Below are 268540 nucleotides of genomic sequence, written 5' to 3'. Positions count from 1 at the left end.
TTGCTGCAGCTTGGGGCCAGGGCTGGAGGGTGGTCCCAGGGGCTGCAGCTGCAGGGTTGTGTGGGGGGGGTTATGGCTCACCCATAGCTGCCCCCCCCCCCTCCTTCCCCAGGCTCTTTTGGTCTGGCACAGATTTAAAATCAACAGATACAGTTTATTTATGTAAAAAAAAAAAAAACAAAAAAGAAAAGAAAATGACACAGTTTCAGCCAGTTCCTTATAAAACACGGTCCCTGCCCAAAGGGCAGCCCCAGGCACTTGGGTGGGGGGTGGGCAAGGTCAGGGGTGGGGGGCACAGGGCTCTCTCTGCCACCCCCCCCCCACTGCCCCACATGCCCAGCTGAGGGATGCTCTGCCCTGGGCAGCACATCCCTCCCAGCACTGCTTTGGTACCCTGGGACCAGCGGTGGAGGGGTGGGGGGTCTACAGCCCCCCCCCCCCACCTCTCTCCCCATGCCCTTGGCACTGAGATCACAGGGTGGTTTGGAGTCTGGGGGTTGGGGGGGGTGGAGGGTTTAATACAAAATGCAGCAAAGTCTTTGGGGCTGGGGGGGGAAAGAAGCCCCTTATGCCCATCCTGCAGTGGCTGGGGGGGTGGGGAGCACAGGCTACCCCCGCACCTTGTCGTAGTCGCTCACCATCCTTTTGATGTGGAAGAGTTTGTTGCGGAGGGTTTTGGTTTCCAGCTTCTTCGTCTGGTAGTCGGGGCTCTGAAAGGCAGTTTGGGACCCACCTCAGCTGTGAGGGGCTGCAGCCAGGGGTGGGGGGGGCAAAGGGGGGGGAAGGCACCATTCCCACCTCCCCCAGCTCTCCATAGCACCAGCCCAGCCGTGCTCCACACACACACTCACCCGTTTTAGGTCCTTGAGCCTGTTGTATTCCTCTGCGACATCCTGAAAGGGGATGGGGGGGGTTGGGGAGTTGAGGGGGGGTTGGGGGGGGTGAAGGTGTCACAACCAATGGGCATTGCAGCCAGGGGACACCAGGGTGGGGGGCCCATGGAGACGAGCAGTGACCTGCAGCCTGCAGCATCCCCAATGCCCTGAAGTGTCCCTGATACCCTGCAGCATCCCCAGACCCCACAGCACCCCAGATGCCCCCACAGCACCTACCCCAATGCCCCACAACACCCCAATGCCCCACAGCACCCCGCATGCCCCACAGCACCCACCCCAATGCCCCACAACACCCCAGATGCCCCACAGAACCTACCCCAATGCCCCACAGCACCCCAGATGCCCCACAGCACCCACCCCAATGCCCCACAGCACCTACCCAATGCCCCACAACACCCCAGATGCCCCACAGCACCCACCCCAATGCCCCACAGCACCTACCCCAATGCCCCACAACACCCCAATGCCCCACAGCACCCCAGATGCCCGGCCACGTCCCAGTGGCCCCACAGCACCCATCCACAATGCCTCCTGTGTCCCTGATATCCTGCAGCATCCCCAGGCCCCACAGCACCCTAGATGCCCCACAACACCCCAGATGCCCCACAGCACCCACCCCAATGCCCCACAGCACCTACTCCAATGCCCCACAACACCCCAGATGCCCCACAGCACCCACCCCAATACCCCACAGCACCCCAGATGCCCCACAACACCGGGCATGTCCCAGTGGCCCCACAGCCCCCATCCCCGCTGCCTCCTGCATCCCAGTGACCCTGCAGCATCCCTGTGGATCCCAGAAAGCCCTGACCTGGTACTGGGGACTGTCCTCAGAGATGCTGTCGAGCTGTTTATTGAGCTGGTTGAGGCGGTCGTTGATGCCATCCATCTCAGCACAGAGCTGCTTGTAACGCTTCAGGTCGCTGTCGAACTCCTGCTTGTACTTCTGGCGGGTGCTGTCGGAGGTGATGGGGGGGTACAGGCTGCAGGAGAGGGGCAGGGTCAGGCCCCGGAGGGCTGGCTCATGGTGCATGGGTCAGGGATGCTCTTGGGATTCCCTCCCATCACCTGGCCCACTGGTCCTGGTCCCGATCATCACCGGACTCCACGGCTGTGGTGTAGTCGGTCTCATACTGCGACTCATCCAGCTCCGGGTTGCGCCGGCGCCGGCGCCCGCGGCGGGCAGGGGGCTTGGTGGGCTGTTCCCGCACCTTCTCCTCTGCTGGGCTGGGGCTGACTGCCTGGTCCAGCTGGTCACTGGGAGGGACACGGGGACGTCAGCCAGCTCAGCACAGCGGAGATGGGTACCCCAGAAACACCCCCAAGCAACTCACCCCTGGCTGCTGTAGGTCCCAGAGGGGTAGTACCCGTTCTGGGGGTGGTAGCTGTAGGAGGGTGGGCTGTAGGGTGGCGCGGTGATGGGGCTCGTTGGCTTCTCTGAGTAGGCGATTGTGGCCGTCTCGTCCTGCACACTGGTCCCACCTGCCACGTTCTTCACCTGGACCAGGGACAGGCTCTCAGCCACGTGCCGTGGGATGGTGGGGACACTCACCTGCCCGTGAGCAGCTCATGGCCTGTGGCCACAGGCACACAGGGACACTGGTCTCTATCCCATGGTGGAGAAACCCTGGAGAAGCCACAGGAATCCTGCCCCAGGTGCTGTGGGGCAGCCCCCATGGCTATGGAGAGTGAGGGATGGGACCGTGTCTCCCTCCCCAACAGAGTGTTTGGGGCAAGGGGAGGCTGCAGGACGTGCCCAGTGCCACGGCAGGTGATGCTACCCTGCACTGAGGTGGTGGGGGGTCCCATCAGGAGACCACTACAGAGGGACATAGAGCTCAGGAGGTGGGGGGGAGCGTGTGTCACTGCTCCCCACTCTGCACCCCCAGGGTCATATGTCCAGGCTTTGCAGAGGCTGTAGGCTCACCCCATCCAGCATCCCCACCCCTGCCAGCAGACCCCCCACGGCTGCCCCAGCACAGCCAGGGCTCCTCAAGGAGGACATGGGGCATCCGTCTGTCCCTCCCTCCCCCTTCCTTCCTGGCCTTTGTGTGTTGTTTATGCCGGAAGCTGGTCCCTGCCCGGGATGGCGACTCTGGGGACGTCAGCTGCGATTCTGGCCGGTAAAACCACTTCCTCTGGTGCTTCCCCCCCCTCCCCACCCTGGCTAATGAAGATGCCTTTAACTGGGGGCTCTGCCAGACCAAGGCCACCAGGTGTAAGAGTCACCAGCGTGGGGACAGCCACGTCCCTGTGCCACGCCAGGACGGAGGCAGCAGCACCTGCCGGCTCACACCCGCTCGAAGGTCACCCATTTATCTCAATCCTCCCCATAAACAGAATGAGATGGCCCAGAAGGTTTTCACACCCCAGAACCTCCCCACAAGGGCACCGGGGTGGGGGGGGTCTGTGGCACCTGTCTGAGTGGGACCCCCCACCCCCTTCCCTCAAAGGACACGTTGGGGTGCGTGGGGTTCTGCCCCTTGCTCAGCCCAGCTCCACCACCACCCCCCCCAGGCCAGGAAATGCTTTGCAAGGGAGGGACTTTGAACAAAAAATAAATAAACCAGAACAAAGGTGTTTCTGCAAAATGAAAAATAAATATTAGGGCTACACAGAACACAAGGGATGGGGACGCTGGCGGGGAGCGGCTCTGGGGCTTGGGAACAACTGGTGTGCTCAGACTCAGTTCAAGAGCAATGTGATAAATGTCCCCACTCCAGGTGCTGCAGGGGAGGACCCCAGTGCCTGAGACCCCCCCCACTGGACTGCCCTGGTCTCACAGGGAAGGGGATAAGGACTGGACAGGGACAGGGATGCAGCCCTCCATGACGGGCATGGCAGCACCCCAAGACCCGTGTTCTGGGTGGATTGCAAAGACTCCTTCCCCACAGGATCCTGCAGACCTCCTGCACCCTCCTCAGAGACCAGCTCCCACAGAGACACTGATTTGGGGATCTGCAGAGCCAGGACAGGACCGGGCATGCAGTGGGGCCAGGCTGGGACCAGCATCTCCCTAGGTAGGGACCCAGGGGATGAGCCACAACGGGGAGGGTTCCCCAGCATCCCCCACCTGAGGGACACAGGTTCATTCGAAGCCCAAATGGTGACGGTTTGGCTGCTGCAAAAGCTGCTGGGTCCCTCTGCAGCAGTGCTGTGGGGTGGCACAGTCCCACAGAGCCCAGTTAATCATTGCCAAGACCGAAACCAGCCGGTGAAGACGGGCAGCGTCCCACGGCCGGCGTGCCCCAGCAAAAGGGGAGAGGGCTCAGAACCTCGGGTGCTCCTGGCCCCCAGCCCATCTGATCCCACCCTGTTTGTCTTTCAGGGAGTTTGAGACCAGCTCGCCCAAGCCAGCACAAAAGCCTCACAGAGCTGGGGAGACGAATGGTACCGGCTTGTGGGGAAGAAAAAACAACCACAGCACCTCAACGGGGTGACGGGGAGGGATGTGGCAAGCACCAGGTACGGCGATAACGCCGCACCCCCGGGACCTGCGCTGTGCAAACACACAGCGGGGTCAGCAGCCGCGGCGCTGGAAGCCGGGGAGAAAGAAGCTCCTGGCACAAAGCCCTGGTGGGCTTTGGCACAGCCCCAGGAGGAGCCCTAGGGTCCCCACTTGGTTTTGTCCCAGCACATCCTGACCCAGCGCTGTCTTGGGTGCCTTCACCCCCCCCCCCGATAAAGGGCAGGCAGGGAGGATGCTTGGTGTGGGGCGGGGGGAAGAGGTAACTTCACCCCCTGCTCCTCCCAAGCCTAGCAGTACCCCCAGCCCACCCTCAGACTCACCCATTCCTCCACGTTGGGACCCTCCTGGGTCACTGACACCTTGTCCCAGTAGATGTTGGGTTTGCCATACTTCCAGATCTTGCTCCGCGTCTTGTGAGCGAAGAAGCAGATGAGGCAGAGCAGGATGACGATGAGGAACCCGCACACGATCGCCACAGCCTGGAGGGGCAGAGAAGGGGCAGGTCTCAGGGCAGGGGTCCCACAGGGCTACAAAGACCCCACCCTAGAGGTGCAGGTGCTCTGCACCTCCCTGGGGCTGAGTGGGAATTGCTTCCTTCATCCCAAATGCTCCTGATGTCACCCCCTCCCACCACGGGCCCCTCCGTGACCCTCCCACCAGGGCAGAGCCCATTGGGGGATCAAGAACTTTGGGTGTGAGCTGAAGGAAGGGGAGGGTGTGGGGTGATTTATCCCACGGGGACAGGACAAATTTGGGAACTGGCACCCTTCAGCATCTCCAAGCAGTCCTCGGACTCCGCTGCCGGCTCTGCCACTGGCCAGCCCCTGAACCGTGCAGCCAGGTCACTGCCCAGATGGTTTCCCATGAGCTGGATCACTGCAGCAGCACTGAAATCAGGGCCAGGCCAGGAGAGATTAGGCCACGCTTGGCCTTTGCATGGAGGGAGAGCTGTGCTGGTGCCCATGGCTCCCCTCCAGCTCCCAGCGCAGGAATGCGGCACAGCCGGCCTTGCCGGATGGAAACCAGTAGCACCAGTCCCAGCCCATGTAACCAGGCTGGATCCCTGATGGCCCCAGCTGAAAACAGGGCTGTCAAGAGTTTCTTTTTGAGGCTCTCATGTCCCCACTGACCTGCCCAGTCCCCCCTGGGCTGGGCTGACAGCATTATGGGTGCTTGGGGAGAGGTGGCACCATGACCCTGCACCCATCCCAGCACGTGCAGGTGGCCCCTGCCCCAACCGTGTTCATATACTTTTATGACCACAGAGACCAAAGTACCAGATACTGGGGCTGTGCCGGGATGACAAGACTGTCCCCTCCCCGAAACTCCATGATGCAGGCAGTCAGCTTGCCCCAGGTCCTCCCACAGCCCTTGTTCCTCCCAGCAAACACCCAGGCTGGGATTCGGCACCAATAGCACCCCCCACACACCCCCCACACCCCCAAAAAACATTTGCTGATGCTCTCCCTCCCACGCTGCCCTTGCTCAGCATCGTGTTCAAAGCAGAGCAAGGGGCACGGGGTACCAGTCTGGCTCCCAGAGCTGGGACTGGGGGGAAGGTCTGGTGCACCCTCACCTCCTGGGGGTCCACGGTGCAGTAGTGGTAGAGGTACTGGTTCATGTAGGTGTTGCTGCACAAGGTCAACAAGGGGTTGTAGTAGTAGCTGCCAGTCATCTGCGCCTGGGGGTTGACTCCCATGATGTAGACAATGGAGGCGATGAGCATGAGGAAGGCCAGCACAGCACAGACCACGATGACCACCAGGTAGAAGCGACGGGAGCGGGAGCTGCTCGATTTGCTGACGCTGGTGACGAAGAGCCCCAGCTGGGCCAGGAAGCAGAGCACCGCCATGGCGATCATGAAGCCGTTGGCCGCCCGTGGGTTGGTGACCCCACCGTAATAACCCCCATAACCGTAGCCGTAGTTCAACCCGCTGCCGTAGTAGTTGGAGCCGTAGAAACCCCCCAGCCCGTTGCCATAAAGCCCCCCGAAGCCGTAGGTGTACTCCCAGGCCAGGGTGGAGGCCACGCAAGCGAAGATGGCGATGCAGAGCAGGATGACCACGGCCTCCAGGATCCTCACCACACCGGGGGGTGAGGTCCACTTGTAGAAGTGCTGCGGCACGTCCTCGATGTAGTAGGAGCCCGGCGGGGGGGAGCGGGCACCATAGTCATAATCATAATCCCCCGTGGGGGAGCCGTAGCCCGTGGGGGGGCCGTAGCCCATGGGGGGGCCGTCATAGGACTTCTTGCTGAACATGGTGGCAGTGAGGTCTGGCACGGGCGGGCAGCGATGGAGAGCCTGGAGGGGGAGAGGGACAGAGCTGTGGGAGCTGGTCCTGCTCTGGGAGGTGCCGGCACTGGCGCCGAGGCAAGGTGGCACCACCAGGTTTCTACATCTCCACGTGCCTGGCAGGGACTTTGGTCCTCCATCACCAGCGCAACAGCACCATCCACAACAAACACCCACCCCATGCTCTTCACGTGCTGCTTGTGGGGAAACTGAGGCACGGGGGAAGAGGAGCAACTCACCCATCATCTCCAGCTGCTGGGTCACGCCACAGCCCTGCCCCATACATAAGCACCTGCCACACCAGCCCCCTCCCTGACCGCGGCCGCTGGACACCACCTGAATGAATTGGATTGTTTAAATTCTAATTAAAACTGCAAAGCTCTTACCCGAGGCCAGCGCTAACGCCAAGGGCTCCTCCGTAAGCAGATCTGGCTGGATTAAAGAAATAATAAGGACAGAGGGCACATTAGCAACCCCGGTGAGAACTGGCAACTGGCTTTACAAAAGTTTGGGGGGCTGTTGGAAATGGATGGGGTGACCCCTACCCCTCAGGTCTGAGACTCATCACCCACCTCCCACACCCCCACCCCCCCCCTCCAGCTGCAGCGGGGGAAATGTGAACCCTGGTGGGAAACCCAACCTGCAGAGCCGACGGGAAGGATCGGGCCCCTGCGAAAGGGGGGAGAGAGGGGGGGGGTGGTGACAACCCTTGACCCGAAGCGATGGTGGGTGGGCTGTAGAACTTCCCCAGGGCGTCCGGGCCACCTGTATATCCCAAAACGCACCGATCCCCCGGAGCCACGGTCCGACCCTTTTACCCCCCACACTCCCCCTACACACACACACCCACCGGGGACACACGCACCCCACCCCACCCAAGCAGCCACCGGGGCACGACAACGGCGGGGACCCCCTCTCGGAGACGATCCGGAGCCGTAACCGGAGCGGCGACACGGAGATCCCCGGTGCCGCTGGGAAGGACACGGGACCGGGTACTCCCTCGTTTTTTGGAGGGGCACAAGGACGAGCAGAACCGACCCCGCTCATCCCACACCAGCCGCCGCCCCTCACCCCTAACCTGTCAGGGCTGCAGCCCCAGGAGCCCCGGTACCGGTGGGGACCGCGGTGCGTCCCCGGTGTGCGCCGGGAAAGGACGGACCCGCGCGGGATGGGGGAGCGGGGACCCCGGGGCAACCTTCCTGTACCGGCTGCTCACTCGCCCCCCCCGCGGTGCCGGTACCGGTGTGTGGGGGGGGAGGTCCCGTCGGCCGCGGAACCACTCACCTGCCCTCGCCTCCGCCTCTTTGTTCACCTTAAAATGGCAGCCGGGACCGGCGGCACGGCGGCGGCCGGGCGCTGCTGGAGACCGGCCCCGGTTTCCGCCTCCGGGGAGGGGTGGGATGAGGCGGGGGCGGAGGGGGGGGGAAGGTGGGAAGGCGGAGGGGAAAAAGCCCCGGGGGCCGCTGCCGGCTCTGAGCGCCGCAGATGAGGAAGCTCCGTCCCGGCGGCTCCGGGAAGGAGGTTGGGTCCATTGGGCTGGGTGAATTAAGGGGGGGAGCAGCGGGGGGAGCACCCCCGGATAGGGCATGGTGATGGCTTTGGGGTCCGGCGCCTCCCCCGGTGCTCCCCCCCGCTCCCCTCCTTCCCCCCAGGGTGATGGGGACCCGTTTGCCCCAGAGTGCTCTATTAAACCCCCCAAAAAAGCCCATCACTGTGTTTTATTAAGGCCAGTTCTGCACCCGCTGTCCCCGGGGGGGGGAAGGAACAGACACACTGGGGGTGCTGGGGGTGTGGGGGTGTGGGGTGGGGTGCTGTGTGCTCTCCCCAGTTTCCAGGGGGTGAGGAGGGGGGCACAGCCAGGTCCTGGCTCCCACGCAGGAACAGGCAGCACCCACCGAGGACCCTGGGCAGCTCTGTGGGGAGCAGGGGGCCACGAGGCTCTCCAGGGGGCACAGAGGATGCCAAAACCAGCAGCCCGTGGGTTTGCTCTCCATATGCTGGGTGGTTTCAATGGTGGGTGCCGGCTGCATCCCTGCAGCATCACACCCACCCACCCCCCCCCCACCAGCACTCAGCCCCTGGGGTCCCCCCCTTGGGTCACCGTCCCACGGCGTTGGTGTGGTGCAGGGGCTCAGGAGACAGCGCTGTGGTGGGTGTCACAGTCATACTCCTGGATCCGTGCTTTGATGTGCGTCAGCTTCTTCTTCAGGTAGTCACAGCGCTGCTGCTTCTCCAGGAAGGCCAAATCCTGCCAGCCAGACTGAGCTGAGCCTGGAGGAACCCTTTCCCAGCACTGGGGTCCTGTGGTGCCCTGGAAACCACCCCCCCACCCCCCAAGGATTTGGGATAGGGGGAGGCACAATATGGTGCAGCAGCCCCCTGGGTCCCCAGCATGGGAAGTGGAGCCTGAGCCCTTCCCTTTCTCACCCTCTTCCTCCTCACATACAGGTGCCAGACACACCCACCCTGTTCCCAGCCTGTGCGGCAGAAAGATGCATCCTGGAGCCTTGGGGGCTCAGCCTGGCCCTAACAAGGCAACAGGAACTAACGAGCCCAGGGGGCTGAAGGGCAGCTGGTCTTCCTGCAGCGCCACATGGCTAAAACCTCGCCCGGGGTGAAGCTGAGAAATACAGTTGCTCATTCATTCTCTGTCTTCCTCTGAGCACAGCTCACACCTCGCAGCTGCAGATCCCCCTCCAGTGCCCACCCCCACCCCCCCACCCCACCCCACCTCACACTGCAGCCCCCTGACAGCATCCCCGCAGAGACCGGCCAACTCATCACACCCAACACCACTCCCAAACCAGACGGCGCCTGCTGAGGGACTCACCGTCCTGCTCCGGGTGTGCTGGGGCAGCTGGCCCATTACAGCTCCCAGCTCACCCAGCCTTTGCCACGAGGCACGGACCTCCTGGAGCAGCTCCGTGTATTCCGCCAGCTGGTCCTGGAAGACGCCCTTGTAGCTCTCCCGCTGCCGGGGGCTCCGTATTGCTGGGTACTTTCTGCACCACCACAAGGCCACCAGGATCAGGGACAGAGAACCTGGGTGCTGCCTGCACACCTGGGCAGGTAGGACACTCCCAGTTGGAGCCCCGGACTCTGTGACACCCCATCCCATCCCCGGCCCCATCCCCAAAAGACTCACACCACGTAGTCTGGGATAGCGTGTGGCTGATGTGCTGGCCTGGGGAGGGTGGACACGGGTCCTGGCTTCCCCCTGGGGACCCTTCCCGGGGGTGTCCCCAGTGGCACCACTTCATCCTCAAAGATGACATGTCTGGTTTGGGCTGGGGGACCCTTTGGGACACAAGGGAGAGGCTTGAGGCTGCACAGCCCCCTGACTGGGGGATATGGGGGGTGGGCACCCACTGTTGGCCTTGCTCCTGGTGACTGCAGAACTCCTGGGGACCTCGTGCCTCCAGGTCGGGGGGGACAGGGCGCTGCCTGCCAAGTAAACAGCCATGGTGAAGAAGATGAGAGCAGCTGCTGTTGAGGAGGGGCCATGGCACAGCCCCAGGATGATGACCAGCCAGGATTTAGAGGCAAAGTGGGGCTGAACACCTCCAGTCCAGCCTGGAGAGGCTCAGCACCCCAGCACCCGGCTCCATACCTGGCAGCCCTGGATCTCTGGTGGGATGGGTGGGCTCAGCCATTGGCTCCCTGCAGCTTGGGGGCCACGGGGGTCCCTTGGGCACATCCTGCACCTGCTCCTCTTCTCTGCCTCTGGGCTGAGCCCCGCTGGAGAAGAAGCCCCAAGACAAGTGGGAACAGGAGCAAACCCCCCAGATCAGGCGTCACCAGCTCTCTTCGTGTGCCTCAGTTCCCGGGTGTCCGTTCCCCCCACCCATTGATCACAGGGGATTTATGGGTGGCCACTGGCACAGGAGCCCAGCAGCGAGCTCCAACTGTGCGCCAGGGATGTCACCTTCCTTGTCCCCAGGGCTGTCACACCATCCGGGCCCATCAGCGAGTGGAAAAGCACCCACTGGTGCTCCCAGCACCCAGGCTGGGCAGGAGCTGGGACCACTTGATCCTCCCCTAGGTAGGAGGAGGGGAAGGGTCCTTGCTGCATCACTGCTGGCCATCCCCACCACGCCAGACCCTGCAAATCCTGCCAGACTCACATCAAGCCCACCCTTCCCATTGCCCTCCCACCCTCTGTCCCCATGCCAGCCCCTGCAGGACAGCATCCAGTCCCCAAGCCCCTGCCATTACCTGCCCGTCTCATGGTGGGACGTAGCCCTGGGTGTCACCACAACGTCCCCCAGCCACCACCACCGACCGTGACAGGCACCAGCAGTTAAACATTAACAGCACCGTGCCGCCCCAAAGCACAACACAGGGCCCTGCGTGGGCAGGATCCCAGAATCCCAGAATCCCAGGGGTTGGAAGGGACCTGGAGAGCTCATGGGGTCCAACCCCCCTGCCAAAGCAGCTCCCCAGCTCATACTGCACAGGTCGGTGTCCAGACAGGGCTGGAATCTCTCCAGAGATGGAGACTCCGCTGGGTCCTGGGCTCTGGCCCCTGCCCACTCCCACCACCCCCTGCCCCAGCACCCTGCCCTTGTTCTGGGTTTGCAAAGGGTTGGGGCTGAGCAGCACTGTCACCCCAAGGCTGCATCCTTAGCCCCAGCACCCACCCCACAAACAGCCCCCACCCACTACTACGAGACCCCCCAAACCTCCCCCAGTACCAGCAAGAGGGGGAGCTGCAAGTTCCCAGACCTCTCCATGCACCCCCCCCCACCCCACCGAGGGCTTGGAGTCCACATGTTGGGCTCATCACCCCCCCTCTGCAAGGTTTCCAGGGTGGGGGGAGCCTCTGCAGTGAGGGGACCTGCAAAGATCTCTCCCAGAGCATTCCCCCCCTCACTCTTCCCCCCCTCCCTGGGACCCCAACCCACCCCTTTCACCGGGCAGGGGTCCCACTGCCATGAGCAGAGAGCGACGCATCCAGTTCAGCCTCCTTTAATGTGCACCTCAGCTCCCCCCTCCCGCCCCCCCCAGCCCCACCTCCACACTGAGGGGCCTGACTGGGGAACAGGACCAACCCCAGGGGGGTCTGGGGCTGTGGGGGGGTCCTGGAAGAGGGTCCTTGTTCACCCCGCTGGCAGAGGGCTGGGTAGAATACTGCATCCAGGAATCTCACAGCACTTTACAATGGTCTGTACCGTCCCGTCCCCCTCCCCATCCCTCCCTCCCCACCCCCCACCCCCATTTTACAGATGGGGGAAACTGAGGCACAGAGAGGTGACATGACTTTGCCAAGGTCACTTCGTGGCAGAGCCAGGAACAGAGGCCCCTACCCCTACCCCCCCCCTCCCCCCCAACTCCTCAAGAATCCTCAACCCCTGGGGTCCCACCCTGCTCTCATCACGGGGGAGGGAATTGCCTCCCCCCACCCCCCAACCTCTGCACCCTCTAGGCAAGACCCCAGGCATCCCCCCACCCTATCCCCAACCTCCACCCCCCACACACACTTGGTGAGGGGAACCCCCAGAACCCTCACATCACTCAGGGCTCCTGGCTTCTCCCCCCACCCCATCCCACCCCCAGGGCTGTTCCATCCCTTCCAAGGGCTATTCCATCCCCCACCCAACACACCTACTGCACCCACCACCCCCACAATACTCTCCCCAAAAAGCCCTCCTGGAGGCCAGGGCTCACCTCCCACCTGGCCAAGGTGGGGTGGGTGGGGGTGGGGGGGTGGCCACAGGACAGCTTGTGGGGGGTGAGGGGGGGGGTATCTCCAGCCTCACGCCAGCACAGTGAACGCAGGAAATTTATACAGGGCTTTACAGAACAAAGCTACTAAAATCAGCCACACGATGGCCAGACATAAAGAGGGGCCCTTGTACCCGCCCCCCCCCCAATTACCCACTGTCTGAGGAGGTGGGGGGGGCGGTGGAAGGAGACCTGGGGGGTCGGGTAGGGGTACAAGGGGCTGTGGCGGAGCAGAGACGGGGGGTCCAGCTCCCCAGGAGCTCACGCTGCTGCTGCCCAAGGGCTTGGCTGACCAGGCCCGGCAGCGCCAGCAGACTCAGGCCCAGCGCCTCCATCTTGCTCTCCAGGGCACCCAGGCGCTTCTCCAGGTCCTCGTTACGCTCCTGCAGCTCGGAGACCATGTCATACATGATGTTCTGGGTCTGTCAGGAATTGAGGGACACACACACACACACATGACACAACACAAGCCGTGGTGATGGTCTCAGCAGCAGGAATGCCTCCCCCCACCCTACCCCCCCACTGCCCCATCCCTGGGGGTGTTCAAGGCCAGGTTGGATGGGGCCCTGGGCAGCCTTGTGTAGCTCCAGGCCTGGAGGTTGGTGGCCCTGCCTGTGGCAGAGGGTTGGAGCTTTATGATCCTTGGGGTCCCTTCCAACCCAGCCCAGTCTATGGTTCTATGATCCCTCACCTTTGCCAGGTCCACCAGTGTGTTGGCCTGATCGTTCAGCTTCCGCTGCTCCATCTTCACACTCCTCAACCTGTGGAGACATGGGGGAGCAGGGTCAAGGTCAGTGACACCCTTATGCACAACCCTGCCCTCCCCCCATCCCAGCATGCAGCCCCCTCACCCAACCCCACAAGCACAGCCTCTGCCCCTCCAGTTAGGACCCCACCCCCCCCACTCAGCAGACAGCCCTGGGGGGTGTGTGCACCCCCCCTCCTCTCCATCCCCCCCCCCCTAATTTGCAGCAGCCAGCCCATGCAAACGGGAGCAGATTTGGGGGGGGGTGGGCAGCCCCGCGGGGTGACTTACTTCTGAGCTCTGCAGGGAGGGGGCAGAACAGAGACAAAACACAACAGCAGGTTTAATACCACCAGGAAGAGCGCAGGGAGACAACAGCAGCCACAGCACGACCACCCTACCCCTCCTCAAGTGTGTCCCCCCACCAAGCAGGGTGCCCCTCGGTTCCCCTCCCCTCGCAAAGCAGGAGGCACCTGGAGAGGTTGCAGCCCCCAGCCCTGCTCCAGGTGAAGCCACATCAAGCCTCATCCATCGGGTACCCCTGGGGTCACCCCAGCATCAATGGGGGGGGGGGGATCCCCACTCACCCAGAAAGCAGCCCCGCAGCAGGGACAGGGACCACCTGGCTCCCAACCCAGGGTGAGGGGGTGGGGAGGTTCAGGCAACAGGGGCACAGAAGGGAAGGATGCGCCCGGCTTTCCCTCTGGAGCCACAACAGGGGAACAAAAATAACAAACCTCCTCTTAGGAAGCAGGTAAAGGTTTGGCACTTACTGATGGATGGCTTGGAGGAACTTACGCTGGTGTTTCCGAACTTTGGCATGGTCGATCTTCTTCACCAGCTTGGTGTGTTTGTAGATGAGCCACGTTTCCCTGAGTACGTTGGCAGCAGCATTTTTCACCTGGATGCAATGAAGCACTGGGGTCAGGGCTGGAGACTGGTCCTGTTGCTATGGGTCTGGGGGTAAGGGGGGGGTGAGGGGAAGGGGGTAGGGGAGTGTCTTACCCGCTTCGTTAGCTGCGTATCCATCATGAAGTTGTGCACGTGTTTCTCTGCTTTGGTGAGCTCTAGCTTTCTGGCCACAACGGCAACAACCAGAGCGGTGCAACCAGCACCCTACAAACACAGACCCCCCCATAGTGAGGGGAGTCGGGGGCACAGGAGTCATCACCCTCCAACCACTTGCCCCCCTACCCACCCACCCACCCACCCACCACCACCTCCCTGGTGCTCACCATGATGCCGGTGAGCAGGCACACGCCCTTCCCACAGTAGGTGTGTGGCACCATGTCCCCGTAGCCGATGGAGAGGAAGGTGATGGAGATCAGCCACATCGCCCCCAAAAAGTTGCTGGTCACCTCCTGCTTGTCGTGGTACCTGCCCGGGGTCGAGTGCAGCTGCCGTCACTGCACGGTCCCAGTCCTGGCATGTGCCCCCCCGCCCCCCCTCCAGCCCCCTGCGGTGCTGCTGGCTTTGCCACACAGTTTTTAGCCCCTTTCCCAAATGGCAGATGCAGCCAGGAGAGTCCCCAAGATCCTGGCCGTGCTGCCAGTATGTGGGGGTCCCCAAAGTGGCTGGGGACCCCCCAGGCACGCTTTGGGGACGCCAGGTGCAGCTGTTCTGGATGCAGGCACTAGGGAGGAGGAAAACCCCAGGCTGGCTGGGGGGGTGGGGTAGGGGATGAAGAGGTGACAGTTGCAGAGCAGCCCCCACACACAGATGGCAGCAACCCCCGTCCTCCTGGAGAGATCTCAAAGCACAGGACATGGGTGTCACCACCAGACTGCCCCCCCTCCCCCCCAACCCTGGGGAAGGGACACCCCACAAGCTCCTGGGTGCTCAACAAGCTGCCCAGATCCCCAAGGGCACCGCAGGGGGAGCGGGGGACACTGTGCTTTGAGATTTTGTGGCCAGCACCGATGCCACGAATGCAGACAGCTGTGCCCCCCCACCCCCTCCCCAAGGGACCCCTCGAGCACGGCTCCCACCGCTGGCTGGGATGAGCCTGGCTGGGGGACACGGAATGGTGGGGGGTGAGGGCTGCCAAGCTGGGCAGCGGGATGGGGGCATGCAGGGAGCAGCGGGGAGCTGGGAAAAATAGGTGCCAGAGGGGTGAGGAAAGGGATGAGGGGAGCTAGGAGTGAGCCGGGGTGGTCTGAAGCGTGCGGTGAGGAATTTAGGATTGCTGCGTCCCTCTGCCCAGCACCCTGCACACAGCCACGCGGTTTGGGCTTGGGGCTTGGAACCTCAGCCGTCACCAAAGGATGCAGCAGGGGGATGCTGGGGGGGTTGTGGGGTGTGTGGGGTCACTCACACCCCAAACTGGGCTGGCATTGTGGTGCCCATTGGGGAACCCAGCCCTGCTCCCTACTTGGGGCTGAGCTGGTCCCAATTGGGCTGGCAGCCCAAGGATGTCACCTTGGTGATGCTCCCCGGGATGGAGGCCTCAGTGCTCCCTGCTCCCCCCATCCTCCCCAGGAGCATGTAAACTGTGAGTGTTGAGGAGGGGAAACACCGAGCAACAGCAACCACCAGAGCTGCCCAAAAGCCCTTTGGAGACTCAGGAGAAGCCTCTGTTGCAGAACAAGAAGGATCCAGTGGCTCCTTTCCAGCTGCTCCAGCTCAGCTCGGCTCTTTGCCAGGGTTTTTCCCCCCAGGGGCCACCCTGGAACCCACAGCGATTCCTGCAGCAAGCCCACCCACCCAAGAGCACCCTCAGAGCCCGGCCAGAGGGACTTACACTCTGCTCTCCCCACCCTCCCATCCCTGGCACACTGCGATGGGACTTCCAGCTCATGTCTGAGGCCAGGCTGGGGACAGTGGGTGCCCGGGTTAGGGCACATGGGATTGGGGGGGATCAAGGGGTCGGAAAGCAGCTGCTGAGGTTCCAAGCAGAAAAGGGCTCCAGCCCCTTTCCATGTCCACAGCCTCTTCGCTCCCCTCCCACACCCCCCCCCAACCCCTGCCAAAACCCTCCCAGCTCCCCCCCAACCTTGACCCCCGCCCCCCACCCGCTGGCTGCAGCTAATCCTAAATTCTGGGTAGCACAAGCCTGGGGTGGGGGGGACGTCCCGTGCAGGACGCGCTCTCGGTCCCTGGGGTGACTCACAGTTTGTCCCTGCGAGCAGCAGAGCGGTCAGGGAGGGAAAATAAGAGCAGTTAATGCGTGTCCCAGGGGGAGCAGCTGAGAAGGGGCGAGCACGGGCAGGGTACCGGCACGGGCATCCCGGCCCCAGCATGCCAGCCCCGGCATCTCCGTGGGTGCAGCTGAGGAACACGGGTCACATCCTGTAGGAGAGCTCGGTCCCAGTCTGGGAGACAACCCCCATCCCGCCTCCAGCTCCTCCTGGCCGGACCCAGCAGCAAGGAAAGGTTCTTGCCACATCCCTTGGGGGACAAATGGGCTCAGAAGGGGTCTAGGGACAGCCTCGGGGGCCGGACGCCCCTGCCTCACCACAGCAAGTGGGTTTTGTTTGGCAAAACCATTGTGGCCAGCACCCAGAGTGCAAGGGTCCCACTGAAAAGGGACCAGAGAGCAGGGCCTCTTCTCCAAGGGGTGACTTCTCCTCCCCAGGGTCCACACCGTGTGTCCTCAGCTGCACCCTAGCCCCACACCCAGCCCCCTCCCCAAGTCCCCATAGAGCCCGGTTGGGGAGCATCCCCCCGTACCTCTCGCAGACACGGACTGTCCAGGCAGCAATGATCCAGGAGGAGATGCTGAAGACCAGGAGGACGGTGCCGGGGCAGATGGTCATGAGGGTTTTCATGACAAAGCGGGTGTTGAAGTTGATCTTGTTGAGGGCACCGATGCTGCGGGAGGAGGCGTCGGTGAAGAGCTTGCTGTGCAGCAGCATGACGCGCCCAATCAGGTACAGCCGCAGGAACATGGGGATGGAAAGGATGATGTCCACGTCGGCATCAGCCACCGAGGCAGCATAGGTGAAGGCCAACCGTGCTGTCCAGGTGAAGAGGTACTGGCCAGGAATGGGGTGGATGGCGCAGACAATCAGCTCCAGGGCAATGAAGAAGATGCGCTCGTAGGTCATGGCGATGCGCCAGTCGTCGGCACCGTTATCCACCATGAAGAGCTGTGAGGTGGGAAGAAGTGGGCGGTGGGTGGGCAGAGGGACCTCTGGCGTGTCTACGGCCCCGGTGAGCACCCACCCGTGGGTGCCCCTCACCTGGATCTCCCTGGCGTGGTACATGACAATGAGCCCCAGGAGGATGACGGTCGAAAGGCTGATAAGGCATTTCAGTGCAAACGAATACGATGACTCCTGTGAGGGGAGCAGGCAGCGTGAGCCTGGCCGGGACCCCCCCCAAAACCCCTTGACCCCCTACCAGCCCATCCCCTGCACCCCTGACCTTAGTGTAGACGCCCCAGGACAGCTCTGTCTCCGTGACCATGACCACAATGCCAAACATCCCAAAGATGAGGGCGTAATCGCTGAGGCGCTTCCGCTTCTCGAAGAGGGCTCGCCGGTGCCCCAGCTTGTACCCGATGTTCTGGTTCCTCCGGGGTCCCTGTCCCCGTTCCTCGGACGCATCCTGACCTGGTGCCGCCGCTGATGAGCTGGGATCCGGATGCCCGGACTGCTCTGGCCGTGAGACCACCACCTCAAGGCCGGGTGGCCGGCGGGGCCGCAGTGGCTGGGTCTCACCCTCCAGCGGGTGCAGGGTGCAGGCGGAGGCGCTCAGAGGGCCCCGGGGCCGTGCCACCCCCCCATTGTACCGGCAGCCACTCATGGCTCTGGTGGGGAGGAGGCCGGGTGATCCTGCATGGCTCAGCGGCGCAGGGGGGACCTGCAGGAGAGGGGACAGTGTCGGGTGGGGGGGGGATCCCCGGGATCAGCATCCTCATCCCACCCGGCATCGGGCGACATCTGACAGGGCACATGGTGCCCATGTGCCAGCCTCGACCACCGCGGGGATGCGCCCTGCCCACGGGGGTCGCGTCCTGCCCACGGGGGTCGGTGCCGCCCCCTCTGCAGCCTCCCGGGGGGTGTGGGGGGGAAGCAGCGAGGACGGGGGGGGTTCCGACTGATGCCAGTTCCTGCTCGCGGCTCCGGGACGGCCCCGGTAACGGGCTCCAGCTGCGCAGTCCCGCCACCCTCCGACGTCCCCGCCGTGCCCGGGACTCCCGGGGCCCGGTCGCCCAGCGAGCTGAGCTCAGCTCGGCTCAGCTCAGCTCGGCTCGGCTCGGCTCGGCTCGGCTCGGCTCGGCTCAAGCCACCCCTGCCCCAGCCCGCTCCCCGCTGCCCGCTACCTGCCGCCGGGCCGCGCCGGGCCCCCGCCGCCGCCGCCGCCGCCGTCGCTGCCGCCGCCGCAGCCCGGCTCGGTCCCGGGGGCGCGCGGCGGCGGGACCGGAGATGCTCGGGGGCGGGGCGGGGCACCGCATTGGCCGAGACAGTCTACGCCCCCCGTGACGCCACGCCCGACACGCCCTTCGCCACGCCCCCTCCTCCCCCCCCCGCCCCCCCTGCTCCCCCTCCATGCGGTCCTGGCAACCCCCCCCCGAACCCCCAGACCCCTCCCCTGGAGTCGCACCCCCACATGTCTATCCCCGGCCCGCACAGACCCGCCCCCCCCCCCCCCCCCGCAAGCTCTCCCATGCACCCCCCATGGACCCCCATCCCAACCCACACCCCCCCACCCCTGTGCACACCCTTCAGCCCCGCAGTGAGACCCCCACCCCATGCACGCCCCCGCCACCCCCCCTACCCTGTACGATCACTGTGCTGGTCCCCTGCACCCCAAAACCATCATCCCTCATGCACACCCCCCCAGCCTCTCCCACCATCCTCCCCAGACCCCTGAGTATGCTGCCTGCGGCATCCCCAGCGAGCGTCCAGTACACCTCCTTCATCATTCCCAGTGCCCCCCCCCCAACACCCCAACACCCGTCCCCTGACACCGCGCCACCTCCCTGCACCTGCACCCACAGCCCTGCCCACCCCGGCCCCTTCACACCCCTTACTTGCTTGGGCTCCGGGGGGGGACTTAGGGCGTTAGGGGCTGTGGGGCCGGGACTTGGTGTGGAGGGGGTCCGGGGGTCCAGGTGCCATGGGCTTCCCTCCACGCCTGGCCAGAGAGGAGATGCAGCGTTAGCAGGGGTCCCCAACCCCCCCCCAGCCACCGTGCTTGGGGTGGGGGGATGTCACCCTGTCCCCTGTCCCTCTGTGCACCCCAGGGCTGCAGGCAGCAGTGGGGCTGTGGGTAGGGGGGCTGCTGGTGCAGGACTGAGTCCCCCCCAGCAACCAGGGGACATGAGCAGGACTCGGCAAGCAGAGCCATGTTGTCATCTGTGGGTTTGTTACTGGCCTGTGGGTCAGGGGGAACACTGGGTAGTGCCAGAAGGGCACCGGGGGTCCAAGGGCTACCACAGCCCCCCCACATCAACAGCCCTCCCACCCCCCCAGCACCAAGATCCCCACACAGAGCCCATGGTGCTGGTGACACCGGCAGCACTGTCCCAGTTGCTCAGCCAGACTGGGGCTGGTTGCTGCAGGGCCCCCTTGCACAAGGAATCTGGGGAGGGGGGGGGATGTCCCTGCAATCTCTGCCCTGGCCCCTGCAGTGGGGTTGTATCCCTCGGGTGAGGGGGGGTGTCTCTCTCTGGATTTCAGACCCCCCAAGTGCCTGAGTCCTGCTGCAGCCTGGCCTGGTTAAAGCCCAAACAACAACCACCGGTACTCCCAGTTCAAACACCACCACCATGTCCACATCCCTCCCGGTGCAGGGACATCCAGGAAGCGGCTGCTGCCACCAGCATCCCCCCATCCCCTGGGATGCTGGTGATGATGGGGGAGGCTGCAGGCTTGGAGACCCTTCTCCATCCCCCGAGGGGGATGCACTGGAGCCAGGGAAGATGCTTTCCTGCTACCTATGGCAGCAACGGCTGTGTGGCCGGGCTCCAGCACCCAGCTGCTCCCCAGTGTGTACCGGGGCCGCTGGCTCCCCTCCAGAGCCAGATCATTTTCTCTCCATTCTGCCAAATTTATTGCAGGAAAATGGGCTCCAATTTCTTTTTAATAGTCCGTCAGGGAGAAAAATACGCAGCGGGCAGGAGAGAGGGGAAGTGGTCTCCTTGCAGCTATAGCTGGCCCCCCGGCCACCTTCACCATGGAGGTGTCAGAGATGCCAGAGCCATGCCAGGGTGTGGCAAACTTTTTGGTACCTCGAATGGAGTTGGGGAAGCTGCCCCCAGAGCCCTCCCAGTTGGATGACAGTAAATATTTTATTAACCACCACTCTGTGGTCGTTTCACTAACAGCTTCTATCAATGGCAGCATAAATGGGCCTTATTAAATCTTCCCCCTGTCAGGACATCGATAGGGATATGCCCGGTGGGATTCAGTGCCTGGAGGGTTGATTAAAAACTGTGAAGCCCCGAGGGGGGGTCCCTTGTTCCCATGGGGACACTGGCTGCATCCGCAAGGGATGCTCAGGTGGATGCAACACAAGGGGACCAAGCGTGGTCCTCCGTGGGCATATCGCAGGGATGGGGATGTGGCAGGTGAACACACACCCCCCCCACCCCAGGCCAGGGAGATTGTCCATGGCCACTGTGTGTCCTTCAGCAACAGCCCCGAGCGTCCCAGCCCTCGGCAGCTCCCACACCCGGAGGCTGGTGGCGATGCGGCAGCCGGACACCCACCGCCGCAGCCCCGGTGTCTGCACGGTTACCGGGTGCTCCTGCCACCTGCCGCCCCCGCGGCAGCGCTCGGGGCTGGGACACGGGGACTGAGGAGGTCTCGTTTCATGGAATGGGGGGGGGGAGAAGGGGGTCGGGGGGGCTGCCTTGGGTGGGCATGGAATGTCATAGGGTTTAAAGAGGAGCTGGCTGGGAAGGACCCTCTGCTGGGGATGGGGGGGTGAAAGGTGTCCCCAAAGGGGGACACCAGCCAAAGCAGCACCCTGTCACCCTGCAAGGAGCAGGGACATGGGAAGGGGACACACACACACCCCACACACACCCCCCCCCCAATGATTTAACCCCTCCACGGCTGGGCTGCAGCAGGCCCCACTGCCCAGGGGTGGTGGTGGGGTGGTGGTGGGACCCCCCCCCCCCCTCAGCTCCCCACATGCCCCAGAGCAGCGTTGCTGCCTGGGAGCAACTGCAGAGGAGGAGGGTGCAGCTAAAAATAGCAGCGGGCGGCCGAAAGGCTCCTGCCTGGTGATTTATTTATTACCCTCTCACTAATTCCTGCCTGGGAATCACGGTCCTGGGGAGGGTGGGGTAGGAATTTGGGGGAGCTGTGGTTGCTGTGGGGGCTGTGCCTGTGGGTCCCACACCAGCAGCCAGGCGACACGGCCACGGTTTAGTGGGGAAGGAGCTGGGGAACCAGGGAACCTCCCCCCATCCACCACTGCTGTGGTGGTGCAGGGGGGACGGGATGCTCAGGGCAGCAGAACCTGGGGTGGGACCCCCTGCCTGGGGCTGCAGGGGCTCCCTGCCAGCTGGCATGGGGGCTCAGGGCTTGCTGGGTGTGTCAAGTGTGTCAGACACCTTGCAGCTCCCCAATGCTCCCCAATTCCCCACGGTGGCCCCAGTTCCTTGGGTGGCCATGGTTCCTGCTGCTGCCAAGCCCTGACCATATGTCCCAGGCTGGAGAGCATCTGTTGGTGGCGGCAGGAGTCCCCAGCCCCCGCAAACACCCCTACCCACCTGCTGGCACAGGGCTGCGCAGGGACGGATGCCCCTGCCACTGCTCTCCCAAGGGAACGGCAAGGGGGCTGAGCCTGCTTTGGAGGGGCAAGAAACCATCTGAGCTCCCTAGGGCTGGCACAAGCACTGGCATGGGGCCCCCCGGACTCCCCAAAGAGCACTGGGATGGCTCAGCCAAGCCTGGTGGCTGAGGGACCCCTAGTGATGCCAGCGGCCAGACCCTTGTACCCAACCTCTGCCCCAGTACCTTGAGGCCAGTGCAAGGGGCAGGGGTTGGGCAGAGCCCAGCACCAGGATGATTTGCTGAGACAGGATCTGTCCCATTTCCAGACATGGGGCTGGAAGGGGGTGTCTGAAGGTCCCATGGAACAAGTTGGTGTGGGGTGGGGAGGCATGTGGGCTGGCACATGTGTGGAGACACCCGAGGACACGTGGGGACACCAGAATCTCCCTGGCCCCGCTGTGCTGCAAGGGAATCCCCAGCTTGTCCCAGGGTCTCCCAGAGAAAAACCCTCCCTTGATCCTCACTGAGATGCCAGGGGGCTGGATTTGGCCCCAGAGCGACAGCTACAGGGGTAGCACCAGTGTCCCCAGGGCTGGCAGAGGCATCTGGGGTCCCTCCAGCACACCCAGCCCCAGGGGGACCCCAGCCCTGGCCCTCCCACCTCAGGACAGGACACACAGATAGGGATACCCTCCCTGCACGGAGCCGAGTGGGTGCTTGGGGCTGGGGGTGCTGCAGGGTGTGTGTGGGGAGGTTTGGCCTCCCCACAACCCCCCTCCACCACCACCACTGCGTCGCAGTCCCCAGACAAAGCCGCTGCGCCGGGTTCTCCTGCCGCCTCCCCCCACGCAGCTCGGCTCAGCCGAAGGACAAAGCCGATCCGCCTGGCTGCCCCCACCGGGTCACCACAGACCTGCCCCCCCCGGGGCTGGCTGAGGGGGTACACGGGTGTCTCTCCAGCCCTGGGGACTACCACAAGCCTCTGAGAGAGGGGAGTCCTCCGAATCTCATGTTTGAGGAGCCCCACGGCTGCACTGTGGGGCGGTGGTCCCCACCGCTGTGGCCACCATGGTCCCTAGTTCTGCCTGGGGTGCCTGGGTTGGGGGTAGGGGGGGGTGCCCAAGGTCACAGGGAAGGTTGGTTGAGCCAGGGAGGACCCACGGCTTCGACGGCTGCACCGTGGCACACCAGGCACTCCCTGGCATGTTTGAGGCCACAGGCACTGTGCAGTGCCAGAACCTGGAGGGAACCCCCAGCACCAAGGCTGGAATTTGCACCAGAGCTGGCATGATGCGTGGCCCCAAGAGCCCAACAGCCCCTGTTATCCCACCAGCTGCCCCAGCATGGCTGGCTCCTGGGGTCACAACCAAACCAAGCCAGGCTGCTGGCAGCACAGGCTCTCCCTGGACTCAGTGAGTGTGGGGCTGGCTCCCCTGCCCACAGCCACCCCAAGGCTGCAGCCCCCGCTGGGGCTGTGTCATCAGCCAGACCCCCGCCACCGAGGAGCACCCCCCACGACCCTCCATTCCCCTTCACAGCCCCACCAGCACCGAGCCCCACTGCCATCCCCTCACTGCTGCAGCTGGGGATTGCCCAAAGCAGCTCTCTGCCTCAGGCAGGGCATCCTCAGTGTGTCCCCCCCCACTCCCCCCTACTCAGGCACCCAGCCACAACCGGGGGAAGCCGTCCCTGGGGGGGGGTCCCCGCTGCTGTCCCCCCCATGCCCGCTCACCTGCCACGGTGCTATGGGGAGCGTGGGGACGAGCCGGGGTGCTGTGGGGGTCGTGGGGACATGGGCCAGGGCGCTGGGAGCTGCAGCTGCTGGCAGCTCCCTGCGCGCCAGAGCAGCAGTGGCGATGGCAGCCGTACCCGGGTGTGTGTGTGGGAGCCGCGGGGGGGGGGGGGGGGGGGGGGGGGGGGGGGGGCCGGGGGCTTCCCCGCCCCACGCCCCCGCATCCCCCCCCCCCCCTCCACCCCCTACTCCCCGGCGGGAATTGACCTTGAGGCCGCAGCACTGGCACAGCATGGGGGAGGAGGATATTTTTAGCTGGACAGTCACTCCCATGATGTCCTCATTGTCACCACCATGGCTGCTTCCAGCGCCCTGCTGCCCCAATCTGCCCCCCCCCCACCACCACCACACCGGGTACTCTGGGGTACCCAGTGGGTGAGGGCAGGGGCAGCCAAATGTGCTCAGCCTCTGCCCTGGACCACCAGAGCCTCGGGGGCAGCCCCCCCCATGGCATCCCCTTCCCATAGAGCTGTGCTGCCACAGGGCATCCCGCCCCCCCTACCTCACTCCATCCCCACTGCACTGTGCGGGGGGGAAGCCTGCAAGCTAGGGGGGGGGTCCCCAGAAGCCGGGGGATCCCCAGGAGCCAGGGGAATCCCCAGCAACTAGGGGGTTTCCTCAGCATCAGCAAGTCCCCAGGAGCTGGGAGGGGAGAGGAGGTGAGGGGAGGGTGTCCCAAGCCCTCTACCCACCCTCCACCGCACCCTCCCCCCCAAAAAAAACCCCGGTGCACCCACCTGCAGGCAGAACCCAGCCTCCGCTCCCCTCGAACGCTGCCACCGGCGACCATGGCCCCGCGTCGGCACGTGCCGGCGCGGCGGGAACCCCGGGGTTGCCGAGGGGCTTTGAGGGTACAACCGGACGAATTGGGGGCCGACGGGGGGGGGGAGGGTGGGTGGCCGGGTGCCTCGTCTAGGGCCCCCACGCTCCCACGTGGCCCCCACGCTACGCTGCCGCTCCGTGCCTCGGTTTCCCCGGCGCGCAGGCGGAGGGGCTGCGATTAGCGGGGGCGTTGCGATTCCGCTCACACGCGCAGCCGCCGCGCACACCCCGCGCTCTCCGGTTCCTCCCCGCTGCGCCGGCCACCGCAGCTATTGTCTGTGGCTAAATTTAGCTGCCTGACGGCTACCCCCCCCCCCCAACTTGCAGTGCCTTGTCTTGATGGGGATGGGGGGTGGGGGGGGAATCACCCGCCCCACGCCTCTTTCAGCACCCACACGCCATCACCGTGCCCTGCTCCGTGGTACCCAGCGTCATCCCCTCCTGGGCAGTGCCGGTGGTGATCTGGACAGCGTGGCCTTGGTAGCCCCCCTCCCCTCCCCCCCAGTTGCACAGAATGTCCCCCCATGGTTAGCCCAGCACAGGGTGTGAGTGTAGGACCCAGCACCCAGGGCAGCAAGGGGAGCGCTGGTCTCCCCAATCCTCCAGCATCGTGATTGCCAATGGTGGGGGGGGGATAGCTCTCCCCCCCCCCCGGTTAGATCCAGGGTAGGGGGGTGTTGAGTAGCACCCCTGAGCAGGCACCCCAGATTTGGCATCATCACGCCCACGCATCACCAGGCTACTGTGGGGTTGCGGGGTGTGGGCAGCATGCGGGGTGTGCTCTGTGGGAGTGGGGGGTGCTTCCTACCCACCTACCCCCCCCCTTACAGCCTCCCCCCGACCCCCTTTGTCACCTGTGGATACCAGCGAGGCCTCCCTGGTGCACACGCGTGTGCAAACACCCAGCACCAGGGAGAGACACGCAAGTGTGCAGCCGTGCAGGCAGGTGGGGGGGGTGGGGGGTGGGTGTGGGGGGAGTGGGCAGGGGGATCAGGGGCTGCGCTGGTGCCTCAAACAAAGCTCAGTGGGTGCGCACACGGCTGCGGGGGAGGGGTTACACGGCGGGGTGTGCACCAGAGAGTGTGCAAGGGGCTGGGTGTGGGTGCACAGGGACGCGTGCAGGGCCCAGCTGGGGGGGGGGGGGGGGGGGGGCTGCAGCGTGTGTGCAAGGGGAGGGGGGGGGGGGCCGTGCGTGTGCAAGGGGCTGCGTGCCTGGCTTTGTCTGTGTGCGTGTGCAGGGAGGGCTGCGGCGTGCACCGGGCGGGGCGGGGGGCACGGGGGTTTCCCGCGGAGCTCCGTGCACGGTGCTGCAGTGTGCGGGGCGGTGCGGTGGGGGGGGGGGCGTGTTGTGGGAAGGGGGGGGTGTGTGGCCTGCAGGAGGGTTGGGGGGGGTAGGGGGGCAGGCACGGCGGTGGCCGGAGGGCTGCATGGTGCAGGGGCGGTGCGTGGTGCAGGGGAAGGGGGAGGGGGGGTGTGCATGAAAAGAGGGGGGGTGGGGGGGAGCAGCGTGGCGCAGGGGGTGTGCACAAAGCGGGGGCTTGAGAGGGGGGCACGGGGAGGGGCTGCCCGGTGCCGGGGTGAGGGGGGGGGTTGGGGGGGGAGGCCCGTTGCAGGGAGGGAGGGAGGGAGGGATGGTCGGTGCGGGAAGGGGTGGGGATGCCCGATGCCGGGGGGGTGTGTGGGGGGGTGGGCGCGGCGGGGGATACCCGGTGTAAGCCCAGCGCGGCTGCGCGGGCGTCGCGAGGATCCCGGGGCCGCGTGACCGATCCCCCCCCCCCCCTCCGAACCCCCCCGCGCGGGTTCTCCCGCCCCCGCAGCGGAGCAGCCCGTTGCCATGGCAACGTATGTGGTTCCCCCCTTCCCCCCCCCCGCGGGCTTGTGCACGGCACCAGGAGGGGGGAATGGAGAGGGAGGGGGAATCCCGGGGGGGCGGGGCGGGATATCCCTCCCCTCTCCGCCGCGCCCCGCCCCCCCCCGGTGGCGGGAAACCCCCCCAAGGCGGGTACAGACCCCCCCCCCGGGTATGTGTTTCGCTGGGGGGAGGGGAACCAGGACCCCCAACCCGCCCTGCAGGGCTGGGTGTGTGTGTTTCCCCGTTAACCCCTTCCACGCCCCGGGGAGCCCATCCTGCACCGAGGGGACTCCCCATCCCCACCTTTGCAATGGGGAGGGGGGCGTCCCTGGGGGGTACCTCCCTTGCGCGGGGGGGGGTGTCCCCTATGAACGCCGCATTGCATGGTTGGGGGTGTCCCGTTTCCTTCCCCCCCACCCCGGGAATCCCACCATTAAACCCCACTCTACAACCAAGAAACCCCCACCCTGCACTGGAGGGATTCCCCAATACACCCCCCGCCTTTGCAACGCGGGATCCCTTCCCTCAACTGGGGGGAGGCAGCCCCCCCCCCTCCTTGTCCCCTTCCATCCCATCCCACCCCCACCTCAGCAGGTCCCCCCCGGGGAGGGGACACCCCGGCAGTGCCGCAGTGCCGGGAGGAGGGGCGGGGGGCTGGGCTCTGCTGCACAAAGCGGCTCCGAAGGGCTCTGCGCCACGGGGGGAGCAGGGAGAAGGGGGTGGGGGTACCGCCAGCCCCCCAGGGAGGGCAGGGGATGGATGGACAGATGGACGGACAGGCTGCAGCCTAGGGGACACGAGGGCTGGGGGGGTGTGTGTGAAGGTGGGGGGGGGGGGGGCAGTGGTGAGCTCAGCCCAGGGACCCGCGATCGGGAACACTCACGTGGGCTTCGTATTTCAGCACCGGAGAGGGGCGGGCGAGGGCAAGGGGGGGGCTGCAGCAGTGTCAGTCACAGGCAAGGGCCGGGCAGCCTTCTCCCGGCTCGCAGACCAGCACTATGCACCCCCAAGCAGCCAGGGGGCGGCACAAAGGGACCCCCTACTCCCCCCATTCCCCCCCCCTAAGATACTCCCCAGGAGGCAGGATTTTTACACATCCCCCTCCCCACACCCAAGAAGACTGAATCTATTTTTTTTGTTAAATATTTTTAATGAGGTTCAAACACAACAAACGTCTTGGGGAAGGGACACTGGGGGCATTCCTACCTGTCTTTACCAGCTGGGCTGGACAGGGGGGAGTGTTTGGAGGGTTGGAACATCAGCAGGGCTGGCTCTGTTCCTTCAGCCAGCAAGCAGGGTTCAGGGCAGACCCCAAACCCTCAACTCTCCCCCCCAGTCAAAGTGCAACTGGCTCTGCAAGCCCCCACCTGCCTGTTCACAGGGGTGGGGGGTGAGGTGCTGCCCCTTACCTGGCTGGGGACAAACCCTCAGTGTTTGTACTGGCAGATGAAACCCCAGTGTGGAGCCACGACAGCCCCAAGCACCTCTGGGTTCAGCAGCACCAGTTACACACACCACTGAGCACCAACAGGGTGGAGCTGGGGGGGGGGGTCAGACCTCAGGAAGGAGTTTCACTCCCAAAGGTGAGGAGATTGGGGAAGGGGAAAGGGAAGAGAGGAAAATCCAGCACTCAAAGTGAAGGGCATGGACCCTGCAGGGGCTCTGGGGGGTGAAGCCTCTTCAGCTCTGAAGTGCCAAAGAGAGCTCACCAATCTCCTTTGGCACAGGCCACAGAGCGTGGGGTTGTGGCCAAAGAGGAGCAGAGATGGCACAGCCAGGGTGGTGCCTCGGGGACAGATGTGGAGCTGACAGTCTCACATCCTCTCCCCCAGGCCCACAGTGAGCAGGCAAGGGGAAGAAGTGAGGGGAAAAGTGGCAGCAGCTTCCATTCTCAGGGCAGTTCTTGTGGAGCATGGGGTTGCAGCCCCTCTAGGAACCCTCCAATCCCACCAGCAATGGGTAAGGCTCTGGGCAAGGCCACCAGGAAAGTCACACGGAGAAATCTGGCTCCAGCAACCTGTGCAGACAAGGAACCTTGTTGTGCTGTGTTAATTCCCCTCCTCCCCCTTGAAGACGAAACGTTGGGTGGATTTTTCCCCTCTCTCTCTTCCCCACATCCAGTCGTGGTTCCTCCTCCCCATCTAACACGCCGCCACTCAAGACTGGGAGACAAGGAGGTGACTGGCAGCAGGCAGGGCCAACAACAATCCCAGTCTGGAATCTCTTCTGGAACACCCCCAGCACTCAGGATGACATGAGGGCAAGGTGCCTTCCCAGGGAGGGTTACAAAAAGTCCCCCTGCAGAGCAGGAGGGTGCAGCACAGCCACGCAGAGACAGGGATGAATGCAGTTTGGGCTCAGGTCCAGGCTGAGAGCCAGTGCTGGGGGGGGTTTTCCTCCTTCAGCAGGCAGCTCTGACATCATGCCTCACAAACTGTTGCCTGTGCTGAAGAACTGGAAGTGAGTTAGTAGCTTTTTTTTCTGTAAGGTACCAACTGAATTTGGAAGCACGAAGGGTTAGTCTGTCTGGGCTGCTCTGCACCAGCTGCCTGTGGAGGGGTGAGCACACTGTAGCGCTGGGAAGGGGGGTGATAGAGGGGGGGGGGGATAAGGGGGATGGGACAGACAGGCTGTCCCCACCTCGTGCTTATCTTAAATCTGAGAACAGAGCTGGAAAGTGGGAGCTGGGAAGGGAAACAAGAGGCCAGGAGGTTCCTTGTGTCTTCCCCAAGCCCTGTCGCTCCAAGCCTGCTGTCCATGGGGGTTGAGGGGGGACACACACACACAATCAGCTCTAGTTCTACTTTTGGCTGTTGTAAGCTTTGTGCCTCTGGTTCATGGGGTTTTCTGGAGACTTCATCCACTCCTTCTTGAGGAGCTGCTTGAGCTGGGACAGGCGCATGTTGGGGTTCTCTTGCTTCAAGCGTGGCAGGTTGAGCTCTTCGAAAGCCGTGAAGGCGGCTTTCATCCGGCGCTCGGGGTGCCGGTCCGGGTCATTCCCAACGCTACCAGGAAGGAATGTGGAGCAAAGATACATCAGACAGCTCCCCCTCAGACCCCCTCACTGCAATCGAGTGCACACAGAGTAATGTGGGTGATAAATCACAGCATCAGAAGGTTGGAAAGGACCTTTGAAGATCAGCAAGTCCAACCGTTCCCATCCTGCGCTGAACCAGATCCCTGAGCACCTCATCTCCCCTTTGGACACACCCAGGGAAGGTGACTCAGCCCCTCCCTGGGCAGCCTGTTCCAGCCCTGACAACTCATTCAATAAAAAGTTTGTTTCTAATATCCAATCTAACCCTGCCCTGGCACAGCTTCATGCCATTTCCCCTTGTCCCATCTCCTGTCCCCTGGCTGAAGAGACCATCACCCACCTCTCTGCACCCTCCTGGCAGGGCAGTGGAGGTGGGGAGAAGGTCTCCCCTCAGCCTCCTCTTCTCCAGGCTGAACACCCCCAGCTCCCTCAGCTGCTCCTCAGAGGATTTGCCCTCCAGCCCCTTCCCCAGCCTGGTTGCCCTTCTCTGGACTCGCTCCAGGACCTCAATGTCCTTCTGATGGTGAGGAGCCCAGAACTGGACCCAGCACTCGAGGTGCAGCCTCCCCAGTGCCCAGTCCAGGGGCACAATCCCCTCCCCAGCCCTACTGGCCACACTATTCCTGACACAAGCCAGGATGCCATTGGCTTTCCTGGCCCCTGGGCACACTGCTGGCTCATACTCAGCCTGCAGTCACCCAACACCCCCAGGTCCTTCTCTGCCTGACAGCTCTCCAGCCAGTCTCCCCCAGCCTGTAGCTCTGCAGGGGGTTGTTCTGTCCCATGTGCAGGACTCTGCCCTTGGCCTTGTTAAACCTCATCCCGTTGGTCTCAGCCCATCAGTCCAGTCTGTCCAGATCCCTCTGAAGAGCCTCCCCACCCTCAGGCAGACCAACACTTCCTCCTAGTTCAGTGTCATCTGCAAACTTCCTGAGGGAACATTCAATCCCTTCATCCAGGTCACTGATAAAGATGTTGAACAGATCTGGAGTCAGGACTGAGCCCTGGGGGTGCCACTCCTGACCGGCCTCCAGCTGGAGTTGGTTCCATTCACCACCCCCCTTTGGGCCTGGCCATCCAGCCAGTTCTTAACCCAGTTGAAAAACCCTGTGATACTTCCTCTTCCCACTTCAGATACTCTTCCTCAGAACAACAGGGGGTGGGGAGGTGCCCTGTTACTGCTGTTGAGATAGAAAGTCCTGGTCAAAGTGTAAAAAGGCAGCAGTGCTGGGGAGGGGGAGAAGGGTTTCTCCTAAGGAAAGCCACACCTTCAAAGGAGAGTGTTGCTCTAATACACACCTGAGGACAGCAATGGCATCTTCAATCGTCCTGGCCTCCACTGATCCTTCCTCCAGTACCCTCCTGTTAATGTTCTCTTCCAAGGGGAGCTCCAAGTGAGTCTTCTCCTTCTCCACTGCCATGGGGAAGGGGGGGGGGGGGAAAGGCAGCACCATTAATGTCAAACATGCAAAACCCTTGGAAGAGGCAGAGTCTTTCCCAAAGCACTCTGAAGGAGGTGCTGAGAAAACTCAGCCTGACTTCAGTCCCCAAGACAAGAATCCCAACTCTGCAGCTCTGCTTCTCCCCCTCAAGGTGGCAGGGATTTCCCCCCTCCCTCCCTCCCCCCCAATTTGGGGGTCAGACACAAGACACCTTGTCCTTCTTCAATGGGAGGTGAAAACAAGGAGTGGAACCCCCCCACCTCCTGCTCCCCAGCCCCCTCCCCGCAGCTCTTGGGGGTCTTTCTCTGGCACCACCAGACCTGTATCTGCATTTTCCTTCTGCTGCTGGTCTTTCCTGATTGTCTCCTCGATCTGGGCTCTGGTGACTTTGCCTGGGGTGAGCTGCTTGGGTGATTTCCCTTTCAGCTTGGAGTCTTCCTCCTCCAGCAGGCGCTGCAGCTCCTTCTTGCGCTCCAGCTGCTCCAGCCGCCGCTTCTCCCTCTCTTCCTGGAAGGGAGGAAGGACCAGGTCACCCACATCCTGGGCAGGAAGAATCCCAGACACAGATACAGCCTGGGAGAAGAGCTCCCTGAGAGCAGCCCTGGGGGTTCTGGTGGATGAGAAACTCCCCATCAGCCAGCAGTGGCTCCTGCAGCTGGGAAGGGCGATGGGATCCTGGGCTCCATCAGCAGAGGGGGGGCAGCAGGGACAGGGAGGGGATTGTCCCTCTCTGCTCTGCCCTCCCCAGCTGGAGTCCTGTGGCCAGAGCTGGGGCCCAACACAAGGAAGATGTGGGACTGTTGGAGAGGGGTCAGAGGAGCCACAGAGATGCTCAGAGGGCTGGAGCAGCTCCCCTATGGAGAGAGGCTGAGGGAGCTGGGCTGGGTCAGCCTGGAGAAGAGAAGGCTGTGGGGGGACCTCATTGCAGCCTCCCAGTCCCTGGAGGGACCCCAGAAACAGGAGGGGATTCAACTTTTAAAAGGATAGACACTGGCAGGACAAGGGGGATGGATTAAAACTAAAGGAGGGAAGGGTTAGATGAGATATTAGGGGGAAGTTCTTTCCAGAGAGAGTGGTGAGGGGCTGGAACAGGCTGCCCAGAGAGGGGGTGGGTGCCCCATCCCTGGGGGTGTTCAAGGCCAGGTTGGATGGGGCCCTGGGCAACCTTGTGTAGCTCCAGGCCTGGAGGTTGGTGTCCCTGCCTGTGGCAGGGGGTTGGAGCTCTGTGATCCTTGGGGTCCCTTCCAACCCAGACCAGTCTATGATTCTGTGATCCTCAATGGCAGCAGAGGGATCAAACCACCCCTTACAGGAGCAGGAAAAACCCCACTGGGACAGGAACAGGCACCTCACTCCCATGGCTAACACAGCAGAAGAGCTGTTGGCTGGTTTCCCCCCCCCAGCTTCCAGAAAGATGTGGGGAGCCTGGCAGAGCAATCAGAGCAATGATTTCCCCAGTCCCTGCCCTGTCTGCATCCATGCTTTGGCTCCCTGGGATGTCCCCACCACAAAACACAACCCCACTGGGCAGGAGGAGCAGGAGGCACCAGCCAGGACTGCCAGCAGCCAGATTGCTTCCCACTTCAATTTGAATAAGTGGTCAGGGGTGAAAAGTGCAGCAGTTGTTCCAGACAAGCCACTCAAGAGGCCAAATTTGTCCTCAGGGCTGGCTCAGGCTCTTCCTAAGAGCCAGAGCAGCCCTTCAGACCGAGTCCAGGAAGCAACACAGCTCCTGGAGCAACCTGAAAGTGCTCCAGAAGGAGCTGAAGAGCCACTTTGCCCTCCAAGGTCCAGGGAAGAGGGTGACAAGACCAGGCAAGAGGCCCCAAGAGGCTTTCAGCACTTTGACTTCAAGTGCTTTAGTTTTATTCCTAGGGAAGGGAAGGGAAGGGAAGGGAAGGGAAGGGAAGGGAAGGGAAGGGAAGGGAAGGGAAGGGAAGGGAAGGGAAGGGAAGGGAAGGGAAGGGAAGGGAAGGGAAGGGAAGGGAAGGGAAGGGAAGGGAAGGGAAGGGAAGGGAAGGGAAGGGAAGGGAAGGGAAGGGAAGGGAAGGGAAGGGAAGGGAAGGGAAGGGAAGGGAAGGGAAGGGAAGGGAAGGGAAGGGAAGGGAAGGGAAGGGATCTCTCTCTGGGGTGGTGGTGTGTGCCACAAAGCATTTGGGTTCATTACATGGGCACTTCATTATGATTCTCATCCATTATTCACAGGGATGACACAACAAACCCACCAGATGTGAACAGAGGGTTTACCCCAAGGACAGCAGCCTCAGCACTACTGCAGCCTGCTGCCTCCACTGGTGGTCCAGAAGCAGGAGCAGAGCTGCAGGGGTTGGGGCAGGGCTGGTTAAGGTGGGCAGCAAGGCTGGGCAGCAAGGCTGGGCTCTGAGACTCTCTTAAACAAAATAACCCCCCCTTGCAAACATGAAGTCACTCCACAGCTCAAGAGCTGAAAGAAAAACCCATCAAAATACAGAATCAAAGCCCACAAATGCTGAATCCAACCAGAGAGAGTCTCTCAGAGAGACACAGAAGTCCTCAGGCTTCTGTCCAGTGAAGCCAGGATGGGATGGGAAGCCTGACTCCACTGTGAGCAGCTGGGGCCAAAGATGGGGAAGCAAACAAGCCCTCAGAGGGGTGAAGCCTTCATCAGGACTGGCAGCCTTCAAATTCTCATTTGTTAAGCCCTCAGCACCAGGGCCTTGACACACAATGTCCCAGCAACTGGATTGCATGACTCCAAAGTGCAAACTCATCTCTTTAAGACACCAGCTTTCCCTGCCTGCTGTTCTCCTGTCAGGCCTCTCCCTCTTCTAGTAAAGGTTGAGTAAGTCTCCCAGATTAGGAGGGATTTGGGCTGCTGCTTGGAATGGAAAGGTTGTCACAAGAGGAGGGGGAAGTCTATCAGGGATATACCTGAGCAAGAGCAGCAGTGGTGCTTTGCCCAGGCTCCAGCTTGGTGCCCCAGACCCTGCTTCAGTTTTAAAGGAGGAATGCAGGAGAAACCCCAAAACTAGGGAGTTTAAGGTGCCAAAACAGCAGGGCCACAGAAATCCCTGCAGGTCCAGCACCCAGAGTAAGCCCTTTCTTTACATGTAAAGCACACACACAGGAGAAGCAGCACTGTGTGTTCAGGATACTGGTGTGATGCCCAGGACATGGGCTTGTGCAAAGAAACTCTTGCCACACCACTCATCACATCCCTTAAAATTCAGGGGGGACAGAACCAGGTAACCCCACAAAGGTGCTGGCACAGTGAGCACTGTGCCAGGGCTGCTGGCTGGCCTGAATAATTCAGGAGATGGAGGGGACACACAAGTGGTACTGACCTAAGGGGAAGGGAGCAAGGCATTTCAGAACTGAGATGGTATTTAGAGTTGGGAGATTCTCTTTTGTCCCTGTTTAGCACAGAGAGGGAGCTGTCCTCAAGGCAGCCAGCCTGTCTCACCCTGCTCAGCCCCAGGTGGGAACAGAAATTCAAGGGTAACACTCCTCTGCCAGTAGCTCCTTTCAAAGGAACCTCTCCAAGAGGACATGTCACAGAACCACAAGGCTGGAAGAGACTTTTGAAGGTGATCAAGTCCAACCATTCCCATCCTAAGCTAAACCAGATCCCTGAGTACCTCAGAGGGGAATGAGAGGCACAAAGCAAGGTGCTGAGCCTTCCTCCCCTCACCACATGCTGGAAGAGGACCTCCAGTCACTCCTCTCCCTCAGCTGCTGGGGTAAAGCTGCTCCTTGCTCTCTGGCCTTTGCAGCTGAGTTTCTATTTGTGGACAGTAAATAAATTGCTGCTGTTACTGATTTGTCACAAGACCCAGGAGATTCACATGCTCAGGTTTCCCCACAGCCCATCACGTCCAGAGTTGTTCTGCATCTTCCAGGGGGCTCAGACACAGCCAAGCCTCCTGCTCACTGAGCCTCAAGCCCCAGGGGCCAAAAGCTGTAATTTTTAAAGACTTTTCTCAGATCAGGCCAGAAAGAAACTATTCCTTTATGAACTGGCTTAAATGTCCTGGTGAAAGAGGGGCTTGGGTTTCTCCCACAAAGCTGTTACAGAACCAGAAAGGAGATGATTGGTTTTGTCCCTCTGTTGCTGGGCTCTGGGAGGGGCACAGGGTGGGATTTCTTCAGCCAGACACTTCTATTCCCAAGGATTTGTGTGTCACAAGGTGAGTTTCCAGCTTTGCAGGGGAACTACCTGAGCAAGGAGCTTTCAGAACAGCTTCCCAGCAGCCAGACAGAAGGAAGAGGTCTCACACACAGGGCTTTCAGAACGAGCAGACAACCAAAGCACCAGAACTCCCAGTCAACCTCCTCCCCCAGGAAGGCTGGAGAGTGACACCAGCCTGGCAAAGCACACACTGCACCTCACACAGCAGAGGGCAAAGAGACAAACACACACAGAGAGAAGATACAGGCAGAAAGTGAGGGGGGAAAAACCAACCTGGAGTGTGTCTGAGCGCTCATGGGGGTCTCTAAGGTACACCAGAGCTTTGGGATGGGACCAAACCCACTCCTTCCATGGCTCACAGGCAGTCAAAGCCCTGGAAGGGATACTGGAGCAACAAGGAGGTTGGTTCTGGGGTCTGAACCCAGGCTGGTGGTGTCAGGTCTCTCTCTGCCCCACCTCTCTTGCCTGCATCCCTCACCTGAGCTGTCAGGTTTCAGCTGTGCTGATGTCCTCCAAAGAGGGAGGAACACTCACCTGCCCCACTGCATGCTGTCTGAGTAAGAGCTGGTGCTCACAGGCTGAGTAATTCTGCCTTGAATCAGAGGAGAGGAGGAAGATAAAGTCACTGCTCCACCTGCCTGCAGCATCACCACAGCTGAGAGCTGCTGGTCCAGGAGCTCTGCCAGCTCGTGCCCCATGACTGAGGCTGAGGGGAACAAGAAAGGCACAATCATAGAATCACAGACTGGTCTGGGTTGGAAGGGACTCCAAGGGTCACAGAGCTCCACCCCCCTGCCACAGGCAGGGACACCAACCTCCAGGTCTGGAGCTACACAAGGTTGCCCAAGGCCACATCCAACCTGGCCTTGAACACCCCCAGGGCTGGGGCAGCCACCCCATCTCTGGGCAGCCTGTTCCAGCCCCTCACCACTTCCCCCTAATATCTAATCTAAACCTTCCTTCCTTTAGTTTTAATCCATCCCCCTTGTCCTGTCATTATCCACCCTTTGAACAAGCTGATTCCCCTCCTGTTCCTCTGCTCCCTCCAGGGACTGGGAGGCTGCAGTGAGGTCCCCCCACAGCCTTCTCTTCTCCAGGCTGACCCAGCCCAGCATAAAACTCACACCAAAAAGCCACCTCTCCCCTGTGTGCTGTCTGTGCTCTTCTAGCACATGATACCTGCCCTGCATCTCACTCCCCAGAGCCTTCCCAGGTGAGGACAAAGCACCTCCCTGCTCCCACATCACCCACACCCCCTTTGCTGGTGCTGAGGGTGCTGAGCAAAAGCCAGGGGAGAGAATCCACAGGCTGCACTGCCAATGCCATGGCACAGTGGGCAGAGGGGAGGTGCTAAGGGGCTCTGAGCTGCTGCTGAACAAGGAGGAGCTGCTTTCCTGGCATGCAGGGACTCTGCAAATGGAAGCTTGAATGGGGCAAAGGGCTTGTCCTCCCTCAGCCAGCCAGCCCTGCCCAGGCTCTGTGAAGGAGAGTGTGGCACCAGCACACAGAGCACACTGCACCTCACACAGCCCTTCAGCTGCATCCCTCCTGCCCCCACCCTGACCTGTGACATCTTCTAGCAGGGCACAAAGTGGCCAAACATGAGGCTACCAGAGAAAGAGGCCTGAGTCTGGCTGTGAGACTTCTGCCCTTGACAGACACATCCTCACCAGTGCACTCCAGCTCATCTAATGGTCTGTCAGCCTTCCAAGCTGCCTGTGGCTTCCCCAGGACACATATAGCAGCTGTTCTACCCCCAGGCACACTGTATGTAGCTCACTGCACAGAGAAAACCACACTGCAGTCATGCTGAGGAGGAGTGCCATGCTCCTCCCTCCACGTGCCAAGAGACAGAAAGGATGACAACACCTCAATGCTAAAACCAAACCCAGTCACCCAGGTAAAACTCTTGAGCCTTTCAGCATGGCAGGTTTTATGCTCTCCAGGGGAAGGCAACAAGCTGTGACTTGTGCTGAAGTGTCAGAGGAGGAGTAACACATACTGCAGGCTGGTGGTATTAGCTCAGAGATTCCTTTATGCATCATGGAGCCAGTGTCATCCTCTGTCAGCAGAGAGCAGCTCCAAAGGCTGCTCTTTAAAACAACACCCCCAAAGCACAGCAGAAAGCAAACAGGACACTGTTGACAGTGACTCTCAGGACAGCAGGCACTGCTCTTTGAACACTGAGGTTCCCCAAGCCCCAAGTATCAGCACTGATGGTACAAATGGAGCTCTGAGCTCTCAATTTGTCTCACTGGGGTTCCAGTGGTCATCTGTGGGGGGGAAAATAGGGCTTGAAAAGGGCACATTGGGGGCATGTTGCAAAGGCCTTCAGGACTTCTAGTGCTGTGATGGCATTAAAGTGTTACTGCCATTGCCCAGAAAGCTGGGGAAGAGCCAGGAAGAGCCACTCAGTGCTGTGAGGTGCTGAGAGCATCCTCCTCACATGCTGCCACCCCCTCCCCTGGGAGCTGGAGCCATGAGCCACATGAAGCCCTCTTAGCAGCACTATTTCCACACCAGCACCACCCATGAACCAGCTTCTTTTCCAGGGAAGTTTGACTTTTGCAAACAGTTTGGCTTTCTGTCCTCCCTAGGATAAGGATGGAAAGTCATTTACAGTCTTAGTCACACGTCCCTTCCCTGACAGGAGGTGATGAGACACAGCCAGCATCTTCCACTCCCTGTGGGGATATTCCTGCCAAGGAAGGTTTCAGGGATTTATTTTCCCCCCAGCAACCTACTCATCCTATCTGTTGGCTACTTGCTCACCTAGACAAAGCCCCAGCTGGTGGTTAGGTCTTGGCAGCGCAGCTCCAGCAGCAGGAACAGCTCCTGTGCAGGTAGAGAAAAGACTCTGGGTCCTTCTGGCAGGACAGTTCTCCATCTGAGAGGAGACTTTTTGCTGCTCTGAGCTGCAAGACTCCCTCCCACCACCCCACCACCCCATTCCCTGCTCTGTGGAGGGGACCTGTGTGAAGCAAACAAGCTGAAAAACCCAACAGAGTTCAGGTGGAATTCAAACCAAGACACTGTGGTTATGCTGGTGTGGGTACAGGGACTGGCTGGGGTGCTGAGTGGAAACCACAGAATCACAAGGTTGGAAGAGACCTTTGAAGATCAGCAAGTCCAACCATTCCCATCCTGAGCTAAACCAGATCCTTGAGCACCTCATCTACCCTTTCTTTGAACACATCCAGGGAAGGTGACTCAGCCCCTCCCTGGGCAGCCTGATCCAGCCCTGACAACTCTGCCAGGGAAGAACTTTTCCCTCCCATCTGCTCTGACCCTGCCCTGGCCCAGTTTCATGGCATTTCCCCTTGTCCCATCTCCTGTCCCCTGGCTGAAGAGACCATCTCCCACCTCTCTACAACCTCCCTTCAGGTAGTTGTAGGTGGGGAGAAGGTCTCCACCTTACCATTCTCCCTCTCTCAGCATTCTCTCTAAAGCTCAGCTGGAGGCTCTGGGACAGACCCTGGTTTTCCAGTGAGCAATTTCAGGCTCCCATGGCCCTTCCCCATCAGAGGCTGTTTTGAAACCCAGTCAAATAGGTCACCGCTGGCCAAGTCTAAGTAGAGTGATAATAAGTCCTTGTTCCAGGAAGTAATTAGGCAGCATTACAGGATCACAGTGGGAACAGCACACAGGGCTCCACATTCCAAACATCAGGACGCAGATGCACACAGCTCCCAAGGTCTGGGGGATGTGCTGGCATCCTGCCTGCCCGGGCAGCGTGCTTGAGGATGGACATGCCAAGGTCAGTAAGCACTGAATCCACAGAGCAGCACAAACTCAGTAACCCCACAGATCCCAGTCCCATCGACAACAGAAGCCCCATTTTCCATTAGCACAAGGGTAAGGAAACAATTCCAGCAGAGGGAGACAAGTTATCACCAGCAACTGTTTCCTTCTACCAAAAGAAATACCTCTGTCCTGTCCCCCCCACCAAACCAAACCAAAAACCCCCAAACACAAAAAAACCCCACAGAAAAGTTAAGAAAAGAAAAGAAAGAAGAAAAAAATAAAGCTAAAGAACTGCTTGATCAACACCCAAGGCCTTACAGCAGAGTCCCTGCTATTTTACTTAACTTGGTTTTAAAGGATTCCAACACTAAAGGTTTTACTGCCTCCCTCAGGAAGCCAGCTCTAAAGTTCAGCAGATTTCTCAATCACACCTCAAAGCTTACACTTCCTCCCACACTCAGCTTCTTTTAGCTGCCAGAGAAGCCACCAGTTCCAGCTCTTCTGCCCCAAACTAAGTGCAGGACAACGTGTGGGGCTGCAGACACGGAGGAGGAGACACAACCCTTTCTGAGCGAGCCCAGACCTCAGGGGCTCAGCAAAGGAGCAGTTAGGAGATACCCTTCTACCTGACTAGCCATTCACCTTCCTTTGCTCCTTCCTCATCACGTGTTTGTCTTCATCCTTCCAGTAGGCATCTTCCAGCTCCTGCTGCCGTTTGGCATCGGCTGCTGCCTTTGCCTCAGCTTTCCTTGCCCGGGCAGCAGCCGACTTGGTGTTTTCACCTTGGAACTTCTTGGGCATCACTCAAGTTGCTCTGTGGAGAAGAAAAGAGGTTCACATCCTTGGCCTGGACAGGTTCTGGGGTTCACTGTCACCTCAGGTAGCTCACCCCTTTATTGCCTCATACTCTTTCAAGCTCCTGAGCAGGACAGAACGAGCACCCTCTCAGCTCACTCCAGCCCAGGACAGTCCCTCCTGTGCTTGCAACAACATGACAAGCCAGGCTGTTGGGGTACCATGGCCCTGGCAAGCCAAAACACTCTGCTGCTGAGTCAAAAGGAAAGTGGGTGCTTTTGTTCTGCACCAGCAGGCACCAAGGGGAATTTGCTGCTGCCACTGGAGTAGGATGAAGGGGCACAAATGATGCATCACCCCCCCTGACTGTAGAGAAGCACAGCCCCGTGCTCCTCTAACCTGCACAAATACCCACAAGGATATGCTGTATCAATCACCCCCACGTCACCATGGTAGGAAAAGTCCTGAGACAGGCACAAGACAAGACTCAGAACTGGAAGCCAGGAAGAAAGGGGCTTCTCCTCAGCACACTGCCCACACCAACACCCCGCTCTGCCCATAAACTTTCACATTTAATGGCAGAAAACTCTGTGCTACACGAACCAAGGAACAGCAAAGAAGGGCTGCTGCTCTGTAAGGGCTGGCTGCTTGAGTCCCAGGCTTTCCAGAGCTAAAACCCTTCTCCTCCTGGATAAGGAGACATAATCTGACCCTTCCTGAAGAGCTTGATCCAGGCTGGGCCAGGGGCACCCAGCCAGGGGTGCTCCCACAGCCGTGATGCCCCCCAGGCCAAACCCTTCCCCGGGCAGGGTGAGCACAATCCCCTGGGGGTCTGCAGACCACCCTCGGGGCCCAGCAGAGCCTGACCCACCCTCGCTCAGGGAAAGGACGGCTCTCCTCCTCCCCAAGCCCTCGGCCTCTCCCCTCCAGCCCCCTCCAGCCCTTCCCTCCCCCCCCCCCCAGCCCTTCCCTCCCCCCCCCTCCGCTTCCCAGCCCCTCTGCCCCGCCAGGGCCCAGCGCTGCCCCCCCCCGCCGCAGCCCTTCCCCCCTCTCTCCGACTCGCCCCGCCCCGTCCTTCCCTTCTCCCCCGCTTCCCCGTGGCGCTCCCGGTCCCTCCAGCCGGCTCCGCGGTCTGGCCCCGCCGCCCAGGCCCCCCCCTCCCCTCCTTACCCGCTCCCCCGCCGCACCGGCCGTCGCGCCCGCTGCGCGTCACTTGTGAGGAGGGAGGGCGGGGGGGGGGGGTGAAGCGACGCCGGATGTTCAGCGGCGCTCCGATCCCGCCGCTGCCATTTTTACTGAGGGCAAAGTCTGCTCTGCCCAGGCCACAGCGCCGGGTAGCGGCAGGCCGGATCGCATCCCCGGGTCGGACGGCATCCATGGGTCGGATAGCATCCCCCGCTCGCAGCAGCAGCCACACCGCTGCGGATAAGCTGAGGGAGAGCCACACTCTCCTCTCTTTTCTTCTCCTCCCTGCCCGGCACAAAGATGGCCACCCCCATAGCTCTGCCCGGCACTAGAGGGCTGGGGGAAGTAATTGGGACCGTTCCTATGGCTAGAAAAGCCCTGAGCACCGAGGTTACTGGGGCAGCTGGTGGGCTACCTGAGGAGGTTTCAGGCCAGGAACAGGGTTGTCTTTCATCTAGCTGAAAAGGGGAGCGACAGAGGGGCTTTGGTGGACACCTGGCCTCCCTTCGGCCAAGTATGCGCACCTCAAAGCACAATACCAACCGCATAAACACACAACACAGCAAATTGAAACCCCCACAAAGGCGAAAATCAACCCAAAAAATACCAGAACCCTCCAAACTACAAAATTACAACCCTCTCAGGACATTACAGAGAAGAGGAGGCTGAGGGGAGACCTTCTCACCACCTACAGCTACCTGAAGGGAGGTTGTGGAGAGGTGGGCGATGGTCTCTTCAGCCAGGGGACAGGAGATGGGACAAGGGGAAATGGGCTCAAGCTGCCCCAGGGCAGCTTTAGATTGGATATCATAAAAAAAATTGTTTATTGAAAGAGTTGTCAGGGCTGGAACAGGCTGCCCAGGGAGGGGCTGAGTCACCTTCCCTGGATGTGTTTAAAAAAAGGGGAGATGAGGTGCTCAGGGATCTGGTTTAGCACAGGATGGGAACGGTTGGACTTGATGATCTTCAAAGGTCTCTTCCAGCCTTGTGATTCTGTGATAGACCATAAACCATCAACCCTGGTCTCTTATCTGCCAAATACTAAAACCAGCAACCAATCTCCAATTTAAAAAACAATCTCTAGTGTAACAAGACAACCAATGGCCGGTTTGGGGGAGGGTTGGGGGGTTCTGTGGCATTTTGGGTTTCTGTGGGTTTTCTTGGGGGGGGGTCTGAGCTTTGGGGGTGTTTTTAATTGGGTTTTGTGGCTTCTTTGGTTTTGGGGCTTTGAGGGGTGGGTCTAGTTTGTGGGGATTCTTTGGGTATTTTAGTTAGTTTGTTTGTTTTCTGCATCTGTCTCTGTGTGGTTCCCTGTTGCCAGTTTTTAATTCCTCCCTCACCCTGCTGTAGCAGCTCTGTACTGGGGTGGTGTCATGTCTAGCCTGCCTCTCCACTGAGGTCAAAGGAGCTGGCTTTTTCCCTAGTGGCTGCATCTCTCAGAGCTGAGCCTGGAGTCCCTTTTCTTGCTATTTCCAGGGGCTTCATGGCAATTGGCATCCAGGTGGAAACTCCTGTGGCAAACCGGGCTGGAGCAATAACTTTCCAGGGGAGCGGGAGCGAGCCTGGCACAGAAGCGCTTTCTGAGGCTTTGGGGGATGTGGTCAGGCATGTGAGAGTCAGGCAGAGTGAGGAATGAGTTCAAAAAGTGTCACCCTCATTTCACCCCAGCTGAGCGCCGCACACACGGGCGCTCTCTGCAAGGGGGGAGGGGGGTGAAAAGAAAACCAAAGGCGCCCTTCTAGTGTGCAGGGATGAGGAGTAAGAGAGAATTAGCAAAGCCAGGACCTTGTAGGAAGATAGCTTGAAGCTGGTGATGCAGGGTGCAGTTTCTCCCCAAACTGCAGGGCTCAGGCTGGACAGCTCAGAGCTGCCCCAAAGCCAGACTGTCCCCAGAGCACACGTCCTGGAGCCGTGGGCTCCAGCCCCACAGCTGCCCCCCAGCCCCAAGCCTCCCTTTATTCTGAGCACGATGTCACTGGGGTGGAGTCGCCCTCTGCTTAGTTTGGGTGAGGTGCCCTGTCCCTGTACCCTCCCAGCCTCCTGGGTGCCCCCTCCCCGGCCTGTTCCCTAGCCGGGCAGTACGAGAAACTGGCAAGTGTGTGACTGCTGGGCAACAGGTAGAAGCAGGGGTGCGTGAGCAGCGCTGCTCTCGCCTGAATGCCCAGCGAATCTGAGCAGAGAAACTGCCTGGCCGGGTCCGCGCCATGCGGGACTCGCCGTGTACGGAGCGCGCCCGGCCGTTGCCTAGCGACCAGGACACGGCAGGACCGGCGAGCATGCGCGGTAGGGCGCGCTGAAGCTGCCCGGCGGGGGACTGGCAGGGCTGGAGGAGGCAACGGCGCATGCGCAATGGAGGGAGCGCAACCCGCTCGGTGCTGCCGCCTTGCCGACACGCAGCGGTACTGCGCCGCGCACGAAAGCCGCTGCCTTCTGCCTCCTTGCACGCTCGCCGCGTTTACCGCGCGGGTGCGCGCAAAACCCGCTGCGTGCGGCCGCCTTGCGGGCTGCGGCCCGGTGCTGCGGCCCGGGCGGCGCCGCCGTTGCCGGGAGACCGCGCCGTGGTAGCGCCGCGGAAGCGAGGAGCATGCGCAGTAGAGCGCGCTGAAGCTGCCCGGAGTAGCCTGCGCATGCGCTGTGGGGCGGCGGAGAGCCCCGCAAGTGCCCCCGTGCGCAGGCGCAGTACGGCTCGCCCGGGTCCCGCCATCCGCCCGCCGCGGAAGGAGCGCGCGAAACTCGCCTCGGTTCTCGCCGCCGGTGCCGGCTGCGTGACGCCCGCTCCGCGCTCCCTCCCGCTGAGGCGCCGGTTCCGCCGCCCCGCGGGTCGAACGGCATCCCCCGCCCACAGCTGCACCCACGCCGCGGCGGGCAGACCGAGGGGGAGCCGCACTCTGCCCGTCTCCCTGCCCGGCACAAAGATGGCCGCCGCCTCCCCCTTCCCGCCCCCTTCCAAGATGGCGGCGCGACCCAGTGGCTCCTGAGGCGGCCAATGGCCACCTGGAGGGCGGGGCGTTAGCTGGCTGTGTCGCCATGTCTGCCCCTTGGGCCTCCCCTGCACCAGAGGGATGGCCAGCGCCCCCCCCCCACCAGCCCCAGAGCTCCCACAGCCCCTCAGCCCCCACAGCCACCCCAGGACAGGCTTCTCTGGGGTTCAGCTCCTCCTTCACTGGGGGGACAGGGACAGGGACGTGTCCCTCCCCACCCCACAGCCCCTCAACCCCCACAGCCAGCCCAGGACAGGCTTCTCTGGGGTTCAGCTCCTCCTTTATTGGGACAGGGACAGGGATGTGTCCCTCCCCACCCCACAGCCCCTCAGCCCCCACAGCCACCCCAGGACAGGCTTCTCTGGGGTTCAGCTCCTCCTTTATTATGGGGACAGGGACAGGGACGTGTCCCTCCCCACCCCACAGCCCCTCAGTCCCCACAGCCACCCCAGGACAGGCTTCTCTGGGGTTCAGCTCCTCCTTTATTATGGGGACAGGGACAGGGACGTGTCCCTCCCCACCCCACAGCCCCTGAGCCCCCACAGCCACCCCAGGACAGGCTTCTCTGGGGTTCAGCTCCTTCTTTACTGGGGGGATAGGGACAGGGATGTGTGTCCCCCCCACACCCCACAGCCCCTCAGCCCCCACAGCCACCCCAGGACAGGCTTCTCTGGGGTTCAGCTCCTCCTTTATTGGGGGGACAGGGAGGTGTTCCCCCCACACACACCCCACAGACCCACTGCTCCCACAGCAGCCCACCCACACGTGTCCCCCCAGGTGCCCTACACGTGGGTCTCCTGCAGCAGCAGGTCGGTGGCAGTGCCAGGTTCTGGTGGTCTCCGGGGGGGCCCATCCTCCCCATTCAGCCTCTCTGGCAACACTTGGGGGGCTTCAGCCTTACCCGGGGGCTCTTCCCCGGGGGTCTTGGCACCTGGGGGACACACTGAGGGTGTCTTCTTGGTGATGTCCCACCACAACACACCCGGAGGCAGCCGTGTCTTCTTGGACAGCCCTGCCGGAAAGGGTTTGCCATGGGGAGAGGCTGGAGAGGGTGGGGGGGGATACACAACACCCCAACACTGGGTCACATCCCTGCTCAGCCCCCAGCCTCACCTGGCAGGGAGCTGAGCAGAACTCCTGCCACCATGGTGCTGAGCGTCCCCAGCGCCCCGTAGTACAGGTAGGAGATGGCGTAGAAATCACCAAGGATGGCCGGGCTGCAAGGGAGGGGCCAAGGACATGGGGACAGCAAGGTGACATCACAGTGACCAAGGCAAGCAGTGTGATGTCACAAAGCACAGGGAAAGTGCTGTGACATCACAAGGAACAAGGGGTGGGGGGGGGGGGTGCTGTGACCTCACATGAAGTGTGACATCCCAGGAAGGCACCTGCACCTCAGGACCCTCCCCCAGCCACCAGTCCCCCCAGGCCCAAACCACACACCCCTCCCCTCACCGTGCTGGGGCTGGGGGCTCCTGGCGGGGGGGCAGGGGTCCCAGGAGGATGGTGTGGTTGGTGCCGGCGGTGCGGTTGTAGAGCGGGCAGAGGGCTCCGGAGGTGGGCAGCACCCCCATGGTGGCAGCACTGGGGGGGTAGAGGGTCGCCCCAACAGCCACCCAGCAGGATAGGGCCAGGCCAATGGCCAGGCCCCCCAGCACGCCCTGTGATGGAGGAGAAGGGTCTGCACAGCCCTGGGGCAGGCTGCAGCAAGACCCCTGGACCCCCCCCCATAATCCCTCAGGACTCACAGCCGTGCTGCACACCGGCAGAAACATGCCCAGGACAAAGGCCCCCAGCAATGGGCCGCTGATCACTCCCATGACGGTGAAGGATCCCTGGAAGGGGGATGGAGAGCTCAGCCAAGGGGCTGGGGGGGGCTTGGGGTAGGAGCTTGGAGCAGGGGGATGGTGCTTGGCTCTGCCCCAGCCCTGCTCAAGGGCTCTCCAGCAGCCAGCAGCACTTAGCCAGGTGCCAGTCTGCCGGGCAGAGCCAGTGGGCGTGTGGCAGTGGGGTGACCTTGACCCCCCACGCCAGGTCCCACTCACTCTGCACGATGGGTGGATGTCCACCCCCTCGGACCTGCCCTGCACCCAGCGAGCACCCGCGCCGGGCCCAGCTCTGCACCACTCACCTGCAGCACGCCACCCCCCAGCAGCGAGGCCAGGGCCGCCACCGTGATGCAGGAGGTGCCGTAGATGAGTGCTGCGGGGAGACGGGACAGGCTCAGCGGCACGGCTCGGCACGGCACTGGATGGCATGGCACGGCATGGCACGGCATGGCATGGCACGGGATGGCATTACATGGCATGGCATGGAATAGCATGGCATGGCATGGCGTGGCATGGCACAGGATGGGATGGCATGGCATGGCATGGCATGGCATGGCATGGCATGGCATGGCATGGCATGGCATGGCATGGCATGGCGTGGCATGGCATTGCACAGCATGGCACAGCACTGGATGGCATGGCATGGCATGGCACAGGATGGGATGGCATGGCATGGGATGGGATGGGATGTAATGGCATGGCATGGCATGGCATGGCATGGCACAGGATGGCACAGCAGTGGATGGCATGGCACGGCATGGCACGGCATGGCATGGCATGGCATGGCATGGCATGGCATGGCGTGGCATGGCATTGTACAGCATGGCACGGCACTGGATGGCATGGCATGGCACAGGATGGGATGGCATGGGATGGGATGGGATGGGGTGGCATGGCATGGCATGGCATGGCATGACACGGCATAGGGTGGCATGGTATGGCATAGCATGGCACAGCATGGCACAGCACTGGATGGCATGGCATGGCATGGCATGGCATGGCATGGCATGGCATGGCATGGCATGGCGTGGTGTGGCATGGCACAGCACGGCACAGGATGGGATGGGATGGCATGGGATGGCACGGCATGGCATGGCATGGCATGGCATGGCATGGCATGGCATGGCATGGCATGGCGTGGTGTGGCATGGCACAGCACGGCACAGGATGGGATGGGATGGCATGGGATGGCATGGCATGGCATGGCATGGCATGGCATGGCGTGGCGTGGCATGGCACAGCACAGCATGGCACAGGATGGGATGGGATGGCATGGCATGGCATGGCATGGCATGGCATGGCATGGCACGGCTCCACTCACACAACCCCTTGGAGATGAGAGTCAGCCTCCGTGGTGACAGCGCAGGCAGCCTGGGCTTGACAAGGTCCTCGACGGTGACAGCAGCCATGGCGTTGATGCTGGTGGACGCCGTGCTGGGGCACAGGAAGGTGGCAGCGCTCAGCCCCAGCACCTGCAGCCAGGGTGGGAGGAGGCAAAGCCCCCTTCCACAGGGAAGTTTGGGGTGCCCCTTGGCGTGAGGGATACCCTGTCCTCACCTGAGGGTCCCACTGTAGGCACAAGCCAGGAACAGCCCTGGCACCCCCGGCAAGGTCTTGAAGATGTTGAGGACCAGATAGGGCATGTACTGGGGGAGAGGGGCTGCATCAGTGTGGGGGGAAGGACCCCGAGGGACCCCTGCCCCCTGCAGTGGGCTGAGATGGGGACCCAAGGGTGGGTTGGGCCCCTCTAACCCTCTTGCCCTTCCACTTTGTTGCCTTCCCTTTGGTACTCAAGAGGGCAGAACTGGAGGGGGGATGGGCAGGCAGTACCTGGTCGGGGGCCGAGATGTATCCAGCAAGGAGGGGATCACAGTCCTTGTACAGTGCAAACATCACAAGGCCACAGGCCACCGCGCTGGAGACGATGCAGAAGAGCCCCACTTGATTGACCAGCAGTGCCCTGCAAGCACAGAGTGGGAGAGCACACACGGCTGAGCCAGGGGGGAGGAGGGGCAGCACCCTGCAGAGGCTGTGCAAGGGCCTGCACAAGGGTGCAAGGTCAGTGCAAGGGTGCAAAGTCCACGCAGCTGTGTAGGGTCCGTGCAAGGGCGCAGAGACCATGAAGGGACCGTGCAGGGGTTCAGGGGCTGTGCAAAGGTGCAGAGTCCACGCAGGGTCCGTGCAAGGGGTGCAGGGTTTGGGGAGGGTCTGTGCCACATCCATACAGGGATGCCAGATACATGCAGGGGCCATGGAAAGGCTCAGGGTTCATCCAGGTGTGTGTGGGGTGGTGGTGGTGGGGAACAACCTGTCCCAAGGGGGCCAGGCTGGTGTGCAGCCATCACCCCAGGCAGAGCACCATCCCATGCAGGATCCAGACATTCCCTGAGGACTCACATCCTGGCCTCCCTCTCGGTCCTACAGGCGACGTAACGCTGGACCTGGGCCTGGTTGACACCGTACATGGAGAGCCAGACCAGTGTGCCACCCAGCAAGAAGCTCCAGACTGTGTACCGGCTCCGTGGGTCAGGGTTGAAGCTGGGCACAGCAGCACATGGAGGGGTGGGGGGGGTGGGGGGGGTGGGGGATGAGTTGGGGCTAGCACCCAGCCCCCTAGCACCCTAAGGCAGGGGGAGCAGGGGTCAGCACACAGTGGGGTCAGCACACAGCACACTCACTCGCCGAAATTCACCCTAGAGCCATTGGCAGCGATGCCCAGCACCCTGGCAGGACCCCCCACCAGCAGCATCCCACGGATGATGATGGCGATGAAGCCGGAGAGCATCACGACAACCTGGAAGACGTCTGTCCAGATGACAGCCTTCATCCCACCCTGTGCCAGATGGAGCTGTGGGTGAGCTCTGGGGACCTCAGTGACCCCAGCCCCCCCACCCCACTCCCACACTGACTATGGTGGTGTAGAAAGTGCAGATGACTCCAGTGGAGAGCAGGCATGCCCAGATGTCCAGACCAGTCACTGGAGGAGAAGAGAAGGTGCTGAGCCCAGGGTGCAAGGGATGCCTGAGCTGGGACAGGGCTGAGATGTCCCCAGCACAGTGACAAGGACATGTTGGGGAGGGGGATGGGGGGGGGGTGCAGTTCCCACCCCCCACCGCACCTTGGTTGAGGATAAGGGCTGGGGCGTAGATGACGATCCCCGTGTACAGCATCTGAGGGAAGAGAGGGAGGAGGGGGGAGGAAGGGGGGGGACATGGCAGGGGTCAGCACCCCATCCCACAGGGGCACCGGGCAGGTGACGGGCTGCACCGGCAGGGACCGGGCCGGAGGATGATGGTGCCGCCCACGCACAGCGTGAAGGCGCTGGGAAAACACTGGCGTTTTCATTCCAGCCAGGGCTCCCGCCGGGCGCTATTTGCTTTGAGTCACGGAAACACAAGCATGGGAACAAAGACGCTTCCCGGGACGCGGCCAGATCCAAATCCCCCCCCCCCCTCACCCCCACCGGGTACCGCGGCCCCGCCAGCCCCATCCCACCCTCCCACCCGTGCGCCGCGGACACGCACCGTGGCCACCACGTACTGCACCGTCCCGCACAACCGGACGCTCCTGCTGAACCGACGCTCCAGGTACTGGGGACAAGGAACAAGTGAGAGAATCAGGGGGAGGGAGGGGGGGCTGCTGGGGGACGAGATGGGGGGGGACACGAGGCAGGATGTCCCCGTGTGTCCCCCTCCCCACCCGTGTTCACCTCATAGGTGCTGGTGAGCCCCAGGCGGTAGAAGACGGGGAGGAAGAGCTGGGCGGTGAGGAGGGTGTTCAGCAGCTGTCCCAGGCACATCCAAAGGAATTTGGCCCCGTACCGGTACGACTCTGCCGGTACCCCCAGGACCTGGACGGCTGACATGAAGCTGGCTGAGAGGGAGAGTCCCACGGGAAGCGCCGACATCCTTCGTCCCCCCGTGAAAAATTCCTCCGAGGTTTTCTGGCCGCCTTTGGCGAGCCCGTGGAAGAGCCCGATCCCGGTGGAGACCAGCAGCATCAGCCCGAAGACCCCGTAGTCCCAGGGGCTGAAGCTGAGCCCCTCCGCTACCCACACGTCCAGGCTGCCCTCCGGGGCCAGCGTGGCGGCTGCAGGGGACGGTGATGGGGCGAGGAGTGGGGATGGGAAACCCCCCCCCGTCCGGTGACCTGCGGGGTGGATGGATGGGGACACAGTAACGGGGACGAGACTGGGGCGCGGTGGCACCGGCGGATAGGAGGGTGGTGAGAAGGGAAGGGAGAAAAGTCCGTGTTATTATCAACCGGGACTGGACGGGCAGCAGAACGGGTCAAGCACGGAGTGGAAAGGGTGGCTGCCAACCGGCCCCGATCCCAATCCCGGTCCCATCCCCGGGAAGGTCCTTGCTGAGCGGCCAGGCGGGTGTTGGGCTGCAGAGGGCAAAGCCCAAGCTGCAAGGGGCAGGGTGGGAGGAGATGGGGGGGGGACGGAGACACGACGGGGAAGGGGACGGGGACTCGACAACAATACACAACGACCCGAGCCCACCGAGGGAATTGTCCCGAATACCTCCCGGATCGGTGCACGCAGGGAGCGGAGAGTGGCGGCGCCTGGTCCAGCTGCTGCGGGGCACACCGGGCACCGGCTCCGTGGCTCCAGGGAAGCGTCGGTACCCGAAGGATGCGAGTGGGAAGGAGCAATTCCACCCCCCCACACACCCCCGCCCACCGCTCAGCACAAACGGGGAGGGGCAGAGCTGCCGCCGGAGCCCAATTTATCTCCAGCCAAGGGGACAAAACAACCCAAAGCTAAACTTTTACCTGGGGGGGGGGGGGGGGGGGAAGAAAACCAACAAAAAAAAAACCCAAAACCAATGAAAAAAAACCCCCAAAACCGGTTGGTTTGCAAGCAGCTGCCTGCAGACCGGCAAGGAGCCGGTGCTGAGGAGGGGAGGAGAGCAAGGGGCTGCCCCGGGGGGGAGTTCTCTGCGGGATGGAGAAGGCTGCTGCCACCTCCTCGAGGGGTGTTGAGGCAGCGGCTGGGGGCTGTCCGTGCCGTGACACCGACTGCTCCAGCCCGCGGGGCGGGTACCGGTGGGAGGCAGGTTCAGGCCGTCGGGGAGGGATCCTCGACGGGGCGGACAGAGGCGTCCGGGGCCTCATCCATAACCTTTTCCCCTCCTTCACGGCCCGGTACGGGCTAATCCCGGGTCTCCTTGCAGTACTGCACCCGGTAGGAGTGACCCCGGGCAGTGCGGGGCCGGAGGGACGGCTCCGGCCCTTGGGATACGTGGCACCCGGTGTGCGGCTTCCTCATTCCCTGGCACAAACGGTGCTTTGTCTCTCCCAGCCCCCAGCCAGGTTTGTCCCGCGGGGATTCTCCCCGCCGTCACCCGGCCCAGACCCCGGGAACGAGCCTGGGGTTGGGACTGGGGAACAAACCCCGACAGAGCCGCCACCGTCCCCGCCGAGGCATCACCGTGGGGCAAAGGAGGGTCCCCAGTCCCCGGGGTCTGGTTCCAGCCCCGGTGACCTCGTCCCCGGGGACAGGGCGCGGCAGAACCCCCTTCCCCGCCTCGGCCCCGGCTTCGCCTCTTTGCCGAGCTGGTTAAAGCAGCAGAAAAGGGGAAAAAAACAACGTTCGGTGGCTGCTGGGCCCGGCCACATCCGCCGGCGGGTGCGTGTCACGCCGCACGGCACCGGGCACACGCCCAGACCCACGGCGGCCCCGAAGGCACCGGCGGCCCCGGCGATTCCCCCGGTCCTGGGCCGGCGGGGGCAGGGTGGGGGCGGAGGGTCCGAGCCCATCCCTGTGGGGTGGTGAGTGGGGCCAGGAAGGTCCCAGCGAGGGGTGCAGGGGTTCCACGCGGTGGAACGGGACGGGGCGGGGCAGGGATGCCCTGGCAGAGCATCCCCATCCCGGTGGTACCCAGAGCACCAGGAGGCGCAAGGACCAGTGAGCTACCAGCATCCCTCTGGTTCCTCCCGTAAGGTGCCCGGGGTTCCCTGTCCCTTCTGTCTCCCACTGGTCCCTGCACCCTGGGGCGGCTCCTTTCTGCTTCCCCCCACCACCCTCCGCCCTGTCCCCCCTCCCCGCCCCCCTCCTCCTCGCCAGGAAGCCACCCACCGCGGAGGCTGCGGGCAGGAAGGAAGTCACTCAAGGGACTTTTTGACTCTCTTCTTCTCTCGCAGCCTCCGAGCAGCCGCCTACAAGGGACAGGAATCCCGAGCCAGAGGCAGGGCCCTGCCCGAAACACTCTGCCCCAGGGTGGGAGCTGCAGGTACCGCACGGGCACGGGGCGGGGGGTTGGAGGGGTCCGGCCAGCACAACCGGGCGTGGGGATGGAGCAGAACCCCCCCTACCCACTCATGGGAGAGATGCGGGGCATAGGAAGGAGGAGCGGCCGTGGGAGGGGCTGGGGAGGGTGGGACAAACGGCTGCGTGCCTCAGTTTCCGCCGCATCCTTCTCAGGACGGGGTTAGCGCCGTCCTGGGGATGCTGCGGGGCTTTAACCCGGGGGAAGGGAGGATGATGAGGTAAATGGATGGGGGAAAACACGCTCGAGGCAAGGTCCTGCCCCACCTGGGGATTGTGCCCAGGGTGGGGGGGAAAATGATGCCGTCACTGGGGACCATGCCACTTGGCTGACCCTCCCCATCCTTGCAGCACCTGCCATGACCTCGCTGGCTGAGGACACCCCACTGATCGGGGAGCGCTCCTGCAGCCTCTCCTCCACCGAGGCTGGCACCCTCCAGGTGTACCTGTACCACCGGGTACCCACCCTGCACAACCCCCCCGGCAGCACTGCTGGCATCCTCACCTTCACCTTTGGCGAGTACACGGCTGAGGAGCTGTGTGTCCACGCTGCCAAAGCCTGTGGTGAGCATCATCTTCCAGCGCTGGCAGGCTCAGGGCAGCAGCCATGGGCTTGGGGCACCAGCCCAGCCCGTTCTTGGCAGCTGGGGGAGGGGGTCACAGGGCTGCTCTGTCCCCAGGTGTGCTGCCTGTCTGCCACTCGCTCTTTGCCCTGGCCACTGAGGATCTCAGCTGCTGGTTCCCCCCCAACCACTTGTTCACCATCGATGACTTCTGCAGCCAGGTCGTGGTGTACAGGATCAGGTACAGTGTGCGGGGATGCGCCCATCCCAGCCCCAGCCCTGCTCCCTGGGGAGTCTCTGGTGGCTGATGGGGCTGTACACTGTGCTGGGATGTGGTGCTGAGCCCTCTCCATTCTCCCCATTAGGTTCTTCTTTCCCAACTGGTGTGGGCTGGGACAGTCCCATCGCTTCCAGCTGCTGAATGACCGGGCCAGCCCCATCCTGGACTACCCTGTCATCGATTACCTCTTTGCCCAGGTTAGCCCTGCTGGGCTGATGTCCCTGTCCCCAAAAACTGGGACTGCAGCACAAGGTCCCATGTGGCTTCTCAGGTGCAAGGCACATGTTAAGCTCAGTGTAGTGATGCTCTCTGCTGCCCTGGGCTGCCCTGCCCTCCTCCTCCTCCTCCTCCTGCACCCACCAGCCCCTAGCCAAAATGTCTGTGGGATGTGGGTCCTCCCACCCAGCTTGGCTGGAGCTGCTCGTGGTCATCCCAAACTGGGCACAGGGTGCCCCAGGTTGCTGGAGGGGGTTCACTCTGTCCCCTGGGTGATGCATGCTCCAGGGATGGAGCCAGCACCACTGCCCCCACCTCCGCCAGGCAGCATCAAGAAACCAAAGCCTGGGGCAGGATGTGACTCCCATGGGGCTGGGGTCACCCAACCACCCCACAGCCAACCCAGCATGATGGGGGTTGGCGGTCAGCAGGGACCACCCTGGAAGCTCCAGTTAGCTAAGGGGGAACGATACCCATCACAGCCTCATGCACAGACTGGGGCCAGGGGGAGAGGAGGGGTTGTCCTTGGAAAGCATCAGGTGTCCTGGCTGCAGCATCCCTGAGCAGGAGATGGACCCAGCGTGGGGAGGCCCCCCACCCATTCCCTGCACCCTCCCCAGTCCCGCAGTGACTTCATCGGGGGACGCGTGGCGGTGGCGCTGAGCCTGCCCACGCAGGAGGAGTGCCTGAGCCTGGCCGTGCTGGACATGCTGCGCATCGCCAAGGAGGAACACCAGAGCCCAGATGAGGTCTTCAACCACATCAGGTGAGCCAGGGAGAGAGGGGGGCAAGGGGGGGTGTGTGGTGTGTGTGCTGTGGGGACAACCTGTAGCCCCTGGGAACAACCCGGTGTCCCTGGGGACATCCCAGTGCCCATCCCTGCCTCACCTCCCCATCTCCCATCAGCTACAAGTCCTGCATCCCCGAGCCGCTGCGGTGGCAGATCCAGCAGCACAGCTTCCTCACCCGCAAGCGCATCCGCCGGCGCTTCAGCAAATCCCTGCGGAAGATCGGGGGGTGCCAGACAGATGGGTGCTACCTGAAGCTCAAGTACCTTCTGGACCTGGAGCGGCTGCAATGGCGCTGGGCGGAGGAGAGTTTCCACGTGCGCTCGCCCGGCTCGGCCACGGACATCGTCATCCACGTCGCTGGTGACTGCGGAGTCTCCTGGAGCTGCTGCGGCTCTGAGGTGCGGGCGGGTGGGTGCCAGGAGATCCAGTGCTGGGATGGATGGATGGGTGGGTGGGTGGGTGGGTGGGTGGATGGATGGGTGGATGGGTGGGTGGATGGATGGATGGATGGATGGATGGATGGATGGATGGATGGATGGATGGATGGATGGATGGATGGATGGATGGATGAGTGGGTGAGTGGGTGGGTGGATGGGTGGGTGGATGGATGGATGGATGGATGGATGGATGGATGGATGGATGGATGGGTGGGTGGGTGGATGGATGGATGGATGGATGGATGGATGGATGGATGGATGGATGGATGGATGGATGGATGGATGGATGAGTGGGTGAGTGGGTGGGTGGATGGGTGGGTGGATGGATGGATGGATGGATGGATGGATGGATGGATGGATGGATGGATGGATGGATGGATGGATGGATGGATGGGTGGGTGGGTGGATGGATGGATGGATGGATGGATGGATGGATGGATGGATGTGTGGATGGATGGATGGATGGATGGATGTGTGGATGGATGGGCATAGAGACTACCCCCAGTTCTGTCCCACTCCCCACAGACCCGCCAGCACTTCTGTGACTTCCCTGACATTGTTGACATCAGCATCAAGCAGGCGAGCCGGGAGGGCAGCCCCGTGGAGAACCGCATCGTCACCCTCACCAAGACAGACAACCGGGTGCTGGTGAGCCAGGGGAGGGTGTGTGGGGAGCCTCAGTTGGATGGGAGGGATGGGGGGTTGTCAGTGCGGGGCTGACACCCCCCCCACATGCCTCTCCCAGGAGGTGGAGTTCCCCACGCTGCAGGAAGCCCGCTCCTTCGTGGCTCTCATCGATGGCTACTACCGTCTGACCGCAGATGCCCACCACTACTTCTGCAAGGAGGTGGCTCCCCCCCGGCTCCTGGAGGACATGGAGAACCAGTGCCACGGGCCCATCAGGTGGGTGCCAGGGACACACACACACACACACACACACCCCCTTCCCCCATCTACCTCGGCCAACCCTCGGGTGATGGGTAAAGAAGCCACTCGTGTCTGAGCCAGGAGAGTGGTGAGCACTGGTCCCCATCCTGCTCGCTCGCTGGGCTGGTGATGCTCAGGCCACCCTCTCTGGTGCACGCCAGGACTGGGGAGACCATGGTGGAGGGGTGGGAAATAGGAGGGGGGGGGAGTCTCTCCAGGAGAGGCCCCCACCGTGCTTGACCCAGCTGTGCCATGTGCAGCTCTGAGTTTGCAGTGAGAAAGCTGAAGGCAGCGGGGAGCCGCCCGGGGCTGTTCCTGCTGCGCCGCAGCCCCCAGGACTTCGACAGCTACCTGCTGACCATCTGCACCGAGGTGAGACCGGCACCGGCACTGGCTGGGGACTGGGCACCAGCACCATGCAGCATCATGCAGGTTCCCTTGCCAGGTGCCGCTGGCATCACTGGGATCAGGGAGGGAATCAGGGGGCTGAGCACTGGGACTCGCAGGCACCCATAGAGACCCATAGAGTCCCATAGAGACCCACAGGGACCCATAGAGACCCATAGAGACCCATAGGGAACCATGGAGACCCACAGGGACCAATAGGCATCCATAGGGATCCATAGAGACCCATAGGGACCCATAGGGACCCATAGGGAACCATGAAGACCCATGGAGACCTACAGGGACCGATAGGGATCCATAGGGACCCATAGAGACCTATAGGGACCCATAGAGACCCACAGGGATCAATAGGGACCCATAGGGACCCACAGAGATCCACAGGGACCCATAGAGACCCATAGAGATGGGATGAGGAGGCTTTGGGGCGGGCACAGCACCCATGGGTCAGGAAGGGGTTGTGAGTGGGGGCTCCTGGGTGTCCCCACACCGCTGAGGCCGGCTCTCAAACCCACAGAGCTGCTCCGGCCAGGACTACAAGCGCTGCCTGATCCGCAGGGACGAGGACGGATACTTCTGGCTCTCGGGGGTGTCCCGGCGGTTCTGTAGCCTACGGGAGCTGCTGGGCACCTATGGGCGCTGTGGGCTGCAGGCAGAGGGGGTCCGGATGCGCCTGGCTGCCTGCTGCCCACCCCTGCCCAAAGGTGATGCCGCCGCGCCGGGGCAGAGCAGGGCAGCGTGACGTGACGTCACAGAGCAGGTTGCGTGACGTCACAGAGCAGGCTGTGTGATCGTAAAGTGGGCTGAGTGACATCACGGGGCAGGCTGTGTGATGCCACAGAGCCCTGCTGCCTGATTGTCCCAGAGCAGGTGGTGTGAGACCGCGAAGCTGGTCGTGTGATGTCACAGAGCAGGCTGTGTGACATCACCGAATGGGTTGTGTGAGGTCACAGAGCTGGCTGTGTGATGTCATAGAGCGGGGCAGCGTGGAGCAGGCTGTATGCTATCACAGAGCAGGCTGTGTGATGTCACAGCGTGGGCACAGCCTGCCCTGGCTGTTCCTCACGGCCGTGTGTCCCATCCCCCCCCCCTCAGAGAAGTCCAACCTGCTGATCGTGCGGAGCGGCTGCCCCCAGCCCCCCAGCTCCCCTGCTGCCCCCCGCCGCAGCCTCAACCAGATGATGTTCCACAAGATCGACCCCCAGAGCCTCACACGGGTATGGGGCTGGGGTGGGAGGCCCATGGCACAGGGAGGGAATCAATATGTGGGCTGACATCCCCCCCACCAGCAGCGTTCACCTCTCGTGACAGGGTGAGAGCCTGGGCCAGGGCTCCTTCACCCAGATCTACAGGGGCATCAAGCAGGACCGGGAGGAGGACGAGTACTACGAGACCGAGGTGGTGCTCAAGGTCATGGACAGCAGCCACCACAACTGCTCTGAGGTGAGGCAGGAGCAGCCCCCCAGCCTGGCACCAAGGGGGGGTGTGTGTGTGTCAGGGGTGGGGTTGTCTCATGGACAACCTCTCCCTGCTCCCAGTCCTTCCTGGAGGCAGCCAGCATCATGAGCCAGCTCTCTCACAAGCACTTGGTCCTGCTGCACGGCGTCAGCCTTGGGACAGACAGTGAGTGCCCAGTCCCCCCCCTCCCCAGGAGCGCCACGGTGCCGGGAGGGCACCGGGCAGAGCGTGCGGTGTCTCTGCAGGTATCATGGTGCAGGAGTACGTCAGGTACGGGCCCCTGGACCTCTACCTGAAGAAGAACCAAGGCGAGGGCAAGGTGACGACGAGCTGGAAGCTGCAAGTGGCCAAGCAGCTGGCGTACGCCCTCAACTACCTGGTGAGCGCGGGCGGCCCACGTGTGCCGCAGGGCTGCATCCCATACCGCTCCCCGCATCCTCATCCCACTGCTGGAGCACCTGCTCCTGGGCATCTGCATCCTTCAGCATCCTGCACATCCATGTCCCAAGACACACCCCCCCCCACACACACACACACACCTGTGTCTGTGGATCCCACACATCCATGTCCCATGGGTCCCACACCTCTATGTCCATGGATCCCACACATCTGTGTCCTGCAACCCCCACACATCCATGCCCAACAGTTCCCATGCATCCATGTCTGTGGGTCCCACACATCTGCATCCCCCCCACAATTCCCACGCATCCCTGTCGGCTCAGCCGGGCTGGCAGCGGCTCAGCCCCACGCACAGGGCTGTGCTGACCCTCCTGATCCCTCCTCCACTCCCTCCAGGAGGACAAGAGAATCACCCATGGCAACGTCTCTGCTAAGAAGGTGCTGCTCACCCGGGAGGGGGACCCAGCAAGCAGCAGCCCCCCCTTCATCAAGCTCAATGACCCTGGTGTCAGTGTTGCCATCCTGGCTAAGGAGAGTGAGTGGCCTGGGCTGAACCAGGGTGTTGGGAGGGGGAGTGGCAGGGCCCACCCCACCCCGAGCCATGCTGAGTGCAACTGTGCCACTCTCCCCAGTGCTGGTGGAGCGCATCCCCTGGGTAGCCCCTGAATGCCTCAGTGACCCCAAGAGCCTGTCGCTGCCAGCTGACAAGTGGAGCTTCGGGGCAACCCTCTGGGAGATCTTCAGTGGGGGCAACATGCCAGTGAACCTGCTGGAACCCCAGAAGGTGAGGCTGCCCCATCCAACCATATCCCAACTCCCCCCGGCTCCATCCTGCTGCCTCCAACCCTCCTATCCCACTTCACACCAATCTCCTGCTCCAACCACACCCCAACCCTCCTGTCCCCATCCCACTGCTGCTCCCACCCCATCCCGCTGCACCCAGGCTCTGCTCATCCACCTATGTGCTGCCCACCTCGCCTCAGGATTTCTCTGAGAGGGTCTGGCGTTCCCAGTCACGCTGGAAAAGGGACACCATGGTGAGGGGAGATGGGCACCCACAGCCCCTGGAACCAGGGTCTTGCAGGGCTCCAGAGCCTCCCCCCTGGCCCCAGCACCAGGGTACAAGAGAAGGGGCGATGGGGTCCAGTGCTGCAGGGATGGGCAGTAACCACCCCCCCCCCTCCCCAGGCTAAAATCCTGCAGCCTTCAGGTGATGCTCAGAACAAGGGTGAGGAGTGTGTGGGGGCTGTTTGAGGTCTGCTTGGTGTGGTGAGGTGGGGGGGCAGGAGGCCAGGCATCCCCCAGCCATCCTGAACCAGCCCCCTCTCCCACTCAACCCTAGAAGCTGGATTTCTACCAGAACTCCCTCCAGCTCCCTGCACCGAAATGGACCGAGCTGGCCACGCTCATCGCGCAGTGCATGGACTATGAGCCCTGCCGCCGGCCCTCCTTCCGAGCGCTCATCCGGGACCTCAACAGCCTCATCACCTCCGGTGAGCCCCGGGATGGGGGAGGTGGGATGGGCTCTGGAACCCCCGCTGTGCCCTCACCTCCTGCCTCTTCCCTCCTCCCCCAGATTATGAGCTGCTCTCAGACCTGTCGCCCACCACCGTGACGCTGCGGGACAGTTTCTGGGGGTACGAGCCTCTCGCCCTGAGCCAGGACCCCACGCACTTCGAGGAGCGGCACCTCAAGTACATCTCACTGCTGGGCAAGGTGAGGAGTGGGGGGCACAGAGGGGGCTCCATCCTGCACACATGTGCAAGGCTCAGTGCATGAGTTTCTTGCAATCCTTACCTGCATTTGGGACATGAAACACCCCCTGGTCATTGAGGGGGTGAGGGGGGAAGGGGGGCTTTGCCCTGCAAACCTGTGCATGGATCAGGGGGCCAAAACCAGGCACTGGGAACAGTGGGGGTCCCTGGAACTCCCCCAAGACACCCCAGCATCCTCTATCCCCTCCTGGCTCTCCCTGGCCAGGGCAACTTTGGGAGCGTGGAGCTGTGCCGCTACGACCCGTTGGGTGACAGCACGGGCGAGCTGGTGGCGGTGAAGAAGCTGCAGCAGGATTCAGCCAAGGAGCTGCAGGATTTCGAGAGGGAGATCCAGATCCTGCACTCCCTGCAGCACGACTTCATCGTCCAGTACCGCGGCGTCTGCTACAGCCGAGGTGAGCAGGGTCGGGCTCCTGGCAGGGATGCTGCCCGCATCCCAGCTGGTAGGTGATGGATGTAGGGATCTCCTTGAGAGAGTCCAGAGGAGGCTACGAAGATGATTAAGGGACTGGAGCATCTCCCCTGTGAGGAGAGGCTGAATGAGCTGGGGCTGTTCAGCCTGGAGAAAAGAAGACTAAGGGGGGGGGGGGGGTCTAATTAATGTCTGTAAGTATCATAAGCATGGGATGTGGGGGGAATTGGCCAGCCCCTTTTCAGTGTCTGTGGGGACAGGACAAGGGGCTGTGGCTGCAAGTTGGAGCATAGGAAGTTCCACACCAACATGGGGAAGAACTTTTCCCCAGTGAGGGTGAGGGAGCCCTGGGACAGGCTGCCCAGGGGGGGTGTGGAGTCTCCTTCTCTGGAGAGATTCCAGCCCCGTCTGGACACCGACCTGTGTGACCTGTCCCAGGGAGCTGCTTTGGGAGGGGGTTGGACCCGATGAGCTCTGGAGGCCCCTGTGATTCTGTGATGTACCTGTAGGGCGCCGCGGGCTGCGGCTGGTGATGGAGTACCTGCCCAACGGCTGCCTGCGGGACTACCTGCAGAAGAACCAGCTCCGCCTGGACCACAGGACCCTGCTCCTCTACGCCTGGCAGATCTGCAAGGTGGGACCACAGGGGATGCTGGCAAAGCGGGGAAGGGGAGGGAGGGGTCCTGCTCTCCTGCAGCAGGGATGGATGGGGAGTGGGTGATGCCACAGGAGGCTGGTAACCCCCCCACCCCTGCCCCTGGGGATGCTGCTGGGTGCTCAAACGAGCAGCTGCGTCTCACCCAGGGCATGGAGTACCTTGGGGTGCAGCGCTGCGTGCACCGGGACCTGGCCAGCAGGAACATCTTGGTGGAGAGCGAGAGCCACGTCAAGATCGGGGATTTTGGGTTGGCCAAGCTGCTGCCGCAGGACAAGGAGTATTATGTGGTGCAGGAGCCTGGGCAGAGCCCCATCTTCTGGTGAGGGATTGTATCGCTTTGGGGGGGACATTGGGCTGCTGTCCCGGCTGGATTTGGAGCTCAGCACCCTTCCGTTGGCAGGTATGCACCCGAGTCCCTGGCAGACAACGTCTTCTCCAGAGCATCTGACATTTGGAGCTTCGGGGTCCTCCTCTACGAGCTCTTCACCTACAGCAACAAGAGCAAGAGTCCCTCAGAGGTGAGACACACACCCCCCTCCTGAGCAGGGCTGGGGTCCCACTGCCCTCACTCCAGACCTTTAGGATGAGCACCACCACCCCTCCACCCCACCCTTGATGATCATGCCCATACCTGCAGGAGTTCCTCCGCATGATGGGCGCTGAGAAGATGACACAGATCATCTGCCACTTGCTGGAGCTTCTGAAGGACAACCGGCGTCTCCCAGCACCAGCCAACTGCCCGGTGGAGGTGAGAGCTCTGTCCGGGCTGGGGGGCTCCTGGGGGTCCCCCAGCTCCCCTGATACCCCTGTCCCTTGTCTCCAGGTCTACACGCTGATGCTGAGCTGCTGGGCTTTCACCCCCAGCACCAGACCCACCTTCAGGGAGCTGGCCCCCAAGATCGAGGCACTGCGGGATGGCCGGAGCAAAGCCCATGGGTAGCCCCCCCCCCCCCTCCACAAGCTGGGACCCCCAAGGTCACCACTGGATACCCCAGCTGCCCCCCTCCCTCCCAATGATGGACACACAGCCGTGGTGATGCTTCCACATGCTTTAATGGCTGGGGCGGGGGGGGGGGCATGGGAGGGTCAGGGGCATGTGGGGGGTGACAACACACAGCAGCAGGGGTGAGGGGTGGGACCCCCCATCACCTCCCACCGTGCAATGCCAGCCTGCAGCAGGCAGAAATCCCCTCCCCACACACACCCCTTGCCTTTTACCCCACCTCTGCCTGTTGCTGCCACCCCTGCCCCTCCCCCTGTGGGATTCAGCTGTTTTCTAGTAAAGTCTGGTAAATTTTCATCTGGGGTGAGGTGAGAGGGGGGTGCAGGGGACTCGTGTGAGAGGGGAGGGGGTGGGGGGCACTGGCCACTGCGGAGCTACTGGAGGAGGTCAGCCAGGAGAGCAGAGAGAGGGGAGTGTGCCCGTGGGATATCCCCAGCACAGGCTTGTAGGGGGGTTGTGTGACTTCAGTGGGTGCCCCCACCTGAGGGTGCAGATGAACTTGTGTGCCTGTCATGTGTTCATCCATCCCCCACTGCCCCCCAGCCCACTTGTGGGGGTAAGTACCCACCCCAGCAGAGTGACGGGTTCCCCTTGCTCCCACCCTGAGTTCAAGCACCCCCTCCTCCCTGAACCCCAGCCCTGCAGGAAGGCACCGGACCCCCCATCCTCATTAACCACACAGGCTCATTTATTCTCCTTCTGGTGCCATGGGAAAGCAGATTTGGGGTAAAACCAGGCAGAAACAGGTCAGGGGCAGGATGGGTGCATGGTAGCACTCAGCAGTGCCCAGGGGGGAAGCCAGAGCTCAGCATCATGGACACCAAGGCTGGACCATGGTGGAGATGGAGCTCAGCCCCGGGGTCTTCGGGGACCCTCCCTGGTGGCAGCAGCAGCAGCACGGAGCAGCAGCTACTAAGGATCAGCAGGGAGCTGCATCCCAAGCGGCCCCAGGGTTGTACCAGTGCTTCACCCTGGCTCTCAGTCCTAGAAGATGCTCACCTTCTTGCCGCAGAGCAGCTGGGGCTGGTGGATGGCTTGCCACATCACCACCGTCTCGTAGGGCGCGAAGCGGTGCACCAGCAGCAGCTCCCGGTAGTAGCAGGGGTCAAAGGGGTCAGTGTTGACCGGCACCCCCATGCCCACGGTCCGGATGCCCATGTGGGATGCGGGACGCAGCCCTGCCCTCTCCAAGCACATACCCAGGTAGACATCATCAATGGGAAAGAGCTCGATGTGCCGCGACTCCCGGGAGATGACGCGGGCGGTGAAGCCGGACATGAGCATCCCGCCACCGCCGCAGTAAGGGGGGTACCTCTCAGAGGCCAGGAGCTGAGTGGGCACGAAGTATTTGCTGCGCTGGAGGCGGACGGGGTTGTTTTTGCTGAAGAGCTGCCCCACCATGAGGTGCTGCTCCTGGGTCCCCATGGCAAAGCGGACGACGTTGTCCGTGTTGACGAAAACATCGTCGTCCCCGTTGAAGATGAAGCGCACTCCAGGGCAGTGCTCCTCCAGCCAGGCATGGAAGAGAACCTGCTTCAGGGTCAGGTTGAAGAAGGTATCCCTGAAGGCCCATTGCAGCACGTCCCCGTGCTCCTGCTGCTCCAGCTGCAGCAGCCAGTTGAGTTTCTTCGCATCCCGGGTGCTGGGGGCCACCCCCGTGAGGAAGACCCGGCGGATGAAGGCTCCTTCGAAGGTCCTCTCCTGCCCCCAGGTCTTCCGGATCACCTCCCGCCGCTCGTAGTTCAGCGGCGACGACTTGATGGCCAAGAGGAGGAAGATGTTTGGGGACCCCTTAACCCCCCCACACTTACCGGGGACGTTGAGCAGCGCTGGGAAGTGCCGGCAGTGCCGGTACCGCATGAAGTCCCGCACGTGGCCAGGCAGTTTGGTGAAGCCAGCGATGCTGTGCACCGAGACGTTGGCCACGCACGGAGCAGTGGTGGGCTGAACCTGGGCTGGGGGGTGCCTGGGGACTGCCCGGGGGCCGGGAGGGATGCTGTGCTGGGGGGTTGTGCTGAGCCACAGCTGGTCATGGTGGTAGAGCAGGTAGCAGAGCCCCAGGACCCCCACGGCAACCACAGCCCACAGCTCCCGCCTGTAGCGCCGCAGCGACGCGCTCTGCAAGAGATGGGGAGCGGAGCTCGGCACAGACCCTGGGGCTTGCAAGGATTGGGGGGAGGGATGACACCCAAGGAGTTACCACTGGCTCAAGGAGGAGGAAGGTGATGGTGGCAGGGTGGTCCCGGGTGCAAGGAGCCCACCTGGGTTTGCTGCAAGGGGGCTGCACCGCGACAGGGGACCCCCCACTTGCCCACTGGCACCGCACGGAGCCTTGTGAGCTGGAGATGGAGCTGGCCAGCCCTCAATGGAGGTGGGGGCTGGTCACGGTGCCCAGGAGTGCTGGTTTGGACCCTGCCACATTGCACAGAGCCACGAGACCCCCTGACCCCAGCCAACCTCCCCAGACACCCCCCCCTCACCAGTACCTTGTCACGGAGCCAACTTGGGGTCATCCTCGCACAACGACTCCCCCCGTGCCTGGAGCGCTGTGGCCCCAGCAGCACAGGTATCTCCCCCAGGGGTTGGATCCCCGAGTCCGCCCGTCTGTCTGTCCGTCCGTCTCCCCACCACCACCTGCCTGTCCCCCTGCTGCAGGTGGGACAGCAGCACCCACGGGCGCAGGGAAAGGGCTCAGCACAGCACTGCCTTCTCCCTGCCTCGGTTTCCCCCCGCCCCACAGCACCAGAACCCCTCAGGAGACCACAGTATATTGGTTGAGTCCCGTTTCCAAGGAGAGGCCCAGAGGCCCCGGGGATGGGTGTTGCTGCAGGAGGCAGTGGGAGGGGTTATTACAAAATAAAGTGTTTAATAAAAGAGCAGTTCCTGCTCCCTTCACAGCACGGGGGGACCAACCACGGGGGCAGCAGGAGATGACGCGGTGACAGCCGCAGAGCTGGGGATGGGGGGAACAACACAGGTGGGGGGCAGAGGGAGAAGAGGAGGAGGTGGTAGTGCATGGGGGGGCTCCCATCCAGCGGCACCCCCTCCCCAGCTGGCCTCCATCCAGTGTTTCAAGTTCACACAACCAAAGGGGGAAGCCCTGGGGGGGCTTGGGGGGTTCGGTAGGAGGTGCTTCAGGACCCTGCCAGGTAGATCCCTGTGGAAGAAAGGTGGTAAGGAGGGGCTGTGAGGGGAGCTGTGAGGATGGAGGGGGCACGTGCCCAACACAAGGATGGTCATTGCCTGGACCTGATGCCAGCCTTTCCCCCCAACCCCAAACTGGGCTGTCCTCACCCTGCTCAGGCTGGGCACTGCTGTGGGGCATCACCCAGAAAGCAGGGAATAGAGCAGACCCCCACACCCCCCAGGGCTGTGGGGAGCAGTGAGGGGACCCCCCGTGCATCCCATGGAGAAGGGACCCTGTCCACCTTGGGAAAGGGACCTCATGTACCCCTGGGAACAGAGCCCATGCAGCCCGGAGAGCAGGGAAGAGTCCCCCCTGCATCCCAGGGAAAGGACCCCCTGCACCCTGGGGCCAGAGGGGAGAGGGGGAGGAGCTTGCACCCCCCCCAGAGTGATAAGGAAGGGACTCCTGCACCCCCCAGCACCCCCCCAGCCGTACCTGTAGCAAACCTCTTCTTGACCAGCGACATGCGGTACCCAGCGCTCGCCAGCTCCACCTCGACACCCGACAGCGTGCTGCCCTCGCTGCTGAACTGGGCTGCCACAGGGCTGGGCTTGCTGGGTCCACAGAGGGGTTCCCAGCTGGCAGAAAGCTGGCCACAGCCTGGGGGAGACAGCAGAGGGGATGGAGGGGGCAGGGGAGGGGATGGAGGGGGCAGGGGAGGGGATGGAGGGGGCAGGGGAGGGGATGGAGGGGGCAGGGGAGGGGATGGAGGGGGCAGGGGAGGGGATGGAGGGGGCAGGGGAGGCGATGGAGGGGGCAGGGGAGGCGATGGAGGGGGCAGGGGAGGCGATGGAGGGGGCAGGGGAGGGGATGGAGGGGGCAGGGGAAGGGATGGAGGGGGCAGGGGAAGGGATGGAGGGGGCAGGGGAAGGGATGGAGAGGGCAGGGGAGGGGATGGAGGGGGCAGGGGAAGGGATGGAGGGGGCAGGGGAAGGGATGGAGGGGGCAGGGGAGGGGATGGAGGGGGCAGGGGAGGGGATGGAGGGGGCAGGGGAGGGGATGGAAGAGGTCTGCAGGGGCTGAGCCTGGACCCCACTCCTCTGCCCCATGCCCTCAGAGCAGGACAGGCACAGCCTTACCTCCTTGCCCTGGGGCACCAGGGACATCCAGGAGCCTCCAGAGCAGCCGCTTCTCCTCCAGGTTCCTGCCAGGATACGAGCACGTCCCCAAGACCCCAGGCCCTCCCCAAAACCCTCCCTGCTGCAACCCCCATCCCACCTCACTGCCTTCCCCAACCCCACTAACAGCCCATTTCCCAGCCCAAGGTCCCCCCCTCTCCCACCCTTGCAGGGAAAGGAGGTTGGTTTTGGATTCCCCCTGCCAGTGCCCCCCACACACACACCCCCACCCCACACACTTACCAGCTGGCTGCGGGCTGCAGCCTCAGGTTGGCAACGGGCTCGTCCACGGGCAGCAGGACGTGGACGTTGGCGAGGGGCACGGGCAGGGCCAGCGCGCCCGCGTTGTACCCGTACTCCACGCTGACCCGCGTGGCGCCCGGCGAGCAGTCCCAGCGCACGCACAGCCGCAGCGGCGCCGAACCGGGGCCCAGCCGCGAGAACTGGGTGCAGGGGGTGGGCAAGGGAAGTCAAGGAGGGGTTCTGGGGTGGAGGGCACTGGGACTCGGGAGCTTGGTGAGGGAGCAAAGCGGGGGGTGTCCCAGATGTGTCCCCCGCCTCCCCAGGGCTCACCTGGTACTTGAGCAGAGCTACGTTGTAGTAGGAGGCGGCTGGACTCTGCTCTGCTTGTTTTTGCAGGTGCCCGGTCAGCGCTGCCATGTTCAGCCAGAAGTCCTTGGTGCTGGGGTCACTCTGGGATGGGTCGCTGCTGGGACGGGGTGGGGAGGGGGTCAGGGAGGCACCCTAGGACACCCGGCACCCCAACACCCAGCTGCTGCACCCACTGCTTCCCAGGATGTCCTGGCATCCCCAGGAAACCCCTGTACCAAGACACCATGTCCCCACCGCTGCATCCCCCACTCCCCCTCGATCCCTGCATCCCCCCAGGGATCCCCTGTACCCTAGTACCAGCTCCCCATCACAGCATCCCCCCAGGGACTCCTTGTACCCCAAAACACCACCTCCCACAATCCCTGCATCCCCCCAGGGATCCCCTGTACCCCAGTACCAGCTCCCCATCACTGCATCCCCCCAGGGACTCCTTGTACCCCAAAACACCACCTCCCACGATCCCTGCATCCCCCCATTTCCCAACACCAGCTCCCCCCCATCACTGCAACCCCCTTCCCAGGCACCTCTGTGCAGCCGGTTCGGTGGTGCCCCCATACCCCCCCCCCACCTGTAGAGCAGCTCAGCGTTGGGCAGGAACTGCTCGATGGCGCTGGCGTTGAGCAGGCGGAAGCTGAGCACAGGGGGGGCCATGGTCCCGCTGAAGACACGGACGATGCCGGCGGGGAAGGACATGGTGAGCTCCCCCGTCACCTTCACCAGGCAGCTGCCAGGGGTAGGACGGGGGTCAGCAGATGCTCCAGGTAGGACACAAGGAGCTGGGGTGGGGGGAAAACAATGGCTTCCCCACCATCCCCCCCCCATCACCACCACCACCCTCCAGGACCCCTGGTACCTGTCAGCATCACACCCCTTGAAGTAGGCGTGGATGTACTCGGTGAAGGCAGTGGCCACGGGGAGCGCATCCTGCGAGCCCAGCACCACGGGGCTGGGACCCCGCGACAGCCCTGGGGAGGAGGATGGGCTCAGTGCCTGGATGGGATCCCCATCCTCCTTAAATCCCCCCACCCCAAACTTCCCAGGACCCACCGAGCGCCGGCTGGGAGACGGCGAAGAAGCCCCGCTCACCCAGGCTGGCAGGTGCTGAGTGGGAGGGTCCACAGCTCCAGGAGGGCGAGGGGCTCAGCGAGCGCGACTGCAAAGCAAGACGGCGTTGGGATGGGGGGGTCCGAGTCTGGTCCCCACTGTGGGGGTCCCACAGTCTGGTCCCCACTGCCCCCCCACCCCAGCCACGCACCAGGTCGCTGTTGCTGCCTGCAGCTGGACCAGCCACCGGCCTCTTCGTGCGGGAGCGGCGAGGGGGGGCCATGAGTGGGACCTCACGGGGGGTTGCGCTGGGCCGGGCAGGGAGAGCATCTGGGGGGTGAGGGGGGAGCACACACAGGGGGTGAGGAGAGATAACCCCCCACCACCACCCCCCGAGGGGCTCGCAGGAGAGTTTCACTAGTGCCATGAGCTTGTCAGGTCTCAGCCCCACTCTCAGCTGAGCCAGGTCTGGGTGAGACACTGTGCCCAACTTAGTTTGGGGGTGGTGGACACACAAAACTAAGGGTAAGGAGGGGTGGGGGGTGAGGGTGTGTGGACAGAGTTATGGGGGCAATTCCCATCCCAGTGTCACTCACCCAGCTCGGTCTGCGGTGGGGGAGCTGCTAGCGTGCCCCCCTCGGTCAGCCTGGTCCCCGAACCTTGGCAGCTCCACGGAGAGGGGCTGGAGGACTCCCCCGCGCTAGTGGGCGCCGGAGAGGAGGATGAGGAGGAGGCCGAGTTGGAAGAAGGACAAGGCGGGGGGGGGTGGTCCCCACCAGGGCTGTGGGGTCTGCCCCATGGCAGGGGCTCCCCAAAAGGGTCAGGCGAGGGGGCTTCGCGGGGTGCTGGGCCGCTGGGACAGCGGCTGCGTCCCCGGGGGGGCGTCTCCACATCCTCCCAGAGCCCCCCGGTCCCAGGACCGCTGAAGACGGCGAAGCCGGGGGGCTCAGGGAGGCGGCTGGCGGGGCTGCGGGACCGCAACACCCAGGCGCTGGGGTCTCGGGCAGTGGGTGCTGGGGGGTCTGGGGGGCCGCCCTGCTTGGGGAGGGGGCTCTGCGGCGTCCCCAGCTGTGGGGTCCAGGGTCTTGAGTCCGGGGAGGGTCCGGGCGCAGGGTGTGAGGGTGAGTCCAAACCCGAGTCCTCCACGTTCTCCGGGGAGGAGGAGGAGAAGGGCGACGAGGAGGAGGTGAGGACATAGGTGCGGGGGGCTGCGGGGAGACCCCCATGTCAGAGTGCTGCAGGAAGCAGGGGCCACGGCACCCTGGATGCTGTGGTTCCCCCTCCCCACACACACACACACTCTAAATCCTTCCCAACCCACACCCCAAATCCTCACCTGGGAAATCCTCCGCTTCAAAAGCCGACTCCAGGGGGGGCCCGAAGAGAGGGTCAGGGGGCACCATGTCCGGAGGGGCTTTCCCTGGGCAGCTGATCGGAGGCAGAGGGAGCAGCTCAGTGCCCACCCAGGACCCCCACCCCACCTCCATCCCTCCCTGCCCCATACCTGTTCACCCGCGCTGCCAGGTGCCCCCTCCCTGCACTGTCACCTGTGGGGAGAGGAGATATGCCGGGGGGGGTTGCAGAACCACCATCCCCCACATCCCCAGGACCCCCCACCCACCCACACACACACCCCCCATCATCCCTGCAACCCCTTCACCTGTCAACAGCGGCCCCTCAGGGTCTGTGTCGCTTGGGGCTGGGGTCAGAGATGCCACATGTCCTGGGAAGGGACAGGCTAGGGGACATGGAGCCAGGGGGACTCCTGGGCCGTGACAAGCCCCTTTTGGGGGGGAAGGGGGGCACTTACGGGACGACTGTCGCTTGACGGTGCCCTGCAAGAGATTGGGGACAGTGGGTGAGTTCACCCTGGCCTGGTCCCCGGGGACCCTGCAACCCCCCACCAAAGCTCACCCCGATGCTGGGGGGCAGGATGAGGTTCCCCACGGTGGCTTTCAGCTGCTCCATGGTGTCCTCAGCGCTGTCACCCGCCTCCCGGGGCTGCACTGGCTTGATGTGGACATAAAACTTGCGGGGCTCATCCTCATCATAGTCGGAGTCGCTGGAGGAGCAGATGTGGTTCTCTGCCTCGGCTGAGCCCCCGTCAAGGCAAAACCCCATCCTCAGACACCCCGAAAAAATCACACCTACACCCACCCCCCACACTTCAACACAAGGATACTGCAGGTGACGTCAGGGCGCACGGTGAACCCATCCTCATCCACCTCTGGGCAGCCCTGTGGGGAGATGCTCGGAGAGGTGATTGCACCCCAGTCTTCCCAGTACAGACCCCCCCCGCCTCCCTCAACTCCAGGGTTGCACTGGGATAACTCACCACCTCAGCATCCGGAGAATCCCTGGGGAGTGAGAGAGGCAGAGTCAGATCCCCAAAGGGATGCGGGAACACAGGGATAACAGGGAGAAAGGGGGTTCTTACACAGCACCACGATCCCTCTCCTTCCGGCTCAAGCCAGGGATACGGAAAGCTTTGCTACGGCTCCTCTTGGGTCCTACAAGGGAAAGGTGGGGCACAGAATAGTGAGAAGCCCCCCTCAACACCCCAAAATCCCCAGTGTGGGGCTGCTGGCTGCAGACGTACTTGCCTTCCTGCGCTGGGGCCAGCCGGTACTCCTCGAAATCCAACGCTCCTGCCAGCGAGAAGGGGATCAGCCCAACACCGCAGCTTGGTCCTCACACCAGAGGGGGATGCTCCCCCCTCGTGATGCTTCACCCTCGTGAGAGGGTGAAGCATCACGAGGGGGGAGCATCCCCCAAATGCAAATGGGGAGAGAGCCCACTGGGATGGGGTGATGCCCATGACCTCACCTGGCCGCTCTCGCCCGGTGCCCTTGCTCTCGGCGAAGCGCCGGAGCAGCATTTCGGTGCCGATGTTCTCCACGTTCTGTTTGAATTCTTCATGTACCTGGGGGGGGGGGGAAAAATAGCAGGGGGTGGGGGGGTGGTGTGGGCATCATACAGTCAAGTGGGACTTGGTTCAGGGTTGTCCCCATGCTGTCACCCCTCCCTGTGGACTCACCTGCCCAATCTGGACATGGGTGTCCTCCACAGAGTGTGAGTAGGAACCAATGAGACCCTTCATGTGGCGTAGGTGGGCTTCTTCCACCTCCTGAAAGCGCTGGGAGGGGGGGGATAAAGAGGGGGGGGGGTACCTCAGCCAGGGTGGCACATCCCCAAGGCCCAGCCTGTCTCCACATCAGCACTGCACAGCCCAACAGCGTGAGCCCCCTTCCCCCCCTGCCCCGGTGCTGCCCACCATGGCCGAATCCAGCATCCTCTGCTCGAAGTCAGCGCGGGCTGCGTTGTATTTCTCCACCGTCCGCCGCAGCGCCTCGCCTGCCTTCTTGGACTTGAGCTCTGCCTGTGGGACCGAGCAGCAAGAATGATGCTCAGGGAGGGAGAGGGGCAAGAGACAGGGATTATCTGGAGCTGCAGGGTGGGAGGGCGCAGGGGACACGGACACACAGGATGCCTGTTGGATCCCACCTTGTCGATCTCCTTCTGGCTGGTGCCCTCCCTGCGGAGCCGCTCATACTCCTGGCACTTGCTGTGGTAACTCTCCTTGGATTTGGGCAGCAGCTGGGCCACCCCATGCAGGAGCTGTACAGCCTCCAGCGTCCCTGACACCTCCTCCTTGGACTATGGGGGGAGCAGGGGGTGGAACACACACACACGCTGGGGTGTGCAAGGAGTGGGGAGGGGGGGGGTTTGGGTGATGGTGATGGGTGGGTGTGGGAGGGGGATGTGGTACCTTCTTGTGCACCCGGCCTTGCTCCTCGCCGTAGCGCGAGATCTCCTTGATGAGGTCGTGCAGCTTCTTCATCAGCTCCAGGTGGCACAGGGCCAGCTTGTCCGAGGAGATGCGGAAAACCTCCCAGAGCGGCGCGAAGGTCCTGGGTGGAGGCAGGGAAGGGGTGTTGAGGGGGGGGGACACAGGGATGACACACGACACGGACACAGGGTGAGAGAATCCCTGGGGATCCTGCTGGGGTGGTAGTACCCAGAGCCAGCCCATGGCAGGCGGTTGGGGATGTCTCAGACACCGGGGTTCCCCAGGGTAAGAAGGGTTGGAAGGGGTGGGCTGAGTCTGGGTGCTATTTTAGGGGGTGGTCTTCCCCCCCCAAAACAAACACCTCCACCCAAGCTTGGGGTGCTCTGGATCCATCCTCCACCCCCAGAGCCCTGCTCACCCCAGCTGGGTCCCGTTGGTGGCCATCTTCGACAGCTTCACCATGGCCTTGGCGTAGTTCTCCTCGATGGCAGCCCTGGGGATGGCAGGGAGAGGGAGGCTAGGGACAGAGCCCCACTGTGCTGGGGACCCCCACTGCCCACCCACCTGCTCTCTGACTCCCCTGGTACCTCTCACGGACGAAGTCGGCCAGCTCCTTGGTGGAGATCTGCCCGTGCTTCATGTTGTGGTAGAGCACGTCGAAGCCGTGGTTCTTCTCGCCCTGGCAGGGGACCACCCTCAGCTCCCAGACCCCACCCAGCACCCCTCAGGATGGGCAATCAGGAGACCCCCACTGGACCCACCCCCTCCATCCCTCAATGGGCCCATCAGCTGTCATACAGGAAGCACTATTTGGGGTGCAAACACCCCAAACGGAGGTCAGTGGCCCAGCCCCCCCAGTAGATGGTGCACAGTTGGGGTGTGGAGCCCCTCCAGCCCTGCTGGGGTGGTGCTGGCCAGAGCCAGCCGGTAGCAGACGGTTGGGGTGCCTCAGACACGGGGGTTCCCCAGGGTAAGAAGGGCCGGAAGGGGTGGGCTGAGGCTGGGTGCTGGGTGCTATTTTTAGGGGGTGATCTTCCCCCCGCTCCCCCAGCAGCATGGCCAGCCTGGGGGTTGCGAGTGACCCCCCCCCCCCCACCTAGGGAAACTGAGGCAGGACGAAGAGGAAGACGCAGGCAGCTGCAAGGCCCCAGCAGAGACAAACCAGGAAGCACCAGCCACCCTTTGTGCCCCCACGGTGCCGGGATGGGGATTCCCAGGGCGGGAGGGGGGTGACACACACACACACATGCAGACACCGCGGGGAACGGGGACAGCACCCAGGGGATGGGTGACCCCACAGCCACCCAGCCCTCCCCTCTTCCCTCAGCAATTAACGTGCAGCGGTACCGGAGGCATCAGGCCTTGATGAACCACCACCCCGCCCTCCCAGAGTCGGGGTTCCTCCCCCCACCCCGCAGAAGAGCACCCATGGGTGGAGGGGGGGATAGGGGGGGGCCAGGCTTACCCAGAAGTGCTCGCTGAAGTAGGACATCTTGGAGGGGATGGGGACACACACACACAGACACAGAGAGCAGCGTGTGGTCCCCCAGCTCAGCTCCCAGTGCCCTGGGGACACACCTGGTCCTTATGGGGGGGTGGGGAAGAGGGGGCTCAGCAGAGAACCCCCCCCCAGCCCCACACCCTGCCAGCACCCGTCAGTGCTTATGGGTTTTGCCGGGAAAGCACAGCCCCGTGGCTATGGAAACCGCAGGCTCCCCCCCCCCCACGCCCCCCCCCGTGCGCCCCTCCCCACGGTACGCAGCACCCCGGGGGGGACCGGGGGTCCGGTGGGGAGGGGGGGGGGGGGGGCGGCGCTTGGGCCCGACACCAGATACGCAGCTAAATAATAAATGAGCGGCTGCTGCGCAGCGGCGGCGGCTGCTCCCCAGCCCGGTGATAGCAGTGACACCCCCCCCCCGCCTCACCCAGCCCCCCCAAACCACCAATCCCCCCCCCCCCCCCAGACCAGCCCCTTTCCCTGCCAGAGGAGCCCCTTCCCACCCCCCCCCCCCACCCAAACAGGGCTCCAGGAGTCTAGATTCTCCCCCCACCCCACCCCTGCCTTGTCCTTCCTGAACCCCAAAGGCACCCAGCCGTGTTGGGGGGGGGGGTTACCCACCAGAGCAGCCCCCCTCGGTGGGGGGGGGACGACCCCTGGGGCTCTGCCCCCGCCCCCGCTCCCCATCACGCACCGAAGAAAAACAGGAAACCAAACAGACCGTGCAGGGCCGGGGGGTGGCACAATGGGTGGGGGTGTACTCACCCTGGGGTGCTGGCAGGCTCGTGGGGCACCCCCGATCATCCTCGGCGTGCCGGGGGTCTAGGGGGAGAGAGAGGGGGGAGGGCTAGGGCCCACCACAGCTCCCCCCTCACCAAGCCCGCTCCCGGCCACCCCCACCCCCCCCACCCCGAGTCCGCTGTCCCTGCGCACGGGCTGAGCCACCTGTGTCATGAGCGGGGCGGGCTCAGCGCGGCCTCCCCAGCCGGGCCGGAGGGGAACCGGGGTTGGTGGGACGGAGGGAGGAAGGGGGGGCACTGGGGATGGGGGAAGCTCAGGACCCGGCCGGACCCCAACCTGCCGCCGGTCACGAGCGGCCGCAGACGCCACGAACCCGCCGCCCCATCGGCACCGGCCAAAGTCCCCGGAGGTGGCAGCGGCCACCGAGTCCCGGAGCGGGACGGGGGGCGCAGCGGGGACGGAGGAGGGAGGGGGGGAGTTGGGTGGGAGGACTGCAGCATCCCGCCGGGCTGCGGCAGGGACATCCCGGGGTCCCCCCGCGCCCCCCAGCCGGGCGGCCCTGGCCACCCGCAGCGGTGACCTTCAGCGGCGTGGGGTGCAGGGGACGCGGGCGGCCCCCCGAGGGGTCCTGCGGTCGGGGGGTGAGCTCCGGGACAGGGTAGTGGGAAGCGTATCCCGCTCGGCTCGGGGAACGGCTACACCTGCCCAGCCCTGGGGCTGGCTGGGGCGAGGGCTGTTCAATGGGGCTGGGGGCGCACAGCTCCCCCCATCCCCCCCGGGTAGCGGCTCTCTCGGAGGCAGAGGCACCGCGGGAAGGGGCGGGGGGTGGTGGTGGTGGGTGGGGGGGGTGGTCGACGCGTGCACAGGGGTGCAAATGCTCCCCCCCTCCCCTAATAGAAAACAAGGAGGGAGAACACCGAGCCCGCACCTGCAGCGGGAGGGGTCGCGGGGGGCAGCACCGGGAGCGGCGTTTTGGAGGGGGGGGGGGCTGCACCCGTGTACGGCGGGGAGAGGCTTTTACTGGGGGGGGGGGGTGGGGTGGGGGGGCGCACCGGGAGCAGCCCGGACAGCCGGGGCGGGGTGCGCTGCAACGGGGGAGCCACGCACAGCCAGGGGGGCTCAGAGCCAGGGGGGGCGCGGGGCTTCCCCCAGCCCAGGGGAAGGGGGGGGGGGGGATGCTGCAGCGGGGGGGCTGCGGGAGCGGCGGGGCGGGGGGGGGGGAGGCAGCACCCCGCGCCGGTACAAGGGGAGGGTTGCTCCCTGCTTCCCACCCGCGGGCGGGACCGGGCGGCCTCAGGACCCGGGCCCCGAGCGGGGCCACACTCACCTGCGGGGCCGCCCCCGCCCCGCTCCGCTCCGCCGCCGCCCCGCGCCCGCTCCCGGGCCGCGCGCTCCGGGCCGGGACCGCGCCGAGGGCGGGGAGGAGGCACAAGCCACGCCCCCTCTCCCCCCGAGAGCCGCCTGGCTATTGGTTGCCGCGCCCGGCAGCGGTTACCGCAGCCAGCGGCCGCAGCTTCTCATTGGTCGAGGCGCCGCCGCGCCGCGCGCGGGGAGGGGGGCGATTTGCATTTTTAAAGAGGCCACCGCCCTCCGCCGGGAGGGGCTGCGGGGGGGGGGGCGGGGGAGGGACCCAGAGCTGCCCGCACTGGCACCCCGGCCCGCGGGCTCCCACCATCCGCGGGGCTGCCAATCCCACCCCCAGCTCCCCCCCGGTGCCATCGCGCCCAGTGCTAAGGGGGCCACCACACCTCCTCCTCCTCCTCCTCTTCCTCCTCCCCGCACCCGACCCCGCAACCGGGCCCCCCCCACCACCACCACCCCAAGTTCCCCCCCGGCCGGTGCCACCCGGTGCCTCGCACCCCGCTGAGCTCATCCCCCGGCTCTGGCTGACACAGCGGCAGGCGCGGCACAGCTGCGGGAACGGCTACGGCCGGGCAGTGGGTGGGTGGGGGTGGGGGTAGGGGGGGAGTTCCCTGGGTGTCACCCACAAACACCCCCACCCCTAGATGGGGCACCCTGCCCCACCCCGGCCCGGAGTGCCAGAGCCACCAGTGGCAGAGCTGGGATGACCCAGGGACCGTGTGTCACGCAGCACCTTCGGTCACGGTCCCTTCTGCACCCCTGATGCCCCAGGGGGGACAGTGTGGCCCTGCCAGGCCCAGCCAGCCGGTGCCACATCAGCCCTGGTGGAGATGGGGAGGGGGTACCAAGGGCTGGGTGGTGGGTTGGGCAAGGGTCAGGCTGCAGCCCCCGCTGCCGCCGCTCTCAGCGGCACCTCGCAGAGCTCCTGGGCACGGCGGCAGCTGCCACTGAGGTGGCGATGGCAGAGAAGCCCCCAGCAAGGTGCTGCCAGCCCATCCCCACGGCCACAGGCCTCCCCTTGGCTCCCACAGCCCACTGGGACCCGTTGCTGTGCCGGTGAAAAGCCTGGTCCTGCTGCGGTGCAGCCGGAGGCTCGGAGGGATGGAGACTGCAGCAGCCTTGGGGCAGCTCTGAGCCACCCCCCATCCCCACCCCAGAGCTCACAACCCACCTCCCAGGCAGTGGAGCCACCATCATCCCCCCCCTCCAGCCCCAATCAGCAGAATCCACCCACCCAGCAGCACCCAAGGAGCCCCCTCCCCACCAAGATGCTGCCATGACCCCCTCACCGGAGCAAAGGGGTTTGGGAAAGGGAGGTTTTGAGATTGGGGTGGGGGGGGGGGAGAAGGGGGGAGGGGGTGTCGAGGGGGTGGGTTCAGCTCCCTTGTCCTGACAATGCAGGGTGGGGGCTCAGCCCCGCTGCTGGGGCACAGAGACGTGAGACAATTATGTCATTTCCACCCCCCCCTCCCGTCACACACACACCCCCCCCCAGCACTAAAGAGGCTCCCACCCCCTCAGGACCCCCACCCTGTGCCAAGCATGCGGGGGCCGAGCAGCGTAGCCACAGCCCCCTCCCCTGCGGGCTGGGGGCGGCGGGGATGGGGATGCAGTTGCCATGGCAACCCCGCATCCATCCTCAGCTGCGCTGCCGCACCAGCCCTGCTCAGCCCCTACTCTGCTGCCCCCCTCTCTTCCCACCCACCCAGGGCAATGCCTTGAAGCCCCCCCCCTAACTCCCCTCCACAGGATGCAGCCCCAGAGCCCCCACACCGAGGACTGAGCCCAACCCACCCTTCACCCCCAAAACCCCAGCACCCCCCCAAACAGCTCCGTGGTATGCCAGGAGCTCACGGCGAGCCCCCAGCCCCCTCCCACAAGCCCCCCCAAAGCAGGAGGCAGCCAGCAGCCCGGAGCTATCTGCTCTTTAATGCTCATTTTCAACACATTTGCCAAAGGGGAACGTGGCGTGCAAGACGGGGAGCGTGTCGGTGTCCATGGGCATGGGCACTGGAGGGGTGGGGGGGGTGTCAGAGACCCCATCCCCACCCCTACTCCTTCCCTCCCCACTCCCCAAACCAGCCTTCAGCTAAGAAAAAAATATATAAAGCACTAAAGGTGAAACATTCAGTTCCCCCCCCCCCTCCCCAAACACGTAAGACAATACAATCAAAGGTAAAAGCCCCCACAGCTGCCAGCTGGTACCCGGGGAGGGGGGGGGAGTGGAAAAGGAGGGGGGGGCCACAACAGATAAATAACCTCCCCCCCCACCCCCCAACCCCTTTCCCCCCCCTCCAGAACTGGGGTGGGTTCTTTTTTTTTTTTTTTCCTTTTTCTTTTTTCTTAAAAAGTCATTACAAAAAGAGCCAGCGAGGAGCCTCCTACAAAAGGGGTTAGTGTTTGTTCCAGCCAGGAATTGAGGGGGGGGGAAGGCCAGTACAGAACTTGTCCCCCCACCCCACAACCCCATCTCGCTTCCTGGCTCAGCCATCATTCCCCCTACACCCGCCCCCCAACCCCCTCTCTGCTCACAAACCCCCTCAAAAACTGAACGTGACATTTGGTTTCTTAACAGCCAACCAACAACTCAAGGGCTCGGGGTGGGGGGGATGTGAGTGGGATGGGAGGGGAATCTGAGGGGGAAGCAGCCTTCCTCAGCCACCCCCAAGCTGGGTCAAGCCCCACAGCCCCTGCTGTCAGGGAGGGAAAAGCCATCAGTGCAGTGAGCTGCCAGGTCTCAGCCCAGCAGAGAGCAGCCCCCCCCCCCCAAGCTGTTGCATGTGAAAGAGGTGGGGGGGGGAAACAACACACACAATCCACCCCCCCACCCCTCCCCAGCTCTTGGTGGCCACAGGGTCTGTCTGGGGCTGGTGACAATGCCCATGGGTGTAGTGCCAGAGGAGCAGCCGCCGCAGCCCCCTCACCCCAATCCTGGGCACGAGCCCCACTGCAGCCCCATGGGGATGGAAACTCCTCCACCCTGGGACTGGCTGAGGTTGCTCACAGCCCAGAGCCCCCAGCAAAGGGACCAGTCCCCCCTTGGGGGCTGGGGGCACCAGGGGGGGTTGGCTTTAGTGGCTTGTTCAGGGAGGGGGGGGGGCTAGGAACAGCAAACAAGAAAAGTTACCCTGTTGAGTGGAGCCCGGCCGAGGCTCACTGACCCCCTGGAAACCTCAGCACTGCTGCTGGGTGTGGGGTGGGACACACACACACACACACACACACACGTGTGTATCCTGGCCCCCCCACCAAGGGCAGGGTCACCCCAGCCCCAGCTGGTCCCTCAGCCACCCTGGGAGGGCAGCGGGTGCAGGGCAAGGAGTGCTCCAGCGTGGGCATGCGGGAACCACGCGGCACGTGAGGGTGCAGAGTGTGTGGGTGCCGTGGGCCCGGGGTCCCAAAAGCCCCTGCCAAGTCCTGGGGCTGGGGGGTGGGTGGGCAGGGTGGGGAGAACAACCACATCTCCCCATGAGCCACACCAGCCCCGAAATACCTGGTGTGGAGGGAAGGAGAAGGGGGAGCTCATGGAGGAAGAGGAGGGTGGGGATGATGCCTGTGCCTCAGCCCCCCTCTCTGCCCCCCCCTCTCCCTTCAGAACTCCACCTTGCAGGCGGGGAAGGTCTCATCCTGCATGGCCACGGTGCTGTTGCTCCCCAGCACCGTGATGCCCAGCTCCTGCTGCCGGTCGTGGGTCTCCTGGTACCACTCATGCATCACCAGCGAGTCAAAGGTGGGGATCAAGGTCACCTGCAGAGACACCCACCACAGCGTCACCTCCCCACATCCCCCACCCCGGCACCAGGACAGGGCTGATCCCACCACTCTGGGTACCTGGGGAGGGGGAAAGGGGGGGTCTCACCTGGATGTCGGTGCCCCACTGGTGCTTGGCAGTGAGCAGGGCGTCGAGGAGGGACCGCAGGACACCTTCCTTCAGGTGGTCGTCGCCGCTGACCACGTAGCAGAGAGAACGGACACGCCGGAAAAACTCCTCATCCACCGTCCGGGCGCTCCAGGAGCCGGGCAGGTAAGCCAGGTCCACGTAGACAGGGGGGCCTGGGGGTGCTGCAGCCCGTGTGCCTGCCAGGATGGACAAGAGCCATGAGGAGGAACCCCCCCACACCCCCCACCCCCCCAAAGCCAGCGCGTGGCAGCAGCGGTGCCTCTGAAATGCTCCCGCACGTTGGAGCCGGGAGCATCCGTGAATGTCCCTGCCACCCCCACCCCAGCCCTGTACCTGCTGGTGATGCTCTGCCAGCTCCTGCTAATGGCCGGGCTCCAGCACTGCGGGTGGTCCCTGAGGTGCGGGTGTCCCCACTGGAGGGACCCTTTTTGTCCCCCAGGGGCAGCCTGGCCTTGTCCCCGACGTCACGGGCTGAGCTAGTGGGACCCCTGGCCTTGGGAACCATGGGGGTGTGCCGGGGGGGCTCGGCCCTCAGGGTGGCGGGTACTGAGCCCACACGGGACGGGGTTCTCTTCACCTTGCCAGAGGTCTCCTTCTTCCCAGCGCGGGGCTGCTCGCTCGGCAGCGCCTCGGGGTCCACCATGCAGATCCCGGGCTGGGCGGGGATGGGGCAGGGGTCCTTCATAGGGGCCGGCAGCGGGTCATGGGCTCTGGCCATGCCGTGGGTAGGCTGCTCCGAGTCCTCATCCGACTCCAGCCCATCGGCCAGGATGGAGGGGCAGTCCTCGGTGGCCGGTGGGATGTCAGAGTCGGAGAGGGTGGGCAGCGACTCGCTGACAGAGGTGGGGGGTGTCTCCCCCGCCGGCTGGCGGGGCCGGCCCCGGCGCTGCACCAGCTCCTGCGATGGGTCACTGTCTGACAGTTCCCGGGGGCTGGCGGCGGCCGAAGGCGACTGTTCCGATTTGGGATGCTCGAACTCGCAGGGTGACACCAAGCAGAGGTCCACGTCGTGGGGAGAGTCGGAGCGGCGGCCGGGCCGCGGCACCGCGTCGCCATCGGCCCGCGGTGGGTGGTGGCACGGCCGCAGCGGCAGCGATAAGCCGCCCTTTGTGGCCTCCGGTTCGGGTGTCCCCCCGGTGCCGCGGGACCGCCTGCCCTCCTCCGTTGGGGACTCATTGACGGGTGGCAGCACCTGCTCGAAGGAAACCGAGAGCGACTCATCCACCTCGGTGGAGTGTGGGGAGCCCACCTCAGCTGGCAGTGAAGGGGTGGTGATGGTGGGGGACACGTCGGGGACGTCATCCTTGAAGGGGCTGAGGGAGAGACAGCCAGCCTGCTTCTCCTGCGAGGAGCCGGAGCCATCCTGCGAGGCTTTGCCCGCAGCTGGCGGCCAAGGATTCGGCTGGCAGTTGGCACCTGTGCCTGGCTCCTCCACACCATTGTCCACCGGTGACTGGTGGAAGGGAGTGTGCCCGGCGCTGGCCGGCCCTGAGCTGGCCGGGGACATCATCTCCAGGGTCTTCTCCTCAGAGCTGCCACAGGCGTCCTCGCCGCCCTCAGGGCCGTGATTGAGCATCCCGGTGGGTGTCAGATCAAAGATGACACTGCGGTCACTCTTGGGGGTCTTGGCGAGAGGTGACGGGGGGCAGACAGCTCTCAAAGGGCTGCTCTCCAGGTAGCGGAAACGCTGGGGGCTTTCGGGGTCTTCCAGGCCGTTCTCCAGGCAGGATGAATCCCCCGGCCCCCCAGCTGCCCCGTTCTCCAGCGGTGAGGGCTCCAGCTCGCTCTCGGCCGTGGTGATGCCTTCATCTGTCGATTCCTCCTTCTTCTTCCTGCCACTGGTCCCCTGTGAGGTGGCCCCCCGGCCCCGCTCGGCCTCCAGCAGCATGTCCTCTGGGGAGGAGGACTTGGAGCCATCCGAAGTCCCTGGCTCCTTCTTGCCACCCGCTTCCCGGGGGGCTTTGGCTTTGGGCTTCTCCAGCTCCTTCTTGAGGGAGGATTTCTTGATGCTACCAGCCTTGGCCAGGGGTTTGCGGGTCTCCGGGACTGAGGTTTTCCGGGCCAGGGTCTTGGCAGGAGTCTTGCCTTCTGCCTTGCTCTCCTTGGCATCCTTCCGCAGCGTCTCAGCCTTCACCTCCTTCTTCACCACCTTCACCTCCTTCTTGGCCTCTCCCTTTGCCTCGGCCCCCGCCTCATCCTTCTTTGGTGGCTTCTTCTCCTCCCTCCGGGGAACCGGCTCCTTCTTGGGCACCACCTTCTCCTTGCTCAGCTTTGGCTTTGCGTCCACCTTCAGCTTCTCCAGTGAAGAGTCCAGCTTGGCACGAGCATCCTTGGCTTTCTCCTCTTCCGATCCTGCTCTGGCCGCCTCCCCAAGGGATTTGGGCTTCTCCTTGGTCCCTGCCTTCACCTCCTTCCTCTCCACCTTTGACGGAGCTTTCTCTTTTGGTGCTGGTGCCCCAGCATCTACTAAGCTGAGCTTGGAAGCAGACTTCAGGCTCTCCTTGCTCTCCGCCCTCCTCTGCTTAAGCAGCTTCTCAGGCTGGGGCACCGACGGTCCCTTCAAGTCATTCTTGGTGACCACAGGGTGCTTGAGGAACTCCAGGTGCTTCACCTTCTCCAGCCCCTCCAGGATGCGGCCCTGGGGGGTGCAGCCAGGGAAGAGGACGCGGATGATCTTTTCGGAGGGGCTGACAGGGTGCCAGACGAGCAGGGCGCAGACAGAGGTCAGGCACTGCAGGGGTAAGTCCTGCTCCTTGGGGTAGCTGTTGCCTGACCATTGCTGCAGGAGAAACTCCAGCTCCTTGGTGCCTTTCACAGGGTTCAGGATGTACATGTCCAACCGACCCACTCCCATCTTCTGGAAGAGGACAGTGGGTTCTGCACGGGGTCCGCTGTCCCGGGCCAGCGGGATGGGACGGATACCCAGCTTCTCCAAGTAGTGCAGGGTCAGGGCAGCCTCATCGCAGCTCTTCAGCACCCGGGAGTTACCTTCAATGTCCTTCAGCTTCTCAGAGGCGTTGAGGAAAACAACTCCCAGCTCTGGGGAGATGAGGTTCTTGGCCCAGTCCCCGTTGCCCTGTGAGCTCTGGGATGGATCCTCCTCCAGCTCAGCCAGCTTCCGCTGCAGCAGGCTGTTGACCCCAGGCAGGCTGTCCGTGCCCGCGTGTGTCACCAGGATGGAATCGATGCGGTCCAGGTGCCGGACCAGCTTCCAGAAGGATGATTTGGGGTTGGAGCCTCCGTTCACCAGGACGTTGAAGCCGTTGACGGCAAAGAAAGCTGAGTCTCCTCTCCCACCAGGGAAGATATAGCAGCAGGGCTTGGAGAGCTTGAGGAAGCCGACCATTGTGGGGGGCTCAAGGAGGTCAAAGGGGGACTGGGGCTCCAGCGACTCTGAGAGGTACTCCATGAACTCCTCCAGCCCCTCCATCTCTGGCAGGATGCAGCCCGGGTTGTAGCGCAGCTCAATGAAGTCCTGGAGGTTGTGATGGTCCAAGCCCGAGTCCCTCCACTCCCCGAAGTCAGGGCAGCTGATGGTCAGCCTGGCCTTGGCCGAGGGGTCCGCAGAGCTCAGGATCTCCCCTACCTGTGAGGGGACAGGCACAGCCAGAGCTTCAGGTGGGATGAGGCACCCAGGGCTGGGACAGCCCAGAGGGTGTCCTGCCTCAGCCCCCCCTCTTTGGGCAAGCACAGGGCACCTCTTCCCTGGCCATTCCCATCCCGTTCTCTATCCCAGAACGATGCTCAGGGGTTCAGGCAGGCCAGTCCCCCATTCTCGCCCACCCCCAGCTGCCACTCAGGGCCAGGATGTGGCCCTTCCCCTCCCTGGGGTCCCCCAGCCGAGCTCCCTTCCCTGGCACCCCACCTCCTTGTCGGTGAAGATCTGGATGAAGTCCCTCAGGGAGAAGCAGCCCGTCTGCAGCATCAGCTCCCCCGTCTCCTCCACGCAGGGCCCGGCGAACACCAGCAGCTTGTGTCGCGACACGTCTGTGATGAGGTTTCGCAGCTGAGGATGGTGGGGACACCAGGACAGAACAGGGGGGACACAGACACACACACACACACAAAAAAACCATGAGGATGGCACCAGGCTCCATCCCACAGCACCCCCCACGCTCCGAAATGACCTCGGCCACATCTCCCGGTGCCGCCGTCGCATCTGTCATGTCCCCCCCTCCCCAGCTCACCTCATCACACAGGGACTTGTCAGAGGGGTTGAGCAGCACGAGGGTCTCCAGCACATCTCCCCGGTGGTGGAGGGTCCGCTGACCTGCGGGGAAGCAAGGGGCTGACACCCACCTTCCCCAAAACGATGGGGCTGCACCCCAGTTTCTTCCTCATCCCGGGAAGGGGAAACAGGGATTAGAGCTGGCAGAGAGGGGGGGGGTGACATGGTGGCAGGGCCACTGCCTGCCTGCTTTCCCCATGGAAAAGGGACAGTCACCATCTGGCTCCCGGACACGGCGGGGGCCAGCGGATCCGCTTAGCCAAAGGCCACGTTTCCTTCCTGCAGCAGCAAGGGGAAGAAAGAGGTGGGAACAAGCTGGGGGGGGGTGGGGAAAGCCCCTCCTGTCCCCCCCCTCAGCACCTGGGCACTCCTGGGGTGTGCATGGGGGGTGTCTGGGAGCTGCAACAACCCACCGGAGACCAGGGGTGGGAAGGGGACACAGTGGGGAAAAGAGATGTGAGAGCAGCACCGGCATTCCCAGCCCCAGCGTTCCCTTTTCAGCAGGAAAAATCACACCACCCCCACCCTGGCATGAGGGAAGAGGATTCTCACGTTGAGGTGTGTGTGTGGGGGGGGGAATCACGAGGCTTGGCCACAGAGTGGGGGGTGGTGGTGGGGAGGGACTCGTGCGAACACGTGAGCTCCTTCTCCCCGCCACCCCCTCCTGCTGGATTGGGGCTGGAGGGTGTTTCCCACACCCCACTAATTAAACACTACTGGGGGCTGGTATGGGGGGGGTGTGGGGGGTGTGGGGGGGCTTTTTGTTACCTTTCACAATGCTGGAAAAAGTGGCTGAGTGCCGGGACACGAAAAGCTTCAGCTGCTCATCCAGGTTGCAGGAGGAGAGGTCGATGTCCCAAGAGCGGATTCCTTTTTGGGGAGGGGATGGGGAGAGGGGGAAAACATGACTCAGCCCTGTTAACACCCCACGGGCACCGTGCCCCCCCACGCCACAGCACTGGTTTATTCCCAAAGCAGCATGGTGGGGGCTGCCACCCCCCTCCCACTTCACCCTATGACAGAACCCAGAGCCAAGCCAGTGGCTTTGGGGATCATAGAATGGGCTGAGTTGAAAGGGACCACAAGGATCACAGAGCTCCAACCCCCTGCCACAGGCAGGGACACCAACCTCCAGGCCTGGAGCTACACAAGGTTGCCCAGTGCCCCATCCAACCTGGCCTTGAACAACCCCAGGGATGAGGCATCCACCCCCTCTCTGGGCAGCCTGTTCCAGCACCTCACCACTCTCTCTGTAAAAAACTTCCCCCTAATATCTAATCTAAACCTTCCCTCCTTTAGCTTTAATCCATCCCCCTTGTCTATCCTTTTAAAAAGTTGAATCCCCTCCTGCTTATAAGCTCCCTGCAGGGACTGGGAGGCTGCAGTGAGGTCCCCCCACAGCCTTCTCTTCTCCAGGCTGAACCAGCCCAGCTCCCTCAGCCTCTCTCCGTAGGGGAGCTGCTCCAGCCCTCTGATCATCTTTGTGGCTCCTCTGACCCCTCTCCAACAGCCCCACATCTTCCTTGTGTTGGGCCCCAGCTCTGGCCACAGGACTCCAGCTGGGGAGGGCAGAGCAGAGAGGGACAATCCCCTCCCTGTCCCTGCTGCCCCCCCTGTGCTGATGGAGCCCAGGATCCCATCGCCCTTCCCAGCTGCAGGAGCCACCGCTGGCTGATGGGGAGTTTCTCATCCACCAGGATCCCCAGGGCTGCTCTCAGGAAGCTCCTCTCCCAGGCTGTCTCTGTGTCTGGGACTCTGGATGCTCCGGAGGGATCCCGACTCCAGGCACGGCAGGTGCACACCTCCCGCCATGACTCACGGCAGCAGCACCCGCTGCGCCCGAGCCAAAACCCCGCGCCCTGGGGCGCTGGGTGCACCTCACCTGCGCCTCTTCAAAGGGCCAATTAGAGAAACTAACGGTGCCGGAGGATCCGGCAAAACCCCGGTGCCGCTGCCAGCGCCAACGAGGTGCTCCCAGAGCAGGGATAGCAGGGGGGGGGGGAGGGGGGAGGGAGCAGCCCCAAAACACCCCGACATTGTCACAGGACCCCAGAGCGGGGGTTTGTGGGGAGCTGCTGCCAGCACACCCAGCCCCCCCCCTCCTTGTGCAGTAGCCACAACCGCTCCCTGCTAACGGTCCAGCGATGGCGTAAGATGGCACAGGGAGGGTGCAGGGAGGCGGGGGGGGGGGGGGGGAGGGGGGGGGGTTGCACAAATTTGGCACTGGGGGTGGTGAGGTGACAGGTTTGGGGTGAGGGGTCTCACCAGGGGAGGGGGGGCAATGGAGGGGAGGTGGTAACATGGGGGTGTGTGTGTCCCGCTCTTCAGCGTGGGGAGGGGGGGGATGCGATGCTCTGGGTCTGAGACAGTCCCACCTGCCCCCTCCCCGCCCCCCCCCCGGCTCCAGGAGGGAAGGGAGGTGGGAGCAGGGGTGAAAGGGGTCCCCCCCAGCGTACCCCCACCCCCCTCCAGCTACACAGGTGGTGATGGAAGGAGGGGAAGGGTCCACCCGCAGCCCCCGAGCCGTGGGGCCAGTGCCCGGGTAAGAGGGGACAGACCCCCAACAGCCCCCCCCGAGGTCTCGGGGCGGGGAGGCAGCGCTCGGGGTGGGGGTGGGGGGCAGATCCCGAGGGTCCGGGGCAGATGCTGGAGCCCTGGGGCAGGAGGAGGCGGAGCGGGAAGGCGCGGGTAGGGACTGGGGGATGTCGGGATGGGGCGGGGGGCGGGGGAGGGGGTCAGGCCCCGGGGAAGGAGGTCGGACCCCGGGGGAGGGGGTGGGGCAGGCCCGAGCCGGAGCCCGGAGCATCACAGGCGGGGAAGGGCCGAGCCCAACGGCACCGGGACCGCCGCTGCCGCCGCCGCCGCCCCGGGAGCCGCGGGCTCACCTCGCTCCAGCTGCTGCAGCGCGGCGGCCAGCAGGCCCGGCCGGTGGCAGCCGCCGCCCACGATGGCCAGCAGCGAGTAGCGGCGGGGTCCCGCGGCGGGGCCAGGAGGAGGAACCGGATCCGCCGTCGCCGTCGTCGCCGCCGTTGCCAAACCCGCGGCCTCCGCAGCCCCCGCGGCCCGCGCCGCCGCCGTCGCCATCTTCGGCGCCCCCCGCCCGCCGCGCCGGGCCACACCCCCCCCGATTCGTCGCTGTCGTCAAGCCCCGCCCACTGATGTCACCGATGACCAATGAGAGCTCGCAGCGGGGAGAATGACAGGAGGGGAGAATAGGCGGGACGGGAGGTCTTAAAGGGGTAACGGCGGGGTGGGGCCGCCGCGGGTGGGGTCCAACAGTGCGGGGCTGGGCAGTGCGGGACAGGGCAGTGCGGGGCTGGGCTGGGCAGGGCAGGGCAGTGCGGGGCTGGGCGGGACAGGGCAGTGCGGGGCTGGGCAGTGCGGGGCTGGGCAGTGCGGGGCTGGGCAGGGCAGGGTGGGACAGGGCAGTGCGGGGCTGGGCAGGGCGGTGCGGGGCTGGGCAGTGTGGGGCTGGGCAGTGCGGGGAAGGACAAGGCAGTGTGGGGCAGGGCAGTGCGGGGCTGGGCAGGGCAGGGCAGTGCGGGGCTGGGCGGGACAGGGCAGTGCAGGGCTGGGCAGGGCAGAGCAGTGCGGGGCTGGGCAGTGCGGGTCAGGGCAGGGCAGTGCGGGGCAGGGCAGTGCGGGGCTGGGCAGGGCAGTGCGGGACAGGGCAGTGCGGGGCTGGGCTCGGCAGGGCAGGGCGGGACAGGGCAGTGCGGGGCTGGGCGGTGCGGGACAGGGCAGTGCGGGGCTGGGCAGGGCAGGGCAGGGTGGTGTGGTGGTTTGGCCCTGGCTAGAGGCCAAATACCCACCAAAGCCACTCGCTCGCTCCCCTTTTCAGTCAAAAAGGGGAGAAAATAGATATTGGGAAGCTCAGGACTCGAGATAAGGCCAGAGGGATCACTCTGCAGTCAGTGTCATGGGCAAAACAGACTCAATGCAGAATAAGAGAAGGAAAAGTGATTTATTACACTACAGCTACACACCCAGTGACACCAGAGTTGGGCGATGAGAAGCGTGACCAGGTCTTAAAGCACCTTCCCCCCACCCCTCCCTTCTTAGCAGACTTAAACTTCATCACGATTTTACTCCCTTCATCCCCCCCATCCTGGCATGGGGAGGGGCAGGGAATGGGGGTTTTCAGTCTGTATCCACAAGCTTCTGCAGAGTGAATCCTCTCTATTAGGGAGTCATCTCCTCACCACGGCCTCAGCAGGACTCCCTTCCCTGGGTGCTGATGTTCGGGCCCAGACTCCCACGGCCTGGTCCCCCCCAGAGTCACAAGTCCCCCAGCAAACCTGCTGTGGGGTGGATCAATCTCTTCACAGGCTGTAGCTGTCTCTGCTCCCCATCCTTATCCATGGGCTGCGAGGGGACACCCTCTCCACCATGGTCTTCTCCAGGGGCTGCAGGGGAATCTCTCTCTCTGGCACCCAAAGGGCTTCATTCTCCCCCCCCCACCTCCACCCCTTCTTCCCTGGCCTTGATGCCTGTCCAGCTTCCTACATCATCTCACTCCCTTCTCTGGGGGCAAAACACACCTGCCTGAGGTTTCTTTTCTCCTCACTGATTCCCAGAGGCTCTGTGACCATCAGTAATGGGCTCAGCCCTGGTCAGCAGCAACTCTGGCCTTGGATCAGCCCACGTTTACTCTCTGGCTGCTGCTTGCAGAAGCCATCTCAGCAGCACCCCAGTTTGCTCCCCATGAAAACCCAGCTATGCAGAGCTGGCACAGGTGGGTAGTGTGAGCAGGGCAGGGCAGAGGCTGTGTGGCCCCTGCAGAGCTGGGGGTGGGCGTTGCAGAGTGATGCAGTGATGGGAGGCAGCGTGGGGATGGGGCCACACAGTGCAGAGTTGGGTGGACACAGGGACGGGCTCTGCAGTGGGGAACGGTGCAGTGCAGGGTGATGCACCATGGCACAGGATGGGGCTGGGCTGAGCAGCGTAGCCCCCTCACATCCCCCTGCCCCAACTGCTTTGCCACCCATCAAGTCAGACATAAGGGGTGCTGGGACTGCAAGAGCCACCTCTGGCTTCAGGAGCAGCCCTTGGCTGCCCCATCCCCGCAGAGCAGCATCACCCCCTCCCACCACACATCCAACCCCACCCTCAGGTGCCCCACGTGGACCCACAGCAGGAGGGGACCCACCAAGCCTGGTCCCCCAGGCCTAGTAGCAGCTGAAACCCCAGACTCCCCCCAAAGAGCAGACAGCAGGCACAAGTCCAAGTTATTTAATGTGGCCCTGGGCACACACCTGCCCCACAGCCTGAAGCACCCAAGGGTGCCAGGATGCTGCACAGATTCATCAAAGGGTGTCCCAGTGTGGGGAGGGGGGGGCTGAGGATCCACGGCTCCCCCTCCGCTGCACAGGGCACAGCCTGGACCAGCAGCATCCTGGTGGGTGGGAGCATCTGCGGTGTCCCCCTGGGTCCCTCAGGAGCACTTGAGGATGAACAAGTTGCAGGTGGTGCCACGGGGGCAGCTGCAGAGCTTCCCGATGCGTGCCCCCTTCCTCACCGCGCACGGCTCCCCCGCCTCGCACTGCAGGATGGCAACCTGTGCATCAGGCCCTGGCACCAAAACCCCACCACCAGCACCCAAAAGCTCCAGCTCCAGTGCTGGCTGCAGGGTTTAGTGTGTGTCCCCCCCACTCCCTGAGCACCCACCACCCTCCATCCCGTCCCAGTCATACCCAGGGCACCCAGCTCAGCCTCTTCTCCACCGCCGGCAGCTCCCTGCTCTCCAGCTCCTCCAGCACCTCCTGCAGCACCTCAACCTGTTGCAGACAGCCCTGTGTTGCCCTGAGGCTCCTGGGATGCTCAAGGGCTCCACATCACCCCAAGCCCCTTGGGATGCTCAAGGGCTCCACATCACCCCAAGCCCCACCAAGGGACAGGAGCCGGACCCTGTCCCACCCACAAACAGGACCCCTCCCCGCAGTTTGCACCCTGAGGGTGCAACACTGCTGCTCCTGACCCCCCCAACCATGTCCAGCTGGGGGTCTATCCCTGCTGGAGGGGAATTGGGGCTGTGACAAGATTGGGGGAGGGAGGGAGAGGCTCAGGGTGCATCCCACCCCCTAGATGCAGCCCCGTATCCCCTCCCTGATGCCCACAGCCCACTCCCACCAGGCACAGCATCTCCCCCCCCAGCACCCAAGCCAGGATCAGGGCAAGACAGGAATGGAAACCCAGGAGAAAAGCTGCAAAGTCCCATGAGATGCTGCAAGGACACCCCCCCACCCACCCCAGGTGAGAGCAGCAGCAGGCCAAGTCACAGTCTCCCTCTCCCCAGCACCCCAGGGATGCTCCAGCTCAGCCAGAACCAGCCCCCAAACTAGGGTGGCAGGAGCAGGAGCACCCCAAAGTGCCCCAGAGCCCACACAAGGGCTGCTGGTGGTCCCGTTCCCTGCAAGCATGACTCTCCCAGCCCCTTACCAGCTCCGTCTCCTCCCGGCTCTGCCCAGGCAAGCTCTCAGCTGGCTGGAGCCCCAGCACCGGCTCCGTGGTGCCCGGCAGGATGAGACCAGAGATGGCCAGGCAGAGCAGGCACAGCCCAGTGCTTTCCATGCTCCTGGTCGTCCCTGGATGCTCACGGATGTGCCCGGCTCAGCCAGCTTTATACCCCCTCCCCACTGGTCCTCCACCCCCCCAGCCCACCAAGGGTCACTGACGTGGGCGAACACCCAGTGACGCAGATGGGGAGCGGGCACCCAGTGGCTACGTGACCCCCTTCCTCCCCCCCAAACCTTGGTGCAGACATCAAGCTGGATGTGGGGGGGGTGGGGAGACACCACCCTCCGTGTGACGCATCCCCTGGCAACACCTTTGCCCCCAGCCAGCAGCCAGCAGCCAGCGGGATGTACGTCAGCACCACGTCCAGCCAGAGCTGCCCGAGAACCGGAGGGCGCAGAGTGTGTCCCCCTGGGGCTGAGCATCCCCCCCCCTGCAGCGAGGCAGAGGCCACGTTGCCAATTCCCTGAGCAAACACGGCTGCGGCGCGGAGCAGCCCAGCACATCCCACCCACCAGCACAGTGCTGGCAGGGCCCAGGGTCCCTCTGGGGACAGCAAAGCCAGGTTAGCACGGGGGTCACACAAACAGCTTTATTCCAAGGGGAGGGGTTCATGGGGTGGAAAAGAGGGGGAGATGCAGCCCCTCCCCAGCCAGGGCTCTGATGCAGAGCTGACTGGGGTAGAGGGGGGCTGCAACCCCTGTCCCTGCAGCCAGGACCCCCCAGTGGGTAGGGGGCAGCCCCCTCCATAAGTGAGGGGAGAGTGAGAACGCTGCGCTGCCCCATGGCTGCTGTCCTGGTGCTGGGGGATGGATCCAGCTGGAAAGGAGAAGATGCTGGTGAGAGGCAGGGAAGGGGTGATGGGGTATCCCCACCGCCCTGTCCCCATGTCCTGCAGCCACACCATGACCCCCAGTGTCCCCATGGGGTCTCTCAGTATCCCTGTGGGGTCCCCACCATCCCACTGCCCAGCCAGGGAGCACGAGGTAGTGTGTGTGTGAGGGGTGTCCCTAAAGCACCAGAGCATCCCCAAACCTACCTGTCCTCCTAGCTGTGTGGGGACTTCTTCTGCCTGCAGCCTGGCCTGGGGAGAGGCTCAGTGGCCTCAGCACGGCCTTTGCGGAGGCCCTGGGGCGTAGAGAAGTAGGGGGTCATTGGGGGGGGGGCCCTCTCCTTCCCCTGCCCATCCCTCTGCCCCTCTCACACCCCATCATACCATGTAGAAGCCGGTGTGGTACCCACTCATGTACCAGGCCATCAGCATCGCAGCCAAGGCATCCTCCTCCTCTTCCTCCCACAGAGTGTGCAGCGGGGCTGGGGGCCATGGTGGGAGCATCGCCTGCCAGCAGCACCCCCAGGTCCTTAGGGAGAGGTGAGGTGGGGGCGGGGTGGGGCATAGGGTGCCCTAAAGGTGGTGGGTACTGACCTCAGGGGACCGGGTTGAGCAAGGCACCTGCTCATCCTTCCTCCTCCCTCTCCTCCTCCTCCTCGCACCCGGGGGCAGCTGCCACGACGGGGGGGTGCTCAGCCGGTGGGACTCTGCATGGGGACCCTCATCCCCTGGGATGTCGCTCCCCGGCCAGGGCCCGGGGTGGGGGGGCAGGAGATCTGCCAGCGCCTGCTCCTCGGTGTTACCGTACCCGTCAAACTCCACCACGCAGGTACCAGCGGCCGGGTCCAGGGCCCGCAGCCGGGCGGGGTAGAGCAGCCCGTCCCCTGCCCAGGTGGTGCAACAGGCATCGCCCACCCTCCACTGCGGGGGAGACCGGGGAGGTGATGGGGTCATTGCGGGGAGACGACGCGGACCCCAAATCCCGCAGGGTTTGGGGATGCTGCTCGCTCACCTGGAGACCTTCCTCCTCCTCATCCTCATCCTCATCCTCCTCCTCGCTGGGGGTCACGCTCGAGGTGGGGGTCTGGGACCCTCCGTCAGACCCCTCGCCCGGAGCGGCGCGGGGGAAGGAGACGCGTGTGGGGCGGAGCGGAGCAGCCCCGGGGGTCGCCGCCTTCCCCCGGACCGGACCGCCCGTTGGGGAAAGGAGCCCCGCGTCGGTGTCGGGAGCCTGCGGGTAGCAAAGGCGGCGTCGCGGAACGGGATGGGGACGGGAGGGGAACCGGTACCCGCGGGAGCATCCCGGTGCCGTCCCGGACAGCGGCTGGGCCGGGGCACAGAGACATCCTACCGCCGCCTAGACGGTTCCCACCCCTCCCCCGCGCCGGGACAGCTCCGGTTTAGCCCCGGTACCACCCCCCGCCCTCCCCAGCCGGTGCCCACCGGCGGTCCCGGGGCGCTCTCGGCCATGACCTGCCGCGGGCGGGGCCGCGCGCCGCACGTGCCCCCCCTAAGCCACGCCCCCCTTCCCGGCGCGCGGAGCTCTCTGGGTAATGTAGTCACCGCCCCCACCCCCGGCGTGCGCGGGCGGGCGGGGCTCGTGGCGACTACATTTCCCAGAAGGCAGCACGGCGCGGGGGGCAGCGAGCGGGCAGGAGGGTGGGTAGGGCGCCGCCTCTGCCTCTCCCGCCCCCTGACGGCTCGGCGGATTGCGGGGCCGGGGACCGGTGTCACGAGTTGCGGCGGTGCTCAGCGGCGCGGGGTGGTAACAGGGGGGACCCGGGACCGGCGCCTGGGCACATAGAGGCGCTGGGGGGGTGGGGGACACACACACACGGAGACAAGGCGAACCCAGCGGGCGGGTGGCCCCCGGTACCCAGGCGGGGAGGCGACGCGCGGAGCCCCGGAGCGCGGCCGGGCGGGCGGCACCGCCGTGGGTGGGCGCTGTGAGCCTGTGCAGCCGGGGCGGCGAAGGGTCAGCACCGGCAGCTCGTCCCCGGCAGAGGGCAGCCGCCGCCCGCCCCATCCCCGGCAGCCCGGCCCGGTCCCCGTCGCTTTCCGGTTCCCAGGCGTGGAGGCGCCCCGGGCAACCCCCACCGGGACAAAGACGGACCCCCCCGGGCCGTGCAGACAGACCCCGGTGTACCGACAGACCCCCGGTGCACTGACAGACCCCCAGTGCCCCGGTCCCCCCCCCCCACCCGCCCCCGCCGTGCCCCGGTCCCCGGGCCGGGCCAATTTCGGGGGGGGGGGGGGGTTTCCCTCTCGCGCCCCCGCGCGAACCGCCTCAACCCCACGTGGGCCCCTCTGTCTCCTCACCCAATCCCCGCCGCGCTCTCCCTTCTCTTTGTGCCGAGCCAGCCAATAAGCGGAGCGGGGGGCGCCGCGAGACGCCCCGCCCCTCCGGGGGGAAGCCTATAAAAGGCGGCGCCGCAGCCGGAGCCGCGCTCAGTGTGTTCGGGCTGCGGCTGGAGCCGGGCGGATATCGCGACAGCGGCGCGACAGCAGCACTTGGGATTATCCTTCTGGGAATTTACTCTTCTCCCGCGGCGCCCCCGCCTCGGATTACAATTGCACCATGACCCTGGAGGAGCTGGTGCCTTGCGAGAGCAGCAAGTAAGTGCCGCGGCCCGGGGAAGGCGGGGGGGGGGCGGTGTGTGTGTCTCTGTTATTCGGGGAGGGGGGTGTCTGTTATTTGGGGAGGGGGGGTGTCTGTTATTTGGGGAGGGGGTGTCGCTGTTCCGGTGCTCACCAGCCGCGTTTCCCCCCCCCACTCCCGCAGGATGCAGGCGGTGAGCGAGGCGGTGGAGCGGGTGTTAGTGGCGGCGCAGCGGCAGGACCGGCTCACGGTGGGGGTCTACGAGTCTGCCAAGCTCATGAACGTGTGAGTATCCCGGGGTTGAGGGGGTTTTGGGGGGTCCCGGGGTGCTTGGGGGGGGGCAATGGGCCGAGCAGCGTGGTGGGGATAGGAGCTGCGGGGCTGGGGTTAAGGGGATATCCAAGGGTGGGGGGGTATCTTGGCACAGGGTAGGAGGCATCTAGGAGGCTTTTCTGGCTCTTCCCAAGGGGGTTGTGCAGGGGGGAGCTGCTTGGACCGCCCTCCCTGCTGGGGGAGGGGGGGGGGGGGGGTGTATGTCATGTCCCCCCACTATCCCTTCCCTGCACGCAGGGAGGTGACCAGGGTACCAAGACCAGGGTGGGGACTTGCAGCATCCAGTGCTTGTTTTGGTGTCTATGTGGCACCCCCCCCACACTTCTCCTTGCCCCCCCCCGAACTAACACCACGCGCTCCTGCAGGGACCCCGACAGCGTGGTGCTGTGCGTGCTGGCCACCGACGAGGAGGATGAAGGTGACATCGCCCTGCAGATCCACTTCACCCTCATCCAAGCCTTCTGCTGCGATAACGACATCCACATCCTGCGCGTGTCGGGCATGCAGCGCCTGGCCGCCATCCTGGGCGAACCCGAGGCGGGCGCCGAGCCCCGCGACCTCCACTGCCTCTTAGTCACGGTGAGTGGGACGGTGATGCACGGCCACGCACCGGCACCTCTCCCCCCCACCCCTCTACCAGCCTTGATTCACACCAGGCACCCCGCCAAGCATTGGGGAGGAGGATGAGGAGGAGGGGAATTGGGGTGGTGGCGGGTGGAGGGGGGACAGTGACATGATGATGCCACGCAGCGTGCTGGGATTTGGGACGGTGTGTTGGGGTGATGGTGGCACTAACCTGGTGGTTCTGCTCTTCCATCCCTCCCTAGAATCCACACACGGATGCTTGGAAGAGCCAAGGCTTGGCAGAGGTGGCCAGTTACTGCGCCGAAAGCCGCGACAAGAACCAGTGGGTGCCCTACGTGTGTCTGCAGGAGCGCTGAGCCGGCCCCGGGTGCTGCCTGGCTTCTGTTACCGTGAACCAAAAAGGGGGGTAAAACAAACAAACAAACAAACAAAAAAAAACCCCACAACCAAAAAATAAAACGGCAGGAAAAAAAAAGCAGGAGAACCGGCCGGTTCAAACCCACAAACCCCCCCCCCCTTAAAAAGCCACCGATTTCAATTGTGTCTTTTTAAACCGGAGAAGAGAAAAGGAGCAGCCCGGCCGTACCGGTGGGCGTGGGAAGGAGTGGAACCCCGTAGCCGGTGCTGTGCCGGTGGAGCCGGTGGGATGCTGGTTGGGAAGACACCGGAGCCGTGCCAAGGAGTTAACCAGCTTGGCTGCTGGGGACTGTGGGACCGTGCCGAGGAGCCCCCCCCCCCCCCGGGACGGGCACCGGAGAGCGCCGGGGCGGAAGATGGAGAGATGGTTTTGGTTTCTTTTGGGTGGTTTTTTTGTATTTCTTTTGTTCTTGTTGGCATCTGGGTGACTTGTCTGGAGCAGGAGGACTGGCTGAGGGGCTGGGCTGAAGGACTGGCTCTTTCCCCCCCTCCCAGCCCCAGGGATGAGCCCCTGGGACCTGCGATGGACCCGCGACGCGCCGGTGTTGCCGCGGGGGATGCCCTGAGCTGAGTTCGTGCCAGAGTCTGTTCTTACACCGACTTAACGATGGACCTGATGGTTGGCAATAAAATGTCTGGAGTCACACATGGGTGTGTGGGTGCTTTCCTCTGCTCCCCTGGAGCCGTGTTTGGGGGTCCTCCCAGCAGCCAAACACGAGGGGTGTCTTGGTGCAGGGTTGGGGTATTCCTTTACCTGTGCTTGGTGTGTGTCCCCCCCCCTGCCCTGCTTGGGGAAGATGCACCCCACCCCTCCATACCCCCAAAATTATAGGGGGCTTCCTACAACCCCACCTCCCACCCCTCCCTGGGGCTGCAGCCCACCCGTAGCCCAGAGCTCTATGGGGAAATGCAGGGGCAGCCCCTGCCTCACCCCCTCCCCTGGTGTGGGGGGTGCTGACCCTGGACTTTGGGATCCAGCACCACCCTTCCCTCCTGCAGCTTCCCTCTGGCTCCCTGGCCGTGGGAACCAGACCCCCCCACCCCTGCCCTGCCCAGGGACTGACCCTCTCACCAGCCCTTTGCTCCTCCAGATGGGGGGGGGGGGGGGGAGCAGACCCCCCACCTGTGCAGATAAACCCTCTCCACCCCCAGCAACCCAAGGGCACCTGTGTCCTTAAAGGCCCCTACCCAAGGAGGTGTGTTCCTGGTCTCTCACAGCCCCAGTTCTGCTTCCCCCCCCACCCTGGGTGGGTTCCTGGATGTGGGGACATGAAGAGTGGGGTGATGGAGCCTGAGGGCTCAGGGGAAACTGAGGCAGCCACTTGAGGGTGTGGTGGTGGGGCAGGGGGCTCTGCAAGCAGCGGGGGCCCCCCTTGGGTCCCCTCACTGTGGAGGCCATGCAGCCCATGCAGAGGGCTCTGTGTGTGTGTCCACATGCACATGTGTGTGCGTGCTGGGCCCTGGTGCAGCGCAGGAGCTGCCAGCAGCTCAGTGTCAGCATGTCAGAGCAGGGCCCGACCTGACCTCACCCCCCTGCCCAGGTCACGTGTGTGCACACACATGGCTACACACACACAGGCATCTGTCCCAGCCCTGGGCAACACGCTGTGTGCTGGGGGTGACGGTCCCGGCCCTGTCCTGCTCCAGCATCCTGGCTGGGGACACCCTGTCCCGCCCGGGCGCGAGGGCCGGGATCCATGCCAGGCCCATGGCTGCTGGGAGGACAAGTCCTGCCTGGCTGGGACACGGTGTCCGTCCTGCCCGGGGACACGGTGACTGTCCCACTTGGCTGAGGACAGGGTGACCATCTCAGGGTAACTCACATCTTGGGGATGTTGCCCTGTGTCCTCCCTTTGGGCTGCAGGGGGAAACTGAGGCACAGAGGGACAGTGGGGTGAGTGTAGCTGGAGGGTCCCAGGGGACCAGGCAGGGCCTTGATGGGAGCCATACATCCCCTCCCATGCATGGGCTTGGGCTGTGTGCCCCAAAACATGCCCCCCCCCCCCCCCGTGGGTGGCAAAGGACCACCCAGCCTGGCTCCCCCGGCTCTGCGTGGGCAAGTCTGCAGCCAGCAACTGGCAGGTCTCAGCTCAGAGCCACGGGCTGGTTTAATTGGGGCAGGATGGGGCCCCAGCCCTGGTGCAGGGGGGCACATGGCACACAAACCAGCCCAGCGGGGAGGGTGAGTTCTGTCTGCAGCCAGTGGCTCCCCCAGGCTGTACCCACCAAAGTGGGGGGGGGATACAGAGGGACAGCAGCACCCTGGGAAGATTCGGGGCTGCAGGGTGAGTCACAGTGCTGAGCCTTCCTCACCTGACCGCAATCCTGGCGGCGCAATCCTCCCGTGCCTCAGTTTCCCCATCTGTGGAAAGGCTGAAGCACCCCTCCCACGGTGCAATTTGGGAAAGCAAGAGCCTGAGCCCTGAGTCCAGCTGTGGAGGAGGGGAGGGTCTGGTGAGAACGGGGAACCCCCACCCCCTTGAGCATCCCTGGTGGGGAACAGTGTGGGGTGGTCTGGGTGAGCCCAGGGCAGCAGGGAGGGGATGTGGAAGCAGCTCAGCCCCCCCATGTCTCCAGGCTGCTGGCAAAGGGGCATGGCACAGCGTGGCACAGTGTGGCACAGCTGTCTTGGGGCACCTCTTAGCGCTGGTCCCTGGGAGCACCCAGGGAAAAGGAGGAGAGAAAGGGCCAGAGGGCAAGCTGAGCCTCCCCAAAACTCGTTTCACTGGTGAGGCAGTGGGTCACGAGGCCCCAGTGACCACGGCCTGGCACCAGCGCTGCCATTCCTGTGCCCGGTGTCACCAGGGGAGGACACCCCGTGCCCGCGCTGCGCAGCCACTCGTGTGATGAGCACGTCAGGCTGGGCTGAGTCACAGCCCCAGGGCAGTGGGGGGTCGTTGGATGGGTGACAACCCCTGGGTGTCCCCCCCGGGCCCCCTCAGCAGCTCCCAGCAGTGCAGCACCCCCCCCTATTCCCCCCCCCCAGTAGGGCAGGACACCCACGGTGCAGCCCCAACCGCAGCCCACCCCGGAGCACACACGGACCCGCCCACACGTGTGCCGGATCACGCACAGGCACCCCCCACATTGCCCCTACCCCCTCCATGGACACAGACACCCCCTAACCCCCCCCCCCCCCCCCCCCCCCCCCAAGACGTCAGCGTGTTGCACCCGGGGGGGGGGCCTGATCCTGCAGCGAGTCACAGGCAGGACAGGACATCCACCACCCCCACCACCCCCCCCCCCCGCACTGCCCAGGAACCCCCCCCCAGCGCTGACCCAGACACCCCCCATGGACCCCAGACACCCCCCTCAGAGAGCCCCCCCCCGGGGGCAGTGGGACCCACAGCTCCACCCTTTCAGCCCCCAGCCAGGGCTCCCCAGTGTCCCCGGTTCCCTGCCCCCCCCAGCCTGACTCACTGCGGTCCCGGCCGAGCGCGGGGGTGTCAGGGATCCCGGCTGGACGCTGAGCCGCACTTTCCACCCGCCCAGACACCCAGGGCGACTGCGGGGTCTTTGGGCTGGTAGGCGGGAGGGAGGGAGGGGAAACCCCTGATTCAGCTCCGGTGGGACCATCTATGGCCGGACCCCCCCCCCACCCCGGGGTGCCAGGGGGAGAGAGAGAGGTCCCGCTGCTGGTTCGGCTTGACCTCCCACCACCGTGACCCCCCCCCCAATATCCTGGCTACCGCGGCCACCACCACGGCCACCGGCATCCTCACCGTGTCCCCCATCCCCGGTATCACGGCGGCGGGGGGGGGGGGGGGGGGCCTGGGGCGGGGCCGGCGGCCACACACCTCACCCTGGGACAAGGTCCCAGTGTGGCGGCGGCGCGGGGAGCTGGCCGGGCCCAGCCTGACGCCGGGAGCATTAATGTCGGCGATTAATAATTAGACCCTGGGTGATAATTAGGACCTGGGGGCTTGCAGTGAGGCCGCATCCAGCCCGGGTGGGTGCTGGGCGTGCACCCTGAGACAGCTGTGCACCACCCCCGCCCCCCCCCCACACCCCCCTGGCTTAGGGGTGTGCAAGCAAAGCACACACGCGTGTGCACACACCCCGTGCCCCCAGTTCCCATGGGAAATGGGTTGGAGGGCTGCAGAGCTGGGTGGATTGCACACACACCCCCCACCACCACCACAACCCCCTCCCACCCCAGCGCTGATCGTCTGGCCCTTGCACACCCATAGGGGTGTGTGTGTGTGGTGTTCACACAGCTACTCAGAGCTGGGGGGGAGGTTGGATTGGCAGGGGACACACACACACACTGAGCCCCTTCCTGGCTCTGGGGCGGCTGTGGCCAGACAGGGCTGGGCCAGATCCTGCTCCGTCTGAGCCCGGCGCGTGGGGAGGCCACAGCCGCTGATTTATGAGTCTGGGCTGGGTGGCTGCTGGCGGCAGACGCCGGCGCTGGCCCCGTCCCTGGGCTCAGGAGACAAACAGCCTGTAGAGAGGAGGCCGTGCTGTGAACTGGGGAAACTGAGGCACGGAGCCAGGGTGGTCGCCAGTGGCCGATGGGCTGCGGGGGTCCCCGTGCTGCACCCCGGTTCCCCTCTCACCACGAGGGCTTGTGTCGTGGTGCGCGGCAGCCGGATGCTGGAGCAGGAAGCCACCCTCCCACCCCCCCCCCCCCGTGGCGTCATGGTCGCAGTCCCAGTGCGTCGTGGGTGTCCCCACGTCACACCAGGGAAAGGAACGGCCTGGGATCCCCCCCCCCCCCCCCTTTCAACCACAGCGGGGGTGGGTGATGGAGGCTGGGGGACACGGAAGGATTCCCCGTGGTGGGGTGTGGGTGGCCCCGAGCCCCCGCGCTGCTGGGTCAGAGCAGGGTGCTCCCTCGCAGGGGTCCCCGGGGATGGTGGGACATGCGAGGGGCTGTGTGGCACTGGAGGGAGGTAGTGGGGGGGGGGGTGATACCTGCCGTGATGCCCCCACACCGGTACACCCCGGTGCCATCCACCCGCTTCCACGGGCACATGCCCAGTGCCAGGTGGGGCCAGAGGGACCCGTGTCCATCCCCGGGTGACCCCAGTCCCGTCCCTGTGGTGCCAGCAGCTTCCCTGGCCGGGACGCCAAGGGCGGATAATTATAGCTGCAGAGAAGCTAAAAATAGCCCTGAGGAGGAGGACGGGCTATTTTTAGCGGCGCTCCCAGCCCTGTGCCACCAGGCATCCATCTCTGGGCTGTGCCGGAGCCCGCAGCTCCATGCCGGCAGGAGGGTCCGGTGGCCTTTCATGTGCTGCCAGGCTCCAGCGCCGGGCAGGGTGGCTTTGAGCGGTTTTTCCAGGGGGATGGGAGCAGCTCCCGAGCTCCCCGCCACGCGTTTGAAGTGAATTTGAAGCGCTTTCCCCCTCCCCCCAGATGGGATCCGTGTTCCATGGGACCAGCCGTGCATGGGGCATCCCCCCCGCGCAGGGTGATGGGGCTCAGCCCAAAGACCACGGCTCGGCGCTGGGGCAGAGCTGCAGGGAGGGCTGCCCGCTGCCCGTCCCGCTGCTGCCCGCCTGTCCCAGCTCGGTGTTTGGGATCAGACACTGAAAAATCCCAGCTATTCCCGGCACGCGGAGGAAGCTGTGGCTCCAGACCGCCCGTACGCACAGCGCACACATTCCTGCCGAGCTGGGCGAGCAGGAGGAGCTGCTCCAAACCTCTCCCCAAAGCTGCCAAGGCCGCTGCCTTCCAGGAAAGCAGCCACGTGCTGCCAGGGCTGACGGCGCTTGGTGCTCCCCATGTCCAGCTCCAGCACTGGACAACAGTGCTGCTTCAGGGTGGGAGCTGCCGGGAAGGCGAGCAGGGAGACAGGGCGGCTGCCAGGGCAGGGGAGGGCCCTTCCTCTTCTCTGCACAGGGGAGAAAACGGGTGCTGGTGCTGTCCTGGTAATGCTGAGCAGCTGGGACAAGGCAGGAGCCAGCAGTGACAGGGTGTCAGGGTGCTGTGAGCAGCCCCCCCCCCCAAGAGTGGGTGAAGGGGACTTCTGAGAAGCCGCAGAAGGAGAGCGAGGGGTCCCCTGTGCAGCTCCCCCAGGGATGTCGGCCCCATCCTACCCCCTTGGGATCCCAGGGTGGGTGGCCATAATGCCCTGAGGAAGGAGGCTCAGAGGTCATCACCAAACCCAGCTCCGGAGGAAGCAGCAGGAAGGGTTGGTTGGTCCTTACCCAGCTCCAACCACATCCCCAACCCACAGCCTGGCTCTTCCCAGAGGGATGAATGGCCGGGGCGAGGGGGATGCAGGGGATGCTGTGGTGCCCCCAGCTTAACACCCACCATCCCAAAGTGGAGGGGGGGGGGGAGGGAACGCAAGCCAGGTCAGGCAGGAAATCTGGCAAAATGAAAAGTGAGCCTTTTTATTGTGTTATCAATTCACTTCCGAACAACAACTCCACGAAATATTAAACACTGTGCGAGAAATCGGCCTATGGCACACGAGAAAGAAAGAAAAATCCAGAGAGATCCAAGATGCAGGAAGGACGTTATGAGAGCCCACGTTACAGACACCGATTGCTTCCTAAGTACAGTCTTTACAAACCTCGATTGGCGTTTTGGCAACAAGATCAGTTTGGCAAATAATAATAATAATAATAATTATTATAATAACAATAATAGACCAAAGAGAGGGGAAAAAAAAAAGTCAAGAGCGTGGAGTAGCAGCCACGTGGCTCCTGCTCCATGGAGTAAATGTGTTGGGTTTATGGTGTTTAAATAAATTCAGACTTTTTAAGTACTGGGAGGAAGGGGCATCCGCTCGGCTCCGGGCGCGAGAGGTCCTGGCACCGAACCACACTGGCGTGTGGGTCCCTGGGGCGTCTCCCGACTCCCGGCTACGCCGCCGGGACGGTTCCCGAGACAGGGAGGGGAGGACAAGGCAAAGGGCCCAAAAAGCAAAGCAAGAAAAGCAACAGGAGCCTGATTTCCTCTCTCCCTTTTGCTTTTTTCGGTCTCTCTCTCTCTCTCCTTTCTATTTCTGGCAGCGGCTTCACCAGGCGCTAAAACCAAACGCCAGACGGATCTGGGCATGTGTTTACAGCCAAAAAAAGGCCTTTGTGGAGCCGGGGCTGCGGCACCGCCGGCCCCCACGCCCCAGCTCCCCCCACTCCCCTTCTCCATCTGGAGTATTTAAAAAGTCCTGGAAAAGTGGTTCGTTTTTGGGTCGGTTTGGGTTTTTTTTTTTCTGTTTTCTTTTTCCTTTTGTTGGTTTTTTTTTTCATCTTTTATTTTTTTTCTCCTTTTTTTTCCTTTTTTAATTTTGGCAAATGCACTAACGAAGTACAAGCGGCTACTGGGATCTGCACTTGAGTTATGCTATTATACAAAAACACCTACAGTATGAGCACTGATTTACTCAGACAAGGAAAAAAAAAAAAACAAACAACCCCAACCCCCAACCCCGAAGAATAAAAAAATCAAATAAAATCAAAGGTCAAGGAATTTCTTTTTTCTCTTTTTCCCACCTAACGAGTCACCCACTGAGATACCAGCACCCGCCGGCAGGTCCCTGCCCGCTGCCTCCCCCGCCCCCCCCATCACACCCGTTCTGAGACCCCCCAGCCCTGTCCCCAGGCTTCCAGGGGATCCCCATCCTGCCCCCTCCCAAGCTGCTTGTCCCTTTCTCCCGGCTCCAGCCACACACTGAACTCACCGCCGGCACTGTGGCACAACTCGGGCAAGACACCGGGAGATAGATGAGTGTGGAAGGATGAGGAGTGTGTTGTTGGGGGTGTGGGGAGCAGGACAGCAGACTGACCCCCCCCCCCACACATCCCACCCCACATTTATAGAGCATCCCATCCTGCCCGGTACGAGCCTCCCCATCGCAATCCCAGGGGGGCTGCAGGGAAGGGGTGGGATGCAGGCACAGGGCTGGCACCCACCTGGGCTGGGGGGGTTGCTGAGGAGCCCCCTCGGGCAACGCGAGCCGATGCCGGGGGTGCTGGGACATGCGCAGCCCCTCGCTCGGTGCCCCGCAGCGCGCAGGTCTGTGGCTGCGCCGCGGCGCGGGCCTGGGTCACCGGCTATAGCACCATGCGCTGGTCTCTAACATAGAGGAAGAATCAACAATCCGGAGTAGAAAAATAAGGCTGGAGCTGTACTAGATTGAGCACAGAGGAGATTCCCCTGCAGAGAAGAGAAAGTCCCACTGTGGCTGAAGCCCAGGCGCCTCAGGACCGTGCTGGCGTCCCACTACGGAATCGGCGTTCCAGGGCGTGAAGTGATGTTGGATGAAAAGATTTAAAACCCAACAGCAACAACAAACAACAAACAACAACAACAACAACAACAACAAAAGACCCACCCCCCCCTCCCCGAAACCCCCAAGCCAAGCTGGGCTGTGAGCCAGGGGAATAAACCCACTGCCCCTCCGCTCCAGCTGCACTCTCACACCCCATGTTGGGATGGGGGTGGGGGGAAGTCCAGCAACGCCGGCGTGCGGCCGGAGCCCACGACACGGGGACGGACACACACACATCCACATCCACACACACGACAGGGGATGGGGTGGGGGGGGGGGTGGGAGTGGTTGACACGCTCAGATGAGCGAAGGACCCCGGGGGAGCGGCTGCGAGATGCAGACGGGACGTGCTGTGGTTTGGGGTTGGTGTTAGAAACGGGGGTGTTGGGGGCGCGTCGGGGCTTTTTTTTGTGTTCCAGCTTGGTTGGAAAGGCGACTGGGTGCTTAAAAAAAGGGATGGTGAGATACCTGCAACCAAGAGGTGGAAATGGAGCGTCTCTGCTAACCACAGCCTGAGCCGGCCCGTGCTGCGGAGGGTCCGGCTGCCCTGTGCCACGGGAGGAAGACCCCTTGACTGCCCCTTGCTCCCGGTAGATTCTATCCCATCTCCCTGGGGAGCAGCTTCACTCCCTGCCTTAGCCTTCCACACCAGCCCAGACCATGAACCGACCACCAGCAGAACCCTGCGCAGCCCACAGTGCCTTGGGAACGCCGTTGGCTCCAACACATTGGGCAGCAAAACCTACCGGTGCCGCGCAGCAGCAATGCCAACGCAGCATCCCGCACGGAGCGCAGGGTTCTCCTCGCACCAACCAAAGCTCAGCAGAAAGCCCACCCAGAGGGGCTCCCCTGGCCACCCTCCCTCTCCTGGGGATGGGAGGCGATTCCCTGTCCCACTGAGGGGTCGGCTTCCCAAGGTCATGGTGTTTCAAACCGAATCCAATGGAATTTCACATCGGGGGGAGGGGTTTTAATTTTTTTTTCCCCTTCTCCTTCTTTTTCTTCCCCCAATGGAAACTTGGCACCACTTTGACACCAACACATGGTGCCTGCGTTCTGGATAACCGGGAACAGGACCTGACGTGTCAGTTAGGAAACCGAACCCTCTGTACCCCCCCAGGAGCCACTGAGCCCTGGGGTCTGCCCCACGGACTCACACCCAGTTCGGTCACTTAAACCCGACACACGGGACCCGTCTGCTCCCCGGGAGAGCTGGAAGCTGGGGAGTGATGCTGCGGCTCCGCAGGACACCTGGGGCACCGGTGATGAGGGGAGACGGGGTGGAACGTTCCTGAGGTTTGATCTTTCTCCCCAGCATCCAGCTGCCCCAGCATGGAGCCGTTGGGCTCCGGCGCTGCCATAGCTCTGCGGGAGGAAGGCTCGCCAGCTTGTCCCCTCTTCCTCGCGGGCTGCTCTGTGCCGGGTTAGCCCCGGCTCAGTGGCGGGTGCATTTAACACCGGCGATGGCATCAAAAGGTTTCCAAAGGCTGGGACCTGAATTATTGGCTCTACAGCCTGAGCCTCGTCTCTGCCACTTAAACTGGGATTAGTGGAGCCAATTCTGCTCTCAGTGAGAAAAAGGGAGACGGGAAATGATGCTAAACCTGCCAATTTCAGTGGTTGGGACCAAGACTCCCCCAAAGGCCAATTTTTAAAAGATTTCCCATATGACAGTGCACAACAAAAAGCCCCTTCCTTCCCCCCACCCCTCCCTCCCAGCTCCCAGTCCAGTCCCATCAGGGGAAAACCAGTGGTACCAAGCCCAAGAAACCCCAGCCGCAATCAGAGGGGCTCAGCCCCAGCCTCTCCCATGCTTTGGGCTTCCTAACGCTGCTCATGGAAACTCTCGCAGCTGATGGATCTGATGCCAGAGAGCGTTACCCTGCGGTGCCGTCCCCTCATCTGAGCGGAGCTGGACAGTGCAGGGAAGGACCCCCCCGTCCTCCCCCGCCAGCCTCGGTTGATCCATTTGGAGCAGCGATTTGTTTGGAGCTGCGTTTCGGTTGGCGTTTTGTTTTCCCAGTTGGGTACAAACCAGGTCCTTCCTCACCCACACGCTTCTCCCTTGTTCCCTCTCCAGAAACAGAGCAAATTCTCACCACGCCGTGCTGATCGGAGGCGAACCGGATCAGACCCACTCAGGGCTTTTGCTCAAAGCCCCCACCAGCGAGGTCCCAGCTCCTGGGGTCTTGCATCCCATCAGCAAACACAACAAACCCCCCCTCCCATCGCCTCTGTGGTACCAATTTCCAACGGTGCTATTAAAAAACACCCTCCCCCCACCCACCCCCCGGCCCTGCTTTGTTCTGTTTGGTTATTTTTGTGGGGATTTGGGGCTTTTTTTTTTTTGTTTTAATTTTCTATGTTTAAATTCTGACCCCTTCTCAGCGCGGCACCTGCCCCGCGGCAGACACCCTTCCCTTAAACCACGTCCAATTTGGGGGCCGGGGAGGGGTGGGTGGTGGGTGGTGTTTGTTTTTCGTTTCGTTTCGTTTGGGTTTTTTTGAGCTTTAAGTTTGATTTTGAATCCAACATTTAGTGTTTACCCCTCGGCACAGTTGTTAAGGTTGTAGCTTGGTTTCAGTCGATGGAGACCGGTGCCCTGCCTGAGAGATCGTACGCGCCGCAGCGAGGAAAGCTATAGGATGATACAAGGCTTTTTGTCCTTAAAAGGATTCTCCGAAGCGGGCACCCCAACCAGCAGCGGGTCGTTCCTGGCATGTTGCTCGCAGTAATTCATGAGCTCAGAAGATGCTTTCGAGACCTGAACGGTGCAAGAAGGCAGAAGGTTAGCAAGGAGGTTCAAGGGGATGGCAGGGAGGGCAAAGCTCAGCTCCATCCATCGTTTCTGGGGATCCCCAGGGAAGGAAGAGATCCCAGCGGGCGGCTTTTCCTATTGGAAACTTAATGGAGACAAGTGAAAAAGGGGAAACAGAGACAGGGAAAGAAAAAGGGTTTGCAAGGTCTGACATACAGAAAGTGATGAGCCTGGGAAAACTCCGCTCAGCTGAGAGCAGATTTAAAGGAAGATAGCTCTGTCCTCATTTTTGGGGTAAAAAAGGAAGGGAAAAGCTCCTGTGTGAGAGTGGCCACCTTCTGATGTTAAAAATGGAGGTTTTGAAACCAGTAGAAACTATTACTTAAGGTTCTGCTTATTTTAGTTCAAAGGCATCGTCTGGGAACTGTGGGTCCTGAGCAGCCCAGCAGAGAGGGCACTGCGGTGATGGGCGAGCGCTGCCACCATGCCATCCGGCAGCTGGGAGGTACCAGCAGCTCTGTGGACCGGGAGCATCCCCTTTTCTTTTAATTAACTTAACGACTGGCTGAACATAAGGCAAACATAACCCATAGGATGTAACCAGAGCACATCTGGAAGGCCCAGATGTGACCTGCTGTAGCTGCAGAGCCTCGCGGCAGCGGTTCCTTTGCCAGGATCCCCACAGCCACTCATAGGCACCAGGGTGACTTGTCCCACCACTCACAGATGAGCTGAACTGTGGCCCAAGGTTGGTGTGTGGGCCAAAAAGCTCCCACATGCCACCCTCCTGCCCAGCTCTGCCGCTCTCATCGCAGCATTACCGGGGTCACTGTGCCAAAAATGGTGCCGATAAAACCCCCAAAGTGAGGGGCAGAGAGGGTGCTCGTGACAAAACACCGGTTCTCTGCAGGTCTGGGCAAAGCCCTTCATCCCTGCTTCCACACCAGGCTTCCCCCTCCCTACTTCTGGTGTCTCTCCTGGAAAAAACAGGTCCAGAGAGCGTGCTGGACTTTGTTGGGAGTCTCTAGGTATTACTGCAATATGGAGTATTGAATTCCTCACCGGTAACGAGCTCTTTAATGAACACCAACTGCTGCTGGCCTGCACTCAAACGTACGTAGCACATTTGTTAGCATCCAGCAGCTCTGCAGAGACAAGGTCAAGGCTCTACCTTCAACCCATGACTCACACAGATGGTAATTACCCCTAATCTCAGAGTGAAGCAAAGGGAAAGAGATTTAACTTGGCTGAACCTGCCTGGAAACCTCCACACACCTCGTAAAGCTCGGGCTGGGTGACCGAAGGGAAGGAGGAGCAGTTGCTAGCAAAGGCTTGGCCCTTCTCTAGCAGATTGTAGGGGCTGCTCAGGACAGGGAGGAAGAAAATCGCAGCGTGGCAGCAGGGGATGCAGTGTCAGACCTCGTGGGGAGGAGTTGGGAGGGCACTACTTGTGCTGCCACTCTTGCTGCTGGCACAGCTCTGCTGACAGCTGGCAGGGCAGCATGTTCCCCTCAGCTCAGAAGTGTGTAAGCTCATTTATCTGCAGGGAACCTGTTGGTGAGGTGGGGGGAGCTGGAGGAGAGAGGCACATCCTCCTCCTCAGCAGGCACCGTTTGGGATCCCAGAGCTGAGATATTTGGAGGAGGCAGCGCTGGCTGCACTGAGACTTTCATTTAGTTAGTCCTCCCTAAAACAGCCTCACTCCTGGGTGCATCACTGAGGTCTGGGAAGCGGCACCCTAAAAGCAGCTATGAAACATCATGGCTTTAATAAAAAAACCAACAAAAAATAGGGATTTGAAGCTGCAGCAGCTCTTTGTGCACGTCACAACCGGATGATGGAGAAGCTGCTGCTGCAGAAGGAAACATTCTTTCACCAGAACACTCCACTAAGAACTATTGGGTGGATTTAACATCCACGTGCTTGGTTTCAGGGTGCCTTTCATCACCATGCAAGGGATTTTCCTTACTGACAAGCGACTTTCCATGAAGAGATCTCGTCTCTCCCTTCCCAGGGAGTTTCTTGGAGGGATGAGCAGCAGAGCAGCCCCCCCACCCAAGGCCAGCAGAGACCGGGGTTCCTCTGTGGTTTAAGAGGTGTAAATCAGACAGTGCCCAGAGAGGGGTTGTTTCCAGCTCACAGAGCCTGGACTTGCTGCCCACACGTTAATATTTGTCTCCAGGAAAGGCTTCATCTCCAGAGGTGCACGAGCCTGAGTACCACAATCACCGAGCCAGATCCCAGGATACAGTGAACAGTCCCCAACTCTCAGGGGATGCTGTGAGCACGTTACCAGCTCCAATGCCCCAGTGCCAAAGGGTTGGTACCACTGGTTTATTCTCAGGGCTCCCATGCTGTCCCAGCAGATTGCTGGTGAGCCAGCACAGCGCTGGGAATAGACTCCAGTTTGTTATCCTGGACAAGTGCAGCACAAAATTAACTCTCCTGAGTTCAACCACAAACCCGCCTGGAAGCAGAGCGAAGGTGGGGCCACCCTCCCTCTTCATTTGCAAGAAATGGGAAATAATTCTGCAGGCAGCAACTTTCTGAGAAAATCTGCATGTGATGGCGAAGCCACCCAGCAAAAAAAAACAGGAGAACAAGAGCAGAGCACGTGGAGTGTGTCCCACAGAGCTTTGCTGGTCCCAGCCCCTGCAGCTTCGGTGCCTTCAGGGGTTGAGTGTGCCCAGCTGGGCTCCAGGAGCTTACTGGTCTGTCCTTGGATCCTGTGGTCACCTCAAACACTCCAGAAAAGCTGCCTGAGGCTGCAAACTCACCCTTCCCCCCCAAGGCCCCCACCCTGGTATAAGCAGTGCCTGTAGGAAGGGATCTCATGTAGAAATGCTGCGACATCTGAGCTGGGGACATGGAGCAGGACTTATGCTTGGGGAAAACACAAAGCACAGGGACCCTTCCTGCTCCATCCCTGCCCACCCTGGACACAGCACGTGTCAAGCAGCTCCAGCTCATGCTCACCTTGATCCTCTCGATGCCGGCTTCGATGCGGAGCTGCTCCACCAGCTTCCGGGCCTGTGCTATGTTGTTAGTTGTTGACATTGTCTGCCATCGGCTCTGGGCCCCAGCACGTGAGAATACTGCAAAACAAGGAAGGAGAAGGGGAGGAGGGTCAGCACCGTGGCCCCTTCCAAAAGGGCTGCGTACGTTTCCTCACCGGCAGCCACGAGGCAAAGGGTTTCCACGAGCTCTCAGCTGACGACACCAGCGTTAACAGTTCCTGGTTTTGCTTCAAGTTCTCCTTTCCTTTGAACAGCAGCAGGCTTGGGGTGCAATCATCAGGGTTGTTTTTCTTTTGAAATTTAAAAAAAAAAAAGAAAAAAAAAAGAAAAAAAAAAAAAAAGAGAAACTTGCCAACGAGAGTGGGGAAAATGAAACTTTTTTTCCACAGAAAATCCTACCGGATGAATTCAACTGACTGACTGGAAAGGGGAACAGAAACCTCCCAGCCCCTGTGACCTGCCACCACGCACAGCTCGCAGCGAGCACAGCAGGGGGAAGGGGGGACTGCTTGGCTGTGCTGCTTGGCTGTGACCACACACAGCTCCTGGATGTTCAACCTCACTTTTTAACTGCTCACTGCACTGCTGCCCTTGTCCTGCCCTGATTCATGTGTCAGGATTTGCCCTGCATTAAGGAGGCTCTGAGCAGCAGCTGGAAATGCTCTGTACTGTACAGACTCAGGCCTATGCTATTTATCCATCGTTTTGCAAATCGATGTCCCTGGGAAAAGCATAGTAAGTGAGTGAGACAAATGGTCCCAGGCTGGGTGGGAGGTGGCATGTTGGGGCTCAGGCAAGGGGCAGGGGTTTCTCCAATGCCAAAGCACCATGTGGAAGAGGCACAGACATGGTGGGATATGAAAGCACGAGAGGCACCAACAGCTTGTGTCCCCGCTGCAAAAGGGTGCAGAATTAAAGTCCCAGCTGAACATGGAAAGGAGGAGAGCAGGGTGAGCTGGAGCCAGAGCAGGACCAGAGCTCTGCCGAAGCACAACCCCTTCCCACGCACCAAGCATCTGATCTCTGAGGGTCTCCTGGACCCCGTCCAGCTGCCAAACTCTGTGTCCATCCCTGGCTGTGCTGATCGTGGGGCTTCAATGTACATGGGCACAAGCCACACATGGGGCTGTGTCCCTGCGGCCAGGCACCCCGGCAGGGAGAACACAGGCGGTTAAAGACCTTCCTTGGAATTTAAAAGCAGCCACTGAAGTTTGTCTATGAGCCCGACACAATCCATCACTGCTGCTCAGGCCAGAGCTGTGGGGCAGTAGCCAGGGCTGCAGCACGCTGGAAGGCAGCTCCAGCCACGCCGTCCCAGCCGGACTCCCCTGGCCAGACACCGTTCGCGGGTCATTTCTTTATGATCACCTCTGTGGAGCTGCTGTAGAGGTGGGAAGAGAAGTCACTTCCTCACCCTGCCTGGCTGTGACTCAGTCCCTGACCATTCGATACCGGCGGGGAGCAGGGGGAGACGGCTGCAGCGAGTACCACCTCCCGTCGCCTGACAAGCCATTAGATGATGCTGGGAGGAGGAAAGAGCCAAAGCAAACACGGGGTCGGATCCCCAGCCAGCTGCCCACTGCAGCCCTTCTGTGCTGGCTTCAATTAGAGCCTCCTCCAGTCTCCTCCCCAGGACCCGCAGCTTCAAAGCAGATGCTGAACTGGGGAGGGGATGGGAGGGAAGAGAGGAGGGGAGAGTCTGCCCCATCTAAAATCCTAGCAGACTCGAGCTGTCTCGCCTCTGTTTAGACATTAAGGGTGTTTATTCCGGACCGCAACGGCACTCCTGGGGACTATTTTGCTTGGCAGCAGCGTGCAGTGTGTGCTGTGCTTTTCAGTCCCCGAGAGGAACTCGGCTTCGTTCGCAGTGCTGGATGCTGTGGGAAAAAACAGACGGTGCTTCAGCCACCAGGCGATTCCCTGAACTAGCAGGGTTATTCGGAAATCTCCGCCTCTCGAGTCCTGGAAGGAGTTAGTCAGGATGATATGGGAAGCCACGCTGTTGAAACGAAGTCTGGTACTGTGGAAATCAGGAGAAGGAACCAGGCTGGTCCCTGGGGAAGAATCTTCCTCTCCTGCCCTGATTTTCCTAAGCCAGAGAGGCTGGGCTGGGCTGCAGCAAAGCAGGATGTCCTCGTGCGAGCAATGCTGGTGTCACACCTGAGCTCAGGCTGGGGCCTGGGTCAGACAGCACTGTGTCTTAGGTCCAGAGTCCTACTACGAGCTCAACCGGCACCCGAAAGTCCAACATCAGGACATCCCCATGAGCCACACTCAGTTTGTCCCAGCTGTCCTGACACGGCACAGGCTCTGCTTTCTGTCCCACAGAAAAGCAGCACCTGCAGGTGGGAAGGTTTTCCCTTGGGACACAGCTTGCTCCTTCAAGTGCTACACAACCCCCAGCCCTCCGAGTTCTTTGGGATTGCAGAGCTGCAGCTTGTGTTCAACCTGCCAGGACTCCCTACGCAGGCTGAGCCAGGAGCTGAGCAGCAGCTGCACTGATGCCAGCATCAATTTTTGTGCCATTAATCCCTGTGAAAGGACAGAAAATCCTGTCCCTTACGTTAGGCAGCTCCTCCTGGCTGTCTGAGCCGGTGCATTTCCCAGGAAATCCCCGCTAGCAGCACATGCAGAGGTGAGAGCAGGTTCCCCTGAAGCACTGCACAACAGCAGGACCGGGAAGAGCTCCGTTTCAAGGGCCGGCTCTTCCCAAATCTGTATCGTGAACTCAAAAGACCTCCGGGCAGCAGAGTTCAACTCACTGATAAAACAATTCTTCACCTGGGTAAGGAGTTAGCAGGCAGCTGGAGGAGAAAAATAAACAGGAGCAATCAGATATAACGTGCGATGGCAGCGGCACAAGATCACCTGCTTGTACTTTCCCAGCTTCCTGTTTATGGAACCAGGGCGGTGAATCAGAGGGCGAGTTACTGAAGGGAACTTCTGCTTCTGCACAGCGCTGGCCCCTTGTCGCTGTCCCCGCAGCACCCTGGGGAATCCAGCCTGGCTGAAGGAAGGAGGCACAGAGAGACTCCTGCTGTGGGGCAGGAACGATGCATCGAACCCCTGCATCACTTTCAGGTCCAGGCTGCTGGGGTGGGTTGAGTAAGCAGCCATGCTCCAGGACTGCTCTGCCTGGTGAGAGATTCTGTTACCTCGGCGAATAATTAACTCATGGAAAACAATGGGGAGGGAGCACAGGACACTCAGGACACCCAGCTCTCGTGCACATCCATCCTCCTGTCTCTGCTCTGTCATCTGATGGTGGAGAAACGATCTGTATGGCCAGGCTTCCTTCCAGCAAGACGGGTGAAGCCTTCGGTGTTTCGGCTGCAACCGACCTCCTCCTGCCCACACAGAGTGGCCGGTGCCTAGCCAGGGCAGACTTTTCCTTCCCTGGTACCTACTCATGACTCTGCAGATTGACAAACCACCAGCGTTTTGCTGAGTCACATCATTCAGCAAGAAATAAATCTTCCCACATCTTCACCAGAGCTCCTTCTGCCATCCTGACTCATCCATCTTCCGCTTGTCCCCCGGCAATGCTGCTCAGAGAGGACAACCTGATTTTTGGGAACGATTCCTGTTGCGTTAAGGCAACGGTAACTGGGGTGTGGATTTTGCACGCTGCCGTGTAACACCATTCCAGGAGGGCTGAAGTCATCGGATGGGCTTGCAACTCTTGGGGCTGCTCCTCCAGCAGCAGAGCAGCTCCAGATCCCAGCCCACGGAGCTATGAACAGGGCTTGGGCTGCAGCAAGCTGTCACACCTATAAAAAACACCACTGGCAGCAAGTTTAACACTGAACATTAATAAAAATCCAGAGACCCCGAGAGCACGGGCAGTGATATGTATTATCTGGTGGTGTTTCAAGGTCAATGTCAACAAAGCAGCGGCAAGGGAGGGTTGTGAAACCTTGCAGCGAGTAAACAGGGTGCTGGGGGTGCAGGCAAGGGGCTGAGCAGGCTCAAGAACTCAGCAAACAAGCCCCGAGATATGACTCGGCTGCAGCACAAACGTCCCGTCAGCATTTCTGCCTGCTTCAGGGAAAGCTCTGGAGGACGGAGTCCCAACAGGGAATTCAGGATAGATTCTGGGAACGACCGGGATTTGCTGTTTTAAACTGGTTTGTGTATTCCGAATCGAAAGGAGGTCAGGATGCTCCTAACTGTGTCCTGCATGGGCTGGACAACAACTGCAAAGGGGCTGGTTTAGGGCAGGTTTTGTCGTTCCACAAAAGAACTGCAAGGGTTGCAGCAAGTGTTACAGGAGCAGACCTCTTGCCTTCGCCTTCCTCAGGTACCTCCAGCAAAAGTGGTTTCCCAGGGGTTACAAAGCGGGGTGCTCCCGGCAGCGCACTGCATTCCGGTGCTTCCCTTGAGGGGAGCGTGCAAAGGGCGTTTACACAGGGCTGTGCTGCATGTTCAGTACCCAGGATGTGTTCTGCACAGCCCTCCTGACGTCAAAGCCTGGCTGAGTTATGCCTGCAGAGCAGGCATCTCTGCTTCTCACCGGGCTTTTCTTTTCCCTAAGCTAGTTCTTAGTGTACCAGGTAGTTTGCAAAGGTAATGATTTGGGCTACTTTAGTGTGGAGTGGGGGGGGAGAAAAACCCACCCCAAACCAAACCAACGCAGCTCTTGAGTCAGAAGCGTGTAGCAACGGCGGTGACAGCAGCACTGGCTCTGACGAGCCGTGACTCAGCACAAGCTCATGTCGAAGCAGACGCCTCCTCCTCCGTCGAGCATCTCGGTGTGGCTCCCAGCAGGGCTTTGCCCACTCAGCCCTTTCATCCATGTCCCAACCCCTGCCCTGGCAGCGATTCCTGGCTCCACTGGGAGAAGCAGGGATCCCACAGTGAGTGCGGGACAGGGCTAGGACATGCCGCAGCCAGTGCCTTGCTGGATCCCATTTTGGGATTGCACAGTAGGACCCTTCACCTCACCCCGTTGCCCTGCCCTCGGCACCACACCGAAACGTTACAACAGGATCCAAGTCACGAGGGTGAAACTGCCACCCTCGGCATCGCAGCGTGCCAAGAACCCAGGCTTGCCTCAGCACGCCTCTGCTCTGCACCTCGGGAGAGGTACGGCGCTGCTCTGCAAGGCTGACACCCAAAACTGTTACTCATTGACTCGGCACAAACCCCTTTTGCTTTTGATGCCGTCGGTGCCACCCGCGCGCTCCCACCTGCCGCCTCTCCGGCCGGACGCAGGAAGCATTACGCTGGGAAAGAAATATGCACCGATCTCTCTGGTTTCTGAATTCTTCCCATGCTTGTCATAGCTGGAAGCAGCCACTCCTAGCTGGCTAAATAAACAAGAGAACATCTGAGGAATTGCTGGAGTTATGCTTCTTTTGTCTTAACACCCCCCCCCAATCCCCCAGCTGCAGGATCAGTACTTCTGGCTGGAGGTGCTGGATGGAGAGCACATCGTGGTCCAGCCATCCTCCCAGCACAGGTACCAGCCTATGCTGTGCTGGCCAAAGGATACAGGGGGAGGAGGTTGGGGTAGGAGGATGTCAGCCATAACCAAGCCATGGTTTTAAAGAGCAGCCAGGCCACCAGCAGCGTTTCACCGCAGGACAGCACGGTGCCGAGACCGTGCCAATTCGGAGCCACAGAGGTGCATTAAACTACCTCCCACACCACAGGCAACGCTGCATCAGCCCAAGGGCATCCCACCCTGGCTGGAGAGGCAAATACCCCCTCCTCAGCCCGCTGTACTACAAGCCCAAAGGTCATGGCACAGAGCAGCCCCCTCCTCCCAGGAACAGCCCCCTCCCAGGCTGGCAGTCCCAGCACCAGAGTGATCCTGCATGGAGCCAGGCTGGTGCCAGAAAAGTTGGGGCAGGGGGTGGAACAGCATGAAGGGGGAGCCTGGGACTGGTAACCCAGTGTAAAGCTGCTCAGTGGTTACTGCTTTTAAAGATGACCTCATGCTTTTTTGGAACAGAAAAAGGCTGTTAGGGCGATGGCATTTACTCCTTGTCTGGGCAGAACAAAGGAGGCTCCTTTTTTCTTTTACACTTCCTGCAGCAGCAGCCCAACAGCTGAATGAGCTATTGAATTTTTTTCCTGAGTGCAGCAATTTTTTCTTGGGTTTTTTCCCCCCCCCCCCCAGCCTCCTTTAAGACCTCCAGATTTCTGTGGTGTGGGACAATACTCCAGGAGAGCCCAGCAAGGAGCTCACCCGAGGAGCCATCCATGCCGGGATGGAGAAATGCTCCTTAAAGAGGCAGCAATGGGAGGAGCTGGGCTTTGCTCTGCCTCTTGCTCAGGATGAGGATTTACCCCCATTTCAGTGTTGAAATGATCCAGTTTATTTTCCACACCTTATTCCACATGATTGGCAGCTTGATCGGCACGCTGAGCCCTGGAGAGGGGCAGGGAACCCAAAGCATTTACCTTTAGCAACAAACAAGTTACCAAAGTGCCCGTAAGCTCCTTTAGATTTACAAAATGTCCCCTCACGCTGTCCCTCCCCAGACAAATTACAGCCTTCTTACAACAGGTTGTAACTAGGCCACATATTTCGAGACACTCCGTGTCCCTCCTGCAGCTCCAGACCGGCAGTTGACGGACCCTTTGGAGCTGCTGGTGCTGCAGCCCAGCTTTTAATACGATAGAACCTCAAAATCACATCATTACCAGACCAAGAGATGTCTTACCCTCACTCTCAGGTCCTCACCAAGAGCAATTCATCTTTTGGGGGTTATTTTTCCCCTGCTCCTGTAGCTGGGAGTGCCTGTTCCCAGACACCAAGCCAAAGGGTTGGAGCTTTGATTTACTGCATGTTTTTTGACACACAGAAGTACATTTGCTTTCCAAAATTCCGTGTAGGAAGGCAGCATGTTCACTTCTCTCTTTGCATTGTTAAGTAGAAACCCCAAAGGTTGGGATCCCCGGGGCTTTCCCAAGGGAAAGGAGTATCCCTACAGCAAGGTATGTTGCTGGCAAGCCTGGGGTTTGGAGCACAAAGCCACCCAGAGCAGTGCAGCTGTGGTGCACAGTGACACAGGGCACAGTCCTGGTGCCCTACCAAGGTTGTGGCCAAATTTCAGAGGAGGCTTGGCAAGTGGCACAGAGGAGGAAGGCACGGCTGCTTGTCTTCCTTGGGAGCATGCATGCCACATGTTAACAGCATCCAGCGTGTCAGAGGGCTGTAAGGAGAGGGGGCACGTGCTGTGGATGCTGCTCTGCCAGTACCAGAAGATCCATTAACCGCTTAAGTCTCTTGAACTGCCCTAGTTTTAAACTGGTCAAGGATTTTGGAAGGAGAGAGCGTCCCTGGAGACGTGCAGCTCAATTTCCTTCCATTAAAGGAAACGATTACCTGCCTGAGAGGACGCCAAGTCCTGCAGGACACATCTGCCAGCTAAGCTGCAGAACACTCAGGAGCCCCGAACACCCCCGTCAGTTAACTCACACTGCCATTATCAGGTGGGGATTTAACCTCCCCCCTTCTCTCCTGACTCCCTGCAGCAGTTTTGGTGCCAGCTGGGTGGAGACCTCTGCAGAAGTGCCCACAGCAATCGCACACGGTCACCACCCCGGCGCCGCAGATCGTGTAACCCTGAGTCACCGCCACACATCCCCAACCTCAGCTTTATACCACACATTAAAAAAAGAGAGAGAAAGGCGGTGGCAGAGAGAGCAAAGGGATTGATTGATTGATTGATTGATTGATTGATTGATTGATGGATTGATGGATTGATGGATTGACATCCAGCGTTACCTGGAGCCAGCGCCCGGAGGCTGCAGCACAGCCAGCGAGCTTTGAAAGGCAAAACCAGATGCACTGTCAGGCTTCCCCTCAGCTTGCGTGTGCATGAGCTGCGCCAGCCAGGCTTGCCCATTCCCTGGGGGAATCTGGCTGCTTGCATCCCCCCACCCTGGGCAGGGCTGGAGCCGCCACTGGGCTCACGTGCAGGTACAACGCAGCTCGGACAGATACATTAATTAACGCTTCCCCGTGTTAATTTAAAGCAGGAACCAAAGCTGAGCTCTAGTCGAGGTGCTTAAGGGCTGCAGGAAATAAATCAATCGGAACTCATGCTGCAAAGGCTGCTCCGTGCTCATCCTGCACGGCTCTGGCCAGCGCAGCCACAGGTGACGTTCAGAGGGGAGAACCAGATCCCTGCACGCAAGCAGTGAGCGCTCACAGCTTCCACAGGGGCGCTGCTATGGGAATTAAGGAATTAAGCTGCTCATTCCCCACATGCTTCAGGGCATCTGCAGGACTGGGAGCTCTGGGTCAGCACGAGCAGCAGTTACTTAGGAAGGACGGAGGAGCAGAAAAGCAGAAGCAGCTCCAATGCCGGTTTCAAACGCCCGCGCAGGTGCGATCCGTGCATGAGCAGCTCCGGTGCTGCTGTGGCAGCTGCTGCTGCTTCTGCAGAGGGAAAAGTGCAACTCGGGTCTGTCAGGAGCCGGTGCTGCACCCCAAAACCTCTCACACCACTCCCCCAGCGTCTCCCCCCAGCTCAGTGTTACAGGTTTTCGCTTTGAATCTGCTCCTTTCTAGTCACCTGCAGAGCCTGAGATGACTAAGCCGTAGCAATGCCACCCCTCTGCTCGCAGAAACCGTCGTCGTGGGGACTAGAGAGCCCCCCAAAACCCAACGGGTGGGAAGAAGAGCTTCCTCCACACTCTTCACGGTCAGGCTGTAAATCCCCGTACCTCAAGTGCCATTTAAACTCTGCCGCCCCTCAACTGTCTCGATGTTAATCACTCTTGCAAAGGTTTTGAAACTCCAGGACGTTTGTGATCTCTGAGGCAGAGAGATGCTTTTCAAACAGCCCTGTGAAACGCAAGTGAACCCGGTTTGTGATCGTATCCGAAGAACAGGGGGGGAAAGAACGAAGGGCTTCACAGGGAGCACCCAAAGGCAGGCAGCTTGTGTTGGAAACTGCCCTCTGGAATATCCAGGCTTCGCTCAAGCAATGCTCAAGTGCAGGTGAAGTCACTACCAACCCCCTCACCACCCCCAAACACACCTGGGCACCAGTGCTGTCTTTCCCAAAAGGGACTAGAGCACCAACAGCGATGCTGTAAAACCCCCAACACATCATGCTGGCTAACACATGGCTTAGTAATGGCAAAACTAAACCCACCTCGGTGTGGCCCCTGGAAAGCACCCAGCTCTGCCCCAGTCACCCCACTGCAAGTGACAAGAAGGATGCATTCTTCTCAGGAAGCTGTTTTCACATCCCATTGTTTTGGAAACTATTAGGAGTAAACTTTCAGGTCCTTATGACTGGAGATCGCCCTGGCTATAAACTTAATTCCAACTCAGGCTTGCCTCTTCCAGTTCTGGCCTGAAGAGAGATTCCTGACTTACTGGTTTTAGTGGTTGGATTGAAACTAAATATGTATATCCTGGCTAGACCACTGCAGAGTTTGGCCTTGCCTGGGAGGGCTTGATAGTGGCTCCCCATTCAATGGGAGGGTATAAAGACTAAGCAGGAAGCCGGGCTGCAGTGTGGCACAGGGCTGTAACTTACAGGAGGAGATAAAAGAAAGGGAAGTTTAGGCTGAGCATCACAAAGCTTCCTGAGAATTTCCCATCGCTCCCAAGATCTGAGCTGGGAAACGCTGCAAGAATCAGCGCCCAGGACATTTCAGGGAGGCAGGGGAAAGAATGTGGTACGGTGTTTTCATTCCCTTCTCTGCCCAGCACACAAAAAGCTCATCATGAAGTGGTATCGATTTATCAGCCTCCTGAGGAAGAGTTATTTCATCGTGAGCTCAGCAGCTTTCATGGCATCGGCCGTGACACCGCGGAGCGAGCAGCCTGCGGGCAGCCTGGCAGCTCCCTCTGCTCTGCAGCTTCTTGTGTGCTGAGTGGGTGGAGAGGTTTTGAAATGACTTTTGGGTTTTCTACAGATAAGCAAATGCCCCATGAGGGAGATTAAAGCAGCCATCCTCATCTACCCCCAAACCTGAAAGGCAGCACCGAGCAGATGCGATGCTCCTCATCTTCGGCTGCAAGCACAGGAAAGGGAGGATGCACCAAAACTTGGGATGGGAGTGCAAGGGAGACTGACTGCCAGCCCCCTGACAGGCATCACTGCAAAATAAACCCCTCCCCATTGTGAAGAAGAGACCCTTTGGCCACAGGTATTTGTGCCCACACAACCTCCTCCTTCAGACACTCCCTCTATTCCTGCCCAGCTCAGGCTTTTCAGCACGGTTTCACAGCAAACCTCCACTTTCTACCCAGGAGAACCCAAAGCCAGGCTCTGTTGGAAGCAGTAGATGGAGATGTCAATTTTTTCTAAGGGACAAGGAACAAGAAAAGAGAGATGAGGACACGGGGCTGAGTCAGGTGGCAGAGCTGCTGTGTTTTGGTGGGGAAAGCAGCAGAGAATTTCCCTGTCAGTAAAGCACGGCTACTAAAACCCCCAAGTCCCTGACATACCTAGCTGAGCCATGTGGAAGGCTACAAGAAAACCCTAAAATCAAGAATTCAAGGCAAATACTGTGAGGGATAGGCTTTCTTAGGAGCATCATGGCTCTGTTCATGAGGAGATGGGGATTCTGCAGGGCTTCAGCGTGTGGCTGTTGCAGAGCACGTTTCGGGGACTCCACGGGGCTCTGCGATGGAAGGGTGAGGAGTTGAGTTTCGTGCCACTTCCAAGTTTTCTTTGTGGAAAGAGCGTTCGGTGGGAATTACATCAGAACCACAAGCTACAATATGCTCATTGTACAGCTCGGAGCAGCTCGCTCCAGGCTTCTGGAGGAGATAGGGAGCTGGTAAATAAGCGGGGCAGGAGAGCTGGTACGAACCTTCCCAGCACAATACGCCCCTCAGATACTGGTTTGGGTGCAATGGCAAGAGGAAGGGGGTTTGTTCCTTACACAGGCTGGAGCTATTATACCTGTGTGCATTCCAACTGCATTTCCAAGCAGCTAAAAATAGTCTTCCAGGCGCTGCTAAAGCAAACGGTGGTTTTCACTCGATTGTTTTGGGCCGGGCTGCAGCGACGCTGTCAGCAGCATATCCTGCCCGAGCAGGGCTGAGCTCAGATAACCAGATGAGCAATCCCTCCCTCGAGCTGCCACGGAGGGGGTTTTCTCCTGGAACCGGCACTGATCCAGCGCTGGAGTTAGTCAGCGGCACGTAGAGACCAGACATCTGATCCCACACACGGGTGAATAAGCCTGGAAGAGGAGTTCACTGTAATTTAACCTTTTATGACTTTTCTGCACAGAGAGAGAGAGACCTTTCATTGTTGGTCTGCAGGTCGAACCAAAGACAAGCGTGCTCTGAAGCTGTTCTGGTTACCCCTGGTGTTGCTGCAGAGATGGTCATCTGGGAGGCACGGATGAGGTCATCTGATGCTTGAGGACAAGATATCCCACACTGGGGAACTGGGGCCATCTGCTCCAGCGTCACTCTTACTTGTTGACCTTCGGACCAGAATTCAAGGCTGATTTATTTCCTTCTAGGCTTGCACAGAGGAGTTCAGGGTGAAGTCTCCCCCTTCAGCCCGCTTTCCGCAACGTCAAAAATGGAGAGGCCAAGCAGCACGTGTGCCCTGATGGGCATTAATCCATCATCTGATGGTTGGAGATGTGCTTCATCTCCCCTTGGATTGTTCTGTTTGGATTTGGTTTCATCCCAGTGTCTGCACAAGGGGAGTGTTTGCAACCATCAGGCTCGAGGGGAAAAAGAACCCAACGCCCAGGTTTGGGCAAAAATATTGACTTAAAAATTAAATAGCTCCTGTTGGAGTGCGGGAAGATAAGCGATGCTCCCACACAGCCCTTCTCTAGACAAGCCTCATGGAATTGGGAAGCAGCACTCAGCTGATGCTGAGCAAACAAGAAAAGCGCTGACGAGCTCGCTGATGAGCTTCAGCGGAGCCACGGAGAAACCTCCTTAGGAATGGGAGCCAGAAGTATTTCAGCCTCTTCTGTGTGGCTGAAGAGTGATCCAGGGCTGGCTACAGCACACCTAAGCCAGCTTCCAAAGAAAGCCTATAAATCACAGGGTATATTTGGCTGTTGGAGCATTGCCATACGCTTCAGAAAGCCTTTTTGAAGCCACCTTATCAAAACCGGAGCGTTCACAACACTTGGCTCCGCCAACTGTTTTTGCCACAATGGGCAGCGACTAAAAGGTCGGCCCCGAGGGCCAGGGACTGTTTGCAAATCCCCGTGTGTGCAGAGTTTGCTCTGCTGTTCTCTGTCTGCAAAACCATCATGATGTGAAATCAGACTGGTTTGGGCTGGAAGGGGCTTGGTCCACCAGCCCGGGTTGGCCCAAGCCCCATCCAGCCTGGCCTCGAACCCCACCAGCTGCCCAGAGCTCTCCCCAGAAGCAGCCTTGCCTTCTCTGGGCTGGACCAGCCCAGCTCTCCAAGCCTGGTCCAGAGCAGAGGAGCTCCAGCCCTCAGATCATCTCCATGGCATCCTTGGGACTCACTCCCACAACTCTGTTCTCCTTGTCCTTGGGGACTCCTGAGCTGGAGGCAGCACTGCCAGGGGAGTCTCCCCAGAGTGGAGCAGAGGAGCAGATTCACCCCCCCCAGACCTGCTGGTCCTGCTGCCGGGGATACAGCCCAGGACACGCGTGGCTTTCTGGGCTGCCAGCACACAGCACTGGCTCATGCTGGGCTTCTCATCCCCCAGCATTCCAAGTCCTTCTCCTCAGGGCTGCTCTCCATCCATCCTCTCCAGCCTGCCCAGGTCGCTCTGGATGCCATCCCTTTCCCTCCAGCACGCTGACCCACCACACAGCTCGGTGTCATTGGCAAACTTCTTGAGGGTGCCATCCAGCCAATTCCTTACCCACCAAGTGGTCCATCCATCAAAGCCATGTCTCTCCAGTTTGGAGACAAGGATGCCATGTGGAACAGTGTCCAGTGCTTTGCACAAGTCCAGGATGATGACATCATTGCTCTTCCCTTACCCACCAATGCTGTAACCTGTTGTAGAAGGCCACCAGATTTGTCAGGTAGGATTTGCCCTCAATGAAGCCACGTTGGCTGTCAATCACCTCCATACTTTCCATGTGCCTGAGCAGAGTTTCCTGGAGGATCTGCTCCATGATCTTGTCAGGCACAGAGTGAGACTGACTGGCCCGTAGTTCCCCAGGTCTTTCTTTTTCCCCTTTTTAAAAATAGGGGGGGATATTTCCCCTTTTCCAGCCATCAGGAACTTCATCAGACTGCCACAATGTCTCAAATCGGTCAGATAACGACTTAGCGACCTGAAGTGAAGATAAGAATGGTCTAAATGATAATACCAGGAACCACCAAAGCAAAGGGAAGAGTCAACTGCCTGGCCAATTAAAAGTGAATCATGTACCATTGTGTTAAATCCCCAGCTGCCCCATCAGCCCTGCATCTCACAGCACCTTCACAGGACGTTTCGTAGCAGAACTTTCAGCACACCTCGAAACACTGACGGGCTTTTGCTTCCTCAAAACCACAGAACTGGTTTTCCAGGTTCATGGATGAGACCTTCGGCGTGAGCTGCTCAGGAGAATTTTTCCCTTTGCTTTAAACCACAATTATTGCCAAGGAATAAGCTGTATGGAAGCCTCTTTACACAGAGCATCTGCTCTGGGCACATCTGGGTCACACCTGCTTGCTTTACCACCAAAGTTTTTCTGCAAATGCTTTCTACTTCTGTACTGAAGCGTCTCCAAAGCTGTGGGTGATGTTACTCATGGCAAATACTCCCAGGGGCGAGGATGTGAGCAGCAAAATAAACACTGTACAGCTTTAAAATCCTGAATTTGGTTTACAGCAGTTGTGTCTTGAGTCAGTGAAGGAATCAGAAGCCCTATCTGCAGCGAGAGCTTGCACCACCTTCCCCACCTGGGGAGCGAAACGCTCGCCATTTACCTACAGAGTCATCTGAAAGATGCAAACGAACTTGTAAAGGGCGCTGGAGTGGAGCAAGGGAGGTTTCAAGGGCAAGAGACTGAAAGCAAAAAGCTCTCCAGACATAATGGTGCCATCAATGAATCAAGGCAACCGTGCCCTGCAAAACAGTGCGCCGAGCCGGAGTGTTGCTAAAGTTCAGCCTTGCGACACCGATGAAGTAACACGTTGACTCCACAGCCATGGGCAACATGTCCAGACACCAGCAATGGACCTCAAGCAGCAAGAAAAGGGCTGTTTCTACCAGCCCAACCCCTGGGAGTCCTTCAGCGACCTTGAACCAAGACAAATGTGGAACCTCTTGGTGTTAGCATCCTGCATGCTGACTGAGAACCACCTACAGCTTTGAGCAAGGAGGAAAGTGATTCAGGATGGAATGAAGCAACATCTCTGCTCCTGTAATTGCTGGGACCCCGAGCGCGCTGCGAGGCTGAGCTGGAGCTAATGGGCACGTCCTGGAGCACACGTGGAGGACTCACCTCCAGCACGGCGTCACTGCCATAGCTCAGTACTGAACAGCAAAGCAGAACATCTCAACATCTGTCTGGCACCACACCACAGCTGCACTCTTCCAAGGGCAGAGCTGGTCATGCCTGCATGGGTGCTGCACTAAAACCCTATTTTTTCCCTAATATAAGCCCCAAATCCTCTAAGCCCATGCAGTAATTAGCAGCCTATCGCTAACTAAGCCTCAGAAACCCAAAGTAAGAATTTTTGAAACAAGGCAGGAGCCTTTTCAACACTGGGAGAAGTCAGACCCGCAATCCCACACAGGTACTTCTGAAAAATTACACCCCCCTGGCTTGGGGTCAAGCGGAAACTCAGTGTCTAAGTGTTTCAGAAAGTATTATTCTGGAGCTGGGCTGGGGTGACACTTGGCTTGGAGCTGAACCGCTGAGGGATGCTGATTCGGTGCCAGCTACAGACTGCTGAAGGGACTTGTTTGCATGGGGGGCTTGCTGGCAGTGAGGGGCTTGGCAAGGCCCCCCCGGGGCTCACTGCATCAGGGGGCCAGCTCCTTCCAATTCCATTAGCAATGTGAGTGACCTTTTGCAGCAGAACCATCACATGAGTGCAAATACTACTGCTTGCTTCACACCCCCACGAAACACACTGATGGAAGAGCAGTCCTGTGACTTTCTCTAGTCATCTTGTTTTCATTACTGCTGGAGCTACAGAGGGCAGAACCGACGTTTAGGAGAAGCTCACAATGGGGTCAGCAGAGCTGAGGGATCCCCCTCCCTCCCCAAATCAGCTGCAGGCAAGCAAAAACCAAAGTGGCTTGCTTCCAAACTGGGATGAGGACATGGTTTGATCAGCCTGATGACTACTTCTGCACTTGTTTTAACCACCAGAGCAATTACTCTAAAAGAAAAGGCCAGTATATCTCCACGTGACCACAGCGACTGTGCGGCTGTTTTCATGCAAACCCGGGTCTTTTTTGATAATAGTGATGACTGCAACATCATGTGGGGGTTTGCAACAAGGAGCAACTCCTACATCGGGCGCTGGAATCCGCTGGACAGCCGAGGAGAGGAAGCAGGTCGTTTTCTTTTGTCTCTTTTACAGGAAGAGAAGTCACGTTGCGCTGGCAGCCGTTCAAGCTCTGAGCTCAGGGCTGGGACTGGGAACTGCCGGGGGCTGGAAATAAGGCAGAGAGGCTAAAAAAAGGAGCTCACCCACTGTGTGAAAGGGCTGTACCAGAAAGCACGTGAGGGGTCTGCTTTTGGGTGACGGGCAACCTTTGGCTCACCGACTGCTTTCAGAGGGCTGGGGCTTGTGTTTAGAGTGTCATCTACTACAGGTTAGGAAAAAACCCCAAGAGATCCAAAACCTACTCAAACTTCCCCGATTTCACAGTATTAAGCTGTTACACAGGTGCATCCTCCTCTACTCACACTGTACACACCTGAGCACCCACTCACCAGCACCTCAGAGCCCCAGGGGACTGCAAAGCCACCCCTCTACCTGGGAGTTTCCCAATGGCCCTTCATGGCCCTGGATTTTAGTCGCAGGCTGGGCAAGGAACAGAGTCCTGCAGCTGCTTTAGCCCCTCGTTTCTGTATGAACTTGCCAAGTGGGAAGAAAAAAATGACTTTCTGAGCCTGGCTGCTAATTTGAAACCGAAAGAAAGAGAAGGGGTGAAAGTTTCCTTTGGCACAACGGCGATGCAAATCCCCACGTCTGGGGAAGGGTCGGTACCGGCAGCATCTGCTCCGTTGCAAAGGTGGGTGATGAAGTACAGTGTCACGGTCTGTGGGGCCTGAAACCCCACGTTACCACAGAAACATGGGTATTTCCACCCAGTTGTGTGTCTGAACAGGAACTCTAGGAGGATTTTTAATAACTTGTTCAAAATGAGTCTCTAACCAGGCAGGCTCACTTGAAATGACACTGTAAACAGATCCTGAGGTGTTGTGTCCAGTTTTGGGCTCCCTGGTATAAAAAAGACAGGGATCCCCTGGAGAGAGTCCAGAGGAGGCTACAAAGAAGATTAAGGGCCTGGAGCATCTCCCCTGTGAGGAAAGCCTGAGTGACCTGGGACTGTTCAGCCTGGAGAAAAGAAGACTAAGGGGGGACCTTATGAATGTTTATAAATATCTTAAGTATGGGATGCAGGGGGAATCAGCCAGCCCCTTTTCAGTGTCTGTGGGGACAGGACAAGGGGTGATGGCTGCAAGCTGGAGCACAGGGAATTCCACACCAATATGTGGAAGAACTTCTTCCCGGTGAGGATGAGGGAGCCCTGGGACAGGCTGCCCAGGGGGGTGTGGAGTCTCCTTCTCTGGAGATACTCCGGACCCATCTGGATGCTGACCTGTGCAATATGAGCTGGGGAGCTGCTTTGGCAGGGGGTTGGACCCGATGATCTCTTGAGGTCCCTTCCAACCCCTGTGATTCTATGAGTCTATGATTCTGTGATTCTATGATGCACAGCAGTGAATCAATTCCCCTTGCTCCCCTGACAGCCCGATGTAAGAAACAGACTGTCATGAACGCTTGGCCAAGCCTCCAGCTTCTCCTGGGAAGCAGGAGCATCTTCAAACATGCCAGGCACTGGGGATGCCGGAGCTGGCACCCAACACAGCCTCAGCCACGACACAGCACAGTGAGCATCAGCCCCTGGCTCACCGGCACATTCACTTCCCAAGGCAGAACACTTCACTCCCGTCTGCACTCAAGAAGTGTGTTTGTGGTCAAAACACCTTGCAGTGAGAGCAAAAACTGGTTTAAAATTACTTTCTCTAGCTGTTGGAGGCTTCTTGCTTTGCTTTCTTTTGAATCTGTAAAAGACAGCTTTGACAGTATGGGCTCCTCCAACATTTCCATGTGAAGTTAGAGCACAAGAGCCTAAATAATCGGCGAGAGACGTACGCTACCCTCATGCTCAAAGCAACCAGCAGAGCTCACAGCATCAATCAAGACCTTTCATGTGTGGGAGCCACGGCCAACAGTGACAGCAATTCAGAAACAGAGGCAGGAAAAGTCCAGTCTTCCCATTTAAACCTGGAATAAAACGCCCAACTATAACTGGGTTTAGTTAAAACCAGTAAAAGGCACTTGTGTTCCAGAGCAGGGGAGATGTACTGGTGCGGGCACTGGTGTATGGGTCCCACACGCTCCTCAACAGCAAGCAGACGAGACCTCAGGCTTTGCCTGCCCGCCCCATGATGTGCCAGATGATTACACCCCGCTCCCTTTAAAGAGAAGTTTACATAACAGGGCCAGAAGTGCTTTTAAACGTGGTCCAAGAAACATGTGCACGCTGACGAGGCTCCAAATTTAGACCCCTCTTTGCCCAGCAAGAGAAGAGCTCAAGCAAACAGAATTATCCTGGTAGAAAGAGAAAAAAATTAAGGGTTTCTTTTCCCTGCAATCAGTCCAAGTGGAAATAAAACCAGCCTTCTGCTTTCAGCATCGCCACCAAGCTGGCAACACCAAGGGTTTGCACCAGGACAGGCTCCCCGAATTTCACAAGAGATTAACTCCAACCAGGATGTGATGAACCCCGAGTTCAATTCGACTCTGGGGAGAAGAGAGAGCCCACGGCTGGAAAAGCACAAGCGGCCATAAGCCGCTCTGCACAGAGAAATAAACTTAATCCAGTATCACTCAGTGATTTTTCCAAGAAAAACCAGCCTCAAACGGCCACAACAGGTACATATCGTTTTCCACCACTCCTGGAACGTTCCTGGGAAAAGAGAAGCAAGAATAAACATAAATACTTGACACAAAGTGATGGAAAAGGCCCCGCTGAACACGTGCAGGCTCTTCACAATGATGAAACCAAGCAACCTCATGGCCTGAGGTACCAGGCATGGACCAGGCTTCTGCCAGACCGTGCCAGCAGCTGCTCCACACACGCTCAACGTGCCAACGAGCACCCAGCCAGGGGAACTGGGAACCTCCTGCGAGCACCAAGGTTCATCCAAACCGGGCCAACGCTGGCACGAAGCAGGGTGGGGGTGTGGGGGTGTGTGTGGGGGGGTGTCCTGGCACAGATAGGAGATGGCAGACGCGATGCTGAACGCTGACGGCAGCGGTGACGCTTCCCAGGACAGGAAGGTATTTGTGCGGCGAGCGGAGCGGGTGCCCACGGCGCGGGCAGATCAGAGAGGGCAGCGGCGCTGCGGGACGGGGCGTTTTTCACATAGCCAGCATTCCTTGGGGAGGTGTCCCTGCAGCAACCCCTTGTCTCCCCAAGAATAAAAACCACATAAAAGGGGGAAAGAACCCATCGAGCTGATGTCGCCGCAGCAGCGAGTACGATGCGCAACTTGCTCCGCAGCGCTGCGTGCGGTCAGAGTCCCTGGGGGGGGGGGGCACACTGTATTTTTCTGTGGGTTTTAAGGTAAATAATGTTCTACCCCATCAGCCCCCAGCCCTTCCCACCTCCACTGATGTCAACATAGCTTGTATCACGCTGCTTATCTTTTAAAAGGTCCCATTTATGAGCTTCACCTCTAAATACCCAAAACAAGAAGCGAAACCTGGGGGAAAGTTGGAAAACTGTAACCTCCATAGAGACCAGTTAACCCAAACTGGAACAAATGACAGGCACTGGTACAGGAACCAACGTGACTTTCTGGCTGCCTGTTTTATTGCAATCCACAGTAGGGGACAGGCAGCAGGAAGTTGGGATCCCATGATAAGCTCATTTACAGAGGGATTAGTGGAATCTTACCAGTTTTCCAAGTGGTTTCCACAAATACACGAACCACCACGCTGGCATTGCTTGTCGAACATCACGCTGCTCGGCAGCTACAGCGCAGAGACAGCATGAGGAAGGGCCTGGGCTTTAACTATAGATGTTTTATAGGGTTTGGCTTTTAACTTGCAGCTGCAGAAAGCCTTTTGGCACACTGCCGGCCCTCTGCACGAAGAAATGAGAGCTGGTGCCAAGTCCTGACTTATCCCAAGCAAAGCAGAGCATACCCAGGGCTGGCATGTTCAGTGGGGGGTGCCCATGAAGCCTGATGTCTTTAAGACAAAGCTCACAGCCACTGATATTAAGTCTCAAGGAATGATTTCTACTGAGCTTCACATTTGCAAAAAACCCTTTTGCCTTTAAAGTGACTCAAAAGCCAAAGTCCAGCCCATCTGGGTGCCCTTAAATCCCAATTTGAGTACCTGCAACCTAACGGTCCTTGTGTTTGACAGTGTGGTGGTTTGACCCTGGCTGGAGGCTGGGTGCCCACCAAAGCTGTTCTGTCACTCCCCTTTTCAGCTGGACAGGGGAGAAAATAGATATTGAGAGGAGTGGAGATATGGACAGGGAGAGATCATCCTGTCACAACAGCATGAGCAAAACAGACTCAGCACAGAATAAAGGAAAGAAACTCTGATTGCTGGCCCTGCCCTGCACCCCCAGTGACACCAGAGTCGGGGGATGACCAGATCTTAAAGCACCTCCCCTCACCCCTCCCTTCTTCCCAGACTTCATTTCAGTCAGGATTTCGCTCCCTTCTTCCCCCCATTGTGGCACAGGGAGGGGCAGGGACTGGGGGAATGGGGGTTTGGGTCAGTTCCTCAAGAGATGTTCTCCTTAGCTGGGGGGTGTCATTCATCACCCCCTGCCCCTGCTGCACCATGAGGTTCCACCCATGGCAGACAATCCTCCAGGAACTTCTCCAACCTGAGTCCTTTCCCACAGGGCTTCAGCTCTTCCCCAGCTGCCCCAGCGTGGGTCCCTGCTATGGGGGCAGTCATCAATCACAGAATGTCTCTCAGTCCCTCAGGCCCAGACTGCCCCAGCCTGGTCCCCCAGGGGGTCACCAACCCCCCCCCAGCAAACCTGCTCTGGTGTGAATCTCTCCCTTGCTCATTTCTGTGTCCCTGTCTCTCTCCATGGGCTGCAAGTGCTGGCAGGGGCTTGTTCCAACATGGGTCACAGCATCTCCTGTCTGTCTGCCCCTGCTCCAGCGTGGGGCCTCTCCACAGCTGCAGGTGGGGTCTCACCTTTCCCATGGGCTGTGGGGGGACACCCGCCCCACCATGGGTTTCTGCAGAAGCTGCCACAGCAGCCCCCCTCCTCCATCAGCACCCAGCCACACAAATCTACAACAGACAGAACATGGGCAAAGGGTGTCTGTGGCTCCAGCAGACCCGAGGTGCCACCAGCCCAGCCAGGCTGCAACACAAACCCCAGCAGGACACGTTTGTCACCAATCTGTCCGTGTCCAAGCCTGGCTGAAGATCAGAGGAGACTCACCCGAGGTGTGTGTGCCTGGCACTGTAATGCACCAAAGCACCGTCCTTAATCCCTAGCTAATTAACATCTTCATCCTGCAGATGAAGTCAGGAGGAGCACATTACCAGGGCATTTACAAGTTACTACAACATGCAGACGCCACGGGTGCCCAGCCTCTCCCCTCACCCCTCCTTGCCCACTGCAACAGTTCTTGCTCAGTTCCTACAGGTTCATTTTGAAAACACCACCTCAGCCCGTTTTATTGCATCCTTCACCTTAAACCCCACCGTATAACCTCCACAGAAAATACCCTCACGCTGCTTAAAAGCCTCTGAATTCAAATCATGAACTTCAAAACAACTCCCAGGCTGGATGTTCAACTCTTAAGCTTGTCAAGAGTCAAGACACTGAGTAAGACAAGGATGACACAATTGCACAAAGTAGAAGGAAAAGATCCCCACAAAACCAGCCAGGCTGCAACAGGCACCTAAACTCAAGTTTTATTCCTTCAAAAGCTCATCACAAGCCCTGTTTTGCAGCGCTGAGGGCGTTTTGCAAGCTATGGAGCCATGTCAGCCTCTGCCAGCACCACGAGATCAAGTCTCCAGAGGACTGTTGTCAAGCTTCTGAAAGAAAGGGGTGAAATAAAACAAAAATATTTGTGAAACGTAATGGGATTTTTGGTTTTTTTTTTCTCTCTCTTCTTTCCACCACCGCTAGAGACTGTTTTTCAGGCAGTCAGCCAGCACCACTTCAAAGAGTGAAAGAGCGTGTGGTTTCTGCACAGCTTTGTACTTTAATATTAAACATTTGGGGTGGGGGGGGGGGTGGGGGAAAAAAGCTTCAACCCATAATAAAAAAAGCCTAAAAGCAAAGCTGGGCTCAGTGAGGCAGCCAGCAACCGTCACTTTGATGCAGGAGAAAGTACGTCAATGGGCTGCATCACTGCAGCGACGCCGGGGTCGGGGAACCCTCCTACAGCATCTCCCTGCCCACACAGGCAGGGCCACGTAGAGCTCCCCTCCGCACCGCTGAGCCAGCGAGAGGAGGGGGAGGAAGACAAAAACCCCCCCCAGACAACGCTTTTCGCTCCAGTGAAAGGACAAAACTGAGTCAGACGTTAACTCACAGGCGGCTTTTTGTGAGGTGTGGAGGTAACACCGCAAAGGTCAGAGGTGTCCTCAAAGAAGGGGTCGGGAGGGGGATGCTCCCTGATCTGCTGCCAGCCAGAGGGACTGAGGATGTCCCTGCCAGAGCTTGAACCAAGGCTGCAAGCTACCCTTGGGCAGAGGTGCTCCTAATGCAGCGTTCCCCTCGCTCTGTAACAAGCTGGATTTGCCAGGCAACACACGCTGGCGGCAGCCGCGCCGGGGCTGCAACACATCGAGCTGCCCTGCAATTTCATTTTAACACAGAACCATTAACTCCACCTTACTGGCTTGTTTTGCAACTGGCTCCTGAGTGTCTGCAGACCCAAATTTGTGCAGACAAAAAAGACAGGTCTTAACTGAGCAAGCAGTGTGGTTTCTAGCCTGTTTAGCTAGGAGACAGTTCCTCGAGTTCCAAGCAGTTAAAGGCTGGACTGGGTCTTGCTTCCTGCTGTTTAACCCATTCAAGCCTGGTGCTTACCCAGTTGTATCCAAAAGAACCCTCAAGCTTGTTGCACTGTGACTCTTAATCCAGTTTCTGCTCTGCTCCGAGCAGGTTTTCAAGTCCATGCAGCAGGTTCCCACAAGACAAAGCAGGATGACAAACTTTCCAAGGCATAAACTGGCAACCAACTCCACCAACACCTTCTGCACCTCAGGAACCCAACTCAACCCACCTGCAGATTTCCCAGTTCTTGTTCCACTGCAGACACCATCCTGCATGACATTCCCGAAGGACTTGGAGCAAAGAGCAGGAATTAGAAAACGGAGGCACAGGAGGTGGCAGACAGAGGTTATTCCTGGCTGCCAGCTGAAGGAATATGGTTTATTTTAAAAAAGAGAAAGTCCTTGTGCTGTGCATAACCTCCAATGATTGCTGCTATCTGCCCAAAGCTCCTCATTCCCACCAGGATTAATCAGACGGTGCTGCACCTACCTGGAGTCTCTTGTACCAAAAATAAAGGGAAGAAAGGCAGGATTCAGCATCTTGTGGAAAACACTTCGCCAGGGTGACCAAAAGCTGCTTTGATAACTGTTGCTGCTATTGCTAAAAAAAGCCCATTAGGCAGGAGGAGTGTAGTCCCTGGCATCGTGCTTCTCCTCCTCTTCCTCCTCCTCCCGTGGGTGGCCAGGATCAAGCCCCAGCACACTCCTCCAGCCCCCAGGAACCCGGACACAGAGCTGGTGTGAAAGGGGCAAGACAAAGATGATCATCTCCATCCATCGGGTGAGTTGAGTGAGCAGTAGGGTTCATGGGACTGCCGCTTCTACGTCCACGAGGTATTTTCTAAAAGACTTTTGTGTAATGAAATGGTTTTAAATAGCATCGTTCTAGCTGCTGGAAGATATTTCTTCACTCTTTCCTGGGATTTTGGGATTGTGGAAACTGCCAAAGATACAGGAGACAGGCAGCACCCATCACCCGTAGGATGCTCGGAGCATCCTCAGCTCCCACCGCAGTCGCTACAGGAAAGGGAAAACCTGCTTTGCCACTCATACCCCTCACGTTCAGCCAATGGTTTGCAAATGGTTATGAATGAAGTTAAAACCAGGAGAGAAAGTTCACTTTACCCTGCACTTACTCATTTTGTAAGAACCATGCTTACACAGACAGAGCTTTTGCCAGACAAGAGCAAAACTGCTCACAAGGGCACAACTTGAGTGAAATTTTGGCGTTACTCAGAAAAGCATCTCAGACATCATCTTAACAGAGCTGGGGTTTACTCTGTGAGCTCTCAGTGCTGCTAAAGCAGGAGGATGTTTTAGCAATGGTGTGGGGGAAAAAGGAGGAGCTACTACACTGTTTAGTAACTTAACTATGACCTGCAATTCGCTGAGTGGGTAACTGATGGAGGAAAAGCAACGGTGCCGACTCCAGAGCACCGGTACTTCCAACTGAATAGGAAATGCTTGGAGAAGAAAAGGGAAATGCAACTGCAGAACATGACAAGGAGAAAGCAGGTGGATTAGTCACCCAAGAGTAATCACACAAATCCAGCACGTGCATTCATTCATCGCCTCCTCTGAAGGCTTTGGGATGCTGCAGACGCACACGCAGAGCGGCTCGATGCTGAGTGTGAAATGAGGTAAATCCAGCAGGGAGAACGCTGTCACTCTGACAGCACAGCAAGCCCACGCTGCCAGAGTGGAGGTGCCATGGGAAATGACTGGGTCACTGGAGAGTGAATTAATTCAACGCCACCACAGAGACTTTCGGCGAGCTCCTTACTGGGTTGTTGAACTGGGGCAAGGGCTAGCCCTGTGCAAAGGGAAGCCTGGCTTGGTTTTACTTACTGAAGTGGAAGGAAGAGCTTCCATAAATAGGAACTAGAGGAATCGGCGCTGATGACATTTGCTCTGACTTCACTCATCCTCAGGAGAAGTAAACACTGAATTTCACTCTTGCCTGATGGACAAAACAAGCCCTGAAAACCCCTGAGCTGTAAGGGAAGGAAAGTGGTTGGGGTTTTTTTTTGTAACTAAAATAGAAAGAGGAAAAATGACCAAATTCCTGAAAAAAAAAGAAGACCATTCACCTAGAAAAGCCTGTTTTTAAGCGCTGGCTTGCCCCCAGCCTGCTTTCCTTTCTCCCTCCCAACACCCTCATGGTCCCCAATACAGGCACTGTCTTTACAGGGACTGCAGGGCACCCAATGCTGCTGATGCTCTCTGACTCTCCAGCAAGTGACAGGTTTGTGCTACAGCATCCCAGGCACTGGCTCCTGGGGGAGCCAAAAACGTGGAAAAAAGGGGGGAACCCCCAAAAAAACAGCTTGGAGCAGGCTGGAGACAGCAGTAACTTGTCCTGAAGATCACCAGGGGTTAAGGGCAGCACGGCTATGGCTCAAGCACTCTCAGGGAAGCTTTTAAAATAACATGAAGCACCCTAGCAGGAAAATCCCTGCTTCCAGCTAGCTCACATGCCCAAAGCTGGTGTTTGCACTGCTCGGGTCCGACAACGTTATGCATCCCACAGCAGCACATCTGCTGCTTGCAAACCCACACTCAGAACGCTGTGTTCATTTAGAGATGGTTTTCATATAAAAAAAGGACTAATTCTGCACACCTCTGTAGTTAGATGGACACACAGACTGGCTTGGCTGTAGCACACCCAGCCTGGATGCAGGAGGACAAAAGCAACTGGACAATGGGGAGTGATGGAGAGGGAGACAAAAAGCTGAGAAGACTCATTAAACCACATGGGGAATCATGAGACATCTCACACTGCCACCCACACCAGCGGCAAACAAAATAAACCCAACCAAAAAGAACAGCTGATACTACAGTGACCTGACCACAGCTTGCAGGAACCAGAGAAGCCGGGCTGCCTTCGAGGGGTCACAGCACCTCCAGTAGCTCCACCTCCACCGGTTTCATCTCAGCAGCTTTGGTCTGTCGTGCCTAAACCTGGCAGACTCAGCTGGGTTTGTCCTACGATTACCCTGCAAGGCGAGTCGTGTGAGCACAGTCGCGCGTCGCGTCGTCCGTGCAGCCGTCAAAGACAAACACCGCTTCCCGCCGGTGCATCGGCGTCAGTCAGCCCAGCTCGGGAGCGCTACGGCCAACACAGTCTCATCTTCCCAAATGTCAGAGTAGGAGTCTGCAGCTCACTGGTGCCAGCTCCAGCTCCGGCGTGGAAGGGTGCCAATGTGTGGTGGTACCATGCCTTGAGGAATGAAGGAAGGTCAGTCCCAAATTTAGGGACTGGCTGAATCTGCTGCTAATGTGTCTCAAATGCAGTTTGTTAAAAATAAAGGGTTTATTTTGATATGGCACACGGCATATCGCATCATCTGGAGTGTGCGGCAAGACAGATGGCGAGAGTAAGGCACAGCCTCCTCTTTGCAGCATTCGCTACCATGTTAGGAGCCTCTTGGGTTTGGTGAGTCTGCCAGGGGCTGTTTAAGGTGAGAGGAACAGAGAAGATCAGCACTTCACAACCCTGTGCTGTAAAGGAGCTGGTGGCATTAAGGACAGCGGGACAGCAGAGAGCACATCCTGACAAGACAACCGCAGCACGTCTTCTGATAGCTTCAAAATCCTGTTGGTCACCTCCACAGGGATCCTGTCAGCCTCCTACTGCCCCCCTCCAGCCATCTACTTCATCAGCACCAGCCCTACCTGCTCCCTTCAAGTCACACATCAAGGTAAACAACATCTTAAAAGCCACTCTGAACCAACAACGCTGCATGCTTCCAACATCAAACACCTTGGTCCTCAAGGAGCCTCTCTGAAGAAGAGTGTGCCACCACCCCACTCCCACTGCTATCATAGAATGGGTTAGGTTGGAAGGGACTTTTGGAGGCCATCTAGCACAACCCCCTTTTCTAGTCTAAACCATCACCCCTCGTCCCATCACTCCATGCCCTTGGGAACAGTTCTTCCCCAGCTTTCCTGGAGCACCTTCAGGCACTATAAGGTCCACTGGAGCCTTCTCTTCTCCAGGCTGAACCAGCCCAACTCTCTCAGCCTGTCTCCATAGGAGAGCTGCTCCAACCCTCTGATCTTTTTTGTGGCCTCCTCTGGACGTGCTCCAAGAGGTCCATGTCCTTCTTGTGCCAAGGGCTCAAGAGCTGGACACAGCGTTCCAGGTGAGGTCTCCCCAGAGCACAGCAGAGGGGACAATCCCCTCTCTCCATGTGCTGGCTACACTTCCTTTGGTGCAGCCCAGGATGGGGTCAGCCTTCTGGGCTGCAGATGCACATTGGTCTCATTCAGCTTTGGCTGCCAACCTAAAATCCTTGGCAATCTTACCACAGCAACGAGACGAAATCCCTGCTCAAATCCACAAGCAGTGGACGAACACGGTGACATCTGGCTCAGTTAGGAGTAGAGAGACCACAGGAGATTACATGGCGAAGCAGCCAGCTTGTAGCCAATATTCTCCTGGAGTAAATTAACCCAAGTTAGTAGACTTACAGAAAGTGAAGAGATGTATTTGAAGGCAGCATCTCCCCAAAGTTAAAAGCAATAAACAGCTAAAGCTCCATGGGAGCCTCTTGGCTCCTCTGCAGCCCAGAGCTCCACGTAGAGTGTCTGAGATCACTACAAAAAGCTCAGCTTTGCCGCCAGAGCTGCTGAGCTCAGCACACCACAGGCTGCCTGCTGGGGTCAGCTTGCTGCTGTGATCCCATGAGAGCTGTCAGAGCATCCTGCTGAACCATCCCACCACCAAGGTGCCTCTGCTGCCTGCTGCTGCTCTACCTGGCCACTCACAGCATTAAGGCAGCGAAAGGCCAAGGTGATGTGCCCTCCTCCAAATAAACCCATGTCTCTTAGTGCCAGGAAGGGAGAAGCATCAGACCGCAGCAGAGCCAGTTCTGCATTACAGAATGCAAAAATGATAGTTCCTTGAAGGTGTGTGGGGAGCTGGAGGAGCCCACAGAGCCTGCCCTAACTGCTTCAACCCCCTGCTGCAATATCGCTGCAGCAGAAATGACTTTCTGAGGGTTTAAATCTGAAGTTCAGTAGCTGTTTGCAAGTTTACCCCAAACAAGCCCTGCTTCTCAGGCCACTGCTTCAAGCAAGATAAACAGCGTGGCAATTAAGCTACAGCTCCTGTGGCAAAACAAGATAAACAAACTTTCTAACAAAGTTCTGCAGAATTACCCCAAACTCCTGGAAGAGCAGCCCAGGGCATGGGCAGCGAAGCAAGCAGGTTGTAGGGCGTGATGCTGCAGGGTGTGATGCTGCTGGGTGTGATGCTGCAGCTCTCCAGCCTTCACCACCACTCACACTTCTAGTTGCCACCAGACTGGGTGAGGGGGATCTTCCCTCGGGAAAGCACTGGGAGAGTTGCAGGGAAGCATAATCTCTACCAGTGTGCCTCATGATGCCCTGGCACACGTGCCTGCACTTGGGTGAGCCCTTGGGCATGTGGCTGATAGTCTCTCCAGTGAGGGCTGGCTAGAAAAGCTTGGGAGCAGTATTAAGAGAAGGGCCACCATGAAAGCAGGACTTAAAACCTGTGACACACTTTGCATGGCAAAAGCCAGCTTCATGCTCTATTAATTGGTACGGTGCACCTGGGCTGCTGGCAGAGAGACACGTTCTGCAGAGAAGCCGATGAGTTTGCCAGACAGATGGATGTTCGGAGGACACCAGCAGTTGGTGTTCAGCTTCCATCCCCTCTCCCAGGAGCAGGGTCGCAGCTCAGCAGCCACCCCCCTCATCTGCCAGACCTCCCAGGTACACCAGGGATCAGCTCAACAGTGCTGCTCGAGCAAACACCTCGGACGTGAACCCAACCCAGGGTTACGGTTCAAGGCATCTCAGACCTTCGGGGCAGCCCGAAGCTCTGGGCTAAGGCTAGAGGCAATCTTGAGTAATTCAACATGCTCCAAAGGCATCCCACTGTGTTTACAATTAAAATACCACTGTGCACAGAGAGGGGAAGAGATACGGGATAGTTTCACAAGCCTCAAGACCCTTCTGACCTTGAATCCTTCGGCCAGACACTGCCTTCAACAGGTTAATGAGCTGGAGAGCTGATCAAAGGAGGGACGGTTATTCCCCCTTTAATTTCTGTCCAAGTCACAAACGCTCACAACTATTTATCTGGAGAAGTCACAGCACTAATCCCATCTCCTTCCCAGCTTTTAAGTTTCATGATCAAAGTTGCAGAATTTCTTGAAGACTGTATTTCAATTTCAGTTAGTGGCCTCTTCTAAAGAATAATGAAGAAAAAAGCATTTTTCATAGGGGAAATTAAGAGAAAATGGGTATGTTCAAGCAAAAATTAGAACGAAGATCAAAGCAAATTCAGGCAGCTTAATTTCACACCATCTATTCCTAAAAAGGACGGCTGCAGGCAATCCCCTTTCAAGAAACGCCAGAATTAGGATGTCGCTTTCCCAGAAAGGCATCTTGGAGCAACCGCCTCCTCTACCCCCAGCTCAGCATCTGGAGATGACTTTGCATGGAAACCCCTCTACCTGCCTCCCCCTCCCACCCCTGCTGCCCAAATCCCCTTCCAAAACAATCTCAAGAGTGACGAGTGAATCCCACACGCGGCTCCTGGCTGTCAGTGAGTGGCACAGGGATGATGGAGGCTGTGACACCCGAGGTGTTTGCTCAGGAGGTGGCCCTGGGAAAGGGCTTTGTTTTGCTTTCCCTGCCCCTCCAAACCCTCACTGGCCATGGCTGCAAACACAAAGCTCTCAAGCTCTGGATTTGTTACCAGAGCCAACTCAGTGAGTTGCATCTCACCGGTGACTACGCAAAGCGCCGCGCAGGGCGAGCACACGGGTGCAATTTCACCTCCTGATAAATAAACGAGGTTCAAAATCCTGCACACAGCGTGGTAAACATTTCCTAACTATTCTTAGCCAAAGGAAAGAGCGTGACTGAGCTCCTCTAGCAGTCAACACTGGCTGTTTCCACCTGTCCCGCTGCCAGGACGCGGTCTGCTGCCAGGGGACATGCGGTACCTTTGCTGGGCAGCTGCACCAGGATGACAGGGCACTGCTGTAATGGAGTATATTAAAATTCAGCGCTGTGAGTCAGACCAGCATGTGCAGGATGGCTTCAACAACAAACCGCCCCCAGAGCGCTGCAAGCATGCAGAGATGTTTTGAGCATCGGACACAAGGCGTTAAGAGGTGCCCGGGGTGGGCATGGGGTGGGCACGGCGCTTCCTCGAGCTCAGGGGAACAGAGAAGCTGAAGTTTTCCCACCCTTTCGTTCGTCAGAGACACTCGTTCTCTCTTCTCCTCTTCCAAAGAAGTCTAAATTAGATTTCTTGAGAAGCAAAAGGCCCAGCGTCCCCACACGAGGGCACTGATTAGACCGTGATTAGAAACGCCTTCCGAGCGAGCGGCGCGTCCCCTCCTTCCCCCTCTCGGTGCACGCCGATCCCGAGGACTTGTTTGTCTCCATTTGTCATCCTCAGTCAAAAGAGCACATGAGTCAGACCGTGCACCACAGATGCTGCTGATAAAAGCACACTCCATTTGGGAATATTAGCAACCCTGCAGAACAAAGACAGCTAAAATAAAATATAAATCCCCGTCCACTGACTCCCAATCAGCTGTGCCAGTAAGTGCTGGTAAATGTCACTGCTTTCTGCTTTAGATAAACATGGGAGCTCTGGCTGGTCCAGGTTAACTCCTCAACTCCCACAAGATGAGAAGCACACACCTTGTAGAGGGCAGCAGCCACGGCACAGCTTCAGCACGAGCCACCAGCGCCCGCCCCAGCGCTGCTGGGGGTAGTTGTGTTCTAGCAGCCACCAGAGAAGGGAAAAAGCAGACCTGCTTTTTCACACAGACCTTATTTTCACACAGTAACGTTCCACAGGTTGGATTTTTGCTCTGTGGAATTCTGCAGAGCGGTCAAAGTGAAGCAATTGCTCTTGCTACAGAGCTCAGGCCCAGCCAGCTGGAAGCTCAGCCCCAGAGACCAGCAGCATCACTCTGCACAAGGGATCCAACGAGCTTTCGGTACAACAGCAGCAACTGTAGGTGTTCTTACCACCAGCGTGAAATCAGTTTACCACAGTAGTATTTAACTAGATAAAAGGAAACACCTCAGCACATGTAAATAATGTCACTGAAGAAAACTATGCACAGTTAAACAGCCACCAGCTTCAGTGCCAGGAAACCTCAGCAGCCCCTGATGGCACCGCAGCTCTCAGCAGAGCTCGATGCTCCTTTCGGGCACATCTGGAGAACTGTCCTATTATCTTAAAAAAAAGAAAAAAAGAAACAACCCCCAGAAAAAAAAACCACAGTGACCCAGTTGGAAGCATACAGCTTGACTGGTTTTGATGAAGCACGGAGCCAGCTCAGTGCAGGCTGCCCTGACCGGAGACAGAACAGAGTCCTCCTCCGTCAGCACCTCTCTGTGCAACCAGTTGCTCCTTTGGCACCAGCCTGCACCAGTTTTTCTGAAGCCTCACAAACCAGTCCTGCAGAAGCCTTCACTTTGAAAGGCACCGTGAATACAAACACCACAGATTAAGGCTCAAGAGCTCACGTGAGGGTTTTGGTTTGGTTTTTAATCTTCCTGGTGCAGGCTCATTTGCATGTGGTGCGTTTTGAAGTCATGAACTTCACCAAAGGAGGAGTTTGCAGCAAAAATGGTCGTGCTCTGTAGTGCTCACCCTGTGCAGCAGCCAGCAGGAGAGGGAGGGAGATGGGCAAGAAAACCAGGCGTCCAGCTGGGCCACAGCTCCTGCCTTAGTGATCTCTAAAGCTCCAGGACTCCAAGTGATTTGAGGCTTTTCCCTCATCATGGGTGGATCTAATCTGTTCCTTCCAACACAGGAAAGCAGTTACGCAGCACTCACTGTGTGCCAACAGTGGGACGACACTCAGCTGGAATGCTGACCTGCACCGGTGGTATAACAATAACCCAAAGACTGCAGGAAGCCTCCAGAGGCAAAACCACCCAAGAAAAGCAGCGACCTGCACCTGCACGCAGAGCCACCTCCTTCCTGCCCCAGCTGCTCTGGCTCAGCATCTCCTCAGCCTCCAGCCATGCAAGCAATGGGAGCTGGAGCTGCACACATCAGGTGTTGGGGCTGTGCACATCAGGTCTGTCTCCAGCCCAGTGCTGTGGCAGGGGGTGTGGGTGGGAGGTTGTGTGCAAGGCTTGAGGTCTTCTGCTCTTCTGCTGAGGCAGGGAAGGGGCAGGAGAGCAGAGAGGAAAAAACTGATTCTAAAGGAAGACTTTTCTAATTAACAGAAGCTTGATGGCAAATCTCCTGAGTGCAACATACAACCTCTCTCCATCACACACCACCGCTCCCAGGGACACTAACCTGAGAGCACAGAGCACCTGAAACCAACTCACATGTCCTAAATCTTCCACGGCTCCAGGTGAGCAGCAGCGGATGCAGCAAGCAGCCGGACACAGGCAGCGCTCAGCACCAGGCACACAGCATGGCCACAGAATCCTCTGCTCACAAGGGGAACATCAGGTACATTGGTGCCACCTCCAAACCTCCTCACTGCAGAAAGCAACCTTGGGCCTCCACAGGAGCCTTCATAACAACTAGGGCAACACAAGTGGTGTCCTGATGAAAGCTATTAACAGCTCATCTGTTAGACATAACATGATTAATTGTTACAAAGATTTAGGCATCCTGGAAAGGGAATGGTGGATAAAATAGTTGGTTAAACCCATCACCTCCTCCTGCAGAGGTGAAGGGCTGCAGGTCTGCTGAGCTTAAAGCAACACATAAAAGCTTTCTTATGTCCCAGCTACATAAGTCTCTAAAATACAGGGTTATTTCCCTGAGCAGGGAAAAGGGAGCTCTGCTCCCCTTGAATTTATGGCCTTGCTAACAATGTGGGAAACTCATTAGGAGAAACAAACAGCTGAGGTGCCACTTGCCACCTCCCACCTATCCAAACAAGCCCAGTCTTACAGTACTTCCCAAGCTCTCCACTCCTCTGGGAAGGTAAACAGCCCCGAGGGTTGATACCACACACCCCCTGGGTCCCTCAGAGCCAACAGGCTCCACACCAGGCTCCTTTCAGCAGACGCTACAGCATCCCACGGGGCAAAGCCCACAAATCCAAACAGCAGATAGAGCAGCTTGTAGACAGGACAGAACACACAGCAGCTTGCAGGGAATCCTTTGCATCCTTATATCCCTGTTTCTTGTGAAATGACCCGCAGGCATCGTGACAGTTTTAAGATGGTACATGAGCAGTTCCTGAAAAGCTACTCAGAGTTGTGCATAACACAAGAAGATTCTTTTATCTGTTCCAGAAGGGGACTCCCACTCCCAAGCTTTCCACCTGAAATCATCCATGTCAACAGCCTGCAAAGCAGAAACACTCGAAAGCAAAAGTCAAGCATCAGTTTGTTGAATCAAAGCTGCTTCCTCACACCACCCTGCACAGAGGTTAAGCAGCACTTAGCCTGTGCTGCCTGCAGACTGGGACCCCAGGTCATAGAATCATAGAATGGTCTGGGTTGGAAGGGACCCCAAGGGTCACAGAGCTCCAACCCCCCTGCCACAGGCAGGGCCACCAACCTCCAGGCCTGGAGCTACACAAGGCTGCCCAGGGCCACATCCAACCTGGCCTTGAAAACCTCCAGGGACGGGGAATCCACTACCTCTCTGGGCAGCCTGTTCCAGCCCCTCACCACTCTTTCTGTAAAAAACTTCCCCCTAATATCTAATCTAAACCTTCCCTCCTTCAGCTTTAGTCCATTCCCCCTTGTCCTGCCATTATCTGCTCTTTTAAAAAGTCGAATCCCCTCCTGCTTATAAGCTCCCTTCAGGTACTGGAAGGCTGCAATGAGGTCCCCCCACAGCCTTCTCTTCTCCAGGCTGAACAAGCCCAGTTCCCTCAGCCTCTCTTTGTAGGGCAGGTGCTCCAGCCCTCTATAATCATCCTTGTGGCATGCTGTGAGCTGGGGGCAAGTGAGGGTGACATGCAGCCACAGGCAAAAGCTGCTTCTCGGGCCCTTTCTGGACTCCCATCAAATCAAACCACTGATTTAGCCACTGGTACAAAGTTGAGTGGAACCAGACACCAACAGAGCCAGCCCTGGTGCTGAACTGAGCTCCAGCAACAGCTGAAGTGCTCGGGGTTTGGTTTGGTGTGGGGTTTTTTCTTACACTCTGCTTGGAACCACATAAATAGCCATTAATCCTTTCGATGCTCATCCTTCCCACAGTAACCGCTGCTGGGAACAGGTTTGTGTGCCTCCAAATGCCCAGGGCTTCCCTGCCACGCCGCCCTGCCAGCTCCACAGAATGCAGAGAAGCCACCAAAGCAGCAAACAGCATTGCTGGCAGGACATGGGGCAGAGCATGGGGCATTGAGGGTACGCTGGGGAACAGAGGAGACGGCCACAGAACACAGGAGTGAGGTGTCAGCACCTGGACGTGGATAATCCTTCCACAGAGCTGGGTGAGAGGTGTTTGTAAGGTAACAATTATAACACAGCTCAGGCAGCTTTTTTGTGAGGTCTCCATAAACCAGAGATGGTCCATGACAGGTGTTTCCTCGGGATCCGTAGCCTCCTCTGGACTCTCTCCAGGAGATCCCTGTCTCTTTTATCCCAAGGAGCCCAGAACTGGACACAACACTCCAGGTGGGGCCTGACCAGAGCAGAGCAGAGGGGCAGGATCACCTCCTTTGACCTGCTGGCCACACTCCTCCTGATGCACCCCAGGATCCCATTGTCTCTCTCAGCCCCCAGGGCACACTGCTGGCTCATGGCCACCCTGTCATCTACCAGGACCCCCAGGTCCTTCTCTGCAGAGCTCCTCTCCAGCAGGTCACCCCCAGCCTGTACTGATTCCAGTGGTTATTCCTTCCCAGGTGCCAGACTCTCCACTTGCTTTTATTGAACCTCATTAGGTTTCTCCCTGCCCAGCTCTCCAGCCTATCCAGGTCTCTCTGGATGGCAGCACAGTGTTCCTGCGTGTCAGCCACTCCTCCCAGCTTTGGATCATCCGGTACTTGCTGAGGGTGGATGCTATTCCCTCATCAAGGTCGTGGATGAAGGTGTTAAACAGGACTGGACCCAACACTGAGCCCTGGGGAACACTGCTAGTTACAGGTCTCCAGCCAGACTCTGCTCCACTGATCACCCCCCTCTGAGCTCGGTCTGACAGCCAGTTCTCAGCCCACCTCACTGCCCACTCATCTATCCCACACTCTCAGCTTTGCTCTCAGGATGTCATGGGAGACATCACTCCTGAACATCAGAGGCTGGAGTGAGCCCTGCCAGCAAGAGGCAGAAATGGATGAGGATTAAAGGGACCGTTAGCTGCACATCACCTGCAACCTGCACTGACTCTGCTACCTGTGAGCAGGCAGAAAAATACAGCAGTTGGATGTTCCAAGAAGGAAGGTGAGCTGCAGAAACACAGCCTGCTTGCTCATGTGAGAGTTTCCTACTTAAAAGAGTTCTGGGAAAGGATGCAAGACTAACCTCCAGGCAAAAGCTGTTGAAAGAAAGAGGGTGTTTAGACAAAGGTGGCAGGACAGGGCATCCCTGGAGGGAAACCCACCACGTGGCTCCCCCAAAGCCAGGAGCAGCGAGCTGAGGCTCAAGTGGGATAAATTCAGCTTCAAGGAAAAACCAGCAGTCAGGGGAATTGCAGTGTGGACCAGTTTTGATACAGGCACTTGGGGTGTATTCACAGGCAGCCTGAGGTGGAGCAGGATTTGGCCTCTGAGGCAGAGTTACCCACGTTGTACAGGCAGAGCAGGGACGGCTGCCACCATGTGCCAACCAACCAGCAGGTTTTAGGGTACCGGGGCCCGATCAGCTAGCGACAACATGAAGTATTAGTAACACAACTGAGTACTGAGTGAGTCAGCCGACCACAGGAAACTCAAAGAGTTCATCACATCTTCTCCCTCTCCCCTCCCATCGTGGGAATAGCTAGGGAAGAGATGTCGGGGAGAGCTGAGGCAGACAGATGACCTGCAGAGCTGGGTAACCAGGCAAGATGATTCACACAGCCTCAGTCGTGTGAAAGGGCTGTAAGTACAACCCCGCCCATCCCCATCCAGTAGTAAATACCAGACCCAGGCTGTTTGATTTCTCTTGGGGAGACTCCGGGTGTTGTTTTGGCACAAAACCACAGGGAGCTGCAGTTCCCATTCCCCATCTTCAGGAGCTCTTCTCAAGCTCTTGGCTCACCTCCTGTCCCTGCTGCCTCTCAGGGTCCCTGAGGGGCCATCACTATCCCTTTTTGCCCCAAGGTCCAAGCTCTCCAAAGCCAACTGGGCTCCTTAAACTGGACTTGTTGGGCCCTCAAACCCTATTTCAAGCCCTTCTTACCCAGTAATGCATTTCCCAGATGCGATGCTCAAATGGCAACAGGCTGAAAACCTGTTCTGGTGAAGACAGCTGTGAAATCCAGCACCTGACTGTGGGAAAGCAGAGGTCATTTCCCCAAAGCTAGGGAAAACAAAGAGGTGTCAGCTCATCTGAAGAACGAACAGCAACATCCATACCGAGCAAGACAGACGAAAGGAAGCATCAGATGTGAGTGCAATGGGAAAACAAGAGACTGAGCCAGCACAAAACACACCCGCTGCGTGTATCCCTGTGTGGCACAGGCAGCTGCTCCTCCTCTGCTGCAACTGCAGCATCTCAATCGCATCCATTCCAAACACTTCACATCACTTCGAGCTGTAACAGTGATTTTTGGTGTTTGCACTCCTGGCCCTGCCTAGCCAGGGGAGAGGAGGGTATTAGCTCTTATTGCCTTGGACACTGAACCCCAACTCCTGCATCACTTCTGCTCTCTCCTTTTCCCACGATTCAGCCAAATAACAAGATATCCTTTGGAGTGATGCCATGCTTTGAGAAAGTGAGAGGAGTGGATGCTATTCATGGGTGAAATATACTCTCTGCTCCCAGGGCATGTTCTCTCCATCCCTCTGGTCTCCCTCAAAGGGCTGCCCTTTTGTTGATTGCTTCAGGGAGCCCAAAAATTCCCGGCCCTGTAAACACCTCCAGCTCCCCAGACATGAACTTGGGACGGCATCATGTCAGGATGAGGCCAGAACAGGGATGGGGAAGGTACAGAAACAGGCTGGTCTCCATAAAGCGACACAGCAAGAAACAGCCAGAGGGCAGCCAGGAGCAGCGAAGCCTTGAGAGACCCACAGTGCCCGGGAAGTTGGCCACAGAACAGTGTTTTAGGGGTGACTTGCGACTGTGATGGAAGGTACAGACCAGTTGTGTTTGGCACTGGTCTACAAAGCAAATCTATCCTGCTGAATCTAAACACCCAACGAAGCAAAGCCTTACCCTGAACTTCTGTGGTAGCCTCTTCTCCTCTGCACACAGAGAAAGGTTTCACAATATCAGTTCATGGAAAACTGACGGAAGGTGTGTTCCTATCACCAAAGTTTCATCTGATACAAACTTAGTGCCAAGAGGGACAAGGCAAAGAGAGAACTGAAAAAAAAAGACAGGTTACAAAATTACAAGACCTCGAGGTACCTGACACCCAAACAAGGCCACTGAAGAACCAAGATGTTGCCCCAGATCTTTTGTTGATATATTAAACTGGGATTATCTTCTACTAAAAAAAGTCCTACCCGGGGACTGCCACCATCTCAGAATTTCCCCTGCCTGCCCGCATCCTGCTGATTGTGTCTGATTAGAAAAGAGCAGAGGAGTTTTGCACATGCTGCAGAAACAAAATTCTTAGAAAAGCGTTTCGAGCTCACAGGAGGGAAGGGAAGGGAAGAGAAGGGAAGGGAAGGTGGTTTGTAAGCGTGTGTGTAGAAGAGGTAAAGAGGAGGAACATCCAAGAACGGTCATCGCCGACAAATTACAGGCTGGGGAACAACGTGGTAAACCAGCTGCCAGCCAGGGACACGAGGGACCTTCTGAAGAATCGGGTGTCATTGAGTGGTGCTGGATGAGCATCGAAGAAAACACTTTGAGCACCTTGCTGAGCTCAAATTAGAAGCTGAGAACTGTAAGTCCTGTCCTGTTTCAAATGCAATTCAACCCTGAGCAGGGGCTGTTGCATTCGGTTTGTTGTAAATAGGAGCACTAGAGCCAGGGTGCAAATTCACCTGTCAGCCTGACCCTGAGAGCAGCAGCCTCAGGAAGGCAGCAGAACAGCCTGATTTTGTCTGTTCTTCCCAGATGACAGCGTTCCCCAGCACACTTTCTGAGCCAGGGCTGGGTTCATGCCTGCCTCAGAACTGTTAGTCACCTCTGGTTCTGCAGAGGCACACGCTATAGTTGAAAAGGTATAGCAGGTCCTCTGAGTAAGTCACTCTCACCCTCCGTTCCTGAGCTCCAGAGTGAGCAATGAGGAAGGAGGGTGTCAAGGTGAAAACACAGACCCCAAGACTGCAGTCCGGGGTTCCTACACCAGCTCTGCCACAGTTGTCCTCCACGACCTTGGGAAAACAACTGACCTTCTTCTCCTGCGAGGCCACTGTGAATTTTAACAAAGCACTTCGAGGCAGACAGAAAACAGCATGTGTCATGGAGGAGACAGGATTCCTGTCGGGGCTGATAAAGCTGTAAATGTGCTTGCACAACAGCCAGCAGCTGACCAAAGAAATCCTTTGCACAATGCAGAAGTTAACTATTCCTCCTCTACGGATCACCTGTCACAAGATCTCACATGACACTGCAAAAAGCACCGAGATCATTTCAAAACCATAAAAAAAAACCCCACTAAATATCCTGTAAAATACATTTGCCCTTAGTAGGGACTTAATGAACAACAAAAAAACCCACCCCAAACCTGCTGGAGACAACCTGCAAGGCTTAAATTCCAGCTTATCTGGAAAGCCCACATGGTATCTTGGGGGGGATTTTGCTGAACACAAGGTTTTACTACAAAAGACTAATAGAACAAGGTTCACTCCAGGGCTACTCCAACCCACAACCCCCAGCCCTGCACTGAAGCCATCCCTCCCTCTCCAACTGCCAACTACTGAACCCTGGGGCATAGGAGCCCCAAGCCCGAATTTCTGCCCTGTGAGCACATCTGCTTTGGTTTTTAAAGGGAACTCAACTTTTTGGGACCAGCCCCAAACGCTTCCCGTTATTCCTGGTGCTAAAGCATGACAAGTTTCGGTCATTTTTGGCAGATGTGAGCTTCCTAAAGCTCATATCCTCAAAGCCAACCCCCCCAGCTGCATCACAGCAGCAGTAGGAGTATGCTGGGAGGAAAGTTTTCACCCTCACACACGTTTTGCACCCATTAGCTCAAGTGTAATCGTTGAGAAAAAAGAAACTGGTTTTCATACAGAGTCTGAAGAGGAGCTTGGATGTCTAACTGCTGCCCCACAAAGACTAATAGTTATTTCTTTTTTCTGCTGCTTTCCTTAAAGATTGAAAGAAAAATTAAGAAGAGCAGGACGGGTTTGCAGGGGCAACGACTTGCACAAGCCATTTGTGTGACTAATGTTTGTTTGGTGGTTTTGTTTCCACGCTGAAAGCAATGAGAAGGGGCAGTGAGAGCCATTCAGCACTCCGAGGAATCGTTTCCCTTTTGTTTCAGGGGCTGGCAGCATGCACCCTTCACAACTCTTCCACAGAAATCCCCTCTCCTCATCTCCAGTATCCAAGCCAGGCACAAAAATCCCCGTATTGCGGATCTTCTGGGCCCTGTGCATCGATCTGGGTGCAGTGGGTGTGCCTTTGGCAGCAGCCTGGGCTTTACTGCAACAGGGAAAGGAAAAGGAGAGACATTCCTGGCAGCGTGGGCCACTCCTGTTGGCAGAGCTTTGCAGCCATAGCAATACTTTATAAGGAAATTTCTTGGATGCTGCTGCCTATCCTCACGTTACCGAGGGGGTTTTGTATTCTCCTGCAGATGCTCTATGGGGTTACTCTTTGCAGGTAGCGTGGAGAGAACCAGAGCTGTCCCCAGGCAAAGGGGCATCTGCAGAAACACCACAGCAGAGAGGATAAAGCATCCCTCCAGTTCACAGCTACCATGGTCAAGACCAGAAGCAGCAGAGCCATGTCCCAGGAGGTTCAGGCTCCTGGTTCAGGTGACATATCAGAGTTAAACCCGGCTTTGTCCAACCATCAGCTACAAAGGGTCAGAAATGTGCTGAGAATCAATCATGTTTCAGCACGGGGCCAGGGTAATGTTCAGAGGGAAGGCTCGCAAGGAAAGCTCAAGTTCTTCCTTTGTCCTGGGGATGCCTGCTTCTTCCAGATCACTGACATCCTGCCCGTGGCAGAGGCCTCACACCCTCATGGCAACACAGAAAAGCCAGATTATAAAACCCCACAGACGTCTAGTCCTTAAAAAGACACTGAATTCCAGTGCTGCTGTCTGAGTGGGGCACCAGCTTCAGAACGACATCAAAGGCACGAGGAAGAGGATGGGTTGTCCAAGGTTTGGACATGTTGGGTTGCTTTCTTGTGGGGAGGTTTTATCCCCCAACAAAGATTGGTCTGACCTGAGGGATGCGGATCACCCATTTCCATTGATTACGAGTTATAAACCGAGCGACAGGTAGAAAGCAGAGATGCACTGCAGGTTGAGAAGCACGGCCCCCAGAGCAGCTGCTGATTCAGCTCTTGACTAGACACTTTCACACACACATTTTCTCCACGGTCTTGGGCGGCTGGGAGCGCGTGACACCACTGCTGCAGGTCTCTCTGGGTTGGACCGGCAGAAAAGCTGAGGTCTGAGGAAAGAACAGCTCAGGAATGAGCTCCGGTGTACACACAGCAAAGGACAAACCCAAACCAGAGATTTCTCCAGTCCAAGCTGCTGTCAAAGACTTAAAAAAGCAACTTTCCCTTCAGCTTTTGAACTGAAATAGCCAAGTGCCTAATGAGCAAACGGCAACGGCATTTGGGGATTCCAGATTATTTCCAGTGAACTCCAGCAACAAACAACTGGAAGTTGCCAGTATCTGTTTGATTTTAATAAGCACGAACAAGAATTGAAATGCTAGAGAGCAGGGGACTGTATGTGCAGCTAATAAAGGTGTCCAGTGGTTTAAGAGATCTGGAGACAGTCCTGGGATTCAGCATTTGAACAAATACTGAAGAACTGAGCTGGTGCAGAGGAGAGGAGGAATGCTGGCCTCAGGGCTGAGGAATGCAAGCTCGTCCAGACGACAGCAAAAGCAGCTGCATGCGCACCCTGCGCTGGAATGGGATGGGAAACCCTGCGCTGGGATGGGAAACCAGCTGGAAATATGTCAAGTTAGTGCTGTTTAGGTACTTTCACATACATCTGTGCTTAGAAAAATCTGAGATAAAGAACAAGCAAACCTGTTTAATGACAACGTGCCTATGCAACTTGGTTCTGCAACTTGAAAGCACAAATTCAATGAGATTTAGATAAGAGACTGAAGGCTTTCACACTCCAAAGTCAGAATTCAGTTACAGAGACAACTGACGTGTTGGATTCTCCACCTAAATGCCCTGTACCCTCTCTGAGTGATGTGCATTTCAGACAGACCCAATTTCGCAGCAGGACAGAGCGTTTCCCCATCTCATCTGCAGATTCACACAGGACTGAAGCGTTCTCCCAGGCAGCCCACAACCAGGGCCTCCTATCTTGCCAAAAAATAAAGGGTTTAGTTTAAAAATCACAGTAAGCAATTTTGCACATCGATAGAAAAGTGCTTAGTTAGCTCTGAACTTCAAAGGCTTTATTACAAGCCAGAGAAACCTGGTTCAGCAACAGGCCAGCTCTGAGGCTCGCTGACAGCGTTGTGAGCAGTGCCAGGACACCGTGGTTTTTCCCAAAAAGCCAAAGCCAGTATTTCTGTGGCCTGCACCAGAGATGCCAGCAGGCCACCTCGTGACACCAGCGACGGGTGATGTCTCGCGCATCCGTCAGCATCTCGCGCAGCAAAACAAACATCAGGTTTGCTGAGGTGACTCACTCAGGCAGCAACTGGGCTGGTAGACAGCATCAGGCACCTCCAGGTCGCGAACGATACTGCCAGACAGTAAAACCTCAGCTCTGCAGCTGGAAACCACCTTAAGGACACATCTCTGGTGAGATGTTTCAAAGGAAAGGCTGGTTTAATTATCCTGGCTGTTTGCTGGCTTGGCAAAGGCAGGAGGGAGCAACGGCTCGCACGAAGTTCAGGGATCCCAGATCCCCAACACCGCTCGGCCACGGCTCTTCCAAAAAAACCTGAGATCATTAGCCCAGGCCAAGGAGCAGCAGAAGAGGAAGCCAGGCTGTGTTTACTGCTAGCTGTTCAGAGGAAAGCCCATGGGGGCTGTCGCTGCTGAAGGTTAGCTCGGTGCGCAGGTGGAGTGTGTGGGAAGGCAGGAAGGACAGAAACCAGAGCCAGTAAGAACTGACTCAGCATCGCTCAACCCCCTTTTCATTATCTCAGATCTCAAAGCAGAAATGTTAAAATACACTTTCAAAATGAGAAGGCGAGCTGGAGATGGGTTTATATAACGCTGCTGGAAGGAGGCAGACGTTCTAACTCGTGCAAGTTACCAAAAGCACAGATGTACTGGGAAGCTGCCGACCAAAGATCGTATCGCGGAGTCATCGGCAGTAATTGGGGACGGCATCAGCTGTTAATGTGCAGAGCACACGGCGGGGGGTTCAAGGCGGGAGGAGGAGGCTGAAGGACGGGCCTTCCCACGCAGGAAGGGATGGGATGGCAGCCCACGTGACAGGAAGGGAGAGTCCCAGCCAGCACTGCGAGGGCAGCGAAGGACAGGAGCCTTTCTCCTGGCTGTCAACATCAGGTTGAACGCTGCGGCTCTGCAGACACCGCAGGGTTCGGCGCGGTGGCGTTTCCCCTGAAAACAGCTTCAGAAAACAAAAAACCCCCCCAAGTCTTTAAAGGACAAACTCTGCCCCAAAACAAATGCTACTCCGTAAAGCAGGAGTAACATTGCAACTTTAAAATAATCACAGACCTCTTCCCTCTGCCCCCCTTTAGGTAAGGAATAGAAACACCAAAGCTGGCAGCTGCTGGTAGAGAGGCCACCAGCACCGGCCAAAGGGCCACCACGGAGAATACAGACAAAAGTCCCTGCTGTACTTGGTTTTCCATTATCTAATATTAGGCTGTGTAGGTATTTATGAACCATTCTGCAGGGCATTCAAGCTAATTCCCAGAAAATCACGTGCCTGTGCAGTGTATTCAAGATTAGGAAGCCTTCCAATGTTTTCTTGAGAAGAGATGTGATCACCATGCAGTACTAACAGCAGTTTGAAAATCTGCCTTGTTGGTTGGCTGCCAGCTACTGACCCAACGAGCATCTTATTAAGCCTCCAGTCATCCCTTCCCAGCTCTGCGTGTCAAACTGTGCGCTCTGAGGCTTGAAGAGTCTACAGCAACTTCAGACTGGGGGCAGAAGGACAGACAGTAGTTACAGAACCATGTTGCAAAACATTTGGAGATGTACTAAGTGCTCAGAAATCAGCGCTCCTGTAACAAATACATGACGAGAGCCTCACTGGTCTATAGCTGCAAGAATAAGTCTGCAGCCATCAGGGCTGAAAGGCTTATTTCATTTCTCTGTAAAAAACAGAAAGTGGAAGAACACCACAGGTGTTTCCAGCCCCTCTGCACAGTCATGAGCAATGCCCATCTCCTTCAGCCCAGGACACGAAGGGCAAGACTCTGTCCAGATGTAACAGCCCAACAGGGAAGGGAACTGGGTCACTGTACCCTCTTAACCCTCTCGTTAGGGCAAAAAGCACTTGGGCTGCACTGATTACCTGCCTTCAAGGGAAAAAAAAACCCTCATGCATAGAGGGCAAGGCAGCCAAAAGCTACCCAAGAGCCTTGCTCCAGATTTCTTTCTGAAAAGCACCTTATTTAGGCAATGTGAAAAATGTTACAGAGGGACACTATGGCTGGGAATCTGCAAAACGGGCGTCTACATCTGGCTTACCTAAGAGGAGAGGAATCCTGACTGTCAGTAAGTCTAGACTAGACTGTGGTGTTGAATCCAGGGGACTGAGGAATCTCCCAGCCAGAAATAACAGTGGGTGCAGGGCAGGGTGCTGCCATCTGTCGACACCCACGGCTGGGACGGCAGAAATCTCGCTGGTCGAAGGCATCTCCGGCCCAGGACCGCTCCACAGAGCTAGGCTGAGTACTAAGTGCAACAAGAAAAGCCACCTTCCTCCTTGCAAAGCCCAGCTGACTCTTCCCACTGCTCCAGGAAAGCAGTGCAAGGAGTAGTATCTCCTGTAGCACTCCACCGTGCTGGCTGGACCGTTGGCTGTAGCTGCGATTCAAGTGATGGGAGCACAACAGGCTGTGTGAGTAGCGTGTACACAGGTTATTTAATACCAACCAGCCACAGCATAACAACGGCTTTGAAATTTATGCTATTCCTAAATCTTACGTGGTTCAACAGAGACCTCTGCAGTTCAGACCGGCTCACTGCAGGTCGTTACTCCAGATGATGAACCCTGAGTTCCAGAAGCCGAGACACCTGAAAGGCAGAGGTGGGTATTCACCCACCGTTTGCAGCTCCAGAAGCTTTGCTGCAATACACAGGAACACACAACCAGGGGCTCTGGAGCCACAGAACCATCATGGTTGGAAAAGACCTTCAAGATCATCAAGTCCAACAGTAAGCACATCGTCACCATTCCCTCTAAACCATCTCCAGCAGCCCCACATCTATCTGCTTTTTGAACGGCTCCAGGGACGGTGATTCCACCCCCTCCTTGGGCAGCCTGTCCCAACGCTTCACCACTCTTTCAGTGGAGAAATTCTTCCTAATATCCAACCTGAACCTCCCATGGTGCACCTTGAACCCATTCTCTCTTCTCCTGTCACCAGTTATTAGGGAGAAGAGGCCAAGGCCCACCTCCCTACACCCTCCTTTCAGGTAGCTGTAGAGAACAGTAACATCTGCCTTCAGCCTCCTCTTCTCCAGGCTGAGCAGCCCCAGCTCCCTCAACCTCTCCTCATAAGATCTGTCATGTAGAGCTCAACTCTTCTGAGTGACTGTGGCAGAATGGCAACCGTTCCCCATCTGTCCAACCTTCCCTCCTGCCTGATCCTCTCCTCCCCAGAGCCCCAGCAGGGATGTCAAACACCTCCTGAAAATGGGGGGTGGGGGGGGCTTGAAGCACACTTGCTGCCCCTTTATTTCCAATGGGTACACTAATAGAAGCAAGACTGCCCCTCTTTGAAATAAAGCACCCTTGATCTAAAGATAATCCACCTCTGGGACGACAGAAGGATGGAAGCTGCTCTATTCTCAGCTATGGGTCTGTCACTGCACCGAGCTTAAGCTCCTTTACCTTGCTGGCATTTCACAGGCGAGACAGGAAATCTAGGATCTCACAAATGGGGCTGCCGATGTGTAATGGGACTTTGGAGGCTCCAGGAAAAGCACTCATAGGAAGTATTACACCTCAAAGATGGAGAAGACCAGAGACAGGTGACACCAGCACTCCACACCACAGTCCATACACCTCTGTGAAGTTTTTCAGCCAGTGAGCATTCCAAGCAGCAACAGATAGCATTTCTTTAAAGCCAGTTAAAAAGACTTCAAGTAGTTCATACAAGCAGCTGCACACTCAGAAGTCTGCATCTGGCCACCAGCAGCACCATGACGGACAAAGGGGATGCGGTTAGAGCCAACTGCGTGTCACAGGCGGTGCCACGAGCCCACCAGCCTTACAGCAGGCGAAATTCCAGACCTCAGGAGAAAAAGATACCAGGAGACAAGGTCACATGAAAAACCTGCAGGAACTATACTGGAAAAGGAAGCAGCAGAAGCCCGCTGGTGGTTTCTAGGAAGTCAGAGCAGAGGCAACACCAGACCACCCCAGCATCGTTTCCTTCAAGCACATACTAAAGTTCATTTGTCCAACACAGCCCATTCCTGTTTCACAGCGAGGATTCTGAGCTACAGCTGCAAGCATTGTTCAGTTGAAATCAGATTGGTTTTGGGGACAACACCCATAGAATGGGACAAACAGGACTAAACCTTTCCCAGCGTGCTACTGGTGCATTCGGTGTCACGAGATCACACAGCGTTCCGGGGCAATTTAAAACAGCCCAAGTGATATTTAGCTTATTTCTTCTATAAAAGAGTCATGAGGCTTTAATCAACACACTGCTTCATTAGCTGGAGATTAGTAATTACAGGGTTTGTTAGCTCTACCAGACAATGTTTTAGCATTGATTGTTTGCATAGGGAAGATTGGAACCGATGGGTTTGTAATTTTGATGGAATACAAGGTGGTTTGCAAGAGCTGTCCTCAGCAGAAAGGACACAGATCATTATGGTTCTGTCCTGTCATACATATCCTGGAGGTAACACCTCCAGTGGGATCAACGTGAAGCCAAAGCTGAGAGTAAACCGCATGGGACAAGCAAGGCACCCACCTTACACCACGTGGGGAAGGTCTCTGCCTTGACCACTCTGCTTAGAGGGCAGGGAGGAGATGGGATATTTGCAGCATCTCATATCCCCATATTGCAAATCTAATGTCCCAGCCCAGAGCAAGAACTGCTGTGACACGGAATGAAAGAGCCACCATCTGCACCACCTCCTGTTCCTGTGCTACTGGGTACCACATACACACCTTCCAGCAAAGACCAGATAACAAAGGAAACCGAAATCCATCCTCCGGCTCCAGCAGTTAAAGCCTGCTGCTTCCCGTGGCTCCCAACAAGAACAAAGAGCTCCCACACACACCTCACGCCTTCTGACTGAGGGACACGTTACCTTTGGAATCTAGAGCTCTCCTTCCCTAATTAAGGAGGTGGATTGGCATTACATAACGAGCAGAAGCATCGCTCTGTGTGGGCAGCGAGCAATCGCCAGCCTTTGTCTCAGGCTGGCGGGAGCACGAAGAGTCAAACCAGAAGAGCACCTCGAGATAGCCAAGGCAGGTGGGGAAACACCACGACCTGGCTGCTGCAGCATTTCCCCACCACAGCCAGTAAAACCACAGCTAGAAGGTAAATTCAGGATGAAACAACACTCCAAGTTTCCCAAGGGTAGAGTTGTTCTCGCTCACCTTCTTACTGCAGAGGAGCAGTTTCGGCTACCGTCTCGTAGGCTGCTGGGGATCCCAGTTCAGAGTCCTTCTGGAAAGAAAAGGGGAATTTAGAAGGCCCATCACTGATACACTAACCAGATGGTGAGTTATTAATGAAGTTATGGTTTGGAATAAAATATTGTGCTCCACTGACTTTGGTTTTGTCACAGCAATATTTACTTTGCTGCAGTTGTCTGGTTTTACTGACATCAGTTTTCCACGCCAAAGAACTCAGCGTCCCAGGTATGTTTGGACATGAACACTGATTTGTTTCAATTCTCCAGCGTTTCCACACACACCTTTATTCTGTTACACACACCACAACACTCGGACACCCAACCCCGTTTTCTTTTGGGTTTAAAATAACACCCGTGGCCTGGAGGTCACGCTCTGTGCTCCAGACACCCGAGCTGAACACGTGGCATGGGAAACCGGAGATAACCCATGCTTCAACCACTGGGGAAGAGTTCCCTTAAATGTGCTGCTCTAGGTTTCACTGTAGCCTAACTACTGGACTTCAGCCAACGGATGTTGAGCGTTAAGTCCCCTGTGGTGGGCCAGGGAGAGATGTTTGCACCTTTGCTCTGCAGCATTCCCCTTCTCCCTGGCCCCAAAGTGTTTTTTAGCCAGCAGAGTCGTCTGGCTAAACACATCCTGAGTTTTCAAGGAACAAGCACACACACACACACACACAAGAAATAAAAGGTCTGGGAGCGAGCTGGCCTTAAGAAAGCTTTAAAAACACCCTGAGAAAAACCAAGCCATGTTTCTCCACACGCTGGGACGCTCGGCGGGACGTCCTCCTTCCTGCTTACCAGTAAGCCATTGCTCAACCCTCCTCCGGTCAGCCCCACTTACCGCTCTGAACTCAAAAGCTGTTGGGAGCGAGCGCTAGGGATTAATTCCAAGAATCCATCCGAGCTGAAACCCAACCCTGCTTGTTTTCTCCAGTTACTGTCTGAACACTAAGGGGTTTTTTTTCTTTAAAGGAGTAAAACCTACGTCACTGGCTCTGCGCCGGTTTTTAGGCCACGGCTTGCCTTGCCCCTTTCCCCTCCACCTTCCTCAGATTTCAGTAAATCAAAGGGTAAGGAATTAGCCCCCTTGCCAAAACAATCACATTTCAAACTTTTTTTTTTTCATTTTCTTTTTGAGAATAGCAATTCTCACAAACCATATTCCAAGTGAGAGCGGCAAACACCAGCTACCCACATAAACACAGAGGCAAGAGCAAGAGAAACGTGCCTTGCTGCAGAGCAGAACAACTCAGGTTAGGTTAGGGGACCAAGGAGGAGGGCAGGGTGAAAATGTACATGCTTCAGGGACAGAGTGAATGGCTCCTGGTCCATCCCTCCTCTGGGATCAGTGAGCCACCCACTGCTTCCTCGTATTCCCTTTGCTCAGATGAAGCTTTCCCCAGCATCACCCTGGTGCTGGACCCCAGGCAGCCCCCAGAAACCACATGCTGAGACCCCAAGCAGCCCCCAGAAGGCATCGGGGCTTCGGCTGGAGCAGAGCTGTGCTGGGCAGAGCAGGTGAAAAGGAGCCTGTGCCTCTTCCTCCCAGCCCAAAATAGCAAATGCCAAAGCTGGGGCCTTGCTCATAGCAATCATTCCTGCTAAGGCAGCACAGGCCTGCCTGGTCCTCATGGGGAATTCAGTAATAAACCCCAATGGGGCTGAAATTTGAAGGATTTTGTTGACCAAGTGGCACAGCCCTCCCAAAACACAGCACAGGAGATGGGCAGGGGGCACGCTCAGCACCGCGGAGCTGGAAAACAAGCACAGAGGCACCCCAAGGGTCCTGCGGGGATGAAAGACCACCAGGGACATGGGAAAAGGAGTCCTGGGAGCAGCTTTTCATGATCCCCTTGCTCTGCCTCCAAAGAGACAGTTCCACTGTGGTTCCTGCCTCTCTCTGTGGCAGAGGTTAACAAGCCTCTGTGGAGAGGGGATGAGCAGCCTGGGGGAATTTCAGCTGCCACTGTCACAGATGGGTTAGGTTGGAAGGGACCTTTGGAAGTCATCTAGTCCCAGCCCCTGCAGTGCACAGGGACATCTTCACTAGATCAGGTCACCCAGAGCCCCATCAAGCCTGACCTTGAATGTCTCCAGGGACAGGGCCTCCACCACCTCTCTAGGCAACCTGAGCCAGTGTCCCACCACCCTCACACTGAAGAACATTTTCCTAATATCCAACCTTAAATCTCCCCTTTTCTAGTTTAAACCATCACCCCTCACCTCATCACTCCATGCCCTCGGGAACAGTTCTTCCCCAGCTCTCCTGAAGCCCCTTCAGGCACTGGAAGGCCACTATAAGGTTCCCCTGGAGCCTTCTCTTCTCCAGGCTGAACCAGCCCAACTCTCTCAGCCTGTCTCCACAGGAGAGCTGCTCCAACCCTCTGATCTTTTTTGTGGCCTCCTCTGGACGTGCTCCAAGAGGTCCATGTCCTTCTTGTGCCAAGGGCTCCAGAGCTGGACACAGCATTCCAGGTGAGGTCTCCCCAGAGCACAGCAGAGGGGGCAATCCCCTCTCTCCATTTGCTGGCCACACTTCCTTTGGTGCAGCCCAGGATGGGGTCAGCCTTCTGGGCTGCAGATGCACACTGGTGGCTCATGTCCAGCTTCTCATCCCTGAGGAAAAGGATTTGAGTCAATACGCTCTTCAACCCTTTCCATGCAAGAGAGGGTGTGTTTTATAAGGGAAAGGAAGGAAGATGACTTTCCCAATATCCTGCTAATTGCTGAACAAGATGAACTTGCCCCCACAAATCACAGGCTGCCCCAAGCCCACCTTCTGCTGCAATCCCTGCTCCTTTGCCTCCCAACTCTTCCAGCTATACATGACCTCACAGCACCAAAAAGAAATAGTTGTGGCTTCTGAATTGCAAAGGGATTTAACTAGCGAGTGGCTCAGCCCTGTGCAGCATGTGCAGCTGTTGAAGTGCCTCTGGTGCTCAGTAAGAGCTGATAAATGCCAAGCTGCTACAGGAATCCTCCACCACCTGAGAGCTGCAGGAGTGCTCAACTCAGAGATAAGCCACCCAAACCCAATCTACCTTCTGACTCGATGAAGGCTCAAAGCTCTGACAACTCCTCAAGTGAAAACCTCAAGTGACAATACACACATTTTTTTTGTCCCCTTGAAGTCATTGCACCTGTCTTGACTGCTTTTTCTTTCCTTTTAAAATCAACACAGGGACTTCTTGATTTTTATTACTATTTTTTTACATCAGTCCCCATTTTAGGAGCTGTTTAGGTTTCCTGCAGGCACAATTTCAGGACTAGCCCAGAACCTCAGCAGAAGTCTCTGCTGCCAAAGGCAGTCCCTCCAGCAGGTCCCCAAGCAGCTGGTGGGAATAACACCACCACAACCACGTCCTGCATTTAACTCCTCAGTGTCCCAGACAGTCCCTCTCCACACGACCACGGTCTCTGCAAAGCAAGCTGGGCAGGGGCCATGCCTGCAGGCAGGCCCTTTCCTAGAAGGTTACCTCTTAGGCTGGGCTTAACCTCTGCACAAAGCTGGCACTGCTGCAGGAGCAGCCTCTTGCCTGGACTCCTCTGGTTTGCAATCGGGGCCAGCTCTGCCAACACCCCAAACTCTCACCCGATGAACATCAGCACCGTTTTCTCCTGCACAGACTTTTGAACTGGAAGTTAATACACAAGGAACAACTTGCAGCAGGAGGAAAAAACAACCCAGCAACTTTCCAGATGAACACAATACCATGTTTGGCTTTCCGCAGAAACCAGCCTTTTGTTTATAGCCTTGCAGAGCCTGACTCCAGGGGCTGGTCTGTTCTTGCTCAAAGAGGGAAAACAAGCCTGACCTCAGCACGCTGGAATAAACTCTGCCCCCTCCTTCCTTCCACGCTTCTCCCAGTGCAAAGGTAAAGAACATGATATCCAGCAGCGTGACCCAGCTCGCCGAGCGAAGCGTGACCACACACGCTCCTGTTTACTGACATGGAAAAACAAGAGGGCTGGAGCCAAGGAGGTAAACTGAACTGGACGGGCTCCTGCTGCCGCTCATCAGGACACACCGGCTGGAACTTCCAGCTAGGGGAAAAAGGGCTTCCAGCACGTCAGCTGGACCCTGGTAGGTTAAGGGCAGCATTCACTAGTTAGCACATACCTCTCCATGCATGGCTGGCCAGGCTGGCAGCCCACAAGCCCCTATCTCACACTGTTTCCTACGCAGCCCATGAGCTGCAATTTCCTCCCGGCGGATATTGCACAGCACCAGCACCCGCCAGCCAGGAAGAGAAGCCTGAACAAAGAACCTAAAGAGTCCTGCTGCAGAGTCTCCCAGCGGCTCTGCCATTCCCATTCGAAACAGTTACTTGTCACAGGAATTTGTTGCATACCAAGGGGGTCAAAAACATAAAACCTTGTTAGAGCTGGGCCTTAACAGATGCCTTGTTTAGAGTGTGGGCCAGAAGCTTTGCTCAAGCTTGCTCTGCCAATGTGCAAGCAGCTAGCAATGCAAGCACCAGCACTGAGAGATACCTCGAAGTGGGTGTGGGCAAGAAGGAGGGGAATTCCTTTCCAAAGGAAGGGGAAGCAAAAACAGTTGGTAATGCAAAGCATCTCCCAGGGCCGGAGCCTGCAGCTGCCAACGTTCCCTCAAAGGCAGGGCAAAGCTCAAAGGAAGTCATATCATTCATCCCAGCCCACCAGAAAACCCGCTGTGCCAGGAACTCCACGGGAGGCATTCCCTGCAGAAGAGCCTTTCCACGAGGATCATCCAGCTCACCGGCAGGAGGAACACACTGTAATTTCCTGGGACGCTCCTGGATCCGGCTGGTCCCGGAGCGGGCAGGTGGCCCACGCTGGCAACGCTTCCGACTGCATTAGAGAGCGCTCAGAAAGACAGGATTCAAAGACTCATCCTTTGAGTGACTGCTGAATGTGCTACCAGGCCTTCAGATATTTAAAGAAGGCTTCAGTATGTGAAAAAAAGCACACAAACCAAAGACGCTGCGCTCATGTAACATTTTTTACTGAGAGAGTTGTGAGGGCTGGAACAGGCTGCCCAGGGATGTGGTTGAGTCACCTTCCCTGGGTGTGTTCAAAGAAAGGGTAGATGAGGTACTTAAGGATATGGTTTAGCTTAGGATAGGAATGGTTGGACTTGATGATCTTCAAAGGTCTTTTTCAACCTTGTGATTCTCTGATATGTGAAGGAGACACCCACCCTGCTGCATCTGCAAAGCAGGTGGATGTGCAGTGATCCTGACAGACCAGCTTGGGGTTTTAAACTGAGAACTGGAAAAAACACCTGGAGGTCCACACGCTGTTAAGCCTGACTCCAGCCTGCTTACTTTGCTGTCAGGGTTCAGAGTTCGACCACTAAAGAGCCACTTATTTTACAAAACCCAGAGCCAGAACAGCCCCACAATTCCCATTCCAGAAGGGAGCCTGGCAGAGGGGCTGGTACAAGCTCCCCAGCCCCGCAGACGATGTGAGCTCATTCCTCACCGTTAGGTAATGCAGAACAGCTCATGGAAAATGAAGCTGTCAAATGGCAAAAGGCTCCTTTTCAGATGCCTGATGGATCCCCTATGAAGGAACTTGGGGACTGTTACATGCCGTACCAGTGGGTTAAATTAAAGCATTACTGGCAGGTACTGCTGACCAACAGATAATGAACAGACACCAAGATGCATCAGCACGGGACCGTGATTCAGAGCAGGGCTGTAATTATGACGTAACGACCTGTGGTGCAGCATGGCACATCTTCTCTCTGCAAGGCAAGCAGGGTCCAGACCCACACCAGAAGTTCAGGTTCCTCCAGTGCTGACGTGTTGGTGAAGTTAAAGGGAGAAGATGCATTATGGAAGGTGAAGCTGCTCAGTCACGCTCAAAATTAAATAACCTTAATGGGATAACCAATGCCAGGTTTAATTCTGCTACTCAGTACTCTAATCACAGGCAAAAGATCTTGGCCCAGCGACAGGGAGTCATGTCTCTAAAAATATAAACCTATAAATCATCATCAGACAATCACATCTGGACAACCAAAGCAAAATATCCACAGTAAAAGGAGAGCTTGTAAAAGTTCTAACTTTTCCCCATTAATCCCTCCAAGGGATGAGCAGCTTCTTTTTCCCCTGCCCTTTTCCAGCACACAGCCCAGGATTTTTGCTAAGTAACAGCTGCCACAGCCAGTGCACATTTGCTTTTGGAAGCAAATCGCTAATTGTGAAGTTGCTAGGAAGTCTGTTCTGGCAACTTGCTCTGGAACATTTTTTTAAAGTCCTAAAAAGGGAAGGCTTGGAGAGGGAAGCAAGAAGGGCCTTCCCTGCGTCCTGCAGCGCCACACACCTCAAGGGACCTTCACTTCAAGCTCCAAAACTGCAGAAACTATTTGACAGGACCCACACCACTACACTTGTCACTTTCAAGTCCCTCCAAAGGCAAAGCCTGACCAGCAGCTGCTCCTGTGAAGCTCAGCTCTGTCGGGGTCTCAAGCAGCTGGACACGGAGCAGCACGGCACCCCGGCTCTCTGGACAAAGCATCTGTGCAAGAGCTGTCAGGGGGCAGTGTGACTCTAAGGCACACAGCCCTGTAGAAAAGAAATAAAACAGAATAATTCATAACTGAGATCTAAGTGGGAAGTTGTAGTTTTGCATGGCTGGGTTCAGGTGGAGGAGGGAGCTGCAGAGGCCCCACAGGGCAAACACCAGACCTGCTACTGACCAAGACTCAGTCCATCAGCGATGGTCACAGCACCTCTGGGAATAACATATAAGGAGAAAAAAACCTGCAAGCAGATGATTTGTGCCCCCAGAGAAGGGAGTGAGAAGATGTGAGGAGCTGTGCAGACACCAAGGCCAAGGGAGGGGGGGGAGGAGGTGGCCCAGGTGCCGGGGAGAAAGATGCCCCTGCTACACCCATGGTGGAGTGGGTGTCCCCCCACAGCCCATGAGAAAGGCCCAGACCCCACCTGCAGCTGTGGAGAGGCCCCAGGCTGGAGCAGGGGCAGACAGACAGGAGATGCTGTGACCTGGGTTTGAGCAAGGCCCTGCCAGCACTTGCAGCCCATGGAAAGAGACAGGGACACAGAGATGAGCAAGGGAGAGATTCACACCAGAGCAGGGGTGCTGGGGGGAGGCTGGTGACCCCCTGGGGAACCAGAGATATTCTGTAATTGATGACTGCACCCATAGCAGGGACCCACGCTGGGGCAGCTGGGGAAGAGCTGAAGCCCTGTGGGAAAGGACTCAGGTTGGAGAAGTTCCTGGAGGATTGTCTGCCATGGGTGGGATCCCACAGTGCAGCAGGGGCAGGGGGTGAGGAATGACACCCCCCAGCTAAGGAGAACATCTCTTGAGGAACTGACCCAAACCCCCATTCCCCCAGTCCCTGCCCCTCCCTGTGCCACAATGGGGGGAAGAAGGGAGCGAAATCCTGACTGAAATGAAGTCTGGGAAGAAGGGAGGGGTGAGGGGAGGTGCTTTAAGATCTGGTCACACTTCTCATCACCCGACTCTGGTGTCACTGGGGGTGCAGGGCAGGGCCAGCAATTAGAGAGCTTCTTTCCTTTATTCTGTGCTGAGTCTGTCCTGCCCATGACACTGACTGTGGAATGATCTCCCCCTGTCCTTATCTCCACTCCTCTCAATATCTATTTTCTCCCCTGTCCAGCTGAAAAGGGGAGTGACAGAGCAGCTTTGGTGGGCACCCAGCCTCCAACCAGGGCCAAACCACCACAGAAGTGCCTTAAACACTCAGGGATCTGAGGAAAAGGAGCAGAGGTGAACAAGGAGGGCTGGCAGTGAGCAACACAGCCCTCCACAAGCATGGAGTGTACCTACCCAGCCACATGGCAGTGAGCAGAGTGGTCTCTGAACAGCCTGCAGTACTCAGGAGTTACTACACAGCCCTGCATTCCTACTCAGGCTTTGTTTTTCCTCCGAGCAAAAGAGGAAAAAGTTTTAAATAACCCTTGCAGACAGCAGCATTCCATCCCCAAGAGTTCATTCTTCAAAGCAACGGGGACAAACTAATTCCTCAGTAAATATTTTGGGGTTACAGTTCTGCTCAGCAGTATCTCCTTAAACACTTCCAAGGTTTTAGAGAGCCAGCAATACACTCAGGACACCAGTCCATGGAAACAACAGGGCTTGATTTCAGCAGTAACAGAGCTATTTTTAAAAATTTAACTTACAGGATGCCAATTTCCTGAGCTGTTTGGAAAATGAAATTTAAAAAGAAATTGCCCAAATGCGAATGGAACCAAAATGTGCTCCAGCAACAAGCCCCTTCTCCTAGGAGATGCACCAGAAATGCTTCTGACTTTCCAACTTGCTTTTATACACCCCCCCCCCCCAAAAAAATCACCTTTTCCTCCTTTTAGAGGACAGCTTAAGAATAGCAACAAAAAGAAAGTTTCTGCCTAAAAAAGAATAAAATAAATAAATCTTCCAGTCTTAGCAAATGCCTCCAGCTGTTACAAACAGATCAAACCAGCGACAATAAATGGCTTCACTCTAGGGATGCTTAGGTTTAACATAATTAGATTAGCTCAGGGCCTCTGCCAGGCCAATCAGCAACACAAGAAGTTCTTTCATGTTGCTGAGAGCCTCCTAAAAAATTGGAGGAATTTTAAAACGCACACCAACTTAACAACTGCTTGGAACAGGAAGAGGAGGTGAAAGAGTATCCAGCTGAAGCAGCAAGGGAGAATTCATGGCACTGTAAATACCACAGATGGGGTGCTGAGGTTTATCATTCTTCAAGTGCCATTATTGCTTTTAAATATTAGGAGGAGCAGCTGAGCGGTGGGAGGTCTGGCTACTGCCACAGGCTGTGCTGGTTCAGGAGCTGCTCCAGTAAAACATGTGCTACATGCAGCATCACAGAATCACCTGGGTTGGAAGAGACCTCCAAGATCATCGAATCACAGAATCACAGGGGTTGGAAGGGACCTTGAGAGACCATCAGGTCCAACCCCCTGCCAAAGCAGCTCCCCAGGACAGGTCACACAGGTCGGTGTCCAGACGGGGCTGGAATCTCTCCAGAGATGGAGACTCCACACCCCCTGGGCAGCCTGTCCCAGGGTTCCCTCACCCTCCCTGGGGAAAAGTTCTTCCTCATATTGGTGCAGAACTTCCTATGCTCTAACTATCAAGTCCAAGCACAGCCTGACCCTGCCTAGCCCACCTCCAGACCATGTCCCCAAGCACAACATCTAAGCACCTTTGAAATCTCCCCAGGGATGGTGACTCCACCACTGCCCTGGGCAGCCTGTTCCAGTGCTTCACAACCACTGCAGGAAAGAAATTCTTCATGGTATCCAATCTAAATCACCCCTGGGGCAGTTTGAAACCATTTCCTCTCATCCTTCTGCTTGTTACTTCAGAGAATGGACCGACCCCCACCTCTCTACACCCTCTCTGCAGGTGGTTGTAGAGAGGAGAAGGTCTCCCCCCAGCCTCCTTTTCTCAAGGCTACAAAGCCCCAGCTCCCTCAGCAGCTCCTCACAGGACTTGTGCTCCAGACCCTTCACCAGCTTTGCTGCCCTTCCCTGGACACACTCCAGCATCTCAACATCCTTCCTGTAGTGAGGGGCCCAAAACTGGACATAGCACTCAAGGTGCAACCTCTCCAGAGCTGAGCACAACAGAACAACCCCTGCCCTGCTCCTGCTGCTCACACCATCCCTCACACAGGCCAGGATGCCACTGGCCTTCCTGGCCACCAACACCCTCAGGTCCTTCTCCTCCAGGCAGCTCTCCAGCCGCTCTGCCCCAGGCCTGCAGCACTGCCTGGGGTTATTGTGACCAGAGTGCAGGACCCAGCCCTTGGCCCTGTTGAACCCCATGCAGCTGGGCTCTGCCCATCACTCCAACCTGCCCAGGTCCCTCTGCAGAGCCTTCCTGCCTTCCAGCAGATCCCCATCCCCACACAATTAGGTGTCACCTGCAGACAGCAACAGTCTGTTGACTTCAGATCACTAAAAACACCATACACACACAACTAGTGAGAAACCAGCACTGCATCCCTGCTAGCAATAAAGCACTCCCCAGGGGAGGATGCTCCTCCCAAATGGGTAAAGTTCACCTTGTTCTGCCACTATGGAAAACAAGGAGGGAAAGAAGAATCAATGTCCTGAGGAAGGATTTAGAGGCAAGGTTAATAGTTTGGGTTTTTAAATGAGGATGTTTCTCCTGGGACAGGTTTTTATCTCAAAGCAACCTCTGAGGTCATTTCAATGTGCTTTCATGTTACACAAGCGTCCCAGCTTCTAGAGGTTATCAAGCAATTTTATACAGTGAATTAATTTTAAAAAAAAGCCTTAATGAACCCTGGGAAACAGGGTGCTCTTGGTATATCAGTGATTACTAAGCCAAGGAAGCATCATTTCTGCAAGCTCTAAGTCACCAGGAAAGGTGCCTTCATATAACTTCAGGAACTGGGCAAGAATTGACAGGATGAAGAACTGCTGAATACCAGATAGGTGCTGCCAGAGTCCTGGCTGGCACAGGGAACTGCTGGTTATTTGCCACACAGAGCTGAATGGAACAGAAGGATGCATCAGGATGCACTGTCCCTGCATCAGGAGTAGGGAAGCAATCCTGCCCCTGTGCTCAGCAGCTGGAGTACTGTGTTCAGTTCTGAGCCCCTCACTGCAAGGACATGGAGATGGTTAGTGTGTCCAGGGGGTTGGAAGATAAGACTTATGAGGTGTAGCTGAAGGAGCTGAGATTGCTTAAGTCTGGAGAAAAGGAGACTGAGGGGAGAGAAGTGGCTCTTCTCCCTGGTAGCTAGTGACAGGACAAGGGTTTAAAAGCAGAGTAGATGCTAAGCTTGGTGACATGGTCTAGTGTTGGATCTAGTAGGGCTGGATAGATGGTTGGACTCAATCTTGAAGGTCTTTTCCAACCATAACCACTCTATGATTTTCTGATCCTATGAAAGGCTTCACAATCAGGTCCTGAAAACAGAAGCCCTATGTAGCAGTGCCACTTGTTCACAGGTCCTGCTGCAGAAACAGCTTAAAAGGGTTAAAAGGGGGGGGGGGGGGAAACATTTTAAAAAGCAAGCAGACTATGCAGGGGAGAGAAACACGCTTCCACACTTCAGCAAACCCCTGTCTCTCTAGAGAACAAAGATTTGCTTTGGAGATGGAGACTGGCATGAAGCATTTCCTGCTTGGAGGCCCAAGGCAAAATATCACAATTTAACAACCTCTGTTAAGTTTCCCTTTTGTTTCGTTTTTCTCCCCAATTCCTTGTGTTTCAAATTAAGTCTCCAGTTGACTCTGACTCACAGCAGAGCTCTACACTGACCCCACAAGCATCATTCCCCTCTTGGAGGAGACACCAAGTGCAAAAAGTAGGGCGAGGTGACGCAAGTGGGACAGAGAGGGGACATGTTTTTAGGAAACTGAGGCAAGAGGAAGTGCTGCTGTATCCCTGCCAGAGTCTGGGGAAAGGACCAGCAGCCACGTGATGCTACACAGCTCCCAGTACATTTGCTAATGAGTCTGCCAGTCAATTAGTCATTTCAAACTGTTTCAAGGACTTGAGATCACTCAGCAATCTGGAAACCGATGCTGATTCTCAGAAGATGAGCTGAAGCGTTGTGTGCCTGGCAGCTGAGGTGGTGAGGTCCAGGGACACAGTGCCCTCTCTTGGAGACTCCAAAAGCAGCCCCACAGAAGGATGCTGAAGACCAACGTGCTCCCAGCATCTCTTAAAAAAGTAATTTCTACCAGAGAGGCAAGAAGCAGCTCTGCCTGCACTCCCCTGCCCAGTACCTTGCTTTGGGGAAGGAAGCACCAGTGTCTTTTGGAAGAGCTGCTCTTAAGGTAGGTCAGCTTTAACTAATCTTGAAGGCATCTTTCTCTCATCCCATCACAACTTCCATCTTTTCACCTGGAATTGCATGGCAGGTGATGTATGGCCCAACTGTGTCTGTCCTGGAGAGGATTATGTGGTCTAAAGAGCAGTAATACTGTGAGATGGGAATCATCATCACAGAAAAAAACCCTAATTTGGGAAAACCATCCCAACTCACAGGCAACAGCTACATGTCAGCTTTCTGTGGGACCCTGGGGCAGATTCAGACACTTCAGGCCCTACCTGGGTCAGACTGTGTCTAAGGGGTCTCTGAGGGCGCCGCTGCTGTCACGTTCACACTGCTCACATCGTAAGATACCCCAGGTTTGGGGAGTCAGGGGTACAGAGACAGGGAAAACTGGCTGTGAGGCAGGAGGGGTGGTTGGGCTGGCAGTGGGTGTACTGCTGTGTGAACATACCTGGTCAGAGCGTTCACACCACCTTCTTCAGCACCACGGCAGACGCGCTCTCCGGCCTGAAAAAGCACAGCTCTGCTGGGAAAGGAAACAGAGAGTCTTCAGCTCTTGAGACATTCCCAAAGGGAATGCCTGCTGCTCTGAGCATCAGGCTTTGATCCCACCAGCTGAAGCACCTCACACCTTTTTTTTTCCCCCCCTCCCATCTACCCAAGGCAGATGTAGCAGCCATATGGCTACAAAGACCCTTTTTACACTGACACAGGCAGCTATTTTCTCCCCTGCCTGCAACCAGGCTAGACTGGGGTATTGCAGAACGACTTCAAGTCACCCGATAAGTGACGAGGGACACATCACGTGGATTCAGTGATTAACAGCATCACAGCTATGACAGTCGGCCAGCTTTGAGGCTGACTCCTGCCCTGGGGGAGGCACAGCACCTGCCTGTGCTCAGTGCAATTTCATATCTGAGTCTGAAGATGGCTCCATCAGCACAAGAGATGCCATCCCCTCACGCCTCCCTACGCACAAGAAATCATCATCATCATCATCATCACCACCACCACCAGGCACACAAAGAATGCTGAAATATTCTGAATGCTTAGTCAGCCATCACTCATGTTATTTGTCATATGCTGACAACAACGATGCTGGGAAGGCAAGGAGCCAGTGACATACACACATTATGTAGTTCTAAAGATCTAAGAGCGCGATACAGAAGCTGCAACAAAAGAAACTAGAGGAAAAATAGCTTGAGCAACTCAAGTCAAAGAGATAAAGAATGACAAAGACAGATTGAACTAAAGAAAGGGAAGAGGAAGGCATATCTGCAGCATTTCATTTTTTTTTTTGTTCCTCCTCACAATGATCAAATTAAAAAGCCCACACACTTAAATTAAGTACAAGTTAAAGGGGAGCTGGAAATACAGTCATTCAGAATCATTATTTAGCTTGGGAAAATTGCTGCATTATATTCCTTTGTCAAGGAGCAGATAATGGAATCTGCAAGAGAAAAATGTGGAATTTGGACCTGTCACACAAGAGCCAGAAAGAAACTGAGGAAATCGTGGGTATGGGTTCACCAAGCTCTGGCCCCATGAACACTGCCTGGCAGGACACAAGGGACAGTGACAGGGCACGAAAGGTTTCCCCCATGTCCTCATCACAGCTACAGCCAACTGTAATGCTACCCTTGCACACACAGCCCAACAGCTTTCAGACCCCAACAGTTTGGTGGGAAGGGAGAATTGTTGAGGTTTGGGGTTTTGGTGGTTTTTAACCACGTAATAAACCCCACAGCTTGGGAAGGGCACATGCCCAGGATGTGATTACAGAGCTGTGATTTACTAACGAGCCTTTCTTCAGGAACCTTCACCGTGTTTAATTTACACCTTTGAAAACACCTCTGATAAAACCCCAGCTCCACCAACGTCAGGCACAATTTGTCATTGACTTAAGGGTAAATATCCTCATGGGTTTGTGTTTACACTGCATTGTGTCCCAAGGTCCGGCTAGGACTTTGGTATTTAATTCACGGTGACAGGCAGTCACCTCAGCATTTCCAGCAGCCAGCCAAGCCCCGCAGACAGACAGACAGCTACCAAGACTCCCAAAGCCTCAGCCCCTCGATGAAACCAACCCTCTCTCTAGCTCTTTGAAGAATCACAGAATCCCCAGGTTGGAAAAGACCTTTAAGATCGAGCCCAACCGTTCCCATCCTGTGCTAAACCAGACCCCTGAGCACCTCATCTCCCCGTCGGTTAAACACACCCAGGGTTGGTGACTCAGCCCCTCCCTGGGCAGCCTGTTCCAGGCCCTGACAACTCTTTCAGTGAAGAACTTCTCCCTCCCATCTGCTCTGCCCCTGCCCTGGGGCAGCTTGAGCCCATTGCCCCTTGTCCCATCTCCTGTCCCCTGGCTGAAGAGACCATCGCCCACCTCTCTGCACCCTCCTGGCAGGGCAGTGGAGGTGGGGAGAAGGTCTCCCCTCAGCCTCCTCTTCTCCAGGCTGAACACCCCCAGCTCCCTCAGCTGCTCCTCAGAGGATTTGCCCTCCAGCCTTTTCCCCAGCCTGGTTGCCCTAGAGAAACACCCAGTTCACACCAGAACATTAAACGGAAGAAAGCACAAAGGGAACAGACAACACAAACGTTATTTTAGGTGAAGCTTTTGCAAACTTGGGTTTCCTTTAAGGTGCAAGAAAAGCCAATCAGTTAACTATGCCCAGTGCTGGAAGGGGCCACAGGGCAATAACCAGGCTGGCTGCTGGTGCTTGGCATGTTTTCATGGCAACAGCGCTAAAAACAGATGCTGCGAGCTCTGCGAGGGCAAGGAGCTGCATAGCTTGTTTCTAGAGGGAACTGTTTCATGTCTAATCATTAACAGTAAAAGCACCCCAGATAAAAGTCAGCTAACGACAGACTCAAGCAGCGACGCGTTTCAAGTCAGAGTCACTCCAGTCACCAGGAAGCGCGGGGTGTTTGCTTGTTCCTGTGACGGCTTCACCGCCGTTTCCCCTGCGGAGGGTTCAGCTTTGCAGGGGAACAATATAAATTAGAAGGAGTCATTTATTTTGTTCTTCCAGCCTCTCTCATCTGAACAGCCAGAGCATTCGTTTCGGCAGGCTGAAGGCAGCGAGACCAGACGTGCTCACGCGCATCAGGGCGCTGGGAGCTGCCGCTGCCATTGCAGATGGGAAGCGGTGGCGGCGGCAGCTCGCCTGCCACAGGGACTGTGGGGTGAACACAGCCTGAAAGGTGCAATTTTAAAATGTGCTAACCCCAGGCTTTGCCTGGTAAGGTTGTGAGGGCAAACCAACCCCAACATGCACGTGCAGGACCCTGTTCCGTGATACATCGGCACATGTGGGAATGTCCTAAGAGCCTGAGACAGAACCAGAGCTGCACTAACCACAGGCTGCCTGGGCAGCACGCCTTCCCTGTGGAAGAGATGCTGGAGATCCCAGGCAGAGTCACAGCATCCCAGCTGTGCATCAGCACCAGTCCCCTACCCTCAACTTCAGAGCATCATCAGCTGCTGTGGCTCTGAGCTGGCTGCCCAACACGGGCACAGCTAAGATAAGATGTGAAATGCCAAGTCCTCTTACCCTTCCAAGAAACCTACTGCATTAAGACACCCATTAGACTCACTCCAGCCCACAAGGCATTGATATCTACCAGCCTGCATACTGGAACAGAGCAGCATTTAGTCCCTTTTGCATCAACCCTACTCTTGGGGCTAAAATCCAGAGAAAACAAGCAGCTGAGGAGTTTTGCTCTTGAAGAGGCACAAGGGGCCCAGACCCTCTGTCTGGGAGGGGTGCCTGACTCCAGGCCCTTCCCAAGGAAGCCTCCAAAATTGCAGCTCTAAGGGGAACAGGGGAAGTTGCTGACACCTGCATCACCCTCCTAAAACATATCAAGTACTCCTCTCACTTCACCCCTGCCAAAAAAAACCCCAACAATGTGCTAAAACAGACCTAGTGTTCAAAGACAGGTTCTGAACAAATTTAAGTGTAAAAAAAAAAAAAAGGGTCCAAAAGACTATGAAAAAGGCAGGAGCACGTCAGCAAACTTATCTGCCTTCACTTCCTGAAGCTGAAACACAGCTCTGCCTGTCACACAGTAACTCCAGGGCCTGTTCCCAGCTGTGAGTGTGCTGCCCTCTGCCCAAAGATGCTTCCACAGAACCCAGCATCTCCCGGGGCCACACAGGACTCACTGCCTTTCCAGAGACCCAAGGACAAAGCTCATGGCAAAGCAGCATCCCTGCTCAGCTCAGCTGCAGCAGTGGATGACCAGACAACGCTGCTTTCAACCCACAGCTCCACACCCTGAAATAGTAAGAAAAATTCATTGGGATTAAGAGATGGCAAGAAAAAACCTCAACCCAACACCTCAACTGCCTCATTACAATCATGTTGCTGCTCCTAAAAATCCAAGAACCAGGGAAACTCTGGAAACCTGTTGTCCCAAAGACAGCATCACTACTGCTCTGCCTTTGTACCCACCAGCCACGTCACCCTCAAAGCCAAAACTGTACAGACACAGAGGGTCTCTGTGAGCCTGCCAAGTGTGTTGCAAAGTAAACCACTGCCCAGTCACTGGGATTAACAAAAATCATCCTAACCTGTGTCCCCCATGACAGGCCAGCTCTGGCAGGAGCTCTGAGCAAAGCTCCTTCCACAGGGTATGGTTCACATCACAGCAGGAGCCCACAACTCCCTGAGAGCCAAGCTGACTTCTGGCCATGTAATTTCAACTCTCAGCACTGCTGTCCCCACTCAGACCAGTTAATGAAGCCTGAATTGCAGGAACAAACCTCCTAAGAGCAGAGCAGCCACCGCTATTGGTAGGGAACTGAAGAAGAAAACCCACTCCTAATGAGATCTGTTTCAGTGTCACCAAAGCAAACTAATAATATTTATAGAAATGGATTAGAGCTGAATCTTCTGTGAATCTGGCCCTGCAGAGAAAGGAGCAAACCCCATCCACGGAGAGGTACTTGCCAGCTCTTGGTGCAAGGGTGAAAGAGGTGACCAATTTATGAGCTCTCACTTAGGGATCCATCCTTTCCTAGCACATTTATACAGCTCATAAAGCCTTGAGAAAGAGCACTTGGCGACAGCTCTGCAGCAAGCTCGCTGCTCCCCAAGTTCTTCATCAGGCTCATTTCCTATGGGCTAAGGGAAACACACACAGGCATCAGGGATGTGTATTAGCTCATGGAAGGGGTTCACCTGCTCCTTAACTTTCTGCTCCAACAACTAGTTCCTCTAAATTAGGATACTAACAAGAAAAACACCATTACCCTGGAAGGAAGGTATCCGAAGCAAGAGCACTGTCAACTTCCAGCATCTCCTATTTGGTTTTGATAAAATTAAGCACTCCTTGTGAAAATGGGCTTTTTGCTTTAAATGTCTGGCTTTGAAGGAAGGGGAATTTACAGTGCAGTATCATTCACAGCAAGCAAGCAGCCAAGAAGATGGAAACACCAAGCCAACACAGAGCCCTTTTGCAGTAATTAAAAAAGGAAATACTGCATTTGATTAATTTTTTTTACCTTGTATGCACTTCAAAAAAATAAATCAAGTCACATTTGGATGACTTGGCCACAGAAACAATCTGCATTGCTCTCTGCCTGGAGGTCCAAAACCTGATCCACGGGCACCGGCGCTTGGGTTCGCTCCGTACAATCAGTCCCTGCAGGGATCTGAACCCCTAATTACAGCCTATGCCAGCAGCCTGCACGTGGAAAATGTGAAGGAGGAGGGGGTTTTTTTATGCAGGGGACAAGAGTTTCAAGGGCAACATGATTAAATCAAGGGAAAACGGTGAGATGCAGAAGGCTAGCAGATTGAGGAAGCTCTTAAAAAAACAGCTGCGGCAAAGACTCTCTGGTTTCAAAAACCATGGGAGAAACACCTGCACATGGGAGAACTTTGAACCTGAAATGCCTCAGGAGCACTCACCGAAATCCTCGTGGTTAAAGACTCAGAAAAACACTGAACTTTCTTAGTTCCAGCAGTGGCAACCCTCGTGGTGCCAGCCTGCAGCCCCTCCCTGGGCCCAGCTCGCTAATGACTTTCCTACACCAGCAGCAGTTAGTTTTGTTAAGCCTCAAACAAGATTTCCTGTCCCTCCACCAACCTTCCCCAAGTGCTTTTCCTGAGCCCAGACACATTCAGATCTTCCCCAAGCTTGCAGAATTTTCCTCTGTAAATTAAGGAGCAGCAGCTATTTAAGGGGGGACGGGTGTGTGTGTGTGTTTGCCTGCAGAGAAATCATATTGCACCTGCAAACCAGCAGCCTATGGAGTTACTACCCAAACAACCTCTCCAGGCTGTTACTTACTGAAGAGAGTAGGAAGTGGTTACTCTCTCGAGCTACAGCTAAACCACAGCAACTTTTAGGGGTTTATTTTTTTAAGTCTTTCCCCCCCCTCCTTCATGCAGCACGGAGGGAGCGCGGCAGCGGCGCACAAAGGAGATGTGCACAATACATCTCCTCTGTTGGTTGACAACCCTCTGCTATTTTGGGAATGCTCATCTGCAGGTGGAATTGGATTTACATTCCCATGACTGACAACACAACTCGCTCCACTCTGCTCCAGCCCAGCCTATGGCAGCTGCTGCTATTTTGAGCGCTTCGCCTCTCCAGCGCTGCTGAACAATATCCCAGATAACAGGAGAACAGCATTTTCCACACCTCTTTTAATAATAAGATGGGTTTTTTTAAAAGTCTTGCAAGTGGTGAAGACCCCTCTCCACCGTGGTCTAAACAGGCTCTTCTGATACACAGCCTGTGGAGTCGCTGAGAATATTAACTGGAACGGGCAAAACAGTCTTACTGGGCTACCACAAAGTTGTTCTTCCTCAGCAAGCAGGGAAGCATCTGTTAGAATCACAGAATCACCTGGGTTGGAAGAGGCCTCCAAGATCATTGAGTCCAAGCACAGCCTGACCCTGCCTAGCCCACCTCCAGACCATGTACACAAGCACAACATCTAAGCACCTCTGAAATCTCTCCAGGGATGGTGACTCCACCACTGCCCTGGGCAGCCTGTTCCAGTGCTTCACAACCACTGCAGGAAAGAAATTCTTCCTGGTATCCAATCTAAATCACCCCTGGGGCAGTTTGAAACCATTTCCTCACATCCTACTGCTTGTTACTTCAGAGAATGGACAGACCCCCACCTCTCTACACCCTCTCTGCAGGTGGTTGTAGAGAGGAGAAGGTCTCCCCTCAGCCTCCTTTTCTCAAGGCTACAAAGCCCCAGCTCCCTCAGCAGCTCCTCACAGGACTTGTGCTCCAGAACCTTCACCAGCTTTGTTGCCCTTCCCTGGACACACTCCAGCATCTCAACATCCTTCCTGTAGTAAGGGGCCCAAAACTGGACACAGCACTCAAGGTGCAGCCTCTCCAGAGCTGAGCACAACAGAACAACCCCTGCCCTGCTCCTGCTGCTCACGCCTGGGGTTATTGTGACCAGAGTGCAGGACCCGGCTCTTGGCCCTGTTGAACCCCATGCTGCTGGGCTCTGCCCATTGCTCCAGCCTGTCCAGGTGCCTCTGCAGTTCCCTCTCTGCAGAGAAAAGCCTTACCTTCTTGGCAACAGGCTGGCAAGGTAATCCTTCAAAAGTCATAGCTGCAGCCAGACTATGCTGGAATCAGCCCCAGAAATGTCCGTAAACCAGAAAAAAATGGACAAGTGTGATTTGACATTAAAGCTGGGTCAGTATCAGAGGTGTCCCTAACAAAACTACTAAATCTAGAGCATGTAATTTTGTTTTTCACACACACACACACACTGCAAATACTTTTCAAACATGTGCAGAAAGAGCAGGTTGGGTTCAGGCAGCTTCGGAAACACAAGAGTTAACTGTTCCTTTGGAGTCTCCAGCAGTGTCAACCTAGATCCCCAGGAAGAAAAGCCGAGGGTGGGATAATAAGGCAAAGAATGTTAACCATCTAATTAGCAACCAGAAAAAAAGGAATTTTGTGATCAGTCAGAAGCACCAACTTCTTTAAGCTTCACACTGACCTGTGCAAGGCTAGAGCTCCTCTCAGTCACTCAGCCTACGGCCCCTAACACACCGAGCCTCTCAGATTGCTACAGGCAGCCAGCTCTGCCAAACGAAGGGCTGAGCTGGACGATGGACCAGAAGGTCTGAAATCAGAGCAGTTCAGCTTCTCCCCTGCACCAGCTGAAAATGCTCTCAGGATCCCGACTTTCCACTGCAATTACCCACAAAAGCTGTCTCAGGTCAGCGATTGTTTCAGCCTTCAGAAGCGCGCGTCTTCCACGATGCCTCTGACGAACAATGCCTGGCCAAATTAAATTCCAGTCAAGTCCTCAGCAGCTGCAGCTCATATGCACAGGATTTTTTAACTAACATTCTAGAGCAAGCCCTTCCTTGTCCTCCATAAGCTAAATTGCTTGTGCCCCATAGGGCTGTTAGAAAATAATTACTTCTCTAAACCCACAGGCTACTCTTCCAAAGTAGGTGTGCCCCATGACTAATATCTGGCAACCAACCAGTTCCATCTACATTGGTATTCCATGAGCACAGAGCTACTGCTGTCACTTGCAACAGCTCCTGTTATATCTGCCCTAACAAAAGCAAAATCCTGGGGTTTTTCCCCTACCCTGGTGTCCTATGTTAAAAACACTGCCTGTGCTTCTGCCAGGGTCTTTACAAAGTGTATCTGCTCTTTATCATATGCACAGACAGGTCAGTCTTTAAAGTAAATGCTTTGAGCTCAACAAGTTTCTACAAGGGACCGTTGCATCATGTATTTGAGACCAACAAATCACCAGGGTGTTGCACCTCTGCAGTGTAAATCAGCAGCAAACATGGGATTTTGTTGCCTTTCCCAGCCAGCGCCTTCAGAGCACAGGGTGGGATTTACACTTTAACACTCATAGAATAGTCTGCAGACTCACTAAAAGGGAATTGGGGAAACCCCCCCGTTGCTCCTGCAGCTCTTCCTGGGGATGTGCTGTCTACAGCTCGCTTCCCAACACAACCAGCACCATGGCACCAGGACATGAATTCATTCAAAGGAGCAGGGAATGCACAGTACAGCCTGGAGCAGCTCTTCCAGCCAGATCCCGAAACGCTGGGAGCCAAACTCAGTAAAAGAGGCTGCAGGAGGAACTTGAGAGATGGAAAGATAACCTGAGCTCCATCAGAAGAGGAGTGGCCAGCAGAGACAGGGAGGGGATTATCCCTCTCTACTCTGCCCTGGAGTCCTGTGTCCAGCTCTGGGGCCCGCAATACAAGAAGGATGTGGAACTGTTGGAGAGGGTTCAGAGGAGCCACAAAGATGCTCAGAGGGCTGGAGCACCTGCCCTACAAAGAGAGGCTGAGGGAGCTGGGCTTGTTCAGCCTGGAGAAGAGAAGGCTGTGGGGGGACCTCATTGCAGCCTCCCAGTCCCTGGAGGGAGCAGAGAAACAGGAGGGGAATCAACTTTTTAGAAGGGTAGACACTGGCAGGACAAGGGGGATGGATTAAAACTAAAGGAAGGTTTAGATTAGATCTTAGGGGGAAGTTCTTTCCAGAGAGAGTGGTAAGGTTCTGGAACAGTCTGGCCAGAGTGGGGGTGGGTGCCCCATCCCTGGGGGTGTTCAAGACCAGGTTGGATGGGGCCCTGGGCAAACTTGTGTAGCTCCAGGCCTGGAGGTTGGTGTCCCTGCCTGTGGCAGGGGGGTTGGAGCTCTGTGATCCTTGGGGTCCCTTCCAACCCAGACCAGGCTGGGATTCTATAATTCTATGATAACCACATTCACACTGCTGACTGTGCCTGAACATCTGAGGATGCCTGAATCTTCAGTTTCTGTCCTGAGAGACTGGCACACTGCATGCTCCCAAACCAAACACACCAGCTCCGAGCCGACAGACACCTGCATTCTGGAAAACAAACGGTTCTGGAAACCATTGGTAGGCAAAGCAGCACAGGGATAAATTGTGAGAAAGGCACAATGAGAGGTCAGTTTATCCCCAAGTATCAATCCCCAGGGCCTGTGTGTAACAAAAACCCAGCCAGTCTCCACACTGACCAGCATCAAGCCCCATCCTACCTGCAGTTATCTTCCCCTGACTCGAGACAGCGGGGAGAGCACGAGGTGAAGGGTTCTCTTTCTGTGCATGTTCCCTGTGGTTTTCTTTCACCAACAAACACTGAAGAAATGAACAAAACCAGCCAGCAAAGCTCAGCACAGCAATTCCCTGACCACGTGAAAAAACACCTTAAAGACCATCAGCATCTGAATTTCCAGTGTCACACAGTTTCACCTCCAAACTTCACTCCATTCTTAGCCTCTCTCAACCACTAGATAATATTTCTTTACTTTAGCACCTTCTTCTCACCCTTCCTTGCTTTCAAAACTGATACCTTCAAAAATCTCACACAGAGATTGGGATTTACTGAATATTTATCCCCCCATTTCTAGGCTGGAGGCAGGAGGTGTGTTCTGCTTCCATTTACCAGCTTTAACACTTCCTTTCCAAAAAAACCACCCCAACCAAACCAACCCTCATTTTATATCCTTCCAGACAACCAGCACTTGCTTTTGCTTCAAGAGCTACCAGTCAGCATCTTAGGAGGATGGAAGGCAAGAGGTCAAGATCAACACCACAACACCAGACGGTTTAATTAGCTGCAATTAAACCTCAACACCAGCTCTCCACTGGAGCCACCGCCAGCGGTCACAACACTCATGGGTGAGAGGAAAAATTGGTTTCCCTGCTTTCCCCCCACACACACACCCTGGGATGCATGATGTTCCTGGAAAACAATGCCAGCCCTTCCACTGGGAAAGGCTTTACCTGGAGCTATCTGCTCAGACACCTGGCACCACTGATCGCGTGTGCCAGAGCATCCACTGTAAGATTACACTTGTCAACTTGATTCCAAAGTTAGAAGCAAAATGGTCATTTTCTTTTTAAAAAAAAAAAAAAAAAGGAAAAGAAAGAGAGCCTCTCAGGTCATTTGGGTTGGGTTTCCCCACATACACACACACACCCCCCCCAACAGAAAAGTCACATTGTAACTTTAAACTCACAACATTCGCACTTGGGAATTTTATGGTCATTCCTAGTGACTAGATGTAAAGAGAAGCCATGAGACATCGTGATGTTTTGGGGGATGATCTGCTGGAGAAGAGCTCTTTGGAGAAGGACCTGGGGGTCCTGACTGATGACAGGCTGGCCATGAGCCAACAGTGTGTCCCAGTGCTATGAGAGCCAATGGGATCCTGGGGGGCATCAGGAGGAGTGTGGGCAGCAGGTCACAGGAGGGGATCCTCCTGCTCTGCTCTGGTCATGCCCCACCTGGAGTGTTGTGTCCAGTGCTGGGCTCCCTGGGGTAAGAGAGACAGGGATCTCCTGGAGAGAGTCCAGAGGAGGCTACAGAGATGATTAAGGGCCTGGAGCATCTCCCCTGTGAGGAAAGGCTGAGTGAGCTGGGGCTGTTCAGCCTGGAGAAAAGAAGACTAAGGGGGGACCTTATGAATGTTTATCAATATCTTCAGTATGGGATGCAGGGGGAATGGGCAGCCCCTTTTCAGTGTCTGTGGGGATAGGACAAGGGGCAATGGCTGCAAGTTGGAGCACAGGGAGTTCCACACCAACATGGGGAAGAACTTTTCCCTAGTGAGGATGAGGGAGCCCTGGGACAGGCTGCCCAGGGGGTGTGGAGTCTCCATCTCTGGAGAGATTCCAGCCCCGTCTGGACACCAACCTGTGTGACCTGTCCCAGGGAGCTGCTCTGGCAGGGGGGTTGGACCCGATGATCTCTCAAGGCCCCTTCCAACCCCTGTGATTCTATGAATCTATGATTTATTAAGCATAAACACAGATCCTTTGCCAGCAAAATAAAAAGTCACCCTAAGACTGGAGGAAATGAGAATAACCACGACCACAGCAAGAATAACCTCCTGAAAGCTGTTGCAGCAGCATTGTACAGAGAGAAACTCTTTGGCAGTTTCAGAACTGCAGCAGAAAAATCTGAGGACAAGCTGTGAAGGGTTAAAACACACAAGAAACATTTAGACCTTGTACATTTTTTCCACAAGCAGATGAGGCAGAAATGGACAAAAAGCCTTCAGGGCCCCAAAATAAATAAAAACAACCCACCCAACCTATTCTATATGTTTAAAAATAGATTTATTTCTTTCTGAAGGGGAGAAGTTTAAAAAAAAAAAGAAAAAAAAAAAGGAAAGAGCTTTTGGAGCACATTAGCAGAATGTCAATGTCACTTGCTGGCTGCTCCCTGGAGCCATGAGAGGAGGCTGACATCTCCTCGCTGCCACCTGAGCGGGGACGGGGAGGTGTCAGGGAGCTGAGGATGGGGATCCCTTCCAGCATCCCTGGACTACAGTCCCAACATTGGCTTCAAGCCAGAGCCAATTTTGATATTCATACATTCACTTTAGGAGGAGGGAGATATTTTTCAAGTTGCTCTTGCAGGGTCTGTTTTCCAGCTTTCTTCCCACCCCCCCACCTTTCTGCTGAATGAAAATAAGCAGGAGTTTCTGAGGCTTCTCAGCCTTTACAGCCTCTAAGGAGTCCGTTAAAGAAAGAGACCTCTTCACACTGCAAACTGGGAAGCGGTTTCAGTTACACAGAACCCACACAGCCCAGCCCAGAGCACTTGAAAACTTTTTCTTGTCTGTTAAAAGGAAGGGGGGAGGGGAGAACCCATAAAATAAATTACGAAAAAGCATAATCCTTGACTAAATTTCCTGTTTTGTGTCTCAGCATTAACAGAGTGCTTGAATTTCCTCCTTTTTTTAAAAAAAATTAAAAAACCCACGCACACAACAAAACCCCATCACAGCCAATCCCTACCTACCCATTTAACTGCAACCTAACCCAAAACTCCAGGAGGTTTCAGGCGTGCTCGAGTTGGAAATATCAGATGAATTCCTAACTCATTTCCTAGGAAAAGCCCAGCTCATGCTGCCCTTCTTAAAGATTAAACACAGCCCAGCTCAGGCACTGCTCCTCTGGCATGGCAGCTGCTTGCCCCAAACACCACCAGCATGAAGAACTGAACCACAGATCGCAAAATTCAGCTTTTTTTAAAGAAATCAAACCCGACTGAAAGCAGCCGTGACGTTTTGAGTTAGTTCACAGCTTTTCAGGTGTTTTGGAGGAGCAGCAGCAGCAGGGAGGCCGTAAGCTGGCAGCACAACTGTGCAGCACAAAGAACGTTCTAAAGCGGGTTATCGAGTCGCCGGCGTCGCCGGAGAGAAACATTCACGTCCAAGAGAGCTGAGCCCGTCGCGGGCAACTTTCGCTTTCAGAAATCGCATTTCAAACTGAAAACACTGTCCTGTGTCACACAATGGCCTGGTTGTTCTGGTATTTTAATAAAGGGCCTTTTAACAGAAGTGAGTGGCTGGTAACAGGGGGGCTCTTCTACGTGACAGCGGTGTAAGAGCTGTACGGCTGGAGCGGATGCCGAGGGATGGAGCAGAGTTGTCTGAAGAGAGCTGCCCATAGCTTACACATGAGGCCACCGAAGCTGGATGCTTCTAGCTGGTACCCAAAAACAAGGTCTGGCTCTTCCAAGTCTCTGTGAAGTCCAGCAACTGATTTAAAAATACAAACTAAGAGAGTAAATCTAAGACTAATATAAACAAAAACAAACAAAAAGCTCTCTCCAGCTTTGCCTTTATCGTGACGATGGTCAGACCACACAGCAGGAGGTAGTGATGTACATTGTCTTTTAGTTTTATTCCCTTCCCAATTTAATTCCTCCTGACACGCTGCACCACCAAGCTAGGAAGCCTATAAGAGAGAAAGCTGATATATACCACTATCTGGCAACAGGTGAGCAGGACTTAACCCACACACCATCCAGAAAGTCAGCGATGCTACAACTGGGGAACTCTGAAACTCGCTAACGCCCAGGATCCCACTGAATGATTTCTGGTCCCTGGCTGAACAGATTAAGTAACTGGAGTGATATCTGAGCAACAGGAGAGGGCTTTCCACCTCAGAGCTCAACAATTAGACCTTCGCATCTCAATTCCTTTGATTTCTTGTAAATTTGGGGCAACGGATCCCAGATCTCCCAGCCACCCACAGCAGGTCCCTCACCTCAAACCGGACCCACTAGCTCGGTGGTAGAGACACAGTATTTCATAAAACCCTTTCTCCTTTCGCTCTGCCCTCCCCACGCCAAGAATCCTTGAACAATTACAAACCTTTACCCTGCTTTTTATGCAGCCATCATTTTTGGGTCATCCACCCACGGGCCTTCCTTCCAGCACAGCAGGATTGCCATCCCTCTTGCCAGCTCTGCTGCTACCCTCAGCGCTGGGAAGAGCGGCTGGCGCACTCTCACACGTTCCGAGCCGCGCCGGGGTCTACAGACTCAAGACAAACTCCCTGATCCTTCCAACCTGAGCTAATCTCTGCAGCCCAGAGGGCAAGAAAATGCTTTTTCAAAAGGGAGGGCTGCAGTCCTGCTGTTCATTGCCTCCTCCCAAAGACGTCAAAGAAAACTTCCCCTGGCCGCTGGCGAGCGGACAAGCGGCTATTTCAAGCCCTACACAAAACAGACCGTTCAAAGGGCGATTAGTTGGGTGCTGGCACTTGGCCAGCCCCACGGCTCGGCAGGTCCAGCACTAACGGGACGACTCCTGGCAAGGAAAGCCACGGTTCCCCGGCACTGATGGGTTTCCACCGCCTCACTCGCACGAGAGGATGTGGAGCACAGCAGTTACTGGCAATTAGAAACATAATCATCATCATCATCAGTGTTTTCCGAAGGGCAGTGTGTCCAGTTCCTCTGGAGCTGAGTCCTGGGACAAGCAGGCAGGGAGCCGGGCACTCGCCTCGTTACACTAACGAACTTCAGGGCACAACAACCTCCCAGCGCACGAGGTAGGGCAGAGCGGTTATCTCCATTTCACAGATAAGGAAATAAGGCAGGAAGGCAGAAGCTGGGCTGGCCACAGGGGAAGTGAGATGAGCAGAGGACAAACTTACATCTCCCGAGTCACACGCTCCTCTCCCAGCCACCGAATTAAGTCTCTTTGTCTGTTTGAACCAAGAGAAGTCAGTCTCCCAGCGTTCTGCCATCCCCTACCTTCAAAGGGGGCTAACACCTTCCTAAGATAACTCTCCATGCCAAAAAAGCATTAATTACCATAAGTAACACCAACTAAATACTCTATCCAGGGATAAGATGGATACAGAAGAAAAACTCATAGGTGCATTGCAATGTGCCTCCCATGTAAATCATTAAAATCCACAACAATACTCCAGCCACACAAAAGAGCTATTTCCATTTGTTTCACAGCTACAGATGGCAGAAGAAAACCTCTCAGACAATAAGCTCTATTTAAACATATTGATCCAGCTTTTTTGGTGCGTCTTCCCCCACACCAGCTACAACCAGAATACGATAAAGGACGCTACGCAGTCACAGAGCTCCCTTGCATTGCTTGATGGTTGTGCAGCTGAGCTGGAACCCAACCCAGCAGCAGATCAGCTCATCTGCCTGTGTGCGATGGGATGTCCCACACAGGAGAGAGCTGAAGGCAAAAAAGACCTCCAAGGGGTGAAGGTCTGACTTCAGTACTACGTGCTTGAGAAGCAAAGCTGTCTCTGAGAAACAGTGTGTTAAGAAAAGCAAGTAATTACCTACAAGTCCTTGAGTTTACTCACAGACTCAGACTTAGAAATATCAGGTTACTGACTTCTGTGGTCTACCACAAGTCAGCTTTTCTCCTGGTAGTAATCACCGCAGTTGTACTTGTCCGGGTCAGTTTTACAAGAAGCCCACAGCTATAAACAAACCTGCAGGTTGTTGGTTCCACACACACCCTCCCCCCAAAAAAAAAACCAACCACAAAACAAAACCCATTAAAGATTATTCAGCACCTTAAAAGCCACAACAACTTCTCACCACATTTACAAGTGGCAACAGAGAAAGTATCTCAGAGCAGAACACAGGGTTAAGGCCACGGCTGATGGCAGCAGCCCCATACTGAGGTGAATCCCATTCACTTGCCCCAGCAATGCTGAAGAAATGAGCTGCAGAGACCAGGTACCCAGATGCCAAACTGTGATGCCTTCCAGTCCCTGCTTACCTACCCAGCACACGCTTCCCTTCCCCAGCCTCCTAAAGGACACACGCCAGCACCCGGCTTCTCATTCCACACTTCTATTTGGAAATAAGGAAATAAGAGTTCTCCCTTTGTCTGCAGCACCCACTTATCTCCACTACTCTGCTCTACCTCAGCAATACCGAGAGGCCAGACCCTGGAGCTACCCCTCCTTTACATAACCCCAGCACTACGACTCACCAAGGCACTGCCCAGGACAGGCCACCATTGCTGTGCTTCCCCAGCCACCAACTCCTCCAGTTATTTCCTCCACAACCTCTCTGTACCAACCCACTGTCAACTCACACAGCGCTGAAAAAGCAAGGTGATGACGTGATACCAGACCTTCAGACAAGCCTCCCAACCTCCTTTTATACCCCAAAAGAGGGTCTAGACCCACTCCCCATTAAGCCACCCAAGTCTCAAAGCAGGTTGGCGCTGAACCATCTCTCATCCATCACGACTTCCCTCTTCTCACCTCACCAGCCCAAATGCCTGAGGTGCCCAGGCCATCCCAGCTCCAGCCACACGTCCTGCTGTCCCCACCTCAGTCACAACAGCCCCTTCCACCCCCTGCCCAGCACAGCCCCTCCGTACCCAGCCCTAGATCACACCCTCACATGGGAACCATAGCCCCTCAGACCCCAGCACCCTGTGACCCCCACCAGACACTCTCCCAGCTCCCCACCCCTACCCTTCACCCCACTAGTGCAAGCTCCAGCTCCCCCAGGGCTTCCCCCCCTCTCTCCCCAAGGCCTCCCCCCTCCAGAATCTCCTAACCCCCACCCCGGGGGTCTCCTTCCCGCAGCCCTGTACCCAGGACCCTCCTACCCCAGCCCCCCAACCCAACTCACCCCAGGGGATGCCCAGCCCCTTCCACACCATCCCCTCCGGCCCCGGCACCCCCCGACCCCTCCACCTCCGGGGCCAGCACCCTTCCCCCGAGCAAACCCCCCCTTCCACCCCCCCGAACCCCCCCCCCCCGCCCCGCCCCGGGGCCCACTCACCCCCACCTCTCCCCGGACCTCTCGGGGCCCTCACCCGCAGCCTCCCCGCCGCTCCCGCCCTGCCCAGGGCCCCCACACGACCCCTCCCGAGCGCTCCCCGCCCAGCCCCGCCAGCTTCACCGGGCCGCGACGGGCCCCAGGCAGGGCCGGGCCGGGCCGGGGGTTCCGCCGGGCCCTGGCCCGCTCCGGCCGTCCCCACACCAGCTCGCCCGCAGCCACCCGCCACGTTCCTTCCCTCCCCCGCCTTAAGTCCCCGCGGCGCGGGCGGCTCCTCACCGGTCTCGGCGGGGCCGGGGCACCGAGGGGCGGAGGAGCGGAGCCGCCGCCTCAGCCACCAGCGCCGCCGCGCAACGCAACCTGCTACCCAGCCCCGGCCGGGCGCGGGCAGAGCTGACCCCGCCCCTCCGCTTGATTGACAGCTCCGCCCGCCAATGGACGATGGAGCCGAGGGGCGCGCGGGGAGGGGGGGGGGGGCGGCCTGGCGCGGGAAGGTGGGGCCGGGCGCGGCCGCCAAGTTCGGTTGCGGCGGCGGCGAAAGGGGCGTGGCCGGCCGCTGAGCGGCGGGGGCAGCAGCCAATCAGGGCGGGGGGGCGGGGGAAAGAGGTGTAAACATATGATTAATATTCATGAGCTGGTCACCGCCCCTCCCACCCACACACACACCCCCCCCCCCCCCCGCCGGGGGGCGATGCGCGCGACGGCGGCACGTGGCGCCTGGAGCGCGAGGCACCGGGACGGCGGGAACACCCCACACACCCCCCCCCCGGGTCTCCTCACCCCCCCTCTAACCCCCCACCCCAACTCAGCCACCCCCACCCCCCATCTAACCCCCCCCCAAGAACCAGGGTGCTGCGCCCCCTCCCTGTCAGCCCCGGGGGGGGGGGGGGGCTGTGGGCGCCCCACGTTCCGCGTGGGAGGGGATCCCCCTGCGGTGACAGCCAGGGCGCTGCCGGGCTGGGACGTCGTCTCCTGCCTTCCCCCCACCACCACCCCGCGCCCCCGACCCCCCTTCCCTTCCCTCCCCAGCACCAGCATCCTGTGCCCAGCCAGGACCCCGGCAGCCGCGTGGCTGCTGCTCCCCGGGCGGGAAGGGGCCGTAGGACGCCCTACACATCTCTGAATCACCCAGCGCTGCGCCCTCCCCTTCCCTTCCCAGCACGGTGCCGGGGTGGGGGGGGGGCGGGTAGGGGCAGAGCCTCTGGGAACCGCCCCCTGCCCCGCTGCTGCAGAATTCGGGGCACCCTGAACCCCCCCCCGAGCTCCCTTCCAGCCCAGGGCTGCAGCGCCGGTGGGCAACCCACAGGGTGGGGGTGAGTGGACAGCCCCCTGCACCCTGGGCAGAGCCCCCCACCCCACTGCTACCCCCCCCCGCAAGGTGCCCCTGATGCTCCAGCCCTGGGTGCAGCAGCTCTCGCGTTCGCTGGGAGGGGATGGCTCTGCCCTGCCCTGTGTGCCCGGGGCGGGGGGGTCACCATGACCTCTGTCTTCCCCCCCTACCCCAGGTCCCGGTTGCACCCGGTGCAGCGAGGGGGAAATCCGGGGCGGGGGGGGGATGAATCAGCAGCGGGCGGGAGTCACGCTGGGGATGCCGGGGAGCAGGAAATCTCGCTCGGCGTGGCCGTGAATCGAGGCTTTGATCCCTCCAGCTGCCGCTGGCTCGTCCCGGTGGTGCCTGGCTCGGGGCTGCAACCCCAGCAGGGTGAGAGGAGCCCTGTGTGTGTGTATGTGTCCATCCATGTCCCCCACCCATCCTGGAGCCACTGTGCGGGGACAAGGGTCCCATCCCTGGGGCAGGAGAGGCTGCAGCCATCGCTCCCCCACCAGTAGCTTCCCAGCACATCCCAGTGCTGGCCTACCAGCAGGGTTGCACCAGTTGTGGATCTGGTTGCTGAATGAATTGAGGTGGTGAAATGTTGGGTTTGGGCTGGTCCTGTGGGGTCCCCCTCTCCTGGAGAGGGGGGTGGGACACCACCTGGTCCTGCTGCCAGGCACACGCCAGCCCCCGCTGACGGCTGCACCGAGCTTGGGCTGAAAACCCACTAATCCCGTTAGAGGGAAGAAGGCTGATTTTTCCCCTAATCCAGTTTGCTCCCATATGCCCCTGCCTGCGGTGTTATAAGCTGCTTTGGCCACAGCTGGGACTGCTCCCAGCGCACGCCTGAGCACAAAGGGACCCCCCCCCCCAGCTTTGGGACAGCATCTCAGGGTGGGGGTGATGTACAAGGCTCACAAACCTCCCCCCACTGCACTTCCCAGCGAGGACACAAGGGGTGACGTGGGCCTGGTGTGACACACGGTGCCAGGAGCCGCTTTGGGTCGCAAAGGCTGGATTTCTGCTTTGAAGCGTTTTGCTGCTCGGCGGCTGCGCCACGGCTCATCCTGCCACTCGCTAATTAACACTCAGGAATTGCTTGCTCAGAGCCCGTGGTCCTGGGGGAAGTGCCAGGGACCCTGTAAGGATTGTCCCTGTTGATCCTGCATCACTGCCCAGCGTTTTTTAGAGGGCTCAGAGTGCCCCTGGCCTCGGGTACTCTGATGGCTACTGGGTGCCAGGGGGCTGCGCTGGCCAGAGCCCCCCCATCCCCTCCTGGGAGCAAGAGGATCCTAAGGGACATCCAGAGCAGCACCCTGAGGGACAACCCTTGGAGCATCCCGAGGGACCCTCCGTGCTGCAGCAGGACCACAGTCCCCAAAGAGCATCTCCCGTGGTGACTTGGCCAGTGTGGGTCTCAACCTGCACCAGCCAGAGCAGGGGGGTGAAGGGAGGGACGTGGAGGGGGGCAGAGATTTTCCATCCCCAAGCTGAAGGCACTTCGGAGCAGCTGTAAATGCTGAGGGTGTGATGGTGCTTGAGAGGGGTGTCACTGCCCCCCAAAATACTTGTGAGCCTCCCACACACTTGAATGGGCCTCTGCAGCCCCTGGGGATCCTGGGGGGTTGTCACAGCAGGTGGGAACTGGCACCAAGTGCCCCCGTGCCTGTGTGTGTGCCCATCCCACCCCTCTGTTTCCAGCACCCACCAGAGGGTCCTGGCTGCCCCCAACCTCTGTGAGGGATGAGAGGACAGGAGCAGTCACTGGGACCGGTGTCAGGGAGCTGTGGCATCATCCCCATGGAGCTGGGACATCATCCCCACGAGCTGGGACATCATCCCCACGGGCTGTGGCTGTCCCAGCAAAGCCATGCACCCACCCCCAGGGAGCCCTGACTGTCCCCAGGGCCCTGTGGCCACCCCTCCCGGCGCTGTGACACCCACCCCCCACCAGGGTCTTGCAGCCTGCATTAGCCCCGCTCCCCCTGCAGCCCCCTACCCCACCACCCCCCCCTCCCTGCGCCCACGTGCCCACGCGGCTCCGTGCCCGGGGAGCAGATGGTTTCCATGGCAACAAGCATGATGACGCACGCACCGCGCTCCCACCCCCTCCCCTCGCGCTGGCAGTGAGGGGCACCCACGGGCAGGGTGGGGGGTGGTGGTGGTGGGATGAAGACGGAGGGGGTGGGGGGGGGGGCTGTGAGGGCAGCCGAGCACGCGTTCACACACGTGTGCCCACGGTACGACACGCGTGTGCATGCGGGACGGGCACGTGTATCGGCACGGACACGCGGAGGAGGCGCAAGGCCTGTGCACGCCCGTGCGTGACACACACCTGCCTGTGCACACCCGCACCCCCATCCCGCCCATCGCCCCTTCGGGCCCCCCCCCGTGCTCCCCAGCCCCCCCGGCGCTGCTCTGCGGCGCGTTTCTCATCTCTTTATTGAAGGAAGACTATGTCTAGAGTAAAGGCTACATCGTCACGTCACCTTGTCCCCTGGGCGCTCGGGCATGTTGTAAAAAGCCGGGGAGGGGTGCGGGGAGCTGGGCGCAGCGGGGGAACAGGGGGTAAGGTAAGGTGGAGGGGGGGGGGGCCCAGCCTGCCTTGGGACACCCCCCCTTTGGGAACACCCCCTTGGCGAAGGGGAAGTGGGGCCGGAGCGAAGGGACAAACCCCGCTGGGACAAGGGGCTGGTGAGAGTGTGGGGACCCCGCTCCGGCCGGGGGAGAGCAAGCAGGGCTGTGGCAGAGCTGGGGGGGGGGCGGGGGTGGGGGATGAGGGGGGGGTCCCTGGGGTTTGGGGCCAGGTCACCCCCCCAGCAAGGACACTGCGGGCGTGGGGGGGACACTTACCGCCGGTGGGGCAGCGTGGCAGGCTGTGGCAGCGCCCATCACCACGGCATCACAGCCCAGAGGAACCACAGGGCTCATCCTGCGTGGGAAGGGGGGGGTAGCGGTGTCGGGGGGGGGGATGCGGGGGGGACAACCGGGGGGTCTCCTGCTGGAGCTCACCAGGATTGTGCTGGGTCAGGACCTCCCTCGGACCCGATGCTTTGTGCTTGGGCTGGCGGCTCCGGGCTGCGGCACCGGGATGGGGCTGGGGGCTGAGGGGCAGCGGGCACCATGCGGGGGGCTGCTCCCGCCCCAGGGTCTCTGCTTGCAGGAGCAGAGCGCTATGGCATGGGGGACCGGGGCGCAGGGAAGGCCTGGGACGCGTGTGACTGTCCCCAAGGGTGACACCGACACCCCCACGTCGCACCATCCATCCCACCCACGAGGGCCGACGTGGGCTCCCCCACTGGGGAGGGGACGGGGACCGGGATGGGGACAGGGACCAGCCGGTGCCACTGGTTGTGCTGCAGAGTGTGTGTGTGGGGGTGTGTGTGCGTGTCCATGTGCTCCCCGGCGGTGCCCAGCCGCGTGTCCCCGGTCCTGTCGTTGCCGGGCATGGAGCATCCCTCAGCATCCCTCAGCTGGGCGGGACGCTCCCGTCTTCGCCCCCGGATGTGGGGTGAGCGCAGCCCACGCCGCCGGTGCGCCGCGGCGTCCCCGCACAGTCACAGTGATGGCACGGAGGACAAGGGGACGGCCCCGCTGCGATGCCACGTCCAGTCGTGGGGGGGGAGAGGGGAGGACCGGGGTGGAGGTGCGGGCCAGTCCAGGGCTCTACATGATGCTGCACTTCCCCTTGATTTTGTCTGTCCTCTTCTGCTTGCTGGAGCGCTTCCCGTCGATGGTGAGGCTCACGTTCCTCCTCTTCTCCAGGTTCAGCAGCTCCTGGAAGAGCTCCTTGACGTTGTAGTTCATCTTGGCCGAGGTCTCCATGAAGGCGCACTTCCACTCCTTGGCCACAGCCTCCCCTTCCCTGCTCTCCACCTCCCGCTGGGTCTCGTCGCACTTGTTGCCCACCAGCATGATGGGGATGCTCTCCACGCTGCCCTTGATCTGCACGATCTGCTGGTAGATGGGCTTCAGCTCCTCCAGGGACTGCTTGCTGGTGACGGAGAACACCAGGATGAAGGCATGGCCCTTGGAGATGGAGAGGCGCTGCATGGCCGGGAACTGGTGGCTGCCCGTGGTGTCGGTGATCTGCAGGGTGCAGACGCTCTTGTCACAGCTGATCACCTGGCGGTAGGTGTCCTCGATGGTGGGGATGTAGGTATCCCGGAAGGTTCCCTTCACGAAGCGCAGCACCAGCGAGCTCTTGCCCACGCCGCCGGCACCGAACACCACCACCCGGTAGTCATTGCTCTGCTCCGGCATCTTGGCCCCCGAGATGCTGCCACCACTGCAAGGGAGAGGGGCAGAGGGAGGGGGGTCACACCAGGAGCTGGGACTTTGGGATGGATCCAGCCCGGGCAGGACTCTGCGGGGGGAAATGGGGCAGCCCCCTTCCTGCACCCACCAGGCCTGTGTAACCAGGGGGTGCCAGCCAGCGCCCCCCTCATGCCCTTGAGGTGCCCTTGCCGGGCAGCCGGGGCAGGACGGTGCTCGCTGCCCGCCTGTGGTGCAGCAGCATTCGCTATTTTTACCAGCCGCCCGCTGCGGCCATATGGCCAAGCCACGGCCACCGGCACAGCAGCTGTGGCCAAGGCTGCCAGGGCAGCGTGCTGGGGGAGGTGGGGGCACGCTGGGCACCCACAGGGCCCCCAGAGCCCCCCTGCAGCCCTGCAGGGACCTGGTGGCTCCCGGAGGAGACCCTGACCAGACCCTCTGGCTGTCCTGTGCTGTGGCCACCATGTTTGGAGGTGCCACTTCAGGCACAGAGCTCAGTGCCTGCAGTGCTGCCCAGCACCCTGACACCCCCTGACACCCCAGCCTACCCTGTGCCACACCACCCCGTGACAGCCCTCTGCTCCGCTGCCACCCTGGGGATGCAGGGGGAGCAGGGACATGTGGACACCGAGGGCTCATGGCCTTCATGCTCAGAGACCCCCACAGCCACCCCTTGTGTTGCCAAACCTCAGTGCCCGCTCACAGGGGATGCACGAGCCTGGGCAGGGTCCCTGTGTAGACCCCCAAGGAGCGATGCCACCCTGGGGTTTGAAACAATGGGGCACAAGGAGCTGCTGATGCTGAGCCTCGGGCTGAGCATCACCTCAGCCAGGTCCTGCCTCAGTTTCCCTCCTGCAGCACAGGGCTGGCAGCATCTGCTCTGCTGCGTGAGGTGACCCAGGAGCACCGTGGAGTCTCGGGGCCATTAAACCTGCTGTGGGATGAGTGGGGTGGGAGAGGAGGGAAGGGACCCCCCACCCCCGGGTGCTGCTTCGGGTAGATGCTGGAGGGTCCCCAGCCGGCTCCGCAACCGCCACCCTGCCCCTCAATTACTCAACAGGCCTGGAAGAGGGGGGACAGTGAAGCGTCTGGGGCAGCCCTGTGCTGGCAGCCCCCCCACTACCGCAGCTCCTCATCCAGCCCTTTCCCACGGCCCTTCCCATGGCACCAGCCGGTCCGGATCCTCTGAGAAACCCCGGTACCCTGGCACGTCCCCAAACACCGGAGGTGGGGGGCAGGGGTGGGGGGTTGGTGCCTGGTTCTTCAGGAGAATGAGGGGTCGGGGGGTGGGGAAGGAGCCCATCACCATGGCCTCGGGCACCCAAGGGTGTTCCCATCGCGGGGTCCCCATGCAGGGGGCAGAGAAACGCCCCTTGGATCCCAGCCCGTAGGAACGGTCTCTGCCCCAAGGGGGTCGGGGCAGCCCCAACCCCACCGGGGCTGGAGAGGATCCTTGTCCCACCGGCGTGGGGCGCTGGGACCGAGGGGCTGGGTGGGCCCTCATGGCACCCGGGGGTGCCCAGAGGTCCCGTACCCTGCGCCCAGCAGCCCCCACACACCCCTCCAAAGACCCCCCCCGTGCCTGCGGGTCCAGACCACAGCCTCTCCTCGCCGGCCGGGGGCACAGCCGGGGCCCGATCCTGCCGGGGAGGGGGAGGGGGGAAGGTTTGCACTCCCCCAGCACCCCCCCCCCCCAGAATCCTCCCCCTCGCCCCCCCGGCCGGTTGGGGGTCGGGATGGCGGCCAGGGCGGGGACAAGGCGGAGGGCCGGAGGGGCTGGGCAGGATGGAGCTGGGGGGCAGGAGAAGGGGCAGGGAAGGGAGCCGGAGGGAGCGGCAGGGGCAGGGGCAGGGTACCACCGCCCCGGGCCGGGGTCCCGGGTCCCGCTCCCCAGCCGTGCCCTGCCTTTGCCGGCAGAACCCCCCGGTCCCCGCCGGCGATAGCAGCCGCCTCGTCCCCGCTTCCCCCGGCTCCCCCGCCGCGCCGGTCGCATTGCGGTGCCCGCCGCCTCACCGTGTCCTGCCCGGGATCCGCCCTTGGCTGCGGGCTGCGCGGCGGCCTCAGCGCATGGCCCGGCCCGGGGCGGTCCCGGCGCGGAGGCTCCGGTCCGCCCGGCGCGGCTCGGCGCGGCTCGGTGCGGCGGGGCTCGGCCCGGCTCAGTGCGGTGCGGCGGGGCCGGCACGGCTCGGCACGGCTCGGCTCGGCTCGGCTCAGCACGGCTCGGTGCGGTGCGGCCGCCGCAGAGCCGATCCCGCCCCGCCGCCGGCCCCGCCCGCCGCGCCCGCCCCGCCCGGGGCTGCCGGACCCCCGGGCCCAGCCCCGAGCGGCTCCGGGACGGGGGTGGCGGCGGGGGACTGACGGGGTGGTTGGGGACAGATGGACGGGAGGGACGGAGAAGCGCGGACAGGGATGCAGAGATGGGGATACAGGGGGATGGGGACCCACACGCATGGGGATGGGGACATACAGGGATGGGGACACACAGACAGGGATGCTCAGATGGATACAGGGTGATGAGGATGCACGGACAGGGATGCACGGATGGGCATACAGGGGGACGGGGACCCATGGGGATGGGGACATACAGGGATGGGGACACACAGACAGGGATGCTCAGATGGATACAGGGTGATGAGGATGCGCAGACAGGGATGCATGGATGGGGATACAGGGGGACGGGGACCCACACGGATGGGGATGGGGACATAGAGGGATGGGGACACACAGACAGGGATGCACAGATGGATACGGGGTGATGAGGATGCACGGACAGGGCCAGGGACACGTGGACAGGGATACAGGGGGATGGGGACACACAGACAGGTGTGTGGACACATGGACAGGCACCACTCATGGACATGGGCACAAGTGAGGACACAGACACACGTGAAGAGGACTGTGGATGAGCTGCCCAGGGACACATGAATGGGGACCCACAGATGGTGGGGGACACAAGGACACACAGACAGGATAGACAGACACCTGGATCTGGCAGGGTGCTGTGGACACCCCTGTGGCAGTTGGGGGTGATCTGGGCAGCAGGGTCAGGCTTTGGGGACACAGCTGCCTGCATTGCCACTGGTGCCACCATGGGGTTCGTGTCACCAGCCGCAGTGTCCCCTTCCAGGGGATCCCAGTAAAGTGGGGTCAGGAGCCCCAGAAGCCCCAGGACCCTTGGCTGGGGGCAGAGCTGCGATGACCCTGGGAGGGGACATGCTGGGGGCCCTCAGGTGGCACTTGGAGGAGGTGGCCATAGAACAGGATCAGCTCCTGAGCCCTCAGGAATGGGCCCAGCATCCCAAGCGGCCAGCTCCTACTCTGAGGGTCCTGGAGCCGAGCCACAGCCCCCCACAGCCCAGGGCTCTGCGGCCAGAGGAAGGCCGGCTCTCCACCCAGCCACCGCCATGGGCGACAGGGATCCAGAGCTGGGCCTGGGAACTCAAAGGTCCCCATGAAGGTCGGAGGCTGGCAGCGCTGGGGACCGCGGGCGGGGGGCTGCCAGGCCGGGCTGCGTGACTCACGCTCCCTCCCAAGCAGCGGCAATTAAAATCCGCAGCTTCTATTAATAGCTGCCAGCGGAGGAGCGAGGCCATGGCGGCACCCACGCGCCTGTCAACGCGCGTCCCATTGAGACGCGCTGCCGGGCCTGGCGGGAGCTGGGGGGGGGGGGCACCATGGTCACGTCTCCCCAAGACCCATGGGGGACACCAGCCTTCCCCCTTGGGGACGGGAAGCGGGTCGGCAACCCTGGGAGCGGGGTGGTGGGCAGCGGCAGCCCCCTCCCCGTGGAAAGCCCCCCCTGCCAGGCCCCCCCCCCCAGCCTGCAGTCCCCTGCAGCGTTATTAGCTGGACGGATACTACTCGTTAGAGGAAATGAATGAGTTTCCTTGATCATTTTAGCTGCGGCTCCTCCTCCGTTTCATTCAGTCCCAGCTCCCCGCCAAGCCTTACGCAACGGGGATGCTGCCGGCTGCACGCGCAGGGCTGCATCACGCTGATGCTGAGCGGGGCCAGGGGTGGGAGAAGGAGTGGGGGGGGGGAACTGGAGGGTCCTGGCCCCACGGAGCTCAGCACAGCTGCATGGGGGTCCAGGCAGCAGCCCCACGCTGCTGCCCACCCAGGTCCCCGCAGGGGGGTTTGGCTCTCCTGGAGGGGGGGTGCATGGGGGGTATCACACGTACGCCTGGCGTGTCATCCAGACCCCAAGGGAGTGAAGGGGGGGAGGACATGACTTCAAATAAACAAGTGACACCAAGGGCAGAGGGCCAGAGCCTTTATTGAGAGCAGCAGGTAGGGCTTGTCCTTCTCCCCTCCTAAACCAGCCAGGGAGTGCCCCCCTCCCCTGCACACACCTCACCCCCCCCCCCAGCGCCGAGGAGCATCCCTGGGGAGGGGGCACAGTTTGCAGCTCACAGCACCCTGTGATTTGCCCCCCTTGCTACTCACCCAGCCAGCCCTGACCCCAGCAGAATGGGTGTAAAATGGAGGTTGTGGGGCCTGACTGTGCGTTTATGCACCGGTTAAGAAATCTCCTCCCCTCCCCGGCTCACAGCAGCTCTCAGAGGGCAGATGGGGCCAGGGGGAGGAAGGGGGAGGAAGATGAGGCGGGTGAACAGGGCGCTAGGATGCACCACGAGCTCAGGGCCCCCTCTCTTTACCCACCCAAGGAAGGGGATGCTCACGTTTGCCCCAGATTCGGGGCAAAAACCCTACAAGAAAAGCATCAGTACAGAACTTGGGAAGCAGGAGCATGGGGGGGGTGGGGAGGGGGGTGGGCGAGGAGCCAGTGCTGAGCTCCCCCCACCAGCGTCACACCTCCCCTCACACCCGCCGCCATCAGCACGGAGCGACAGGCAATGGGATCCACGCGCCCTACACGAGCTGCCTGTGAGGAGGGAGGTAACACACCCAGGTTTACCACATCCAGGCAAATTACATTCTCATCAAGGCCCTGCTAATTTGTGTCATCCCAGGCTTAAAATAACCCTCTCTCCACCTCTCCCCCCCCACCCCTCCTTCCACTCCAGGTTTTTCAAAGCGAGATTAATTGACTTTGCTATGTTGCAGCAATTAAAATACCGAGCAGGAGGAACTGTCAGATGATCCTCATCAGCCTCCATATGCTGTAGCTGTGCCAACCACTGGCTCCAAGATGATGCTTCTCAGTCTCACCCATCCTTCTTCCTGCTAACAGGGACTGCGCCACGGCTAAGCCCACTCGGCATCGTTGTAATTCCATCAGCGCTTCCAAAAGCTCTGCTCTGCCTGTGGAAGCCGCTGCAGAAGCAAAGGCTACGTCTAATTAAAATGCATCCCCCCCCCCCACCAGCCCCTTCCATCCCCCAGCCCTGTGAGAGCCTGGTGAGGAAAGCAGCTGCATGACCAGAGCTGCTCTCTTGAGTTAACAGCCGCAGGATGGAGAAGGAAAGGCAGGATCCCGGCTCCGGCCTCTGATCTAAGGTTGGATGATCTGAAGGATCACGCTGGGATCCGCAGCAGGATGAGCTCCAGAGCCACAGGGGAGATCTGCTCCTGCGCAGTTCAGATTGCAAAGCAGCTCTCAGCAGCCCTTCCCCAACCTCACAAACCCCCCAGGGAAGAGATTTCTCTCCTCCGCAACCACGGCTGAGCCGCCCTGCAAAGCCACGTGAGCCCGCGGCAGCACCAGCAGAGGCTCCAGGAGCAGCCCTGACACGAGTCCCACAGTGACTGCAAAACCCCTCTCAACTCAAACCACTGAAAACACAAAGCATTTGACCTAAAATATTAATGCTGGAAACTGCCACTGCCCAGGTCTTACAGACTGATGGATGCCGGGCTCTGGGAGCGCTGGGGAAGGGCCACGGGAGGGTTTTCGGGGAGATACGAACGTGGTGCTGGGGGGGTTTCCTTAGGGAACGCTCAGCGTGTGGATGAGCTGCAGAGAACGAAGCAGGGCACAGAGACCTGGCTCAGCCTCGTTCCTTCCCTTAATCACTCTGAGAAACACAAGCTCCCAGAGCTGCTGGTGGGCTCAGCCTGAAGCTCTGCTCGGGGGAGCCGTGGCACCAGGCACACCAACGGCCCCCAGGAGGGATGTTATTTTCGGCGGTTGCCGCAGCCAGGTTTTACTCCAAACTAAGCTAGCCAAAGCAGCTTAGAGCAGCCACATAACCCCGACCCCACCTGCTTTCAGATATCATTTCTGCTGTTGCTTCTCACCTTCCTACAGCCTGACAGCAAAGGAAGCAGACTCTCAGCTGTAGTTTCTGCACTAGGTGGGAGGGGAAGGAGAGCTGGGGCTGGCTGGGCAGAGGAACAGCAAACCACCTGGCTGAGGAGCCCTTTGAAGGCAGCCTTAGAGCCAGACTCCTCATGACACCTATGCTGGGACGCTCCTCATTTTTATTTCCCTCTGAGCAGGAAGAAATTCTCCTTCTTGGGGTCAATATGGAAATGCCACCTGGACCGTGGTGTTTCACTCGACCGTCAAGCTTCAGCGTCCCCCTTGGCTGAAGAGGAGGCTCATCTCCAGCGCCGTTGGCAAGAGAAAGGAGCTGAGGTTTGCTTCCCATCACTCCCACACTCACCACTTGAAGAAGACCAGCCCTGCCAGAGCTGTGTAGCCCAGCACCAGGAAGAGAACCTTCAAGAGACGGTCGTTCTTGTCTTCCAGCTCCTTTGCAAGGATCTCAAAGAAGGTGATGAACAAGAAAGTGCCCCCTGCTATGCCTTGCAGGAGCAGGGAAGCGATGTTGCTGGCTGCATTTTGGGTGCTCTTGATCCCCATCCCAATGCTAATGCCCAGAGGGATCATCAAGCTCACTGCCGCAGCCATCTTCACGGCGTCGTTCAGCGGCATCAGCGCCTTGGCCATGCTGATGCCCAACGCCACCGCCACCAGCGTCTCATGAATGGCAACTCCCAGGAACAAGCTCAGGACTTTGCCACCTTCCTCCTGCAAACCCAGAGCCAGTCCCTCGAAGATGCAGTGTGCACATAAAGCAAAGACCAGCCCGATGAGCCGTAAGGGGCCGGAGCGGGAGAGCAGGCGGATATTCAGGCCATGGTGACCGTGTTCGCCGTACAACGTGCGCCCTCGGGACGATGCGATGAAGGGGCTCTCGTATTCGGAGTCGCTCCCAACATCTGAACCAGCGTTGAAGGTCTCTAAGTCAATGAAGGAAGGCTTTTCCTTCTGGAAGGTCAGGACCAGCTGTTCCACAAAGACCGTCACGAAGAAGCCGACCATCACGATAGTCTCTGCTACCGGGTAGTCCGTGGTCACGTTCCCCTGCCTGAGAACTTCGTCGAGCTAGAAGGAAGCAAAGAACCCACAGGTGAATCCCTCACCTTTGTTCCCCTGAAGGGAAACATTCCTACAGTGTTCACACAGCTTTAAATAGACACTAAATGAATCTCAACAGGTCCCGGCGTAAGAGACAAGGAACCTGTGTGCCTTCCAGCAGAAAGTGTGGCAGCTGCCTGAACGTGTTTTCAGGACACTCTAAATAGGGGGAGCTTTGAGCCTCACACCCAGGGGATGCTCAGCCTCCTCCTGCATCAAAAACACCTCCAGTTACTCCACACCGACAGCCTGCTGAACGGGCGCAGCTCGCCCTCACTTCTGAAGCAGCAGGCACAGCACAGCCACTTCTGAGGAGGCTTCATTCTGGCAAGCACAGACCCATCACCTGCTTGCCCACAGGGGTGGAGGTCTGGTGGCTTGGGCTGGGCTCCTTCCTGCAGGGCAGGAGAGGGGTGGGTGGTCCCCCCCGGACAGGGGTCCCTGCCATACTCAGTGGCACAGGCTCATTAACGTTGCCCAAGAGGCTCGTTACCTTTTCCCTCACAGCAGGCAGCAAGGTGTTGAAGCTGGTGGCCAGGAAGACTCCTCCTCCAAAAGAATTGCAGAGGGCAAGGACCTTCTTGGAGCGATGAGCTTTCTCATAATCGGCCTCGATTATCTTGACGGGGAGGAGGGACCCAGCCAGCATGAGGACACAGATGCCCAGCAGACACAGCACTTTGGCGACCAGGATCTTCATCATCCCTCCTGGGGAAGGCCAAGGGCCCTCTGGCCGCTGTTAGAGAGGGCACATCAGCACATGACAGCAGACAGACCTCAGGGGAAAGGCGCTCCCAGGCTCAGCAGCTGTGGGGAGAAGTAAAGTAGAGAGAGGTTTTCCTTTACAGACATACAACGTGCAGAACAGCCTCCATGTCCCAGGGAGCGTGCATGCTGATGGCCCTCACTCCCCAGAAGCATGGCAGGGGAGGCAGTGACAGTGGCAACACCCCTCACACCAGTGGGGCCAAGGAATGGCAGAGAAGAGAAAATTTAACTGCAGTAACCAGGGACTTAAAAACCAGGTAAGAATCGTACTGGCCACACAGAACTGGCACAGCCTCAGCTTTTAGAGGCTTCCTTCAAAACACCTACACAGTGACAGACACAAAATGCTTCACCCTGCTAAAAGATCCACCCATGTCCAAGCAGAGGATCAAGTCTTTCGTTTAGAATCATGACAAGATGCATTTGTCACACAGAAATGAAGTTCAAGACATCCCCTTCAACCCTCAGACAGGTTTCTTTCGTATCGCCCCCGATACGAGACTCTCGGCTTCGTTCCCGCTCGGTTTCCTGAGCAGTGGCCTGAGTCACCAGCTCTTTAGGGCAGATGGCAGCCTGTGCAGTCAGTTGTTTGCTCTGTACCAGGAGTCCGTGGAGGTTGGAACTGCTGATCAATACCTGTGTCTCCAAAGGGAAACCCTACGGAGGAATTTGCTGCCTGGTTCTTTGTCCGCGGGGTGTAACAAGAGGCGGCAGAGGTTATTTCATAAGAGAGAGAAATGCCAAGATTTGGGTTACCCAGGTCATGAGAATTGACTAAATCTGAACTATAAAAGCATGCCCACCCAGGTGCCACGTTTTCCTCCACTCACTGTGTAAAAGAACCATGTTAAGTCTCTTTATAAGGGTGAACACGAACAGGTGCTTCTACTGCAGCAGCACAGCCGGTGCCTCGGAGGATTCCACTCACCGCTCACACCAAACTGACTTGTGAAGTCAACTCCAGGGCACCTTGAGAGAGGGTTCTCCTGTGAGTCACCCAGTTAAGGGCTACCAGACAGACCAGAGCACTGACAAGATACCTCAGAGTGTACTGGCGTAATGACCTAACACCAAACACCTCCAGCCACGCTGGCACCCGCACCCCTGATGGACAAGGTAAATAATCACATACCTGCTTGCTGGAGCAGCAAATGAATTTGAATAGGAAAGCTTCCCCAGGCTAAAGTCTCCCTTCAGGGCTGCCAGCATTAATGGCACAAACAGTGCTCTGAAAAGGGAAGCGGGTGACTGAAGGACCCTGTACTCAGCGTGGGGGTTTAAAGCTTCTCTCCCAGTCCACAGCCCCAGCAGGACTGAGCGGAGGTGGGGGCTGGTCAGGCCACCTGCAGCAGCTCCAGTTCTCAGTGGGGGTATCCAAGGGAAGCCACGTTCCTTAGAAGAAAACCCTGCTGAGGTGACACACTGCCTCCCGCCCTGGTGAACCCAGCAGGTGAGCCAGGTCTGAACAAGTCCAGAGCCTGAAAGCTCGGTGCGCGCTGACGGGACTCCCGCAGCAGCCGGCCTGTCGCTGCGGCTGACGAGCACGTCTCACGTCTCCCTCTCCAGAGAGGTTGACTCCAGGCCTGCCAACACTCGTCAGCGCTGTACTGACACTGCTAACGAGTCAGGCTGCCTGTGTACAGCACGCGCCGCCGTTTCGGCGTCAACAGCGTGACAAGGACTTCAACCTCACACGGCGACAGCGCGTTACGCCAAGGGTGTCCCATGAACTCGCTGGGAGAAGGACATTAGAAGCAGCACCTTGGGGTGGTGGAGTATCAGAGCTTGTCAGCACACCTGCTGGGTGCAAAGGCACCACCTGCACCTGCTCAGGTAGGCAGGCAGCTCCCAGGACAGAGGGGAGGAGGAGAACACCTCCTTTTCCAGAATACACTTCTCCAGAACACACTTGGCTTCTGCTCAGCAGTTCAGAAAGCCCCAAACCTAGGGAGGGGTTTGGGGTTGGGGTTTTTTTTTTCCCCCTTTTCCTTTTTTAATCCAGCAACAGCCCCAACGGAGCACAAAGCCTCAAGCTCCTGACGGCAGGTGGAGCAGCCACCCTTCAGCGCCCCCTGACCCGGCCCGGAAAGCAGCCGAGGGAAAACCGAAGCTGGAAGCACCAGAAGTACCTTGTGTTGCTCTTTCCCACCGCCCGGCGCTCAGGAGCCGGTACCAACGTCGGGATTCTCTCAGCAGCCTGAAAACTTCTGGAACGAGGACCAACTCCGGGACAGGCGCTGCTCGGCTTGGAGGGCTGTTGGCTTTAGCTAATAAGCCCTGGGGAAGAAAAAAAAGGAGTGTGGCCCCATCCAACCTGGCCTTGAACACCCCCAGGGATGGGGCATCCACCCCCTCTCTGGGCAGCCCATTTCAGCACCTCACCACTCTCTCTGTAAAGAGCTTCCCCCTAATCTCTCATCTAACCCTTCCCTCCTTCAGCTTCACTCCATCCCCCTTGTCCTGCAATTATTTCCCCTTTGAACAAGCTTATTCCCCTCCTGTTTCTCTGCTCCCTTCAGGGACTGGGAGGCTGCAATGAGGTCCCCCCACAGCCTTCTCTTCTGCAGGCTGACCCAGCCCAGCTCCCTCAGCCTCTCTTTGTAAGGGGAGCTGCTCCAGGCCTCTGATCATCTTTGTGGCTCCTCTGAACCCTCTCCATCAGTTCACAGAACAGAATCAGAGAACATTAGGAGTTGGAAGGGACCTCAAAAGCTCATCCAGTCCAACCCCCCTGCCAGAGCAGGATCACCCAGACTAAATCCCACAGGAACACGCCAGGGGTGTTTGAACGTCTCTCTAAGGAGACTTCCCAACCTCTCTGGGCGGTCTGTCCCAGTGCTCTGTCACCCTCACAGGGAAAAAGCTCCTCCTGACATTCCCATGGAACATCCTCTGCTCCAGCTTGCACTCATTACCCCATGTCCTATTGCCAGCCATTGCTGAGGAGAGCCTGGCTCTGTCCTACCAACTCTGGCCCTTTATATATTTATTAACATTAATAAGGTCACCCGTCAGCCTCCTCCAGGCTAAAGAGGCTCCCTCAGCCTCTCCTCGTAAGGAAGGGGGGGTTCCACTCCCTCCATCACCTCGCTGGCCCTGCGCTGGGCTCTTTCCAGGAGTCCCAGGGCCGAAGGGCTCAGAGCTGGACACAATATTCCAGATGTTCCACATCTTCCTTGTCCTGGGGCCCCAGCTCTGGACACAGGACTCCAGCTGGGGAGGGCATTGCAGAGAGGGACAACCCCCTCCCTGTCCCTGCTGCCACCCCTCTGCTGATGGAGCCCAGGATCCCATCGCCCTTCCCAGCTGCAGGAGCCACCGCTGCCTCACGTTAAGTTCCTCGCCCACCAGAAGGCCCCGGCCCTTCTCCCAGGGCAGCTCTCCCGGAGCTCCTCTCCCGCCTGCGCCTGGGATTCCTCCGGCCCAAGCGCAAGACCCTCAGGTTCAGCCTGGGGTCACCTCCCAAGCCTGGCAAGGGCTGGGCTAGGGGAGGGGCTGACAGGGCCGCTGGGGAGGGGGCGGCCGGGGCTGGTTTCCAGCGGGCAGCGCCTCAGGGAGGGGGCAGCGCCTCAGGGAGGGGCAGCGCCTCAGGGAGGGGGCAGCGCCTCAGGGAGGGGGCAGCGCCTCAGGGAGGGGGCAGCGCCTCAGCGAAGGGGCAGCGCCTCAGGGAGGGGGCAGCGCCTCAGCGAGGGGGCAGCGCCTCAGGGAAGGGCAGCGCCTCAGGGTGGAGGCAGCGCCTCAGGGAGGGGGCAGCGCCTCAGGGAGGGGGCAGCGCCTCAGCGAAGGGGCAGCGCCTCAGGGAGGGGGCAGCGCCTCAGCGAGGGGGCAGCGCCTCAGGGAAGGGCAGCGCCTCAGGGTGGAGGCAGCGCCTCAGGGAGGGGGCAGCGCCTCAGGGAGGGGCAGCGCCTCAGCGAGGGGGCAGCGCCTCAGGCAGGGGCAGCGCCTCACGGAGGGGGCAGCGCCTCAGGCAGGGGCAGCGCCTCACGGAGGGGGCAGCGCCTCAGCGAGGGGGCAGCGCCTCAGCGAGGGGGCAGCGCTTCGCCTCAGCGGGGGCCAGCCGTGCGCCCGCCCCCCCCTCCCCTCACTCCCGTGCCCCAAACCCCGCTGCCGCCCCCCACTCCCCCCACCCCCCCCCCCCATTACCTCTCTCCCAGCCCCGCCATCCCCTCAGCCCAACCGCCACCTCCGGTTACACCGGCAACGGCCCCCTCCGCTCCCGCGCCGGCTCCCGCTCTCACCCCCCATCCAGGCAACTCCCCGAACAGCTCCCGCCCACGGCGCTCTTCTATTGGCCGAGGGAGGGAATCCCGCCCTCTCATTGGTTGAGAGGGCTGCCCGTTAGGCTTCTCACGCTTCTCCCTGAGCATCCGCTCGGGCGTTCCGGGGCGCCGCCGAGTAACGCCCGCGGGAAACGCGAACGGCGGCGGCTCGGGCCGGAGCGGCTCCGGGCCCCCCCCAGCCCAGGAAAAGCTCCCCCGGCCCCACTCCCTATCGCAGCAGGGGGAGCAGGGGCTTTCCCTGGAGAGACTCAGAGGCGGGAAGAAGAGCAGCGAGGGGGAGAAGGCTCCTGGGAGAGGGAGAGGAGCCTAGAAGAAAGCCCCCAGCTTTTCCAGGGCAACACGCTCCCCCCCCTGGGTTGGGGAAGGGGGGTGGCAGAAGGCAGGTCACCCACCCCCCCACTGAGCCCTCCTCCACGGAGCACCAGCCTTAGGAGGGCAGGAGAACGTCCACCTGGAGCAGAGGGACATAAAACCAGCAAAGGAGAGGAGGAAAGAGATGTAGAGCTGAGCAAGGAGGGTTAGGGATGGAAACAGCCATGAAACAGGGGTGAGGGAGGGAGAAAAGCCCTCCAGGCTCTGCCTGTCAGATTCTTCTGCCTGAATTTCTTCCCCCACTTCACCCCAGGCTAAAACGTCTTCTAAGTTACCAAAAACCAGCTGGAGAGATGTTACAGGGAGCAAGGGGAACAAAGATTCCCTGTTCTGCACTGCAGGGAGAGGCAGGAGCAGCAGGAGCTCAGCACAGCCCCACAGCTGAGCCTGGAATGGTTTGGGGGTTGTTTTTTTGCTTCATCCAACTGGGCAAGAGGGATAACAAAGAAAGTGTCCGAATATTTTATTCTTCACAAGTTACATTAACCACATATTACTTTATGGAGCATTTACAAATCTTTTTTTTTGTTGTTTTTTTTCCTTGGTATTCATCTTCAGATCCACCTGCTCACTCACACCACCGGGTCTGCTGACCGGGTGTTTCACATCTCACACCCTCAGACCAGATGCTTTTCGGCCACAAACACACCTTCCCCACAAGGAGCTACTTAAAAAACCCAAACAAAACCCCACCCCCAAAACCCCAAACCAAACCAATTCTGAGGTCAATATCAAAAGAAAAATCTTCCAGCTTCAACTAGTGACTTCTACAGGAATTTGCCAGAGCTTTCTGATCGCCCAAGGGTTACTCTAGAGGGGTGGAGAGCTGCAGGGTGGTGGGGATGGCTACGGGATCCCCTCATCTCACACATGTGCTGAGGGGTAATCACTCCCCACCGACCTTGAGCCAGCAGCCACTTGATTTCTGAGTATCTAAGCAGCATTTTCATTCCTTTCACTCTACTCAGATGCCCTCTACTCCTACCTTAGCACAGTCAACCTGGTTGATTACTTACATGCATAAAAGATTAAAAAAAAAAAAACCCCAAGAAAACCCCCTTTTAAAACACCAAAAACATCATTATCTTTCTTACTGTGGACCTGACTAGTTCACAGATTGGATCACTCCAACGTAGCCAAGATTACTAAACAAGTTACTAGACAAGTTTTGTCAGGACTGGGAAAGAACCCCAAGCAGCACACCAGGGAGCTCTGGCTCAAGGAGCGGTCACGCTGGCCAGTCCCCAACTCCAGCACCTTTACACTGACCTTCCAGAGGCGACCACCACGCTCCTGGGGATTAACAACGCTGGCAAAGTTGCTACAGACCTGAATGAGAAGCGTAGTGAATCTAAATCAACAGTCTTCCTGGAAGAGAAAACATCCCAGGGTTCCCCAGAGAGTTCAAACGCTCCTTAACTGGCAGGAAGATTAACCAGGGCAGGACGTGGGGTCAGGTAGGACTTGAACACTTCTTTGAAGTGGCATGTGGGGTAGGAAAGTGAAGGTGTCCTGTAGCCAAGAGTGCATCGTTCTTCAAAAATGGGTTAAAAAAATTCCCCATGTAGCAAATAACATAGAAATGTAACAGTGTAAGTTAGTTTTCTGAGTTCATTAGAAAGACTGTCGGTGCTGGTTTGTGTTCAGCTTGCTGGATCTTCCAGAAGAAACTAATGGAAAGGCTTGAGGGGGAGGAGCAGGGACAGACTAGGGAAAGAAAGCGTGAATCTGTCTTTATCATGCAGGTCATACAAAGTATTTTGTTTTTCCATTATTTTTTTTTTTTTCCCCCTCTTGGACACTTCCAACTCAAGAAATGGGCAACACGCACATGGCTTCCAGTTTTTAAAGCAAAAAACATAGTTCCCACGGACTGTGCTGCAGAGACAGGAAGACAAGACAGTTGAAAATTCAGTTTTTATGAAAACAAAGAGTCCCTTTAAGCACCGTGAAACACTCAGGTGACGAAACTCGTTTGGCAGTCACACAATGTGTGAGGGAAGTTCCTTATTCCCCACTCCTCAGGGCTGAGTCTTGCACCTGAGGCACAGCCCTAGCAGTGCTGCTGCAGAGAACTGAGTCTCTACAGAGGGGACACACACCAAATTGCTAAATTAAAAGGCACAAATGAGATAAGTGCAGCTGAGCACAGGTAAATCCCTGCTCAGCCAGCCAACAGCACAGCAGCACTCCCAGCTACAGCCTCACCTGGAGTGCTCATTCCTGCTGATCTTCGTTACTGGCACTTGGAGTTCGACTCCTAATCTGGCTTCGTAGCTGCTCTATTAGTTCAGGATTCTGCTGCTGCATCTGCTGAGCAAATTGCTGGCCACTGAAGGAGAACAAGCAATGGCCTATCAGTGCTCCCACATACACACACACAAGCACCACCTGGGGCTAGGGAATTCTTTCCAGCCAAACAGCAAAGCTCATCTCTACCAAGAAGCTCAGATCAGCAAAAGAGGCTGTCCTGGTTTTGGTTAGGATGGAGTTAATTTCTTTTCTAATAGTGGATGGAATGCTGTGTTTGGGAGTTAGGATGAAAGCAGTGCTGATAGCACCCTCATGTTTCTAGTTGTTGCCAAGCAGTCAAGGACTTTTTCAGTTGTTCATATTTCCCTACTAATGAGAAAGGAGGGGATACAGCCAGGCCAGGTGACCCAAACTGGCCAAAGGGGGTACTCCATGCCAATTACATCATGCTCAGTATAAAGGGGGGCTGGTGGGAGGAGGAGCAGGCGGCTCCAGGACATGCTGTTTTGGGGGACAGTTGGGTTTTTGGGGACAGCTTTGGGCTGTATGGCCTGAGCTGGGTGGTTTGGTGAGACACTGCATTGTGTATCACCAGTTTCATACATTTTTTGCTCTAAAGTCCTGTTAGCATTGTTGTATCTATTTTTTTACTATTCTAATAAACTATCCTTATTCCAACCCACAGGGTTTTGGTTTCTTGGGTTTGGGGTTTTTTCCTTTCCCTTTCCCCACTTTCCCCCCTCCCCTTTCCTTTTAAAAGAACAAGCAACTGTGTGGTGCTCAGCTCTCAACTGGGGCAAATCTACAACAGAGGCTTAAATACTGGTTCACCCAACTATTAAATGAACCAGAAGGTTCCACTTCTGGTCAGGAAAGCCCCCCCCCCCCAAATCCCTTTGCCAAAGGAGGAGAGGGGAAACACACAAGCTCCCTACTCACGCTTGGATGAGGCTGGCGAGATCGTTCGTGGAGGGGCTGGTGCCTGCTGCTCCCATGGCATTGTGGCCACCAGAAATCATCCCAGACATGCTGTGGAAGTAACAGGCAGTGCTCAGGGCAGGAAAACACAAACACACACACACAAACAGGGAAATTGTTTGGTTTAAACTGGGGAGGGGAGCCTCAGCATAATGGGAACACATTCCCATCCAGGTTAGGAAGTGATCTGCAAGGGAAACTTCCAGGACAACTCTTTGTGCATGAACTGCAGCAGAGTAACTGCTATTTATATAACAGTTATGCCATTTAGTTGTGTTTATGTAACAGTTGCTGTATTCCCAGAGTTTCCCCCTTTGGTGTGCACACCCTGTGTTATGGTTAATGAACACACTGCCCTTCCTCACACAAGCCATTTGCTTGCCCTGCATCAGAAAAGATCTGCTGGCAGGAGAGCCTAAACACCAAGTTGCTCCCAGGGAACAGCCCAGAACACACAGCCCCTTCCCCTGGAAGTCCTCAGGCTGCATCTGGTGCAGAACAGCAGCAGGAGGAGGCAGCAGAAGCAAATGGAAGTGGTGGCTGGTGTTCAGCCCTTTGGCCAAATTGTGGCCTGTGGTCACCAAAGGATGAGCTTCAGGATGTCTCCAACTCACATCCTACCTGTGCTTCAAAGGGGTGGTCAGGAGAGGTATGTGCTGTAATTTTATGGCTTTGTGTTACCTAAGGCTCTCACAATCATTGTCATTTGATCCTCACAACCCTGCAGCACAAAGAATGAAAATACTCTCATTCTAACTGAGACAGAGCTGTGAACTCAAGTCTCCAGGTCACAAACACTGTGCAGCAGAGCCAAACTGACCCCCTCACCCCCCACAAGCTTCCCAAGCCCAGTTCCAGTGCCACAAACTCTCCTGCCTCCCTTCTGCAAACATTTATACCAAGATACCTCCTCAGCACAGCCCACAGGACTCAAAATACACACCAGCTCAGGCAACTGGACTGGGTTTAGAGGTTGCCCTCTGGACTTCTGCCTCCCTCCCCCCTCCAGTTCAGACCTACAGCAAATGCCAAACCCACAGAGCCTCAAACAAGGGCTTCAAAGAGAAAACACAAGATGGGAATCAAACTTACAGCTGTTGTACTTGTGGATTGTTCATTAGGTTAGATGCCTATTTAAAGAGGGGAGAGAAAAAAAAATGACACCCTGTTTAGTCAGAAATGACTGGGTAGATCCACAGATGTTGTGCCATTCAGCTACACAGTGAAGGCAGAAACACTTGGAAACAGATCAATAGGACAAAAATAGCAAAGAGAAGCACAGCACAAGACACAAGACAAGGCTGGCAATGCAGAACCCTTTCCAAATCCAGCACAGGAGAAGCCTCCCAGTAAGTCACTGGCTCTTCCTTCAACCTTAAAGTACAAGGACTGTTTCCTCACAGCAACACCAAAACCAAGACATAAGATGAGATCTGCTAAAGCAACAGAGGAGTTTCCCCAGCCAGGTACTGACACGTTTCACCCCCAACAGCTCAACACTCAGACCAGACCCAGCCCAGCCACGATCTGTGTCCACATTTACCATACTCATGAAGCCAGGGTTGTTCAGCAAACCAGCCAGATCAAATCCTCCTGGACCTCCAGTCTGGAAGAATAAAGAAACCACAGGCAGATGATGACACCCTCTCACTTCCCAATACCTATGACAGTGAATTTTAACATTTCACTCCCAGCATTATCAGAGTGTGGCCCTTAAACCACAACAAAGGGAAGAGCCTGTCCATGCCCTGTGGGAATTGGGATCACCAAGGGTAATCAGCTGCCTCCACGACTTACTGATCACTTCTCAGCAGCTGAGCCATGTACATGAGAGACATCCAGCTGTAACCCACCCCAACTACCAAGCTAAATGCATCCACATGGTCATCTCTGCACTGGAGAGGTCTTTAGAAAATTAAAATCCCCTTCAAAATGATACAGGAGCATGTTCCTGCACAGAGCACATCAGCAGTGCAGTCACCAGCTTTGCAGCTAGGAAACCTTCAGGTTTTTACTAAGAAAAAAAAAAAAACAAACCTCTGTGAAGAAAAAAAGCCACCTAAAATGCCCTGTGGTGATGTCAACAGGTCACTAAGAGAAAGAGCTCTGGATTTGAGGAGTAGTGACGACTTAAGAAAGGTGCTTAAGGCAAAAATTGCTGTTTCAAACCACTCAGCCTCATTTTCCAGCTCTTTCAAATAAGCCCAAGGTGACTGAAGAGAAGTTGCCCTCTCTGGATTTTAGTGGAGAGGTTCACAGCAGGACTCGGTAACTCTCTCCCCCACTCTACCTGCACACAAGATCTTTGTTCTAAACACAACCCAGGACATGAAGGCTCTGCCAGGGAGCACTCACAGTGAAGAAGCCCCCTTCTAATCTCACCCAGCTCTAACAAGCAGGGGTTTGAGAACTTACCGGGCTAGGAGTCTCCTTCATTTTCTGTTCAGCTATTTTGAGGTTTGATTTGTATGTGTCGTTGTCTGGATCCAATTCCAGGGCTTTTTTGTAGTAAACTACAGCTTCTGTGTGTTTATTCAGGCTGGAGAGGGCCAAGCTAGGAGAGCAGAAAGCAAGTCAAAAGTCAGAGCTCGAGAAGGAATCACAACCTTCCCCTGCTGCCCTCAGACACCAAACACAAGGTATTTTTAACAGGGTGTTCCAGGGCAGAACAACACTGATGCTGTCGCTGCCATTACACCTTTGAAAGTTAAAATTCTGCCACACAACCCCCCACTCTTCCTTACCCCATCCTGCCATAAGCTTTGCTGTAGTTTGGATCGATGCCTATAGCTCTTTCACAGTCTCTCACTGCTCCGGCGTAATTTCCTAGTTTACTGTAGGCAGCAGCTCTGGAGGGAATAAAAGATGCACAGAAAAGACTTATCAGCTTGAACATGAGATCAAGGTCACCCCTGTTCCCTCCCTGTTGTACAAGGCAAAGTCAAGCGTGAACTTGACATGAATCCAGCCCCTATCTAGGGTTGCCAAACATTCAGCTCCGCGTCCTGCTCCTACGCTGAGTAACCCCAGGCTCTTAGTCCTGCTTACAGGCTTTCCAGGAGGAGCCTGGGCTCCAGGGAGGCACACAAGCATCACACTTGCTAGCTCAGACCATCTCTCAGCTTCCTTCACACCTCAATTTCAGCCATAATGACTCTATCACCTCCCTCCCCTCACACTGTACACGCTCGTGGAAGCGTCAGTCTCACGACCCTGAGGGGTAGCCCCCCAAAACCTCCTGGGACTGACCCTGGTGCAGCAAAGCTCTGCTAAAAGCACCAGCCCCAAGAAATACCTGGCCAACATCATCAGCATGAGCACAGATAGGCTACTCACATAGCCAGCTGCACCCAGGATAAGCACATAACCACACCAAACCCTGATTCAAAGTCTCTTTTACTTGACAGTTGTCTCTCTGTGTGTCAAATGCTTTTGCTCCCAACTGAAAAATAGGAAACTGGCTTCTGTACTCCATCTCCACAGGCATCAGCTCCTGCAACCCTCAGGAACGAGTCTCTAGCTCGTCTCCTTTCAACCCTGTTGCAGTTTGGTGAGGCTGTGCTGCTGAGACAGGGTTTCTGTAAGCAGCAGTTACAGGTTTCTGCCAGCCTCAGTGTAATACTTTGGACAATTTAAGGCCAAAGTCGTGGCTAGAGATAGTCACAGCACCTCTGAGAATCACACAGAGGAGAAACCAACGCTGAAGCAGCTGCATTTTGCCACTGGAGAAGGGAGTGAGAAGATGTAACGAGCTGTGCAGACACCAAGGCCAGAGAAGGGAGGGGGAGGAAGCAACCCAAGTGCTGGAGAGAAAGATGCCCCTGCAGCCCCTGGAGAAACCCATGGGAAAGGCCCAGACCCCACCTGCAGCCCATGGGGGGCTCCATGCTGGATGGAGCAGGTGGAGACACAGAGGAGATGCTGTGACCCCTGCCAGCACTTGCAGCTATGAGGAGAATCAGAGACACAGAGATGAGAGGGGGGATATTTACATCAGAACAGGTTTGCTGGGGGAGGGTTGGAATCCTGTGGAGGACTGGGACTGAGAGCCACTGTGATAAAGAGATAAAGCCCTGGGGGAAAGGATTCACATTGGAGAAGTTGGTGGAGGACTATCTCCTGTGGGTGAGACCCCACAGTGCAGCAGGGGGAGGGTGTGGAATAAATGCCACCCCCCCTCCCCAGCCAAGAAGGAACCAACTTGCAAGGGACTGAGCAAAGCCCCATCTCCCAGCCCCTGCCCCCCTGTGCTGCCATCGGGGGGGAAGAAGGGAGTGAAATCATGACTAGAGTGAAATCTGCTAAGAATGGAGCTGGGGGGGAAGGTTAGAGGTGTTTTAAGATCTGAAAGAGGAAAACAGCTCATGAAGAAGTAACAAAAAACCCCATTTTTTCCCAGTCCCTGCCCCCCTGTACTGTGAGCAGGGGGAAGAAGGGAGCAAAATCCTGACTAAAGTCTGCTAAGAAGGGAGCAGTGGGGGGAAGTGTTTTAAGATCTGGTCACACTCCCAACTCTGGTTTTCACTGTTCTTTCTAGTGTAGTGTAATAAATTAGACAGTTTTCCCTCTTCACTCTGTGTTGAGTCTGTTTTGCCCATGCTGTGGATGACAGAATGATCTCTCCCTGTCCTTATTTTGACTCCTGAGCCTCTTAATATATATTTTCTCCCCTGTCCAACTAAGAAGGGGAGTGATAGACTGACTTTGGTGGGTGTTCAGCCTCCAGCCAGGGCTAAACCACCACACACCCCTTCGTTCTTATTACCAACACAGCCTCTCAAACCCAGGCTCCCCATCCCACTCAGGGTTCCCTGCTTGAGAGCAGACATCCCATCTCCTCCAATGCCTACACTTGTGCCTGTCTAGAGGAGGGGAGGGTGGCACTGTGAGCTTCACAGCCACACACAGACCAAGCACCACAACAGGCAGCCTATGGAATTGTAGCCAAAGGGAAAAAACAGGATTTTGATCATTCAAGAGTCTTAGATCTAAACACAAAGAACAAAAGCAGAGGGTGGAGAAAGAAGTAACTGGTACCTGTTGCAAAAATACACAGCGTTGGATGGGTTCAACTCGATGGCTTTCCCATAGAAAGACACAGCAGCTTCAAAGTTTTCTGCCTTCATTTGCTCATTTCCTGAGGAGATGGTGGGAAGGCTCATTAGAAGGTGAAAAATGGGGACAAATGACAGCAACAGGCCAGGATCTATGTTCTATTTAAGAAAATAGAGCGAGAGAGAAGCCAACCGCTTACAAGCTGTGCTGGTCTAACTGCTGACAAGTGTGAGTGCTGCTCAGCAGTGAGCTGGGGACTCGTGTCTTGGTCATCACAGAATCATGGAATCTCCTGAGCTGGGACCCATAAGGCCTGTTGAGCCCAACTCCTGGCTCCACACAGGACCAGCCTGGTCAGAGCCGGCACTGAGTGCACTGTCCAGATGCTTCTTGCCCTCAGCCCAGCTCGGGGCTGTGATCCCTTCCCTGGGGAGCCTGTGCCAGTGCACGACCCCCTTTCAGCACAGAACCTCTCCCTGACACCCAGCCTGAACCTCCCTTGGCAGCTTCACACTGTTCCCTTGGGCTCTACCCCTGCTTCCCAAAGAGAGGAGAGAGATCGGTGCTGCCCCTTCACTCCCCTCAGCAGGAAGCCTGAGGTTTCCCTCCCCTCAGCCTCCTCTTCTCCAGGCTGAGCACCCAGGGCCTTCAGCCTCTCCTTGGGACCCTTCCCCTCCAGGACTGGAGGTGAGGCTGCCCCAGCACAGGGCAGAGCAGGATAATCCCTCCCTGGCCCAGCCATGCCAGGCTGGATGCACCCCAGGACGGGGTCCTGGCTACCTGGACACGCTGCTGGCTCACAGGTAACTCGTTGCCAACCAAGACCCCCAAACCCCTCTTGGCACAGCCAGCCTCCAGCATCTGATCCCCTGGGCTGGATGTGCATCCAGGGCTGCCCCTTCCCAGGTGCAGACCCTGGCACTTGCCCTTGCTAAACTTCCCATGTTTGGTGAATTCCCAGCCCTCCAGTGTGTCCAGGTTTCTCTGTAAGGCTGTTCCACTCCCAGACCCAACAGCTCCTCCCAATTTGGTGTTACCTGCAAATTTACTTAAGACACCTTCTAGTCCTGAGTCCAGGTCATTTATGAAAACATTAAAAAGAACCAGGCCTAAAACATAGCCCTGGGGAACCCCAGTAGTGCCTGGCCACCAGCCAGATGGAACCCCATTTCCCATCACCAGGCTGCCCAATCCTGCCAGCCCCCCTGGGCACCCTCAGTGGAGCAGCAGCACCACACTCAGAGCTCCCTGCACTGCAGTGTGAATCCCACCCTCCTGCACAGCAGAGAGAAGGCAGTGCCCAGAGGTGAGCTGGGCAGGAAGACACCCCTCTTGGCACACAGCAAATGCTGACCCAGCTGTCATGTTTGCCTGGGCTCTGGGGCAGGGAAATTATCCCAACCTACACACACTCCTGGAGCACGAGCAGAGGAACAAGCAGAAATGAAAGGGCTGATCCCATCTGTAGGCTTTCTCCCCCTCCTCATTCCAAGCATTCCCCAGCTGCTGAGTGAATTAAGCCTCCCTGCCCATTATCACCAACAGCTCATTATACACCAGCTCCAGAGGAGGTTACCTTCAGTCTTGAGTCTTTCAGCTTCAGCTATGTCATCTTCAGAGGGGGTGACAGGCTCTGAGTTTGTTCTGCTGTGTTCAGGCTCCTTACAAGGAAAGGGAGAACATGGGTGATAAGGATTCCCACCGAGGTGTAGGACACCCTCCCCACCTTCCCAAGCACCAGCTCCTCCAAAGCCCAAAACATTTCACCCCCACACGCCTCCGAGGGGGCAGCACCACCACAGACATCCAGCAGAGCTCACTGCTTCAGCTCTGGTTTAGGGCACTTGCTCACCTTTCCTACAGCAGCTTCAAATATTTCAGGAAGAGTCTGGGACACAGCCAGGCCTTGGTCTTCCATCGAGACCCCAAATGCTGTCTCCAGGCACTGGATGGCCACTGGACAAGAAGAGTCAGGTCATTAGCTTGCCCCATGCCATCTAAACACTTTCCTTCTTCCCACAGCACCTGAACTTCTTACTTTTGAGCATACCAGAAGCAAACCCACACCCTGAACCACACAGTTCAACACACCACACTTGGTATTTGGGTTGTGCCCTTACATTTCACTCAAGCTTCTGAGCTGGGCACACACTGGCACCAGGACTGAGTCGGTCACAACTCCCTCAGGTGTCTCCAGAGCAGGTGCTGGGGGTAGAAGTTAACCAAACTGGAACTTTGTTTGCCTTCCCACAGCTGCAGGCAGCAAAGAGCAAGGGGAGGTGTGCAGGTTCCAGGAAGCAGTCCCTTCCCAGAGGTGACACCAACTGATCACCTCCTCCCTCATCAGGCACCCGGTGGGTGTTCCCAGCACGGAGAGGAACCCCAGAGAGGAACCCCAGCAGCATCACAGAGCTGGAAACTCTCACCTCCTATTTTACAGCACAAAAGGTCAGTGAGTAAACCTCTCCTTCTACCCAACCCCTTCCTCCTGCCTTGCTCAGGAATGTACCCACCACTCTGCAGACGTGCCTGTGCTCTCCCAGCAGCACAGGCTAAAGACTGACGTGTAAGCTCCTTAAAGCAGATCTTTTCCCATCACAGCTCTCTAAAAAAGCCTGTACAAACACTCCAGGGCTATTTGCTGGGCAAACAGCTGAATGGGAAAAGCACTCTGCAAGAATAAAACACTTCCACACAGCCACAAAGTTCTGGTTTCACACCACGAGGGGCCTGACCCCACCTCATTTAAGATACAACTTTTAAGTCGCAAACCTGGGGTCAGGGAGGCTTTTGATCCCAGGTATATCCCTCCCTCAAGCTAATCTGCTTTTAAAGGACATACCAAGACATCAGACAAGCAATCAGCATCCCTAATGCCCTCTTGAGCAAGGTCTGATGTTAGGACAGCCCAGCCAAGTAAAGAGGAAGAGGAGAATAACAGAGCATCCAAATTTCCCCACGGGTTGAGCTCACCTAAACGTGTGAGCAGGGAAGCACATAGAGCCACTGACCTTCCAAACTCTCCTGAGCATCTGGAGACAGACCCCCATTCTGCAGCTGGTCATGTAGAAACTGGATGATGGAGTAGGCAAGGCGTTTCTGGTCTGCCATTCCGGGAGGCCGTGGGAAGCTTCTTTCAACTCCTGGCAACTTCCAAAAGATCTGGAGAGAGAGAAGTTACATGACTTGATGGATAAGAAGTCAAACAGCTGTTCTCCTGCTGTCCCCCAGCACAACTGCAGAGGATAAGGGAGATGTTTGGGACCGGCCCAGGCTTCCAGAGCCTTCATTAAACTCTCTGTTCTAACCACGACCCCTTTACACGAGTTCTCCAAGCCTCAATTCACCTTCAGCGTGAGCTGCACAGCCCAGTCCTGCTCCACAGTGCTCCTGCCAAGGGAACTATGATATCAAAGGTGCCACAAACCCTTGGGCTACTGAAATGTCTCTGAGCAGGCCTGGTCAGAACGAGCACCAAGATCACCACTAAACCCCCCACAGCCTTCTGCTTCCAGAGCAGAACCTGAGTCTGAAGGAACAGCAAGGCCTGAAGCGCTTTGCCACGTTAGCAGAGCTGGGCTGCCAACCCTCCAGGCTGCTCACCAGCCTTGGCTGGTGAAGGAGAGCAGGGACACACACACAGAGCGAGGTGCCAGCCCGTGGCAGGGGCTTCGCACAGACCCCACCACAAGCAGGACAGAGGCAGCTGCCAGCACAGCCCCGCGACTGAGCTGAGGCCACTCTGCCTCCCCGCAGCGCTCAGCCGGGCTCGGGGCCGCTTCACTGAGGCGCTTCAGCGTTTAGACACACGCCCGGTGTACGAGCCTAACGGGGGTAACGCCGCCGGGGCCCAGCGACAGGCCCGGGGGTAATGACACCCTCGGGTCACCGCCAGTGCCGGGCCCCCGGCCCCAGGCAAGGCCGGAGCCCCTCCCGGGCCCGCGGGGGTGAGTGGGCACCTCTTCCCCCGCCCCGTATCCCGGGCTCCCTGTCTCTGAGGCACTGCCCGGCACGGCTCTCCCGCCCGGGCGGGGATCGCCTCAGCGGCCTGCGCGGGGGGGCGGGGAGGCTCGGCACGGCCCCAGCCCACAGCGGCCCCCAGCAGAGGGACGCACCGGGCCCCACCGCGACCTCTGCCCCGTCGGGACCGGAGGCCGACGGGCAGCGCAGCGCGGCCCGGCCCGGCCCAACCCACCCCCCTCCCCCCCCCCACGCCCCCGCCCCGCTCACCGGCTGCCCCGACACTCTCCTCGGCCGGGGCGGGCTCAACACCGCGCATGCGCGCTGCTCCCGCTCAGAGCGCGCCTGCGCGATGCCCCGTCATTATACAGGCAGGAGGCGGAGACAACGCGGGGGGAGGAGGGGGGGCCCTGAGGACTTGGCGCATGCGCAGCCGCGTCGCCGGAGGGTGGGGGGGGCAAAGGCGGTGCGCGCCGCTGTGGCCCCGCCCCCGGGTTCCGTACCATAGACGTTGCTATGGGAACGGGTGGGAGCCCCCCCGGGTCAGGGTGATGCTCTCGGCGGCCGGGAGATTCACTGCCGTGTAACGATGGCGAGCGGGTCGATAGGGATGGGGCGGAAGAGGCAATTAATGCGGCTTTAACGGGAGCAGAGGGTGCGTCTTGTCGGAGCGGATGTGGGTTGGGTTTCAGGGGAATGTGGCTGTAGCTGTGTGAGCCGGTGCCGTGGTGTCACCCCGGCTGAGAGCCGAGATCCACGCAGCTGCCTGCTCCTTAAAGGAAAAGAGGAGGGGGAGAAGTGTGGGGGGGGAGTGAGGGAAGGGAAGGGAGAAGGAAGGGGCAAATGACAACCCCAAAACCCAAGAAACCAAAAGCCCGTGGGTTGGGATAAGGAGAGTTTACTAGAATAGCAGAAAGATAAAATATAACAATGCTGACAGGACTTTAGAGCAAAAAAATATATGAAACTGTTGATACACAGTGCAGTTTCTCACTGAACCCACAGCTCAGGCTGTGCCACCCAGAGCTGTCCCTGAACCCGACCGTCCCCCAAAAAACCGCGCGTCCTGGAGCTGCCCCCTCCTCCTCCCCTCAGCCCCCTTTATACTGAGCAGGATGTAATTGCCATGGAATACCCCCTTTGGGCAGTTTGGGTCACCTGTCCTGGCTTTGCCCTTCCTTTCTCATTAATAGGGAAATAAGAAGAACTGAAAAAGTCCTTGACTGCCTGACCACAACTAAAACCATCAGGGTGTTATCAGCACTGCTCCCATTTTCACACCCAAACACAGCATTCCATCCGCTGCTACAGAAGAAGTTAACTCCATCCTGACCGAAACCAGGACAGCTGGTTGGTGAGGGCAGCTACATCTACCCCCAAGAGCAGAACAGCCCCAAAGGCAAAGAAAGTGACGGCAGGGGAGTCATAAATCATGAGACCAATGACAGAACATATCTTGCTGTCAGCTAAAAAGGGTCACTAACCGGTCTGTGTTTTAGAAACTCTGGAGAAAACCACAAAGAGCATGTGCTGAGAGAGGAAGACGTCCAGCCTTCATCCCTGAAGCCCACCAGAAGCCCCCTGAGTGTCCCTGCGCATGCTCTACCAGCGAGGAGTTCATGTAAACGACTCCTCCTGGGGATAATTTCCATAACCCTGCCTTTTCTTAGAAATTATAACGAACGTGTGGAGTTCATCTGTATAAAACCCGAGGAATTCGGCTTCAACCGGCGCAGGCAGCCAGAGGAACCATCCCCTGTGTGCCCAGGGCAGCACCCCTGCCCCAGAGTCACCCAGCCTGGGGGGGGGGTCTGATTCCGGCTGCCCGAGGCATGACGAGCCCGGACCCGTGGGTGACCGCTCGGCCGCCCAGGCTGGTGGCCGGGATGTGTCTCTACACGGGCGGGCACACGGGGCCGCTCCTCCCGGCCTGGATAGGGTGGAGGGAAGAAGGGGGAGCGGCTCGGTCCTCCACTCTCCCACAATCCCCCCCGGCCCGGCCGCTCGCTCCCCTCCCCGCCTCTATGGTTTGGGGCACATGCTCGGTGCGTGGGGCCGGCACGGTTTCCTCCCGGCCTCGGCAGCGCCCCCGGTACCCCCGGCATGGCCCCCCCCACAGGTACCGCTGGAGGGGGGTGGGGGGGGCTGCGCCGCGCAGCGAGGGGGCGCCAGAGGGACGCGGCGGGGTGGAGGGGGCGAGGGCGCGGGGCTGGCTGGGGGAGAGAGGGAGGGGGCAGGAGGGGAGGGCCTGGGGCAGGAGGTGGAGGGGGGGTCGTGGGGAGGGCAGGGGGAGAGGGGCCGGGGGCAGGGGGAGAGGGCCGGGGGAAAGAGGTGGGGAGGGCTGGAGGAGAGGGCCCGGGGCAGGAGAGGGCCTGGGCCGGGAGGAGAGAGAAGGATGGGGTGGGAGGAAGGGGGGGGCAGGAGCAGAGGGCGGGAGGGGGGGGGGGGGTGCAGCAGTAGAGGGCCGGAGATGGGGGGGCAGGAGGAGGGTGCCGGAGGCTGGAGATGGGGGGGGGCAGGAGGAGGGAGCCGGAGGCAGGAGATGGGGGGCCAGGAGGAAGGGGCCGGAGGCAGGAGATGGGGGGGCAGGAGGAGGGGGCCGGAGGCAGGAGATGGGGGAGCAGGAGGAGGGGGCCGGAGGCAGGAGATGGGGGGGCAGGAGCAGAGGGCTGGAGGCAGGAGATGGGGGAGCTGGTGGAGGATGCTGGAGGCAGGAGATGAGGGGGCCGGGGGCAGGAGATGAGGGGGCCGGGGGCAGGAGAGGGCCGAGGGCAGGAGGAGGGGGGCAGGGACAGCCTCCCAAGGGCCATGCAGGGAGGCCACACTTTCCTGCTGTCCCCTCTCTGCCCCACAACTCCAGCCCCAGGCAGGGCACAACCTTCTCCCAGGGCTGTAACAGCCACCCCCTCCCTACCACCCCCCCGTGGGTAGAGGCACCTACCAGGCCAGCAGCAGGGAGGGGCTCAGGTTTCTGTACAGGCCTTGGCAGGGCTGTGAAGGTAAATAACCACTGCCCAGAACATAATCCGGCTGCTGATTACTGCCAGCACTCTGGGTCCTTGGGAGCCCAGTTGCCCATCAGCACTGGTTATCTGCTGGACCTCTCCATTAAGTGCTTTTATCAAGCTTTAGCTGTGCTGCTGGAATTTCCTTCCAGCCCCGTGTAAGACCCTATCTCACCCAGCATTTCCTCCCCAGGTAACGTTGTGGACAGCCAGTCTCCCAGGCTGGTGGCAAATCAGCTGAGATGGGACCTGACAGCCGAGCAGATAGAGACCATGGCTGCAGAGCTGACAGAGAGGACCAAGCTGGTGTACGACCGCGTGGGCTCCCAGGAGCAGGGCGAGGTGTCCTATGAAAACACCCTCAAGGCGCTGGCAGACGTGGAGGTGGAATACACAGGTACACACTCTGAGAGGGAGCGCTGCCTTTCAAGAGAACAACGTGTTGTCACTAAGATTTTGGGGTGTTCTTGCTCTGCACTGACACCTCCCTTTTCCCTTCCCGTGGGTCCCTTGCAGTGGGGTAGTTGGGGGTGGGGTGAGGGTTGTTGGTTTTTTTTTTTCCAGGTCATGTTTATACAGCCAGATGTAAGTACAAAGAGCAGAGTGGGTTTGGAAGGGAAGAGCGAGTGTGAAACAAGGACAGCACTTTGGCAGCAGGATGGGCTGTGGGGGGGGAGCAGCCAGGCTTTCAAGGCTGTCCCCTGCTTTCATGTGTTGAGGGGCTTTAGGAGGAGGAAGAAGGGGTTCAGGGGATCTAAACACAACCCTCAGCTTTTTTCTAACATCCCCCCTAAGGCAGCAGGTGAATGTCTCTCTCTGGGCCTTGTTTAAACACTGCTGTTGTTTTAGGGTGATTGCAGCGTGCTGGTGAATGACACGGCCTTTGATAGATCTCTGTCTTAATTATTTACAGCAGTAGAGTGCCAAAGTCAGGCAGCAACCACTCTTCCCTCCTCCCAGCACCTTCCCCCCTTTCCCTCCTCCCAGCACCTTCCCCCCTTTCCCTCCTCCCAGCACCTTCCCCCTTTCCCTCCTCCCAGCACCTTCCCCCCTTTCCCTCCTCCCAGCACCTTCCCCCCTTTCCCTCCTCCCAGCACCTTCCCCCCTTTCCCTCCTCCCAGCATCTTCGCCCCCTTTCCCTCCTCCCAGCACCTTCCCCCCTTCCCTCCTCCCAGCACCTTCCCCCCTTTCCCTCCTCCCAGCACCTTCCCCCCTTTCCCTCCTCCCAGCACCTTCCCCCCTTTCCCTCCTCCCAGCACCTTCCCCCCTTTCCCTCCTCCCAGCACCTTCCCCCCTTTCCCTCCTCCCAGCACCTTCCCCCCTTTCCCTCCTCCCAGCACCTTCCCCCCTTTCCCTCCTCCCAGCACCTTCCCCCCTTTCCCTCCTCCCAACACCTTCCCCCCTTTCCCTCCTCCCAGCACCTTTCCCCCCCTTCCCTCCTCCCAGCACGTTCGCTGTCCTGACCTCCCATGTTCTGAGGCATCAGGTCCCTGTGAAGCAGGAGCCAGGCTGCAAACCTTTTCTTTCTTCCCTTTTGAGTTCTGGTACCTAAAATAAGAGGAAAAGCCCTTACTAAGCAGGGGTAATGTTCACTTCAGCAGAACTGTCAGCACTTTTTTGGGCAACAGAGAGTTGCTGGCTGCTCACCTTCTGCTTGGGGGGAGAGTTCTCTGCCTGGAGGGCAGCGCCTTCCTGCTGGGGTTGTGTTGGTTGAGGAGGTGCAGAGATGGTGGAAGGGAACAGTCCTACTGTTTTCACTTCTGAAATGGAAATATCACAGAATCATGGAATCTCCAGGGCTGGAAGGGATCTGTAAGGCCTATCAAGCCCAACTCCTGGCTCCACACAGGACCAGCCAAGTCAGAGCATGGGGCTGAGCACATCATCCAGACACTTCTTGCCCTCAGCCCAGCTTGGGGCTGTGACCCCTTCCCTGGGGAGCCTGTGCCAGTGCTCAACCTGACTGTCCCCTGGTGCAGCTTTACACTGTTCCCTTGGGTTCCATCCCTGGTCCCCAAATTGAGGAGAGAGATCAGCGCTGCCCCTTCGCTCCCCTCGGCAGGAAGCTACAGACCCCATGAGGTCTGTCCTCAGCCTCCTCTTCTCCAAGCTGGACAACCCCAGGGCCTTCAGCCTTTCCTTGGGACCCTTCCCCTCCAGACCCTTCCCTGTCCTCGCTGCCCTCCTCTGGACACTCTCCGGTATTTTTATGTCCTTCTTATGTCCTGTGGTGCCCAAAACAGCCCCCAGGACTTGAGGTGAGGCCACCCCAGCGCAGTGAAGAGCAGGACAGTCCCTTCCCTGGCCCAGCTGGCTGTTCCATGCTGGATGCACCCCAGGATATGGTGTGTATGTCAGGACAGAGCACGCCTGGGACACGGTGGCTTCTCAGAACCATCTGCAGTAACCACGTGTCACTTCCAGCCTGGTCCTCTAAGGAAGAGGAGTCACAACATGATGGGACTCCTGGGATGTGCTGGGTGGGGTCTGAGAGGCATGAAATTCCTGGGAGGTTTTTAAGAAGGGTGGTGGGAAGTGAGCAGCGAGGAAGGGGCGACCAGGACCAACTGGTTCCCAGTTAACACAGGCTCTGTGCTGAGCAGGGCTGGGCTGGGAAGGTGTTGCCTTTGTGGTAACCCCTCTTCTGCCTTCCCAGTCCGTCGGAACATGCTGGATTTCCCCCAGCACGTCTCTCCTTGCAAAGACATCCGTGCTGCAAGCACTGAGGCTGACAAGAAGCTCTCAGAGTTCGACGTGGAGATGAGCATGAGGCAGGACGTGTACCAGAGGATTGTCTGGCTCCAGGTGCGTGCCTGGGAGGAATGTTCTGGAGGTCACTGCCCTCCACGGGGCACTGAAACCTCCTGGGGTCACAACAAACCCTTTTCCCCTGTTCTAAAACTTAGAAGTGAATGATGTGGTGACCGTGGTGGACTGGCCCAGCTGTTAGTGAGAACTGGGGGGTTGGGGCTGGAGGGCTCTGCCCCCTCAGCGTTGGTGCAGGGAAGGGGCTGGCTGACACCCTGAAAAACGCTGCAATAATGTCATTTAAAGGGGTTTAAAGCAACCCAGTAACAACAAATAGGCCAATCCAAAAACCTTGTGGGGTGTTTCCACCTGCTTCTGAGTCACTGGTGTTCCCACAGCCTATAACTGCTCTCGGGAACCAAGCTTGTGCAATGCCTGATCCTGCTGTTCCCCTTGCTCCTGGGTTTTGTTTCACAGGAGAAAGCAGAGAGCGCTTCACTGAAGCCTGAAGCAAAGAGATACCTAGAGAGACTGATCAAACTGGGGAAAAGAAACGGTCTCCATCTCCCTGAGGAAACACAGGAGGTGAGAGCACAGGGCTTAGAATCATAGAATCATAGAATGGTCTGGGTTGGAAGGGACCCCAAGGATCACAGAGCTCCAACCCCCCTGCCACAGGCAGGGCCACCAACCTCCAGGCCTGGAGCTACACAAGGTTGCCCAGGGCCCCATCCAACCTGGCCTTGAACACCTCCAGGGACGGGGAATCCACTACCTCTCTGGGCAGCCTGTTCCAGCCCCTCACCACTCTTTCTGTAAAAAACTTCCCCCTAATATCTAATCTAAACCTTCCCTCCTTCAGCTTTAGTCCATTCCCCCTTGTCCTGCCATTATCTGCTCTTTTAAAAAGTCGAATCCCCTCCTGCCTATAAGCTCCCTTCAGGCTTAACATGAGCATGGATAGAGCTGCCCTTGCAGGGCTAAGGGGACAGTGTGGTGTTAGAGCAGAGGGCTGAGGCTCAGGCTCCTGCATCTCACCCTGATTCCCATGACCTGGGGAGTGCTGGGTGTTGTCTCTGCCCCTCTTTTTTCCTTTCCCTTGGGTTGGAGGGGGAGACATTTACAAAGTGGAGTGGACGCTGGGAGTTGGGGGGAGCCGCCAACAAGCTGAGTTGGTGGGTGAGGAGTTGGGAGCAGCACCCAGTCCCCATGTGCAGTGGGGCCATCAGGGATGGGGTGAGCGGGCTGCGGCGGCGCTGAGCTGCTCGGGGTCTCCCTCTTTTATCCCAGCCGTTCGATGAAGGAGCTGGGTTAAAAATAGAGGGGAAGGTGAAATGAAATAAGGGGTAGAAGGAGGTTGTTGCTTCAACACCTGCAGCTCCTGAGCTGGCAGGAGGCAGTTGGGACCTTGCTGAGGTGGCTGCTCTCCCGCCAGGTGGGATCACAGGGAGCCTGTTCTGGGCTGGAGCGTTCAGCCTCCTGCGTGCGATTAATTCTGCAGCGTTGCGTTTGAACCAAAGCCAAGTGCAGGCTGCTGGGCCAGTCAGCAGGCAGGCTGGTGGCTGGAGAAGGTGAGCAGTGCTGTTTGACTCCCTCCCTTTGGGCTGACTTGTCCCTCTTCGTCTGTGTTTTAAAGAAAATCAAAGCTATCAAGAAAAAGCTGAGTGTCCTCTGCATAGACTTCAACAAGAACCTCAACGAAGACACCACCTACTTGCCCTTCTCCAGGGAGGAACTAGGTAAGGAGTGCTCAGGTTTAGGGCTCTGCTGGGGTGGCTCTGAGTGCCTGGATTCCTCTGGCCAAAAAGCAAGAGCCTTTTCCTGTGCTCGGTCCCAGAGCTGGTGTTTCTGGAGAGAGCTGGGCTCTCCATTGATCCCGTTGGCTCTTTTCTCAGGGGGGCTCCCCGAGGACTTCCTGAACTCCCTGGAGAAGACAGAGGATGGCAAGCTGAAAGTCACCTTGAAATACCCACACTATTTCCCTCTCCTGAAGAAGTGCTACGTGCCTGAGACGAGGAGGAAGGTGGAGGAAATGTTCAACTCCAGGTGCAAAGAGGTAGGTGGGCCTTGCCACTTGCCAGGCCAGGTCCAGACACTGAAGGGGTTCTCACCTGAGCTCTTGTGCTTCTTCCCAAAGCGGGGCTTGGGCTTCCTTCCCCACCTTGCTCTTTGTCTGTCTTGCAGGAGAATTGCTTGATCCTCAAGGAGCTGGTGGACTTGCGTGCTCAGAAAGCCAGCCTCCTGGGCTTCAACACGCACGCTGACTTCGTGCTGGAGATGAACATGGCCAAGAGCAGCAAGACGGTGGCCACGTTCCTGGGTAAGGCGCTTGGCTGAGTGGGGAAGAGCAGGGACGTGCAGTGGGCTGGCTGTGCTGCTCTCAGCCCCAGGCACTAACCCTGCCTGCCTTGCTTGTCCTAGATGAGCTGGCCCAGAAGCTGAAACCCCTTGGGGAGAAGGAACGGGCTGTGATCCTTGACCTGAAGAAGAAAGAGTGCGAGAAGCGGGGTCTGGAGTTTGACAACCGCATCAATGCCTGGGACATGCGCTATTATATGAACCAGGTGGAGGAGACCAAGTACAGCGTGGACCAGAATCTGCTGAAGGAGTACTTCCCCATGCAGGTGGTCACTATGGGCCTGCTGGCCATTTACCAAGAGCTGCTGGGGCTCACCTTCCACGTGGAAGAGAAGGCTCAGGTCTGGCACGAGGATGTCCAGCTCTACACCGTGAAGGACACCTCCTCCGGGGAGACCATCGGCAAATTCTACCTGGACCTGTACCCACGGTGAGACCTTGGGCCAAGGTGAAGGGAGGGAAGAGGGGGCAGGGAGAGCAGAGCCTGGTGTGTGTCTGAGGAAAGGAGGGAGCGAGGTGCCATCGGGTGGGGTTGGTGTGAATCACCAGGAGCTTCTGCTCTGAGCAGGACCACGCTGCCTGGCACGGTGGCTTGTGGCTGGCAGCATTGGGGAATCCCTGTAGCATCCTGTAAGATCCCTGATCTTCCTCTTCCTGGCCTAGGGAGGGGAAGTACGGGCATGCAGCCTGCTTTGGCCTGCAGCCAGGCTGCCTCTTGCCAGACTCCAGCCGGCAGATCTCAGTGGCTGCCATGGTGGCCAACTTCACCAAACCAACACCGGATGCCCCTTCCCTGCTGCAACACGATGAAGTGGAGACGTACTTCCATGAATTTGGGCACGTCATGCACCAGCTGTGCTCTCAGGTGAGGCTGGGCTGGCTGGCTCCCTTCTTGCCACTTCTGCTGTGGGCTTAAACGATGCCCCCTCTGAGCTTGTCCTTGTCTCTTAGGCGGAGTTTGCCATGTTCAGTGGGACACACGTGGAGCGGGACTTTGTCGAGGCGCCGTCACAGATGCTGGAGAACTGGGTGTGGGAGAAGGAGCCGCTGCTGCGTATGTCCAAGCACTACAAAACTGGAAGCCCCATCCCTGATGAGCTGTTGGAGAAGCTCATTAAATCCCGGCAAGCCAACACCGGTGCGTCGCTGTGGAGGGGAGTGGGAGCCAGCAAAGGTGGGCTGGAGGGGAGCATTGTGGGGCTCTGCCCGTCCCCCATGGTGGGGAGGGGAAGGGGATCCTTCGAGACCCAGCCAGGTAAAGGCAGAGATCATGCATGTGTAGGTGATGCAGCTTAGTCCTGAGTGGGTGCTGCTGGACTGGGCTGCTCTAGGAAAATGGGGCAGAAGTTGCCTGTGGGGAGGACTGTGGGAGTCCAGCAGCCTGCCCTGCTGCAGCCTGGCCTTGGAGACGCTCCTGCCTGCTCAGTTCACCTTCTCCCTCCTGGAACAGGGCTCTTCAACTTGCGTCAGATCGTCCTGGCCAAGGTGGACCAGGCACTGCACACCCAGACGAAGGCCGACCCTGAGGAGGTGTTTGCCCGGCTGTGTGAAGAGGTGCTGGGTGTCCCTGCCACCCCAGGTACCCAGGGGCTCGGGGTGCTCGCTCTCTCTCTAGGCCTGGCCTGCAAGCTTGGCTCAGCAGGTTCTTCTCAAGGCTGGGGCTTCAGGCTGGCTCAATTTGTGCTGGTTCCTGGAAAAGCAGGGCTGAAACCAGGCTAAAACACCCAGGAAAAAGTTCTCTCTTTCTCCTGGGATGGTGAACAAACTGACCCAGCGCCTTCCCTGGCGTGTTCACAGCACAGGAGGGGTTTTCCCATGCTGTGAGTGGTTCCTATTAACACCCTTTCCCTCCCTTAACCCTTGAAGGTACAAACATGCCCGCTACGTTCGGCCACTTGGCCGGTGGCTACGATGCCCAGTACTACGGCTACCTCTGGAGTGAAGTGTACTCCATGGACATGTTCCACACGCGCTTCAAGCAGGAGGGCATCATGAACTGCAAGGTAGGGAGGATGCCCCATGCCACAGAGGCTGCCTTCCCTGCCAGAGGTGGTAGGAGACTGCAGCATCAGGCTCTTTTCTCTCTCCCCTTGCCAGGTGGGCATGGATTACAGGAATTGCATCTTGCATCCTGGAGGTTCCCTGGATGCTTGTGACATGTTGAGGAAGTTCCTGGGCCGTGAGCCCAAGCAAGACGCCTTCCTGGCCAGCAAAGGACTGAAGGTGGAGAGCAACTCGCTGCCTTCAGCCTGCTGAAGAGCTGCTCCAGCCTGTTTTGAGTCAAGCCAGCTCCTCTGTCTACGCACCAGTCCTCCCAGGCCACGCCATACCCGGTAATTCTGTCACCAAATGCACCCAGGGCCAAGCCCTGCCCAGAGCTGCTCCTCCAGGATCCCGCTCCAAGCTCACTCTGGGCTTCAGGAGCTGGATTCAGCAGGGCTCTTGGGTGACAGCCCTGCAGAGGGAGCTGAATGGCCTCTGTCACCCAGCCCACACAAATTGGCTGAACTTTGAACCCCGTTTCTGCACGAGGGGGAGTTTTGGCCTCTCTGATAGCCAGGGAGGAGGGTGAGAGGAGGTGCCAAACTTGAACCGTTGTTTTTAAATCCCTGGGTTTTTTAAGAAATGAGACTTCCCACCCAGCTCAGCTTGTTCTGTGCCCCAGCACAGACTTTACTCTTCTGAGCACAAAACAAGCGGCCCAAGGAGCTGTCTCAGGGAGTGGGGGTCACGCTCTCCCTGTCTTTAGGCAGCTGCAGAATCCCAAAGCTCAAAGCCCATTGTGATAACCTGCCCCAAGCCCCTCGTCCTTCCTGCCCTTGCAGCAGGTCTGGGAGGGGGGGCAGAGATAGCCAGCACAGCTTCCCTCAGAACAGGGGGTCTGAGGAGCACAGCCAGGGCCCTGCACACTGACATCCATCCTTAGGGTGGGGAAGGGGGGGGGGTTATCCTCCCTCAAGCTACATCAGAGCTCCTGGGGCCTCACACCCTGGGCTGGCTTAGGGCAACCGATGCCTCCTGGGTGTGGGTCGTGGCTGCACAGGGTGTGCTGTTATTGCTGTCACCTCTAAGCTGGGGTTGGGGGGACAGGGGAGGGCTGTGGAAAATCCTACCCCAAAAAAAAAAATAGAGGACAGCTTCAAACAACACAGATGCTGGGGATAAAAATACCCAGTGGGCTTTGTGCCAGGCTCCGGCTGCGGCGCCGAGCTGGGGGACACCAGCCAGCACTTTGCCCAGCCTGGGGAGCAGCTGGGCTGTGCCACCTGCCCCCCCCAACCCCACCCCCCCAGCCTCCAGCTGCCACCCTGTCCTCAAGAACCCTAAAACTGGTGCCTGTGTGATGTGGGGTGACGTGGTGTGCCTCCCTCTGCTCACTCGCCTCTGCCGTGCCGTTCCTCCCAGGCAGGACGGCTCTGCCGATGCGTGTGGGGCTGTGGGTCAGAGCTGCTGGGGGGAGAACACTGACCCCAAAGCAAAGGCCAGTTTTGGGTATGGCTCACATAGGAACCTTGTATGGCCCACAAAGGGTTTTTTAGCAGCGAGTGTGTGGGGCAGGTGGAAGGCAGGAAGCTGCTTCCTCGGTAGCAGAGGGGAGCTGAGGACCTTGGAGGAGAGTGGTGGGTTCCCCCCAGCGTGTGGGGTACCAAGAGTGGATCCCTTGGCCTCTCCTCCCATCTGGGCTGTGTCACTGGAGCAGCTCTGGCTTTCCCCTGGCGCGTTGGCAGAGAACTCACCCCAAATGCAGACAAAATCCTTGCTGTCACCTCCCTCCCCCAGACCCCCTCTCCGGCGAGGCAGGAAAGCTGGTGACATCCTCCCTCCCTGATCCCTTCTTAGTCCGTAAACAGCGGAGCGGCTCCTTGGTGCTTGCTGGGGTCACGTTGAGCATCTTGTCTTTGTCCCCACCCTCTGTTTTAGGCATAGGGGAGCGTCTGTCCCCGGTGCCGGTTGCGCAGGGCCGGGCGCTCTCGAGTTGAGGCTGTGGGTGTTTTAAGTGTCATGTTTTACTGAGCTTTCAGGGTTTTCTTTCAGACTCCTCCTCTCGAGGGAGAGAACCGAAGCCAAACAGGGAAACCACGCACTTTTCCCCCCTCTTTTTCCCAGGCCACTGATAATTCCACCCCACCCTCTGGTGCCCCCAAGCTGGCAGTGCGGAGAGAGGCACTGCTGGCTGTGCAGAGCCAGGGTTTGGGGGGGAAAACAACCTGATGTCTTTCCAAGAGCTGCTGTTCCCTGTGCACAGGTGATGCCCGGGAACAGCACCGGGCACTGGGCTCCTTGGAGCTGCACCTTGTCCCCCCCAAGTCCCCAGCTCCACGGCCCCCAGTTGGTGGGGCGGGGGGGGGGTTCCTTTTGGGTTCGGTTGGGTATTTTTCCGTTAACCTTTTTAAAGGCAAACTGGTGTGTGTGTGTGTGCTGTTCATAATGGTCACGTCCTGCCCTGCTTGTTTCAATGACTGGATTTTAGACAGTTCCTAACACTAATAAAGTTTTTCCTAAGCGGATGTTTGTGCTGTGGCTCCCGTCCTGCTGAGGAAGCCGCTCCTTTGCAGTGGGGAAGGCTGTTTGCCATGGTCCTCACCGGGCTGGTGTGGCAGGGTGGTGAGTCCTGGTGCTCCCAGCACAGACACCCCCTCACCAGCACAGCGGCAGCCTCCCGCAGCAGTCGGCACAGTGGATCCTGTCCCAGGAAGATGGGCACTGAGCGGCAGGCACGGGAGGGCAGTGTGTCTGGCGTGAAGCCCTGGGGAGGGAGAGGCTGTGACACCCCTCTGTCCCCACTGTGTCATCCCCCACACCCACGGCCGACCCCACACCTGGGTGAAGAAGCTGTGGTCCAGCACATCCTGCAAGCTGGGCCGTGCTGCTGGTTCAGGGGTCAGCAGATGGGCGATGAGGGCCCGGGCGCTGGGTGAGAGATGGGGGGGCAGCGGGTACCGCGCTGCCCGGATGCGCCGGTACAGCTCCTGCCGCTGAGCCGCCTCGAACGGAGGGCTGCCCGTCAGTGCCATGTACCTGGGGGGGTGTCTGGCTGCTCAGCGGGGCTGGGAGCACCCCACTGCTCCCCTTCCCTCCCTCCGGATCCCCACATACATGGCACAGCCCAGGGCCCAGACGTCTGAGGGGACCCCGTGTCCTTTGCGGTCCAGCACCTCGGGGGCCAGGAAGCTGGGAGTCCCACAGAGCGCCCTGGGCACAGGGGCAGCATAAGCCCCAGCCCAGCAGCAGCATCCCGGCAGCACCGCAGTCCTGCTCACCCCCAGCGCCGGCCAGCTGGTGCCTCCCGCCGCGCCAGCCCCAGGTCCCCGATCTTCACCTGCATCTTCTCGGTCACCAAGAAGTTACCTGCGGAGGGAGATGAGCCTGAGCGGGGTGGGCACAGCTCACCCTCCCCTAGCCCCAGCTCTGCCCCACGCACTCAGCTTGAGGTCCCGGTGGATGATGCCCTGTCCGTGGAGGTAGCGCAGCCCGGACGTGATCTGCCGCAGGTAATACCGCACCTCCGGTTCCGTCAGCCTTCCCCGGGCACGCAGGATATCGGCGAGGGACTGGGGACAGAGCGAGGTGCCAGCTCAGCCTGGCACAGCCCCGGCACAGGGGTGCTCGGTGTTGGGGTGCTGGTGCTCACTCACCCTTCGGCTGCAGTACTCCAGCAGCAGGTAGACGTGGTTACAGTCGGCAAAGTGCCCGTAGAAGTGGATGATGTGCCGGTGGTGCAGCCGGCTGTGCAGCTCCCGTTCCTGCTCCACCTGCATAGGTGTGAGTCCAGCAGCCCCCCCTGGGGAACCCTCTGGATCTGGGGATCCCCCAGCATGGTCCCGCAGGGAGACAGGAACCCCCCCCAAGTGATGTGGGGAGGAGGGAGAAGGGATGGGGCTGTGGGGCTCCTGGGGACTTTGTGTCCCCCAGACTCACCCTCTCCCTGATGCCCACCGCGGAGAGCTGGGAGAGCCGGATGATCTTTGCAGCGTAGACCCTGCCGCTGGCCACCTCTGTCAGCTGGTAGCAGCACCCAAAGCCCCCCTGTGAGGACAGTCCCATGGGAATGAGCAGTCTGGCACCCCGGGGTGAGCTGAGCGGTGAGAGGCTGCCACAGGATGGGGTCCTGGGTGTCCAGGTACCCAGCCACATCCCCTTCCTCAGGAGCTTGAGGAACCTGGCAGGCACTGGCCCCAGCTGCCTACTCTGCTCTGGCTCCCTCCCTGAGTCTCCCCGCTGCCTCAGTTTCCCCATCCCCAAAGGGACATGGTGGGTGCCTCTTGGAGCAGGACAGCCTGAGGACCCCCTGGGCTGTGGGTGTGAGACGCTGCTGGGAAGGGGATGCTGGCTGGGGTGAGGGGGTGTCTGGGAGGGGGGGACAGACAGCATGCGTGTGATGGGGTATTTACCTTTCCCAGGAGCTGTCCCCGCTTGTAGAGTGTCCCGCTGCCTGCATCCTCGATGTAGCACCCAGGGAGCTCATCCCCTACACACCCCCGGGCCATCCTGCCTGTTCTGCTGCGCCCAGCAGCCAGGACACCCCCAAGGGACACCCACACCCCCACACCATAACCCCTTCAGCTCCAGGCTGGGGATTCCTGGACCTGCCCTGTGTGAGGGGGGGCAACAAGCACCCTGAGCTCTGCCAGCCCCTGGCACCCACCCCCCCTCCCCAGCCTCTACCCATCACTAAGCAGGGACCCTCATTGGGACCAACCCCCCACCCAGGGACGCCCAGCATCAGGGGCACCGGGAGGGTCCCAGATCAGGATGGGACCGGGTTAGGGGGTCCCGTCTACCCCTTCCCGTTTGCAGCTGGAGCTGGCGGGGTCCCGAGGTGGGGGAGGCACAGTTGCTGCGCGGTATCTGCTCCCCCATCACCCCCCCACCCCGGCACCCCTTCAGTCCCCGGCTCCGGGCCCCGAAGGGTTAACGGGCGGCCGGGGAGGGCTGGGCGCACCTTTGGGGCTGGATATTAATAACGCGGCGGGGAGGGACGGGAGGCGAGCCCGGGGGGGGTGGCGGGGAAGCCTCGCCCGGCCCCCCCGGAGCTGCGCAGGCGATGCCCGATCGTCCCAGGTCCCTTCGCCCCGCCGCCGGGACGCCCGACCGGGACTGAACCGCCGAGACGAGGGGCGGTATGACCGGGTGGGGGTGTCGGGGAGGCCCGGTCCCCCGCGGGGACCCCCATGGTGCCGGGTAAGGTCCCGGTTTCTGTTTAATCCCTCGCGGATCCCCGCCCCCCCTCCTCCTCCCCCCCCCCCGCCAAAACTTCCCCTCCACGCCCCACCGGGGATCAGCTCCGCTCCTGCGGGGAAACTGAGGCACACGGTGCCCTCCATCCGCCAGCGGGGGCTGGGCATCAACCGACCCCCGCCGAGCTCCGGACCCCCCTCCCCTGCCCTGCCGGGGGGATCCCCAGGCGTCCGGGGCTGCGGGCGGCCACTCGCGACCCCCGGTCCCCGTGGATGCTGCGCGGCGGGAGGGAACCGGCTCGGCCGGGGGATTCCCCAACACGGGGCCGGATCCCCGGCACCCCTCGCACCCCTCACCCACCGGCAACCCCCGGGTTGAGGGTGGGGGGGGGGGGGTGGTGGTGTTTGGCGTGTTCCAGGGTCGGGCGCTTTGAGACTTGGGGGGGGGATCCGGATCCGGGCCCCCCCCCTCCCCATCCTGCTCGCCCCGTGGCGGAGCCGGATCCGGATCAGGGAGCGACACGGAGCCCCGGCCCCGCCGCGCAGGTCTGGTCCTGTCCCGGCAGGCAGCGAGCCCGGCCCGGCCCGGCTCCCCGCCGCGGGGCCGTGGGTGCGGCGGGGCCGCTCCGGTACCCGCTGCCGCCTGGGTACGTGTGCGGGTCCCCCCAACCCCACCCCCGCCGGTCCCCGGCGTTACCCTGCGGCACCGGACCCCACGGCCCCGATTGGTGCCGCTGGCGGGGTCCCGAGGGTGGGTTTGGGGGGTGTCTCATCTCTTGGTCTCGCCTCCTTCCCCCCTCGCCGGGGTCCGTCCCCCCCCCCCCGCAGGCTGCGGGACACCCCGAGGGCAGCGGGCTCAGGGCTCTCCGGTCCCGCAGGCGCCGGCGGCCGCTGCTGCTGCTCCTGGCCTGGCTCAGCCTGGGCTGCGGCATCCCCTCCGCGCAGGTGAGGGGTTCGGGCTGCGGGTGGCACCCCCAGGCTGCTCCAGCCCGGGCCCGGCGCTGATCGTCACCCTCCTGCACGCAGGGCCCGACCCTGGGGACAGCAGCGGGGGTCCCTGAGCCCCCAGCCCCCGCTCGGCCCCGCCGGCATCCGCCCCGGGGTGCTTGGGGTCCCTGGGGACCCTGGAGCTCCTGCTCCAGCTCCTGTGGGGACGGCGTCGCGCTCCGGACCCGGAGGTGCCTGCGGTGAGTGAGGGGATGGGATGGGATGGGATGGCACGACCCTCTGAGGTGTCCCCTCTACCCCACCCTCCCTGTGGCATCTGCACCCTGTGCGACACCCAAATCCCCATGGCACAGCTCTGCCAGCACCCACATGTGTCCCCGTGTACCCCCAGCACCCCTCAATGCCCCGGCTGAGTTTCAGCCTGATTTTGGGGAGGAAGGGGTTGGGGAGGATTTGAGGAGCCAGAGTCAGGTGCCCCCATCCAGGGGTACAGCTCCAGAAGGACACGTCCCTGTGTGGGACATCATGGCCACGTTGGTGCTGTGGCCGTAGGTCCACCGAGGAGGACACGTGTGTGGGCGACCCGCGGCAGTACCGGCTCTGCCAGCTCCAGGTGAGCGTGCGAGGGCTACGGCGTGGCCGATCCCGGTCCTGTGCCATGGGGCTCCATCTCCCTGGTCCCGTGGGGCTCCATCCTGCCACTCCCACAGGGCTGTCCCGGCGGCTCGGTGCCCTTCCGCGCCATGCAGTGCTCCCTCTATGACAACAAGCCCATCCTGGGCACGTCAGCTCGGTACCGCTGGGTGCCCTTCCATGGAGGTGAGTCCCGGGGTGGCAGGTGGCATCACCAGGCTGGACGGGGGCCGTGACTGCCACTGGTATCACCCCTTCCCTTTCCTTTCCCTTCCCTTCCCTTCCCACCCGGCTCTGGCAGCCCCCAACTTCTGCGACCTCAACTGCCTGGCCGTGGGGCACAACTTCTACTACACCTTCGGCCGGGTGCTGGATGGCACCCGCTGCAGCCCCGGCTCCCCGGACCTCTGCGTCGGTGGGCGCTGCCTGGTGGGTGCACGCAGGGCTGGAACCCCCAGGACCCCCAGGACCACCAGCCCTGGTCCCCCACCCACCCCCATGCTGAAGCTGCATCTCTGCTCCCTGCAGAGCGTGGGCTGCAACGGGATCCTGGGCTTGGGCACGCAGCCTGACGCCTGCGGCCAGTGCGGCGGCGGCCACGACACGTGTCTCTTCGTGCACCGGCTCTTCCAGGGCACGGACCCCTCCTCCGGTGAATGAACCATTGTCCCGGCCCCCTCCATGGGTGAATGCTTTGGCTCTTGGCTCCCCTGTCCTTCCGTCCCCTGTCTGTGTCCCCAAGGCATCGCCTGGGTGCCCCATTACTCCGGTCCCTCTCCATTTGCCCCGACATCACTGGGGCATTGTTCCTGATCCCTTCCTGTCCCCACTGTGGGGGCACAGGGATGATGTGCTCAGAGGAGACCCCTCACCAGGGTGACTTTGCCTTATTGCATAGGGTATCAATCCTTGGAGTTCCCAGGGGAGTTCAGGGGTCCCTGAGGGGCTCCCAGGGTCCACGTGTCGATACCTAGTGTCCGTGAGATGCCCAGTCAGGGGCTGTGGGGAAGATGATGCCTGTGAGGGCAGAGAGCCTCAGATGGTACCCCAGGACCCCCCAGGGCCATCACTGGGTGCCTGGCTGGGTTAATGCCACTGGTGCTTGGAACAGAGCTGGGGCTGCCCCAGACCCAGAGCTCCTCCATGCTCGGTCCCCTCCTACCTCAGCCCTGTCCCATCCTGTCCCCCATCCCTGGGCTGTCCCCTTGGCTGTGCCCTGACCCCCCTCCCTCCCACCAGGTTCTTTTGGGTACGTGAACGTGACCAAGATCCCAGCTGGGGCCACCCACATCAAGGTGACAGACAAGAGCCGCAACTACCTCGGTAGGACATGTCCAGTCAGTCCCAGTCCATCCCAGTCAGTTGTGGTTGGAACCACTCGTGGGTGTGGGCAGGGCTGGGGGTTGATGCTGTGCTGTGCCGTGCCGGTTCCCCTGCTCAGATGCTGTTTTGAGCATGGGGGGGGTCAGTGAACTCGCCGGCGCTCCGGGCACTTTTCCAGAGGCTGCAGCCATGGGTTTCGGGAAGGGCTGAGCTGGAGAGAAGCCAGGCCAGTCACTGTGGGACCAGCACTGGGACCCCCATCCCCAGATACACCCCCAGTCCCCTTCCTGATGCAGTCAGGGTCCTGTCTTTCACTGAGACCAGGGCTTGGGGGCTTGGGGGCTTGGGGTTTGCACACCAGGGTTTGGCTCCAGCTTGGGACCGTAGCCAAGTTCTTACAGGAAAGCAGATTTCTCCAGAGCCCCGGGCGCAGCTCTCCCAGCCCACACTGCTCCCCCCCTGCTCAGGGAGAGGCCTCTGGTGGGGACCCAGGCGTCCAGGCTGCCCACAGCCCCCCAGCCCAGCCCGGCACGGGGGTCCTGGGGCAATGCTTTGCCCCCAGACATGCTCCTTCCCGCAGCCCTGATGACGAGTGATGGGCGCTACGTGCTCAATGGGGACTGGTCCATCGCCTGGCCAGGGCCATACGAGGTGGCCGGCACCTGGCTGCGCTATTCCCGAGCCCCCGACGGCACCGAGAGCCTGGAGGGGTCCGGGCCCACCGATGAGGATCTGCAATTGATGGTGAGAGTGGGGGTGATGTGGGGAGGGGGCAGCTGGCCCCCAGCCCCCATCGCTCCCCTTAGCTGTGCCCCTGCCCGTGCAGGTCCTGCTGCAGGAGCCCAACCCCGGCATTGAGTACGAGTTCTGGCTGCCCCATGGGCACTCCCAGCTTGGCCGTGGTGACACCAGCGCCCTGCGGCAGCCCCAAACCCGGGGGGCTGGCAGTCCCCCACCCCAGGAACCCCTGGTCACCTTGGCCCCTGTGCTGCCACCCCAGCCCAGGGGCTCTGCCACGGAGCCGCCACCGAGAAGTCCCCCTGGCCAGAGCGGGGCCAGGGCTGCTGCAGGTGCCTGCTCCCCGGGGGGGGTCCCTATGCCCCTGGGGTCTCTGCTGCACGGAGGGTCCTAGAGACCCTCCCCCTGGGGTTTCTCCATGAAACAGGGCCCCTAAAAAAGGGCCCCGTGACTTTATCCTTCCTGAGATCCCTAGGATCCTGCTGTGTCCCCTCTGTCCTTGTGGGATATGGGTCCCCATGCCCCCTCCCACTGCTGCGGGGGGTGGGTTTTGGGGGTGCTGTTTCCCTTCTCCCCCCTAACCTGCTGCAGCTTTGTCCCCGCAGGGCGATGCGGGAGGTGCCGCCCGGCCAAGGGACGCTCCCAGCGCATCTGGCACTTCTGCCAGAGCGACTTCGGTGAGCGCTGGGGGATGAGAAGGGACTGGGGGGGCAATGCCAGGGGACGCATCCATCTCAGCACACCCTGTCCTCCCTCCTCTACAGTCTTCCGGGGCCGGATCCTGGCACGGCGCTTGGTGGGTCGGGAGACGCGCTACGAGGTGGAGGTGAAAACGCCCTATCGGCACCGCTACCCGCTGGTGCCCCGGGAGTACCTGTGGGTGCCCAACACCTGCGGGTGCCCCCCGCTGCGGGAGGGAGAGGAGTACGTGCTGATGGCGCGGCGGCACGTCAACTACGAGCACACGCTCAACCGCATCCTGCTGCAGGATGACGGCTACGCCCGGCCCTGGACACCCCGCGAGGACCGGCTGGTACGGGAGGCAGCCCGGCACTGCCCCCAGCCCCAGCTGCCCTGAGCATCATTCCCACTCCCCCACCTTCCCTCAGCTCCATCACCTGGGGAGGGGGTGGCTAGTGGGATATCAAGGGTGAACCCAGGGGTTGGGACCGCTCGTGCCACGCACCCAGCCCTGTGCATGGTTGTGGGGGGGGTCCCCACAGACCCCGTCCTGCCCTCTGCCCCGTGCTGGGTGTCTCACCATCCTTGGGGTCAACTTGGCTGGGGGGGGGGGGGGGTGTGGGGGGGGTGTGAGGGGTGGGTGAGGGTGATAATTTATTTTTTCTGAAATAAAATAAACCCGTCCACCACCTCACCCACCATGTGCCCCTTCCTGGCTGGAGCCAAGGGCAGGGGGTCCCCTCCCCAGGGTGACAGGGCTGGGGGTCCCTTCCCACATTCCCATGCCGAGCCTGTGGAGCAATGTGCCCACCTGGCAGCATGTCCCCATCCCTGGGATGGACACCTGCCAGGCTCTGCCTTCAGAGGTCGTGGACCTGCTGCTTATCTCTTTTCCGGCGGAGGCAAGCGGGTCCCTCCCTGTGCCGGAGCCCCCTCGCCTGTAACCCAACCTGCAGCCTGGCAGGAACAACCACGGGGCCCACGCAGGGATGGGATGTCCCTGGGGTGCTGTGGGGTACAGCTGCCCTGGGGTGTGTCACTTGCTTGGGGCTCCTGGGGTGGGTTTGGAGAGGGGCTGAGCTCTTTCCAACTCATGTCACTGGTGGCTGTGCCTGAAGTGGGTTTGGCATCAGGGGTGCAGCCAGGGGTTCCCTGGGGACTGGGTGTCTCGGGGTGCCTCAGGGTGCCTCAGCGTGGCAGCTGCCAGCCCAGGCAGGTCCTGAGTGACGTGGGTAATTAATCACCAGGAGCCAGAGAGGAGCCCGGGGGGTTGCTGGGGCTCTGTACTGGGCTCCCCAACTGGTCCCAGTAAAGCCAGGGTGGTGCTGCATCCTCCAGAGTGTGTGTGTGGGAGGCACCTTGGGGCGATTAGAGCTGGAAAGTGCCTCCACCCTATAAAAGTGTCCTCCCTGCTCCTCCTAGGGCTGGTTTGGGGCTGCTGGCTGCCTTGTATTTGGGGGGTCCTGTGCTTGGGGGAGGTCCCAGTCTGGCTGTCCCAGCCATGGCAGGTTTGGGGACGGTCACCCCCTGGCTGAAGAGGCCCTGTGGGAAAAGCAGCAGGGACTGGGGGCTCTCAGCCACCAAAGCTGGAATGTGATGTCAGGCCAAGAGCCGGCAGAGGGAAGGGGATTGGGGGGAGGGACCCCTGGGAATGTGTCCTGTACCCCCTCTTGGCAGCTGTGACCCCCAGGAGGGGGTTGGCTGGTGAAGTGGAATGTTGCAGGTGGGCGTCTGCCCCCCCCTCTTTCCCTGGAAAGGGCTGAGCATGTCCCACCCCTCAGAACAATCCCTGCCTGGGGAAGGGGGGATTGACCCAGGGTGGGCTGGTGGGTCCCCTTTGTCCTCCAGAACCTGTGACCCCTCTTGCAGCCCTACTTCTTGGGGGTCTGTCCAGGACCCTGCTATCCCCAGCCTGTGAGTATGGGGGGGGTCCCTGCGGCACTACCCACCCCCTGCCTCCCTCCAGCCAGGCTGGTCCCGGTGGTCCTGGTGCCTGCTGGAGAACGGTCCTGGTCCTGGAGCTGGGGGGAGCTGTGGGGGGCTGTGGGCCTGGGGCAGTAGCTGAAATCCCATGGGAAAAGGTGGTGCACTGCCTCTCCCAGCCAGAATGCCTGGGGCTGCTCCTGGAAGGACCTGACCCACCTGGGCAGGGATTTGGCCAAGATGATGGTCTTGGATCACACCAGCCAGGACTTCCCTGCCCAGGTACCGGCTACTCCGGCTCTCAGAGAGGGGGGATGTGTGTGCACTGGCCCCTGGGAGCACCATGGCTGTGATGATTCCTCCACTCTCCCCCCAGGCTGCCAACAGATCCCAGTGCCAAGGCAGCGGGGAGGAACCGCAGGGATGAAGAGCTGCTGCACCTCACCCAGGAGGTGGGGAGGGGATGCTCTGGGGTCCTGGGGGAGGGTGGTGTGAGCTGCTCTGGGCTGATCCCCCTCTTGTGCCTGTCTCTCCCCATGCAGGAGGATTTGTGCACCCAGCCCCAGTGCTGGTTCCCACACCACAGGCTGCCTGCCAAGGACTAGCCCAGCCCGGACAGAGCGGAGCGGGGTGGTGAAAGCCCCTTGGAGGGGCTGAGGGGGCTCACAGCTGTGTCCCAGTGTGCCCAGGCTCTAACTCATCCCATGGCATGGGGCTGGATGTTTTGGTACAGCCGTTGCCTCGAGGTCCTTCCTTCAGTGTCCACATGGATCCCAGCCTGCCGCGGGGCTGGAGGGGTCCCATGGAGGAAACCCCCTTCCTCAGCTTCCTTCTGATGAAAACCTTGCTCCATCCCTCCTTGCACCCAGCTCCCTCCTGCCTATGTGAGATCCAGCCTGAGGCTTTTCCATGGGTGATTCCATGCTTGGACAAAGGTCCCTCTCTCCGTACCGCCTCGGCTGTGCAAACACTCTGCGCTGGGGATGGCACAGCCGGGGGTGGGGGGTGACAAACCCTCCCCACCCCACCATTGCCACGGCCGTGTCCCAGGGCAGCCGGGGTGCTGCGAGCGGGAGGCTGAGCCCTGTGCGGTGCAGATGCCCCTGGGAGGGCCCCAGCTGGCACCGCTCCCCTGCCTGTCCCAGCCCTGCCTGGTGCCGGGGCGCTGCGTGCCGGGGTGCAGCTGCTGCTGTGCCGCTGCCAGCCCTGATGAGATGGTGAGGGCCCAGGGCAGAGAAGAGGAGGGGGAGCAGTACCCCCCAGACCCTCTTTATGAAGGATGAAAGGCTGCTGGTAAACATGAGCAGGGGATCGTGCCATGCTCTGCACTGTGAGTCTGGGCAGCGGTTTGGGGTTTGGCTGCCTTGGCCTTGCCAAAGCTGCGGCCGCTCAGCGCAGCTGCTTGGAGAGAAGTCACGTCTCCTCCTCTTCTATGCCTGGGAAAGGGCATGGGAGTCCCGGCCATCCTGCCCTGGCCTTCTAGAAATAGCTCCCCCGCAGCAGCAGCAGCGTGCCAGGCTGCCCCCCCCACACACACCACCCCCCCCCGGCCCCGGCACAGCTCCGGTCCCCGGGAGGTTTGGGGGCTGAGCCAGATGGGGAGGGGAGCTACAGCCGAGCCTGCGCGGAGCTGGATGCGCGGCGTGGGAGGGAAGGACGGTCACCCTTCCCCAGGCCGAGCCGGGAAGGCAACAGCCAGTTTGTTTGGGAAGCTGGGTGAGGGGGACAAGGACCCCGTGTCCGTGCAGGCTGGTGTCACGCTGTCCTCCTAGCAGGGGCACGAGGCCACGCGGTGCATGAGGCAGAGGATGAAGCTCCCGCGGGCGAGGACAAGGCGAAGGCCTCCCCAAGCCAGCAGCCAGGGCTCGAGCAGGGAGCCCTGCGGCAGGGAGCAGGAGTGGCTGAGCTCATGGAGGATGCAGGCAGGAGGACAGGAGGTGCAGTTGTTGGCTGATGCACCCCTAGCAGGAGGGGTGGCAGCTGGCACAGACTGGGCGGTGTGGTGGTGGTTCTCCTGGCCCCGCCGTAGCAGCGCAGAGGGCAGCAGGGCAGGCAGGATGCTGCTGGGTGGAGGAAGGGCTGCCACACTCTGCCAAGGGATGGCAGCCTGAGCCAGGGTGTGGGGAGCACCGATGGCTGGAGTTTGGGGGGCAGCACGTCATGTGTCCCCGAGGGCCAGAGGAGGGGGCAGGCAGCAGCTGAGCCCTGAGCTCACCCTTGTGTCCTGCACCATTCACAGCCCCCAGTCCTCTGCCTGCAGGTGAGCGGGCTTGGAGCTCCTGATGCTGCAGGTCGTGCCAGGTCAGGGCTGGGCTGGAAGCAGGGAAGGACTTGGGGACAGAGGTCTCTGCTTTGAGGGCAAGACTTGGCTCTTCTGGGTGGCAGGGGAGAGTTAACCAGCTGGGTCCAACCTTGTCCCCCCCACAACCTCCCTCACTGCCGAACTGGGAGCAACAGAGGCCACCTCTCCTGCCGCGCTCCCACAGAGCCTGGGGAGGAGGCACTGCCCCACCAGAACCCAGGAGACCACCGCTCTGCACCCCAACCTCCCTGCCAGCAAATTCCCCCCCTTCCCTGTCCCTGCAGGGCCCTGGTGAGTCACCAGCATCTCCCCTGGGCTGCGTCCTGCTGCTGCCATGTCACCTACTTGGCCTCCAACGTGAGGGCGATCATCCCCACAGCCAACGGGGCTGAGGTGCCCGTGTGCTTGTTGGTGCAGCGGTGGTACAAGCCCGTGGTCACCTGCTGTGGGGAAAGGGGGGTTCTGGGTGCCATTGCCTGTTGCTGGAGCAGGGGGCAGGACCTGCTGGAGTTGGGGAACTCCAGTAAGTGCTCCCTCTGGGTCCCTTCGTGCTTTTTTGCTGGTGTGGTGGTTTGGCCCTGGCTAAAGGGCAAATACCCACCAAAGGAGGCTTAGGACTTGAGATAAGGGCAGAGGGATCACTCTGCAATTAGTGTCATGGGCAAAACAGACCCAACGCAGAATAAAAGAAGGAAAAGTGATTTATTACACTAGAGCTACACACCCAGTGACACCAGAATCAGGTAATGAGAAGCGTGGCCAGGTCTTAAAGCACCTTCCCCCCACCCCTCCCTTCTTAGCAGCCTTAAACCTCATCACGATTTTACTCCCTTCTTCCTGCAACGAGGGTTTTGGCAGCACAGTGCACTGGGAGCTGGGAGCTTTGCTGGGTGTCTGGCAGTGTGGATCACCCTGCCTGCTCCCAGACCGGGGGGCTGGGAGGAGGGGGGGGGGGGTGGTGGGAGGCCCTTCACAGCCAGCTACTGCGCCAGGTTAACCTGGAGTTGTTGGCAACAGGGTTTTGCTGCAGGAACACCACTTGGTGGGTCACTCTCCTTCACCCTACCCAGGCTCATGTCCAGTGAGTCAGCCGAGGGTGAGCCGGGCAGGGAGGAGACAGGAACTACAGACCACCAGAACGGCCTTGATAGAAGCAACAACAAAGATTTCCCCATCCTCTCCTCTCTGCTCTCAGAGCACGTGAGGGTTTACCAGCTTTACTGGCTCTGCAGCTTGCTGTAATTAACTCTATTTTGGGGACACGAGCGCATAACAAGTTCTAACCTTTCCTCGCTGTGAGAACTCACTGCAGGAGACACCAAACCTTTTGATCCAGCCATGGAGAGGCTGAATTCCCACTGTGAAGTCCCACAGGTGGGATGAAGGCACCAGCTCCCACCCTCCCCTGGAGACAACACGCCCTGAAGGAGCTGGTGGTTCCCGCAGCCCACGCGTAGTTGGCAGACAGGTCTGGATGCTCCTTCTCGATGCCACCATCCACCATGGTCAGCAGGACCCCCAGCCCACTGTACCCTTTGCTCCAAGCAGTGAGGATGTTTAGATCAGGATTGATGTCACTGTTCCGGAAAGCAGATTACCTTTGGTCAGCCCCCAGGCAGGAGCTGTGGGTGACCTTCAGGGGCTCTTCTGCTGCCTCATCACTGCCAGCATTAGTGCTGTTTACGTGCTGGGAAGGTGATTTGCTTGGGGATTAGAGGAGAGGCAGGCAAAATCTCACCGTGTACCACTGCTTATGGAACCAGGGATCTGTCAGCATCATGCTGATGCTTCGCTTTGTGTGCCTCTTTATGGTTTGCTGCTCAAACCAGAGGACCTGGGTGGGAAGCAGCGTTATTGGTGTCAGGCAGAGTCTGCCTGGTGTGGCATGTGGTAACCTCAGACCCTCCAGCCGCCTCCTCCCTACCTTTGGCTCTTTTGCCAGGTGCATATTCCAGCCCCAGTACATGCTTAAGGCTTGCTGCCTGATGCTGTGGTGCTTGAAGTGATACTAAGGCTCTCCCTCCATCACCAGCAACGCAAAGGGCTGCTGAAAGAGCTCATTTCTAGGCAAGCAGCAGGGCTGGAGGTGCCCGTGCCAGCTCTAGGTGTGCTGCTGGGCTCGGAAAGACACCTTTGATGGGAGCTGTACGTGGTGGGACAAGCAGACAGCACAGTTTGGAGAGGGGCAGGGAAGGCATGTGTGTGCAGGCAGAGCCCCTCGTCATGCCTGGCGCTGTTTTAGGGCCAAAAAGCACTCGAGGGAATGACAACACCCCCCACACCTCGGCCCCCCATCGAACCAGCATCCCCTGTGCAGGATGAGTGGGGATGAGTGAGGGGGGACACGAGGGGCGGGAGGTGCTGGGCTCTCATCCCCTGGGCTCTCAGCCTCCCGCGGCCCCACCGCCCCCCGCACGGCCCAGCTGCTCCGGTAGACGCCGGGTTCTGCTCAGCCGGACACCGGTGGGGGGGTCCAACAGCCCCCAGACCTGGCCGCGCCGCCACGGAGGCCGCAGGGCGTTGCTATGGCGACGCGTCACCATAGACCACGCCCCCCGTTTCGAAGCCACGCCCCCCACCCCTCATTGCCCCGAGGCGACGGGGTCAGAGCGGGACCGGGACCGGGACCAGCCGTACCGGGGTTGCCGCTGCCGCCATGGGCACGGTGCCGCAGCGCCTGCAGCGCCTCCTCGATGGCCCCGGGCCGCTCGGGGACCTGCTGGGCCGCCTGGAGACCCGCACCGGCGTCAAGCGGCTCTACCTGGCCACAGGTGCGACCGGCGCCCCCGGGATCCTTCCTCCTTCCCCCGGCCCGCGCCGCCGCCGCCTCTCCCTCCCCAGTCCCGTCTCTGGGTTTCCCTGCCTGCTGCCTTCCTGCCCCAAAACTCGTTTGGGGGCATCTCCAAGGGTTCCCTGGGGTACTGTGTCAGCCCCTCACCGTCCCTCTGGGCTCTGGAAGGGGGGGGGGTCACGGGCAGGCAGGGTGTGCGCACACACACCCCCCACACACCCACCCCCACACACACCCACACCCCTGTTTGGGGCTGCCAGGGTCTTGCTGGGAGGGGGCCCGGGGGGTGCTTGCGCTGTCTGTCCTCCCCTTTGGCAAGTGTGAAATCCTGCACCCCAAAACCCGAGGGGTCTGCGTGCCGCAGGGCTTGGCCAAACACACGGGGCCCCCAAGAAGCCAGGCCCTGATGGGGCGGTGAGGGGTGCTCTGCTCCCTCACAGGCGAGATCCCAAATCCCATCGGGTCAGACGGGTGCTGAAGGGCAAGAGCACCCATCCCGGTGTCCTGTGAGACTCACCCCCTCGGCAGGGCCGAGCTCTGGCTGTTAACCAGATCCTGTTTGCTCATTAATGAGAAACCAGCCGGTATCTGCCCAGGGAGCAGCCTCCTGGCACAGCCTGCCCCTCTCCTCGCTGCGCCTCTGACCCTCGGCCGCCTGCCGCTCTCTGCCAACTCCCGACTCACCCGCCCGTGTCCTCCAGTCCGGGGTTTTATATACAACTTGGTGTGGGGTGGGTGGGCATCTTCCAAGCAACAGGCTCCTGGGGGGTAGGGTCGTGCTTTGGTGTGATGGGCTCTTGGGGGAGGGCAGAGCCCCCGTCCTGCGAAAGGAGAAGTTGCCACTAAATGAAAAAATACCCCATTTCCCCCCCTCCCCTCAGCTCTGGAGCAATTCCCAGCCTCGTGTTTGAACCCACTGGTGGGGGGGGGTGTCGGTTTTGCATCCCCGGAGCCAGCAGTGACCCCGGAGCCAGCAGGGACCCCCTGCACAGACCCCATCCTGCCATCTCCCCGGGGAAACACGGGAAGCCCCGTTGGTGCCCGGAGCCCTGGCTTGTCCTGCACCGGGGCTAGAGCAGGGTGCAGAAATGCTGCCGTGAGCAGAGAGGGGATAATCCCGAGTGATTCCCTGGCACAGACAGGTTAAGTCGGGCTTTCCTGCTGGGGCAAGGCGCTTACAGCAGTGGAGGACTTTGAACGCAGGGAAGGGGAGATGCTGCTGGGCCCACAGTAAATGGTGTTGGCTCTGGCTCCACATGGCCACTTTCCTGCCCTTCAGGGTTGGTGTGTCGGCTGCCACGGGCAGGTTGGGAGGGCGATGCTGGGTGTCAGTGTCTCTGGAGCCACACATGAGCCAGTGCCCTTCACCATGGTTTTGGCAGCGAGGGCTCCTTGCCCCCAGTTTCCTCCAGCTCTGTGAGCACCCAGGGGCTGAGCAGGCTCCAAACACCCAAAGTCTCAGCTTACATTTAATTGTAACAATTTAATTGAATAACAGGGAAGCAGGATTGGATTGCTGGTTCTCAGGGGGCTGAATCCTTGATGGACAGTGGCTGCTCCACGCCGGCACACTCAGGGCATGTGTACAGGGAGCAGAATGGAGCCACGGGGCTCAGTGGCAAGGCTCGTCCTTGATAACAGCATTATCAAAAGGCCAAGTGGCTCCGAGCCAGAGGAGAAGCTCCCTGCCTTGACTTTGAATCTGGGTCCAGGCTGGCATTGGGTTGACAATGCTGCGAGTTCCTCATGGTAAAGTCCATTCCATGCCAGGGAGGGGGACAGACGGTGACAGGACCTGGTCACGGCTCTCTCAGGGGTGAGGGACAGCCTCTGCCCTATGGCAGATGCTGCCGTGCGCTGCAGCTCCGCACAGCTGATGTGCAGAGAGGGTCCTGCTGGAATTACTTGCTGGCGGTTGCTACTCCGAACTGGAGGGTACTGGCACGTGCCTCATCCCAGCTACTGGGGTGAGAAACCTGCTCAGCGGAGCGAGCCGGTGCCTCTCCTCGCTGTCACAGTGTGGGTGACTGTCTTCTCTGTCCCATCCCCATCTTCCCCCCCTGGGCAGGTTCGGTGGCGTTCCTGGGGCTGTACTTTGTGTTCGGCTACGGCGCCTCGCTGCTCTGCAACCTCATCGGCTTCGCCTACCCCGCCTACGTCTCGTAAGTACCAGGGTCGCAGCCCAGCACCCCAAGAGCGCTCCCTGCCCTCGGCTGAGGGTCTCCCTGGGAAATGAAGAGGCAGTTACGGTTGGGAAGCTCTCCAGACCTTCCTGCAAATGCTGGGGCATGGCCTGGTCCCTGCTCAGCGTGGCAGCACCTGGTAGGCAGGTTTGCTCCGGGATTTGTTGGATTTGGGAAGGAGATGCCCACCGTGCCCACCCCCTCTCCTGCTGCAGGATCAAAGCCATCGAGAGCTCCAGCAAGGAGGATGACACGACGTGGCTGACATACTGGGTGGTGTACGGTGTCTTCAGCATAGCTGAGTCCTTCTCTGACACCTTCCTCTACTGGTTCCCCTTCTACTATGCTGGGAAGGTAATGGTTTTGCTGGGGCTTGCCGGTGCCAGGCTCCTCTCACCTGTTGACAGCACAATGGGACCTGCAGTCAGCTGAGGTCCCAGTACCTCTGTTGAGCTCCAGCCTTGGGATTCTGTCCCTGGGCCAGGCTGCGGGGAGAAAACCAGAGCGGCTCAGCCCCTGCCCTCCCGACTTCCAGCTCCAGCATTGTCTCCTCCCCACAGTGCCTGTTCCTGGTGTGGTGCATGGCCCCCGTGTCCTGGAACGGGTCGCAGGTGCTCTACAAGAACGTCATCCGGCCCTGCTTCCTCCGGCACCACCACAGCGTGGACAACATGCTGGGCAACCTCAGCACCAAAGCCCTGGACGCGGCTTCCAGCATCATGCGAGAAGGTAACGCGGGTGTCCTGGTCCTCGCTGTCCCGCTCCAGGTCGGGTGGGTTTCCCCGCTGGGATAGGGTTGCCATGTCTCCAGGACCAAGGGGCCATGTCCTCGTGCGTTGGCAGGAGCTGAGTGAGGAGGGGAGCGGGGGGGAGGTGCTGTCCTTCCCCTCTGTAATTCTCTGTCTTCTCCTGGTGCCTCGTGGTCCAGTCCTGCGGACTCTGGTCAGCAGCAGAGCCCGGCTGGCGGCCGAGGCGGCACCGCAGCTCCCTTTGGCTGTATGTAAGAGCCGCAGTTCCCCTTGCTGGCGAAGGGAGAAGGGGCCGTTGCGCACCAGCCCCCCCGCCGTTACCACCGGCTGCTCGGCCGGATCCTGCGTCCGGCCGCGGCCGCTTTGGCACCGGCTAAACCAAACTCCTGCCCTTGCAGATGCCGGCGGGGCTCACGCTCAACCGCCCCGCTCTCCCTTGGCGTGGGTAGAGCAGGTGCTTTCCCTCCCCTTGTCCATAGCCAGACCCTCATCCCACGTGTCCCTCAGTCCCGCTGTGTCCGTGTGTCCCCAGCTGCAGATGTGTGTGTGTGGGGGGGACCCAGCCAAAGGGCCCCCCCCCCCCAGTCCCGTCTCATCCAGCTCCACCCCGAGTGCGGGCAGCTCCGGGGGGAGCCAGGGATGGCCGGTAACACCCTGGCTGTGTCTCCCGCAGCCCCCGGAGCAGCCTTGAACCTGGTAGAGGAATTGGAGAAGATAGATTGACCTCCGGTAACGGTCCCGTGACACCGGGTCAAGCTCAGGCCGGGCCCGGACCCCACCGCTGACCGTCCCCAATAAACCCCCGGGGGTCCCCGGTGTTTCGCGAACCTCTCCCGTGTGGGGTCCTTTACGGGCGCGGCCCCTTTAAGAGCGGGAGGGGGCGTGGCCTCGGGGAGGGGGTGGGGCTGAGCTGTTGGGTTGCGTCATGGGGCGTGGCGGAAGTGAGGCAGCGGTGGGGAACAGGGCGGGGGGGGTGAGTGGCGTGGGGACGGTCGGTTGGTTGGTCCGTCTGTCCGGAACAGCGGCGGCCGCGGGGAGTGGTCTGGCTGTCTGTCTGTCCGTCCGTCCGTCCGTCCCTCCTGGGGTGAGCAAGGGGACACACACCTCTCTTTGTCTGTCTGTCCTGGGGTGGGCAAGGCTGGGGGGTAGGGGGGGGGGGCTCTGTCTGTCCGTCTGTCTGTCCTGGGGTGGTTAAGAGGGTGTGTAGGGGGTGTCTGGGCTGTGGCAGGGAGAGCGGAGGGAGGTTGGTGGGTGTCTCTGTCTGTCTGTCCTGGCGTGGGCAAGGTGGGGAGGGGCCTCTGTCTGTCTGTCTGTCCAGAGCAACGGGCAGCCGAGGGGAGCGGTCTGTCTGTCCGTCCTGGGGTGGTTAAGGGGATTTGTGTGGGGAGTGTCTGGCTGGCTGGGGCTGGGGGTTGTCTGTCCGTCCTGGGGCAGGGAGAGGGGAGGTCGGGCTGGCTGGCTGGCTGGCAGGCAAGGAGAGGGCTCCTGTCTGTCCCAGGGCAGCGAGGGGGGCTGGCTGGCTGGGGGGCAGGTTGTGCTGGCTGGGGGGCAGTGAGTGGGAGCTGCCTGTCTGGGGCTCAGCCTGTGTGTCTGTCCAAACAAGGGGTCGGTCCGTCTGTCCATCCATCCGTTGGCCAGGGTGGGGGCAAGCGCAAGCCCCTCATCCCGCCCCGCGCATGAGGCCCTCCCCGTGATGAGCTCCAAGGCCAAGCGGGTGCTGCCCACCCGCCCCGAGCCCCCCAGTGTGGAGCAGATCCTGGCTGACGTTCGGAGCACCCACCCGGACGACCCCGTCTTCCTCCTCCCCACGGAGCCCCACCAGGACCACAGCCCCTCCCCAGGTGAGTGCTGGGCTGGGGGGTGATGCAGAGGTGGGTGGGGGCATGGGGGGGGGCTCCACCAGTCCCTGCCAAACCCCCCCCCATCTCTGCCCCCACCAGGCTCTCCCAGCAGGCAGGAGGCTGTCGTGGAGGAGAGGGACCGGCTGTACCGGCAGAGCCGTTCCTACGTGGCCATGAACCAGCGGCTGCAGGAGTCCCTGGACCGGCTGCGGGAGCGACGGGAGGAGCTGCAGCAGGTGGGAGCGACGCTGGAGCGCGGCATCGCCGAAATGAGGCAGAAAGCTTTCTGAGCACCAGAGGTGTCAGTGCCCAGGACCCCTCTCCCTCAGCCCCTCACCCCGGGGTTGTGGTTTCTGCTGCCCCAGTCAGGGATAAGGAGCGATTGTGTTTTGATTTCTAAGGGAGGGGTTTGGCTTTGCCACACCGTGCCGGCACCTCACCGGCGGCGTGCGAGAGGGCTGGGGCTGTGCCGCCTGGACAGCCTGACCTTTCCCCAGGGAGTGGCAATACCCACTGTACCGGGAAGGGGCCATCCAGGCGCGGTGACAGGTTCTCAGTGCAGGAGGAAAGGCTCAGCCTTCCCCTGTGCCTGGTCCCTGGACTCGAAGCCCCCGTCCCCCACGGGTGGCATGTCGTCTGCGCCCTCGCGCCGCGGCTTCACCTATGACTTTTCCATCTGGTACTGCCCCGACGACGACCACATCGCCTCCCGCATCTCGGAGCGCCTGAGGAAAGAGGGTTTTCGGGGTTACGTTGAGCACCAGGACCAAGTGGCCGGGACATCTGTTGTCTGGACCGCCAACGAGGTCATCGAGGCCAGCCGGGTGGCCATCCTCCTCCTCTCCACCAAGTCCCTGGGTGACCCGTGGTGCCAGCACATCTCCCAGTGGAACCTTTATCACATCATCCACTGCGGTGGGACCAAGCTGATCCCCGTGTACGTGGGCGTGAAGAAAGCCGAGGTGCCCCTGTTCCTGCAGCACCTCATCGAGCTGGAGTACCAGACCGAGTTCTTCTTCGACAGGCTTCTGAACAGCCTGAGGGCATCCCGCTCCGCGCCCCGCAAAGCCAAGAGCTGAGGGACAGTGGGGCAGCTGGGCTCCGTTCGGGGACCCGGGGTCGGCTCTGGCAGCCATTGGTGGTGGGAGCGGTGTTGTGGTGGGAGTGAGTCACTGCTGGGGTTCGTCACAAATCCCATTAAAACCCTTCTCTTGGAGCTGGAGACACGAGGTGCTGGCTGTGTGTCTCCCCCTGGCTCCCCCAGCAAGGGCAGGAGGTTAAAGCAAAACCCCCAGCGTTGTTGGGGGTGGTTTTCCACACCCCAAAAGCTTCACTCCACGGCTGCTCAGCACCATTTTGACGTGTGACACAGGGACAGGGGTTGTGCCAGGCACCACGCTCCCGCTGCCGGGCAGGCTGGGGCGGTGGGGATGGTGGCAGTGGGGCTGGAGCACAGGGCAGCCACACAGACCTCTGCCAGCTGATGGAAAACGTCCTTCAGCTCCAGGCAGGGCTTGTGCTGGCCGTGGGGAAGGGTTTGCCGTGGGGTGACCGTTGGGGAGCAGTGCCAGGGGCTCAGCCTGTTCATGCTGTGCAGGTGCCACTGGGTGACATTTCCTCTTCTCACTTCCAAGTGCTGCCAGAGGTCGGTGACATCCGCGGGCGCTGCCCCAGCTTGGTGCCTCCCCCCCACCATCAGCCACCCACCCCACTGCAGTGGGATCAGCTCCTTGCTGTGGTGGGGGTCTGATGCTCCCTGTCCCCCTGTCCACAGCTGGAGTGGATGGTGGTGCTGAGCCCGCTGTGGCAGCTGGGGTGGGAGCAGGCAGCCAGGGTGGCTGCAGGGGCTGGGCAGCCCCCAAGGGTGGGGACAAAGAGCTCTTTGTAAGGGCCTGCTCCTCCCCAGCAGCCCTTCCCAGAGGTGGGGGATGCTCACCCCAAGGCGAGATGCTCCCCCCACTGCGGCCACAGTGTGGTCCCTGGCTCCCAGTGGGGGGGTCTTCCCACTGTCACTGTCACCCAGTGACTCCAGAGCCCCACCCAGTGTGGAAGGAGTGGGTTGGAGGGGGCTGGCGTGCTGTCCTTCCCCTTCATCCACCCTTCCAAGCCTTCAGTTGCCACCTGCGCCGTGAAGAACAAGAAGTGGAGCTGGAAATGGCTGGGGGGAGGGGGAGAAGGGGGTCAGCTGCAGCTTGCCCCAGGCCAGGGATGGGGGACAGGGATGGGGGACAGACAGACCACCCCATCCTATTTACACAGGTTGGCTTTTAATTCTTACCGCTGGCCCGAGTCCCGGTAAAATAACATCTTAGTACATAGATACAGCGATGGGGGAGCGGGGAGCCCCCCGGGATTCTCCACAGAGAAGGGCTCAGGGTGCCAGCGCTCAGGGAGGCGAGATGGGCAGGAGAGCTCAGGGTGCTGGGCCTTGAACCCGGGGCCACAGCCAAGGGCACGGAGGGGTGACAGCGGCTCCCTGGCACACACGGGTTACGGCTGTTGGAGCAGGAACGTGGGCTGGGCTGCCCCTGGGAGTTTGCCCCTCCTGTTTCTTGGGCAGATGTGGGTGCTTGTTTGATGGGTGTGAGATTGTAACCCCCCCACCCCAGCTACCACGGAGCAGAGGGCCCAGGGGGGCACCGGGACGTGCATGACCCTAGCACAAAGCCCTGGGGACCCCATGTGCTGCCCTGGTGTCTTTCTGGCCTTGCTGCAGCCCCCCCCAGAGCCCCTCACCGTGTCTTCACACCCCCTGTGCATCCCTGTATCCCACACACATATCCCCTTTGCCTGTCCCTGCAGCCCCCCACCCCATGGCACTGGCATGGGGGGGGCCCATAGGTCACCCCCATCCAACGCAGGCAGCAAGGGGGTGGGGTGGGACCAAAAGGCACCCCAGGGGTCAGGGAGCACTTGGGGGTCCCTCCACAACCCATCCCATTCCCTGGGGGCCAAGGCGCCTCCTGCACACCCAGGTCTCGGCACAGGGGGCTGCCTGGCAGTGGGGGTGGGGTGGGGGGGGGGTGGGGCATGTGACCCTGGTGCTTTGGGGCTGGGATCCATCCACCCCCCAGTGCTTGTGGGCGTAATCCAGTCCTGGATGGACTCGTGTCCACGGCACCAGGGACACGCCATGTTCCTGGCTGTGAGCCGGGATGGGAGCAGGAGGCTGGTGGGGGCTGTGGATGGGGGTGACGGGACCCAGACCCTTCCCTGGGGGTCAGGCATCCCAGTGCCAGCTCAGCACCCTGGGCAGGCAGCCCCCCAGCTCCCTGATGGGACCCTCCAAGCAGCCCCCTGGGCTGAGCCTGTTGAGACCCTGGCCAGTGAGCCCCTGCCCTTTTCCACCCGAACTCACCCCGGACCCATGCAAGCTGGTGGGTTTCCCATTAGCAATCAGCCACACACCTCTTTTGGGGGTCCTAGCCCACCCTCTCCCAGCCTCGTGCTCTCCCCCCACAAAGCCTCTCCCTGCCACATGTTCTCCCCCCTGACCGGCCCCATTGTTAATAAATGAGCTGGGTGTCAGTGCCGAGACGAGCTGAAGCATGCAGCAGGGACCCGGTGTTGGGGTGCGGTGTGGAGTCTTCCCAGGGAGCAGGATCAGCCCCTGCCCCAGGTGGCTGAGCAGGATGGGGGGACATGGGGATGCAGGTCACCTTGACCTGGGGTGTCTGTCAGCAGGAGATGGCCACCAAGACACAACCCAGCTCTGCCCAGTCCCTGGCACTGGGAACCATGGTGCTCCAGTACAGCGAGACCCCAGCTGGGTCAGGCAGGAGGTTGGGGTGACTCGCCAGTCCCCAGCCATCCCACATCACTGTCACCATCCCCTCCCCAGCTTGGTCCTGGCCAGCTCCCGTGGGGCAGGGGGGGGTGTCATGGGATCCTCACTGGGGCTTCAGCCGTGGCAGCTGCTCAAGCTTGGATTTTCTCCACCACCTTGCCAGCCACCGCCGTCACCGCCATGGGGCTGGGGACGTAGTTGAAGGGGGTGACGCGGGCGGCCCTGCTCGGTGAGCCATGCCGGCTGGCGGGGAAGGTCCCAGCCGGCACGTCGTGGCTGAAGGAGATGGGTACGGTGGCTTTGGCGGAGGCCGGGGCTTCGCCATCGCAGGCAGCGCGGGCATGTGGGGGTCCCTCGCGGGTCTCCAGCGTGGGAGAGGTGCTGGAGTTGGTCTTGGTGGTGGAGAAGTCCTCGGTCTGCACCACGGCGTCGCTGGTCTTCCTGGGGCTGGGAGTGCTGGGTCGTTCCTCCTCGCCGGCACCCGCCAGCGGCAGGGCAGTGGAGGGCAACGTGCTCTTGAGGATGTGGGGGATGTCTTCGTCCCGAATCCGCCGCCAAGTGCCCTTCATCACCACCACCGGCGGCTTCGCCGGCTGCCCGCCGGGTACGGCCTCGGTCTGCCGCCGCCGCGCCGACGCCTCGGAGCGGGCAGAGAGGACAGAGGAAGGGCTGCCCGTCCTCCGTGCCACGCTGATGTTGGGCGAGGATGAGTATCTCTTGAAGGGCTCTGGCGCGGGGATGTTGGTCTTCACCGGCAGCCGGGACGGGCTCTCAGAGCTGGTCCTCCGCGGTGGTTTGGCCCCGGTGGGGACTTTGTTACCAGGCTGGGCCCTGGGGACGAGGGGCCGTGGGCTGGTGCCTGCCGGCTTGGCCGCCTTGAGCTCCTCGCAACGGGAGGAGCAGAGGAAGACGGCTGGGAGGGTGGCACGGCTGCGGTGCGGGGAGGCGCGGCGAGGCAGCGAGGTTGCCGGCTGCACCGGGGAGAGCTCGCTGCGGTGCCGCAGCAACAGGCTGGAGGATTCCTTGATGAAGGTGAGCTGGCGCAGGAAGCCCGAGCGGTCCGAGTCGCTCCCGCTGGAACGGGCAGACGACATCCGCACCAGGTTGAGTCGGCTGCCGCCCGGCCCCCCTGCCCCAGCACCCTGCACCTTGCCACCATCCACCTGCTCCTCCAGCACCGGCATGGCTCCCCGGCCCGGCAGCACCTTCCTGCTGGGCTTCTGCATGAAGGGGATGCGGACGGGTGATTTCTGCGTCTTGGACTGCTTGGGGGCTGGGGACTTGGGGGCTGCAGCTCTGGCTGGGGGTCCTGGTGGGGAGGGTGAGCTACCCGCCTTGCCCGCGGATGGGGGACCCTGCTTGGCGAGCTGAGAGGGCGACGGCAGTTTTTTGGGTGCGTGCTGGGATGGGGTGGAGGTGCGGGAGGAGCCTGAGGAAGGGGGTCCCTTGCCGATGCGTGCGGGCGGTGTCGTGCTCCTCTTGGGCAGCGCCAGGTCCCCGGTTTCGGGGGGCTTGCCCAGCCGGTGCAGGCTCCGTGAGCGCTGCTGGCTCAGGGAGAGGTTCTTGGCCAGCGGCACCTCAGGCTTTGCCACAGGGCTTTTCTTCGGGGTGGCTCGTGGGCTGGGGGCATCCTTGGCCAGGCTGGGCATGTAGATGACGGTCCTGCCACGGAAGACCACGGGCAGGTTGGGCACCGGTTTGGTGGGCGCCGGGCTCCGCTCTGCCCTGGTGCCTCCACGGGTGGCGGGACGGGTACCCGGCACATCCTTCCTTTCTGGGCGGTTCTTGCTGTGCTCCCTCCTTGCTGCATCCCGGCTGGTCGCGCTGCTGGCTCGTTTCTTCTCCTGCCTACCCAGGGAGAGCTGCAGGGTGGACCCGACCGAGAGCCCCGACACGAAGGAGAGGATGGAGTCGGACTCAGAGGAAGCCTCCCGGGAGAGGGAGGCAGCAGCCTGGTGCAGCCAGGTGACGATGGAGTTGGCACCCTCCTGGATGGCTTGCCACTCCACGCTGTCCAGGTCCGAGCCCTGGTCAGAACCGGCGTCCTCGGCGGGGCGGTGCCTCACCTCCGCTTTCCGCTCCCTCCCTCCGGTGCCCGGCGGCTTCTGCTTGCGGTCTGCCATCCTCCGGCGTGCCGAAGGTCGCCGGCGCTTGGGCATGGCTGAGCCGATGCACTTCTGCAGCAGGTCATCCTCCGAGTTGAGGTTGGGAGAGCCGTCGGGCTGCGGCTGGGGGGCTTTGCCACAGGGCTGGCCCCACTCCTCACCGTCAGAGAGGTTGGCGTCGCTCAGGGAGCTCATGGAGGAGCTGAGGGAGTAGCATGGCGGGGTCTCGTCGGCGATGAGGTTGTTCTGTGACTTGGCCTTCGCTGGCCGGGGACTGGGCGCAGAGTCCCTGCGAGGGATGGAGCCGCCCCAGCGCTCCCTCCTGGGTGCCCGGCTGGGCTGGGCTCTGCTGCCAGATGCTTCCTTCCCTGGCTCGGGCAGCTCATCCGAATCCTGCTCGTAGAAGCAGTAGACTGCTTCCTCCGTCGGTGTGGTGTGGCACAGTGACTGGAAGGCCGCCCCATCCTCCCGGGGAGCATCCTTCCTCCCAGAGGGGCCACCGGTCCTCCCCACCTCCAGCTCCAGGCTTGGACCGCTCTTTGGGGGAGGCTGGCCCCGCTTTCCCTCCCCGCTTTGGCCACGGCTCGATCCAGCTTTCCCCTTGCAGGCTGAGCTCAGCCGGGCGGGCGCCGAGCTGCCGGAGGTGACTCTCCTGGCTGGCACGGCGCCGGTGCTGCCCGCCTCGCGGTGCCCATCGGGCAGGAGCCCCGCGGGATGCTCAGCCTCCTCGGCAGCCGGGTAGCGCAGGGTCTCATCGCTCAGCGAGGCAGCGCTGGAGAAGTTGACGGGGGTCCCATCAGCCGAGTCGGTGAAGGAGTCATCATCCTTGAAGAGGTCGCGGGTGGTGGCACGCAGGTGCTTGGGGACGCCGGGGTGTGGGTGGGCTGGCACCAGCATGTAGACAGGGACGTGCACCGGCTTCTTCGTCTGAGGGTGCAGGACCTGGCTGGAGAGCAGGGAGGTCTTCACCTTGCGGAAACGGGAGGGCATGGCAGAGCTGATGCATTCCTTCAGGATCTCGATGTCATCGTCGGAGGGGGGCTCGGGGCGCTCGGCCCGCCGCCGGCCCTCCAGGTACCGCTCCTCCCGCCGCTCCTCCCGCTTCTCATGAGCCACGAAATTCAGGCTGTTCTTCTCTGGGAAGGTGGGCATCAGCTTGAGCTCCACATCCTTCTGGACATAGTGCTCATGGAGGGGCAGGGCGCTCAGGCTGGAGGCGCAGGAGAAGTTCTCGTTGGGTTTCTCCACCGTGAAGTAGACCATGGAGTCCAGGTCCTGGGGCAGCTGGAAGCGTTCCTTGAAGTCGGTGATCTCCATGAACTTCTTGACGTTGTTCTCCCACTGGATGTTGAACTGGCTGGTCTCCTTCTCTGGTTGGCAGCCCAGCTCGAAGAGAGGTGTCTTGCTGCGGCTGGGCGGCATGGTCTGCCCCGGGCTGTCAGGCAGCTCGCTGGGACTGATGGTGCCGCTGATCATCTCGCTGCAAGGGTCGCTCTGGATGGAGCTGGCGATGGAAGGGCTCTCGAAGCTGCCGAGGGAGCTGACGGAGCTGCAGCGGCTCATCACCAGGGGCGTCTCCTGGATGTAGTTCTCCGAGGAGCTCGAGGGTGTGAGGTCTTCCTGGCGTGATGGGGATGACTCCCGCAGAAAGACCTTGTCGCGCTTCGGGAAGGGGATGGTGATGGGCTGGGAAATTCCCACTGGTGTGGTTGGACCCAAATCTGCCACCTTCTCCTTCTCCTGCCTCCCATCCTCACCTTCCCCATCCCCTTCCTCCATCTCCAGGATCTCCAGGGAGGAATCACTGTCCAGGTCGTTCTCACTGTGGCTCTGCCCATCCAGCACGTTGTCGGCTGAGGAGAGGGAGGAGAGGGAGCTGCACCGGGAGAAGCAGATTGGGGTGTCCTCCACCGAGTACTTCTGCACTGACTCCTGCTCTGCCGTGGCTGGTGGGTGAGCAGGCAGCTTCTCTGGGATCTTGCTCAGGGTCTCAGCGGTCTGCAGCAGCGTGGGGGGCAGCCAGGCTTGCTTTCTGCCCAGGAGCGAGGGGTGGTGGCCAGCGCCGGTGGCCGCACTGCTCTTAGCCAGGTTCTCAAGCAAGGGAACGTGCTGGTAGGACGGGGAGAGTTTGATAGTGTGGACCTGGGGGTCGGCGGAGAGTTTGCTGCCTGCCTCCTTCTTCCACTCAGGCTCCTTCTCTGGCGCCGTGGGGCTGGGAAAAGTCACCGTCTTCTTGGCCCGTTCGGGCAGGTCTCGCTGCTCCAGCTTGTCTGGTTCAGCCTGGTCTCTGCCCTTGAGCACAGGGGGTTCAGCCCGCTCCAGCTTGCTGCCCAGGATGCTCTTGAGGTCGAGCCGGCTTGGCCGCTTCTGGTACCGCTGCAGCTCGTCCCGGTAGTCGAGGAAAGCGGCCCTGGTGCAGGGCTTCATGTGCTCCTTGGTGCAGTAGCCGTCGCTGGTGCTGCCGCTGTTGAGGCTGTCGTTGGACAGGCTGGTGTAGGCGGTCTTCAGCCGCAGCAGCGTGTGCGCACGGCTCAGGCTCTCCCGCTTGGCGAAGGTGCCGGCATCCGAGAGGCGGCACGGCGAGCAGGACTGGGCACGCGCCTCGTGCACCTCCTCGGGGCCGTACTGCCAGTCCAGGCAGTGGTCCTCCGAGCTGAGGCTGAAGCTGTCATCCGAGGAGGTGTGCATGGTAGAGATGTCCTCCACCAGCTTGTCGATCTTGGCCACCGTGCTGGAGATCTTGTTGGCCAACTTCTCGGCGGCCAACGAGACCTCATCCTCCGGCAACGGCAGCTTCTTGGGCTCGACTGGCTTGCCGCTGCCGTCCTTCTCCGGCTCTGGGCATCGCCTCTGTGCCAGCGCCCGGGGCAGTGCCTGTCCCTGGAGGAAGGAGGAGTTGAGGAACATGGAGAGGACAGAGGCGCTGGCTGTCTCCACACCGGTGGAGATGTTGGGCACCTCATCATCGTCGAAGCAGCCGGAGTCGGAGGCGTAGTCCTTCACCAGGCTCTCCATGTGCCGCATCGGCTTCTTGGCGCTCTGGCTCTTCAGGCTCTGCTTCTCCATGGTGTCAAAGGTCTCAGCCAAGTGCTTGGCATCCAGCTCGGCCTCCAGAGCCTTCTGTTTGCGCATGTAGAGCGAGGGCATGCAGGAGCCTGGTGAGATGACGGCAGCATCCTTGTACTTGGGGGGCCGGTTGGTGAGGAGGTTGCGGAGCGCGGCCGCGCTGCCCATGGCGATCATCTTGTGCTTGGAGTGGATGAGGTTGCGCAGCATGCTGACCGCCCCCAGGTCCCACAGCAGCTCCTGGTCGCGGGGGCTGCGGGCAGACAGGTTCCAGAGGGTGCCGCAGGCGTTGCTGACGATGGTGAGGCTGTGCGAGCGGAGGTGCTGCAGCAGCGTCTGCAGGCAGTTGTGGTCTCGGAGCACCTGCCTGCAGGACACAGGGGGTGAGGGAGAACCCCCCCAGCCATCAGGATGGTCCCCGGACCCCTCCTCCACTCCCCCATCCACCGCTGTCCCCCACCCTGTGGCCCCCCTGACCTGTAGTCCTCCCGCGTGGCGACAAGGCTGGAGACGTTCCGGAGGATGCCGCCACCGCTCTCGATGATGGCCAGCGAGTTGCTCTGGCACTTGTAGGTGAGGGTGCTCACCAGGAAGCCCAGGGCTCCCTCCACACCGCAGATGGCCGCCTTGTTCTCCGTGCTGTGTGCCGACAGGTTCCACAGTGCGCTCAGGACGCTCTTCAGCGTGGATTCCTATCCCATGGAGATGGGAGAGAGGGGGGGATAAACCCACATCCATCATCCCCCCTCTATCCGGCTGCCCCAGCACACGCTCCCGCCCATGCCGGTGCTCACCTTGCCAGCGTGCAGCGCGCACCGCGTCAGCCCAGTCACGCTGCCCACCTCCCGCAGCACCTTCTTGCTGTTGATGTCAGCTCGCCAGGAAAGGTTCCTGAGGATGCTGGAGACCACCTGAGAGGGTAGAGAGAACCCGGTGGGCATGGGGACAGTCCCTCTACCCACCCTTCCATGCTCCTGGCACCCACCTGGTGCAGCTCCTCACTGTCAGAGCCCAGCTGAGCCACAATGGCCTCCATGCAGCCCCGACGGGAGCACAGCGTCGCCTGTGTGGGGGATGAGTGCAGTGAGAGCGAAGCCACGGAACCCCCAAGGCTCACAAACATCCCCCCCAGCCCCCAAGATACACTCCCAGCCCTAGTTCCCCCCGACCTTGTTGACCACGTCGCCGAAGGTGAGGTTGGTGAGGGCCATCCCGGCGTAACGGCGCAGCGCCAGGTTCAGGGGGTCATTCGTCATCTTGTGCATCTCATAGTCCACTTGCAGCAGCTCAGCCACCGCCTGCAGCCCACCTGCGGGATGGGATGGGCGACATGGGCAAAGGACCACCCCTCTTCCTCCTTCCCCTCCAGCACCCCAGGATGCTGCTGCTGCAGGGATGCTGCCAGTGCGACAGGACCCCCTCCTACCCCCCTCACCCCGCGCTCACCCAGCTCGTTCATGGCCCGCCGGTATTCCTCATCAAAGGAGAGCTTCATGATGGCACAGGTGGCCTGGCAGATCTGGGGCTCAATGGGCACCGGCGCTGTGGGGAGAGGCAGGGGGGTCAGCCAGGGATCTGACACTTGATGATGAATCCCCTTTCCCCGCCATCACCCGGCGCTCGCAGCCGCGTGTGCCACGCACGCCGGTACAGGGGAACCGGCTGCCGTACCCGTGCCACCCTCGGTGCCTCTGCCACTGTCCCTGCTCTGCATCTGCAGCCAGTCCCAGCAGGTCTCTGAGTAGGAGCGGATCTGCTCCAGCACGTGCAGCACCCGCATCTCCTTCTTGGCTTGGCCTTCATCGGGCTGGGAGAAGACGATGTTGTGGAGGGCGGCGTTGGCGCGCATACGGGCATCCTTGGCGCCGGCGGGGCTCTCGGGGGGGCCCGGCTCTCCGTCCGAGTCGTGGAGGATCTGGATGAGGAGGGGCAGGCAGCCGGAGCGGCGCATGGCCTGGCAGCTCTCCTGCGAGCTGGACATGGCCAGCAGCGTGCGCGACATGTCGTCCTTGTCCCGCGTGGCCAGCATGGACAGGAGCCAGAAGACCACCTCCACCTGCAAGGAGGGAGGGAGGGTGGGGGCTGGGGGTTACGCACGGCCACCTCTCCCTGCAACACACACACCCCCCCCCCCCCAACTGGGATCATTCCTCCCCTCCAAAAACCTCTTTACCTTGCTGCTGCCCAGTGTGCTGCCCCCCTCTTCGGGGTGGGTTGGGGGGTCCAGGCTGCCGTCCCCCTCTGTGCCTGGCACCTTCCCGCAGAGCTGCAGTGGGGGGGGGGGCAGACAGGGGGCAGGTTGCAGTTCACCACCCTCACACCTCTCCCAGCCCCATCCCCACTTTCCAAGACCCCGTGGGTGCTGTTCCATTCGGCAGCGCTGTCATTGCACGTCACGTTTGTCAATGCCTGGGCTGTATTTTAAGCTGGAATCAGGCTGATCGCGGAGGGGGGTGAGGGGGAGTGGAGCAGCAGCAGGCTCGGGAGAGGAAGAGTGTGGGCGAGGTGGGCAGTGGGGGCTGCGGTGCTGCCTGCGTGGGCTGGGGGTGGGAGGTGTGGGGCCAGCTGGATCGATGGAGGGGCTGTGGTGATGGTGGGGGCTGGAGCGATGGAGGGGCAGGGGTGAGGGAGGAGGGGGCACAGATGATGGAGGTGCTGGGGATGGCAGAGGGGCCATGGTGATGGTGGGGCCATGGGTGATGAGGTGGGGTGGGAACCATGGAGGGGCCAGGGATGATGGAGGAGTGTGGGGGGATGATGGAGGGGATCACAGATGATGGAGCGGTCAGGGATGATGGGGGGGGAGGGGAGGGCGGGTGTGGGGGTGATGTGGGAGCTGTGGGCCTTGGGGGGGGGTGTTGTGCATAGTGCCGGCGCCGCTGGCTCTGGCGGATGGCAGATGCGGCGGGAGCCACCATGGCCGCCCGCCTGCCGCGCGCCGTGGCCTACTTCTGGTCTCCATGGCAACTGCCCATTTCATGGTGCCCGAGCCACACAAAGCCTTGGCTGTGCCGCCGGCGGGACCAGGGCGGACGGGCACGATGGCGGGGGGGCTGCGCCCGGGTCCCTCTTCCAGCCTCCTCACCCCTCGCCCTGTGGATGCCGGGGACGGAGCCCAGCGATGGCCACTGCCCAACCGGGATCATCCCATCCCCGTTACCTGCGGCTCCGGCTGCTGCACCTTGTCCTGTGCCTCCATCAGCTCTTTGTCGATCTGCTCCAGCCGGGATGCCCGGATCTGTGGGGGCAGAGCGGGGGTCAGCAAGGGCTGGGACCCCCCCACCCTTCCCTGGGATACTCTGCCCACCCCCCCCAAGAATCAGGGGGCACAGTGCTGGGTGCAAGGACCTGCAATTGAGCGTGCAAGGGGCTGTGTTTGAGGGTGAAAGGAGACGGTGCATGGTGGTGGGGGGTGGTGGGAATGCAGGTGCAGGGAGCTGAGCAAGAGGGTGCCCAGGGCTGGTGCAGGAGTGATGAGGGCTGGAGGTGGCAGGATGGGGCAGGAAGGCAGCCAGGACACCCCTGCCCCAAACCAGGAGGTGGTGAGGAGGGGCAGGGCCGCCCTGACCTGCGCCCGCTGCACCATCTCGTCGGCCGTGCCGAAACGTTCCTCCATCAGCGAGCGGATGTGCTGCGCCTCGAACTCCAGCTGCTGCCGGATGAGATCCATCTGCATGGAGAACTGGGAGGGTGGGAAAGGCAGCGTGATGTGGGGGGGGAGCAGGGTCCTGCCTGCACCCCGGGGCCGGGGGAAGGGGTGCCGGGACCCCCACTCACCGTCTCCACGTGGGGCAGCTCGTCCAGGCGCGTGGCCAGGCTCTGCAGCTGGGCGTAGTACCACACCTTCTCCTTCTCCTCCTTCTCTATCTCACCCAGCAGAAAGCACCTGGGATGGGGGACCCCCATCAGCACAGACCTTTTGGGGTGTGGGGGGGGTCTGTGTGTCCCCCAGCCCCATCCACCACCCCCCCATCCATCACCTCTCCCGGTCAAGCTCCTCCAGCATCCGGAGCGTGGCCCTGCCCAGGTCCCCGGCGCTGTCCCGCTGGGGTGCGGGTAGCGGTGGGCTGTCCTCGGTGCTGCGTCCGGCTCCGGCCACCTCCCCAGGGAACTTGAGGTTGTAGAGGCTGGTGATGTCCATCTGCAGGGCTGGGAATGAAGATATGTAAGGGTGGGATCGGCAGGGACCACCCCCCCCCCTGCTGCCCACCCTGCCTGGGCACCCACCTTTCAGCTGGTCCAGAACCTCAGTCTGCCCTGAGGACACCATGACCCGTGCCTCCTGCTCCAGCTTGCCCTGGAGATGCTTCAGAACCTCCTAAAACAGGGATGGAGCCATCAGGGGGATACAGAGGAAGCCCCATGTGCCCTTCCCTGCAGCCCCAGAGTCGGGGAGGATGGAGAGGAGGGGGGATGAGGGGGTTGGTCTGGGTTCAGGCTCGTCCTCACCTTCATGTCCGAGGTCTCATTCTCCAGCTTGGAGAGGTGGTTGGAGTTGTCCTCCAGCTCCCGTCGGAGGTGGCTGTTCTCCTTCTTCAGCGCCTCCACCTGCCGCACCAGCTGGTCGTACGAGGCGATGGAGCTGGACATCTTCACCTCCTCCAGGGCCTGGGGGTGGAGGGGGGAGTGGGCAGGTGGGCAAGTGGGCAGCACCCCGCCCCACAGCACCCTCACTGACCCCCACGGTGCCCCACCACAATCCCAGGGCCCCCACCACCGCATACACCCCCCCGACACACCCCCTCCCAGGGAGGAGACAGAGTTCCCCGGCAAGAGCCGGTGCCCCCCCCAAGCCCCCCGGAAGGGACATCCCGAGCACAGGGTGGGGGTCAGGCCCCGTTGCCCCGCAGACAGGCAGCCCCAGCCCCCCCAGCCCCCCCAGCCCCTGCCTGATTTCCATCCTCTGCCGCAGCTCAGCCCTCCGCTCCCTTCCCCCTTTGTCTCGCTTTTGTCTTCTCCTTCTCTGAACCGTCTCCCGCTTCGCTCCCTCCAGCAGCTCTGCCCCCACCCCCCAGCAGCACTCCCGGCCCCACTCTGTCCCCTCCAGCCCCCCAACCCATCCATTCCCCCCATCAGCTGGCCCCAGATCCACCCCGCTCCCCCAAACCTCCCCTTTGCCGCAGAGCCCACGGTCGCCCCTCGCACCTGCCAGGGGGGCCACACACGGCACCGGCACACACAGGCATTGGGGGGTGGTGGGGGGTGGGATCGGGGATGGGGGGACCCCCCCCCCCCCCATCACCACCCCAGCGGGTCAGGCTGGTGGGTGAGAGCGCGACGGCCCCGCGCCGCCTCCGTCAGCACCGCGTCTGGTGTGCAGGCAGCGGGTGTGCACGGGCAGCAGAAATGGGGGGGGGACTCCCCTTCTCCCCACACCACCCCACTGCACCCCCAGCTCGGTGTGAGCGAGCACCCGTGGGCTTGTGTCCCCCCCTCCCCTTCCCCCCGCAGCCAAGCGGCAGGATCAGGCCCGACCCCCCCCCTCCCAACAGGGTCGGGGACAGCGACTGCCCGGGGCAGCGACAGAGATCGATCCCCCTGCTGCAGCCCATGGCCATGTCCCTGCCCACCCAAAGCTGCCCTGGCATCCCTCTCTTTAGGGGGTTGGGGGCAGCACCCCCAATCCACCCCCCGCCAGCACCGAGTCCCCACAGGGCAGAGGTGGGACCCCAGCTCCCTCCCCAAGGCCCCACCAATGTCCTTCCCACCCCAGGAGCCATCCTGGCCCCCGCCCCACACTGCTCACCCACCCCTGCACCCCACGTCAGCCAGGGGACCCCCCCCAGCTTCCCACTGCAGGGTATGCCCCCACCCCCCCCCACTCTGCCCATACTTCTGGAGGGAGACAAAGACCCCAGAGTGCAGCCCACCCCCCCCCCCCCCCAACATCCCCCCTCCAGCACTGCCCCAACAGCAAATAACCCCCCAGGAGGGAAATAACCCCCAGGGGTGTATGAAGGGGGGAGGGGGATGGAGGACAAGGGTGGGGTGGGATGAGGGATGCAGGATGGAGAATGAGGGATGCAGGAGGATGTGGGATGCGGGATGCAGGCTCAGCTGGGCCTCCCGTTGCTATGGTGACAGTGGATGGGTCCATGGTCCTTCCCCAGCACCCCCAGACATGGGTGAGGACAAAAGCCAGGGGTGGGGAGGGTGGGGGGGGGGGGGTGGTGTCCCAGGGCCTGCAGAGCAGTACATCCTCCACCCCTCCCCAGCACCCCAAACCTCTCAGCGCCACCTGAATTGCTCCGACTCAGGACTCGGCACCTCACACTGCTCAGCCCCACTTGGCTGGGTGGGGGTGCTGGCTCAGCCCCCTTCCTTCCCAGGGGGCTGCTCTTAGGGTGCCCCCACCCAGCGTGATGCCGGGGGGCTCCTGCTGCTCTCCCCACGGTGCTGTGTCATGCTGCAGCGGGTCAGGACGGGCCGGACGTGTGGCTGCTGGACACCCCGGGCAGTACATGGGGGTGGAAACTGAGGCACTGAGATGTTCCCCGCCCCCGTGCACCACCCCCCGCCCTCCCATCCCCCCCCCCATCCCCACAGCTCTGCGGTGACAGCGCTGGTTCGCTGGGCAGAGAGATGCTGCTGGGGCAGCAAGAGCCTGGGGGCTGCTGCAGCCTCTCAGTGGGGCGGTGGCCAGGCTGGGGAGGGACACCCCACACCCCCACACACACCCCCCCCAGAGCTGGGGGGGCTATCAATGCAGCCACAGGGCTGGGAGACCCCACACCACCAGCCCTCCCTGCCCCCATCCAGCCTTGCCCTGGCTCCTGCTCTTCTCCTGCCCTGGCCAGAGGATCTTGGTGGGGGCGAGGGGGGGGGTTGATGTGTAGATGATGGGGGGGGGATCTGAGCTCCGGACCCCCATGTCCCCCGGCAGGGATGGCGGAGCGCAGCAGCGCTGGGGATCTGCAGCCTGCGGGGAGGGGCTGGCGCGGCAGCACCTGCATTTGCGAAGCGTCTAGACACAACGGGGGAAGGGGGGGGCAAGGGCTGCGGTAAGGGGGGGCCAGGGCTGCAGCTCTGCTCCCGCAGCCCATTCTCCAGCACCGTGACGGTCACCGTCCCACAAGCCCCGGTGTCCCCCACCACGGGCTGCTGGGGCCTCTGCAGAACGGGGCTGGGTGCCAGGCACCCTGGGGACATGCTGGGGGGGACGGACACACACACACACACGTGACACACGGACACGACAGAGGGATGGACGCGATGGGTCAGGGTCCTGGCAATCCGGCTCCTGCCTTTGAACCCCCAGCAGCCTCCCCGCCCCCATCACGGGGGTTTCCCCAGGGCAGATGCTGCCGGTTGGTGGGTGCAGAAGCGGCGTCTGTGCTGCCCGCCGCACCCCACTGCGCTCCTGCGCCTGCACCCCCAGCTCACAGCACCCCCTGCTCACAGCACCCCCAGCTCACAGCACCCCCCCAGCTCACAGCACCCCAGCTCACAGCACCCCCAGCTCACAGCACCCCCCTCCTCACAGCACCCCCAGCTCACAGCACCCCCCCAGCTCACAGCACCCCCTGCTCACAGCACCCCTACTCACAGCACCCCAGCTCACAGCACCCCTTGCTCACAGCACCCCCACTCACAGCACCCCCAGCTCACAGCACCCCCCTCCTCACAGCACCCCAGCTCACAGCATCCCCTGCTCACAGCACCCCCAACTCACAGCACCCCCAACTCACAGCACCCCTACTCACAGCACCCCCAGCTCACAGCACCCCAGCTCACAGCACCCCTCCTCACAGCACCCCCAGCTCACAGCACCCCCAGTTCACAGCAGCCCCTGCTCACAGCACCCCTACTCACAGCACCCCAGCTCACAGCACCCCCCAGCTCGCTGCACTGCCCTGGCTTCCCCCCTGCACCCTCAGACCCACCACATCAGCCATGGGCACCACACTGCCCACCGCGTCGCCCCACGTCGCACCGCGTCACGTCGCACCGTACCGCTGTGGCCTGGGGCCACCTTGGCCTGGGGAAGGGCTGGGGGGCCGCACACCCCACACACCCCACCCTACACCCCTCGGTTCCCTCCAGCCCAGTGACAGCCCTTAGAGATGGGGCCCACGATCAGCCCCGACGCTGCAGCATCAGCCCAGCGCGGCCGCCCCCGCCAGAAGCCACATCTGAGCCCCCCGACCAGCTGCGGCTCCCGGAGTCCCCAGGGACGTTAAACAAACAGCGTGTTGTCACCAGCTCCTGCTCATCGACCAGGTCGCACACGGTGGCCCCGGGGACCCCCAACCACAGCAAATCCCCCCCCAGGGAGCTCCAGGCCGCCCCGTGCTCACAGCCCCCCCCTGCATGGCTCCGGGGCACAGGCGGGGGCACGCATGGGACACGGATGCGCAGGACCCTCTCTGTCCCCACATGCAGCATCTGCCCCCCCCGCCAGCAGTCATGTCCCCCCCAACCCCCTGCGCAACGGCTACTCCCCTGTCGTCCCCCCCTCCCTGGATGCTGGATGCACACGCACGTCACGGCCTTTGTACAAGTGTGGGGCCTTGGCAGGGTCCCACTGGGGTGAGTGCTGGGGTCCCTCTGTGCCCCACAGCGGAGACATCCCCCCCCCCTTAGCAGGGACCCCCATAGCCAGCCCCCCACCTGCCCCACACCCCAGCTAGGGTGGCTGTGGGAACAGGAACGAAGGTCGGGGGGGCAGGTACGTCACCCCCCTGAGCCCCCCTGCTGCAACCCTCATCCTGGCACCCCCCTGGGGGGGAGGCTGGGGACACCTCTGCCCGAGGACACAGCCCTGGGATTCCGCATCCGCAGGGATGTGGGGCGGGGCCCGGAGGAAGGTTTGGGGGTTCAGTGCTGGAGGGGGGTGTTGGGGGGGCTGGTTGGGAGGCTGAGGTGTTTGGGGGGATGGAGGGTGGGGGCTCTGGGTCCCTCCAGGGGGAAGCAGGTTCGAGGCGCATCAGGGTTGGGGGGGGGGCAGCTCTGCGGGGAGCCGAGCCCGCACCGCGGGGTGTGGGGGGCGGTAAGATCCCGCTACCCCAGTGGGGACCCCCCTGCCCGCGGGCCCCGCTCCCGCCCATCGCCCTGTCTGCAGGATGGGGACCACCGGTGCTGCCCCCCCCCCCCCCAGCCCGGGGGGCTCCCGGCATTGTCCACCCTTTGTCCCCGCGGCCGAGGCTAAATGCTGCCCGGCCCACCCCCGCCCGCCCGATGCCCCTAGACCCGCCGTTCCCCCGGGATGGAGCCCCGCCCGCCGCAGGACGGCAGACAGCGCAGCCAGGGCCTGGGGCACCCCGCACCGCGGGGGGTGTTGGGGGGGGCAGATCGGGGCCCCTCCGGTCGCATCCAGCTCCCCCCCGCAACCAGGCACCGCACCCCGACCCCTCCCGCGGCCAGGCTTCCTCTCCCCCCGCTCCCCATAGCGCAGCCCCCCCCGCGATCCGTGTCCCCCCCCTCCCCAATCCCCATCCCCGTGCAGCATCCAGAGCCGCCGGGACCCCCGGAGGGTCGCGGGGTGCCCGTGGAGGCGGGATGGGGGTACCCGGGGGAGCAGGTGCGGCCGTACCTCATCCCCGGCGGCGGCGGCGTTGCGGAGCTGGGCGAGGAGCCGGCGCGGCCCCGAGCAGCCGCATCCCGCCCCCGCCACCCCCCCCGCTCCGCTCCCGGCCCGGATTTTCCAGCGGAGCCGCCGCCGTTAGAGGGCGGCAGCTGGGGGCTCCCCCCGCCCCCCTCCCGGTTTGTGCCGAGCAGGGGTAGAAGGGCTCGCGCGGGGGTCTCCATCCCACCCCGGGGATGCAGGACCTGCCCCCCCCCCCCCTCGCCCCCGTTCCCCCTGTCTCAAATCCGCGCCCCCTCCCACCACCTTTGGCTGTCACGGTGCTCGGGGCAGGGGGGATCAGCCATCAGCCCTGGGGGCTCTGCCCGGGGCAGGACCGAGCCTGGCAGCACCCCAAGGGGAGCAGGACCCCCGGGTGATCAGCTCCCCGACCCCTCCCGGGCACAACCGGGAGCTGGACCCAGCCCCGGGCCCGATCCTGCTGCTCTGCTCATGGCTGCACCACAGCACCACACAAGCCAAGGCCACCAGCACCCACTGGGGGCTGGGCTGGGGGTGCACACAGGGCCTGGAGCAGGCAGAACGACCCCTCAGCCCCCTCCCCTCGCACAGGGACCAGTGAGACCATGGCCCCAGATGCTGGTGGTGGCCACGGTCACACCGCGGCAGCACTGGGGAGGAAAGGCCCAGGATGTGTGTGCCAGACATGCGCATGTGCCGGTGTCACAGGGGAACAACAGCGGCCAAACCCTCCTGGTACAGCTGGGCCGAGGCCACAGGCACATTGGCCATCGTCCCCGGGCCACCAGCCATCGTCCTCAGCAGCGGGATGCTGGGGCCAGGTGCCTGCACCTGCCACACGAAGGCTGAGAGCTTTTCCCAGCACAGCTCGTGCTCCAGGGTGGTGGTGTTGGCACTGACATGGCAGCTGGGGCGGAAAACCAGGAGCAGCAGGACAGCGGCAACCAGCCCCACTGGTGACCCCTGCGCAGAGCACAGCCAGTGCCGGGGTCCTCACCACTGCAGGGGCTGGGGGCTCGGCCTGGTGGCGTTTGAAACGGCTCCTTGGAGCTGGGGGAGCCAGTGCACACATGGAGGGGGGAACTGGTGCACACAGCAGCTCAGGCTGAGGCGGGGGGCAGCTCCTGGGACAGAATGGGGATCACCCAAGTGGGTCACCTCCCCTCACCATCCACCCTCATCATCTCCCTTCCTCCCTCACAGCCCAGCCCCACCTCCACCAGCCAGTGCTGCTCCAAGCTGACACACCCCAACCCACTTCCACAACCCCCATTTTCAGTTAATGAACAACTGCCTGGGATCCTGGCGTCCTGTGATGCATCCACAGTGGCTTTTGTCCCAGAGGGACTGGCTCCGAAGCCCTGGGAACACACCCACCCCCTCAATTCGGTTTCCTGCCCTGGTAAACCTCTGGCCTGCACTTCACCGCGCTGCCGGGGCGATCCCGGCATCGCTCAACGTGCCACAGATGGACCAGGGGAACACACCCAGGAGAAGGTTCCTGCGTGCACCCCCTGAGAAAGAGCAGCAGGGACTCTGCAGGGAAACCAGAAGCTCCTTTTTATTTACAGGTGGAAAAGGCTCCCCGCGGTGCCTCGCTACTTCAGAGGAATGAACCTGGAAGAGTGGGTGGCACCGATGCCGGGCCGGCCGTGCTTCACCGGCTTGTACGTGATGGAGAACTCCCCCAGGTAGTGGCCGATCATTTCGGGCTGGAAGAGAGAGGACAGACCCACGTTGGACACAGCAACCCAGGCAGGGGACTGTTCCCACCCGCATCCCCACGCCAGCAAAGCCCTGGCACAGGCGGTTGCTCTGGAAACGCTGTGCTCAGACCTTTCCAGGCTGGACTTAAACGCCAGGTAGGAGCAGAAAATGACATTTAATCCCCTCAGGTCACATCACTCCCTCTCCCCCAGTTATTCCAGTCGCAGGAAACCTCAGGGATCCGTTTGACCCAAAGCTGGTGGGCAGGGAGCCAGGGCTGAGCGCAGCCAGCACACGGTCCCGGCTCTCCCAGCACAGCAGCACACACACGTTCCCCACAATTGCATCACCTCAGCACATCCAAGCCGCAGCGAAGCCTCAGGAGACCTCAAGACCCCTCTGTGACCACAGGACAGACACTTTCAGGGGTCCAGAGGTTCAATGAGGAGGGACCTCACCCCCCCAACCCCCCCCCACGCCCAGGCACAGGGAGGGGAGCAGGGGCACAAGCACATTCCAAGCTGTTTCGGGAAGAGCTGGGGAGGTCCTCACCTTGATCTCCACCTGGTTGAAGGTTTTGCCGTTGTAGACGCCGACCATGCTGCCCACCATCTCGGGGAGGATGATCATGTCCCGCAGGTGGGTCTTCACCACCTCCGGCTTCTCCATGGGCGGCGCCTCCTTCTTGGCCTTGCGCAGGCGCTTCAGCAGGGAGTGCTGCTTGCGGCGCAGCCCGCGGTTGAGGCGCCGGCGCTGCCGGGCGCTGTACAGCTGCATCAGCTGCTCGCTGGAAGGGAACGGACCGTCGGGAGACTGAGCTCAGAGCACCGGCGGCAGCATCACCCACCCGAGGCTGTCACACCCGAAAACGGGGGGGGGGTGTTAACGGGGCACCCAACACCACGGTGCGGGCACAGCCCCGCCGAGGGGAAGCCCTAGAGCGGCTCTTACTAGGACATGTCGAGGAGCTGGTCCAGGTCCACCCCTCTGTAGGTGAATTTCCGGAAGGTTCGTTTCTTCTTCTGCTCCACCTCCGCCTGCAGCCGGGGAAGGGGGTGTCAGAGCCGCCGGGACCCGCCGCAAGGCCCGGGACCCGCAGGGCGCCCGAGACAACGCGTCCCCGCCCCGCCAGCCCTGCAGCCACCGCAGCCCCGGCCCCGCTCCCGGTCCGGCCAGTCCCGGCCCCGCCGCCGGGCACAGCCCCGAGGAACCGGCCCCCCGCCGCGCTGAGGCCTAGCGCAGCCTGTGCGGCCGCAGCCCCTGTAAGGCCCAGGGGAGGCCACCCCCCCCGCGCCCCCCGGCAGGAGACCGGGCCGCCCTCGGCAGCGGCGCAGTCCCCGGTCCCGGCGCCGCCGCCCCCGCGGAGGATGGAGCCCGATAGAGGTACCGGTACCGCCGCCCGCACCCACCATCTTGGCCGGGTCTCGTCGGAAAAGGCCGCGCTCGGGGCGGATCTCGCGAGAGCGGCGAAGGGGCGGAAGGGCCCGGCAGCCCCACCCTTCCGCGGCGCTTCCGCCCTCACTTCCCTTAAAGGGACCGCGCCCGGCCGGCACACGGGGCAAGCGGCGGGCCCGGGGACCGCGGCGCGGTTGTTTGAGCGAGCTGCAGCCGGTCCGCGCTCCTGCAGGAGGGGCGGACCCGCCTCTTCCCCCCGAAACCCGCTCCTCCTCCTCCTGCAGCGGGGCAGGCGGCGGACGCCGCAGGGGTCTGGGGGTCGCCGCAGGGGTCTGGGGGTCGCCGCAGGCTGAGCCCCAAGTGGGGGCCAGGGGAGCCGCGGGAGGAGCCGGAGCCCAGCGCAGCCGCGGAGGAAGCTCAGCTGCTTCCGTGCCGGGGGCTGCTGCCGTCAAACGGCCCCGCAAAGTCACCTTGGCGGCCGGCAGCCGCTGCTGGCCTGGGAAGCACCTTCCAGCCTCCTGCACCTTCCGCGGAGACTCGCCCCAAGCCGTCCCACCCCTGGAAGAGCGAGGGGTACCCACCCCCCAAACTTCTTATCCAAGGAGAGCTCGAAAGGCGGCACAGCAGGGATGCCGGCGGGGCTCTTTCCGTGCCGTTGAGCGCCGCAGCTTTGCGGGACGCGGAACCGCAGCAAGGGAGAAGATGCGGGAGACAGGGGAGCATCGCGCAGGCTGCAGGCTCATGGAGGTGGCCGAGCGAGGAGCGGGGCCAAGAGGACTCAGCAAGTGGGAGCGGTACGAGCCGAACGTGCAACCACAGATTAAAACACACGCCTCTGGTCAGAGTCCTGAGAGCAACCCCGCGACCCCCAGCACCTCGGCTCCATCCCAACACCTCCCGCGTTTCCAGCACGGCGGGGCAACGCCGCCTCTGCTCCTGCAAAGGGCTCGTTAGAACTCGCAGCACTCCTGAGGAGTCAGGTCTCATTAAGAGCGATTAATGACAGCGGAGGGGAGCGCCGTGCATGGACGCAGCCCCAGCAGCGCACAGCCCGCAGGCTCTTGGGGCAAGGCTTGGTCTCCCCACAGCACCATGCCTCTCTGCGCAGCCGCTTGGTGTCAAGCCTTGCCTTGGAGCCGACCCTCCGTGCCTTTCGTCTGGCACATTAGGATGGGTCGTTTCCCAGGGGCACATCCCCACCTGTGAAGGAGACAAACAGGGCATGGGGGGTGGACAGGACTCTGATAGCTCTGGACACCCATCTAGGCTGGGGGCTGCTCTTAAATCTGCACTCTGCCTGTTTTGCCTGGCTCTTGGCAGGTACAGAGAACACCTGAGCCAGGACCTGGACTGTAGCAGGAGCACAAGGGCACCTCCACGTTTTGGGAGCAGGCAGAGGCTCTGCCAGAGGTGTGCGAATCCACGAGCAGGTAGGATCGCACCCCAGAGCCTCAGGGGTCACCACTGCCCTCCCCCCCCCAGCAACCCAACATGCACACCCCAACATCAAATCCAATCCAGGTCAGAGCCAGCAGCCCTTCAGCCTTGGAAAAGGCAACCCCAGGGTGCCACCCCACCCCTCAGCAGCATGGCTGGTTCTCTGCCAAAGAGGCCAAGAGCGGAGCGGGCACGAGGAATCGCTGACTGAACCCCACTGCTGGCAGTGAACAGTCCCCAGGGGCACAGCAGAAGCCTGTATGCTGGTGTTAAGACCTGAGCTGCGAGGCCACCAATAGATTTCTCATGAAAACACAAAACTGACAAGAAACCTTTTTGTCCAAAGGAAAAAAAAAAAAAAAAAAAATAATGGAGACAGGCTTGTGTTTCTAATCCAAACGTACGTCTCTTTATTCAAACCAGGGGTAAACGCTGGTTAGTGCGAAATGCACCTAAAACCTTTTGCCTGAGGGAAATCTACATCTTAACAAGGCCTCCGTTAACCCCTAACGAAATCCACAGAGGATTCTGGAAAGCATGTGAAGCACAGATCTACCCCTGCGCTTCCTAAGTGACTCTGTGCGTCGACAAGTCTGCACCTGCCCCGTTACCGGTTCTATACCGTCAGGTAACAAAAGCAAA

General features: G+C 59.7%; 22 protein-coding genes across 28 annotated transcripts in view; 6 read left to right on the top strand and 16 right to left on the bottom strand.

The window, feature by feature from the left end:
* OCLN (occludin) overlaps nucleotides 1–6625 on the bottom strand; it is a gene marked incomplete at its 5' end in the record, with an annotated part of 6896 nt that extends 271 nt beyond the window's left edge. Inside the window, 7 exons of the mRNA XM_084276301.1 lie at nucleotides 1–710; nucleotides 852–893; nucleotides 1708–1879; nucleotides 1965–2153; nucleotides 2231–2394; nucleotides 4686–4844; nucleotides 5942–6625. The exon at nucleotides 1–710 is cut by the window's left edge and continues 271 nt beyond it. Coding sequence (XP_084132427.1) covers nucleotides 609–710; nucleotides 852–893; nucleotides 1708–1879; nucleotides 1965–2153; nucleotides 2231–2394; nucleotides 4686–4844; nucleotides 5942–6625 — 1512 coding nt within the window. The 3' untranslated portion in view covers nucleotides 1–608. The remainder of the gene's footprint in view (nucleotides 711–851; nucleotides 894–1707; nucleotides 1880–1964; nucleotides 2154–2230; nucleotides 2395–4685; nucleotides 4845–5941) is intronic.
* A 1763-nt stretch (nucleotides 6626–8388) lies between these two features.
* Nucleotides 8389–10886, bottom strand: OCEL1 (occludin/ELL domain containing 1; the record flags this gene model as incomplete). Its single annotated transcript, XM_084276148.1, has 5 exons — nucleotides 8389–8906; nucleotides 9489–9711; nucleotides 9804–9955; nucleotides 10269–10396; nucleotides 10874–10886. 5 exons carry the CDS (start codon nucleotides 10884–10886, stop codon nucleotides 8790–8792), a joined length of 633 nt encoding a protein of 210 aa, XP_084132274.1. The 3' UTR covers nucleotides 8389–8789.
* Nucleotides 10887–12240: 1354 nt separating this feature from the next.
* On the bottom strand, nucleotides 12241–23666 carry KCNN1 (potassium calcium-activated channel subfamily N member 1). The gene is made up of 10 exons (XM_084276408.1): nucleotides 23532–23666; nucleotides 19105–19208; nucleotides 17493–17930; nucleotides 17309–17404; nucleotides 16797–17215; nucleotides 14363–14504; nucleotides 14133–14243; nucleotides 13901–14028; nucleotides 13074–13143; nucleotides 12241–12804 (listed from the first exon to the last, which is right to left on the bottom strand). The coding sequence occupies exons 3-10, from the start codon at nucleotides 17871–17873 to the stop codon at nucleotides 12532–12534; spliced, it is 1620 nt and encodes a 539-aa protein (XP_084132534.1). The 5' UTR covers nucleotides 17874–17930; nucleotides 19105–19208; nucleotides 23532–23666; the 3' UTR covers nucleotides 12241–12531.
* A 3728-nt stretch (nucleotides 23667–27394) lies between these two features.
* Nucleotides 27395–40643, bottom strand: CCDC124 (coiled-coil domain containing 124). Its single transcript, XM_084276219.1, has 5 exons — nucleotides 40622–40643; nucleotides 39299–39470; nucleotides 31065–31251; nucleotides 30602–30716; nucleotides 27395–29270 (listed from the first exon to the last, which is right to left on the bottom strand). The coding sequence occupies exons 2-5, from the start codon at nucleotides 39455–39457 to the stop codon at nucleotides 29066–29068; spliced, it is 666 nt and encodes a 221-aa protein (XP_084132345.1). The 5' UTR covers nucleotides 39458–39470; nucleotides 40622–40643; the 3' UTR covers nucleotides 27395–29065.
* A 3732-nt stretch (nucleotides 40644–44375) lies between these two features.
* SLC5A5 (solute carrier family 5 member 5) lies at nucleotides 44376–50567 on the bottom strand (the record flags this gene model as incomplete). The annotated part of the gene is made up of 15 exons (XM_084276147.1): nucleotides 44376–44629; nucleotides 44731–44834; nucleotides 45073–45278; nucleotides 45366–45452; nucleotides 45749–45819; nucleotides 46768–46880; nucleotides 47004–47092; nucleotides 47277–47406; nucleotides 47844–47984; nucleotides 48125–48279; nucleotides 48356–48423; nucleotides 48565–48616; nucleotides 48971–49036; nucleotides 49156–49595; nucleotides 50330–50567. The coding sequence occupies 15 exons, from the start codon at nucleotides 50565–50567 to the stop codon at nucleotides 44400–44402; spliced, it is 2190 nt and encodes a 729-aa protein (XP_084132273.1). The 3' UTR covers nucleotides 44376–44399.
* Nucleotides 50568–51627: 1060 nt separating this feature from the next.
* Nucleotides 51628–61024, top strand: JAK3 (Janus kinase 3). The gene is made up of 24 exons (XM_084276110.1): nucleotides 51628–51685; nucleotides 52072–52284; nucleotides 52401–52524; nucleotides 52649–52760; nucleotides 53400–53545; nucleotides 53686–53968; nucleotides 54533–54655; nucleotides 54753–54910; nucleotides 55195–55306; nucleotides 55854–56040; nucleotides 56432–56553; nucleotides 56648–56779; nucleotides 56875–56959; nucleotides 57040–57173; nucleotides 57590–57728; nucleotides 57826–57977; nucleotides 58536–58686; nucleotides 58770–58909; nucleotides 59174–59363; nucleotides 59890–60014; nucleotides 60185–60357; nucleotides 60439–60556; nucleotides 60676–60786; nucleotides 60862–61024. Exons 2-24 carry the CDS (start codon nucleotides 52080–52082, stop codon nucleotides 60976–60978), a joined length of 3339 nt encoding a protein of 1112 aa, XP_084132236.1. The 5' UTR covers nucleotides 51628–51685; nucleotides 52072–52079; the 3' UTR covers nucleotides 60979–61024.
* Nucleotides 61025–62025: 1001 nt separating this feature from the next.
* B3GNT3 (UDP-GlcNAc:betaGal beta-1,3-N-acetylglucosaminyltransferase 3) lies at nucleotides 62026–63554 on the bottom strand (the record flags this gene model as incomplete). Its single annotated transcript, XM_084276146.1, has 2 exons — nucleotides 62026–63159; nucleotides 63528–63554. 2 exons carry the CDS (start codon nucleotides 63552–63554, stop codon nucleotides 62026–62028), a joined length of 1161 nt encoding a protein of 386 aa, XP_084132272.1.
* A 500-nt stretch (nucleotides 63555–64054) lies between these two features.
* On the bottom strand, nucleotides 64055–72284 carry FCHO1 (FCH and mu domain containing endocytic adaptor 1; the record flags this gene model as incomplete). The annotated part of the gene is made up of 27 exons (XM_084276145.1): nucleotides 64055–64198; nucleotides 64664–64828; nucleotides 65308–65372; nucleotides 65590–65789; nucleotides 65920–66052; nucleotides 66527–66682; nucleotides 66812–66923; nucleotides 67006–67111; nucleotides 67214–67332; nucleotides 67599–68210; nucleotides 68339–68430; nucleotides 68507–68549; nucleotides 68663–68725; nucleotides 68813–68837; nucleotides 68917–69095; nucleotides 69185–69239; nucleotides 69338–69359; nucleotides 69440–69512; nucleotides 69606–69650; nucleotides 69829–69925; nucleotides 70040–70138; nucleotides 70277–70381; nucleotides 70507–70659; nucleotides 70772–70913; nucleotides 71211–71285; nucleotides 71380–71471; nucleotides 72258–72284. The coding sequence occupies 27 exons, from the start codon at nucleotides 72282–72284 to the stop codon at nucleotides 64176–64178; spliced, it is 3078 nt and encodes a 1025-aa protein (XP_084132271.1). The 3' UTR covers nucleotides 64055–64175.
* A 5606-nt stretch (nucleotides 72285–77890) lies between these two features.
* Nucleotides 77891–85606, bottom strand: MAP1S (microtubule associated protein 1S; the record flags this gene model as incomplete). Its single annotated transcript, XM_084276144.1, has 7 exons — nucleotides 77891–78140; nucleotides 78253–78470; nucleotides 78628–81880; nucleotides 82160–82300; nucleotides 82482–82564; nucleotides 83291–83392; nucleotides 85408–85606. The coding sequence occupies 7 exons, from the start codon at nucleotides 85604–85606 to the stop codon at nucleotides 77985–77987; spliced, it is 4152 nt and encodes a 1383-aa protein (XP_084132270.1). The 3' UTR covers nucleotides 77891–77984.
* A 2350-nt stretch (nucleotides 85607–87956) lies between these two features.
* On the bottom strand, nucleotides 87957–89092 carry LOC311201716 (cocaine- and amphetamine-regulated transcript protein-like; the record flags this gene model as incomplete). Its single annotated transcript, XM_084276143.1, has 3 exons — nucleotides 87957–88064; nucleotides 88216–88299; nucleotides 88961–89092. The coding sequence occupies 3 exons, from the start codon at nucleotides 89090–89092 to the stop codon at nucleotides 87957–87959; spliced, it is 324 nt and encodes a 107-aa protein (XP_084132269.1).
* Nucleotides 89093–89613: 521 nt separating this feature from the next.
* On the bottom strand, nucleotides 89614–91341 carry LOC311201763 (survival motor neuron protein 1-like). 2 transcript variants are annotated; one of them, XM_084276205.1, is made up of 6 exons: nucleotides 91311–91341; nucleotides 90880–91098; nucleotides 90462–90788; nucleotides 90252–90374; nucleotides 90075–90163; nucleotides 89614–89871 (listed from the first exon to the last, which is right to left on the bottom strand). In XM_084276205.1, exons 1-5 carry the CDS (start codon nucleotides 91335–91337, stop codon nucleotides 90083–90085), a joined length of 777 nt encoding a protein of 258 aa, XP_084132331.1. In that variant the 5' UTR covers nucleotides 91338–91341; the 3' UTR covers nucleotides 89614–89871; nucleotides 90075–90082. The 2 variants fall into 2 exon arrangements, with proteins under 2 accessions (XP_084132331.1, XP_084132330.1); XM_084276204.1 differs by having other exon boundaries at nucleotides 89614–89854.
* A 985-nt stretch (nucleotides 91342–92326) lies between these two features.
* On the top strand, nucleotides 92327–94447 carry GADD45B (growth arrest and DNA damage inducible beta). Its single transcript, XM_084276230.1, has 4 exons — nucleotides 92327–92483; nucleotides 92650–92751; nucleotides 93165–93378; nucleotides 93627–94447. Exons 1-4 carry the CDS (start codon nucleotides 92446–92448, stop codon nucleotides 93738–93740), a joined length of 468 nt encoding a protein of 155 aa, XP_084132356.1. The 5' UTR covers nucleotides 92327–92445; the 3' UTR covers nucleotides 93741–94447.
* Nucleotides 94448–104273: 9826 nt separating this feature from the next.
* On the bottom strand, nucleotides 104274–183273 carry GNG7 (G protein subunit gamma 7). 2 transcript variants are annotated; one of them, XM_084276323.1, is made up of 5 exons: nucleotides 183153–183273; nucleotides 166248–166322; nucleotides 153956–154025; nucleotides 107763–107881; nucleotides 104274–104792 (listed from the first exon to the last, which is right to left on the bottom strand). In XM_084276323.1, exons 4-5 carry the CDS (start codon nucleotides 107841–107843, stop codon nucleotides 104667–104669), a joined length of 207 nt encoding a protein of 68 aa, XP_084132449.1. In that variant the 5' UTR covers nucleotides 107844–107881; nucleotides 153956–154025; nucleotides 166248–166322; nucleotides 183153–183273; the 3' UTR covers nucleotides 104274–104666. The 2 variants fall into 2 exon arrangements, with proteins under 2 accessions (XP_084132449.1, XP_084132450.1); XM_084276324.1 differs by having other exon boundaries at nucleotides 153956–154022; nucleotides 166248–166319; nucleotides 183153–183208.
* A 4581-nt stretch (nucleotides 183274–187854) lies between these two features.
* DIRAS1 (DIRAS family GTPase 1) lies at nucleotides 187855–188451 on the bottom strand (the record flags this gene model as incomplete). The annotated part of the gene is made up of 1 exon (XM_084276259.1): nucleotides 187855–188451. One exon carries the CDS (start codon nucleotides 188449–188451, stop codon nucleotides 187855–187857), a length of 597 nt encoding a protein of 198 aa, XP_084132385.1.
* A 6412-nt stretch (nucleotides 188452–194863) lies between these two features.
* SLC39A3 (solute carrier family 39 member 3) lies at nucleotides 194864–196493 on the bottom strand (the record flags this gene model as incomplete). The annotated part of the gene is made up of 2 exons (XM_084276469.1): nucleotides 194864–195757; nucleotides 196284–196493. 2 exons carry the CDS (start codon nucleotides 196491–196493, stop codon nucleotides 195029–195031), a joined length of 939 nt encoding a protein of 312 aa, XP_084132595.1. The 3' UTR covers nucleotides 194864–195028.
* Nucleotides 196494–201656: 5163 nt separating this feature from the next.
* SGTA (small glutamine rich tetratricopeptide repeat co-chaperone alpha) lies at nucleotides 201657–213745 on the bottom strand. Of its 3 annotated transcripts, none has more exons than XM_084276270.1 (12): nucleotides 213727–213745; nucleotides 212508–212658; nucleotides 211349–211452; nucleotides 211073–211157; nucleotides 209479–209578; nucleotides 207186–207290; nucleotides 206857–206995; nucleotides 205985–206047; nucleotides 205534–205571; nucleotides 204403–204492; nucleotides 203419–203542; nucleotides 201657–203088 (listed from the first exon to the last, which is right to left on the bottom strand). In XM_084276270.1, the coding sequence occupies exons 2-11, from the start codon at nucleotides 212605–212607 to the stop codon at nucleotides 203428–203430; spliced, it is 939 nt and encodes a 312-aa protein (XP_084132396.1). In that variant the 5' UTR covers nucleotides 212608–212658; nucleotides 213727–213745; the 3' UTR covers nucleotides 201657–203088; nucleotides 203419–203427. The 3 variants fall into 3 exon arrangements, with proteins under 3 accessions (XP_084132396.1, XP_084132397.1, XP_084132398.1); XM_084276271.1 differs by having other exon boundaries at nucleotides 201657–202917; XM_084276272.1 differs by lacking the exons at nucleotides 212508–212658; nucleotides 213727–213745 and adding an exon at nucleotides 211617–211699.
* A 1722-nt stretch (nucleotides 213746–215467) lies between these two features.
* On the top strand, nucleotides 215468–226075 carry THOP1 (thimet oligopeptidase 1). The gene is made up of 13 exons (XM_084276262.1): nucleotides 215468–215575; nucleotides 216655–216858; nucleotides 219118–219266; nucleotides 219687–219794; nucleotides 220846–220948; nucleotides 221105–221265; nucleotides 221394–221529; nucleotides 221631–221997; nucleotides 222231–222432; nucleotides 222519–222705; nucleotides 223018–223146; nucleotides 223434–223570; nucleotides 223665–226075. Exons 1-13 carry the CDS (start codon nucleotides 215560–215562, stop codon nucleotides 223821–223823), a joined length of 2058 nt encoding a protein of 685 aa, XP_084132388.1. The 5' UTR covers nucleotides 215468–215559; the 3' UTR covers nucleotides 223824–226075.
* Nucleotides 226076–228659: 2584 nt separating this feature from the next.
* Nucleotides 228660–233652, top strand: ADAMTSL5 (ADAMTS like 5). Of its 2 annotated transcripts, XM_084276520.1 has the most exons (12): nucleotides 228660–228749; nucleotides 229624–229690; nucleotides 229772–229932; nucleotides 230246–230306; nucleotides 230404–230512; nucleotides 230628–230755; nucleotides 230855–230978; nucleotides 231566–231649; nucleotides 232230–232393; nucleotides 232476–232719; nucleotides 232993–233064; nucleotides 233152–233652. In XM_084276520.1, the coding sequence occupies exons 1-12, from the start codon at nucleotides 228691–228693 to the stop codon at nucleotides 233463–233465; spliced, it is 1587 nt and encodes a 528-aa protein (XP_084132646.1). In that variant the 5' UTR covers nucleotides 228660–228690; the 3' UTR covers nucleotides 233466–233652. The 2 variants fall into 2 exon arrangements, with proteins under 2 accessions (XP_084132646.1, XP_084132647.1); XM_084276521.1 differs by lacking the exon at nucleotides 230628–230755.
* Nucleotides 233653–239904: 6252 nt separating this feature from the next.
* Nucleotides 239905–243837, top strand: REEP6 (receptor accessory protein 6). Its single transcript, XM_084276380.1, has 5 exons — nucleotides 239905–240064; nucleotides 242153–242246; nucleotides 242483–242621; nucleotides 242828–242996; nucleotides 243690–243837. The coding sequence occupies exons 1-5, from the start codon at nucleotides 239950–239952 to the stop codon at nucleotides 243737–243739; spliced, it is 567 nt and encodes a 188-aa protein (XP_084132506.1). The 5' UTR covers nucleotides 239905–239949; the 3' UTR covers nucleotides 243740–243837.
* A 176-nt stretch (nucleotides 243838–244013) lies between these two features.
* Nucleotides 244014–245168, top strand: LOC311201751 (UPF0449 protein C19orf25 homolog). Of its 2 annotated transcripts, none has more exons than XM_084276179.1 (3): nucleotides 244014–244100; nucleotides 244620–244857; nucleotides 244957–245168. In XM_084276179.1, exons 2-3 carry the CDS (start codon nucleotides 244710–244712, stop codon nucleotides 245145–245147), a joined length of 339 nt encoding a protein of 112 aa, XP_084132305.1. In that variant the 5' UTR covers nucleotides 244014–244100; nucleotides 244620–244709; the 3' UTR covers nucleotides 245148–245168. The 2 variants fall into 2 exon arrangements, with proteins under 2 accessions (XP_084132305.1, XP_084132306.1); XM_084276180.1 differs by having other exon boundaries at nucleotides 244018–244100; nucleotides 244655–244857.
* Nucleotides 245169–248775: 3607 nt separating this feature from the next.
* On the bottom strand, nucleotides 248776–263383 carry APC2 (APC regulator of WNT signaling pathway 2; the record flags this gene model as incomplete). Its single annotated transcript, XM_084276512.1, has 15 exons — nucleotides 263348–263383; nucleotides 258265–258423; nucleotides 258043–258133; nucleotides 257796–257964; nucleotides 257593–257701; nucleotides 257384–257497; nucleotides 256976–257053; nucleotides 255989–256081; nucleotides 255487–255871; nucleotides 255262–255357; nucleotides 254985–255124; nucleotides 254801–254878; nucleotides 254610–254726; nucleotides 254293–254507; nucleotides 248776–254182 (listed from the first exon to the last, which is right to left on the bottom strand). Exons 2-15 carry the CDS (start codon nucleotides 258403–258405, stop codon nucleotides 248776–248778), a joined length of 7233 nt encoding a protein of 2410 aa, XP_084132638.1. The 5' UTR covers nucleotides 258406–258423; nucleotides 263348–263383.
* A 1519-nt stretch (nucleotides 263384–264902) lies between these two features.
* Nucleotides 264903–266507, bottom strand: RPS15 (ribosomal protein S15). Its single transcript, XM_084276176.1, has 4 exons — nucleotides 266476–266507; nucleotides 266018–266103; nucleotides 265619–265853; nucleotides 264903–265071 (listed from the first exon to the last, which is right to left on the bottom strand). The coding sequence occupies exons 1-4, from the start codon at nucleotides 266476–266478 to the stop codon at nucleotides 264958–264960; spliced, it is 438 nt and encodes a 145-aa protein (XP_084132302.1). The 5' UTR covers nucleotides 266479–266507; the 3' UTR covers nucleotides 264903–264957.
* Between the last annotated feature and the right edge of the window lie 2033 nt (nucleotides 266508–268540).

This window comes from Gallinula chloropus, assembly GCF_964237585.1.
Source record: "Gallinula chloropus genome assembly, chromosome: 28".
NCBI lineage: Eukaryota > Metazoa > Chordata > Aves > Gruiformes > Rallidae > Gallinula > Gallinula chloropus.
This window is presented reverse-complemented; position numbering and strand designations above follow the sequence as displayed.

Bases quoted from the DNA above. Each gene is read 5' to 3' on its own strand.
- REEP6 (XM_084276380.1), top strand. From the start codon at position 239,950: ATGGGCACGGTGCCGCAGCGCCTGCAGCGCCTCCTCGATGGCCCCGGG. The intron at 242,622-242,827 runs GTAATGGTTTTG...TCCTCCCCACAG, and splicing joins CCTTCTACTATGCTGGGAAG to TGCCTGTTCCTGGTGTGGTG. The intron at 242,997-243,689 runs GTAACGCGGGTG...TGTCTCCCGCAG, and splicing joins TTCCAGCATCATGCGAGAAG to CCCCCGGAGCAGCCTTGAAC.
- ADAMTSL5 (XM_084276520.1), top strand. From the start codon at position 228,691: ATGACCGGGTGGGGGTGTCGGGGAGGCCCGGTCCCCCGCGGGGACCCC. The intron at 230,513-230,627 runs GTGAGTCCCGGG...CGGCTCTGGCAG, and splicing joins CTGGGTGCCCTTCCATGGAG to CCCCCAACTTCTGCGACCTC. The intron at 230,756-230,854 runs GTGGGTGCACGC...TGCTCCCTGCAG, and splicing joins GCGTCGGTGGGCGCTGCCTG to AGCGTGGGCTGCAACGGGAT.
- CCDC124 (XM_084276219.1), bottom strand. From the start codon at position 39,457: ATGCCCAAGAAGTTCCAAGGTGAAAACACCAAGTCGGCTGCTGCCCGG. The intron at 31,252-39,298 runs GTGAATGGCTAG...CCTCCCTTCCAG, and splicing joins TGAGGAAGGAGCAAAGGAAG to GAAGAGAGGGAGAAGCGGCG. The intron at 30,717-31,064 runs GTCTGGTGGTGC...TCCCCATGGCAG, and splicing joins GAAGGAAAATGCAGATACAG to TGGAGAAGGAGAAGACTCAC.
- GADD45B (XM_084276230.1), top strand. From the start codon at position 92,446: ATGACCCTGGAGGAGCTGGTGCCTTGCGAGAGCAGCAA. The intron at 92,484-92,649 runs GTAAGTGCCGCG...CCACTCCCGCAG, and splicing joins GTGCCTTGCGAGAGCAGCAA to GATGCAGGCGGTGAGCGAGG. The intron at 92,752-93,164 runs GTGAGTATCCCG...GCGCTCCTGCAG, and splicing joins TCTGCCAAGCTCATGAACGT to GGACCCCGACAGCGTGGTGC.
- GNG7 (XM_084276323.1), bottom strand. From the start codon at position 107,843: ATGTCAACAACTAACAACATAGCACAGGCCCGGAAGCTGGTGGAGCAG. The intron at 104,793-107,762 runs GTGAGCATGAGC...TGCACCGTTCAG, and splicing joins CCGGCATCGAGAGGATCAAG to GTCTCGAAAGCATCTTCTGA.
- SGTA (XM_084276270.1), bottom strand. From the start codon at position 212,607: ATGGCAGACCAGAAACGCCTTGCCTACTCCATCATCCAGTTTCTACAT. The intron at 209,579-211,072 runs GTAACCTCCTCT...CCATCTCCTCAG, and splicing joins TGAAAGACTCAAGACTGAAG to GAAATGAGCAAATGAAGGCA. The intron at 205,572-205,984 runs GTAAATGTGGAC...CTCTTTAAATAG, and splicing joins ACCCTGGCTTCATGAGTATG to GCATCTAACCTAATGAACAA.
- LOC311201751 (XM_084276179.1), top strand. From the start codon at position 244,710: ATGAGCTCCAAGGCCAAGCGGGTGCTGCCCACCCGCCCCGAGCCCCCC. The intron at 244,858-244,956 runs GTGAGTGCTGGG...TGCCCCCACCAG, and splicing joins GGACCACAGCCCCTCCCCAG to GCTCTCCCAGCAGGCAGGAG.
- THOP1 (XM_084276262.1), top strand. The intron at 219,795-220,845 runs GTGAGAGCACAG...TGTGTTTTAAAG, and splicing joins TCCCTGAGGAAACACAGGAG to AAAATCAAAGCTATCAAGAA. The intron at 222,433-222,518 runs GTGAGGCTGGGC...CTTGTCTCTTAG, and splicing joins TGCACCAGCTGTGCTCTCAG to GCGGAGTTTGCCATGTTCAG.
- JAK3 (XM_084276110.1), top strand. From the start codon at position 52,080: ATGACCTCGCTGGCTGAGGACACCCCACTGATCGGGGAGCGCTCCTGC. The intron at 58,910-59,173 runs GTGAGGAGTGGG...CTCCCTGGCCAG, and splicing joins ACATCTCACTGCTGGGCAAG to GGCAACTTTGGGAGCGTGGA. The intron at 60,015-60,184 runs GTGGGACCACAG...CGTCTCACCCAG, and splicing joins ACGCCTGGCAGATCTGCAAG to GGCATGGAGTACCTTGGGGT.
- RPS15 (XM_084276176.1), bottom strand. The intron at 265,854-266,017 runs GTAAGAGCCGCT...GTTCCCTTCCAG, and splicing joins CAGCTCCTCGACATGTCCTA to CGAGCAGCTGATGCAGCTGT. The intron at 265,072-265,618 runs GTGAGGACCTCC...TCTCTCTTCCAG, and splicing joins TCAACCAGGTGGAGATCAAG to CCCGAAATGATCGGCCACTA.
- LOC311201763 (XM_084276205.1), bottom strand. From the start codon at position 91,337: ATGGCCGAGAGCGCCCCGGGACCGCCG. The intron at 91,099-91,310 runs GTGGGCACCGGC...TGCTACCCGCAG, and splicing joins AGAGCGCCCCGGGACCGCCG to GCTCCCGACACCGACGCGGG. The intron at 90,375-90,461 runs GTCAGTACCCAC...TGCTGCTGGCAG, and splicing joins GCTCAACCCGGTCCCCTGAG to GCGATGCTCCCACCATGGCC.
- KCNN1 (XM_084276408.1), bottom strand. From the start codon at position 17,873: ATGAGTGGCTGCCGGTACAATGGGGGGGTGGCACGGCCCCGGGGCCCT. The intron at 17,405-17,492 runs GTCAGGGGTGCA...CTCCCCTCACAG, and splicing joins CCTGGGGCGTCTACACTAAG to GAGTCATCGTATTCGTTTGC. The intron at 14,244-14,362 runs GTGAGCACCAGG...CTGTGTTTGTAG, and splicing joins GCCTGCTCACCGGCATCATG to GGTGCTGGTTGCACCGCTCT.